This window comes from Natator depressus, chromosome 5 (assembly GCF_965152275.1).
Source record: "Natator depressus isolate rNatDep1 chromosome 5, rNatDep2.hap1, whole genome shotgun sequence".
NCBI lineage: Eukaryota > Metazoa > Chordata > Testudines > Cheloniidae > Natator > Natator depressus.
The window spans coordinates 52,298,189-52,586,546 of record NC_134238.1 but is presented as its reverse complement, the minus strand read 5'-3'; the positions used below and the strand labels follow the sequence as shown (position 1 = coordinate 52,586,546).

Here is a 288,358-nt window from a genome sequence, read left to right as displayed (position 1 = left end):
TTGTGGGATGAAGAGCTAAGTTGAAAGTATATTTATATGAAAATTTTTTTTTTCTGAAACAATCAGACAAGATGAAGACCACAAGCTTTTTTATAAAAAGAAAAGGAGTACTTGTGGCACCTTAGAGACTAACCAATTTATTTGAGCATAAGCTCTCGTGAGCTACAGCAAAAGCTTATGCTCAAATAAATTGGTTAGTCTCTAAGGTGCCACAAGTACTCCTTTTCTTTTTGCGAATACAGACTAACACAGCTGTTACTCTGAAGCTTTTTTATGGGTCCTTTATAGCTCTTTCTAGGGAATGTGGCACTAAAGTAACATAATTTGGGTTTGTTTGGGGGTGGTTTTTGTGTTGCGTTTCTTAAGCAGTATAAATAAAACTGCAACATACTGGAAAAAAAAATCAGTTAAGAATACTAAACTGGATGATTTACCTTTAGTTGCATAAACACACCAAGTTAGTCCTCCAACGTGCAACCTGGAAAGAACAAACTGATGTTGTATAAGGTCTGAACGGGGAAGAAACAGCAAGGAAAGTTATTGGTTGATAAGATATTAATAATTTTAAATAATTGGAAAAGCTGGATGCTGAGCTGCTGTAAAACAACATGGCTTCATTAAAGTTCTTCCTTCTTCTTTAGTGAACTTGGAAAACTAGAGTTTTAACATCAGACCCTTTGTTATAATTTGTGTCTGTTCCTTGGCTTCCAGCTAAACACATTTTAATTACACATTATAAAAATATTTGTGACCATATTTATTGTTGAATTTTCTCCATTTGAGGATCTAGTTGCAAAAGTGTGGAATTTTCACTAATGTTTATGTTGTATTCTACTTAATATATTGTCCTTGTTTTTCTGCAGATCTGTACTGATGGATCATGCTGTCAGCTGAGTATCTATCCCTGCACATTTGCTGCACAGATCAAACATTTTTTTAACCCATGCTTTCCCCCATTACTTCATACTTTGTTCCTCAACAAGATCAACCATGCCTCATTCTGGCTTTCTAAAAAACAGGCATCTTGGCTGCTTCTTTTTATAGATTAACTTTGAACATCTCACTAACTGTGAATACATTATCAGAAGAATAATCAGTGTTCAACTGAAACAGAACAGTCCAACAGCTAATCCTAAAGACCATTACTCGGGAGAATCCTGGGCAATAGTTAAAATAAACAGATATATCTTTAAAAGCAAGCAAAGATCATATTAGTCTTGTCTGGTTACTCCATCCAGTAATGTAGTTAAGGATTAGTTGTCGGAACCCTGGAGTTCCAGCTTTAGAATGTAATTCACAGCTGTTAAACCTGTCTGGCTAAAGAAGATCACTAACAAAATGAACTGGAAGCTAGCTGAAAGACAGTAAACTGAAGTAATGATGAGTGGCAGTTAACAGAATTGAAAGGAGATATTTAGTGGGGTGTTGCCAGGGTTGGTGTTGGTGTGATGTTAACACATTCATTAATGATCAGGAAGACATGAGTAAGAAGAGTGTTAATTAAATTTGAAGAAGATAAATTGGGAGGTGCTAAGAACTGAGGACAAATGAATAATGAGAATGGGCAATACATTTCCTGCTGGCTAGTAAAATAACAAGATGTGTCTGGCACATTGTCTGAAAGGCTGGGTTTTTGGCAAATCACACATGGAGTGAATTCCAGAATTGAAGGACCCCTAATCATCTCTATCAAATAGATATAAGTGCATATGTTTATTACTTTGTTTTTCTGAATAACTACTCACTAACTATACCTAATTTTTAAATTATTTTGAACCCTGTAAGAAGAATGTTGGCATGGCAAAATTTTTGCAGATGAAAATTAAAAGGTAAATAATGTCTTCAAGAATGCACCCAAGTAGAGTGCATTAAAATAATCCAATTCAGTAGTGGGAACTGTGGTAAGGTCCATATCCTAGAGGAATATTCACATTCTCTGAGCCAGCCAAAGATGTTGAAATAGATTTCAAGCCACTGCTATAACTTGAAGCTCCAAGAGTGATGATGGATTCAATTCCATTATGAGCCTGTTGATGATTGAGATGTTCTCAATTAAGAGCAATTTTAATCCCTATCAGCTCATCTGTAAGTTCCCCATTACATACCAGCATTGCTCCCTATCTTGTCTGGCTTGACTTTAATCAAGCTAGCTTTCATCTGGGATCCTTTCCTGACCAGATACTGGGAAAGCAAAGACTGCAGAATATGAAGTTGAAGAAAAGGAAATGTAATTGACTTTCATCAGAATTATGGATACTGCCGCTGTGTATACTATAAACTATGCTTATATCATGTATTACGTGGGAATAGTGTTTTGCATGTTGAGAAATGATGGGCTAGATTCTCAGCTAGTTTCTCATTGGTTCACTACTTTGACTTCAGCTAAATTAAGTTGATTTATAAGATGAGAATCTCCCTGAAATTCACTATACTATTTACTCACAGGTGTGTGACTATCTTGACGTGCAAGTAGGACCTTCAAGTGGGTAATGAGCAGTTTCATGATGTGGTTGGACAGAACAGGATCTGGAACATTACTGTCTTTTATGTTTTGTTTGTTACCAAGTGATTGCCAGGGTAAGGAGTGGTTGCAAAAAAGTTGCAGAATTTTTTTGTGCTTAGCCTGGATGATTGAAAGTTTTTTGACTCATGCCTTTTGAGCCACATTTGTGTATAGTATTACTCTCTGCATCTAGATTATGTTTGTTCTGCACCTATAATTTCACTCCTCCAGATGATCTCTTAAGTCTTTCCTGCCATCATTTAAAAGAAGTTCAGTGTCTTTTTCCAGGCGTCCAGTACTTAATCTCTCCCCCACATCCTTAGCCCCCGGGCATGCTATCATTCCATTTGAGATCTTTGGTTGGTAACAATTAGTTGCAATTATTTCTCATAATACGCACACTTTTTTGTGTTACACTGTGTTATCACAGACATATTTCAGTTACAGCATTATGTACACATAGCACACAAACAGTAAATTCCAGCTCCTGTATGTAAAACTAAGGAACCTGTCAACAACTAAGTGAAGCAATACAAGCTGGGTGTAACGAAAGGTTTGTGACAAGGTGACACACACCACTCCCCCCCACACACCTTAATTTTAAGACATTTGCTTGACAGACACTGGAGTCTGAAAGTTTTGGCAAAGTGAATAAAAAATAAATAAAAAGGAGGGAATTTTAAAATTAAATTATTTATTTAATTATAGCACCTACAGGCCCCAATCAAGATTGGGATGCCCTTGGGGTGGGTACAAACATGTAAGAGAGAGCTCCTGTCCTAAAGAGCATAGTCCCGCAGACACAAAGGGACTTAGGCACCTAAATCAAGGGGTTAGGCACCTAAGTCCCAGTTTTAGGATTCACTGTGAGGCAAAAAACTCCCACCCAACCCTGTATGTATCTAAACTCACTTGGCCCCTAAATTTTCAGGGTAAACATTCCCCAAGTGCCTACATTTCTGCCTCTGGACATACACACTGCTGTCTCCCTCTAGGCATCCAGCTGCCTATCTCCCACCTCCACCCCAGTGCAATCCACAAATCAGGAGAAGATAGGCATTTTCCCACCTATCTCACATGCAGGGCCCAATCATGAGTGTGTGTGTGTGTGTGTGTGTTCTGAGTCTGCTCACCAGATCAGGTCCCATTCACCATCAGAAGAAGGAGGTAGTTGTGGTGGTGCTGCCCCTCACCTTATAATCTCAAGAGCTAGAGCAGTGATTCTCAACCAGGGGTCTGGGGCTGCAAGCAGGTTTCAGGGGGTCCACCAAGCAGGGACGGCATTAGACTTCCTGGGGTCAGGGGCAGAAACCCAAAGTCCCACTGCATGGGGCTGAAGGCCGGGGCCCTGAGCCACCCCGGCCTGAAGCCGAAGCCTGAGCAACTTAGCTTCACAGGGCTTCCTGTGGCATGAGGCCTCGGGCAATCCCCCTGCTTGGTACCCCCTACCACTGGCCCTGGTTTTATATGCAGAAAAGCAGTTGTGGTACAGGTGGGCTGGGGAGTTTTTATAGCCTGTGAGGGGGAGGGGGGCTCAAAAAGCCCTGGGTTAGAGCATTCACCTGGGATGTGGGAGATGCAGGTCCAACTCCCTTCTATGCCTGAAGGGGTGAAAAGATTTGAATAGGGGTCTCCCACCTCTCGGGAGAGCGCTCTAACCACTGAGCTACAGGATATTCTGGTATGGGGCACCTTCACTCTCTGCAGTTGAAGCTGTTCCACTGTGAATAAATAGTCATTGGAGCAGGGGGACTAGTCTAAGGCACCTATCTCTCTCCATTCCTTGGAGCCAAGGTGCCTAACTCAGGCTTTGTGAATGCCCCTCTGCCATGTACATTGGCCAAACCGGACAGTCTCTACACAAAAGAATAAATGGACACAAATCTGACATCAGGAATCATACCATTCAAAAACCAGTAGGAGAACAATTCAACCTCTCTAATCACTCAGTGACAGACTTAAAGGTGGCAATTTTGCAACAGAAAAGCTTCAAAAACAGACTCCAACGAGAAGCTGCTGAACTTGAATTAATATTCAAACCAGATACTATTAACTTAGGTTTGAACAGAGACTGGGAATGGCTCGGTCATTACACTAATTGAATCTATTTCCCCATGTTAAGTATCCTCACACCTTCATGTCAACTGTCCAAAATGGGCCATCGTGATTATCACCTTCAAAAGTTTTTTTTCCCCCTGCTGATAATAGCTCCTCTTAATTAATTAGCCTCTTACAGTTGGTATGGGTACTTCCGCCTTTTCGTGTTCTCTGTATGTATATCTTCTTACTATATGTTCCATTCTATGCATCCGATGAAGTGGGCTGTAGCCCACGAAAGCTTATGATCAAATAAATGTGTTCGTCTCTAAGGTGCCACAAGTACTACTGTTCTTTTTAGTGTTATTCCTGTGATTTTTTTTTTTTTAAACATCTGTGTTTGGTATTGTGACACTGAGCCTTGCTAAGACCAAGTCCTTGTGTAGATCTGGGCCTTAGAATCTAAATAGAGGACAGAGGACTATTGCTATTCCCATTTTACAGATAGGAACCAAGACACAGATTAAGTGATTTGCCCAAGGTCACACAGGAAGCAGAGCCAGAAATGAATCCAGAGTTCCTGAGTCAGAGCTTTAACCACCTCTCTACACTACTTTGGAATTAGAATTGCAGGGTGGACTTACAGTAGAGCAGTGCAGCTTTTAATATAGTAAATAAAATTAAATAAGTAGCAGATAATCAGAATGGATACTTATGAATTGATAACAATCCATCCAGTCAGTATAATTATGGGAGTACAATATTTCTTTTAAAAGGAGCGTAAACCCTGTGTCACCTTTTCAAGGGAACAAAAACACTGGTTGCTTGACAGAGGTGGTCTTCTAATAAGGTTACACAAGAGCTGTATATTTCTATGAATTAGCTACTTTGTGCCTTGGGAAAAGAGAGACCCCATCCATCAGAATATAGATCTTTCAATAACTGTACCTCCAATAAGCAACTGTTATTCTAACACTCCAACATAATATTGCATATAGTTTTTAATCACTAGGTCTAAAAGGATAGTCACTGAAGTAGAATGGCACATGCTGAACACCTTCTGCTTTGAATCTGTGCCTAGCTGATATTTTTGATAAATGCGTTAAGCTAGAATCTTGGCTAGGGCTCTAGCTGTTTTGCATTTTTGAGGTGCTCTAAGGAGACAACTGTGGATTCCCTGTGATTGAAGAGAAACCTGTGGTAAGACAGAACGGTGATAGCTCACACTACACCACCTTCTCCTTTCCATCCCCACATTAGAGGGCAGGGAGGGGGAAGGACAGAGTGCAGTGATTCTTGACAAGCACAGCAGACCCTATTGAACCGCTGCACCTTGTGTCACTTAGAGGGGTGCTTCAGCTGCTTTAAATTATGCCCGTGGAGCCCATTTCAGCCCCAGCTGGCCCACACTCAGAAGAGAAAAGGTGCTATAAACCACTGCTCTCCTCAGCATAAACTTGACACTTACAATAGCTAGCAGCAAACATTTGATACTATTTCATTATCTAGTTTTACGAACCCATAATGCACTGGATTGAATGTTATTTTTCAAGGTTTTCTAGATGTATTTACGTCAGACAACTTTTGTTTATTGTTCTCTAGTTACCTGAAACTGTTTTATAATTAGAAGATCTATTGAATAGCACTAAACTTTTATTTTCTGGATATAATTTTTTTTCTTTAATACCTTCTCATATAATAAATAGGGTTCTTAATACATCTCTTGCAGTGAAAAACACAGTAGAGTCATTAGGCCAGATCCTAAACAAGAGCTTTTCCCATTGGTGTAGGTACTCGATCTCCCGAAAAGGCAGTAGCTATGTCAACAGGAGAAGAAGCCCTCTCATCAACATAGTGCTGTCGACACCGGGGATTACGTCGGTATAACTCTGTCACTCAGGAGTACCGATTTTCCAAACTACTTAGTGACATAGTTATTTTGACATAAGTTGGTAGTGTAGACCAAGCCTTGGAAAGCTTCATAAATAAATGCATTGGGCCTGATTCTCCTCACATTTACACTAGTTTTCAACCACTGTAACTGACTTAATTACTCTTGCTTTACACTGGTGTGAGTGAGGCAAAGCAGGCCCATTATATTTAGTGCTAGGCAAAACTTTCATAAAACTTCAAACAGGATCTTGTTGCAGGAGTGGTGTGGAATCCTCTTCCATGTCTTCAGCATTCTTCCGTCTCCACTAAACACTACAAAGAGGGTTAAGATAGGTGAGACAATACCTTTTTACTGGACCGACGAGGGTTGTACTTTTGGAAAGGAGCAGGAGGCAAATTCTTCTTTCCTCTACAGGAGCCCTCTTTAGGGGAGCCTAAAATAATCTTTCCTTCCTCTACCCTGACACAGGTGTTGTCAACTGGGCAGAAGAGCTGATTGTTGTGTCTTGTTTCCAGCTCTCTTCCCCTCTCCCTTTACCAGCACTGGCGGGGAAGCTGGCTGCTATGTTGTCTGTCCCCAGTATGGGTCTCGAATGACAATAAGGATGCTCAATGCACACAGCTCGCCTTTAATGGGTGCTATTGTCCTTTTGGGATATCAGTAATGCCGTTCCTGATAACATCACGCCAATCCACCAGTCTGGCTGGATGCAGTATATTACAGCAATCTGTCAACCACTAACACCCCTTTTTGTTCTCAGAGTAGCAGCTGTGTTAGTCTGTATCCGCAAAAAGAAAAGGAGTACTTGTGGCACCTAAGAGACTAACAAATTTATTTGAGCCTAAGCTTTCGTGAGCTACAGCTCACTTCATCGGATGCATTCAGTGGAAAATACAGTGGGGAGATTTATATACACAGAGAACATGAAACAATGGGTGTTGCCATACACACTGTAACGAGAGTGACCAGGTAAGGTGAGCTATTACCAGTGGGTGGGGGGGAACCTTTTGTAGTGATAATCAAGGTGGGCCATTTCCAGCACTTGACAAGAACGTTCTTGTCAAGTGCTGGAAATGGCCCACCTTGATTATCACTACAAAAGGTTTTCTCTCTCCCCCCTCCTCCCCCCCCCCCCGCTGGTAATAGCTCACCTTACCTGATCACTCTCCTTACAGTGTGTATGGTAACACCCGTTGTTTCATGTTCTCGGTGTATATAAATCTCCCCATTGTATTTTCCACTGAACGCATCCGATGAAGTGAGCTGTAGCTCACAAAAGCTTATGCTCAAATAAATTTGTTAGTCTCTAAGGTGCCACAAGTCCTCCTTTTCTTTTTGTTCTATGACTCTGCAGTCATAGGTGTTAAGGGGCCATCCACCTTGAATGGTCCCTTCCAGTACCTGCTAACTATTTATGCTAAAGAATCTGTTCCTTTGTTGCATTTTGCTGTGATGGTGGGAGTACCTGTGCCAGACCTGAGCTCTGTGTGGCTGGAAAGCGGGACTCTTTCACCAGTAGAAATTGGTCCCATAAAAGATATTACCTCCCCATGTGTCTAGCACACCATTGGCTAGTCATCAGAGCACAGGCTGGGCACGCAGTCAGGGGCCTGAGTCTGGCTGGCCATGGCTTGATCAATGACCTTGGGGAAGTCTCTCTGACTTCACCTGTCTCTGCTTCCCAGCGTGTGGTGCGGACGGCCACTGCCGCCTTTGTGACGGGCTTTGCGCTCGGTCCAGGTGTAGTGTCTAGACTGCTCCCCTTCCGCCTGTTTGCTCAGAGCCCCGGCTCCCCCCGCATCGGGGCGGACTGAAGTGCGCGGGTCTGAGTCAGGGGGGGAAAGCGAAGCGGAGGCGGCGCTGGGGAACGGCAGCCGCGGGCTGGGCCTGGCTGAGACAATAGCGCCACCTACAGCTCCCGGCCCAGAACAGACCAAGCCCGCGGGGCTGGAGCTGCTCGGGGAAATGTTGCCGGCTGCCCCGCTTCTCCCGGCATCTCGCCCCAGCCTGGCTCCGGAGGGCCGCTCTAGGGCGCCTCGCTCAGCCACCTCCCGTCAGAGATTCGCCCCCCTCCCCCTCACCTCCACCCCAGGCTTTGTCCCGGCTCTGCTTCCCGGCTTTCTTAGCATCTCCCTGCTGTTTGATCTCCTTCCCCCCAGCTCTGCTGCTGTCCCCCCACCTGGCCCTTCCCCAACCCAGCGCTTCCCGAGGTGGGTGTCCACTCCCTGCCCCATCAAAGGTAGCTCTGTCATGGAAAGCCGCGGCTGTTTCCTCTCCAGCAAACGCTGCTTGCTCAAGGCGGGACTCAATGGGCCTATATGTGCTCCCTGGAGTTATAAATAAACCCCTGTTTGTTCTGGAGGGAGGCGTGTGGCCCGGGAGCTGTCTTCTCCACGGTTATTTTGGTGAAGAGACTATGTGTGTGTGCTTAGCTGGTTCTAATACTGGCCCCGGTGGCCCACTCCTCAATCACCCCCAAAGCATTCCTCTAGATAAACAGAGCCAGCTTGTCTAGCTCTCAGCAAAGGAATTATAATTGTTTAAATTACCACAGACACAAAAATCCCATACATATCAGGGCAAAACTAAAATGGGAGGGCTTGAGGTCAACTTTATTAGATGTCTCCTCAGCTTTGATTCCTTATTTGTGAGTTGGGGCCCATATTCTACTTTATTGGATGAACAAGGGCAAAAGATGGTTCCTTTTAAACTGTGGCCCCCAAGCCCACAAATTGTACTATCAAAACGCAAGTCTAGCTACTTCTATGGCATTACACAAAAAGCACAACAAAACAAACAAACAAGACAGCCCCCCCCACACACACACACACACAACCCTGCACTCTCAAGCATGAGCATGGCAAAACCCTGAACCAACACCTGAATCCAGCCAAATTTTGGTCCTGAGCCCCTATATCCTGATGCCTATATAGGTTCTGTCTGCTCCTATAGCACCAAGCAATTCCAGCCCCCCTGCATCCCAGAGTGAGTGACATAAAACATGGATCTGACAGGAATCCTGCAAGATCCATCCTCCATTAAGGTAACATAAGAACATAAGAAAGGCCATACTGGTTCAGACCAAAGGTCCATCCAGCCCAGTATCCTGTCTGCCAACAGTGGCCAATGCCAGGTGCCCCAGAGGAAGTGAACCTAACTGGTAATGATCAAGTGATCTCTCTCCTGCCATCCATCTCTACCCTCTGACAAACAGAGGCTTGGGACTCCATTCCTTACCCATTCTTGAATACAGCACAAACATAATCATTTGATGCAGTAGGAGAGATTCTAGACCATGATGTTACTATCCTCTCCTATAAAATAATTCCATGCATTGTGTTTCAGTAAAGTCACAATAACCCAAATCTGTCATCTTGATCTGTCTGGATACAAACAAATTTCATTCCATAACATGGGAATTTTGCAATTGGATTGGTCTATCAGATGAGAATGATCATATTATATGTAGTTTTAGTTGATCCACTCTTGACAGAGATTTTCAAAGCAGTCTAGGAGAATTAGAAACATCTTCAATTTAAATATTTTTACAATTAATGGAAGATGTGTCTAAATCCCTTAGATCTTCCATGATTTTTAATCCCATTTAAATGGAAGATGTGTGACTAGACTTCTTTGACAATCTCAGTGGCACAGGGCATAGCTTTTCTACTGTAAAAGGATAGCTACATTTACTGTCTCTCTAGAAAGAAAACCTCTTTCAGTTGGAAGGTATGGCCTGGACCTTGCTGGACACAGCCTTGTATTTGAATATTTTCAAGTGTTCATGTGTCAGAATGTATCAGGGACCAGTTTTTTATCGTGGAAACAGAACAGCTAAACTTAGTTTCTATTTGTGCAGTAAAGGTTAGAGGTTGGTGGTCAAAAATTTGTTGGATCTGGCAAGACCCAGGTGCCAGGTACATGCATTTGTACAAGTCTTGTGCCAGGATTTGTGGAATTTTCTAGTCCAGTAGTCTTGACAACATGTATTGCCTATTTTGATTGAACAATTTAGAGACTTGGGGGCCAAAAAATGGTAAGATCCAGCAGGCTTCAAGTGCTGGAATTCTGCTGATGCATCAGCATCTGGTTTTCTGCAGTGGAACTGCAGTAATTGCACTTCTGTGTTTAGCTGGTAAAATGGGGAGGGGGGGGGAGCGGGTGCGGGGGGGGGGGGGTTGGGGAAAACATCACTGACTGAATCCAAGAGAATCCAGGTGCTGGATACACGTTTTGCAGTGTTAATGTGCCAGTTTCCAACAGAGTCTGAGTTTTCTAGTATAACAAGTTTCAGAGTAGCAGCCGTGTTAGTCTGTATTCGCAAAAAGAAAACGGTGCCACAAGTACTCCTTTTCTTTTCTTTTCTTTTTTTCCTATTTACATTATATGATATGGGTCCAAAAGATGCCAAGATCTAGATGAATCCAGGTGCTAGATCTGGGTTTGTGTGCTGTTCAGATGCAGGGTTACATCAGGGACCAAACAAACAAACAAACAAACAAACAAACAAAAAACAAAAAAAAAACCCAAACAAACAAACATTAGTGCAGTAGTAGCATCTAGATTTCCACTCATTTCATGTCATGGAATTTGGCATAGTGAACCAGGTGAGGGACAACCATTGCATGGATCAAGCAGCTAGGTTTTTGCAACGCTCATCCCCCATGATAAGTCCGATATTTTTGGTGTCCTAGGAGCAGCGAGGCTGTTTTCTCTTTAGGGGGTTAGAATTGGGGCGCGGAGCCAGAATTTCGCCAGATCCAGGTTTTTGTGACACTCTTGCTGTGGGTCAGTGAGGCTCTCCTTTTTGTAATAATTGAGGCTTGAGTTGTTCTCTGGTTTGATTGTACAGTTTGGGGCTTGGGACCAAAAACCAGCAAGATCCAGTTAGATCCAGCTTTCCCCTTCTCCTCTTATCTCACCGCTTCACTCACTTTCTTTTCCAGAAAAGAGCATCTTCCCATCTTTAGATATAAAGGGGAAAAGGGCTTGGGGGGATGGAGAGACAAGTTGTGCCAAGTATCGTGTTTCGGAGGGTGTCACGCACTCTCACTTGAGTGATCCCTTCCTGTGAAAAAACTCTGTCAACTGCTCACTTGGCTTTTAACCTGGGGCGTGCGTGTGGTGTGAGGGAAATTTTTAGCTGCCGAGGAGGGCAGGACATCAGGACACTCACAGAGAGGAGGACGTCAGGACAGATGTGAAGGGACAGTGCGTTGTATTGAGACTCCGCGGTGTTCCAGCCTCTCTGGGCACTCATTCCTGGGGTTTGAATGCGCGTTGGGCTGTAATTAAGAGCTCTTGAAGGCGTACTTAACTTGTGACGTGGTGCTTTTCTTTCCCTCTCGGTGAGAAAGTGGCTCCCTCTTCCCTGAATCAGGACCTCTGCCATTCAGAGCCACAAAGAGCCATTCTGGACATATACTTACACACACGCACACACAAACTTAAGGTGAGCACCAAAAACTTCCTCTGCATTTTGTGTCCTCCGTTCCCAACTGCTGGGGAGTTTTGAGAGCATCTTAACTTTGGAGCTCTGGAAAAGGTAAAAACAAATCAATTTTTTTCGGGGGGTGGGGAGACTTTCTTTCAGCTGTATGGTATCCAGCAGGTAACGTCTCAAGGCATCAGCTATGATAGTGTACTAAAGGGATTTTGAAGAGATCTAGTTTGGCAAAAGTGGGAGAGAGAGCTTGAAACTGACTACCCTCCGTTTATCTGACTTTAAGTGCGCCGTGTTAACAGATGAGATGAGGGATCATATTGCAACCGCAGATTCTGTTTGGAATATGAAAATGGTATAGTTTAGTCCACTGGCTTTCTCCTGTGAGATTATACATTTCACAGAGATTAAGGTTTCCGAGAGGTAACTTCCCCATCTGTTAAAATCCCATAAAGAGTTTACAGGACTTGGGAAGGGGAGGATAGTGTGGGTTGAATGAAAAGCTGAAGAGCTGTGAATGTGTTTGTCCCACCCATTGCTTTAGGTCTGATCGTATTAGGTGGGGAAGGAATCTGATATGATCCATAGGATTTTTTTTCCCCAACATATATTGCCTATTGTCAACGGAAACTTGAGATAACATATCTTTTGGGCACAGGCTTTTTTATTATCTCCACTTTAACAAGAACGCTAGGTTGCTGTAGTGTCATGAAAGTTAAATCTCTGAGATTTATCGATGCTATAATAGCTATGTAGCCGCAAAAAGTGTTTATTTGCTTTTCATTCTTAAAAGTAGAAAACTCTCATTCCAAATGCTCCTCATGCCAAAATCAGAAGTGTTGGCTATGGATGGTTGAGATGCAAGTGTTTAGTTGGAAAGAACTTGTATAATGTGTTCAAATTAAGTTGTCATAATGCGTTACATTCCTTTATCCCTGGAAAAATACACAATACAGATATTGCAATTAGGAATTTTCAGTGTGGAATGTGTACATGGATATGTTCCAGTATGACGTCACACAGTCAAACAACCTTTGAAGAGTTTCTTGAAAGTTAGCAGTACTTGGGAAAAAAAATCATATGAATTAATGTCTGAAGTTGAATGCAATATTGATTCACTACAAATGAACTTTACTAAAATGTAATGAGTTTTTAATATTTATGCAGTCATGTTTCATTGAGTATAAGTATGAAGTTAGCAATACAATTTTCATTAGTTTTGTTAATGATAAGAGAAACTTAACATATGATATCTGAAAATATAGATGCCGAAGAAGCATAACTGGTGAGGGTACACCATCTTGATAAAGCTGTTCTGAGGAGCCAAGCTCCACTGAGTTTAACTGGCTAAGGTTCTTGCCCATATGTACAATCTTTTAATGTAAAAAATATATGTAATATTTTATTTCAGATTCGCTGTCCACTGAACTGACAATCACTATAAAAGGGAAAAATTGAGTTCAGTGGAGAACAACTGCTTTCTTAAGTGAAATAAATAATAAAGTCAATGCAGTAATCAAGACATTGCTGGTCTGCAATGAAAATGAGCCAAAAGGCCTGTCTTCCTAATAAGAGCCCTGAATATCTGAGGAGTTTGAAAGGAGAAAAACCATTTTGTTATGAAGTGAAGCATTTAGCTGCAACAATTTTCTGTTTCAGAGAAATGACTGACAGTATAATTCAAAAGTATTGAAGAGATTTGCACAGTAAAGAATCATTTCATTATATCCCTGATGGGTTGTTTCCTCTCACTTTCTTTTGGCAGGGTTAACACAGCTAGTGCTTGTAAGAAGGGTCTAAGTAGTACACCGAGTTGCGCTTATGCAGGATGGTTTCCAAAAATACAGATTTGAGAGGATCCTAACATGCTTTATATCCTTATTACTCAGTGTGTAATAAGGGGTGGGAAGGGTGTTTTCTGGCAGATTGGGAAGACTCCAGAGTCTTAATGTGGACTTAATGTAGAAATGTGACAGGAAAAGGGTATTGGAGTCTCTATGCATGGGCTTTGGAGCCAAGAGAGCTGAATTCAAATCCTGACTTGCTTTGTGACCTTGATCAAAATCACTTAACCTCCCTACTCCTCTATAAAATGGGGAAAATAACATTGGTCCATCCTTTATGAAGTGCTTGGAGATCTTCTGGTGAAAAGTGATTACACAAGTGCAACGTGTTATTATTGGTATCATATATCTTAATCGTATTGAGAGATATAGTAAGTAATGACAAGACCTAAGCACTTTGGTCTGAATTAATATTTGTTTCTTTTTATATGCTTTTCTACTGAAGTGGTACCTAAATTATCATTAGATGTTGAAATACTATGCACTTAATATATTGCATTTTTAAACCAACAATTTATCCTATCAATTAAAATTCCCAGAAAATTAAATGTAAATTTTTGAAAAAATCATTTTCAGATGACAAGCTTCTTCTGTTGTTTGTAAGGAATTATTAGACATTCTGGCTCCACTGTGAGTAACTGTAGAATACAGTCATGCACTTGAAAAGGTAGCTTGTAATTTGTAGGTAACAAAATGTTCTTTGGGGTAAAAATGTCTGAATATATTTAGGATTTCAATCAATGGCATTTAAGGAGGATTAGAGGAAACAGCTGGCTAAATAAATATTAGGTGTAGGGTGGATTCAATGGTATAAATTAATAATGCTGTTCTTTATTTACTCTATGAATGGGAGGTTTTGTGAAGATAAGATGACTTAAACGTGGTCACTGTATGCCACCTAGTGGATGCTGCAAATTGGGCTTTCACTACAGTATCATCTTCTATTTTTTTAACTATCCACACATCTGTAACTAATCTAGTGCATTACTTAACAATAACAAGTCAACTTTATTCAGTATAAGCATAAGAGGCACCAGCTAACTTTGTGTGTGTGTGTGTGTGTGTGTGTGTGTGTGTGAAATGCCAGTTGGTTGCAGTAAAGCTCAGTTTAATTCTAGTTTAACATAATTTGACACCAATAGAGCTTTAGCTGTTTCCAAGGGATAATTAAATCATGCAGTAACTAATACCCACAGCTCACATATAGTCAGGCATTTACTGTATTTTAAGCATATATTAAAGAAGTGAAGTGTTTAGGGCTTTTGTGCTAATATTACAACAGGAAGGGATAATGATCAGCAGTAAGTTTTTCAAAGTTACCTCCAGCAGTGCTTCCAAAAACTCCTTTACCAAGCAGAATGTGGTGCTAATAAAACTATTGTTTGGCACTAAATATTTCTTTCCTTGCCAGCAATAGGCAAGGGAAATATTTGATCATTTCCCCAGAAAAGGTCCTCAGCCTCTCCCCCTCCCTTTTCCTGATTCTCCCCCCATCTTTTTCCTCTCTGCTCCCCAGCCTCCCTAATGTTCTTTCCTTCCCTTGGATCTCTCCATCTCTTCCCTTCATTAGGGAAGGGGACTATGTCTCTTGGTCCACTGGTTTCCTCATTCAGGTATAGATCCTCAGCTGATGTAAATTGCCATTGCTCCATGGAAGTTAATGGAGTGGTGAGAACTTATACCAGCTGAGAATCTGCCCCTCAGTCTGAACTTTGGGAGTGGGCTTCCAGACCATGTCATCTTCTGACTACCTGCCTATCCATAACTCAAGTGGCAACCACTGAAACCTGGCCTATGGAGCCAACTACAAGTCTCATTTCTGGGAGGCACAGCAAAGCATCCTCAATTCAAGACTACTCAATCTTGTGGGATCAGGCCCTATACACTTCAGCCACCCCGACTTTTGTCACAGTCTGAATAGTAAAGCAAATGGCAATGCTGACACTGTATAGAGCAAACTGTCCTTTTCATTCACAGAGCTTCAAAACAGGTTCTTTGTTTCTCTGTAATTAGCACAACAGAGTGGAAACCTTGAACATGATCAGTTGCTCTGAAAACAAACATTTAAAAGAAGCATTAAGAAATCACAGAACAGTAATCTGTCTGAAGCCTCCACTGGGTGCTTTGAAAAGTTTTCTCAAGAGCTGTAGTAGGCTGTTAACGTGACGCCTGAGCTAATGGCTGGAGCTGGGGGGGGGGAGAGGGAGGGGGGAATTTGCTCTCCCATTAATCAGGCAATTTAAGTTGGAGAAGATAAAATGGCTCATCAGAAAACGTGCTAATTGATTTGATTCCATGCTTCATAGCTGGAGTAGCCTGGAATTGAGAACAGTTGGAAACACCACTGGGAATCAAACCCAAATCGAAGTAAAGAGAATCCTTGATAGGCCATAAAGTCTGTCCCACAGTAAAGCTTTTTTACTAATGGCACATTGAGCCACCGTCATTCTTCTGCAGCAGTGCACATCAGATATAATGACAGAATCTACATCATTAATCATGTGATAGAATGAAAATAAAATCATTGGAACAGAAAATTGTTATTGGATATGTACCTCCCGCTTGAAAAAAAAATGTCATCTTGACATTTATCTAATAGCAAGAGACTATTATCTTGCAACAGCATTCCATTAACAGTATCTCTTAATTATTTTAAAGGCTTACAGGATACAAGGAACATATGGGCAATGGAGACAGGTTAGATTAGAGATGTGTTTGGCAGAAATCTGAGTAGCAGAAAACAAATGCTTTGATGGAGAAGAGAGAAAAATTATTTAGTGATGGTTCAAATTTAGGGTTGATCATTTTCAGCCCACATTTTTACAAGGTGATGGATGTATTAATGAAGCCTTTCCATTTTTAGTGTTATGTTACCAATATTGTATTTCCTGGTGAGTTATCAAATCAGCTAAACTGTATCAAAAAAATCCTAATTCATTATACTAAATTATAATGATATCTATGAAAGATTTATAATATATTTTCTTTACTCTCTATGGTGCCTTACACATGGTAATGCCATATATATATGTGGGCATATATATGCATGCATATATATTACCATGTCTGAGGCACCATAAAGGATATGGAATATATATATGGGGCAGGGGAGGATGTGCGCCCTCAAGCATACTCCCTTTTGGAACGTGTAATTTGTTCATCAGATCCTGGTGATTGAAAATCTATTGTTTTAAATTTCAGGCTGTGTCTGGTTTTTGGTTTTCAGCACATTGGCTATTACTTTCAATGTTTTTAAACTGGCATCTCCCTTGTTCCCATGGTTGGTGGCCAGCGCTGCTTGTCACTGTTTTGAAACCCATCTCCATGAAACCCATGGCACAGTGCAGCTTCATTCACTTAGGGCCAGATCCTACAAACCACCATATGAGTAGCTTTGCTCACATGAGCACTCAATTGAAATTCATGGGAACTCTAATGGGATTTAAAGGAGGCTACCCATGTGAGTAAAGTTGCCTGCATAAGTGTTTGTAGGATTCTGGTCCTTTATTCACAAGTTGGATGAACAAAAAGAAATATGTACAATTCCAGTCCTGCAAAACTTTATGTACATTGGTAATTCCATTGACTTCTGTACAGCTGCTCTTGTGAGTAAAGTTATGCATGTGTTTAAAGGTTTGCAGGGCTAGGGCCTAAAATGGTTATATCTGTAATCAGTGAATATATATGCTTAATATGTGAATTGACTTTACTTAGGCTGGCAGTATGAGAAAATATTGAAAGGCTAAATTGCTGAAGCAACTCAAAAATTGAAAATGAATAACTGTTCAGCTATTCAGGTTTCAGAGTAGCAGCCGTGTTAGTCTGTATTCGCAAAAAGGAAAGGAGTATTTTCAGCACCTTAGAGACTAACCAATTTATTTGAGCATAAGCTTTCGTGAGCTACAGCTCACTTCATCGGATGCATTCAGTGGAAAATACAGTGCGGAGATTTATATACATAGAGAAGATGAAACAATGGGTGTTACCATACACACTGTAACCAGAGTGATCACTTAAGGTGAGCTATTACCAGCAGGAGAGCGGGGAGGTGGGAACCTTTTGTAGTGATAATCAAGGTGGCCATTTCCAGCAGTTGACAAGAAAGTCTGAGGAACAGTTGGGGTTGGGGGGGATAAACATGGGGAAATAGTTTTACTTTGTGTAATGACCCATCCACTCCCAGTCTCTATTCAAGCCTAAGTTAATTGTATCCAGTTTGCAAATTAATTCCAATTCAGCAGTCTCTCGCTGGAGTGTTTTTGAAATTTTTTTGTTGAAGTATTGCCACTTTTAGGTCTGTTATCGAGTGACCAGAGAGATTGAAGTGTTCTCCAACTGGTTTTTGAATGTTATCATTCTTGACGTCTGATTTGAGTCCATTTATTCTTTTACGTAGAGACTGTCCAGTGTGGCCAATGTACATGGCAGAGGGGCATTGCTGGCACATGAGGGCATATATCACATTGGTAGATGTGCAGATGAACGAGCCTCTGATAGTGTGGCTGATGTGATTAGGCCCTATGATGGTGTCCCCTTAATAGATAAGTGGACTCAATTGGCAACGGACTTTGTTGCAAGGATAGGTTCCTGGGTTAGTGGTTCTGTTGTGTGGTGTGTGGTTGCTGGTGAGTATTTGCTTCAGGTTGGGGGGCTGTCTGTAAGCTATTCATATTTAAGAAAATCTGACTCTGACTGAAGTCTTGCACACATGTTCTGTACTTTACTTCCCAGAATATCAATGTCAACGTTAATTTTACCACTAAAAATCTGCATAATTCAATAAATGAAATAAAACTCCATATAATATTTAAAAATACATGTAGAATATTAAAGATACATTCCAAAGTTTTTGGTGTCTGTAGTAACATAAATGTGAACATATTATAACATTCAATCCAAAATAAAGTTTTAAAAGTGGCATATCAGAAAGAATAATTCAACTAGGCGGTGTAATTATTAGACTTAAATTCCAATTACTTCTTACTCTAGCTACAGCTACACTATTTATTTGTTTGTAACACTATATCATTACTGTACTGCCACCTTGTGGCAGCAACACAACACTGCAAACAACTTATACCAGTATTTTTACTTTACAGGTATAGCTCACGAAAGCTTATGCTCAAATAAATTTGTTAGTCTCCAAGGTGCCACAAGTCCTCCTTTTCTTTTTGCAAATACAGACTAACATGGCTGCTACTCTGAAATAATAGAGAAGTTTCATATTTTAAATGTAATGTCCAAACAGAAAAACTAATGAAAATATATAATTGTTCTTCTTACATTAAATGTGCTTCAAATTTCTAGAAATCTGGAACATGTCAGGTTATGCCTACTCATAGGAACTTAAGCTACTGCATATCCTTGGTAATATAGTATTCTTCTTTATTCTTACAAATGATTGCTCCTAACTGGATTTCATTGTGCACTGACTAGTCAGACAGATTTTTTACTAACCCACTGTTATGCATTGCTTTTGGATCACTGTATTACTGAAAATAAAACTTTATTTATGTGGGTGGATGATCGTGTGTATGCGTGACATACATGCACACACATATATAAGCTCTCCTGCTGCTCTAATGTATTCTGGAGACCGGATGAGCACTTCAGTACCAAAGAAATGATGGGAGGGAGAGGAAGAATGCAAAGTTGGCCTAAGGCCACCTTTCAGTTCCTTTCTAGATTTTATTTTTAAAGTTATATTATTACAGTATTTATTAAAACTATTTAGAATGATTTGTTTAAATCTGGTCAGAGTGGGTCAAGTTCTGTTCATACTTATGTTGGTTTAAATCCAGAGTAACTCCACTGACACAGTGGAATTTCTTCGGAGTTGCACCAAAGTGAGAACCTATATAGGCTCTCTGTCTCTCCAGAAACCACCGGTGCCGCCATATTAAAAAGTGGTGTGAACCAGGGGTGAAAAATGTGCCTTTAGACCTGAAAATGCATGGAGAGGACCATCAACAGGATAATAAAATGTCTGCGCATGAGGCCAAACGTCTCCCTTTACCACCAGTGGTTGCACCACCAGTTGGTATTTTACCAAATAAAATTAATCCTGAATTTCTTTCATTCCCTGTTCATAATTGAATACCTATTTAAAACACTGACAGTGAGTAGTTCTTCCTAGTCCATTGTATTTGCCTGTGGGAAAAGATGCCATAGCCTCATAACACAGTGAGCTCCATTTTGATTTACTTGTATTGCTTTGCTAGTAGTTTTGTCCACTAAGTGTCACTTTCGTTCTTGATATTTTTAATGTGCAATTTATCCCAGGAATTCCCCCTCCACCCACCCCAGCTCAGCTGTTGCATCTGCTTTTCAATGAATTCCTGCTTTTGACACATTTATTTTCCAGATGAGTTAACTGAAGTACAATGGGATAGAGTTTCAAAAGTAGCCTCTATACCAGGCATGGGCAAACTATGGCCTGTGGGCCACATCTGGCCCACAAGACGATTTAATCCAGCTCTCGAGCTCCAGCTTGGAAGTGGGGTTGGGGACTGCTCCGCGTCCACGTGCCGTGGCTCCGTGCAGTTCCTGAAAGCAGCGGCATATCCCCTCTCCGGCTCCTATGTGTAGGGGCAGCAAGAGGGCTCTGAGCACTGCCCCACCCCAAGTGCTGCCCCTGCAGCTCCCATTGGCCAGGAACTGTGTCCAATGGGAGCTGCAGGGCAGTGCCTGCGGATGGGCAGCGCCTGGCCATGCTTCCGCTTAGGAGCCGGAAGGGGGACATGCCGCTGCTTCCCCTCCCACACCTTGAACTCCTCATTTCTAGCCCCACCCCAGAGCCCACACCGCCAGCCAGAGCTGTTACTCCCTCCTGCACTCCAACCCCAATTTCATGAGCATTCATGGCCCACCATACAATTTCCATACCCAGATGTGGTCCTTGGGCCAAAAAGTTTGCCCATCCCTGCTCTATACTCTAGTTGAGCCTGAACTTTCATGTGCATTAACAGCATACCAATTTAGAAAGATGTAATCAGACGTCTGATTGCTTGGGGGAAATTTTCAAAGGCAGAAAAGGCAGTTAGGACTGGGGAGACAATTCTTTTTGAAAATCGATGGGAATTTAACACCTCACTCTCATCTGAAAAATCTCCCCCCTCCCCCCCTTCAACCTGCATGCTATAATATGAGTTTTTACATGTTCAAAATTGCAGGGGTTTAGAAGATGGGTTGAGGTTCCTTTGAAAATGTAGCCTAACAATTTCAGAAGACTTCCACGGGGTCATACAGTGAGTGTCTCCTCCAGGAAAGGATTGCTACCTGTTGTCTGTACCCATTTAACTACATGATCTTCTCAGCTACATTTCAGCTCCCATCTGACTCCAAAATAACTAACTCTAATCGAAATAAATGTACCCAAAGAGTTATTCTTTTTATCTCATATTGAAATTCTGAGATGACATGAAAAAGGAATCTTTGTCTATTCTTTTCACTGCATTCAAGCATTCATCATGGGAAATGGGTTGATAGAAAGTTTAGATTGACTATACTTCAGAAAGGATAAATATCAGCAAAAATGTAGAGGTAATTAGGAGATAATGTCACTTGAATAGAGCATTGTCACAGGATAATGTTCTCCTGCTAACAGAGGAATAGCTATACCATTTATGGAAAATACTGTAAATGTCAAAACAAAGCAGAGACATTTATTTGCAAACCAGAGGACATTGATCCTGTAAAATTGTTCAGTGATCATGATTTTTATTTTTGGTACACCAGATGATTGATGCAGATGCTGTTGTTTTATCCAAGGGTTGTTGGGACGGTATTGCACCACTACTGAATAGCTTCATTTTGTTTGACTTTCAACTTTCTCCTGGTATTACAGCATGGAAATATGTCTACTTCCTCTGGCTGATTGGGGGTTTGTGCAAATCTATATATAGTTCTGTGGTATAGAGTGTACAAAAATCTATCTCAGAAACACTCTATCCTCTTTGTTGAAAGTGTCATGCAGTGACTCATCTTTTATTATATAGGAAACTTCCAGTGAATCGGTAATTTACATATTTTATATACTCTCTGTCAGTCATTTTTATTTCTGTGATCACTATACAATTTTATAGGGTGTCGTTCATATAAAAGGATAATAAAAACTGCAAGGAAACAGCAGCCTGCTCATGGGGCAAAAACTTTTGATCACAAACAGCAGCTGAAGGGAGGGTGGCTGTGTGGCTGGCAGGAGCCGGTTTAGCACCCAACCTAAGTTTAGCCTCAGAGCTGCTCTAAATTATGCCAGTTAACAGCAGTCCCCAAAAGGCTGTTATACCCATTCCAGAGCTCTGGTTCTATCCCCTCCTGTCCCCCTGGCACCAGGGTCAGGAGGGTGTGGCATAGACAAAGCTACACTGTCTCTTCATGAATCAGGGATTCCTTCATGTCCAATTAGGGGAAGCTTACAGTCCTTTCATACTGCTCCAGGGCTGTAGCATGAGCAATAATCTGGCCCTACTACTGTGATTAAGGGTTTGCAGGCTCAGGGCCTAGCTGTATACTGTGCAATATGCAAATACGATTTCCAATATGCAAAATAGGCAAATTAAGGGTTTTCTTCAGCCCACAACTACTACTGACGTTGCTCCTTTTTCTTAGGTGTCTCTTTTGCAAGTGGCCATTTATAACTTGCAAATTTCGACAAAATGAAGATACCACCGCTGGTCTTATGCAGATGCATAAACACCTTGTATATGGGAATGAAAATCATGGGGATGATATGGGGGATTAAAGCTGGCATCACGGCGGAGAGCATCTGGCTCATATTTTACAAACATGACAGTTTAAATTTAGCGTAAAATATAGTGTCAGATTCCCCAGGAACTGCAATGGGCAGTGTGGCCCACTCTTGCAATTCTCATATGTAGTGTGTTTTTAGATCCCCAGCTTCTGGAGTCATATGATTATATGAGAAGCTCAATTTCCATTTAAAATAAAAGTTTCTAGCCTTCATGCCTGCAGAAAAAAATTTGAACATGTGAACCCTAAAGTTTAAAAAACCAGGAGGCAAATAAATAAAAAACCCTCAACATTTATCATTTTAAAAATCTCATTATTTTTAGCTGATCTAATGATTTTTCAATGCTTGGGGTTGTCAGTTCTAGAAGGGAGACTTTTAAAATTCCTACAGTCAAACTCTATTCTGCATTATTTCAATATGTATCAATTGGGGTCATGGGAATACTACCAAGGGAGTCATTAATTTTGGCTAAAATGGGATGGGTACCTTCCCACTCTTGGATATTCCGTAGGAGGTGGGGGCAATATGAGATAATAGTAAATCTCTCTGACTAACAGCTCCTTTAATCTGGGGATTATTCTGAGGGAAAAAGAAAGGGCCATGCAACCAGAAGTTCATACTTTACCAACCACATCAAGCATTATGATTGGGGTTGGCTTACAAAGAAGGACTCCAAAGAAGAGGGAAACTGAAGCTGCAAAACTCTCTTCCCCAAACAACACAACAGAGATGGGGAAAGAAAGCTCCCATTTCCAGGTAAATATTTTTTAAGACATTGCCCAGTCCCATTCTCTAGTTTTAGCTAGTTCCAGATGATCTCATTTTCATGAGCTCCCTTCCCTAAGGCAGCTCTTCGATTACTCCCTCCCCATGCAGCTTTGAATTGTTTTTGGCTTTGACTTTCAGTCCAGCTCCTCCCACTAAATAGAAAGCTATGGATATGTCATATTTGATTCAGTGCAGAAAGCATCTTTTGTGTGCCATGTAATCTTTAACCCCACAATGCCAAGGCCCCACCACTTCACATGGGATACATTCCTGAACAGTGACTAGAGTAAGCCAAATAGAATTGACCCTGGTACCACTTTCTTCAATATGAAATAAAACAACATAAGAATATGTCCAAAAACACAGGTGCACAAAGTAGATAAGTTAAGAGCAAGGTAGAGATCACTGCACAATTTAGTACAATTTTCCATTTAATTGCTAGAGGAAATTATAGTATAATTACTAATCAAGGAACTTGAGTGATATTCCAAGCTCCATCACTTTGCTGCATATTAACTATCTGCCACTGGGATTGAGAACTTCTCCACGCAGACTGTAGTGCCAGCAAAGTACTTGCAGGGAACCATTATTTCTATGGAGTTAATACCTTGCCATTTAAGAGTGGTAATTGTAGCTGCTACGCCATCAGAGAGAATATAGAATAATATGAATTGGAAAGAGCACACAGGGATCTGTGAACAGACATTATTTATTTTCTTTTAATTATTTCCCTTATCTATTAATTGTTCTGGAGAGGAAGGATAGCCCAGCAGCTAAGGCATTAGCTTGGGACTCTGAAAACCCAACCCTAATTCTCCGTTTAGCCAGACTTCCAGCGTGACCTTGAGCAAACCATGTAGGTCCTCATGGGGAGAGTTAGAGCCCTCAAAAAAGCCAGCACACTGAGCAGGGATCTGCTAACCCATATACAGCCAGAATAACTGGTGTTATGTGAGTGAAATGCATGGAGTCTGGGTTATTACATTCACCTCCCACATGCCAAAGCAAGAGGTGGGACCTAAGCCCCTCCCCACAAAGGGAGTTTGATGCCCAATGCCAGGCCCGAGAGAGGTGCCTTTCTCCACTTGGGGTTCACAATTGTGAACCCTCTCTTGGAGTTGGGCACCTAAGTGAGGTTAATGGGGTTTTGTTTATGGAAAATGGGATGAGGAGGTGACGTTGCAGTGGTTATAACCTTATAAGAAGGGGTTGAGGCACTCACCCAGGATGTATGGTATCCAGGTTCAAAGCTCAACACTGTCTGATGTAGAGCAGAGATGAACTTGGCCCTCTGACCCTCCCACGTAAATGCCCTAACCACTGGGCTATGGGGTAGTCTGGGGCAGGTGTCTCTCCATCTGAAGCTGTTCTATTTTGTATAAATAATTAAATATTCACTCACCCAGAGAGTGCATTAGAATGACTTTGTAGCCCGCTGGGAGATGGGAGACCCAGGTCCAATGAATGAGTGAGTGCTCTCACCACTGGGCTCCTCTTCCAGCATCTTTTATACAGAATTAGGCATGCTGTGAACATGCCTGCTGGATCAGGCCCCAAAAGGCAAGATAAGTGAGGACAGTTTGTAGATCCTGTTGGGGCGCATGTGTGAGTTCGGTAAAGAGCTGCTGGGTGTCAGGACTTCAGTGGCTTCACACATGCCCACACCCCAAAATTTAGACACCTCGGGGACTTTATCAGTGTAAACTTAGGCACTAAGGGATCTTAGGTACCTACAGGGTTAGGCACCAGCTGAGAAGTGATTTTGTGAATGCCAGTGACACCTACATGTTGGAATTATGTACCTAACATGGCAGTTAGGTGCCTAAGTCCCCTTTACAAATTCTATCCTCTGTGCCTCTGTCCCCCATCTGCCAAACGGGGATATAGCACTTCCCTACCTCGGAGGGTGTTGTCAAAATAAACACATTAAAAATTGTGAGGCACTCAGCTACTGTGGTAGTGTGGGGTCAGATAAGTACCTTAGTTAGATTGAATATAGCACCCAGAGAGTTTGCTGTAAAAATAGATCATGATACCTGCCCCCAAAACCTTATAACTTAATTTTAGACAAAGTATAACAAATGACCAAGAGGAGAAGTGGAGAAAGGGCAAATAAGCTCACACTTATTCAATGTAGTTGTGCACACATCTTAGCGGCCCAAGATAATGCGGTTTAAAAAAAAAACCCATATGTAATAATTACAATAATGAATTGTTGTCCCATATGGACAATTCTATTCATCTTTTAAATACAGGGGACCTGATTTGTCATCCTGGTTTGGGACCATTTTATGCCCACTTCATACTCACTTTGCAGAGGTGTAAATGACTACACGAGGAGGAAGACAGTGAAGAGTTAGGTCCAAAATGTTTGACGCATTCAGGTTATTGTTCCATACAAAAAGACAATCCTAGCTCATATTTGGCTGAAAATGGTCATGTGGTGAGTCAGTAACTTTCCACTGTTTACTTCTTCAAAGGTTAATACAGTGGCCTGAAAAATGTTACACAATTACCGTAGATTGCATATGCAAATGTCTTTCAGCTGGTGGCTTGGAGGCTATAATAGATCTTTCTGACCTTCTAACTTCATTTCCCCTTTAGTAGTTTAAAAATAGTTAATGTACAAATTCGTGGCTAAAGGGGGGAGATTTCTATATATTTTTGAAAATATTCAGAATGGATGAAATAAATTATTTCATTTTGATGAACGCCAACTTCCCCTCTCAGGTCTGTAAATTTTGCTCCCCATCTCAGCTCAATGGGTTACCGTCATTGTTACTGGCACATTGACAATAATTTTTACATCCTTGTACCAAAGAAAGGATTCAACCCCCTGGTGAGGTGATCTCCTCCCTGGGATGCCATCAGAGGAAGGCTGATTTAAGCTAGAAGATGTGCTGACTCTCCCTGATGCCCTGGCTATATCCCCACCCCAGTCAGTGTTGCCCACTTTTGTGGCAGCACTGGTTGGCTCCAAGCCCTCAGTGGAGCAGGAGTTGTGGGTGGGATTGTGCCATCAGCCCTCTCTCAGGCAGACTTTCCTTCTTTGGCATAAAGTGTAGCTGGTCTGAGTAATTAATGTAGGCCCAATCCTGGCAATCAGCACAAGGTCAGAACACCAAGATTTGCTCTGGTGATTTGCACAGGAACCCGAGGAAGGGAATTCTCCCTACTGGGTCCATGCAGTATTCCCGTAAGGCACAGCAGCCCCCATACTACCTGCATCCCCACTGCCCTGGGTTGCAGTGGCTTATGGATCACCAGGATGCAGATGTGTGCATAAATTACACACATGTATATACAGATATATTCATATGAATGTGTACTTGACAGTGAAGGGGTGGACAAACTGTGGCCTGCGGGCTGCTTCCGGCCCATCAGATGTTTTTATCTGGCCCTCGAGCTCCCGTCGGGAAGCGGGGTCAGGGGCTTGCCCTGCTCTGCCAGCCTGGTGTTCCCCAGCCCCTGACTCACAATTCCATTGATGACCACCACCTTCCGGCACGCGGAGCCACACTGCACAGGTGCGACTACACTGCTCTGTTTCCGGGATCGGAACCCCACCCCTACGCAGCAGCCCCTCACCTCCCACGCGACAGTGCGCCCAATCCTCTCCCGGTCTCCTATGGCTCCCGCCCTCGAGAGCCTGGAAACCACCATGGGGCCACACCTGTCCCAGCTGGGGTGCCTCCATCCATGGCTGTGCATGGTATGGCTGCCTTGGTGTCACTGCTGGCAGGGCCCCTAGGAGTCTTCAGTACCACCCCTGTAGAGCCCACCCCGCCACGCCAGAATCCATGAGTCCCTTGCCCCCACCTCGGTAACATCCCTTATGGAGCCCCCCATGCTACACCCGATAGAGTCCCCCTCCCCCACCAGACATTCATGGCCCACCATACACTTTCCATACCCAGATGCGGCCCTCAGGCCAAAAAGTTTGCCCATAGCGCCATATCTATGTGATAGAGCAGTATATAGTACAGTACGGTGCAGGATAATGTCACTGGATGCATCAAAACCGTGTATGCAAAGCTCTGTGTCCTATGCAACTCATTAGACCTAAAATATATGGCCTGAACTCTGGAATTATGTGGCATTATCCCTTCAACTCCTCCAGTCATGACTACCTACCCAGTTCAGTTCAGCCCAATCAATACAATGTCTCTTTCTTTATTTATTTCATTTGATATTCAATTTAATCTCTTTTATTCTGTGTCCATATGTTCTGGAATTTTGTGCGCTGGAATGTTTGTCTTGCAATACATGACTGAACTATAGAAGTTGCCAGGGGAGAAACTGGTGTTTTTGACATAGGGTAGGGGACAACTAAGGCTTTTGGCACCCGGGAGGGTATGAGAGGTATTCGGGGGTTTTGGTAATCAGGAGGCAATTGAGATTTTTTTGTACTGGGGTCAGAATGGATCTCCATTTTCTCCCCTTTTGCTCAGACACAGAGCTGACCTTCAGTTTGGGGTGTTGGGAATTGAATTCCACATCTCTCACCCCAAAACCATTGATATTAACTAGCTGTCCCTTACAACACTGCCCCGGTGTCTGCCATTATGTCTACGAGCAATGGCTAAGCATGCTAGCTTAGGGTTTCTGCTAAAATGATCACCAGTGAAATAGTTAACAATATTGATATTTAAATTGTAACCAGTAATCTTTGACATTACTACCCCTTTGAACTGAATAGGAGTAGTGTACACTGAAGTGGTTCCATACAGCTAACCTTATAAAGGTTACCTTCATAGCCATGATAATAATAATACTTATTCCCATGTGGCACTTTTCATACGTAAATCTCAAATCACCTTATACTAAAAAGATGAGTAAGTATCATTATCCCTATTTTGCAGAAGTGGGGAGGGAGGAAGCAGAGACCTCATTTTTTAATGTATATTTTTAAATAAAAGCTTATATTCTGGAGCACAATTATGGCCAGTTTGAAAACAATAGGAAATTCATAGATCCTAAGGCCAGAAGGGACAGTTGTGATAATCTAATTTATTAATCTTCCTATTTAACACAGGCCATAGAACTTCCAAGAATAATTCCGAAAGCACATCTTTTAGAAAAACATCCAATCTTGATTTAAAAATTGCCAGTGATGGAGCATCCACCATGATCCTTTGTAAACTGTTTCGATGCTTAATTACTATCAATGTAGAAGTGTACACTTTATTTCCAGGCTTTTCTGTGACCATACAGTCACATTATACATGGGACTCTGAATGTATTCATGTATATCCAGTGGTCACCAACTCCCTTCTAAGGACTGTGGAGGGGTTGCAGCCTCTGTTCCTGTCCAAAGTTGTCATATAGAGCCATCACAATGTCATAAACCACAGACCAGCAAGCAGTACAATCGCGCAAACTATTTTCTGTCATGATCTTGTCTCAGCTAACTTGGGCTGTTGAAAACTTTTATTGACCTTATAGCTTATAACTGCAATAAGTTGTGAATGAGACGTATGGACTGAATAATCCTTGCTCCAATGAAAAAGGGAGTGCAGTGCTATTTAATCACTGTCATGAAATGTTTGGTCCTTGCTATTAAGAAACAATATTCATTTTGTCAGTCGTCAGAATGTCCAGCCAAGAACAGAAGCAATATCCCTCCATTTCTCTGGTTGCCAGTTAACTGGAGCCTCTAAAAGATACTGTACTTCCCCACACACTCCTCTTCCCCTGTGTTCCATCCCTTTAAATTATTCTGAAAGAAATAACTCAAGTCTCTTGATAAAGGTTAGACGAATTTTTTAAAGTTTATATCTGTTTTAGGGTGTTGATTTTTTTCTCCTCTAATTGCTTCCCGGGTAAACATATGCATACCAAATCCTTTAATCAGCAGCAAACAAACAGGGTGGTAGCAAGCTGAAATATCACATTACAGACAATATAGTTTCTGAAGGAAGGATAAGAGGTTGCTTGAGCTATACTTACAATTATCTATTAACAGAATGAAGAAGCTTGAGCGTAACAAACGTCCAAAAGGAGTAAATAGAGTAACAGTTTAGTCTAGAATAAAACCATTAACATCATATCTAGATGTTCAATTAAAAGATACTGGCTTGGACTTTTGGTAGTTCTTTTGGGATCTGCTTCTGTTTACTCTATGGCCCAATAAGTATCTACAGACAGCTGAATTGAAGGTGTAAGTTCTTCCATTACAGATCTACTCCTTATGTTTTTTGTTTTGCAGGCTAAAGGAATCACAGATTATTCATACGGAACAGTGTTATGGTACAGAAATATCCAACAAGTATATCATATAACCGGGAAATCACAAAATGTACCTTCCATTTTTATTGCTCCTGAACTCAGAGTAAATAATGAAAATTAGTGCTGCAACTGAGATACTATGAATAGGCCCTGAAAATATGGGTATACAAGGGAAATACTGCCAACTATGACTGTGCCAGTATAATTTTTCCAACAAAGTCTAATTTAGGACATTCAAATAGATTTGTTTGCAGTAGTGGACTTGGGCATAAGTCTTTTGCTTATGGCAAATTTAAAAGGTGTCATTTAAGGATAATTCCATGGAAAAATCCCTCATAAAATGTGACTACAAGTCCTTTTATAGTAAAAATTAACATAAATTCCCTCTTCTCAAACAATCTCTGCCATTACAGCCATCTCTCCCCCTCCCCAGTATATATTAAGTGTAAGGTGTAATGCATAGTTTCAATTCCTTCTTTGCTCCTTGGGAAGCAATTGGTCACAACCCCCTATTGCCATCCCTCTCTTTCCCTGCACTGGTTCAGTTCTGGTGGCTAGTGATTTGTAGGTGTGGGAGCAAGGATTCTATCACTTCCAACCCCTATTTGCCCATTTACGTAAAGAGAGAAGTAGCAGCAGCCATGCGAAGCCATCTCTTCTTCTTGCACCTGGAGTCTTATTTGCCCCTACAACTTTATGTGTAAAACTGGATTACAATCTGTATCTAAGAAACTGCCGGCTTTGTAGTGGTAATATTTAAACATGCAAGGCTACAGTGTGAGGGAGGAACTCCCCCATTCCCTCCTAGAGTTGCTAGGTGTCTGGTTTTCGAGTGGAATGCCTGATCAAAAAGAGACTAAAGTGGTTCCGGTCAGCACTGCTGATGGGGCCGTTAAAAGTCTGGTTCTGAAGGCTGGCAGGCTCCCTACCTGGCTCCGCGCAGCTCCCCAGAAGTGGTGATATGTCGCTCGGCTCCTAGGCAGAGGCTCCTAGGCAGAGGCGCGGCGCTTGGGGCCTCATGCATCCCTTGCCCCAAGCGCCAGTTCCACAGCTCCCATTGGCCAGGAACCATGGCTGCCTGGCTGCGCCTCCCCTTAGGAGACAAGGGACATATCACAGCTTCCGGGGAGCCTCCCAACTTGTCACCCAGAGCCCACACGCCAAAACCTCTCCCGCACCTCCAACCTCACCTATATTGTGCCCTAGTCAAGTAAATTCCAGATAAAGATATCAGTATCTGAATGCATGAAAAGAACTTGTCCCAATACAATGTGATCTTCCAATGATTCTTTAAAAATGCAAATGTAATTTAATTAATGCTGGTGCGTAATTTTTTTTTTTTTTTTTACATATATGCTTTTAAAACTAGTAGGTTTTAATTAGAGTGGTGGCCTGAATTTTAGAAATAGAGTTCTACTGTCTGCATAATTTCCAGAGAGAATAGAGTATTGTAAAGCCCATCTACTATTTCAATGCTTTTCTGTTATCTCCACTTTGAGGCACATTGAAGAAATTTTACAATAAGATTCATTCTTTAAGTGGATCAAAGGAGGAGGGTTTTCTTTTAAAACATCTGTCACTGAAAGATTATTATTGTGATGAAGCTAATTAAATTATTTTGTTTTAACCTTCCACTAATTTCGTTGAAATTTGCTTTTAGTATTATTTTGATATATAACAACCTATGGGCTTTACTCAGACTAAAATTTACAGCCACTTCCTGCCCTGAGGTGTATGGGACCCAGTGAGTCACATACCATAACTGTGCACATGATCAACCTAATTCAGAAATAAATTAGCTCACTGTGTAGGGACAAAGGGTGGAGTGGAAGTTTGCATCTTGGTGTTGCAGAGCTGCTCAAGGGACCGAAATAGTCCATTGGATGAACTCCCCAATCCCTGTGTGCAGCGCATTGCTACTAGTTAGGTCATGTCTACACAGGGAAGCTTTACCGGTATACTATACCAGCAAAAAGCTCCCATTGTGAAGAAAACTATAGTTCTGGAACCACTTTCTCCCCTGGCCCATTGGGGCTGCATGGGCTATGAGAGTTAATTCATTTTTAGGTCAGAAATAACTGTTTATGGTCCTGGTGGAAAGGAGAGAGACAGATTGCAATTAATTAATTCTTAAGGAATTAAAAAAAAGACCTTGTAGAAGATAGGGCTGGATGCGGGGGGCATCTCATTCCAGTGATTGGAAAGAAGATAAAGAGGTCGTGAGGGGGCACATCTACACTAGAAAGTTTTGCTGGTATAACTATGCCAGTTAAGGGTGTGACTTTTTTGTGCCAACATAGCTAAGGCTGGCAAAAGTCCTAGTGTAGATACAGTTATACTAGCAAAAGCACTCTTTTGCAGAGCTTGTTTCATTTACCAACCTGGTATAAACTATCCTGGCATAAGCACTTTTTGTCAGTATAACAGCGTCTTGAGTCAGTTGAGCCTGTACCAGTAAAGCTATACCAACAAACCTTTTCTACTGTAGATTAGATTGTATTAGACATGCGTAGTAGGTCCTGAAACATAAACCCTTGTATCAGAGACCCGGTATGAGGCCTAAGACCTGAACTAAAGTAATGGTCTAACATAAACTTGTTAACATAAAGCCAAGTTAAGCTGTGAGCAAGAGGCAGGCCCTGCTCAGAGTCTGGCAAGGAGAGGGCTGATGTTGCAAAACACACATACCTAAAAGGTACTGGACACTAGAGATATAAACATATGCCAGGATGGTACCAGAACACTCTGATACTAGCACATTCCACACAGACAACAAGGAACATGCTGACCCATCCTAAAGACAGGAGCAAAAGCGTAATATGATGGATGGGGTTGTTTTGATCGAACCAACATGTACAAGGTGATAGGCGGCACCTTACTACGTAGAGGGATTGTACCTCAATACATCAGGAGTGAGGTGTAACTTGTTTGTACCTGTGTATAAGAATGCACCCCTGAGGGGTTGTCTTTGTTGGGCCTAGGGGGCAGTGGTAAATCCCACTACTTACTGAACTGGTCCATTGTCAGAGAGCACATATGTACTAGCAGAACTGTAGATACCTGTGTGACAGGTTGGGTCACAGAAACCCCCTTGGGACTGTCACCTGATGTGCTATCTCTGTCACCTGAGACTATCTCTGAGCCTGTTTTCCCTGCCAGCTTGGGACTTCAGTACCCTGTCTTGTTGAGCCAGACATGCTAGCCTGCTGCAAACACAGACCCAGGTCTGAACCATGTCCCCCAAAAGCTGCAGACTTAACTGAAAACTGCTGAAGAAGTGCTCCTGTCTCCAGCACCCAGATACCCCATTCCCAATGGGATCCAAACCCCAAATAAATCTGTTTTACTCTGTATAAAGCTTATACAGGGTAAATTCATAAATTGTCCGCCCTCTATAACGCTGATAAAGAGAGATGCATAGCTGTTTGCTCCCCCAGGTATTAGTCACTAACTCTGCGGTCAATAATAAGCAAAAGTGATTTTATTAAATATAAATATAAAAAGTAGGATTTAAGTGGTTCCAAGTAATAATAAGTATTAATAAGTAATTACCAAGCAAAATAAAACAAAAACATGCAAGGCTAAGCCTAATACAGTAGGAAACTAAATGCAGGTAAATCTCACCCTCAGAGATGTTCCAAAAAGCTTCTTTCACAGACTAGATTCCTTCCTAGTCTGGGTCCAGCAATTAGTCACACCCCCGTAACAAAACACAGTCTCTGGCAATAAACCTGGCCTGGTGCCTTTGTACCTTATCAGAGTCTGTGGCCTTTGGGTTTTCTCTTGGAGTCTGCTGTGCCATCTATCTGCGCAGAGCTGGGGCAGCACGCAGAGGGAACACACGCACACAACCGACTGTTATCAACATTGGATAGAGCAGAATACCACACTGGTGATGCTTGACAACCATGAGTACTACCCTCCTGTCTGTTGTATGGGAAGCACTGTCAGGCATGAATGTCATGAGTTCTTCCCCACCTCCATCAATTTAAGGGGATTGGTATAAGGAGATTTCAGATCAACAGTCTCCTGTACTTCCTGCTGCTTGGTTCCTTAAAAGCTCTTCCTCATCTGAATGGCACTCAGCCAACCAGTAAAGAACTGTTCCACCTCACCACCGCCACCACACACTTTAGAGACACTACAGCTGCTGTAGTGCTGTAGCATAGACAATTACAGTGACAGAAGGTGTGTTTCCTTCACTGTAGAAAATCCATCCCCTTGAGAGATGGTAACTAGGTCAACAGAAAAGGTTCATAGCTGCTTCTACAGTGCAGGTTAGGGCGATCTACTGTGTTCCAAAGGGCATGACATTTTTCACAACTCTAAGCAATGAGGCTAGGTCAACCTAAGTTTTAGGTGTTGGCCAGGCCGAGACCAGTAAATTGGGCCTGACTGAGTCTTCTCATTTGGCTTCTGGGATTAGGAAATAAATTTGTGTCCTTCCCTGTAAAACTGAAACTACCATTAAGAGGCACACAATGGAGCAGCCTCCATTGCTCTGCTGCTCATATGGCTCATGAAACTTCCACAAGATAGCAGCTGCTGAAGTAAAATGTGGGATGGATACAGTCCTATATCTTTGTGGTTTTTATTTTTTTCCAATGTATTATCATAGGCTCAAACCCTAATCCTAATTTATATAAGCAGTATGATAGCCCTTAATACAGCTCTGTACTGGGCTAATTAATCCTGAGGATAGTCAGTGTTAATACATAAGTGTGGTGGGGAAAATTGCATCTGTTCCATAGCTGTGAAGAAACTTAGGGTACAGAAAATGGACGCAAACATAGGTGGAGGGTTTAATAGTTGGACTCCAGGGAGATTACTGATGAACCCAGGAAGCTGAATAACACATACTGCCTCCTCAGCTGCCCTGGAACCTGCATGACACATATAAAAAAAGCTTAGGTTCTTTGGAAGAGACATGAGTTTTTCCTGCTGGGTGGCTTGGGGGTCTCAGGAGGGGAGACACGACATGACTGGGGGGTGGGGAGGCATGCTGTGGGCTTCTCCTAGCGGGAGGGTGTGCTCTGGGCTCTGGCCGTGGGGATGTGTGCAAAAGATGGGGCCGGGGGAGGGGGAGAGGTGCTAGCTTCCCCAATGGGGGCTCCACCCACCGCTCATGGATGCAAATGAGCTCCATCATTCCAGAGCAGTCCTTTGTCGATCTACAAGCTGTGCCTTTTCCCACATGGGGCAATTAAAGTTACTGCAGCCCCACACTAAGCACTGGCAGGAAAGGACAGTTCCATTCCTGTACAGCGACATTGGGGCATGATGTATCTCCACTCCAGCAGTTTTCAAGAGGAGCTCCTTTGCTTAGTAACTCCACCACTTCTATATGCTTCTCAACTCTATTTCAAAGCTATCACCTTGGCAGTTTTCTGTGGACCTCAGAGCCAGTTCTGTCTCCCTTGCTGTCATTGAGGAATGAGGAGTTTATAATAGGAGATCGCACTCTCTTGGTCTATCACATTGCTAATCCGTAGGGCACAGAATCTGCATTCCCAATTCATGTTGCAATGTAAATCCTTACTCACACAAGTAATCCCAGGCCACAGAACAACTCAGATAAATAAGATGCTGCTCAGTGTGAGAGAGGGTGGCAAATCTGTGCTTCATATCATTAGTTATATGGCAATTGGAGGCAGGGGTGCCAGAATGGGGGGCAGAGGGGTGGCAGGGAAGCATGGCCCTTCCACTTTTTGCCATGGGTTCCCCCACCCCTCCTCTTCCCCCTGAGGCTGGAGCCAGCTGGGGACTGGAGCCTCATCAGCGTGGGGTGCCACGCTGTGGACCCTTCACCTGGCCGAGGTGGGAGGGGCCAAGAGCAGCCCCCGGCCCGTGTCTCCGCCCTGCAGGCCCTCCACCCAGGGCAGGTGGAGGGTCCACAGCTCCTCACAGCTGCCCAGCAGCGCAGCTCTTACCATGGCCGGGCTGCAGCTCCAAGGCTCCACCGCCAGCCAAAGTCAGGTTGGGGTAAGAGCCATGTGGACAGCTGTGGGGAGCTGCGGACTCTCCTGCCCTGGGTGGGGGGCTTCACGGAGCTGGGACATGGGCCAGGGCCTGTTTTCAGCCCCCCAACCTTGGGCAGGTGGAGGGTCCTTGACTCCTGGACCACTGTGGCTTCTGGCTTAGCTGGGGGCAGGGCCTTGGGCAGAAGGGGTGGGGCGGGGCCTCGGGCAGAAGGGGCAGGGTGCAGGTAGGGCCATGGAGGCAGCGAGAGCCCCTGGTCCCTCCCCACACACACACTTTTCGGCAGGCTCTTCCACCCCTGATTGGAGGGGAGAGGAATTATTGTTTGCATGACCAATAAGCGTTATATGGTTATCTCATGAGTATGCATATAAATCCATGGCAGTGAAGCCAAAGTAACGGACACAACTCCTGAGGACATCACAGCACAAACACAATATTTGACTTTTTGTCTGAAACAACTACAGTGCTGACCACTGAAAATAGGGTTGGCCAAGTGAGGCCCAGGAGCCCAGAGTAGGTGAGTCCTGCAAGTTTCCTATTCATTCCTACTGAAGATCTCACAAGATCCCACTTGTGTCCTTGTAGAACTCCACTAATTTTCAGTCAGTTGTTACTGTTGCATCTCAAATTGTCATACTCTATATTTCTTTTCTAGCCCAATAGGCCAGATTTGTTGTCTGACATATTTATGTTGTCTGATGTAATTAAAACCATTACATTTTTTTGGTCAACCAGAGGTTCCAATTCAGAGAATGGCAAAGCCATCCTTTTCAGCAGGGAATTGGAGCAATCAAATTTTTGAATTGCTCCGCTCCAGCTCCGCTCCGGCACCAATAGTACTGCTCCAGCTCCGCTCTGACTCCGCTCCACGCTCCACCTCAAATTAATTTTTAACTAAATAAAAAAGTGCATACTGTAATTTTGCAAAAACATTATTTTTATTCAGACTTTTAAAACAATTTAAATGTCATCAACAATGATACAAACTAGAATCATTCATAATTCATTTTGTAAAAAAGTATTGCAGCAATCAAGTCGTCTTTCATAGCCTGCCGCAAATCAATTAAAATTAACTTTAAAGCCGAAAACAGTCGCTCTACACTAGCTTGAGTTGCTGGCATGCTCTCAGCAATTCTACAGGCAGCCTGAATGTGGTGTGGGTAGCTGTGAATGGCCTCAAAAACAGACTTAACTTTTAGCCTACCAATAGACTCCATTGCCTCACAATCTTCCAGAAAGTTTCTCTCTAATAATGCTTCGTTACAATTATGAATCGCAGAAACTCGCCGGTGTCTTTCTTGTTTATCCAATTCCTTTTTGAAGGCGTCATCTTCTGAAGAATTGGTGCTTGAATTATCTCCATTTCCCTGTGATGGCTGAAGATGTCTCAGGGATGGACGCTCCAACAAGTTCAGAGTGGAGAGGGAAGTTTGAGAACAGCCTGCTATTTCTGAAGGATGTGAACTTTCTGAAACTGCAAATTCGATTGTTGATGACTCCTTTTGTTGTGTTGCATTTTCTTCAACCTCTTTCACCAAGTTCAAATGTAGCAATAGATTTTGTTTTTCGAGTCGTCGAGCAATATCAAGGAGCCCTTCCTTTGCCTTTGGTATTTCCCTTGAGGTAAGAAGAGTCTGATACCTTGGGTCAACATAAACTCCAGCAGGGAAATGAATATTGTCAAAAAGCTTCTCTTCGCGTTTCTGCATGGAGGATAGAATTCCTTCTGCAATTTTTCCACCACTTTCTTGCAAGAATTTTGACACTTTTAGCCATTCCTTCATTAAAACTCCAGGGGTTATATTGACAGCTTGAAGATTCATGGTTGTTTGGTTTGGCTTTGCCAGGAGGTCTCGCAGGTTCTTCACTTCGTCCCATTCAGCTTTTCTTAACTTGAGTTCTCTTGTTCTAGCAGCAGCCACTTGTTCACAGTAAGATTGAAAAATGAGAAGCTGATCAATCATTGCAAATGCTGAACCTCAGCGAGTCACAGTATCCAATGATTGAGTTACCCCATGTAGATCAAGCAGAACACTTCCAATACTTGGGGTTTGTAGTTTGACAACGACTTGTTGAATTTTTGCCAGAAATTTCTTCGCATGTTCTTTGTTCAGTCCATCCCAGATTGCCAACTGAAGAGTGTGAATACCACACCTCATCAGTTGGACTTTTGAGTTGTCCTCATGAAGCCATGTTGGAAGTATGAGGCTCGGGTCATTAACCCATTGCACAGCAGCATCCATGTTGAGTTTGATTTCATCCATTCCTTTAGTTCCTTCATCAGGCAAAATAGCTTCAGTTCTGTCCATATCCCTGTTCTCAGTGTCGATTATGTCCGAGGTTTTTACCACAGCTTTATCTTTTCCTTCTTCATAGTACTGAGCATTGATTGCAAGGAAATTGCTGTTTCCATGGGTTGCCACATCCATTTTCAGGTAGCACAATTTTTGCTCCAAATCTGTCTTGAGCTCTTCGCAACCAGACTCAGCTGTGCTGACAACTAAATGATGAACCGCATCGTGCCCCGTCGAAACGCCAAGCTGCCGACCCATTTCACCTGCAATTTTTTGGAATTCTTTGTTCTTTAGCCTGAAGGTAGTGAGCGGTGTCAAACTCAAACAAACCATTTCCATCAGCCCTTCATGGAAAGTATTGACATCCATAGTGACTGTAATCTTTGAGGACTTCAAATATGAGTCAAGTTTTGTTTCCTCAGTTTTGGGTTTCTCTTCAGATGAAGCTCTGCAAAAAATCTTTTCTCCAGGAGTTTTCAAAGAGCCAGATGAACATTGTTTAGCCACATCAGCTTTCTGTTTTGCCTTCCTGGTCCTTTTTTGTAACCAAAGCCGCATAGTTTTCAGGATGGTTACATTTTACATGCCGCCAAAGGCGTGAAACTTTTCACGGCACTTGCTTCACTTGTCTTGAAGCTACATGGTTTGAGCTCACCATTCACTTCCTTTTCCACCTTGCATGTTGCCTATTTCTTCTTTGCTTTTCCCAAAAGCCCAGATTTGGGCTTTTCAAATTCAAAAGTAAAGATGTCATTGAGATCCTTTTCTGTAAATTGGCTATCAATCATGAGGGGCAGATTTTATTTTTTTTTTTTTTTTAAAGCCATGGCCAAATCTTCTTGCGCTGCTACCATATCCAAATGTTTCTTGTTATGATCTTCAACAAGCAATGAACAAAAGCATTACATTTTTTTATAATGTACCTGCTTGTGATATCTTAACCACTTAAGGTACTTCGAATTTATTTTGGATTTTCTGGACAAAAATGATTGCATTTTCTTTTTACTATTATTATTATTATTATTAAAGTATATTTTAACATTTTAACATGTTTCTTGCAGTTTTAATGAAGTAAGAAGTATTTTTAATATACATAATGAATATAAATTTTTATTTATAAATTGCAAGTTAGTTTTTCTTATGAAATTTTGCTGTAAAATATTCAAAATATTTTATCTCAAAAACGCTTTAATATAGATATATCAATGAAATTTGGTTTGTGCCGTAGCGTTAGTACGTACTATCGCTGTTCTACAACAGTAATTGTTGGGAAGTAACGAGGCTACATGTTACAAGGTTGAAAATAAACTTTAACGGGAAAGTGGCTTCAAATTGCAAGCACAGTCCTTTTAGTAAAGAGATCAAATTTTCAGAAATATGTTTTTGCTTCATCAGCCTGAATAGATTATACAAGATAGAGCAAATAACAGGTTTTATCTTGTATACTGTTTCCAGCCTGATGAAGGAAAAACATATTTCTGAAAATTTGTCCTTCTTTACTAAAAGGACTGTGCTTGCAATTTGAAGCCGCTTTCCCGTTAAAGTTTATTTCCAATGTTCTATCATTCAAATAAAATTATTTAAACTACAGGCGTCGTGAACTGGGGGGACTGGGCAAATTTTATTTAATATTTTTTAAATCTTTGACTATTTAACAGATACAACCCTGGAATTTGATTTAATGCTGGAACATGCATTAAAATGGTACTCTTAATTTATTTTTTATAATTAACCATTTCTGAGAAAACTGTTTAAAAATTTTAATCTGCTTAGATGCTTAGAATGATACAAACAATTTTACTTATTACTTATTTTTCAACTTTGGAACCATAAATTTTAAATGTAATAATAAATAATAACCGAAATTTATTAACTTATTATGGAACATAATATTACACTTGTAGCCGGGGGCAGTCGACGACAAGACTTTCTTGAAATATGAAATAAAAATGACCAACCACCAGTTCGGGATGCCTATGGTTTAAATAATTTTGGATAATGTAATCTGCTAGCACATACTAACGCTAAGACACTGACATAATTTCATTACTTTATATTAAAGCGTTTTTGAGATATTAATCAGAAATTAACTTTTATCACCTCCTTGAAGGGACTGTAGCTCCCTTAGGAAGAATTTTAGGACACATGTTCACAGAAACGTTTTTTCTTAAAATGACCTAAGGATTGTGTTGGACATTTTCCAGTCACTCTGGATATATCACAAAAATCACTCCTAATTTATGCAAAAATGTTTACTGTATATTTATATGCCTGCTGCATGCGACTTTTTCAGTAAATTTAAAATTACAAACAATGCTACCAAAAGACCATTGAACAGATGACATATAAAATAAGTCCGCCAGAGTGATACAGGAGCATGTATAAATGAACAAATGTACTGGTAACGGGAGCCCATGTGAGAAATGAGCTTAAGTGGTTAATATTTCTTGCGATATCTTAATATATCAATAAACAAAAACATTATTTTTTTTTGCAATAAACCCATTTGTGATATCTTAAATGTTGTGTCTTGTGTCACACTTTTCTGTAATCACAGCACTCAGCGCGTCTCGTTGATGAACCCTTACAAAAGAAGTATCAACACATACCAATCTAACTAATCTATGCGAGTACGTACTCGCCTAACCTTGGCGCAAGGGTGGGGGCAGTCTGCAGTGTTGCCGGATGTCTGATCATTATCTGATTCTTTAATAAAACATATCTCCAAAAAACTTTGTAATTTTGTATCTGTATATTAAATCTTGATTTCGGCCAAAGTGCGAATAACTGTGACATATTACGTAAAGTGGTAAAGTAGGTGTTAATATCAATTGTTATACCATCTGAAACTTTTTGGCACCTTTAGGACTTTCTTGCTAAATATCATTCATTTTGGACTGAAAATGAAAAAAAAACCGGAGCAGTGGAGCAGTCAAGATTTTCTGTGCTCCGGCTCCGCTCCAGCTCCATACAAAAACCTGCAACTCCACTGCTCCAAAGCCCTGCTTTTCAGAAATCTACACAGCTTTGTAACCCAAAGAACAATAAGCATTTCAATCCTTAACCTAATCAATTATTTCAATCCTTAGCCTGTTTTACTAGCCTATTAGAGTTCTTTGAAGGGGTCAACAAACATGTGGACAAGGGGGATCCAGTGCACATAGTGTACTTAGATTTCCAGAAAGCCTTTGACAGGGTCCCTCACCAAAGGCTCTTACGTAAATTAAGTTGCCATGGCATAAGAGGGAAGATCCTTTCATGGATTGAGAACTGGTTAAAAGACAGGGAACAAAGGGTAGGAATAAATGGTAAATTTTCAGAATGGAGAGAGATAACTAGTGGTGTTCCCCAAGGGCCAGTCGTAGGACCAATCCTATTCAACTTATTCATAAATGATCTGGAGAAAGGGGTAAACAGTGAGGTGGCAAAGTTTGCAGATGATACTAAACTGCTCAAGATAGTTAAGACCAAAGCAGACTATGAAGAACTTCAAAAAGATCTCACAAAACTAAGTGATTGGGCAACAAAATGGCAAATGAAATTTAATGTGGATAAATGTAAAGTAATGCACATTGGAAAAAATAACCCCAACTATACATACAATATGATGGGGGCTAATTTAGCTACAACTAATCAGGAGAAAGATCTTGGAGTCATCATGGATAGTTCTCTGAAGACGTCCACGCAGTGTGCAGCGGCGATCAAAAAAACAAACAGGATGTTAGGAATCATTAAAAAAGGGATAGAGAATAAGACGGAGAATATCTGATTGCCCTTATATAAATCCATGGTATGCCCACATCTTGAATACTGCAAACAGATGTGGTCCCCTTATCTCAAAAAAGATATACTGGCATTAGAAAAGGTTCAGAAAAGGGTAACTCAAATGATTAGGGATTTGGAACGGGTCCCCTATGAGGAGAGATTAAAGAGGCTAGGACTTTTCAGCTTGGAAAAGAGGAGATTAAGGGGGGATATGATAGAGGTAACTAAAATCGTTAGTGGTGTGGAGAAAGTGAATAGGGAAAAGTTATTTACTTGTTCCCATAATATAAAAACTATGGGCATCAAATGAAATTAATGGACATCAGGTTTAAAACAAATAAAAGGAATTTCTTCACACAGCACACAGTCAACCTGTGGAACTCCTTGCCTGAGGAGGTTGTGAAGGCTAGGACTATAACAGGGTTTAAAAGAGAAATGGATAAATTCATGGAGGCTAAATCCAGTAATGGCCATTAGCCAGGATGTGTAAGGAATGGGGTCCCTAGCTACTGTTTGTCAGAGGGTGGAGATGGATGGCAGGAGAGAGATCACTTGATCATTGCCTGTTAGGTTCACTCCCTCTGGGGCACCTAGCATTGGCCACTGTTGGTAGACAGGATACTGGGCTGGATGGACCTTTGGTTTGACCCAATATGGCCATTCTTATGTTCTTAACCTACCTTTAGCTCAAGGACAGCAGATATTACTGGCATCTGAAATAAATGACATTGTTATTCAGGAAACTCCAATTACCCATGGCATCCATCCTAAAAATCATCAGTTTGGAGCCACACACCACAACTTACAGCATGGCTTTTGTCTATTGTTCTCCCAATCTCTCTGTCAGATGGTGAGTTCCCCTCAACTCTGTGCTTTCTGTGGCTTCCCACATATTCCATTTCCTGGTGGATCATTATAGCGGCACTTATTTTTGTAACACAGAAACAAGGGGGTTCCTGAATATAGATTTTCCAGCCACACTTCAGTAACCTTGACAATATTTCACACTGAAGCTAAATGGTGCTATAACTTTGCTTTTGTACTAGACAACGTGAGCTATGGTTTTTGTATTCTATTTTGTTTAAGCAAGTTAGAGAGTTTTACTTCCCAAGGTATCTTATTATGGCATTATCAAATGGCTACACATTCTTTAATTAACCTTAATTCTGCATTTTTCTATTCATTGAGAAATTACCCATAAATCTTATATTAATCCGCTATAAAAATAGTGTGTGTGGGGAGGGTTTGATGAGTCAGAACTTTCACAGTATTTCTCTCTTGTCCTTGACCTAAGACATTCTGTGTTATCTACCTTTTCAAGGCAATGACAAAGGATGTTAAGTTAGTTTGAGTAGTCTGATAGTGGTAAGCTTCCCACCCTTTCACTTTGGGCTGCTGTTTTCCTTTCCTTTTAAAACCATCCTAGATCCCCAAGTCAGTAAAGCTATTGTGCATATCTATAGCTAGGAAGACAGACAGTTTATGAAGATTTTGTATTGCAATTCTAGGGTTGCCAGGCATCCAGTTTTCGACCTGAATGCCTGTTCAAAAAGGGACCCTGGCGGCTCTGGTCAGCACTGCTGACCAAGCCACTAAAACTCCGGTCGGCATTTACAAAGGGGCTAAGGCAGGCTCTCTGCTTGCCCTGGCTCTGTGCAGCTCCCGGAAGTGGCTGGCATGTCTGGCTTTTAGCACAGGGGCGGCCACAGGGACTCCATGAGCTGCCCCTGCCCTCAGCTCCGGCTCTGCAGCTCCCACTGGCCAGGAACTGTGGGCAATGGGAGCTGTGGGGGTGGCGCCTGCAGGCGCAGGCAGTGCGCAGAGCACCCTGGCCCCTCTACCTAGGAGCCGGACATGCCGGCCGCTTCTGGAAGCCACCTGAAGTAAGCGCTGCTGGTCAGAGCCCACACCCTGAACCCCCTACCATACTCTAATTCCCTCCCAGAGCCCTCACCCCTCTTGCACCCCAACCCCTATCCCAACCCTGAGCCCCCAACACACTGTAAACCCCTCAGCCCCAGCCCAGAGCCCCCTCCTGCACCTCAAACACCTCACCCCAAGCCCCACACCAGAACCCACATCTTAACCCCCTGCACCAGCCATAAGCCCCCTCTGCACCCAAACTCCCTCCCAGAGCTCGCGCCCCCTCCTGCACTCCAACCCCCGTCTCAGCTCTGCGTCCCCTCCTGCACCCTAAACTCCTCATCCTGGCCCCACCCCAGAGCCCACACCCCCTGCTGGAGCCTCCCACACCTCAATCCCCTGCCCCAGTGCTGAGCCCCCTCCCACACTCCGAACCCCTCAGCCCCAGTCCAGAGCTGCCTCCTGCACCCCAACCCCTGCCCCAGCCCTGAGCCCTCTCCCACACTGTGAACCCCTCAGCCCCAGCCCAGAGCTTCCCCTGCCCATCAAATACCTCATCGCAAACCACACCCCAGAACCTGCACCCCCAGCTGGAGCCCTCACCCCCCCTGCACCTTAACCCCCTGCCCCAGCTCTGAGCCCCCTCCTGCACCCTAAACTCCTCATCCCTGGTCCCACCCCAGAGCCCACACCCCCAGCCAGATGCCTCACCCCCTCCCACACCCCAAAGCCCTGCCCCAACCTGATGAAAATGAGGGAGCGTGGGGGAGAGTGACTGACGGAGTGAGGGGAGATGGAGTGAGCGGGAGGTGGGGACTCATGGCACGGGTGAGGTCTTCGGAGGAGTGGGGGGTCATGACTGTTCATTTTTGTGTGATTAGAAAGTTGGCAACCCTATTCTGTTCTATGCATATCATTAGTGGTGGTCTCAGAAGCAATGTAAGATGCATCATCATGCTTTGAGCATAATTTATGCAAATCTTCCATTGCAAGAGCCAAACCATTAGACCAGCCACGTGTGCCTGCGTTCATTTGTATCTTGCAGATATTTACTTGTTTGAATCAGGAATAACAACACTCCCACCTCCAGTATCAAGTCTATTTAGTAAAGTTACAAAGGTTTGCAAGCCAGCCTTAAACTGTTGATGTATACTTTCAGGAGACTAATTCTAAGAGAAAGCAATGATCCTGCATCTTTTAAAAGACTTGTAAATGATGGCATCATGTGTATTCCAACATCCATAGGTAATCCAAGCACAGTAGGTAAAAGTGTTTCAAATTTCATTGAACAAAGAGTAAACATCAGCTGAAAGATTGCAAGTGTTTTAGGAAAGCTTACATAGAATACCTAATGCCTTTGTTACTTTTTAACCAATGAGTCTGAATAGTGGATAAAATCATGTTTTGAAATAGGATATGGAGTAATACGCAACCTGATTCTGCATCTTGGAACATGTCTTATTTATGACAGTCAGAAGAGTTTGGGACTGCAACAAAAGGAGAAACAGAGAAAGTTTCTGCTTTTAGTGAGGATTAATTATCCTACTGTAATCAAGGCCTTTACCTTGAGTTAACTATATCAAACTATAGAATTATAATTGCTATCTGTCTACATCTATAATATCTGAGCTAGTCATTCACAGTTTGGGATATCATAGCCTGATCATCTGCATCTTTGCAGACTCTGACTGACTGGAGAGTCTGTGGAAGTTACCTGCTTGTTACCATATCTGTAAGTCAGCTAAGTTTTATATTTATAGTAATTCCATGAGTCTGATACTTACTTTACAAGAAATATTGAATTAGATCACAGAATTGCTTTCAGGCTGCATGATGATGATTTCATGATATTCTCATGAGATGTTTATGCTGTTGGAACTGTTAAAATATTAATTTGTACACGATACTGAAGAAACAAAGTTTAGCAATAGACTTTGAAAGGATTTTTTTTACTTTTAGGCAAATGAAGACTATTTGTCAGAAACCCATGTTCTTTATCTGTTTCCAACATAATTTATCAAAAGAAAAGTTAACTAAACAATTATATGACTCATGTTTTCCAGAATATTTCTCAGTATCCATCTCCCTACATTCTGATGAAAACATATTAAAAATTAAAGAAAATGTTTTTTCTGAAGAAATATATGTATACACACACACACATACACACACACACACACACTGCATGGTGCCTCAGGAAAAACAAAATCTGCTGTTTTTAGTTATAATTGATGTGGAAAAGTCCCCCTTCCCTTTCATCTATCTTAGTTACTTATATCCCCCTCTCCCATAAACACAGTATTGGAACACCTCACAGTCTTTAATCTATTTATCCTCAGAACACTCCTGGAGGTAGGAAAGCACTGTTATCCCCATTTTATGGGTTCTGAACTGAGGCCCAGAGAATCTATGTGACTTGCCCAAAATCTCACAGAAAGTCTAAAGCAGAGCAAATCCGTAGCAGAGCAGGAACACAAGTTCTAGGCTCATGTCATAGCCTCTGGACTATCCTTTCTTCCCTTTACAGTAACAGATCTCAGTAGAAAGTATATTTTATTGTAGTTTCAGTGAAAAAATACTGTCAAAAGAACGTCAGATTGTGTTTTACAGTTAATCCATACGTGGCTTTCATTCAGATGCACACATATAATTCTTATTGTGGTATGTCTAAATGAAACTATGTATCACGGCAGTAAGAAGCAGATGTTTCATGAACACACGTATGTTTGTCAAATTAAAATGTTTATTTAAGTGATGATTCAATAGAAATTTGCCCATGCAACGTGTGCAGCAGTTTAAAGAAATACACACTTTTAAATATGTTTTGCAGCAGATTTATTGCATTACCGTTACTATTTCTTTAGAAGACTGAGCTGTCTATGAAATAATTTCTTGCTACGAGCTGCTATTCTTCAGTATGTTTGGCAGCAGGTCTTTATGCACGTGTATATATAGAGAGTGTTTATGTTCCTGCTTGTCACTAATTCCTCTTGAGTGCATAGATTTCTGGCATGTCTCCAGAAAGGAAACTTCTGTTTTATTTTGCAGCAAAGGAAAGTGTTTTTTTTTTTTAAATATGGAAAATTATTTTTCCCAGCTATTAATAGCCCTTTTTCCTGACGGAAACTATGCAAGACCTGGGCCTCGTAAAACTTGTAAGTCTTTGCCACCTGCTCTCTGCCCTGCTCAGTCAGGAAGGGGAGGGGGGAAGGAGGAGTGTTTGTATGTAGGTGAAAACATCACAGGAAGTTTGAGGGGTGGAACCATATTACACTGTATGGAGGTGTTTCCCAGCCAAAGGAGAGGTCCTGAAAGGATGCTCTAGCCAGTGTAAGTTAGAGCAGCCCTTAGGCTGCTCCGAATTATGCTGCAGATCAGTTCAGCTCCCATTCAGGCCAAGAATCAGGAAACCAGAAAGGTGGCTTAAAGTGATCTTTCGCTTGCCACCCTGGTTCTTGTACCTAACAAAGCTCAGCTGGATCTAGGTATATGGCCTATAGTTAAGCAGTTACATATCTGCTTTAATCCTTAGAACCCTTAAGATGAACACAGTACATTGAAGGTGAATGATGTGAGTTGAGTTTCTTCTCTCCCTCCTTTGCCATCAGTCCCACATCCTCCCTACCCATATATCAGGGGCTCTCAAATTTTTGCTGGCATGAGCCCATTTTAATGAAGTATTTCCTGCCAGAACCTCAGACAGCATGGATGACACCATTTTGAAGAGCAAAATGGCATCCTACACATAGTACGACAGTACACACAGCGTATGTACAATGTCACACCACATGGAGGATGCCATTTTGTAGAGCAAAATGCCATCCTCCTTGCATCATGACCTCACACACACACACCATACATGTGAGTTCATGCTATGCAGAGCAAAATGGCATCCTTCATAGACTAGGGATCACCATGAACCCATCTGCTGATGGCACAACCCCATTTGGAGTCCTGACTCACATTTTGAGAAACACTCCCATAGGGCCTGATCCAAAGCCAGTGAAATCAATGGGAATCTTTCTGTTCACTTCAGGGAGCTTTGGATCAAATCCTTAGTCTCCTCCCTCTCCTTCTCCTGCTTTGGATGAGTACCCTCCCACCAGGCATAAAAACTAAACCTTTAAATCTTTTTCACAGCAGAAGAAGAATCTGATTTTTCACTGTCAGACAATTCACAAACAGTTGTGGTTTATAAGTAAACTTCCCAACAAAAATTCACATTCAGCTTAGAAGAAGCATGAAAGTTTGGACTGGAAAGTTGGACTGAGAATAACCACATCCAAAAGGAGAATTTGTTCAAAACTTATGAGCATGTAAATACAGTGGGTTGTAATGTAAGCCCACAAAGAACCCAGCCAATGCTTTAATACATCAGGCCTGGCAGTTTCTAAAGGACCTGAGGGAATCAGGCACCAGCTTCCATAAACTTTCAATGTGAGTTAGGAACCTAACTTCCTTAGGCCCCTTTGAAAATCCCAGTCAATGTGCAGGAACTGGAAGTCTCTTGCAGCTATACCTGCCTATGGCATCAATATATGCATTGTCACAGTACACATCATGAGCCTGTCCAATCATACCTCTACTCTACTGTAGAACTCCTGCTGAGCTCATTGAGGAATTCCGTGAGCAGAGCATCTGGAGGGATTATGTTATGATGCCTACTTTAGTTGCACTTTCATGACACTTGCATAGGCAATACTAACAGTCTAAATGCAAGAATCCTATTCTCTTTGCGCTTACACCAGTTTGACATCCAGTGTCTCCAGGAGTTACTCCTGATTTACATTAGTGCAAATAAGAGCATAATCAGGCCATACATTTTCTTCTTATATGAAGACACGTAGACCAGAGATAGCTGAAGGAAAAAAATATAGTGATCATTGTATAATGAAAATTGACTTATAAAAACAAATGTACCAAAATGTTGGCTTACAAACAGTAAAAGCATTTGAATAAAAAAGGAAGAGCTGCTTCCTCATCATATTTCCTGTCATACTCTTTTATCCTTTCTTCTTCTTTGTCCATCCTCCCCTTTATTCTCTGTCATGCCATTGGAAGACAAGGATATTCATACAACATGAACCCTAGGGAGACAAGATGAGAATGCTGTTACTTAATGACACAGGGAGAAATCATCAAGCTATACAGGAATTATTTCTTGATGAACACATAAAGCATGCCAAGGCTGTCAAATGAATGCTTCATTTTAATGAGAAACAGTGCCAGAATTATGACTTGTGCCTTTAAAAGTGTAATTGGTAATAATAGAGATGCTATACAAATGTAAGCCATTGACTATGGCAACACAATTCTTCTTTATTATTCCTCCTTCTCATCTAGTCCTTAATTTTAAATTTAAAATAAGTATTAAATGACTATTTATAAAGGCATCCCATGCCTTAAGGTTCCTCGGTGTCTGACAATATCATAACTAATATATACAAATAGTACAAACTATGGAAATGAAAGTACCCAGTTGAGGAAAAGTTACCAATGAAAATGCTTAGCACTTATATACTGCTTACTCTCTTCAAGGCTCTTTGCAATCATTCATGAATTAATCCTCACAATCCTCCTTCTCCTGTAGGTGAAAGTAATTTATTGTCAGCTCAAACTTTCAAATGTAGATGGGTAAATTCATATTTAGGTTCTTAACTGAGTAGCCTGAAGCTTGGAGGTGTTGGAAACCCCATAGTTCACACTGGATTTCAGTGGGTGCAGTGTGTACTCAGCACTTCTGGAAATTAGGCCCTTCTGCTAAGAACCTAAATGTAAATCTAAGTGCCTAATTTTAGGCACAAGGTTTTGAAACGTTCAGCCACATTGGCCAGACAAGAAATCTGGGACATAGAAATTAATGACAGGTTTCAGAGTAGCAGCCTTGTTAGTCTGTATCCGGAAAAAGAAAAGGAGTACTTGTGGCACCTTAGAGACTAACAAATTTATTAGAGCATAAGCTTTCGTGAGCTACAGCTCACTTCATCAGATGCATACCAATGAAGTGAGCTGTAGCTCACGAAAGCTTATGGTCTAATACATTTGTTAGTCTTTAAGGTGCCACAAGTACTCCTTTTCTTTTTTTAGAGATTAATGACAAATCCTGCATCTTGGAAGGGGGTTGGACTAGATGACCTTTGTGGTCCCTTCTTACCCTATGGTGCTACGAATCTAATATTATGAAACACAGATAACTAAAATTAGGCACCTCGGGAGGAGAGTTTGGAAGCTAGGCACTCAGCTCCCGTTGGCTTTCAGTGGGCACCGGACATCTAACTGTCTTTGTGACTTTGAAAATCTCCCCCTAAATCTATATCTAGGTGCCTAAATAAGTGGTCTGATTTTCAGTGTTGCTGAACACCCACAAATTCCATTGACTTCAGTAGTTGCTCAGCACCTTTTCAAATGAGGCCACTCATTCAGTTGCCTAAATATGTGTTTAGGTGTCGCACTTTTAGCACAAGTGCCAACATTTTTGCCTAAATGACTTGCCCAAAGATATTTATTTATTTTATTTTAATGTAAATATTAGTAAAAAGATACCTATCCAAGGCTCTTGGTGTCCAAATAGAGTAGCAATTAAATAGCAGCATAACCATATTCTGAATCAATCTTAGCACCAGGCTGAAAACACAAGAGTTCCTGGCTCCCTGTCATATTTGACCTTGCTCCTCTCAAATATATTAATAATACACAAATTACTGTTATATCATGTCATATTTGAAGGAGGATCACTTCTGAAGGCCCTGACTCCTTTCCTCTCAAAAATATAACACGAGTCTGTCATCGGTTCCAATTTGCTGAGGACAAGCACCCTAATGAGAGGTGAGACACCACACAATAACTTATACAGATTGAGCCAATATTGTTTAAGGTTAAGGCTTTATGTACTAAATATAGATCTTGAACTACAATGTTTAAATTACAGGCAGCCCCTATAGCAGGGATCGGCAACCTTTGGCCCACAGCCCGCCAGGGAAAGCTACTGGCGGGCCGGGACGGTTTGTTTACCTGCAGCGTCTGCAGCTTCGGCTGATCGCAGCTCCCAGTGGCCACGGTTCACCGTTCCAGGCCAATAGGGACTGCGGGAAGCGGTGTGGGCCAAAGGATGTGCTGGCTGCCCTTCCTGCAGCCCCCATTGGCCTGGCCTGGCAGGCTGCAGGCCAAAGGTTGCCAATCCCTTCCCTATAGCTTGCAGAGTATGATCCTCTTTGATTTTCATGCATGAAACCCTTGTATATTCATGGTGTACCATTTTGCATTAGCTGGAGTCTATGAGTTATTATTTTCCAGGATGGTCCCAAAATATTAGTAATCTGTCTTCAAGGTTGCGAATGCATGAATCATTGTTGTAAGGTCCACAATTGGAAGAAAAAAACCCAACAGCCTCCAGATAGGTCAGTGATTAAAAAATAAAAAGCCAGTTCTAATCTATGCTAAGTGTGGGCTTCCAGTTTCAGATGATGGTCAAATATGGGTCCCCGTGTGTTCAAGATAAAACTCATCTATCCTAAGTCACTGCAGAGACACTTGAGATATTTCCCTCACCCTGAAAGCAATTTATCTGCCTTCTTGCTGGAGGACCAATAGAGGTAAAGAGGGTTTCAGCTATCTCTGAGGAGTCATTCTGCATTTTCATTGAGCTATTCTGTCTATGGTTAGAGGAGTATTATGGCAACTTGTTATCCACAAATACTGGCAGTCTGGCACTTACATGTCCCACATCCTCACAAGTTTACAAATTATCTAAGACTAACGAAGTGGCAAGGGAGAAGCCAGTGGAAAACTTGTTTTGATTCAGAATGACCACATCATAGATTAGAGCATTTTTATATTCCTATTCTGTGGCTATGAGAGGCAAATCAATCATTCTTTTCCTTTGCCATAGCATCAGCAAAATCCCATCCCACCAACTGTTCAGAGTGGTGGACAGCCTGCTGATCCTGACCGGCCTGAACTCTGCTGCGCAGCGAGGTGTTCTCATGGCGAGGAATTTCTATGTCTATTTTTGATGCAACAAAGATTGGATCTAGGCTGACTTAGCGAGCAATTGAGAGGGCAGTATCAGGCAAGAAGTTAGAAATATACCAAATTCTCCGGCTGAGTTTCATTCAGTTTTGCTAAATGAGGTCTTAGACATGTTGGTGGAATTGTATCCTGTTACCTGAATACCCTTGCCCCAGTAAATGGTAAAGACCATGATGAGAAGGATTGTTAGCTTTATGAAGAGAGGGTGCCAGCTGCCCTTAAAGAGGAAGTATAGCTGCACAGGCTCTAGAAAAAAAACCTCTTGCTTAATATCTTTGACATTGACTGCCCAGTCTCTATCCTTCTATTTTTAGGGAAGGTTACTAAGGGTATGCCTACACTACGAAATTAGGTCAAATTTATAGAAGTCGATTTTTTAGAAAGCGATTTTATACAGTCGATTGTGTGTGCCCCCACTAAGCGCATTAAGTCTGCAGAATGTGTCCACAGTACTGAGGCTAGCGTCGACTTTCGGAGGTGGGGTTGGGGGAGGAGGGAAGCACCAGGTTGGATAGGGAAGGACAAGGCCACACTGCACTTCAAAACTTGTTGAATGCCAGCCTTCTGTTGCTTGGGCAGTCCTCTGGGGTGGAGGGGTTGGGTGCCCAGAGGGCCCCCCTCCCGCTTTCTTGGGCGTCTGGGTGAGGAGGCTATGGAACCTGGGGAGGAGGGCGGTTGATTACACAGGGGCTACAGTGGCAGTCTGTGCCTTTTCTGCACCTCAACCATACGCCGGAGCATATCAGTTTGATCCTCCAGTAGCCTCAGCATTGCATCCTGCCTCCTTTCATCACGCTGCTGCCACCTCTCCTGTTGCTCCAGCCATCTATCCTCTCACGCGTCCCTCCTGTCTTCGCGTTCATTTTGTGCTTTCCTGGACTCAGCCATTGTCTGCCTCCACGCATTCTGCTGGCTCTTTCAGTTTGGGTGGACTGCATGAGCTCAGAGAACATTTCATCACGAGTGCGGGTTTTTTCGCCTTCTTATCTGCGCTAGCCTTTGGGTTGGAGATGCTAGTCGCAGCGTTGAAACATTTGCAGCTGCGGGAGGAAGAAAAGGGAGATGAAAATTGAAAAAGACACATTGGCCATTTAAAAGGAGGGGCTGAGGTTTTCGGGTTAACATGCAGCACAAACCCAACTAAACCCCTCCCCCCCACACCCCCCCCAATTCTCTGGGATGATTGCTTCACACCTCCCCCCACCGTGTGGCTAACAGCAGGGATGAATTCTTTACAGCCCCAGGCAAATAGCCCAGCAGGAACGGCCACCTCTGATGTCCCCTTAATAAAATTCTCCTATTTCAACCAGGTTACCATGAATGATATTACTCTGCTGAGGATAACACAGAGAGATAAAGAACAGAGGTTGCTTGAATGCCAGCAAACAGTGGGACCACACGCTGCCATGCTTTCTTATGCAATGATTCCAGACTACATGCTACTGGCCTGGCGGGGTAAAGTGTCCTACCATGGAGGATGCAATAAGGCAGCCCTCCCCAGAAACCTTTTGCACAGGCTTTGGGAGTACCTCCAGGAGAGCTTCGCTGAGATGTGCCTGGAGGATTTCTGCTCCATCCCCAGACACGTTAACAGACTTTTCCAGTAGCTGTACTGGCCACGAACGTATCCCAAGTCTTCAGGGCAAATTAATGATTAAACACGCTTGCTTTTAAACTGTGTATTATATTTACAAAGGTACACTCACCAGAGGTGACTTCTCCACCTTGAAGGTCCGGGAGCCCAGGTTGGGAGGGTATTGGCTCCAGGGTGATAAACAGTTCCTGGCTGTCAGGGAGAACGGTTTCTCCGCTTGCCTGGTGTGCGCTATCATCAACCTCCCCCTCCTTATCAACTTCCTCTTCCCCAAAATCCTCATCCCTGTTGCGTGAGATTCCCTTGCAGGAGTCCACATACATGTGTGAGGTAGTTGTAGGGGCACCCCCTAGAATTGCAAGCAGCTCATCATAGAAGTGGCATGTCTGGGGCTCTGACCCCAAGCGGGTGTTTGCCTCTTTGGTTTTTTGGAGCTTAAGGAGCTTGCCTGAGCTCCTTAAGTTTCACGTGGCACTTCTGCAGGTCCCTGTTATAGCCTTTGTCCTTCATGCCCTTGGAGATTTTTTCAAATATTTTGGCATTTCGTCTTTTGGAATGGAGTTCTGATAGCATGGATTCATCTCTCCATACGGCAATCAGATCCAGTACCTCCTTTACGGTCCATGCAGGAGCTCTTTTGCGATTCTGGGACTCCGTGGTCACCTGTGCTGATGAGATCTGCACTCACCTGCAGCTTGCCATGGAGGCCAAACAGGAAATGAAATTCAAAAGTTTGCAGGGCTTTCCCTGTCTACCTGGCCAGTGCAGCCGAGTTGAGAATGCTGTCCAGAGCGGTCACAATGGAGCACTCCAGGATAGCTCCCGGAGGCCAATACCGTCGAATTGCGTCCACACTACCGCAAATTCGACCCGGCAATGTTGATTTCAGTGCTAATCCCCTCGTTGGGGAGGAGTACAGAAATTGATTTTAAGAGCCCATTAAGTCAACAATGGTGCAGGGTTAAATGGATCTAATGCTGCTGAATGCAACCTAAACTTGTAGTGTAGACCAGGGCTAAGAAGATGGTATCGGCACACCTCTAGCTGATCTTTATTTCATTATCAATTACCTACCAGTTTAGTTGTAGGCATGAGATGGTACTGCGGTGCTGTTGCTATCTGTAGCTGGCAATCATCTCCGAGAAATGTATGCATTTATTCTTATTAATAGGCATCTCTATGGCACTTATTACTATTTTACGATGAGGAAGCACAGACATAGAGAAGAGCACTGATGTGCCCAAGCTAACATAGGAAGTTTGTGACACAGTTGGGAATAGCACTGAGATCTGTCAGCTCTGAGCCTTGTCCTCTCCACTCACCAAAAGATCAATCTTCTTTTTCCCCTGAAGTAGCCACGTTGGTTTTATTGAATCTATCATCTGCATTTGATAGTATTGACCACTGGTTTTCCATATAGGGTCCCATCTTATCACCTTTCCTGTTCAATGTGTGTGTACAGCCACAAGGGACAATGTGAGATGTTTGGTCCTGCAGTATTAGCTATATAGCAGACACTCAGAACCATATGTGTATTTACTCAAACCTAGAAACTGTGGTCACTCTGCTTTCCTTGTGTCTGACAGAGGTGTGTAAACAGGTAGAAACAAACTGGCTTAGGTTCAAACCAGATAAGATGGAAGTGGCACTGAGCATGGTTTGTTGAAGATGCCTTCTACTGGAGGTATATAGCTGAGCTTTGCTAATCACTTGTGGTCTTGGGATCATTTTTGAGACATCATTGCTCTTAGAGTCTCCGGTAATAGCTTTGGCATGCAGTGCATTCTCCCGTTACAATGGGCCAGGAGGCTGCAGCCATGCCTGTCTGGTGCAGACCTTCCCACAGCAATCAGCACATTTGTAACCTCCAGGCAGGAATACTGCAGCTTGCTCTACTTGGGGGCTAAAGGACTCAGGAGTTAGAGCAGAATGCAATGGCTTGTATCTGTGAGCCACTATGAGTACATAACACCCATGCTCAGCATTCTGTCGACTTCCTATTTGCTTTCAGTCATAGTTTAAGGGGTGGTTATAATCTAGAAAGTCATAACTGCTACCTCAGGGATGCCTCTCTGTCCCATTTACCCAGGCTGCTGTTTCCTGGGATTAAACACTCCAGGGTGGCAATAGGGTGTTCTTAGACCTGCTGCCTTCAGTTGTCTGCCAGAACTCGAGTCTGTTGAGTTTGTTCAGAACAGTGAGACCAGTTTGCCTAGTTTAGCTCTTGAGTGATATTAAGGAATCATAAGGAATGGGGGGAATAGGTTAGTAAGCCTGGGTTCTGATACATTTTCTTATTAGCCGCTGTGCTTCAAAAATGTAAAGCCAAAAGGTGCCCCACTGGTGATAAACGTGTATGCAGGGGGTCAGTCGTGCACTCCCATACTAAAACCTACAGGAAAGGAAAACTGTGAGATTCCCCATATACAGGTTCCTAAAGATTATTCTTTGTGGAAGAAGCGGTAGGTCTAGACCCAAACCCTGGGGAATCCACATCAGGTCAGGACCATCCATTCAGAGACCTTGTGCTTCTGCATTAGATCCAGGAGCTTCAGCTTTCCTCCAGTTCCTCATAGTGCCGTTATCACAATTCCTTCTTCTGCCTCTGCCTCCTTCTGCCTCCCGCCTAGGCCCCAGGCACACACACATACACACGTAATGAAGTGGGAGTTCTGCTACTGTGAGGTTCCTATGGGATTCTGGGTGGTAATGAATGTCCTCCTTGCCAACCTCCCTACTCCTCTCCTTCCCCAGAGGAGCAGCCTCAGGCCTATAGAGATGGTTCCACAGGGTCTGAGGCAGTGGGGATCGTGCACCGATCCCCACCTGTCATCACACAAGTGAGGTGAGACACAAGCACAGAGGTTCCCCCCCATGTGCATACCTAGGGAAAAGATTTGCCATTTAAGCTATTCTACCTCCATTTTGCAGTCTAATACAGGCAGAGTGATAGAGCAGACACAGAATCACTGGTGTGATCATGAGAGATGGAGACAGAGAACTGCCTTGTAAAATGATTGTGTTCCAGGCGTCCTGCAATCACATGATAACTTTCTTCTCTCACTAAGGAAAAAATAATTTGGAATAGCACATCATAATCTCTTCAGAAAAAAATTAAACCTATGAAAATAACTAGTTAACATTGCACTTTATACATCACAATGTTTGAATACATCTTCAAACAATATTTCTTACATAAATGGTGGAATTGCTGAATAAAGGTCTGTTACTGATTTTTAGACTATGCTACCAAAAATACAATTAATAATGATAGTCGTAATCTAGATTAGTAATGGCCACTTAAATATAACAAAATGTACTCTGGTTGATGAACATCATGATTTCCTACTGCACCAAGGGGGAGCAAATTGAGACAATTTATAAACTGAACACAAAGTAAAGCCCGAAAAAGAGATTATGTAAACTAGAACAATCTAAACCAGTGCAAACTTCTTGAGCCCAGAAAACCATTATCATTTTTCCCCAACATTCACTGATTGCCATAGTTGTATTCATTTTAATATCAAAATATTCATACCTATCATCTCACCCCTGGAGTCTTCCTGGACTGCTGCAGAAGCAGAAACTGAGATGGTTTTTTTGTTTGTTTGTTTGTTTTTGAGGCTAGAGTGGAAGATGCAAATTGCTTTGGCTAATAGTTTCTAGAAAACCTACAAAACACTGAGTGTCAAATCACTGGCCATGATAAGGGGCGAGGTCAGAATGCACCTTGATTCCGAAATTCTCAATATCCACAACAGCACCTTGAAGGCCATTGTAGGCGGTGATAAACTAGAGAAGTCTTGAGGCAGCTCTAGTTTATGCTGAAGGTCGAACTGTTGCCTGGCAGCCCTAAGGATATAGCCACTTTTTTCCTGCTGCAACTTAGTCCTGCATTGATCACAGCTCAGCCAGACCCAAGATTAAGATGCTGCATGACTTTTTCAGGGGAGAAGGATGAATCTTTAGTGAAGGCATCTTAATATATTCTCCCCCAGGACCTATCTTAAAGTTCCCCTACGATCTGGTGTAATTCCGGTGCATTACAAAGGCAAAGTCAGCCTGGCAGGGATGGTAACCATAGCAGGAGATAAACTTGATCAGAAGCAGGAAAAGCACACACACAGATCCTAACTCTGTGTGTGTGTGTGTGTGTGTGTGTGTGTGTGCGCGCGCGCACATGCGTGCATGCGCACACAGGCATGTATACTGACCATTTGTTGGCTAGCCCCTCTAAACATAATCATTTGGGAAAACCTTTTTAATGACTTATTGTAAATTATTTCCATTAAGAAAGCTGATACAGCACTGCCATCCTCAACATATAAAAAATCATGAGATAGAGCTTCCAAAAAATCAAGAGATTAATATAAAATACACAAGGGTTTTTGGTTTTGTTTGTTTGTTTTAAAATCACATTTTGGGCCTAGTGTGTGATTTCTGCATTTTGAACTCTTAAATCTAAAGATCTGGACACCCATTCGTGTGCACATGTTTCAGTATGCAAACTGAACCTGAAATAAACACAACAATATGGGGGGGAACTTCCCCACCCATCGTGCTTTACTTCCTCGGGTGGTTCTGGGATCATCACATTGCCCCAAGTCTTATTACACCATAATGAAGCTGGAGAAGGGTAAGAGCATGCAGCTGTCTGCAAGTAGGACAGCAGCTTCTAGTGGCCAGCAGTAGGGACTGCAGGCAGTTCACTTCTAATTCCTGAGTTACCTCCTCGCCTGCAGTTTCTCACGTGGTTATGAGAAAAATTTCAGCACCTTCAGTAATCTCATGAGTTTGCAGCTCTGTTGTAGAAGTTAACTATACATTCAGTCAGACTGTGTATCAGAGGGAAAAAGATGCTCCTTACCACTGAGATATGCAGGCTAGCCTTGCACTCTGCCACTAGGATCGGTTGTGCAAAGCCTGCCTGACCAAAAAAATTATGGAGAAGAGTCATGAAAAAGAAAAAAAAGTATGACTGTGGTATGCAACCTGATGGGAGATTAAGAGGGAGAATTTGAGAAGTGATTCATGTTACTGGACATCTAGGCCCTGATATTTCTGATTCTTTGCTCCTGCACCAAGCACATCAATGGCAATGGGAGCCATATTTGTGCTCCTGATAGCAGCTGGTTCAGGAGTGTGACTGGTTCTCAGCATACATTAGATTAGCCTCAGCGTTTCTCTAATTTATGTTCTGGTTGCAACCGCCCCTTATGGGCCATTTCCCAGCTCGGAATAGCTGGCAGCATTATTTTGTGCAGGTGGGGGGAGACTGGCTCTCAAAATCCTGGCCTAGTCCACAAGCATGCAATTTTGCATGACTGGTACTTTCTGCTTAAGAAAAGCTCATAGTGGGTTAGCTGACATGTCTTGGTAGAGCTATTGTGGTAAACTTGTACAATGCCTGCTGACAGAATGGGCCAGTTTCACCCTAGTACGTATTAGAGGGAATGTTATTAGTACATTGGGAGTCATTAATTGACAGGGCAGGTGGCATGACATTGCTGTCTGTCTTTCCCTATTGGTTTCACCAGAGAAAAGCATCTTTAAAAATTCAGCCAGGAAACATAGGACCCACTCCAGCAGAGGCTATCCAAGAGATCACTGAACCAATGCATCAAACATTGTTAAAGAAAGCAAAAATCAAACTTTAAAGTCAACTCACTCTAGAATCCATGATAACACTAAGATTCATCAATGTCAGAGGTAAGGGTCCATGGACAGTTGGACCCCTGTTTGTTGACATTCTGCCCTTGTTCTTGTCCCCAGCATTCTGCAGCAGTGCTGACGTGAAAGTTCTGTTATAGGGGGAAAATAGCCACACAATTGCTCAATTTGTGCTTGTTAGCATATGACGAGACATAGGCTCAAATCACATTTGGATCTGGATTCGAAGCACCTTTGTGTTCATGAGTAATTTGTTTAAATCCAGGGGCTAGTGTATTTTAGGGATAGAGACTGTTTGCAAAGTTCAGATTTTGATCTGGGTTCTGACTGTGAGCACCCCCCTAAATTTGGTGGTGTTTGGATCTGGATATCAGGTCAGACTCATGTCTAGCTCTGATATAATCAAACAAGAAAATAAAATGTGTTTTTGCTATTAGTAAGCTATATTCAGTAAGAATATACTAAGTATGTCATAAGTAGTTGTGATTCATAACATTCTCATTATTTGAAATTTATTAAAAAAAATCCTAGTCTCTTGAAAGGTGAAGTTTGAGAATATGTTCCTTTATTTAGAGAATCCAGTGTTATAATAGTGATTGCTATGAAAAGTACATAAGCTTAAACCTTCTGCAAAAGACCTCTGGTATTTTATGCCCTGTTATCTATTTCAGGTCTTCATTTGCCTAATTATTACTCTGAGGCTGGCAGAGATTTTCCCTGCAGCGCTCAGCTCTGCTGACTGCAGAGACCCTACCTGGCACACTAAGTTAGTGCGTCAGCATTCTAGGTAGAAATGAATGAAAAATCAATCAGGGCAACTGCAGTGGTAGCGTATACAACTCTAACCTACTTTGTGCATGGTTCCCAACATTTCACTGTATACTTAGGCACTCTTTAAAATGGTAAGTGGATCTGAAATAAAATATACCTTTTCTGATCTGTCTGACAAATATTCTGTCATCTTTTCTGTTTGGATCAAGTAAACTTAACACCCAGTTTGCTAAGCTAACTTGCAGCCTGGACTAAAATGCCAAAAGCCATGAAAATACCATTTACTTGCTGAGGATTCATTTGTATTTATTTGTATTATACAGTGTATGGTTATAGATTAGATCATTGTTACTTGCATTAATAGACCAATATGAAGTAATTTGGGAAAACCAAAAGTACACTAAAACATTTTTAGAAGCACAGTTATTGCTTATCTTTGGTCTTCCAAGTAGTTTATTTTGTGTATGTTTGTGTACTTGTATGTATTCATATTTGCACTTCTGCACAGATAGAGTTAAATATTCTTTGATTTCTCGTTTCATTTAACGGGATATAGGTAACTCTAATGAGAAAAGCTTCAGTCTTCATGTCTAAAATACTGGCTACTGTAACTTTTTCAGCAGAGAGGGTTAAATATTTTATAGACCCAGTATCCCATGATCAGGCTGTAACAAGTTGTGCAGTGCAACCCTAAAGATTTCCAAAATTCACAAGCCTTTTTGTGTGTGATGCTCTCACAGTGAAGAAGAGTCTTTTGGCTATAAAAAATGAAGAGTCTGCTTTTCCTGGTGCTGATTTCTATCTGCTGGGCTGAACATACTGGCAACTACGCTCTGGAGCGCGACAGAATTATTCACATCCAAGGTAAGGAAATACAGATGAATGCAACAGAAATTACCAATACATTCATATTCCTCAGAGAGATGATGTTGGGCTTATTGTTCCTTAATTTTCAGTACTGCTGCACTGACAATTTTTTTTTTACACTGTTACTATTGAGCCCTTTTTCTTCTGTTCTATTGCATTATTAAACTCTGAAAGAAATTTGGAAAATGAAAGTTGTGTTGCTTACTTTTAACAACAGTTAGTCAATAATTGCAATAATTTGTGAGTAAAAGTCAGCATATTTAAAAAAAAATAGAATGCAGTCTAAAGTAATCAGCAACTGCAGCAGATTTAAATACCTTTACTTTATTGTGGCATAAATATGATTTAAAGCAGGCTCATACCAAATCTTCACATCACAGATTATGATAATGGCTGATTATTATTGAGAAAGGCAGGCAGTGAAATGAAATCAGAATCAGGCAACACAAACATCAGAAAAAGTAGCTTACCCCAAAATAAATATGTCCTTCCACATAGCTCTAATTAATGTGTAGAGTTATACTGCCCCTGTGCATAATCTTGTTGGGTTCATTCGAATCCTAAAGCTTAGAGCTGTATCAGGATTTGAGGCTGCAGCATAATGCAGCTGTTTTTTCAGTCCCAGCTTCATCTGTTGAGGGTCATCCTGTATGAGGAAAGCCAGGGCATTTATGCCATAAGGACAGGCAGAGATTTGCCTTCCCTCATGTATATGTTTACTAGCACTGGCTGAGATAATAGCTCTAACATATAAATTTTGCAGAATTAAGAAAGGTGGTGTTTTACTGCTCTGTGTATATGTGAGGGAGAGAGAGAGAAAAAAAAAAGTTTGGTGCCTTTTTCTTGATACTCATCAAATTATGTTATTTGAGCTTCCTTATAAAAGTGAAATATCAAGCTAGGGCTTGATACCGAGAGGTGCAGAGCACTTACAAATCCCTGGAAAGTCATTGGGAGTTGCAAGTGCTCTGCACTTGTTAGGACCAGGCCCTTATATCTTCAAGGTCAAATAAGAATCACTGAGAGCTGGTTTCACTATAAAGAAATTCATGCTATGAAGGTCAAAGAAATATGCAAATCAAACTGAAGACATAATGGTACTGTGAGACAGTGAGCATTCATTCCCAAAAGTGAATTTTATATTTGACATTGGTGTCTAATTAATGTATAAGTCTTCCTTTCTCATCATAACACTTCATTGCTTCATAGCACTGTACTTCTTTATTTTTTGGAAGATCACCCTTACTCCTGAAGCAAACATTTAAACAAAGCCAAAGGCAGCTGTGCCTAAATTTCACCTCTTAAAATTGCTTATTCACCTACTAGTTTGAGTTTATTTTTCAAGCTGCACAATTCACTTATTGTCAGTATCCCTGCATACAATCAATTCAGTCTATAAAAGGGTATAGCAGAATAGTTCAAAGCTGGCAAAACATCTGCTAAACCTCTTCCCCACCCACAAAATCTGAGCTCTTCTGCTCTCAACTCACCTCCTTAGAATAAAGCCTGAGTAATTATTATAGTCCATCTTTACTATGAGCCCTGAAGGTCAGCTGATTCCGGCTTTCTAAGACCATGTGGGAGAGTGAATTTCACAGTTGAGGGTCATCCATTGAAAATGCCCTAATCCCGCTTGCGGATATACACAACATCAAGGGACTTTATTTAGCTATTGCACATCATCTGAACTGAACAGCCAGTATAGAGCACAGAGAAGGTGGGTGAGATAATATATTTTATTGAGCCAATTTCTGTTGGTGAGAGAGAAAACTACACTGCACAGTATAGAGGCAGTTCTGCCTGTCTAACTGGTCCTGCATGTGGAACTGGTAGCATTTCTAAGAATGTATCATGGAGGTCCTGGACTGCAGTCTCTTACCTAAGAGCATAAATTTGGCCTCCATGACTTCTCTCCTACCTGTCCCTGTGTCATTGGCACTTGCATGTACCACAATCTCTGGCTTCTTCCCAGGACTGCATATAAGTCTATCTTGAGAGGTCCTCAAGCGTCGCACCTGGCAGACAATTCACCATGAGGTTCTCCTGGTCATCACAAACCCAACTATCTATATTTCTAATAATTGAATCCTCCATTACTATTACCTTCATGTAATTACTGTCATGTAATCAAGAAGATAATTACTATTACCTTCTTCCTAATAACTGGATATATGTCTATGTGTATTAGTGTGCCTTATACTAGTATAGCTTATTCTCCTATGGGTTTGTTTACACACAAAAACTGTACTGCTATTAACTATACTGGAATAAAGATAATGGAAATATAGGAGAATGCGCTAAACTGGCATAGTCACATTTATACTGGTATACCTGTGTCCGCACTAGGGATTATACCAATTGAATGTTCTTGGGGGGAAAAAAATCACATCTCTAACCAGCATAGTTAAATTGGTATAAAACTGTGTGTAGACTAGGCCTACATTTACAGAAACAAGCTATAGCAGTATAAGCACCCATATACTGGTGTAACAGTCTCCACACTGGGAGGACTGTACAGGTTTAACTGTACTGGCATAGTTAAAGGAGTATAATTTTTGTGCAAAGACAAACTCTTAGGGACTCTGAGAAACTGCAAATAAGGAAAAGTATGATTTCCCCCAACACTCACTTTTGGGTATCTTTTGAACCCATTCAAAGTGCCACTTGCTATGTAATAATTCAAAGACTCAGGATATCTATTAGAGAGAAGAAATACTCCTCCTCTAAGTAGCAACTCTGCAGTAAACAAAGTTGACTCAGCTAAAGCACTAACTGCCAACTTAATTCCTTGAGGGTGGTAGGAAGCTTTAACATATGCATCCAATTTGTCCAAGATTTAAAAAACAAACAAGAAAGCCCAGGGAAGAGAATGCATGGGACTTGTTTGGCTAGACCCACGCTGTAGCTTTTTCTCAAACGGTTGTGATTTAAAGTTAATGTTAAGCATAATTTCTCTACCCTTTATATAAAGAGTAAACCCTCTACATGTACAGTAGCAAGTTTTCTGTTGTGTACACCACAGTGTAAGCAGCAAACTTGCAAATTTGATATCTTTGGAAAAAGAAAGACATATTAATCAACCAAGAACAGGCAAAATTTCCATGTATGGAGAGGTCCTCTGCACTCAGAGCTCCCCCTTCCTCACAATAAGTGCTCATCTAGTGAGGGGCTGCTGGCAGCCAGAGCCGCAATACAAGGTATCTGATACCAGCCACTTTCCGAATTAGCATACTGACCTGGAGTGTTTTGCTCTTTTGTCTGGGAGGAAGTGGGGGGGAGAAGAACCCTGATTCTACAGTGGTCTTTATGGCCCCAATATAGCCTCTTTGCAGCAAATCTCTCAGGCCTATCTCTGCCCTCTCATGGCCAACTGTTTCCCAGCAGTCCTTACTCAGACAAAAAAAATCTCAACACAGATCAATAGCAAGAAGAATATCTCTATTAATCCTTCTAGGCTCCTGCCTCATTTTTCTTGGGTTTGCTGCATTTAATTGAACTGAATACTTATCTGCTTTCTCTTCATAATATTACCAAAAAAGTGTAAAATCATCTAAATTAGAGGCAATCTGGTGCAAACTAATAGTTCACTACTTGAAACTTGAATACAAGTCATCACTTAAGGGCCATCTGATCTTAGACCCCTAGTGGGTATTTATCCAGATAACCGATCCATCACCTAATTTGGCCAAGTTGTCAGTCTATGCTCAAGGGCAGCACAAGATAGTGGAATCTTTCCTTGAGAAGTGTTGATGAGCCATTAACCGCTGTCTGGCTACTCCACTGTTGTACCTGAAAAGCTGGTTGTGTGTGTTCCCAACCTAACAACATATTTCAGTAACACACACATAAGCAAAACTTCATAACTTCACATATAATGATAGCACATAAAATTCAATAGGATATTAATGTTCAACAGATCAAGACTTTTAAAATGATACCTCACAAGGCATACTTTGTACAAAACATATTCTAATTATCTGATAGTGGTGAATATGGGCATTCCAGGGTGCTACTCTGAGGTACAGAGTGACATAGCATTGTTGATTGGTAAAGTTTTATGTGAACTTTCAACCTAGATTTATCTGGCATCTCTATGACTAGATGATGAGACACTATGCATCAGAGGCTTATATCTGGCATTAATACTTATAAAAATAATGTGTGGAAAATAATTTTTCCTGACAAATTTCAATCTGGAAGAATACAACTTTGACATTTATGCATTTTTCTCTCTCTTGATACAAATGAAGTATAGTTGGTGTTTCAGCCAAATAAGAGCAAAAATGCTTGTGTTGGCCTGACAACAAATGTTGAGAGGTTTTTCACCAAAAAAACAAAACAAAACAAAAACACAGGGGAAAAAAAAAGTTTCCATGCATAATTCTTCCTGGTTTGTGTTAAAAATGTGTCACTACCACAGATTCTTCACTTCAGATACTCAAATGTAGTCTTATTAGTATCAATATTCCCTAGCTATAATGGCTGATTAGTGTTACCTTTGTAATGGCTACTGAATCCTTAAATAAAGGCAATATGGCCCACTTTGTTGCCCTATCTGAGGAGCGAGTGATCGTATTTTAAGACTAAGGTTAAGCTCAAATTATATAACAGAATAGCAAGGCTCTTCAAAGCAGGAATCAAATCAAGCTAATAACTCCATGCATGTTTTACCAGTGGGAGCAAAATAGTACCCGTCAGCTGAAACTATAGATCATGTAGGCAGTACAGAGAAGCTACCTGACAAAACACACTCAGTGTAGCTGAAGGAAAAATTCTTAAAATTGTGGTTTTCTTCCACTATTCACATATTTTGTAGCTGGACTGTAAGTTCTTCCCTTCAACTCTGGCCTGTGCTTATTTATCATGTTGAGTGGCATTACAAACATTACATTCTGAATAATTTTTGATGGATAAAATCTGACAAAGACCATTCTACAAGGGCCACAGATAGCAGCATGAATGGTGTCTACACACTGCCCAGACTCTTGCTTCCTGCCCTGCAATATTCTCATAATTTCCCAAAGCAGATATGCCATTAGTCATAATGGGCTAAATTCTGTTCTCGTGTGCAGAAGCCAGTGAGAACCACTGAAAGCTATTAGTGTGGATTGAGGGCAGAATTTGAGCTAATATAGTCAATAAACCAGCAGGTGCAACTAAACTGAGAGATCAAGCAGTGTGTTAATAAATCAGTCTGCTAGTCATCTACATGGGAATCCACTGAAGTCAATGGGGGAGGTGTATGCATAGTGATAGCAATGATGGGAACAAGAGTGCTACTTGTATGGCAGAGACAAGGTGGGTGAGCTAATATATTTTATCTGTTGCTGAAAGAGGCACCTTTTGAGTTACACAGCGCTATTCTTCAGGTCAGACAAGGGAAACAGTGAGGCAAGACACAGGAGAAGTGGGTAAGGGTATTTGCACACCAGAGCAGGAGGTGTAATTTCTTATCTAGGGTTTCAGATGGGCTCATAGGAAGCGCAACTAGCCCATCCTGCTGCTAGCACCGCCACTGCTACACTTCTATTTTTAACCTGCTAGCTCAATCAGAGCTATCACTTGTAAGTCTATCCAAGCTGGCAATTACACCTCCAGCTCTAGTTTAGAGGTACCATAATCCAACTGAACAAATTAATTTCTTTAACAAGTTGAGATACTGCAACCTACTCTTTTGATAGAAAGGAATTTCTTCTTTTAAATATTCTTCTCACAGGAGCTAATTTGAGAAGGCTCCAGTAAGTCGTTCTGCAAATTTTACGAATTTTAGTGCAGTGAGAGTCTCCTTCTGGGTCATTCTAAAATGAAGGAAATGGTGATTTATTCCCATGCCTATTTCTGTTATCTGATGTATTGAACTTCTAGAATAAACTGCTGCTTACCTTATGAGGCAAAATGTTTTATCCCTTTGGCATGGCCAGTGCCTGGAATTACTCCATTGAAAAATCTGGCCAGCGAATTTCTTTCAACCTACTTCTGATCATATAGCGGAGGATAAGAGTAATTGCCAGGATATGAACTTTATCTTTGTTATCAGATCTCTCTGCAAGTCACAAGGAATGTCTAGAGGTTATCCAGCCCCTTCATCCCTGTTACCCCTTTGTAGAGGGCTCAGGTGCCCATGTGTATGGCTTATTTAATCTCAAAAGGAGATAAATAGTCGCAGCTCAAACAACCATTGAGCTAGATGTCATTTAAAGCAGCATGAATTTGGGTTTATGGTTGGACATGTGATGTAACAGTTATAAATTCTTTAATGGATGCCTCTGCTGCCACCCAGCTTTTCCCTTTTTTAGTTTAATTGTTTAGTCTTGAGAAAAGAAGACGGAGGGGAGACCTTAGAACAGTCTTCAGATATGTCAAAGGCAGTCATAAAGAGGATGCTGATCAATTGTTCTTCATGTCCACTGATGGTAGGAGAAGTAGTAATGGGCTTAATCTGCAGCAAGGGTTATTTAGGTTAGACATTAGGAAAAACATTCTAACTATAAGGGTAGTTAAGATTTTAAGAACAAGTTAGACAAACAGCTGTTAGGGATCATCTAGGTAAACTTGGTCTTGCCTCAGTGTGCGGGGCTGACCAAGGTGAACTCTCAAGGACGCATCCAGCCCTATAGGTCTATTATTTTCCCTCATGTGCTGGTCAGCCTGAATACACTCAATTCATACACTCTCTGTCTCTTCCCTACTCAGCACACCACCTGGATCCGTTTTGTGGTTTTCCTCTGAACTCTCTGGGATTTTTCCACATCCTTGTTGAAGTGTGGACTCGAGCTGGGTGAATAATTGATCTTTCAGTTTGCTGGCTGTTCTGAAATATGGGGGAGGATATGGGGGGATTGCTTTGGGTTGGCCCAAAACAGAATATTTTCAATTTTTTCAGTGAACCAAAAACAAAATGTTTCATTGTTGAGGCTCTTTACCCTTTAAAAAAAAATAAAATTTGAGTCAATTTGTAAACAAAAAGTCTCTTTGAACAGAATAATCAAAACATTTCATTCTGAACTTTTTATTTATTTATTTGTTTTCAGATTTCTTTTGTAATGTATGTTTTTGACTGAAACAATTCAGTAAATTTGACATAAGTTTGCAAAACATTTTGGTTGACCTGATTTTTTTTTTATGGCAAAAAATAGAGTTTTGGCAAAAAAAATATCATCCAGCTCAAATGCAGACACCTGAACTGGACACAATATTCGAGTGAGACTATGTGGATGAGGTAATACGCTGAAGAAGAGCTCTGTGGCTCTCGAAAGCTTGTCTCTTTCACCAACAGAAGTTGGTCCAATAAAAGATATTACCTCACCTACCGTGTCTGTCTCATATTCTGGGATTAAAATGGCTACAACAATTCCACAAATAATAATCTAGTAGCTCTTTTAACAATGCTGTGTACTGGGACAAGATCACTTCTGTAAGGTGAAAAATTAAAATAACTTTTATTTTTCTTATTTGGGTAGGAAAGTTATGAAGAACAACATGCTCCAATGTCTTCAATGTCATATTCTTATCTTTTCCAAACATGGGTTTTCAGGAGACTTTCCTTGCTCAAAGTTTAGCAGGCTTTGTGAGCACTTTCACTTGTTGCATTTTGAGGGATGATTTTTCAGTTCAGACTTAGCGCTTAGCTCTTCTCCAACACTTCCCTACTTCTGCTTGATTTTCCTCTTTTTATACACTCAAGGATTTCATTAGCCCTTGTAGCCACAGCGTTTTATTGAGAGGTCATGCTGAGGTGGTTATAACTGATGATTCTATCCTTCTCTGCTTTCTAAGACCGAGTCTTCCATCCTATAGGTAAAGCCTGCATTCTTTGTTCCTAGATGTATTACCTTCCATAACTTCCGCTGGCAGGGCTCCAGGCTGAAGCATCCTATCCAGGTGTATATTGGTGATGGATATATTGCCTGCCTTCCTCCAGAGCTCGATTCTCTAGTGCAATAGGTTTTGGTGGCACAGGAAGTAGTGATTTCTGATTCATTCTGCTGAATCTAACCCAGAACAATAAAAACTCTGCAACTAGACAAAGGAAAATAAACATAACAACATACAAATGTGATGACCACCATCTTGGCTGACACAGTGGGAATTGAATTGTGGACCTCCAGATTTAAAGGCTGAGCTGCTACACCTTGAGCTAAAGCTGGGTTTTAATGCAGTCAGGTGCTCTGTGAGTCAGGTGGGGGCGGGGAAGGGTCACAACCAGGGCCGGGTCCAAGCACCAGCTTTCCAAGCAGATGCTTGGGGCGGCATTTAGAATGGGGCTGTTGCGGCGGTGGCAATTCGGCGGTGACTGCTTGGGGTGGCAAAATTGGTAGAGCCGCCCCTGGTCGCAACATACAGTCACCAGAAGGTTACCCAATATTGCCAGCTCCAAAAGTTCAAAAATCATGAGTCAGACCCCAAAAAATCATGAGCGTTTTGTTGGATTTTTTTGTTTATTTCTTTTTTTAAAAAAGATAATCTTGTGTTTTTGGTTTTTCTTTTGATTTGTGAACTCCCTCCTGCCCAATCTGTGTGTGTATGAGAGAGAGACAATTAGTGTTGCTAATTCCCTCTGATTTACTGAGTAAGGTGATTTTGGCCCCGGCCGTAGGAGCTCTCACTGGCTGCCTGATGGTACAGAGCTTCTAGCTGTCCTCAAAATTCAACACTTTAATTCATTTAACTTGTGCCCTCCCTAGCCACACATCTGCCTGTTTCTGAGCCCAGCAATTCATTGTGCACCCCCTGCAGACTGCACAGCCATTCCTCCCCGATAAGCCCCACATCTGTCTTTCCCACAACCCAGCTCTGCTTCTCCAGCAGGTATTGGGGCTTGTCACCCTCCTCTCCCAGGCCTGCGCAGGCGGAGCTAATGTGGAGTTCAGTTCTCTCCTTTCCCAGGCTTAAGAGAGAGGCAGAGTAGCTCCAGGGATTCTCCTCCTGCCTGCCCCTTTTTCTCTTGCCTGGCCTGGTGTTGCCAAGATGGACACAGGAGCAGGGGAAAGAGCAGCCCACAAACAGATGCATTTTTCACAGGGGAGTAGGGGGAGGAGTGAGCAGAATCACCTGAGTTGATGGGCTCTTTCTGCTCCCTCCTCACCTCCTGTGAGAATGGTGTCGTCTGCTCTCTCTACCCATCCTCTATCCAAAAAACTTCTCTATCCTGAGGGGAGGGGGAAGGAATTCTGCCTTCCTCCTGCAGCAGCCCTGATTGGTGGTGGGAGTGGGGAAGAGCAACCAATCAGAGGGGGGGTTCCCGCAGGTAGAATAAGAGGGATGGAACGTCTCTCATTATAATGAGACTGGTTACAACTCAGCTCAACCTACGTTAGTCAGGAGGAAATTGAAAGAGCTGCCAACACTGATTACATAGGCATTCTGCACATACAATAGTAATTTTTTTTTTTTTTGCACATTCCCTCCTGACTAAAAACGAAAGTATTTGGGATGCCGTATATCTTACTCTTAAATCTGTCTCTAGTAAGTTGCTGTATGAGTTTGTCTCTGTGATTATACCTTCTGAATGTGAATAGATATGCAAATTATGTTATGATAAAAGGCAGCATTTCCTGATGTGTTTACATGTCTTTTCCTAAGTTTCATGTACCCCAACATGTAGTGCATACGGGAGTCAAGCGTATGCTGCCCATTACTGGGGAATGAATGTATCATTTACCCAACAGATTTTTTTCAAACGATCAAAAGCCTAGAGCTGCTTCCAAAAATATTGACATTATTGTGTGGCTCCTGCAGTCACTGCAATGGCGGCACAAAATGAGTGCTTGCACTGCACACATTGACAACTGGATGGATAAGGTGTGGACCACAGTATAATGTTTTTCATTCAGAACTTATCTTGTCTGATCCTTTTTTCACCCACTCACTCACTCACTCCCTCCCTCTGGGGGGGATGGATAGCTCAGTGGTTTGAGCATTGGCCTGCTAAACACAGGGTTGGGAGTTCAATCCTTGAGGGGGACATTTAGGGATCTGGGGCAAAAATTGGGGATTGGTCCTGCTTTGAGCAGAAGGGGTTGGACTAGATGATCTCCTGAGGTCCCTTCCAACCCTGGTATTCTATGATCCTAGGGCAGGGGTAGTCAATAGGCAGACCATGGGCTGAATCTGGACCGCCAGATGATTTTGAACAGACCCCCAAATCTTTTTATTTACATGTTATATTATTATTATTATATTTATTATTATTTTCTTTGGAGTCTTGACTATACCTTGACCAAGAAATTTTGACTTTGACAAAAAATAATTGACTACCCCTATTCTAGGACATCCACCTTTACCCCGTTCCCAGGGCGCAAGGCGTAACCCTCTTAATTTAGGAACCCACTCGTACCCAATTCCTGGGGCTCAGGGCATAACCTTCTGCGGGTTTGCGGGGTATTTTATCAGTGAAAGAACCTTACACAGTAATATCCTAAACCTCTATTTATTAACAATCACCAAAACAGAATGCACACACTAAGCATACAAGGCTCACCACTCCCAATAAGGCAGATGAACTTTTCCTGGTGGCCAGTTAGGTTCAGGTCATCTGGGACTCCAGCGTTTGTATGATATAGTTGGTAGAGTGTTGAGGTCTGGTAGCTCTGATCTTGGGCTGTGTCCTGGAGTTGGTTCCAAAGAACCTCCTTTTGGAGCCCAGTTTATATAATGAACCTTAAGTCCTGCTTAGCTACACCGTAACCCATCATTTTACTAAAGTATTACAAAATAATTCTTTGGTCAATTCTAACATATTGCAAAACAATTATTTAACCATACCCCATCACCTTAGTTGATTTAAATCTTGCAAAATTAGTTATTTAACAGACAGAAACAAACAAAGAACCAGGCAGAACCCATACAGATAAACAATAGAGAAGTAGGGATCATAAAGGCAAAATGATAAAGTAGAGATTTCACAAACACAACAGATGATAAGTGATTCCTTGCCAGACAGAATGCTATCAGACAAAGGGTTTTTTTAAAAAAACATCTTAAGATCTGTTTCCTTATCTAGTGGTGGTGGGTACTATTAGTTCAGGAGCGCCTTCTTAAAAGCCTGATATTTCATTGTTCTAATGCACTTTAGATGGAATGTGAGGATGTGACTTTCTGCTTCTTGGCTCATGGCTGCTGCTGTGGCTGCAGCAAAAGGCCTCATACTTGCAGTTCCATAGTCTTTTCTCCTGCTTCTCAAAGTCCCATCTTACTCCTTTCTTCCTCCAGGGCTTCTTTGCCTATCTGGACTGCATGCCTTTTGTGCATTCAGTCATAGTAATTGTGTTTACACTTTTTCATGTGTCTCTAGGCTTTTGGTCCTAAGGGCTTGATCCAAAGCCCACTGAAGTGAATAGAAAACTGCCATTGACTTCAATGGGCTTTGGATCTGTGCAATTAACTTAGGCAGTGTGTGAACCACCCATTCAGGGAGGATAGCCCCCGGCCACGCCCTTTCTGCCCGAGGTCACTCCCCTCCCCTGCCAGAGCCCCGAGCTCCCCTCCGCAGCCTCCAGTGCCCCCAGCCCTGGAGTGCCAGGCAGGCGGCACGACCCTTAGCACCCGCAGCCACAGAGCGCTGGGCTGCACGAGCACCAGCCCCAGCTGCCCTGAGTCCCAGGCCACCGGCCAGCCTGCCCTAGTCCCAACCACAGCCTAGGCCCAGGGGAAGAGTGGGAAGCAGGACAGGGGCCTCGGAATGGAGCATAGGCAGCCCACACCTTGCTGTTTGGGGAGGCTCAGCATCACCTGGTCTGTGATACTCACCGCCCGTGGCCATTAACTTCAATGGGAGCAAAATTAGACCCTATATTTGGGATGCACATTTCTAGGCAGTTCAGTTCAGTACAGACCACATTTGTGGAATTACAAAGTCTTTTTTCTTGTCCTATTTGTACAGTGGGTTATTAATTTTCTTGTAATAAGTGGATCTTCGGTGATTCCTTACTTAGTATTAGTCAGTGTCTTTAATGATAAAAGACAACAGAATCTGGAGCTATTTCCAGAAGGGCTGAGCGTACTACATCCATTTTGGCAAGCTACGCATGGAGCAGAGGTGGGGGTGGGGGAGGTGCGCTGCGAAGGGAATTAATCTATCTACTGGGCAGCTGGGCTGCTGCGCTGATTGCCACCTCAAATCTTGTGCTTTCTGGGGTTAGACTAAGGCAGGGATCGGCAACCTTTGGCATGTGGCCCATCAGGGAAATCCACTGGCGGGCTGGGATGGTTTGTTTACCTGCAGCGTCCGCATGATTGGCCGATTGCAGCTCCCACTGGCCATGGTTCGCCGTTCCAGGCCAATGGGGACTGCAGGAAGCAGCAGCCAGCACATCCCTTGGCCCGCACCACTTCCCGCAGCCCCCATTGGCCTGGAACGGCGATCCATGGCCAGTGGGAGCTGCGATTGGCCAATCATGCGGACGCTGCAGGTAAACAAACCATCCCAGCCCGCCAGTGGATTTCCCTGATGGGCCACATGCCAAAGGTTGCCGATCCCTGTCCTAAGGCAACACAGTCTATTGAATGATGTATGTTTGACACAGAGAAGCTCCAGAGCACACGAGATTTGAAGAGAACAATTGATTCAGCTGACTGTACTAAACATGATGATCTGTCAGAGTACCAGGAATAGCGGCCTGCTGAAGGCAAAATGGAGCCTGGAGCAGGGAATCTGGGGTAGAGGGGAAAAGGAGGAGTTGATGACGTGTGCATGCGTACATGAAGGGAAGGGGAGGGGGGATTTCATTGGCTTGAAAGAAGGCTGGTGATAGCATAAAGAAAGGCATTTGAAGAGGAGTTGACAAAAGTTTTAGATAAATTTGGATAAGCTTCCAAACACTAGGGAACCTCAGTCAACTGAATTTAACCCTAGCTCCAGGGCTACAATAAAATATGAGGAGAAAATTGGACATCCTTTCATGTACTGGTGCCTGCTGTATTATTATTTTAAAAAATGCTCATCAGTAATACAGTTTGGGCCAAAACAAGCCTCAAATGAATAATCTTATTCCACCCTGTCAAAAATCTTCACTGACTGCAAGGTCGTGGTGCCATCAAAGTAGTATGTGAATCAAGGGTCAGATTGTGGAGTTCTTCCTCACACTCATTGAGCGCTCTTATCCACGTGTAGGCCCCGTTGCTTTTAGTGGGACTATTCACATGAGTACCAGTATGAATAAGGGTTCCATAATCTGGACCCCAAAGGACCACACATTTTAAGAGAATGATCCATTGTGAGTGACCACACTTGTGCATGACGGATTTTTGATGGAAGGGCATTGAGTGTTCTCAAAAACCATTGTTGTGTACAGGGTTACATTGAGCAAAGACATAAGGTTGTGATTTGTACAATGTAAAGGATCTCTGACTCTTTGGAGTCATGGGAGATTAACTCTGTGCTGACCACTGATGACAAGTCTTTTGTCCTTTGCCTTCCTGAACACATGCTGGTTCCTTTCTTTATTCAAGGGAAAGTAATCTGCCCCACTCCTATACTTGTCATAAATTACTTCCTGCAGGGTGGCAGCTCAGCTGTGCGGATTGGCTCCTTAATCCTCCCTCCTGCCTGCCCACTCCCTGACCACCAGTGTTGGAAGGAGAGTAGTGAGACCACAAACTGCTCTACCTTTTGAATTGTTACCTGTTACAATGTAGCCTTGTACCCCATCCTTCATGCATTCGCTGGGTCACAGTCTGGCCCTTTGTAAGTAGATGAAATCAATAATTTACTTACTAATGTTAATTTATCAATTATGTATTAGTAGCCTATTCATCAATGAAGCAAGGACTACATTAGAGGTACCTTCTCATTTCAAATTGTAGAGATTTATTATCAAGGATAAAACTAGTATAGTAAGCCTGGTACTAAATACCTGCAGTATAGTACAACACAGCTGTAGGAGAGTGATCATGCAGAACTATTGTATCAAATAGCTAACGTTTACTACTGCACAGATCATGTATCCCATTTTGTAAAAGCTAGAATGCAGACTAATGGTTCTTTTTATTTATTTGTTTGTTTTGTTTTCTTTTTTTTCAAATTCTATTAGAAAATGGACCCCGTCTACTTGTGGAAGCAGAACAAACGAAAGTCTTCTCACACAGGGGTGGCAATATCACATTACCGTGTAAATTTTACCGTGACCATACATCAGCCGGCTCAGGAACCCACAAGATCCGTGTCAAGTGGACCAAACTCACCTCAGATTACCTCAAGGAAGTGGACGTCTTTGTCGCAATGGGACTCCACCAGAAGAGTTATGGAAACTACCAGGGCAGGGTGTTTCTGAAAAAAGGCAGTGAAAATGATGCTTCTCTTGTAATCACAGATATAACACTGGAGGATTATGGGAGATATAAATGTGAGGTGATTGAAGGATTAGAGGATGACACAGCAGTGGTATCTCTGGATTTACAAGGTAGGAGGCATTTGCATTACAGATTTGTGGGGCATTAACAAGCACATTCTTTTCCAAGTAAATATGGAAGAACATAATGGTAACTGTAATGGCAATGTGGAAAAGAGATTTTATACTTACCCTATTTAGCAGTTACATTTATTATTCTAGTGTATATTGTAATCAGTTTTTCAATATGAACTACTGTCTACCCTAATGACAGATTTCAGAGTAGCAGCCGTGTTAGTCTGTGTCCACAAAAAGAAAAGGAGGACTTGTGGCACTTTAGAGACTAACAAATTTATTTGAGCATAAGCTTTCGTGAGCTACAACTCACTCCGATGTTAGTCTCTAAGGTGCCACAAGTACTCCTTTTCTGTCTACCCTAATGATATGCTTATGATCATTGGAAATCTATTCAGGAAGTGATGGTTATGGTTATTATAAAATTTCAGTACGGATATTCACATTGAATAATAGTCAATCAAAAAAGTGGATTGATCACACAGGGTCATATTCTGCCACACATACTCACATTGATTAGTACCATTAAACGCTGATTTCTCTGGGGCTATTGAGGAGTAAGGTATTACACGTGACTGGGGGTGGCAGAATTGGTTTGCTAGCTATTACCTGCTTCTTTTGCATATTGGTTGCTCTAATAGCTAATGTACAGTGTATTCTGAAGTAGATTCTTCTCTTAAAACCATTTATTAAGAAAAAAAGAGAGAATGTTTGTTCCTAGCCTGCAGCATATCAAGCCATGATTGTTTTAAGATCTAAACACATAAACTCCATCCCCATCCCCTTACCCACCACTACTAAATTTAAAGCTGTGTTCCTGTGTCAGTAAAAGCAGGGGCTTCATTTAAAAATTAAGAACTGCTCTGTACTTTCCAGGGAACCCTGTTTAGGAAAAAGCACAGGTCATACTGTATTTTTTGTAGTTCAATTCATTTTAACCCTTTTCCTTTGCATAGGCCCTTATGTCTTCTTTAACTTATGATTTCTGGCCACATATATTCATGCTAACATGAAATGTAGAATTAATTCCAGAATACCAAAACTTCAAACTCTCAGGAGCTTTCAATGAATAAAATTTGAATGGCTCTTGCACAGAATTCTGCAAATTGTGCTTATCTTCAAATGGTAATGTTGCGGGAACAGGACACAGTATGTCAGCTACAACCATTTGGTTTCATACTTATTTTATTAAGTTCTTCTGAGTTACTGAGCCGTGCCTGCAATGTGGGATGGCCAGAGTTCTTTAGGGACAGAAGAAACAGCTGTCAGATTGCTAACACCACCATATCAGACCAAATCATATCATGAGTGATAGAAGCATTACGGGAAGTGTCTGGAGTGCATTGTACTCTGGGAGTCTTGGGCTACTAGACTGTGATAGCCATCATAAATTAGACCAGCCTTGTTTATGTGAGGATGGGGCCAAGTTAGCCCCCAGCGCATCCCCGTATCAGAGGAAGCAGAAGGTGACTAAGATCTGTGCTTGAAACTCCTTAAATTTGGGCCTATGACTTTACAGACAGCATTATGAATTACTACCATAGACACAGGGTAAAGTCATGTTTTATAAGGCTTTCTGCCATTCACTTAACCAAAAGGACATGAAGAGGGAATATGTTTCAGTAGTTTCCTAAGAAATGCCAAAATTTTCTTTAAAGGTTGGTAAAGTTGAATATTTTTTCCCAGCTCTAGAATTAAATAGTGCTCTAAAATACATTTGCAAATTATCTGCAAAAGCATCTGCTATATGTAGTCAATAGTTATTTCACTCAAGGGGGCTCTTGCAAACAGTGAGTTTAACATACAAATAAAATAGAAAAATCTGCGAAATGGGCCTTAAGTTTTTTGTGCTATAAATAAAGAACAACAAATTCTGATCTCATATATATTGGTAAGTCAATGGAATTACATCAGATTTTTCACTGGTGTAAATGAGATCAGAATTGACCCTGTTTTTTCCAAGGTATTCAATATTGATTTGTGTAGTGAATTGAAAAATTTTACATTCAAGAGCGCTGTGTCTGTTTTTATGGATGCCTCCCTGCTGTCCATACATGCCACCAGGTGTGTGTCTGAGAGAAGACCCTTACAGATGCCAAGTTATCTCCTGACACTGTTTAGAAAAATATCTGACTTGTGCACCTGCAAATCAATGAAGGATGTGAATCCTTGACCTTCACAGCGGGCTATTGTATGCTTTGGTATTTATTTTATTTGCAAGTAAGACTATCTCTCTGTTTGTTGAAGCCAGATATGTGGAATGGCCTTGCCTTAGTTCTCCATGTTCATTTCTCAACTCCTGGTGCATTCCATCTGTCAGTACAGAAAAACCCACATAACTTCAATGCTATTGTGAAAGGCAAAAGTATTCAACTTACATTTTTTCACCCCATCGTTATTATTAGTCTCTATCTCTTCAATATCACAGAATAATGTAACTCTTTGTTAGAGAAAATTAAACTTGTATACAGGTTAAGTCAACTAAAATTCATTTTTGGAGAGAAAAAATGAGTAGGAGGCAAAAGGCATTTGGCTTTATAGAGCAAACCCAACTTATGCAAATCCAAGCTTACGGAAAAACTTCCGTAAGCTAGAAATAGGAGGGTTTGGGTTGTTGGGTTTTTTTGCGTAATGGCCGGAGATACGTTTCCGACTTATGCAAATTTCGACTTACATAAGGGGTTCCGGAATGGAACGCTTGGGTAAGTCAGGGAGCGTCTGTATTATCCTTTTGCCAGAGGCATCCATGTACTCAGTCACATCTTTGCACAAGGAAATATTGTATTAGCGACTCAGTGCAGCTGTTCTGATTATGACACGAATCACTGAAGTGATATATCAGGTTCAGTTATTGATCAAAGAAAGTCAAACGCTGACTGACTGATACCTAGGTGAGATTCTGTGATGAGCCTCTTAGAGGCTCAAAGCCCAGGGAAAGAGGGGCTATGCTAGTCTCCCCTTCCCTTAAACAACCATGAGGGCTGCTGTATGGACCATAGTACTGCTACTACCTCCCTTATTTTAAGATGTATTGAGAGGTATTAAAATTGATACTAAGTACCATGTTGAACACTGAATTGACACTTATGATAATTGAATTGTATACTTGCAGGCAGTAGAAATGTACACATGAGAGAAAAATATATGATATGCTAAGGGAAATGGTGTTTCCCTAAAATGTCCCTTTAAAATAAAGCATTATCCCTTATTTTCACATGGTTTACCCTTATTTCCATCCAACAAAGGTGGTTACCCTAAATTCTGCCCAGAATCGTTGCCTGCTGAGATTTGACCCCCAACATGCCCCAATCACCCTCCACCCCATATCTAGTGTGACCAGACGTCCTGATATTATCAGAACCGTCCTGATATTAGGGGCTTTGTCTTATATACACAACTATCGCTCCCCTTTCCCCCCTCTGAAAAAAAGGTATCTTGATTTTTCACACTTGCCATCTGGTCATCCTGCCCGTATCAAGTGTGCTCCCTGTGCCATGGCTAGCAAAAGGTCCTGGAAGGTCAGCTTTACAGCTGTCTTTTGCAGTGCCATCACTGGGGAGAATCCTTTCTTAGATGGATATGGAGCTCTTAGGACCTCTTTACACCACTCCAGCCCTTTTATCAAACGTAAAGGGGCCAGAGTGGGGGTAAGATCTCACTGCTAATTTTCTGTCCTTAAAAAGTATTCTTCATCATATTACGAATTTGAAATCAGACGGTGCAGATCAGTGTTGCTCCTTTGAATTCAAAAAAAGAAAAGGAGTACTAGTGGCACCTTAGAGACTAACCAATTTATTTGCGCATAAGCTTTCGTGAGCTACAGCTCACTTCATCGGATGCAGCTCACAAAAGCTTATGCTTTTTGCAAATACAGACTAACACGGCTGCTACTCTGAAACCTTTGAATTCAAAGTTGACTAGTTCCCTCCTATTTAAACTGAAAAGAGTTCCAGCTCACTAGCAACTGCTGTAAGAGGAGTGTATGAAGTGATCACTTAGATAAATGAATGGGAGTTCTTGTGTGAGTGAGGGTTCTACAGTCATGCCTGTACATAAAAACGCTTGTACATGCACACAGAGCTGTGAACTTTCTGAATTAACTAGATCAATATTTGGAAGTTTTCAATATGTTAAAAAAAATAGTGATCTTTTTGATCTACCAAACGTAGCCGCTTAATAACCAAGATACACTTTCCAACATTTGTTATGAAAATGACAAATGTTTCTCCTAAGAAGATTAAATTTGATTAAACACACTTACTTTTGAAGTGAGCATATATTTAATGTGTTGTAATCCCCATACTCTCCCTTTGCGTTCCTCCATACTCATTTCTTAGCTTCACAGTGCAGGCTTTGATTGCAGTTGTATGTACCTGTACAATGCAAAAGAGATCTCTTCAGAGCAAATCAGTTTCTTGGGGGGGAAATAAAGGGTATCAGCCCATCCTTTGCTACCCCAACATTCCAGAGCTGCTACAAATAGTAAGGTCAATCTCAGAGGAGGAAAGTTCCACATCTGTAGTGCAGTGTCCTTCGATGCTAATTGGCAGAGAGACAAAACATTTATTTCCAGGAATGCCCCTGGCAGTACAAAAAAGCTAATCACTTCAATGTGAGTTTACTGTACAAAACGCTAAAGCTTTGGCTAGGTGAAGGTGTATTTATCATCTCAGTGACCTCGTCCTCTACTTCAGTTCAGATTAGTGTTGTTGTTCTTGTAGACGTATTGGACTCCTGGAAACATAATTAAAATAAACTGTCCGTAGTAATTGGACAATATTTCAATCCTAGCTTTCAGATAGCAATGTAAATAAATTCTTTTAATAATTGATATACATTTTTAAACAGCTTGCTGTATTATATATTATTCTATTTCATTTTAACAGGACAAAACTGAATACACCCAAGAATACACCAAAGAATATCACTTAGAACAGTACTTAAGTCAATTGACTCCACTTTATTAAATACTATTAATATTTTCTGTCTGCTCTCAGAAGCAGTGTAGTCAGGTGGATAGAGCATAGGTCTGGGACTCAGGAGACTTGGGTCATATTTCTGGCTCAGCCACTGGCCTGCTGGCTGACCTTGAGGAAGTCACGTCACTGCTCTCTGCCTCAGTTTATCTATCTGTAAAATGGGGATAATGAGACTTACTGCCTTTGTAAAGTACTTTGAGACCTACTGACAAATAGCATAAAAGCTAGGTATTATTACATTACTTATAAGCAAAAGCCAGATGGCATAAAGCTTACATTTAATGTTCTTTACTTCAGCTCTTCCCCTATATTTAGGGCCCTACCAAATTCACGGTCCATTTTTTGTAAATTTCATGCTCATAGCATTTTAAAAATCTTGAATTTCATGGTTTCATATATTTAAATCTTAACTGTCATGGTGTTGTAACAAAGCATAAATATGTATTTAAAAACAGCAAGATATAAACATATAAAGCTCTTAAATCAGCATTTCTCAAACTGGGGGGGGGGGGGCCTGACCCAAGAGAAGGGCGCAAAGCTATTGTGTGTGTGTGTGTGAGGGGGGTGTCACTGTATTGGCACCCTTGCCTCTGCACTGCCTTCAGATTTGGGTGGCCAGAGAGCAGTGCAGTGATCAGGAGCAGTGCAGACATAAGGTTGGCACTACACCAAACTCTCCGGCTCCCCAGCTCTGAAGGCAGCACAGAAGTAAGGGTGGCAATATCGTCCCCCTGCCCCCACCACACACACACAATAGCCTTACAGTCCCTTTTGGGTCAGGACCCCACTTTGAGAAATACTGTGTACTTTTGTATACATTTACGCTCTAGTATAGTATAGGGTAAAAGTACACAAAAGACCAGCTTTCATGGGGGAGACCGGATTTCTCGGTCTGTGATACGTTTTTCATGGTCATGAATATGGTAGAGCCCTACCTATGTTTTAATGTTGATGTAATGATATCCAATTGAGCTCTTCACATTTTCATTACATACAGTACTCTGCACCCTGGGCTAACAGTAGTATTGTAATATTTTCCTCTTAATTTATGTCTAGCTCACAGTGGATCTGTAATTGAAATAAATATTCTTCTATGTGCATACTTTTAAATTCACACACCCACAAACTACTTTAAAATAATATTAAAAATCCACTTCTGTGCTGCTGCCTATAGTGAATCTTGTCTGCAGTGTAGCTGTAGCCGTGCTGTGCCAGTATATTAGACACACAAGGTAGGTGAGGCAATCTTTTATGCGACCCAGTTGGTTCATTAAAAGATATTACCTCACCCACTTTGTCTCTCTGTAGTGAATTTTGTTGGGATTGCACAGAAAATCCCTTTTGTTGTTCCCCTTCTCTGGCTCATCCCTTTTTGTATTTCTAGACAACACCTATCACATCATGGGGAGCTACTGCAAAGAAATATATGCATTGTTATTACTATTGTTTATTAGAGTTTCAGTACTGTGCATGGATATATATATATATAGTCAATCAGACAACTGCTTTTGGTCATCCGTGCTCTACTCCTGGGGGAATTCTGTGCCACTGCACAGAATTCATGTCTCCCACAGATTTCTTTGCTTCCCCGCAGAAAAATTACTTTCTGATGAGGAAGCAAAGGGAAGCCACAGGAGCGGTCATGCACCTCTCCCCAGCAGCACGGGTGCATCCTTTGGGGCACACAGAGCAGCTGGTAGAGAGGTAAATTACTGCGGAGGGAGGGGAGGGGAGGGGACAGGGGGCTGGTGGCTTGCTCAGACCCATGTGGGGGCCATGTCAGACCCATGTGGGGTCAGGTCAGACCCACCCTTTGACTGCCCAACCCCTGTGCATCAGAATCCTCATACCCAAACCCCACTGCTAAGCCTTACCCCTGCACCCATAACCCCTACCCCTGCACAGAGCCCCCCATACTTGAACTCCCACTCCATCAAGCTCCACCCCCGACATCTGGCTGTGGATCCTATCCTGTGCTGGGCTCAGCTGCTAGTCCTGGCTGGGCTGGGAGTAGGGGAGGAGTTCACTTTCCCAGCATGAAGTGGCTAGGGCTGGCAGGCAGACCCACCCTCAGAAACCTCTCCTGGCTGCAGAAAGCTCCCTCCCCACACTTTCTGCCTTCATCACTCCTCAGCTGCAGGGGGAGGTGTCACTGTATGGTGAGCTGCTCCCCCATCCACCCAACCTCCATGAATCTGGACCCCCCCATACCCAGACCCCCTTGCTGAGCCTCACCCCCCTGCATTCAGAACCTCCCACTGGGCCCACCTGCTGAGCTCACCCCCCCCCACCGATACCCAGAACTCCCCACCGAGTCCCCCATACCCAAACCCCCACCATGCCGAGCCTCACCCCCTGCATCCAGATCCCCATCCCTGCACCCAGACCACACCTCCGCTGAGCCCCCACCTCAAACCCCAACCCCGATGAGCCCCACTCCCCTATGCACCTGAACCAACTTGACAAGCCACCCCACACCTGAACCCCCATCCATTGAGCCCCAACCAGCTGCACCTGGGCCCCCACCCCACGCTCTACTGAGCCCCATTCCCCCACCCCCAGACTGCCCCTGCCAACCCCATCCACCCACACCCAGACCTCCCCCCCGCTGAGCCCCAACTTCCTTCACTTGGATCCCCCACTGAGTTCCATTGCCCCTGCACCCAGAACCCCACGAGCCCCTGTGCATCCAGATCCCTCCCCCCTCCCACACACAGACCCTCCTACTAAGCCACCTGCACCCAGATTGCCCCATCCAGAACCTTTTCACCCCACACCTGGTTTCCCCCCTCCACCCCATGCCCCTCCACACTTGGCTCTTGCTGGACTAAGCCTGTCTGCCCACACCTGGCGTGCCTGGCACAGAGGGGCAGGGCCCTAGGGTGTTTCTGGGGCAGGCCCAGCCCTTGCTCTGTGTCAGGGTCAGGTGCAGCCTCACCGCTGAGTCCATGTCCTCGGGGTGGGGAGGGCGAGGGCTGCTGAGTGATCTCCCACCTCCATGCAGCCAGTGCTCCCCACTGCCATGCTGGAGCCTCCACATTTATTTATTTATTTATTAATAACGAATAAAATTTGCAGAATTTTAAAATGTGCCCAGAGTTTTTATTTTTTTTAGTGCATAATTCAGGCAGGAGTAATGTTCAAGAAAGATGAAATCATATTGGAACAGGGGCAGAGAACTGCTGCTAGGATGATCGGGGGAAAGGAGGTCTTATCTTATAAGAGGAGACTGGAAGAGCTTGGCTTGTTTAATCTAGCAAAATGAAGGCTGAGAGGTGATATGATTATGTTATAAATACATCTGCAGGGTAGACACCAGGGAAGGTGAAGAGCTATTTAAGCTAAGGGACAAAGAACAAAGAGGCATTAAACTGCCCATGAACAAATTAGAAGAAGGTTTTAATCATCAGAAGGGTGAGGTCTGGAACAGCCTCCTAACAGGAGTTGTTGGGGTAAACAACTTAATTAGTGTTAAGTGAAAGCTGGACAAATATATGATTGGGATTGTATGATGAGGTTTCTTCTCATGGTGGGAGGCAGCGCTCGCGAGCTTTGGGAGTCCCTTCTGCTTTATAAGCTATGTTCCTAAATCTCATGCTTCAGAGCTTCAGCTGGTCACCTGCAGGTAGGGTGACCAGATGTTCTGATTTTATAGGGACAGTCCCGATATTCTGGGCTTTTTCTTATATAGGCACCTATTACCACCCCACCCCCATCCTGATTTTTCACACTTTCTATCTGGTCACTCTACCTTCAGGAGTCAGGAAGGGATTCTCCCTCCATCCTTCCTCCAGAGGGTTTGGGGCTTTTTTTGTCTCCTTCCTCTGAAGCACGAGGCATGTCCATGGCTGGAGATGGGACGCTGGATGGGGTGGATCAGGGCACTGATGTGATACCAAGCATTCTCCCTCTCAGGTATGTAGCTGGCTGGTTCTTGCTCACATGCTCAAAGTCTAAAACTGATCATCATCTGTGGGGTCAAGAAGGAATTTTCCTCCAGGTCAGCTTGGCAGTAACCTTGGAATTTTTTAGCATTTTTCTGAAGCATGTGTGTGCAGATTTCTTGCTGAGATTATCTGGGTATATGTCATTTAATCAATTCCTTGATATTGCAAGTGCCTCGGATACTGGTGCACTTTGACCCCTCCTATTCTCTGCCTGTGGCACATAATAGTTTAATCTCTTGCAGGCTGTAATGCTTTGGTCTAATTTTGGTTGCTGGGTTTAGTGTGTGTGTACTGTGTGGTATTGGTGGGCTGTGATATTCAGGAGGTCAGACTAGATGATCTGGTGGTCTCCTCTGGCCTTAAACTCTATGACTAACTGCTTTTGAAATAAATGGAATAGCATAGCTAAATCTCCATACATCACACTGGAAATGTGTTCAGAAGAGTCTGGCTTTTAATACCCATTGAAATTGAAATATGGTTTGAATTATATATGCGATTGAGACTACTTCCAAAAGAAAAGTTTAGCATAGCTTCCAATGAATTCCCTTTCATGCAGCTCATAAAGCTTCTGCCTGTGAACCAAACAAGTCCCACTTTGCACCTCTGCTGAGCTGTTATGGAAGTCAAATAAAGAATCCATACATTTTGTTGCTGAGGTGAAAGGGTCTGGCACACAGTCTCCTACAAAACCTGCCAGGATTACGGGAGAGTGGAGCCACTTGATGAACTGGCTGCCCAGTGATGGCTAGATCATCTGGGATCCATGGAGCAGTGTGAGAATGCCCAGCAGCCCAAAAAGTATAGCAGACTGGGAGACGGAGATGGATTCTGAAGGCGAGAGAAGGAGTTTCCATGTTCACTCTGAATTATAAAAACATGAAGTGGAAAATGCTGCTTAGGCCATCTAGTGTATCCCCCTGCCAGTGTAAGGTTGCTCCCTGCAGTACAGTATATAGGGAGCCTTACTGTATCCTGTGTTGACTCTGGCTACAAGAAGCCTTGCGTTTCTGTTTAGACTAGAACTAAAGGAAGCCTATTTCTTTACTCTGGCTATGGATAGCCTCTCCACACTCCCACCCACATCTAGGCTAACAGAATTTTGGGTTGTCGCCTTCTGTCTCTAAATACAATGGTCACCCATACAAGCTTGCTGACTGCATATAATGGTACCTCAGTAGATCCACGACTCCTATTTACTGCTGTCATTACAGTCCTATTTAAGGTTACTTCATTGTGTAAGGCACAATTGTGATGGTTTTAAGGGTGACTAGTGTAAACTGCACTTGTTTACACTAGGAGCATGACACAAGCGACTAGAGAATTTAAGAAGGCTAATACTGGGTTTGTATTTAGAAATATTGTATTACATTAGAAGCACAAATGTAATTGGCACTTCTCAAACAGGCCTGTTCATTTAAGATGGATTTGCAAAAGTTCCTTAGGCACCCAATTCCCACTGATTTTCAATGGGATTTGGGCACCCAGCTCCCATAAACTTGATCAAAAATCCCATCCCTTAATACATGCGTAAAGAAAGCATTTCTCAGCCAGAATAAAGAGTAAACGTAATAGGCTTCCTTCTCCTGGTATCTCCTCTACTGGTATACAAAGTAATAGACTTCCTTCTACTGGTATCTCGAGACCCCAGATGGAAGATGAGATTAAAGAAGGATGGGGAGGGAATGTAGCCATCAGTTGTTGTCAGTAGTTTTCAATGCACTGAGTTTAATAGGAGTTTGAATGTGCACTGTGAATGTTCACGAGCCAAAGATCTGTCTGAATAGTACCAATATTCATATTATTGGGTGAATTTGATATTTCTCATCCCTAGCTAATTACAATCATTGCACTCACTTCATTTCCCCCTCCCCCCGAGAATCATTAGGTGATTCGGCACTTTCCTTAGCTCACCAGAAGTATTGCAGGAAATACAGTTCTGTACTGTAGTGTCACAGGGTAGTCAGTGAATTTGGTTGTCATGTGAGCAACAGTACTTCTACACAAAAGGGTGAATTTTATGGGGAGAAACTCAGCACTAAAGTCCAATCCTTAAAGGTATTTAGGCACCTAACTCCCATTAAAATCAATGGGAATTAGGTTCCTGGGTACTTTTGACGAAGTGGGCCCAACTGTGTTCCTTTTCCCTTTTTCTCTTTCTAAATATTTATTTGACTAAGCTTGCAGTAAAAGCCAAAGCATGTGTTTGTCCACTAAAATGAATCATTCAAATAAACACAGGAATGTTTATTGAAATGTGCATTACTTCAATTAGTTGTCATGCTAACTTAATGGACTCATTCTAATTTCCGTTACAATCACCAGTTCTCAGGACTCTGATTTAATAAGTACAGAATCCTAAAACAAGTGCGATTGTGGGTCTGTCATTTAATTACAAATATCTTCAACAGCAACCTGAAGTGGCCTTGGTTCTTCTTGACCTTCTTCAGATGTAAAGAGAAGACAAACTGTTCTTTGAGAGGGTATATTTAAGTGAACTGAGTACTTATGAAAGGTCCTATATTGACAGTACTATAAATGGTGGTGTTGTAGCTGTGTCACTCCCAGGGAAGTAGAAAGAGAAGGTGGATGAGGTAACATCTTTTACTGCACCAACTTGTGTTGGTGAGAGAGAGCTTGAAAGCTTGACTCTCTAGTATTGTAAATGTGTAATGCTCGAAGGATTTCTAACCTGCTTCACCAAAGTGAGGAGTTGCACCACTGAGGTCAATAGAGGTACACAGGTTTGGGGCCCTGACCTTCCACAAGTCATATCAATGTTCCAACAAATTGGCATGATGAACTCCTCCAGGATTAAGGTAGACGGTTGCAAATAAGCTTCCTACAAAGAAAAATCCCTTGGGTGGGTGGTAGAAGCACATAGATAGTGTGGTCAGCATGTTTTTTGTCTTGGAGGACTTACATTTGACATGGTGACATGGAAAAAAGGGTGGGAAGCGAAATCACAATGCAGTTCTTTTTAGTGAATCAGGGGCAAGGCTAAAGATGAGAATTATCATAACCACTACATTTGGTGGGGACATGCCAGACTCTTACCAGCATAAGATTTATGTGGTATTTAAAGTGCCCAAAGAGGTATCTATAGGCAGAAAAAGACAAATACACAAGGAACTGTCTTCCTTTTCCCCAAATCCTAAACTGAATTTATCACCATTATGGAGAGGAGACGTTATCTAGTCATGGGATGAGATACGGACTATAAATCAGGAGTTTTTGATTCCATTTCCAGCTCTGGAAAAATGTAACCTTCAGGATGGTCTTTTGCTCCATCCAAATATGTATGTGATGGATTGTCGTATAGAGATCGGTGACAAGAACTGAAGCTGAAGATGTTAGGTAACTAACTAGTGCACAAAAGCATAGGAAGGGTAACTGCAGTAGTAGAGAGGTTTGTAATATAGGTCATCCCTATTAATTCAACATTAAAAGCTATAGGGAAAGAAGGCACAGCATCAGTAGATAACAATTAAATACAAGGTAAAGTGGAGCTACACAAAGCCTGGATCACAGGACAAATCCAGCCTAAACTATCATATAAATCACCCTTAGACAGCATCTCTGTGTAACTGCAGAGGGAAGTCAGTTTCATCAATTGCAGGTTTTTATTGTAAATGAACTCCAACAAAAAGCAACTTCTAATCTGTTGAGGAAGATACACCCACAAGATAATATTACAGTTGTGCGCATATTTCTGTGTTAAAACATTATAGCCAAAATTATTAAATGTGAGTGGAAACATTAAGCACCTAAATCCATAGTTTGCCACTTAAATAAAATTGTATTTTACAGCAGTACACAATACCTAAAGATCCTAAACTCACATCAACAATAGTCACTGGGCGGTCCGGTCACTGCTCAGCACCTCTGAAAATGAGGTTTTTTTCCATGCCTGCTTGTGGATTTAGGTACCCAACTTGGACTGTTCACATTTATATGCAGAATAGATACAATCCTTGTTTCTGGTAAATTGCCAGCATTACCCTCAGTAGTTCAATCCTTGGACACCCCTAACGTAAAATGAATAACAAGGAAAAAGAGATCCAGAATGAATTTAAACATGTAGAATATGTATACCTTATTATTTAAGATATCATAGTTAATAACATGATATGTATTACCTTTATTTTCATAGTTTACAGTTCCGAATAGCTAGTAATTTAAGCTTCTTAAACAGAAGAGACTTGCGAAGGATAAGAAAATTAGCAACTAGAGTTCAAGAATAGGGAGAGAATAAAAAGAAAGGTAGATTTCTATTTAATCTTGGTGCCTTTTGGCCCTTCTCCTAATGCTCCATCTCAACCCCAACTTCCTCCCCACCCTACTCTACTCTGTTCTACAGTTGAGCAGAAAACTTCAGCTCTGGATCTTGTTTGGATCAGGTATTTTGTTTCACCTTATAGAGCCTGGGCTGATGAACTTTGTCTGCTGAATTCAGATCCGAGATAGGTTTTGAAACCCTACCAAAATCTGGGATGCTGTGATCCAAGCTTTTGCGTTAGTGCTATCTCTGCTCTTCACTGAATTTTATCAGAGCCAGCTGGGGAGGTCTCTTCTGAGATGTTGTCTGCCATGTCTCTCCTGTGTCCAGCTGTGATTTTTTTGATTGAAGTGCAGTGGGAAAATCTACAGGGTTGAGGGGGGTGAGTGAGTGTCAATAAATATTGCTGTTCAGACAATACTGAAATTTCCCTAGGTTCCTCTGTCTCTACTTAGATACTCCTTCTTTTTAAACCGAAGTTATCTGTGTTGTATCCCTCTTCAAAGGCTAAGACCTGATCTCAGAGTTTGGGCCAGTCAATGATTGGTCGTCATGTGTTGTGAGGAAACGTCCCACAACCTTGTGTTCCCTACACTTGGGCCAGCCACAATCTCTGCTCGCACTCCTCTGAATGCCGTCTGGCTATGCTGTTAGCCGCCCAAAAGGGGACAGGGAGAAGGTGGCACCCCAAATCCTCCATGGTGGCTAGCAGAACTGTCTGGCTGTGCAGGAGAACATGTGCTGCATCCCCTTCCAAGGTGTGGCAGCAGAAAGGGGGAGATGCCTCTCTCTGTGCTGCCGCCATTGAGGGGCTGTGGCTAAAACCCACACTATAGCCATTTAACAGGATCAGCTGACCATTCTTTTAAATGGTCCCTTAAACTAAACCCACTAAAAATAATCCATTGATTTTCCTTGCTTGCTTTGACATTTTCCTTCTAAAGATCTCCAATCCCTTAACCACTGCTGCTGCCCTCCTCTGACCTAACTGCAGTTTGTCTGCATGTGGTTGGTAATAAGGTATGCAGAATAGAATGCTGTCAGAATGTGCAAGGGTGAGGTTCTGGTGTCAGTACAAAGGCTGCAGCTGAGAGCAGGAGACAGAACTGGTGAGGTTCCAGCAAGAAAGAGTGTGAGGCTATCACGCAGGGAAGCCTGCCATGTCAGGAGATAGTCAGACAATGTTCTCAGACCAAACAGCTGATTTGCTGACAGAGAATTTCCCTAGAAATAAAATCACCAGTTGCCGTTATATTATTCTGGCATCTCACATAGTTAACCTTAAATTTGTCCTTTTGAGGCCAGTAAATGATGTTCCCCTCTGTTGTGTTTTTATATGGTTAAACAGCTAATAGCCTTCTTTCTTCCTTTCTGATGTAGGTGTTGTATTCCCTTACTTTCCACGGCTGGGCCGCTATAACCTAAACTTCCACGAGGCTCAGCAAGCTTGTCTGGACCAAGATTCTCTTATCGCCTCCTTTGACCAATTGTATGATGCATGGAGGTCGGGGCTGGATTGGTGTAATGCAGGCTGGCTCAACGATGGATCAGTTCAGTACCCTATCACCAAACCCAGAGAGCCCTGCGGAGGAAAGAACACAGTGCCTGGAGTCAGGAATTATGGGTTCTGGGATAAAGATAAAAGCAGATATGATGTTTTCTGTTTTACATCAAACTTCAATGGTAAGAGTTTTGAATCATTTCTGTGCTTCAGAAAATAAACTAACTCCAAAGGTGCTGAAAAGCAGCAAGAGATATTTGATTTGTCAAAGTGCATGTTAGTTTTGGAAAGTGTTATCACTGAATTTATGAGGAAATGAGTCTGAAGTGGAAAAAGAACAAATTTTGCCACGTTTTCATGTCATTCATTTTTAAAAGCAATAGTCAGAATGAATATTGGCAGCACATTCATGTTTCTCTGTTTTCATTCCTAGAAATTTGTGCAGGTATGTTCCACATTGATACACTGCCTAGTTTATTTAAGTTAAAGCAATGGAGAAATCAGTGTTTCCTTTCATTGAGTTGCCCCCTTAAGTAAATAGTGAGAATATACTACAAGTTAAAAACCTACCAAAAGGTAAAAAACTACAAGGAACAAGTGTGATTAGGAATTCACTGTTCCTACGTAACTTTAATGCCACTTTATACTCTCTAATAAAGTATCAAACAGTTCCATTTTGTATGGTAACCCTCTCCTAACAAGGGCATACCATATTTGACAGGGTAACAATGGGGGAATGGGGGGGGGGAAAGTGGTAGATGTGGTATATCTTGACTTTAGTAAGTCTTTTGATACTGTCTCACATGACCTTCTCATAGACTAGGGAAATACAACCTAGATGGCACTACTATAAGGTGGGTGCAGAACTGGTTGGAAAACTGTTCCTAGAGAGTAGTTATCAGTGATTTACAGTCAAGCTGGAAAGGCATAATGAGTGGGGTCCCACAGGGATCAGTTCTGGGTCTGGTTCTGGTCAATATCTTCATCAATGATTTAGATAATGGCATAGAGAGTAAACTTATAAAGTTTGTGGATGGTACCAAGTTGGGAGGGGTTGCAAGTGCTTTGGAGGATAGGATTAAAATTCAAAATGATCTGGACAAACTGGAGAAATGGTCTGGAGTAAATAGGATAAAATTCAATAAGGATAAATGCAAAATACTCCACTTAAGAAGGAACAATCAGTTGCACACATACAAAATGGGAAATGCTGCCTAGGAAGGAGAACTGCAGAAAGGCATCTGGGGGTCATAGTGGAGCAAAAACTAAATATGAGTCAACGGTATAACACTGTTGCAAAAAAGCAAACATCATTCTGGGATGTATTGGCAGGAGTGTTGTAAGCAAGACACGAGAAGTAATTCTTCTGCTCTACTCCACACTGATTAAGCCTCAGCTGGAGTATTGTGTCCAGTTCTGGGTGCCACAAATTAGAAAAAGTCCAGAGAAGAGCAACAAAAATTATTAAAGGTCTAGAAAACATGACTATGAGGGAAGATTGAAAAAATTGGGTTTGTTTAGTCAGGAAAAGAGAAGACTGGGGGGGGGGGGGGAGGAACGACATGATAACAGTTTTCAAGTACAAAAAAGGTTATTACAAGGAGGAGGAAGAAAAATTGTTCTCCTTAACCGTTGAAGATAGGACAAGAAGTGATGGGTTTAAATTGTAGCAACTACAGTTTAGGTTGGACATTAGGAAAAAACTTCCTAACGGTCAGGGTGGTTAAGCACTGGAATAAACTGCTTAGGGTGGTTGTGGAATTTCTGTCACTGAAGATTTTTACGAGCAGTTAGACAAGCGCCTGTCAGGAATGGTCTAGATAATACTTAGTCCTGCCTTGAGTACAGGGGACTGGACTAGAAGACCTCTCCAGGTCCCTTCCAGTTCTATGATTCTAATACCAATCTTGTTAATTCCTGCCTTTTGTGATTAATAATTTAGGCTCTTTTGTCACACCTTTCTACACTGCCATTGCTCCGTTCCTATATAGTTTTGTAGGCTACCTGCTCTCATCTTGGGTTGCTCTAAACTTCAGTTTCATGACTGCAAGCCTTGGATTTGGAGCAGTCTAATCTTCGCTAGACATTAGTATGGGTGCAGCTGAACAGAAAGCAGTAGTCACTGCTTGCTGTAGCTGAAGGGTTAGTCTGAGAACCTTGTAGCATTGCTTAAAAAGATGGCTACAACCAATAGCAAGGATCAGGGCCATCACAGACCACAAGCAAAGACAGCTTCCCTCCTCAGCATCTCCATCGACAGCCTTCTGTGACCATGTTAGGGCCTCTTGCTTGTGAATAATTTTTATCCATCTTGGAAAGCAGATGTTTGTCTTTTAGCCCACCAGCATAGGATGAGTGCACTTCTTTACTTATTCGCCATGAAATGTGTTCATCCTCAAATACACAAGATTAAATACATCTCTTGCTTTAAGCACAGGTACTTCAATTTCTTAACCCCAAAAAGGTCTAATTTTTAATGCATCATCTGCTAAAGTTAGTAAGTCTTTGACAAAACTCAGTTCTCTCCTGAAGAGCATGTTAAATATGGACATTAAATTTCATGAAATGGAAATACCCTAGTACTGCTTTAACTGCAAATCTGAATGTAACAACTTAAACTCTGGAGCTTCTAGGTCACCTCCATAGTGGATTGGGTGAATCATATAACTCTAAAACTATATATACACTTCATAAAGAACTAAAGATTGCAGCTTTGTAGCATCTATTCCTACGAGCTACTTAAGGGAAGATGTTGCAGCAAAACTCTCTCATTCTCTTTAATAACACAACACACTATAAAATTAGTTTCAGGACTTTATGAAATTACCTGTTATGATCTCTGATTAATGCCCTTTATTGGATCTACTACCTGACCACTGTTCAATCCATCTGCAGCCATTTCACTCTCAAAACATATTTTATTAGATTGTATAAATACAGGCTTGTGATTTGTAGTTATATAGGCAAAGTAAAACACACACCTTATGCAAGTCCTAATAATGTCTGACCATGGTTTATGCTAATACTGCATTTGGCTGCTGACAATCCCTTGGTGTTGAACTGTAGTATTCTTAGGGCTAGCCTGAGAACACTGAGGGGAGGCAGGACGTGGGTGGAACTGCATCAGGAATGTTGGCTGGCAAGTGACTGAGAGTCAGCCCTAGAAAGGACGTTGAACGCAGTCCACTGGTTGGATCATCATTGTCCCCAGTATGAATTGGGAACTCATGGGTTGCACAACGAGAACACTGAGCCATAAACCCCCATCATCCAGGTTAGCCCTCTGCTGGGCTCCGGTCTGGCTCCATTCATCTCAAGTCAAGTTGGTTGATATACTACTATATTCAACCAATTGCATCATAACTGGGATGATTCAACCAACACTAATACCATGGCTCCCCATGTTAAGCAACATCACTCCTCCACACATCCATGGTGAGGGTGCCACAGTTGGAAGAGTTGAGAAGCTCAGGGAAAATCCAAGCCTTCCACTATACACAGGCCCCTTCGACCACCTGAGACCTCACTTGTTGTCGAGGCACCCACTATGGGCCCACTTGCCCTGCCCAGACTGCTCTGCGACATTGATGTGCTGGGCTGCAGCTGATGTCAGAACCTGTCTCTTATAATTGACCTGACCATAGGCATACCCAACTTTGATTTGCCACAGCACTAGTGAGCCCTTCCAAACAGATTATGAAAGGACCAGGGTCAATGTGCAGGCAGCCATCATACCTTGGACCAATAAAAGACCCTCACCTGTGGTGGTGGCCAAAGACAGACAGTGTCTCACATCACTGTCTGCCCTCTGACCAGGGTTGATGGTAGTTTGAGAGTCTCTGCAGTTCGCTCTTGTGGCTGCTGCAAATTGGCTTGGCAAGCACTGTTAAAAGAAGAACTATGATTTACAAAAGGTCATAGTGGAACATTTTATAAATCTAAACAATAAACTTAACATTAAGAGAATTTTAAAGCTGTATGGTTAGCTCTCAACGGTCAAGAAATACCAAAGTTAAAGATGTGCACAAAAACCTTACCGCTGCTCCTTTCTACATATACATTACAACAGTCTTTCATTAAGTGCGCAGATACTACAGGTTGTATATATGTATGTAGCTAGGTAACATGATCGCATACAATATATAATTTTTCTGCCTCCCTAAATACACATCTAGCAGCTTACAGTGTGTTTTTCATTCTTGTATGTTTACAATTAATTTCTTTCTAATAAGAAAGACTATTGGAAATGAATATGCACGGGGAGCACCATTAAAATTGTACTTGAAATCTTGGCATTTCCTGATGTCTGTGTGTCCCTGCAACTTTAATTGGACCCAGACCCTATACTTTTTACTACCTAGTTAAGTTAGTCACACATATGTGCACATTGCACCTTTTCTTAGATTTAGCAGTCTTGCAAGAAACGTGGAAAATGCAGTGTACATTCTGTAGTAAGTGGTTATTAGAGGCAAAATCAAAACTAATTTATATCAAAGAGCATTATACCTCTTTCAACTTTCAACCTCCAACTGTTCCAGCTGTAAATAAAAGTTCACAAAGTGAAACATGTTTTCTTCACAGTCCTTGTACTCAGGAACAGCTGAACTGTTTTTACTCAGACGTCCCAGTGGAAAAGTTACTTTTGGGCAGATACATCTTCGGGGCTGAAATTTTTCATTCAGGGTGTGTTTCAGAAAGTTGTGAGCTACTGAAAATAACTATTAGGATGGAAACTATCCTGCAACTTTAGCTAGAGTGGTCATTGCCGATCAGGGTTTCTCAAACTTCATTGCACTGCAACCCTGTTCTGACGACAAAAGTTACTACATGACACCAGGAGGTGGGACCCAAGTCTGAGCCTGCCCGGGCCCCAGCACCCTTGCAAAGCCAAAGCCCAAGGGCTTCAGCCCCAGGCTGGGGGCCTGTAACCCTGAGCCCCTCCACCAAGGCCTGAAGCCCTCAGTTTTATACCTGTGAGGTGGGGCTCGGGCTCTGGCTTTAGCCCCGGGCTCCAGCAAGTCTAACACCAGCCCTGGCAACCCCATTAAAATAGGGTTGCAACCCACTCTGGGGTCCTGAGTCACAGTTTGAGAACCTCTGGATAGTAAAAGTCCTTTCTAGTCTAGGTACTATATTAGTTTGAGTCGGTTGAATGGGATGCTGGACCCATGTGTTTGTTCCAGGATGGGTCTAAGAGGTGGAGGGTTGGGTGAAACTCAGCCCAGCAATCTTCCCTTACTCCTATTACAGTTTTTCTGGAAGTTCCCTGTGCAGTGTCTGCTGCTTCATGTCCAGTCCTTTAGAACATGCCGTGATTTGACAGTCTGCATGTGAGAGGCAAAGAATGCTAATTTTTTTATACTTCAGTTAAACTTGAACAGAATTTTATAAGACAAAGAAAATATAGACCAGCAAGTTTCTCCCTGCCAAATTTCAAAGGCCTGCTGCAAACGATGGTGCTTTTAATGCTTCTTTAAAAAAAAAAAAAAAGTCACCAGTATTCTTTATACTGGAAAGCAACCTGAGTAGAGGGTTACTACCAGCTTCCTCTATAAAATATAGATGAGGTATGAGTGGAGTTTGCTTTACACATTCTGCTCATTAATATGCATTTTGTTACATGCTTTGCACACTGAACAGCACCATATAATTGACTTTTTTTAATCTGGTCTAACAGTAAAATCATAAATCTCTTGTGTTAACAAGTTACAAAATACACTGAATAAATTAAATGGGATTTTTTGTAAAAGTGCAGCAGCGAAGTGCAGTTATATCAATGTTGGAGGACACAGACATCAGACGTTAAGCCACCATCTTCCATTTAATGAAAGAAATGCACAGAAAAACCTTTTCTGGCTTATATATATTTTATTGCTCATTTTACCGTTCAAGAAAAATAGGACATCAAGTAATGAGTCATTGTTCCTCTGAATGAGAGACCAAAGAAAATGAGAAAATACAACAATATTAAAAATAAAATGGATTCAAAAAGTCAGTGAGTGAATTAGCCTATGGAATGGAAGGTTGCTAAGCCCTGACCTCGCTGCTGAAAGCTGGTGCAAAACGGACCTTTGAAGAAATGTCCCTTTTCTAAAGTGGCAGAATAAAGTCAAGTTACTGTAGTTCTCCAACATAGGGAAAAATAGATGCCAAACCTAATAAGTAACTTTCCCATTTAATGAGTGAGGAAGCATTTCACTTCTGAAGCTCTTAACAATTATGAAGAACATTGGCTTTGATCAACAATTCACTGTGGATATTAAGATGTGCTGAACTTGAGTCTGTTGAGCAGATGACGGGCTCTACACATTGTGCGAATGCCAGCAGCCTTCGGGATACATCCAAGAATATGTAACACTCCCATCTTTTACTGACATGTTGCCATCTGACACTGGAGAACAGTTTACTTTTCCAAAAACACACAATGATGTGATTAGTTGGGTTGGGTCACAGTAAAGGCAGTATTGCCAACTTGTGATTTTATCTTGACTAGCAGTTTTACGGTGGCTTTTATAACCTGTCATATGTGTCATCTATGAATGCTTCGAGGTGAAGGACACAGCCCTGCCCTGCTCTTCATATATGGTCCTATAGTAGTGAGAGGGTCCTGTGGAAGCAGGGCTGCACTGGAAGGGGAATTCAGGGAAAAGCCCAGCAGCAACGCTTCCTGCTCGTTGAGATCTCTGGTTCTGGACCCTGGCGGGGGCAGTGGGAGGCACCGATCGATCAGGTGACACACATAGGCAGAACAGTAGAGGGGAGTTAAAAAGTTAAGAGAATAAACATATTTTGATGATTTTTTAAAATCATGTGATTTTGGGGCTGTAACATGATTTTTGATCTCTTATGGTTGGCAGTACTGTGAGAGTTTTGGGGGGGTTTTTTTGTTTGTTTTGTTTTTAATTTTCCTAGCTCACTTATTACATGTCTGTGGTGTAGTGGCAAAAACTAACAATCTGGCTTTAGCCTTCAGTAATTCAGTTACTCCAGGCAAAAACCCTAAGAGGACAAGGTTTACATCCAGGTTTGCCAGCCCCGCAGAACTGTCCTGGAATCTCCAGGAATTAAATAGTGATCTTTAGTTAAAAGATTATGTCATGTGATGAAACCTCCAAGAATATGTCCAGTCACAACTGGCAACCTTTTTTCCATTGGTCTGCATACTCCATTATGTCTTCCATTCCCTCCTCCCCACCAACTTTACTTATAGCAGAATCCTACTCATTCTAAACTGAAAGCAGCTGGAGCAAACAAAAGGTATCTGGTTGCCACTGGAAAAGTATAACAAAGAAACATGAAAGAAGTTACAGTCAGAGGACTGTAGGGATCAGTGACCGGGATTGTCAGTACGATGTGAAGGAATTCTACAGACAAGTGGTTTCACAGCTATCACAAAGCAAAGTTTACCCCATTGCTCAAGATCAATTCAAGAGCCTCTACACCAACAAATGTCCCTGAACACCCCCCTGCCAACACCTCTCTGAACCTGGAGTTTAAGTGGTACATAGGGCCTTCTGTAGTTCCTCTTTATTAGTGTGCATTTCATGCCTACTGCACAGCAAACAAAAAAATGGGACAAAGGAAGAGGAAAATAAGGAATTAACAGACAAGTTCTTGGCTTTCACAAATGCAAGGTGAAAGTTTCTACTACCACATCCTGATGGGTTACATATTAGAAAGATTTCAGAGTGGTAGCCGTGTTAGTCTGCATCAGCAAAAACAACGAGGAGTCCTTGTGGCACCTTAGAGACTAATAAATTTATTTGGGCATAAGCTTTCATGGGCTAAAACCCACATCATCAAATGCATTGTTTTTATATTAGAAAGAGAAAAATGTAGTTCTAGCCAAAAAACGGTCAGGCATCACTTCACACTTAAATCCTCTTAATATTTGGGGATGAGATTACACCAAATTGGAGTATCTGTTTACATATTGTCTGTACACATTGTAAAGTTTAACAACGTTTTATTTATTCCCTGGAAATCCTCTTCTCAAGGGGGCCAGCAGATATGCACACAGTTGATTGGTTATTTTTTAATTTAACAAAATATTCTGGATACAGATGAACATTTTATGCACAACGTTTACTGTTTGTGATGGCCTATTTAAGGAATGGGCATATTAAGAGTGCTGATATTACTGAGGTCATGGGTCAAATGCACAACCTTATTGCAAATCCATGGGAAATTGCCCTTCCATTGACACATGGCTTAACCAGCTGCTAATAAACTCAGTGGGATTTGCAGCCCATCAGGCAAATATGAAAGCTCATTCACTCCACAGCAAACTATCTTCGACTCTTAACAGAGTATGAAGAGTTTGTATCCAGCCATAGAAACCTTCTACATTAGCAAATGTTATAAAATGCTTTCAACTGCATTGAAATAGAAGCAAGCATGTGCTTTGCTAAATAGATATATTACCTGATGTCACCATTACTCTTCTATTGAAATGCCATTTGGAAAGTTCTTAGCGATACCGCTCAGTGAATTACAACAGATCTGTGAAAACAAATATGAAACAAAGGAAAAGTTCTGTAAGTTACTCACCAGGGCCACAAAAGTTTGTGCTTTGTTAGGATTTGTGCTCGAATATAAACAAGTCCTAATATAAAAAGGTGCAAGCCGAAAAATGGAACTATTCCCTATTTCCGTATATATTCCATCCAATCTGGCACTCCTTAATTAGGCAACAAGCCCTTTTGGGTAGTTGGTGCCAAAGGGACAGATCCTTTCCCCTGAGAAAATCATTTGAAAGGAGGCAGAGATGGTTTTCTCACACGGAGAGAAAAACAACAACAATAATTTGTACTCCTTAATAAGGAAACATAGTATTTCCTTCTGGAATTAAAACAAGAGGGCCCCATGCAAAAATAACCTAATTTCTTATATAAATTGTCCACTGGAAGTGCATCAGTTTGAAAGCCTACCATGCATATTTGGGAATTGTTAGCCCATCAGCTGACTGCAGTTCCACCTAGCAGTTGCTTTACTGTCAGTCCAATAATGATGAATAACCCTGAAGATATTGAATAAAAGGAATACCATTAATTTACGGGATACCTTTCCTTGATGGATGAAATTAATGTTTATATTGTTGCTGCTTACAACTCAACAAAAGAGCCCCCCACCCCACCCCGCTTAGTTTTACTAGTGACATATATTTGTATTACCTTAGTCAGAGACAGTTTTCGTCATAGCACTATCAGTGTTATAGCATTCTAGGATGAGAACATATCCTGTGATGCCTAACAAGAAACCGTAAATGTTTTTGACTCTTGTAAGGAAGACTTATGACAGGCAGGTTTTTGGTCTGCTACGAGCTCAAATTTTGCTTCTCAGAAGTTGTACACTATTTCAGCCTTCTTACGGCAAGACTCGAAATGGTGCTTGTACTTAATCAGGGACATTGTGTCTGCCATATCAAGGAATGGTTCTTTCTGTAATGAATTAATAAAACTGCATCTGTTAGGCCTAGTTACCTTTACCTAAATACTACCACAGGTCAGCTATAAACATACCACTCTGTGACAAGAAAATGGATCATCATGATGGGTTTAATTTAATTTGCAATGTAGATTGCAAAACCAACATAATGTAAGCATTGAACTAATTTTTCATCCCCGTGAATAAACTAGAAATGTATGAATCTTGTATAGTCTGAGATTTGCAAACCTCTAACTATTTTCTGGGACTTCAGTGGAATTTTATGTGGGTATACACATGGGTTTGCTTGTATGAGCCCAGTTGCAGGACTGGGGGCCTCCTTTGAATTCCTGAACTTCCCCCCAGACATACACACCTTTTCCTCCACATTTTCTCCCTTCAAGAAAAAAGGGAAACCTGTGCTTTGCAGTAGGGATAGAAATGTATATAGCACAGCACAAAACTTCCTCTTTCGTCTCACTCTAATGCTAAGTTGGCATACATGGATAACCTATAGATTGGGGGGAAAGGGGGAAAAAGGGTTCAACAGAAAATTTCTGTCTTCCTCCCCCTGCTCTGTTCCTTCAGACTCCCCCTACCCAGAATGTGAACTTAATGTAGTTGAGTCTAAGTCCCAGTTTTGAAAGAATGAAGTGGGTTTGAATCAAGTTCCCAGCACTAGAATAAACAGATTGTTGATATTCTTCATTTTTGTATGATTTTGTAGTAAAGACTCTATTTATAGAATTTCTTAATTATTTCATGTGACTGACAACTTACCGTCTCTCTTTGCATTAGGCCGTTTTTACTACCTAATACACCCAACCAAGTTGACCTATGATGAAGCTGTGCAGGCCTGCCTCAAGGATGGATCCCAGATTGCTAAAGTAGGCCAGATATTTGCTGCCTGGAAACTTCTAGGATATGATCGCTGTGATGCCGGCTGGCTGGCTGATGGCAGTGTCCGCTACCCAATCTCCAGGCCAAGAAGACGCTGCAGTCCTGATGAAGCAGCAGTGCGCTTTGTGGGCTTCCCAGATAAAAAACACAAGCTATATGGTGTTTACTGTTTCAGGGCATACAACTGAAAGTACCTAGAGCACAATTTTAAATTCATTAAGAACATGTGAAAGATTTTTTTTCAATACGAACTCATGCAAGTTACCAAAACTGTGATAAACCTTTTTTACTTACTGTAAAGAGTCATTTTCATAAGTCCAACCCTTTAATTTGGTTTTGTTTTGTTAATTCAATAGATATTTTAAATTAATATAAATTGAATGAAAGCTCTAGGTAAGGAAGCTTTAGAGCCAAACTCTTTAAGCCACACCATCCCAACGAAATATATTTTTCATGAATGGGGCATGCAATAGCTTGACAATTGCTAGGACTAAATTAAGGAATGTAAGGCTACTCAAAGCAGAAGCTTTTACAAGCACAAATTTTACACATTTGTACCAGTTTGAGATGCACTACAAAAATAAAATTAGATCTGCAGTTTTGAAATATGGTAATTTTTTCTTAACAGGGGTTCAGTGAGGTTTTGCAAAATAAAAAAAAACAAAAAATATTTTCACAGGGGGACAATATATACAGTTTGATGAAAACAGCAATTCAAACAGTCCACAAAATAGGATTTGTTTTACCATTTAAAATCTTGCCTTTCAGAAAAATAAGCTCATACATGAGCCCATGCATAGCAAAAAGCACAACTAGATCTCCTGAACATTTCAATTGTGTTTTTATTGTGTATAAAACATTGATGAGTGGGTGAATAATTAACTAATGAGTGAACCCTGCTTTCTTCTTAATTCAAACTGAAGATGCCTGAGAAGTGTTGTATTACCTTTGAGTAGCTTTACTGAGTTATTTTTGAACTCTAAAGGCCATTTGCTAAGCAGCATTTAGCATCTACTCAGGGCAGTTGTATAGATGAACTGCTGGACAGACAAATTGTAAAATTTAGCAGCTTGACTTTATGTTAGCCTTTGAAAGTTATTGTCTTTATAAAAAACACAAACACATATTTCTCGCTTATTACACATCATGAAAGATAAACATTTGGAAAAACTCATTAAAAATCAGTACAGTCTCTACAATGAGAAAGAAAAATCTAGTCCCAACAAGCAAAGATAAAACAAACAAACAAAAACCCCCACCTTATTTCCTGTTTGTATGCATACTTAAGCCCAATTTATATCCCAATACAAATATTACTGTTTCTAAACCCATCAAATAAAGATAGCAAATGTGGTCAATTCCACCTGGTTTTATGATTGATCTTTATTAAGATTAATGGAAACCTCTAGAAATTCTTAGCAATTTCACCACAATCTGCAGAGGTCTGCATGGGAGACATTTACCTTTGTCTTCCAGTATCACAGAAAGAAAGCACCATGCACAGTTCATGGAGTTTTCTGAGGGGCTTGGGCACCACATTCTCATTAAATTAATATCAAATTCAGGGGAACTGGGTGTCTGAGGCCAAGATTTTCAAGAGTGACTAGTGATTTTTGGATGCTTCAATTCTGGGTGCCCAACTTCAGACACCTTAAAGCAGTCTAGTTTTCAAAGGGTGAGTGCTCAGCACTTTCTGAAAATAGAGACCTTAAAGGTATTTCAAGTTGAGCACCCAAAAATTGGTCTATCCAAAATACTAGTCACTGTTGAAAGTCTTGACCTTTGCAAATCCGTTAGACAACTTTGAAATTCCCATCCGTATTAGTATATCTATTAAAAACAAAGCAAATGTAGAAGTCTGTTTTCCTACACTATGTTTGCTGACTATGAAGATTTCAGAGGACCAATATTTGTATTAAATGAAGTTTTACAGTTTCCATAGCTAAATGAAATATAGTGGTATTATCCCAATACGACACAGCTGGTATGCTTTCATGAATGTTATTGTGTAGATTTTTTTCCACAGATCTGAGTAAATAAATCTCTGATTCCTGAAATGATTGTGGTTCCATTTTAAATGCATGACGGGATTGTAGTAAAAAGGTATTGAATTGATGAGCATGTTGCCATTCCCAACAAGTGCAGAAGGCAAAATTCCTTCCTGGTGAGACCTTTGTGAAATATGGATATTGGCTCATACTTTCCAGGTGAAACAAAGTCATTAAAAAGAAAAAAAATACAACACTATAATAACACTATAATAATATTTGCTTCCACAAGAGCCAGGGTTTCTGGAAACTCAAGCACAATGTAATCATAAGTGATTATAACATATGAACAATTAAGCGGCCAAATCATACCTCCCTATAGCCACACACTCTCCTCCTTTCCCTTCAGAAGGAGGGCTCAGTTACTTTCAAAGCATCCCTCCCCTCCATACACCTCCCCTCTCCCCCCGCCCTACCCACTATCTCTCACACACATACACACACACTCTGCAAAGACTTTTCTGAAGGGTCTGAGGTACATCCAGGGGAAGGAGCTGGAGAATGATTGAGCCAGGGAAGGTGTGGGCAGGACAGGGAAAGGAGTAAGGCCAAAGGGATGCAGATCATCCTCCTTCCAACCCATGGAAAGTAGACAAGAGAAAACATTGCCTTATCTTTTCTGGACAGCCCCCTCAATAGTCCTGGGGGCAGCAAAAGCCAGAGGAATCACTCATAACATGGTTCCAGTTCCGAAGCAAATTGTTAGTCCACTTGGGGTGATGTAAAGCTACAGACCCTTCATACAAGTGATCCTGTCCTCCCGCACGATCCTTCACATTTGGGGGATGTGCATGACTCTTTCATACGGAGACAACTCACCAGACAGCTTTCTGCTGAAGTTGTCTCAGCAATCTCTTTTTCCAGAGCCCTTTCCCACAGGTTTCTTCTTATTTTGGAGGAAGAGAGAATCTGGCCAAGGATTCTACTTGCAGAAATGTGAACATCCAAGTCTAGATCCTTAGGTCAGGCCAAGATGCATTTGGATCCACAGCCAAGTGGGGCAAGTCAGCTTTAGAACACCTTTGCAGCTCCCCGATTCTGAAGCTAGCCAGCCTCCACCATAAGTTAGATTCAGGGCTATTCTAGTTTGTGCCCCAGTACCCAAGAAGCCTTTCTGACAGCATATACATCCATGGCCATGCTCTTTACATAAGGGGCTATGATGCAGCTGGTGGCTAAGCTGGTTCTATGCCAACCAGATACTCCCCCTACAACAAGGAAATACCCAGGTGGACACATCCTCAAGTTTTGCAGCACAAAGAAGTCATAGCACAGAGGAATTTGGGACCCTGGAATGACAATGAGCTGTAATATGATCACTGTTGGCCAAATTCTACTGTTCATTTACACCTATGAAACCCCACTGAATATATTCATTGTCAGGAATCAAACTCAGACCCACAGCATTGTGAAGGTCTGTGTGTGAAATTTATTATATTATTTAAGGAAAGGCCTGATGGCTTTCTCAGAAGTATTCTAATTGAAGAAGGCTAGTCTTAGCTTACCAGAGATATAATATCTATTTATCATTATAACAGAAACGTTAATGGGATAGTTTGCTGGGAGCACAAATGTATGGAGCAGAAATTATTAACTACGCTGTAAGCAGTTTTAAAGAGAAAACCATCCAATTACGTGTGAAATGGGCATAAATGAATAGTCAGAAATGATATTTATTTTTTACAGCTACGGATGTAGCTCCATTTCACTTTTATAATGTCAAAGTTAGAAAACAGCCTTAACTTTTGAATACGTTTGCTAGGTGCTTGGATCATATCTGAAGAGGATGCTTAAGACTTGTTAAAAATCTGTGCTATTTTCTGTTCTTGAGGATATAAAACCTTCATCGTAAGAATGAATTCATGTGCTGTGTCATCTTGTATTTCATAATGTATCTGAATTTTAATGCCCATGAATGACAATTAAATCACATTTCTTTTTATTGACTGGCCCTTCTTTTCTTTCCCAGAGAAGACAATAAGAAGACTATGAAAGCGCTTACTCTGCCAGAGTAAATAGAAAATTGTCACAGGTATAGACATTGTCAAAAAAAGAACCAGTCTACTCTGTGGATATAAGTTATAACCAAAAGAAGAAATAATGTGCCATTAGTGAGCACAAAGAATTGTTACACACACAAAATGCAGCCAGGTAATGATTTCCAAGGTCAGGAACCAATCTGTATTCATTCAAAATACTGCGCCAGATTCACAGCTGTAGCTCCACTGTCTTCTATGGAGCATTGCTGATATAGCCCAGCTGAGGCTTCAGCCCACACAGTTTTACAAGCAAAGACACTCTGCTTTGCTCAGAACTGTACTGGCGGTATTTGGAAGACTAACCTAATTCATGTTTGAAAACAAACAAAGGCATTTACCAAAAAAGAAGAGGGCAAACACCTAACATAACTAACGTGCTATTTTAAGATCAACAATACATTATTTTCTAACCATTTATTCAAACCAGTGTCTTGATGAAACCATCTTAGACTTTATGGGCTGGGCACTGGTGCCACACCATCCATACTAGTCTACTTACCTTGACGCTGACAGGTTCCATTGAATGACATCCCAACAGGCAACAATTGAGAAATTGTGCCAATGTTTGGAAGCCTCTAACGGTGAATCATGTATTTTTCTTTCCACCACCACCACCTCCAAAAACCACCAGAGATAAAAGCTTCTGGAATTTCCTGACAGATTCAAGGAGCCCTGCTGCTAGGGCAGTGGCTAGAATTGGAAACTCGATTACCTTATGTCAGTAAGCTTGAGTCGCTGGCAATAAAACTGATAAGGCTGCCATTTAATTTATCCACTCTATACTTTGAACACACAGACTAGCAATAATAAAGAGATTTATTGGCTATAACTAAAATTAAATTGTCCTGGAGAAAGTTTTATGCTCCTGGATCAGACTCCTGGGTCTTGCGCATTTGTTAGCATTTTTCCCCAGCAATACTTACTAAAGTCAAGCAAGCCCATTGCAGAGCAATTCAATTCAGATGATGGATTTTATTGTGTGGGGAGATGCCAGATCTCAAATTTATTAGGGCCCTAATTCATCCACAAACAGAGAAACAAATAAATAGTCTCCATTTTAACAGAACTGTATGAAGCAGTCATCCATTCAAAAGGTAATGTCGAACTGACAAAACATAACTGGTATTAAAACCTTTTTCTTTTTTTGGTGTGCCACATATTGTGATGTTTCTCCTAACATCAGGATAACCTGACAGGTTCCTTTTAAATCCCCATAGTTCCGTTTCTAATGATCTTTCACACCAAATTCACCCTTCCTCACTTTGCACCTTAGGATAACCCTTGGTCTTTAATTTTTGGGAAAAGAAACACCACATAGTAATATTGAACACAATATTTGTCTTATAGTGTGTATCTGTCCCCAGACTGCAACACCTGAGCATTGAAGGCAGAGAATCATCAGCGTAGGCCCCTCTTGAGTCTGGTATTTGTTTCCTCCTTCCTTTGGTCTGAGAGAGTCTGAGTCTGTAAATCTTCAGGGTAAGGTGAAAGGCTCAGCTATTTCCTCAAGCTTTGGCCTGGAAGTGGGTATTTGTATAGCTTAATTGTTCACTGGAATTTTACTTATGGTGACGCTGGTCAATGAATTATTGTACTGTTTTTATTTTTGTCATGTGCTCAATGACTATATGATGGGTCCATTTAATAAATCTAACAAAACCACACGAAAACATAACTAGCAACTTATCAAATAAAAAGTGTTCTTTTGTTATTCTTCAGTGAATCCTTACAGTAAAAGACTAATTCATACACAATTGTCCAGACTTAAAAATGATACACTTTGCCTCCTAGTTAGATATTTTTCTTCAGACCTCCTTCACATTTGGGATATCAAATCAAGTTTGTGAAAGGAAGAGAGTTGAGATTCAAATTCAATCAGTCAATCATTTAATCAGTCCCAAGAGAACCTGAACTCATATATCTTGTCAGACTCAAGGAGACATTAAGCTAAGTGAAAAACCTAGTCAATGTTATAACGAACTCATGAATTACTGCTCCAGTTTTCAGGTATTTTTACTTTTAACCAACAATAAAATATACCATCAAGAACCACTCCCAAAAAATAAATCACAAACAAGGGAGGAGCAGAAGGTGGAAGCAAACAAACTAAAGAATTGTTCACTACTTGTGGTGATATATCTTTTCAGAAATTATAGTGGTAATGTTAAAATATGAGAACCAACAGAATCATGGCAGGTGACCACATTAATCTTCGTAATTTCTGTGGATGAAGTTTATCCATTATATTGGGAGTTGTGGACATCCCCTAACACAGCTACTGTGTGTGGTTTTGGTGAGTTTCTGGCAGGTTCATGATGTATTCTGAAGTTCTTCAGTTTGCCACAGCAGGGCCCCATGCCAGTTTTGCACAGGATAGTGTGAATGGGATATTTGGGGATTAGGAGGGGATGAATGGATGAGTGGCCAGTCAGTTCACTATTATGGAAAATGGTAGCCACAAACTGCCACCTAGGGGGTAGGGCAACTCCACAGCCCCTGTTACAGAGGGGCTGTAAAGTTGCCCTCTGCCTGCAGATTACAAGGATGAATTCCATCCCAACCATCTTCTGCTTAAATCCCCAGTAAACCCACTTACTAAGACTTTGTGTCAGGAACGGGTTAGGTGGGTGAATTTGTCCCAGTGAAACTCTGTAAAAGATGAGTGTTCTCATACACATATCAACATTCCCATCATGTTCTCCCAACTTATGATGCAGTGACCTGCCTATCTGTATCACTGATGCCCTCTAAGAGGTAAAATATATCCAAACTGTTCCTTCTACCAACTGAGCCAGTAGACCTATTCTTTAAGCTCTAGTCAACATTCATATTTTTGAAGCTGAAATTGCACACTAATCTTAATGCCACTTTTGTGCAGGTTGTCTATAAGTCTGGTTATCCAGATGCATGCAGCCACACATTGATACAAGCCCACCAGTATTTCATACTAATAATGGTTTCCAAACACCAGAAGCAATCCAAAAGGTTTGGCACACTTGAGCATGCAGTAAGTGTCTGATCCATCTCCCATTGAAATCAAAGAAAAGGCCACCACAGCATTCAATAAAATGTGTATTAGGCCACACACACACACACACACACACACCACAAAATCGTAGGACTGAAAGGGGCCTCAAGAGGTCTTCTAGGCCAATCCCCAACACTCATGGCAAGACTAAGTATTATTTACACCATCCCTGGTGTGTTTGTTTAACCTGCTTTTAAAAATCTCCAATGATGGAGATTCCACAACCTCCCTAGACAATTTCTTCCAGTGCTTAACTATACTGACAGGGAGGAATTTTTTACTAATGTCCAACCTAAACCACCATGGCTGCAATTTAAGTCCCTTGCTTAAATACACACACAGTGCTTTGCATTTTTGGAAGTTTTGTTCTCAGTTCTAGGGTTTTTTGGTGCAATTTTTCAAAAGTGTTCTGCAGTTTTGGGTGTCCAATCTAAGACACCTGGGGAGATCCTCCTTCTGCTCTGGCTCTTTTACACCAGATAAAAGGCTAGATGGACATAAAGGGAGTTTAAACACCCCAGATCCAGTCAGGAGAAATTCCCCTTGCACAGATCCTGGAAGACAGCCATAAGGCCACTTTCCAAGAACACCTTGCAAATTCTGGTGTGTGCGTGTTGGGGGAGGGGGGGGTCATACCTGGCATGGGGCTGAGGGCAGGAGGGACATGTAATGATGGGGCGACAGCATGCAGCAGCAAGGCGCTTCCAGGCTATGCTCTGGCCCATAATCAGCTGGGGAAAATGCCATAGCTTAGATAAGGATCCTGGGGCTATCTAAATTACACTGTGGGCTGAGGAAAAGCCCAGGATTGGGACGGCTGCAAAGTGTCCCCGCCACCCCACCTGCCGAATCTCTTAGAAGTGCAGTGCAGAATCTTACCCTTGTTTTTCAAAAGTCCGGAGCATGTGAAGCTCCAATTTATCTCAGTATCAAGCACCTCTGAAAATCAGGCCCTAGGGCCTTTGATTTAGAGTGACTCCATTTTTGGGTGCCCAACCTGAGACACCTTAAATTATCTGATATTGTAGACCTATAGATGAAAACACCTAAAAGTAGAGGCTGCTTTTGAAAATGTTGTCAGAGATATCTCAAGTTGGGCACCCAAAAATTGAGAACCCCAAACTCACTGGACACTTGGGAACGTTTTGGCCCTAGTGCTCAGAGATGGGCTCCCAAAACTAAAGCCCCTTTTGGAAAATTTGGCTGAGAGTGATTTACCCCAAACCACTCAACAAGTCTGTCCCAGAGATGGGATTATAATCTAGGCCTTCATGCAGCCACTCCTGTGCTCTAACTAGGCTGCAATTTTAATAGTTCTGTTCTCATCTGGTTCTTTCACCTCAGTGTAGCATGTGGGTACATTAGTTTGGGTTTCTAGCCTTCTGTCTTTGAAAAATGTAAGGTCATTACATAAAACTAAAACTATTTCCATTTATAATGACAGGTTTCAGAGTAGCAGCCGTGTTAGTCTGTATCCGCAAAAAGAAAATACAGTGGGGAGATTTTATATACACAGAGAGCATGAAACAATGGGTGTTACCATAGACATTGTAACAAGAGTGATCAGGTGAGGTAAGCTATTGCCAGCAACGGGGGGTGGGGGGGGGGAATCATGGTGAAATTCCTCAAGGGCTTCTTTTCAACAATTTTCATCCCACCATCAACCTCAGCCTGGACCAGTCCATACAAGAGATCCACTTCCTGGACACTACGGTGCTAATAAGTGATGGTCACATAAACACCACCTTATACTGAAAACCTACTGACCGCTATGCTTACCTACATGCCTCCAGCTTTCATCCAGACGACACCATACAATCCATTGTCTACAGCCAAGCTCTACTATACAACCGCATTTGCTCCAATCCCTCAGACAAACACCTACAAGATCTCTATCAAGCATTCTTACAACTCCAATACCCACCTGCTGAAGTGAAGAAACAGATTGACAGAGCCAGAAGAGTACCCAGAAGTTACCTACTACAGGACAGGCCCAACAAAAAATATAACAGAACTAGCCATCACCTTCAGCCCCCAACTAAAACCTCTCCAACACATCATCAAGGATCTACAACCTATCCTGAAGGATGACCCATCACTCTCACAGATCTTGGGAGACAGGCCAGTCCTTGCCTACAGACAGCCCCCCAACCTGAAGCAAATACTCACCAGCAACCACACACCACACAACAGAACCACTAACCCAGGAACCTATCCTTGCAACAAAGCCCGTTGCCAACTGAGTCCACTTATCTATTCAGGGGACACCATCATAGGGCCTAATCACATCAGCCACACTATCAGAGGCTCGTTCATCTGCATATCTACCAATGTGATATATGCCCTCATGTGCCAGCAATGCCCCTCTGCCATGTACATTGGCCACACTGGACAGTCTCTACGTAAAAGAATAAATGGACACAAATCAGACGTCAAGAATTATAACCTTCAAAAACCAGTCGGAGAACACTTCAATCTCTTTGGACACTCAATTACAGACCTAAAAGTGGCAATTCTTCAACAAAAAGGCTTCAAAAACAGACTCCAATGAGAGACTGCTGAATTGGAATTAATTTGCAAACTGTACACAATTAACTTAGGCTTGAATAAAGACTGGGAGTGGATGTGTCATTACATAAAGTAAAACTATTCCTCCCATGTTTATTTCCCCCCCACACACACACACACAGGTTCTTGTCAATTGCTGGAAATGGCCCACCTTGATTATCACTACAAAAGGTTTTTTGTTTTGTTCCTCCCCCCTGGTAATAGCTAATCTCACCTGATCACTCTCGTTACAGTGTGTATGGTAACACCCATTGTTTCATGTTCTCTGTGTGTATAAAATCTCCCCCCTGTATTTTCCACTGCATGCATCCGATGACGTGAGCTGTAGCTCACAAAAGCTTACGCTCAAATAAATTTGTTAGTCTCTAAGGTGCCACAAGTCCTCCTTTTCTATTTCCATTTAGTTAGTTATCAATGCTCATGATCTTATTAGCATGCACTGATTGTTGTTTATCGGGAAAGCTGATAAAATAAAAATGTTTGCACTGTTACTGATTGCTTTCAAGTATAACCAAGCTGCGCTGTACTGTTCTGCCTCAAGGGAGGCTGCTGGGTTCTTTAGATTGGAAAAAAAATTCTAAGCACAAAACTAATTTGCAGTCTATTTTGTAACCCTTGTTTTCTGTCCTCTGACCCTTGTCACGTTTCATACAAATTCGCCTTTACTACACTGGAAAGTGAAATTACACCTTTTCTAATCCACAAAGAATGTTTCCTACTGGGAAGCAGAAAGCCATAAAAAGGTATCCCTTGCTATAGCCTGTCCACATTTTTAATTATAATAAAGATCTTAAATGGGGTACTGGTAAGGCTGTGCCATAAAAAATACTTACGTTTGCCAGAAATGTTGTATCAACATTACTTAAATGATAGAATAGGATTATTTACGTGTTCTAAGCAAAAGAAAATGCTTTGCACCAATGCCATGAACAAGATTATATTAAGCTATTTTATAAGACTGAGAATCATATTTACTGCACTCAGAGGCTTATTTTTCAATGCATCTTTCAAATTGAATGGTTTTCACAGTGAGCCAGAGTTGGATGGACCTGATAATTTGTCAGTCAATACTGTGATTGGTGCCTCATAAAAGCTTATACTAGGTAGTAGTAAGTGGCAGTAGTAAGAGTAGTTAGATGTACAGCGTTTCCCCTCATTCAGTTACAAACATTTTTGGAGTAAGTTTAATATTTCCTAATTAAACTTCACATGGACCAGCATCTCTTTTACTCTCCTGAATGGCTAGCGCATAGAATATCAGGGACTTAAAAAATCTGTAGCATCAGTATAATTTTTTGCATTATGAATATTTTCATGTGATTTTATTTGTTAGTTTATAGAATGCTGTTAGTGCTATAGGCAAAAAATATAAAAAGCATATGCACAATGTCAAAACGAATTAAAAATGCCTTATCTCAGAACTAATTCTCTGCATCCTTTCGGATGAAGGTGTAACCATAAGAATAGGTGCTGCATTGTGACCTGAATGGTCAATACATTCAGGCTTTGTTTTACCAGCATGGAAAGAAAATTCAAGAGCTGAAGCCTTTCCACCGAAAGCCACAAAGAGAGATCTCTAAAACAGTCAGGACCCAAGCCATATAAGGTTTTGCGGGTTAAAATCCATCACCTTCAATTCCATCCAGAAACCTACTGGAAGCCAACACAGTCTATAATATAGGAGTAATAGGATTCTTGCAGAGAATCGTAAGGCTGGTATACACTTAGAGATTAGATCAACCTAGCTATGTCTCTCAGGGCTGTGTACAATTTCATGTCCTGAGCACCATAGTTAGGTTGACTTAATCCCTAGTGTAGACACAGCTGAGTAGACGGACGGATTCTTCAGTTGACCTAGCTACTGCCTCTCAGAAAGGTGGATTATCTACATCAAGAGAAAAAACCCTTCTGTCACCATAGGAAGTATCTACTCTACAGCACAATAGCAGCAGAGTTGCATCACCGTAGCTGTGTCATTGTAGTGTAGATGTGCCCTAAGGAAGAGAGCAGTCCTGTTCTGCACTAGCTGAAGTTTCTGAGGTTAAATATACATTAACCCTAAGGAGAGTGCAATGTAGTATTCAGTCTGCAGTTGACAAAGGTATGAATCACTATGGCAGGGTTGCAATAGGAAAGGTTGCAACATTCTTGCCAATCAAAGATCTAAAAGAATACAGTTGGCCACTGCTATTATCTGAAACTCTAAGGACAACCATACTGCCCATGTTGTGAAATGTATTAACAAAAACTAAACTAAACTGAGAGAGTACATGTCACCTTTGCCACGTGATGCTGGTAACCAAGTGCCAGCTCTGGCCAAGGCCGTAGGCTAAGAACTGACAAACTTGTAGCTGGAAACCAAACCAGCTCACCTCCATGTTAGTTTTGTTCAAAATAGGTATTAGTCTTATAAGAATGTATTTAGTGTTTAGACTCTAATGCATGCAGCAACTCATAAGCATTTCATAATCTCACTTGTAACATCTGTATTCCATGCTACAAGGTAAAATATAGGTTTGTTTTATAACAGCAATAATGCCTGCTCTGAACTTGTGAACTCAGATAGGAAGTGTGGTTCCCCTACCTTTCAAGAAGGACTATTAAGACTTAATGGGTCATCTAGGACACAAAGCTTTTTTGCTTGCCCTGTCCACCTATGAAGATGTTATGTGTAGAAGCTCTCATCCCATCAGTTAGAGCTCTGGGGAAAGATGATATAAAGGAACTCTCAAGAAAAAATGGTTCTCTCCACTGTTTGAACTCTCACAGGGACAGCAACACTAAACTAAAGCAGAGATCTTCTGGGTCAACCTGGGTTCGCCCTGAAAGACATTTTGAATGGACAGATTACTACATCTCTGTCACCTTTAGGAACCATAGATGTTAACTCATTTATGTGTATATGTTTTTTTGCTTGCTTTAACCTGAAAATCTCTCTTATTTCTTTTACCATCTTCATAAACCTTTAGATAGTTTATTACAGGGTTGGGTACAGCTGTTGTCTTTGGTGTAAGATCTAGAGTATAATTGATCTGGGGTAAGTGACTAGTCTTCTGGGACTAGAAGCAACCTGAATAGTTTGTGATCTTTAGTGCAAATGATCAATTATCATGAAGTCCAGCTTGCCTGGGTGGCAAGACAGACTGGAGTGCCGGCCCTAAGGGGACTGTCTGTGCTCCATGTTAAGACTGTTACAGTGATTCAGGAGTTCATATTTGTTACTGAGTTGGTGAAATCTAATTATAGACCACACCACCAATTTTGGATGTCTGTCCTATTTTTGACAGTCTGCCCTGAGGTAGGCACTCATGGTCGTGAACCTCTCCAGAGAGTGTGACAGCCATCTGAGCACATCTAAAACCTGATACCTGTCAGAGTTTGCATCAGGAGGGCTAGATGCGTGCCACCAATCCGTGGGGAGGGAGTACAACACCCACAAAAAAGACAGCCAGGGGCACTGGGAAATGTAGAGTGCACATGAGAAAAGTAGTGAGTGTAAGTAGAAGACAGACGGAGATGGTTTTGGCTGCTAGGGGCTGGGCACCTAAGCCAAGAGAGAGGCTTAACTCCAGGAGAGGGATCATGACTGAAGATCCTGAATGGAAAGAGATGCCTATGTGTGGCCCTTCAGCCAGGTGCACTAAGTCAGATGCCCCTCTTCTCTCTCCCCAGCATTTCACTCCTGGCTAGTTTAGGTGGCTCCCTGCTCAGCTTGCTGGCTTCTGAGGATTCCTTTCTTAAACTCCTAAGTCTTCCCATGCATTGTATGAGGAGCCTGGGCACCTAGGTCAGGGCCCAAGGATTCCACTGGACAGCAGAATGCCTATGGGTTCGTCGTTGCAACACTACCTTTGAGGATCTGGGCCACAGTGCTTAAGAAGGGTGATACATTAAAACTCTGTGATGCCACACATGCCTTCAGGGCAGATGTGTGGTTCCCTACCAGCACCTCAGAGACTTCTAGACAGGAAGACTGGAACCAGTCAGATTCAATCCCATCTCCTTCTGCTCAGTGTCTTGTACTAAAAGATGTTGAAATCTGCTAGGTTTAACTTAGATGACTGCCAGTTTCTGCCAGTCACTAGTTGGATCATCAGTCACTAAACTACACTGAAAAGGGACAATGAAAAAATAAATGAAAAAATTAGGCAGTTTAAAAAATGCTTCTCCACAAGCTCTGAATAACCTTCCCTAAAACAGGAAGGTTAGATACTAGACAAGACATGTAGAGATCATCAATATCAAAAGCTAGCTTTCTGAGCATAAGTTTGACAATCACTCATTTAAAAGATGCTGGCACCTTTCCCAGATAGCGGCACTGATATTCTCCTCTAACAATGAAACCAAACACCCTAATTCCAGATTTTGCCTGCCAAGAAAAGTAAAGGTCCAACTTAGAGGTCATAGGAAAAAGTCACTATTTTCAGTTAGAAGATCAGGATTTAGGATGGGCAAATTGACAGACAAGATAAGAAATGACCTGAAAAGTCACCACACAAACCAGTTTTGGAATGGTTTATTTAGCTTGTTCTACTTCTTTAAACAGGGCCCAGCTACCAGGCTATTTAAATCCACTGCTTGCAAATCCATCCGAAATTAATATGACAACAGAAATGAGACAATACGGATTATAAAAATTGAAAGGGTATTGAACACATTGGCAAAATAAAGTAATAAGAGGAATGATGTGTAAATTACTTAGAAATATGTATAAATTGATGAGAAAAATGTATAGAAGGAAAGAAAAGAGGAAGGAAAGTTAAGGAAAATGAAAGGATATTTTATCTTTATTTGAGACCACTGATTGTCATGTACTGTAAAGTATACCCTCAGTAGAGCATTCTCTAATCACCACCCGCTTTTGCAAACTCACAGGTCCAGCAGACCCCTGCTCCTTTGGTTTTAAGGTGATGACTGTTTGGACTATAGGGGCCATGCCCCAAATTGAAGGGATCTATAGGTAGGGAGTAGCCCAGGAAAGCAATTTAGGTTATGTCTATACTTGCACTTTTGTCAGTAGAACGTATGTCGCTCAGGGAGGTGAAGAAAACCACTCCTCTGAGCGACATAAGTTACACCGACAGAAGCAGTGATGTGGACAGCGCTATCTCAGTGTGAGATGCTCTCCCGTCAATATAATTAAACTGCTTCCAACGAGCTGCAGTAGCTATGTCGATGGGAGAGCTCTCTCCTGTCAGCATGGCTACAGGATCGATCTTACAACAGGACACCTGCATCAGTACGGCTGTGCCTCTGTAAACTTAGATATGGCTAGTGTAGATATGGCCTTAGACCCATTGCAGTGAGGACTCTGCCAGTGTTGTGGCCCAGTGGAGAGGGAAGGCCTGGTCCCCCTACCACACCCTCTCAAGGGCTTAGGCCTAGATGCGTTGTGGAAAGCTGAAGATCCCAAGCTTTAGGTCAGAAACAGTTACCTCTACCAGAGATGCCCAGGGCTAGAAGTTGGGAGTTTTAACCACTAGACCACCTGGCCCTCCAAGCTCCCTATCACATGCTATAAGATTTGAACATCTGTTAAAATAGGTAAGTTCCAAGAGAAATCTTTAAAGTTACTTTAAAAATGCAGATCTATATATATATATATAACTGAACATATTGTATTTTACCCCCTCTCGTTTGTCTAACTGATACCGGGGCTAGACCATCCCCAGGACTCAGGCTACGTAAAGATGCCTTAGAGCCACCCAACCCGTTTACACTCCTGCATGTGCTACTCAGACTGTAGGCCCTGATTCATAGGAGTCAGCAACAGTATGTGGATGCTGCCATTAGACATCTGTGGTTGGCCCATGCTAGCTGACTCAGGCTAAGAGGCTGTTTTGATTGTGGTGTAGACTTTCAGGCTCGTGTTGCAGCTTGATCTCTGTGACCCCCCACTTCACAGATTCCTAGACCCCGGGCTCCAGCCTGAGCCCAAACATTTACAGCTCGGTTAAACAGGTGTAAGGTGAGCCGAGCCCTGCAAGCCCAAATCAGCTGGAACGGAGCAGCTGCAGATTTTCAATGGCATACCCTCAGTGGGCAGGTAGCAATGAGAAACAGGCGGAGTCTTAGCTCCAACCCCTCTTCTTACTGACCAGCTGGGGTGCTATTTGCTACTCCTAATGGCCAGCAGCAAGTTATTACTGCTCCCCTCCATGGAGAAAGGGAAGGAAATGTGCCTCGGAAGGGTGTCTGGAGTACAGTTGCTCCCAGTCAGGGCTCCTTTGGGGTGCTCCATGGTACCGTCTCCATGGTACCGTCCATGAAGTTACAATTTAGTCACACCTGTCAACTGTGCTGAACTACACAAAACTTAAATCAACCTCCTTGAAGCTCACACTCATGCACACCTTTTGGTTACTTTTAACTAATGGAAATTCAGAGTCATTCACCAGAAAGAATAACGAGAAACATTATTTGGTTTTTCAGATAATTGGAGGTTGCCTGGCCAAACAGCACAGAAAAATGAGAGACCCAGAAACAGGGCCATCCTTAGGATTTATGGGGCCCTACGCAGTATTATTAAACTGGTGCCTGCGGACCCCCAGAAGAACCCCTCCCCCCCATTGCTGACACACACTGAGCTTCGTATGCAGCAGACGCTGTGGCAGCCCGAGCTCACAGCCTGGTTGGGAGAGGGGAGGCAGCAAAGGATACCGAGCCGCCCAGCCCACCTCACAGCAGCGGAGAATCACAGCTCCCCACAGAGACCCCTGTACCCTCTCCCTCACGCAGAATGAGCTGTGCCGGCACATTCAGCTCTGTGAATACAGCCCCTGCCTAAGGAGGCTGCAGGACGCGCTGGGTGTGTGGGAGCCGACCCGCTCTTACCTGCTGTCCGAGTGGTGCCCCAAATTTTTGGGTGCCCTATGCAGTTGCATATGCTGCATATGCCTAAGGACAACCCTGCCCAGAAACATTAAAAGTTGTTCTCTCTCTTGTTTGTGTCTGGATCACACTGGCATTCCATTAAGGGCATCAGGAGGTCCAACTACCCTGCAGAGCACATGGATAAAGAAGGTATTATTTAATGTTCAACTAAGCACCCAATCTACTAATTACCCAAACCAATTTGGGCCTGATTGTGGCATCTATCAGATACTCTGAACTGTGGTTTTATAATACAAAGGGAAAAAGTAAACAGATGCCTGTGAGATACTGTTTGCCACCAGGTTCTGCCATAGGCAAAGACTTTGTGCGGAGGTTATTGTTAGCCAGGTCTCCCCACCCAAGATTATGCGGGAAGTACAAATGGGCCTAGAAACCAATTCCCTCCATGTCTCATGAAGCTGCTTTTTCCATTACATTGCCTGTGTCCATGGGTTTGCTTCCTTCAGCACTGCTCAATGAAAGGGAGCATAGGGGCCATGGTTTTCAAAACGCTTTAGGATCCTTTTGTGCTACATAAATGTATCTAATATGCAATATAAATTTGGTGACCTATATGGAATAAAGTGGTGGTTACAGTCCATTTCCTACTGGACAGGTGTCCACATTGTAAAATCAACATCACAAGAGCCAGAAACTGGCTGCGTGACTAATCGCAACTGTACAGATAAGGCTAGGAGAGAGAGGAGCTGTCTTCACACAGCACTTTCTCAAACACTTACCAGAGAGTGGAGCTCACAAGTAGGGCAGGGTGAAGAAGCTTACACTGGCACTGCCCAGGCTGTATTTCTTGTGTGCATACAAGGGAGCTCAGCTGCCAGTACTGCCAGTTCTGGAACCATGGCCTTTCACTACATTTTCATTATTATATCGAAAAAGTAGAAAACTAATATGGAACCAGTATTGGTGTGATGCTAAGGAGATACTTACTTTTTAGACTGAAGCTGATTAAGAAGCAGCCATACTTTGACTCTCTATAATGCCTATGTGTGTGGGTATGGATGGGAGCGGTCTCTAGGATCACCAGAAACACTGAATGTGTTGGGGAGAGAAGTGCTTAGGCAAAGTAAAATGAAGGCGTCACACCCTGTGCACCAGATAGACTCTGGACAGCTTCCCTAGAGATGTAAACACCATGGCTCTGACTTTCTAAAGTGACTGGTGAGTTGGATGCTTCTGTTTTTGGATGGTATCTTAAGGGGGCCTGATTTTCTTAAAGTGCTGAGCTCCCATGCTCAGCAAATCAAGCCCCTGAAGGTCCCTCAAGAAAGATGAGGCTGAAGCCATTCAGCAAATCCATGTCAAATTTGTGAGTAGTCCCAAGTTGGCTGAAACTGCATTTTTCAGCTGATAAACTATTCACCTGAAAAATGTCACCTGGCTGTATTCCACACCGTGGTGTGTGGATCCAGGTACAATGGTCCAGATTTTTAAAGGTATTGAGGCACCGATAGATGCAGATACGTGCCTAGTGGGATTCCATGGAAATTAGGCACATAGGTTCCTAGGTCTTTTCAAAAGCACTTATCTGTAACATTAGGCACATAACTACCTTTAAAAAACCTGGCCCTGTGATTCTGGACACCATTGTTTATACCACCTCCCACGGTGACTCAGGCTCCCAGACCCTTAAGTTAGTCCTTAGTTTTCTCAGCAATTACAACTCAAGTCTATGTCCTCAAGGTGTAACCTGAATAGGCTTCACACAGGTAAACAGCTTTCACTCAGCCTAGAAATCTTCTGTTACATACAAGGCTTGTTATCAGGCTAACCTGCCGAGGATTCATTTCACACATGTGGAACAGCAGGTAAGGTCAATTCAAGCCAACATTTCCCCATCACAGCTGTCTTTATAAACTATGAAAGACTCTGCTTGTGTCACTATGGAATGGTGCATTCTATAAATAGGAGGCTTAGCCAAACAGAGCAAGGGCGGGAAAAAGAAACAAGCCTAAATTCAGTATTTAGAGAAGAGTGGAAACCATTCAACAGAGCTGTTCAGTTTAGCATACATCAAGGAAACCATAACCTTTAATGCTCTTACAAATAAAGTCTGTATGAAGAACTGTGACACGTTGCAATTTCCTTTGTGCCCAATGGGTTATGCATTTTTCCTTAGTTACAGTATGTTCTCTCTATCTCACCATGCTTTAGATGAGAAGGTGAGGGGAAAGTGGGCTTATTTATTTAACATCTCCTCCCAAAGCACTAAACCTTTTCCTCCTCTAGTTCACTGAGATCCCTGAGGTAAAATAGCAATACAGTGTGAAGACAGAGATTAAATTTGGGTTTGCTGTGTGGCCATGTGTTTCATTCAAAGCCCTTGATATATGCCAAGCCCCCGACACCCTGATCAGAGCCAGACATTTAATGGAAATTGTTTTCAGCCCTTATTTCCCATTGCAGGTTTTCTGAAACACTCTCTGTGAATTTCTCCCAAAGGAAACTGTAATAATATTCCATGTAAATATTTATTTAAGGGTGTGGAAGAGGAATCACCTTCCGCACCGCACCCTACAAAAATGTTGGAAAAAATGGTACATTTTTGGTAGTTTGTTTTAAACAAGGACAGTCTGTTAAGTTATTTTACTTGCTGGCTGTGTGCCACTTACGACTTTGCTCAAGCCAACCAATATGGAGAATATTCAGTGTATTTTGTATAGAGCAGAGAGTTTCATTTTTTTCCTTTCATTTTCCCTGGGTTTGAGCTTAAAACTTGCTTACCAAAAAAAAAAAAAAAAAGTCAGTACTAGACTAAAAAAATGCTTACCTGGTTTATGCCTTTTTAAAGGATGTTTCCACACTGTGAGTATAAAATAAGCCCCCTCTGTACACTGTATAGAGGGAAAAGATCCCTAGCTGCTGATTCAGGAAATTGCAGAAAAGTTCCTATATGAGTTTCTCATGGAACACCAGAGGCAAGGGTATTTGAGAATGGAGGGGTGGGCCCTGCCAGCTGCTCCCAATACAATTTCTTTGGGCCCAGCCCCTGCCTTTCTGCAGGGATCGATAGCTGCTACCTCCTGCTGCTCCTCTAGTTTTCATGGGATGCAGGGACAAGTCAAATGGAGCAGGCTGGCCCAGTACACTTTCCACAGGTGGGAGGGGTGAGGAAGTGGTGAAGCCCCCCAGCATGTGAAGATTTCAGGAAACTGACTCCTCTCCCTGCACCCCATCCCTTCCCTCCTGTGAAGAATGTAACCCCAGCCTGCCCCCTTCAAATAAACCTCTGCTGACTTACCGAGTTTCCTGCCTAGGACCTCTTCCAGCTCCTTGGAGTGGCAAGGAAAGGCAGAGAGGGACAGGAGGTGCACAGCTGCCAGGGGCAGGTCTCTTCTTTCCTCCACCCTGCCAGCCACCTGCTGTTGCTCCCTGTCCTGCAGGACACTACTTTAGTTTTGGGGCACAGGGTGGGAGAATCTGTGGTGATGTTGTAACCCACACACCGCCTGGGTATGGTGTTCTGTCCCATCTAGTGGCACTAAGACCACTTAGAGAGAGAGAGATAAACTGAGTCTGCTCTACAGCCCTAGCTAACAGCTAGTTGGCTTTTAGCTCATGCGGTAGAGGCTCATGCACTGAGGTCCCAGGTTCAATCCTGTGCACCGACAACTGGGGTCTGTCAGCACTACAATGTACCCCCCACAAATGTGGTAAACATGACAGGTCTGTTTAAGAGGTCAATTTGCATAGCTCTATTTAGGGATAGCACTTGGTAGCCTACCTCTTCTCAGCTAGTTTAAGATAAATGTATACTGCTGGAGGTGTCCCAGGAGGAAAGATTTGTCTGCAGTTTCCTGTGTCAGAGGGAAATCAGGAAGCTGGATCTCCTTTCACTTACACCATTTACTTCTGTTTATTCCGTGGAGTTACTCCTGATTTACACTGGTGCAAGTAAGAAGAACCAGACTCCACAACTCCTACCAAAATAAAAACGAGTCCTTTGCCTAGTGTGTATGTATGGTTCCTAGGCATATGGCATTCTGCACTTTCCAGCCCCTTGCAAGTTAGTCCAATATTTTTGATCTTGCTGTATGTTGTCCGGGAAGGAAGCAAGGTGTATGATAATTATGACATTCAATCAAAGTTTTTCTCTCCAAACTCCAGAAAAGATGCTGATGTACCAGAATATTTTTAAAGGATTGCATTAATATTTTACCATTCTGCCCTGAACATTGGGTCTCATGGAAGAGCTCTGAATGTCTCTAATTCTTAGAGTCTGGGGCTGCAATGTACGCACCCCAGGAGACATTCTTCTTGTCGGTCTGAAAGTACAGTTGGTAGAGCCTGAATATTATCCTACAACCTCATAAAGAACAGAAGATTCACAGTTTGCATGACTAGAGTTACAGTATGTGCTATATTTAGTGAATGGAAGCAAGAGAGGAATGTGTGTACTGTAACTAATAAACAGAAGAATCAATAAAAAATTTTGAGTCAGGACTTAGCTCCCACACTTCATGAACTGGCTTCATTTATTGTCTGACCCACATGGCTATGACTCCATGTCAGTTGGTGTTCACAATGAATTTAGACAGACAAAATGAGGCTGTTAAATACCTATCTTTTTTTAAACAAAATAAAAAACTCTCATGTTACATAAAAGGTTAATAGTGCATGAGTGTCTAACTTCTAATTTAAGAAGTAATTATCAGTGAAAATTTAGCATTCTCAGTCAGATTATTGAAGCCTAAAAAATTAGAATATTTCTTCTCTTACCCAGAAACGAATGAATATATATATATATAAATTAAAAAATTTTTAAAGTTTTTGTTTAAATCAAATTGGGGGTGATATATTTGGTGAAATTTATAATTTGTGGTAAATTCTCAGATTAAGTTAAGGCTCCTGGCTTTAAATTAAGACCAGATATCTTTCTAAAATATATATTCCAGTTCATCCACTAGTTATTGGGCTAGGTCACTGATGAAATGTTATGGCTGCGTTAAATAGGAGGTCAGATTAAATTTTCTAAATGGTCCCTCCTGGGATTAAAATCTATGGGTCTAATTAAGAGGTGGGCAAACTATGGCCCGCGGGCCACATCTGGCCCACGAGACTGTCCTGCCTGGCCTTTGAACTCGCAGCCAGGGAGGCTACCCCCGGCCCCTCCCCTGCTGTCCCCTCTCCCCTGCCGCCTCAGCTCGCCGTGCTGCCCGTCCTCGGGCCCGCCACTCCGGCCAGGCAATGCGCTCCTGCAGGGCAGCGCAGCAGCATGGCTGGCTCCGGCCCAGCGGTGAGCTCCTGCTGCTCTGAGAAGCATGGTAAGGGGGCAGGGAACCGGGGGGTTGGATAAGGGGCAGGAGATCCCTGGGGACAGTCAGGGGACAGGGAGCAGAGGGCAGTTGGATGGGGTGGAGATTCTGGGGGGAAGGGGGGTCAGGGGAAGGGGGGTGGGGGGGTTGGATAGGGAGTGGGGTCCCGAGGGGGGCGGTTAGAGGCGGGGGTCCTGTGAGGGTGAGGTCAGGGGACAAGGAGCAGTGGGTTGGAGGTTCTGAGGGGGGCAGTCAGGGGGCGGGAAGTGGGAGGGGGTGGATAGGGAGCGGGGCCAGGCTGTTCGGGGAGGCACGGCCTTCCCTACCCAGCCCTCCATATAGTTTCACAACCCCGATGTGGCCCTCGGGCCAAAAAGTTTGCCCATCCCTGGTCTAATTGCATCACTGAAATCAATGAGAGGTTTTTTTTGTTACTTCAGTAGGAGCAGGATTAGAGTTTATGAATCAAGTCATGTGTCCTTGAGGACCATGGCAAAAGGGTGGAGAGGGAACCTGCTGAGGTCTGAAGCCTCAGCAAAGAGTGAAGCCTAAAACGGAGTATGTTTCAGAAGAAAGAAGTGTCTGGGAGCTGAGACTGAGAAAAACTGAGCAACAGCTCTAATAGAGTGAAAGAGAGCCTGGAAAGAAGGAGACTGTAGATGTGAATTTTCTAAACTTATTTTCATACAATAGATTTAAGAAGATATTTTAAAATAGAAAACAACTTCACAAGATAAAATTCAGACTAGCAACAAAATTGCTAATGCTCTACAGGTTGAATCGACTCTTCCTATTGAGTCTTAGAGGGCAGTTAGAAAGATGATATATACAGTTTGCTCCTTCCGGGCTCATTCTGCAGCCCACTGACTGATGCTGCAATAACTGTAACAAGCATCTGCTCAGCACCTGTGCAGAGATGCCTCCACGTAGTGTAGAGATACATGTATGGTGCTCAGGAGCATGAGCAAACATCTATGCCTACACTGAACTGATTGCTGGGGAGAATGTGCATGAGGAAGGGGGAGCATAGTGTTTTAATGTAACACAGTGAACACCCATAATGGGTGCTGTTTTTAAGATTATCACTTCTCACTGCTGCCACCCAGAAGTAGTGACTTCAGAGCTGCACTCAGTGGCTGCTTCTGCTTTCAGTTACTTCGGAGATAGATACATGTCAAAAAGGGGTCCTAGGAAAACAGCACCAGCAATAGCCAATTTCCTCTGTTTTACAGGACCACAAGTACCTAGCACGGATGGTCCTCTTACAGCCCCCATCTACCGGTTGGAGCGCTTACAGCGGAAGTTGATACAATGACTCAGGGTTTCCCAAATTGTGAGTTGGGGCCCAGGGAATTCAGGGGCCTGGTGATTACGCAAAAGATGTAAACTAGGACTCACTAGATTTAATATGATGACAATTGGAGACAAAAGATAAGCTCTGTAATGCTGTGGCCCTTTAAGGCCACTATTTTGTTATAATCTGAGAAACTACTTAGTGTTTCAGTGTACATTAGTGCAGGATGTGAGCATATGCAGCAGATCTTTAATAATAAAACAGTATTAAACCTGTGCATACTCGGATTTACCTTATACAAAACAGTACAGAGGGGAGCAAAGAAAGGGGTTAAGAAAACTTGAAGCCTTGAAAACTCCACAAGACCAGTTACTCAGATTGGCAGTATCAAGATGGATGCCGTCAAGTGCTATCTAGTATTTCTGTGAATCATACAACACAATAAGGTTAAGGTGCATAACATTGTAGAAAATTTTATTCTTCTCTGTGCAATAAATATAATTTCAAAAGTTATTGGGCCTGAATCAGGTACCAAACTGGAAACAGAGCCTTTGTTACATTTCATTGTTTCACGCTGCATTAGCAGCATTGCTGAAGATGCCCAAGAGAAATGAGGTTGAATCCTCAGCACTGCAGCTCTGAGCAGAGGCCATTCTCTTCTTCTCATCTTCAGAGCCAAAATGGCCCTGGGAGTAACCTAGAGCAGCCCAAGGTCTTCTCTAAGTTCTGCCAGTTACAAGAGTTCCACACAGACTTTTCTACCAGATGAGGCTCAGCTAGAATGCAGTGTATTCCATATGCATTCCCAACACACCTCTAATCATTTCTGGCATGCCTCTTTTGCATAATGCAGGTGAACAGGTGGCTGGCACTAGATTTCCTGGGGGATTCCCTTATGCCAGGGACATGCCCAGCCACCCTTTAGGACAATTTTGTTGCGCTGTCTGAGCCCAGAATCTGACCCACCACTTTCCAACTTCAGGAAGTGATGAAGCAAGGGGTCAACTGATGTCTCCAGTGCTGCACACAGTGTGTTATGCTATGTTTCTGATAGTTGTATTGAAGATGATTTGTAAAGACATGCCAGGGTGCACAACAGGAGAAGGCTGATTCAAGACATCTCGAGAAGCGCTCAGGATTTCCACATTCAGTGGCACCAGTGAATTTCAACCTGTACCAAGACAATGACAGAAAAGAGTAGGGGCCTGGCCACACATTGAAAACATTACACTGAATGTTTCATGGGTTCAAAGTTTCATACAAAATCAAGTTCTTGTTGCTGTGAAAATCCTTGAAACATCTGCCAGCTGGTAAAGTAGCAAACTTCACTGAAGGCCATGCAATGAACTTATGGCTTTTGCATTGCTCTTTGATGACAGGGGTTCTCTCTGCACCAGCAAGTCCTCATGAGGGAGAGAAGAAGGATAGTCCAGTGGTTAGGAGACTAGTTTAGGACTAAGAGATGTAGATACAAGTACCTGCCCCAACACAGACTTCCTGTGTGACCTGAGGCAAGTGACTTACCTGCTCTGTGCCTCAGTTGCCCATCTGTAAAATGGGGATCATAATGCCATCCTACCTCAGAGATGGTGTGAGGCACTTGGCTAGTATAGTAATGGGGATCACTTATAAATAAGGATCAAACTCTATCACAGATTCCATGATTTCAACAGACCTCTGTGACTTTTTTGGCTTCAGCTGAAGCAGCTGTCCACAGCCCCCACCCCCAGCCCTGTGGTCAGTCCCTGGGGCTGGAGCAGTGACCAATGGTCAGCCCCTGGTGTGAATCCAACTGTTAGTCCCCCCATGGGGTATTTTTAGTAAAAGTTGAGGACAGATCACGGGCTTCCTTGAATTTTTGTTTATTGCCTGTGACCTGTCCATGACTTTTATTAAAAATACCTGTGACAAAATCTTAACCCTACTTATAAGTACCTAAGATATATAAATAAGCAGAGTACAAACTTGACTGAAGAGCACAAGTGTAGGCTATCCTGAAAAACCTGCACTCTCCCCTTGCGGACCCTTTCAGTAATCCCCTGTGGGTGGCATGCTTATCTTCTCTTCTCTGGGAGTCTTCTCACCTCTAGGGTGGAATATGAATGTTCTGTTCAGGTACAACATGGTAGAAACATTTATCAGAAAACTTGGAAATTGGCTTTTCTAAGTGCAATGGAGAAACTTGGATCTGCGGCCTCTCTTTTAGACTGCACAGAGGGAACCAAGAAACCATCTGGGAACCATCAGGAACTTATAAATCAGTATCTAAAGCAACTTTAGCCCCACAGAGGGGAAAAAGGTGGATCACCAACCCCTTCATCCTGTTTGTTTATGACTCAGCAGCACGAGCGAGATCACTGCAAAGAGAAACATCTTGAGTGATGAGACCCTGCTGCTGACTGTCTCTAGCCAGGAACAAAACTGATTTTGGCTGTGTCTAAGCAGGAATACACAGAAGTAGTCACAGAAGCCTTGAATGTTTCTCATCCTAATTTTGCTCTCAGACCTCTACAAGTCAGGGTTCTCTTTAATAATGGCAATAACACTGAAGTATCACAACTAGCTAGCAATCAAAGACTACTTAAGATGGGGGTCATTCCCCAGTTCAACCTTACATTTGGGCTGTAAGGCAATGAAAGAGTTTAACTGTACATTACACTGAACACATTATACTACTTTCAGCTTATTTTATCCATAGGAACACAGAACTGCTGTTTTTTGCTCCTGCCTGCACCACAATGCAATAATGAGGAATGTTGTTGTGGTTTAGGTTAAACCCTGTTATTATGGGCTGGGGAATCTTCCTTTCATGTCAAAGAAGTGATTGAAGCACTGCATCCAAAATGCAGGCAAATTGAAAAGCTTGGCTAGATGTTGAATGATGTGGCCCAACGGGTATCAAATGCAGGGGCTAAGGAGGCATTGACTGGTGGAACTGCTTGTCTATCCACCCACACAGAAGGCCAAAGTGGGAAGGAAGGTTTGCAACAACAAGCAAAGAAACTGTCTTTCCTGCTGTTTGATTTCTTCCCTGTTCAAGGAAATAGGTCTTTATGTATAGGGTGACCAGACATCCCGTTTTTAAAGGGACAGTCCCGTATTTAAGTCTTCCTGCAAGTGTCCTGACTTTTTCTTAAAGATGAGCCCTGCAAAGACGTGGGCCAGGTCATCCCTCCCACCCCCCACAGCTGGAAGCAGCTCCCGTCCTTTCCCTCCCGCACAGTGCCAAAAGGCTGCTGCTGGCCACATTCTGGTGTGAACCCTGGCAGAAAAGTGGGGAGGGGGACATCTGACCCTGCGTGCCCTCCCACATGTGTTGCCTCGGGAAGACGTGGTGTCAGGTACCAGGAGAGTCAGGTCTGTCCCAGGAGCCCAGCCAGGCAGGGAATGCGGTGAGCGCCGGGTTGGTCGGTCATCCCCAGTGTGAGAGAGGTGTGTGTGAGTGTGTGTATGTGTATCACCTCTCCCTGTGTGAACCTTAAAGATGAGTAGGTAAATAAAAAGAATCCAACTATGCAGGGTCTCAGTTAACAGGGTCTCAGTCAATTTGATGTTAATTTAAACGTTTGTACTGCATAGTTCTGATTGACTGCAGTTGAACTCACTTGAATATGAGTAATTTTACCAGGTGTCCCATATTCAGCATAGGGAAATATGGTCACCCTATTTTTGTATTATTTTTATAAATAAACAAGACTGCACCAGAGAAAATACCTGGCTCGATCATCAGTTTCTCCTCCTAGTGGAAACAACTTGCAAGGCCCCAAACTTTGACTAGCTGCTTGGGTCAAAAGGGGTAACAGTATCTTTCATCAGCTACCTCTTCCACCCCAATGAATTGAGAGTGTATTTAAAATGTTGTACCTTCTTTACTAATGAATGACACTTGAAATTTCATTATTAGTTGTTATCTCTGCTGTAGTCCTGGCTACAAAATGTCACCTGCTCCTGGCAAATGGTGGCATTCTCGGAAATGCAGATCACAAAATATTTCTTACTAATGTGAGAGCATCAGAATCTTGCCCTGCCTGGCACCTGACTGCAGGAGTGGCCTCACTGATTCCAGTAGGAGTGCTTAGGATACTAGTCACCATGAATAAGCGTATCAGAATCTGGCTTAGTCTGGAAGTGAGGTCACCAGCTCTGAACCTCCCGAAGCTCTGCTATAGCTGATGCTGAAAATTGTTATTAGTTGTGATATGGAACCTGATTCTGAATTCCTTCAAACTCCTATTGAATCCACTGGGAGTTAGGAGTGCATGGGCAGAGAACAAGAACCATTTTTCACTGATGCAGAAAGTGCTGCTTTTTAAATAAGAAACATTTACTCCTCCTTAGCACCAGAGCTTTCACATATCTTAGCACAACCATCTCATTGCATTAGCAGAGTTTAAATCAACATAAATGAATGCCTTTTGTTAATGCTTGAATCATACTAAAGTTTACATGATTCATCCAAAAGGAAAAAAAAAACATGATTTTGAAAAGAAATCATGTTTACATTAATCAAGTCAATAAGAGTACAAATATCTTGGCCTCTCACTGTAAAATTTTAGACAAACAAATTTCAGTCCAGCAAAGATTCAAACTCTTGGAACTTGTCTTTGCATCTGGAAAACAGCTGTTTTAGGAAAATATTCCAAACCTTGGGCTTGATCCTCATTGAGTCCCATTCCATCCCTTCACACTACCCTGGCAGCACAAAGATGAGAGAAAGTTGGCTCAAACGTGGCAAAGTTGGCAAGCAGATATTCCTCTTGCACATGGCAACATGAAGCCTATTCAGACAGTTACATAGTCTGGGAGGGAGTATATCATGGGTGCGTTGGGTGCCAGGGGGAAACACACACCACTGTGGAAATTCAATACCAGCGGAATTGCCTCATGAGGTCATTACTGCTGTCTTAAGTTAGAGCAGCACTGGGGTTGGTGTTTCTTGGAAGTCAGACCAGCCCCTGGCTGCCTGAGAACAGCGGTAATTGAGTAACAGCATCTTTATAACCCCACTTCCCTCCCTCCAAATCCTAGTCCATACGTAGCTCAGCAAAACCTGAGGATCTAGCCTTCTGTCAATAAAATTGAAACTTTTTTTGTAGTCCAAATTTACTGTATAGTGGCTCTCCAAAAGGACTCAGTCCTACAGTGCTTGCACTGCCAAAACTTCCATTAACTGCTATGGGGTTTTTAGTGGAGAAGGCATGGAGGAGTGGGCCAAAATGTGTAATGAAACAACATGGTTTGATTATGTTCTTGTATCTTTAATGTTACTTACCCTAAATGCTGTAATCAACCTAAATTAACTTTAATGAGTATAATCAAACCACACATGCTCCTCCCCAAGAAAGTGCATGTGAAATGCCACAGCTCACGGAGAATGAGTATATATTCATGTCATCTTGTAGTCTGTCTCCACTATTTAATTTCCTGCAGCAACCCACAGACTGCAATAAGTGAATTGTTGCCCAGAAATCCTCACAGCTGTATGAAATGTGAGTGGATGGAGGATTCTGAAGTAACAGCAAACCAAAGATGTGATGTGTCTAGCCAGAGATGTGATCCGGTCTCTAATCGCTTCGGCATTATGCACAATTAATATTTTGGTTTGCAATTTTTTTTGCAGATGGAACACAAATGGGGACCCAGTGCAAAAATGTCAGTACTTCTTTTGATGGTGCAAAAATGTCAGTACTTTCTTTGCTCCCATCTTCTTTGCTTTCGCACAAACTGTTCAGAGACCTTCCTTTTGTAGATACCATCGTGTAGTTATTTACAGTGCTTCACTTTACCAAGTTTTACATACTCATGCAGCCATAATATTTATGGAGTCATTCAGCCTAACTACCCCTTCTCCCAAGGTGGGGAAGACGGGAGAGATTGGGGAAGGTCTCTCCTCACAGAGAGCTCCCTTTATCAGAGCAGGTCTCCCTCCCTCCCCTTGCACTTCCTTCCTTTGCTCTTTTATCCAGTCTCCTTGTTAGTGAGCTCATTAGCTATCTAGTCCCAATCTGATCTGGTAATCAGGAACTCCTCTCCTTACTCAAAAAGAAAAGGAGTACTTGTGGCACCCTAGAGACTAACAAATTTATTTGAGCATAAACTTTTGTGAGCTACAGCTCACTTCATCGATCCAATGAAAAGTGAGCTGTAGCTCATGAAAGCTTATGCTCAAATAAATTTGTTAGTCTCTAGGGTGCCACAAGTACTCCTTTTCTTTTTGCGGATACAGACTAACATGGCTGCTACTCTGAAACCTCTCCTTACTCAAGGTCTCCCAGGGGCTCAGGTAGTTAAACAATGATTAGCCTGTGGATTCCCAACACACCGTCACACTTCCCATTATTGCCAGAAGTTATGATAATTTCAAAGGTTGGGTGTTCGGTTTTGCTTTTTTCTTTTATAAAATTATTCTTTGCTGCATTCATTTTCATGCTGACAAAAATGGGAGCGAGAGACCTGGCTGAAGTTAATATCCAAGTTAATACCCCCACTTGCCCCCCTTGGGAAAAAAATCTCCTAGCTCTCATGCAAACCATCCTGGAAAAAATGTGAAGCAAACAAGCCAAAATTAAGACTTTTGTAGTTCTGGAAACCCCTTTTTAAAATACACTCACTTGGTTTCTAGCATTGAGCATTTTTTTACTAGCCCTAGCTCATTGGTTCTCTTTGGTTGTACCATCTAGTTCAGTTAGTGACCTGTTCTCACAGCCAATAGGCTGTTAACTGAATAATTCCAATACAGATTCTTTGTGATTCCATGTCACAGAAAAATGTCCAAATGATATTTTCTTTCCTGAATGAGCAAGACATTAAAAAATTGCTACTGAAAATATGGCCGTGCTTTGACTGTAGCCACTCTTGCCCTGTGATGGGGACATAATCCTGCCTCATCTTATATGACTGGGTCAGGACATCACGTTCAGCATCTTTCTGTGTGTCACAACTCCACTGAAACTCTTTAGTTTAGGTTGCTTTTAGGGCTGTCAAGCGATTTAAAAAATTAATCGTGATTAATCGTGCCATTAAATAATAATAGAATACCATTTATTTAAATATTTTTGAATGTTTTCTACATTTTCAAATATATTGATTTCAATTACAACACAAGGATACAAATAGTATTTTTCAGTTCACCTCATACAAGTACTGTAGTGCAATCTATTTATCATGAAAGTTTAACTTACAAATGTAGAATTATGTACAAAAAATAACTGCATTCAAAAATAAAACAATGTAAAACTTTAGCGCCTACAAGGCCACTCAGTCCTACTTCAGCCAATTGCTCAGACAAAACAAGTTGGGTTACAATTTGCAGGAATTAATGCTGCCCGCTTCTTGTTTACGTTACCTGAAAGTGAGAAAAGGTGTTCTCATGGCACTGTTGTAGCTGGGGGTGCAAGATACTACCAGATGTGCTAATGATTCACATGTCCCTTCATCTTCAACCACCATTCCATAGTACATGAGTCCATGCTGATGATGTGTTCTGCTCGATAACGATCAAAAGCAGAGCGGACTGATGCATGTTCATATTCATCATCTAAGCCAGATGCCGCCAGCAGAAGGTTGATTTTCTTTTTTGGTGGTTCGGGCTCTGTAGTTTCTGCATCAAAGCATTGCTCTTTTAAGACTTCTGAAAGCATTCTCCACACCTCGTCCCTCTCAGATTTTGGAAGGCACTTCATATTCTTAAGCCTTGAGTTGAATGCTGTAGCTATTTTTAGAAATCTCACATTTTACCTCCTTTGCGTTTTGTCAAATCTTCAGTGAAAGTGTTCTTAAAACGAACATATGCAAGGTCATCATCCGAGAATGCTAGAACATGAAATATATGGCAGAATGCAGGTAAATCAGAACAGGAGACATACAGTTCTCCCCCAAGGAGTTCAGTCACAAATCTAATTAACTCATTATTTTTTTAACGAGCATCATCAGAATGGAAGCATGTCCTCTGGAATAGTGGCTGAAGCACGAAGGGGCATACGAATGTTTAGCATATCTCTCACATAAATACCTTGTGTAAGGGGACTGTTGCCCCCTTACTAACATTCAGTGGGGATGTTAAAAGTACTAAAAGGGGGAAGGGTCGATGGGGAATCAGAACCCTGAGACTGACAGCCCCCAGGAACAATGGGGAGAGGCCAATGCTCCAGGTCAGCCTGAATGACAAGGCGAGCAGGCTAATCAGGGAGTCAGGAGGCCAGGGAGGTCCCGTCCTCCATGTGAGCTGGATTTGCCTGGGTCAGACAGAGTGGGGCCAAGCTAAGGAGAAAGCAGGGGCCCAAGCTAAGCTGGGGAGCAGAGCTGTGCCAGATCCAGAGAGAGCAGACCCTATCCTGGGAGCAGAGCTGTAGCCCCAAAGCCAGAGGCACAGCCCAGAGAGAGCAGACTTGCCCTGGGAGGAGAGCTGCAGCAACCAGATCCAGAGGGACCAGAAAAGCAGCCCAGGAAGCAGGTCAGTGCTGGGAGCAGAGTCACAGAAGCAGCTTGTAGAGCAGACCTGTCCTGGGAGCAGAGCTGCAGCAACCAGAGCTAGAGGGACCAGAAAAGCAGCTCAGGAAGCAGGTCAGTGCTGGGAGCAGAGTCACAGAAGCAGCCTGCAGAGCAGACCTGTCCTGGGAGCAGAGCTGCAGCAACCAGAGGCAGAGGGGCCAAAGAAGCAGCCCGGGGAGCTGGAGGCAGAGCAGCAGCAGTGCAGAGACAGAGTGGTGCAGCTGGGGCTGGAGCAGTCTGGAGCTGGGTGCGGTGAGCAGCTGGGGTGACCGAGGGGGACCCTGGGCAGCAGACCCAGCACAGGGAGATGCCTCAGCCAAGGGACTCTGCAGGCCAGGCTTGGATCATAACCCTGACAGGGCGGGGGCAACACTGGGAAGAAGGGTCCTACCACTTAGAGCCTGAGAGCGTGTGGCCACCACCAGAGCAAGTGTCCAACCCACAGCATCCCTGCAGCACAGCCAGGGCCTGAGAAGAAGGCCTGGGACTTACAGGGAACAGACTGTGAACTGCCCTGACATTCCAGAGACACTGTTTGTGATGTTCCCTGCCACAGACGAAGGTGATGTGTTTCCTTTAACCTTTCCCATTTTTCCTTATTCTTTTTAAAATTAATTGTTGATTAAATAACTTGCATTTGCTTTAACTTGTATGTAATGGTCAGTGGGTCAGAGAAGTGCCCAGTGCAGAGAGAGTACCCCGGAGTGGGGACACCCTAGCCCCTGTCCTAGGTGACCACAGCAGGGTTGGGGGTCAAGCCCCCCAGGAATCCTGGGCCCAGCCTTGTTGGGGTTACGAGGACTCTGCCAGACAGGAGAGTGGAAGGGGAGTCCTCAAGGTCCTTTCGCTAGCCCACTTCTCTGGGGTAGTGCAGAAGCCAGGAAAGTTCCCCACAATAGCGGGACTATTTCCCCCCTTACACTTGCAATACTGGCTACAAAAATGCCACGTGAATGCCTGTTCTCACTTGCAGGTGACATTGTAAATAAGAAGCAGGCAGTAGTATCTCCCATAAATGTAAACAAACTTGTTCGTGTTCGCGATTGGCTGACCAAGAAGTAGGACTGAGTGGACTTGTAGCTTCTAAAGTTTTACATTGTTTTGGTTTTGAGTGCAGTTATGTAACAAAAAAATAAAAAATCTATATTTGTAAGTTGCACTTTCACAATAAAGAGATTGCACTACAGTACTTGTATCTTTTATTTATCATTTTTACAGTGCAAATATTTGTAATAAAAATAATAATATAAAGTGAGCACTGTACACTTTGTATTCTGTGTTGTAATAAAAAAAATCAATATATTTGAAAATGTAGAAAAACATCCAAAAATATTTAATAAATTTCAATTGGTATTTGATTGTTTAACAGTGCGATTAATATTTTTATCACGATTAATTTTTTTTAGTAAATCGCGTGAGTTAACTGAGATTAATTGACAGCCCTAGTTGTTTTATATCATTTGTATATGATTTTTCACTAATCACAAACAAATACAACTGATTAACCATAAATAGAAATATCTAGGCTAGAGGTCAGGGTGTTGAATATCTGTTAGCAACTTATTAATGGAATACTACTTTTTTTTTTAAACTGGGCTGTGGTATACTGTAAATTGTAGTCTGGTCAGCTTTAGATTCCAGCTGAGTTAACAGATAAAAGGCCACAATACTGGCTCATTTTGTCAATTCTTTTTGATATATTAGTCCAAGCATACCGATGCAAGTCCTTAGTATGGACAGTGAAATGAGTTAGCAGAAAAGTCAACACAAACAGAGAAGTTCCCTAGCGGATACAAGGAATCCATACTTAACATTGTTAGAATATCACACTCAGCCTCACAATGCTTTAGTAGGAACACTTACGGGCAGATGAACAAAAATCTCAGTGCCAACATCTAACAAGCTTCTTAAGCCAGAAACAATTAACCCTAAAGTAGTTACAAAAGAAACTAAAGAAGACTTTCTAACAAGAATGCCAAACTGTTACCCTTTTCCAACTAGGAGAGAATACTAGATTCCAAACAGAAAAGGATGAGCAACTGTCAGGATAAGCTATACACTTAGCTCTAAGGTCATATATTATAACCACCTCTCAGGATCAGTCTGACAGAAGGAACATAATTGCTATATAATTCTGTAAATAAACTCCATGTGAGTCCACAGTTCTAACAAGGGGTAATTTGTAGTCCGCCCAAAATCTTCAGGTCTTCGTTGGTCCTGGAAAAGTTTCAATTAGCAGTAATCATGCCTCAGTTGAGCCTCACAGACTACGATGCTGCCACTGCGCACAGCAGAAGGTAACCACCAAAGTCCAGCTTTGCCAAAATTAGGGTTACCATCAACTCCACTCCAGCAGCTTTGGGTTTGAAACCAACTGGAGTCACGTTTCGATTTCTGAAGCATTAGCCTTGAGTCAAGTGCTACCACATTAACATTAATACAGAAAGAAAAGGAGGACTTGTGGCACCTTAGAGACTAACCAGTTTATTTGAGCATAAGCGAATACAGACTAACACAACATTAATACAGTTATTCTGCTTCTTATGGTGTCTAATTCCCAGACCATTGTAACATTATACAGAAGCCCTGAATTATTTATTTGATTAAAAGGCTATCTAATAACTTTACTTGACAGATAAACTATTTCACAATGCCCTTAGGCAAAGGATATTAACATCTGGCTTTTTCACATAACACCCTAACTTACAAATAACCTTTGTAATATTTAATTATGTAGTAGTCTTGTGCCGAAAAGCTCCACCATCTGCGATAGGGTTCATTGACTTTGTCTGTTCTTGTACACATCGTTTGTTGAGACACTGTAAATTCATATACTAACCATTGTAAAGCCCTATTCAGTCTGATGTTAACCACGTAGCAGTAAATCCCGTTCTTTAATCATATTTAATCTGCATTTGAGCTTTGCAATTTTGCTAAAACAAATTTTAATTACTCCCTATTAGGGGCAATTCCACAATTTACAAAAAAACAAAAGTCCCTAGCACTACTTCTATCAGCGACTCCTGTAATGAAGATGGTGAAGTTCATGGATTTAAAGTATTAAGAGTTATTGGTATACAGCATTTATAGCAGTATTCTTATAGAAGCAAATAATAAATACATTGCAAAGATGACTTGCCAGAATTTAGCTTAATTTAGGGAAACTTTATGTCATATATTCTAACAAATAAAGATACTTACTGACCTTTAGAGAGACAGAACTATTCATGGAAAATGCTTTACGGGTGATTGCAAAGACCCACATTTTCAATTTTTTTATTTTTTTGTGTTCTGCCTATTTGATGAAGGTCTTCCATTTACATGCAATATTCAGTACTGAACTTAATAGTTTGATGAGTTAGAGAGCTACATCTATGCAAAGAAATTAGTGCCCTCTTTTTGCATTGTCTATTGTAGAGCCACATTTTAATTAATGTTGTATTTGTTTTCAATTACATCATGCACATTTTTATAATAGTAGTTTGCATTTCTACAGTTACTTTCATCCAAGGATCTTTGCAAACAAGGTATTAATCCTCACCTCAGCTCTGTAAGTATTTTGACCCCCAATTCTAAGAAACCAAGGCACCAATCTATTAAAACAGATGCATATAAAATCTGGGTCAAAGCTGAGAGTAGAATTTAGATCTCTTGACTCCCAGTCCTATTACTTAACTGTAGGATCCACCTTCCTCTACCAATAGGATATTTCATGCCGCACTATCATGTGTCAATTTTATTTGAAATCCTGGCATATTTTTGTTATTTATTACGAGATAACACATCTATTGTTAAAGAATGCAAAGCAAAACAAACCCCCCTCACACACTCACACAAAATGCCTCCAGAATTCCAGCTACTGCTCATCCAATCTAATACTGTGAGCCATCTGCACTAGTGCTCACATAAACGACATGAAAGAAGTCTGAAAATCAGTTGATTTATTTTCCTTTTTGAAGTAGGTAATGTAGGACGCAATCCAATAAACCTCCTGTTTGTGACATCTAGTGGTAGTTTGTTTGAATGACAGTTTCTAGAAGGAAAAGAAAAGTGATGGTCAGTCCAAGGCACTAATCCCTCCACAACGCCCTCGTAAGTCTCCAGCAACTGGTATGGCATAGCTATGGGTTGGGGTGCAGAATTTCAGGACCCCCTCCCCGTCCCCAAACACAGGGTTTGTGTACCTCCTAAGCAACAGAGAATTCTGCTCTGCCAAGCGTCCCAGGACCTCGTCTGCAGAGTAGCTCTACCCCTATTCCACGGCTTGGCAGGAAGCTTTCTGGCACAGTAACCTCTGCCACTGCCCTCTACCACGCCCAAACACTTGTCTTTAGTGCACTGGGGAGAATTTGCCCCTTGAAGGATTGACTGTGTACATATGTTTGTCAATGACTCTAGACGTATTCTTCAGTACTGTACCAGTGAAATAGCGTGGACTGCACTCCATCTTGCCACCTGGAAAATGGAATTCATGACATCACCCTGATCTCGGGCTCTACTCATGCTGAGTAGAGAGGACTGCTTCGTGGAAGGAATGTAGCGCCATATGTCCAAGTGTTTTGTCAGCAGTGGGGATCAAACCTGTCATCTGAGGGGGCAAAAGACCTATCTGGCTTTGAGATTAAACTCGATAAGTTTATGGAGGAGATGGTATGATGGGATAACATGATTTTGGCAATTAATTGATCTTTAAATATTCATGTTAAATAGGCCCAATGGCCTGTGATGGGATGTTAGATGGGGTGGGATCTGAGTTACTACAGAGAATTCTTTCCTGGGTATCTGGCTGGTGAATCTTGCCCATATGCTCATCTGATGCTGATCGCCATATTTGGGGTCAGGAAGGAATTTTCCTCCAGGGCAGATTGGAAGAGGTCCTGGAGGTTTTTCGCCTTCCTCTGTAGCATGGGGCACAGGTCACTTGCTGGAGGATTCTCTGCTCCTTGAAGTCTTTAAACCACGATTTGAGGACTTCAATAGCTCAGACATAGGTGAGAGGTTTTTCACAGGAGTGGGTGGGTGAAATTCTGTGGCCTGCGTTGTGCAGGAGGTCAGACTAGATGATCATAATGGTCCCTCCTGACCTTAATATCTATGAATCTATGACCTGGATTTTGAAGCACGAGTCTCTACTACCTGAGCTTAAAAAAAAGAAACAACCAAAAAAACAAAAACAAAAAAACCCTCTAGCTTTTAGCCACCACTGTGGCTGACTCAACCTTTGTATGTGGCCTCACTAGAGAGGGACAGAGCACTACACTGAGTGGATGTGTGTTACAGCGACATAATTAGTGTCCAGGTTGGGAAACCTGCAATACAATTCTTCCACAACAGCCTCAGTGCAGAGTAGCCTGGGGAAAAGGTTGCTTAAATTATCCTCCTCTTGTTGGTGAAGTACGCCCTGCCAAAGAAAGGCATGGGAAGAGAGTTTTGGATTATAAAGTTCATCCCCAAAGGAAGGCAGTGGAAAACTACTTAAACTACTTACTCATGCCCGTGCGGGGGGGGGGGGGGGAAGGGGGAGAGGCATCATTGAGATACATTTGATAGCATATATGAAATTGTTCTATGCTTTGTAGCAAAAGCAGTAATAGTATTTTATTCCATGTGTATAGGGGGAAAATATTTCATAGGAATTCTCTCCAAAATTGACAATTTTATCAACTCAATCAAAAACTGACTAAGGTAGTGAACATTGCTGAGTGTTATTGCTATCATTTACAGGCAAATTGCCAACAGGATTGGAATTGTATTTTTGGTCTCAAACTGGCTCCCAGTGTAACCCATACCAGTGGATACCGATTCTTGTCATGTACCGGGTATATTAATGTTTACAAACCTGACCTATGCCAGGTGAGTAGAGCCAGGAAAAAGTGTAGGGAAGAGGCTTTCAAGAGCATCTAAGGGATTTATGAGCGCAAACCGCATTAAAAGTGATCGGGACACATCCATGCTTTTGAAAATCTCCCCCTATCTTCTTACCAGCATTTCAGTGTGTCTAACCTTTGACAGGTATATCCGTGCAAAGGGCAAATGAAGCCATCTGACACATCTGCCTGGGAGGGGAGCGGGCAGATAACTGCCAAAAGGTGATTACAGAGCTTCCATATTTTCCTGAAAGTAAGTAGTATTCAAGACAAACTAGAAAGGGTGAAATATTGTTCTGTGCTGTAGGGCCATAAGCATTTGAGAGATGTACGGCATGCCAATGGGAACATGAAGAAGGCTACAGACTACTAGACAAAGTCATTCTAAAATTTCAGTAATTCTTTTATCCATGCAAGAATGCCACTTGAGAAAGTATATAATACATTCTCAACAAAAACCCCAGCTGCCAGTTGAGACAATGACCATTGTGTTATAAGGGTACATAATTACTCTTTTTGGCATGAGCAACTTGCCAAATATTCAGGGTCTTCTAGGTTGTTCCAGTTGGGAGAAGAAATTGGTGAGAGTCAGATAGTCTTTCTTTGCAAATAAAAACAAATTGCATCAGTGTACAAAAAGTCCTGTTTCCGCGAGCACAAGAGGAACCAAACAAGAAGAGTCTCCTTGCTTACAAAGCCAAGCCTCTTCCAGCTGATATCCCAACCTAGAGCTGAATCAGTGAACTGATAAGTTTTGAGGCTGAATTATGTGTGGAATAACTGGAAACCAGGTCAAAGCAAGGTTATTGTAAGAAATGAACCTCACATGGTACATATTTGTTAATTCCCAAATTAAAGTGTTAACAAGCAGTGAGAAAAAAATAATAATGAAGGAGCTAGCAGAAAGTCAGAATAACAGAGAACCTGATTTTAAAAGCCCTGGTTGATCCAAAGGATCCATATTTAGTACCGATTATTCTATCACATAACACCAGTCATAATACATCTTCTGAACTTATGGACAGAAGGACAGAAACTTTAGTGCCACAGCTAACGAGTGTCTTGAGCCAGACAATTAACACTGAAATAGTTACAAAAGAGGGCTATAGCAGGAAAGAAGAAAGACTGGACAAGACTGCAAAACAATTATCCCCACTGCAAGGAAGATAGAATATTAGATTTCAAACAGAACATGGTTGGCAGCCTACCAAGAGAACCAAGATTTTCTGTATCAGTGTCATATGTCATGATCACCCCTGAAGGTCAGTCCTATAGGAAGGCAGCCAAACAAAACAGAGGAGGACAGTAGTTTTCTGTTTCTTGAGAACATCCAGAATGCTACTGACACTGCTTTGGGGCTGACAGAAGCAGCACATGCCCACCCAGTCAGTGACAATGAAAAGCACCAGGAGCAGCAAACGGACTCCAGTCCTGCATCAGCCACTCCATTATTTTGCCAGAGATCAATGTCTAGCTGACAGGTCTATAAGTCGCTGGGTCATACCATTTATTCTTTTAAAAAAATTGGCACAACATTAGCTTGGTTCCAATCATCTGGAACTTCCCCAGTACTACAAGACTTACTGAAAAAAATAAAATAAAATCAGTATTAGTGGTCCAGAGAGCTCTTCAGCCAGCACTTTTAAAATTTTGGATGCAAATAATCTAGACCTCCTGATTAAAAATCTCTACCTTTAGTAGCTTCTGTTTAACATCCTCTAGAGATATTACTGGAGTGGAAAGACTGTTCACCATATGTATTACCACATGATTAGACTATATTATCTGTTTTCCCCCCCAAATAAGGAACAAAATATTTATTGAACACTTCTTCCTTTTCTGCATTATTGATAATTCTACCATTTCGATCTAGTAAGGGGCCAATACCATTGTCAAGATTCGTTTTATTCCTAATTTTTTTTTTTAAAACCCTCCTTGTTATTGTCCTTAATTCTTCTGGCCGCTCTTGGGTCCCTTGGCTTCCCTTATCAATTTTCTACAATGCCTAACTTCTGATTTATATTCATTACTATCAGCTTCTTCTTTCTTCTATTTGGCGCATGTATATTCATTTATTCTTACAGCTGCCTTCATTTCCCTTCTAAACCAGTCAGTTCTTTTAAAATCAGCATGATTTTCCCCCCTCAATTGGGGGATTGTGGCTTTTTGGGCATCTCGAAAGGTGTTATTAAATTATTCCCAATCATCATTTACATTTTTCTGATTAAGTACATCTTCACTGTTGATTTGGCTCATAATTGTTTTCAGCTTTGTGAAATTGGCCCTATTAAAGCACCACATATCTATAGTATTGGTCTGGACTTTGGTCACTTTTATCATGATCACTTGTGACTAAGCTTCTATTAATTTTCCTCTTTATGTGTTAGGACAACAACTAATATAGTATTCCCTCATGTTGATTACAACACTTTCTGAGTGAGGAAATTGTCATCTATAATGATTAGAAAAAGGATATTTTAGTACTTGCAGCATGAGAATTCTAGCATATATCACTCAAACTGAAGTCCCCCATGATCACACACCCCCCACCCCCCACACAAATTATAGAGGCAGTCATCCTGTTCCCTAGTGTGATTTGGTTGTCTGTAACAGACAACATCTAGTACTCCATCTTGTGCATTAGCTGTTAGGACATCAATCTATAAGCATTCAAGATCATTTTCTTCCACATCATCAGTGATTGGTAATAGGCAATACCATTTTTGATTTACAGTGCAATGGTCCAACTCCCCTTTTGCCCACTTGATCTTTCCTAAAAGAAATGGTTATAACGTATTTAATATTCCAGTTGAGCAAATCATCCCAGCACATTTCAGTAATACCAGCTAGCATAAATTTGGTCTAATCAATGAGCAATTCCAGTTCCTCTTATTTGCTACCCAGACTCAGAGTGATAAATTCCTTCCCGTAGTACTGAACATCTGTTTTGTTAGAATTATTTTCTTCACTCATTTCAATAGAGCATACCTGATCTATTGAAGTCAGTGGACTTTTTGGGGGAGGGGGAGGATGGAAGGGAGAAGGGTCCTGACTTTTCAAACCTGATCTTTTTTGTGTGCGATAAAGATGTGCTTTATAAATTTAAAATAATGGTGGGAGCAAATGAGGACACAGCGGAATAGAAATTTATACCCACAGACAGCTAGACATCTACATGCCTTCAGTTCTGCCCACAAACAGAGGGTGCAAAAAAGAAGACTGAGTTATGGCTCCTTTAAAAAAAATAATCAGGCTCTTAATTGCCTTGTTCTGTTATGCGGATGAATTTGCTCTGGAGTGTTACTACTTAGACTTCATTCTTTGTGAAAATGCAAAAATAATCAACTTTAATACAAGCCATATACTGCCATAGTTCTTTGCTCTTTTATCACATTCTTGACTGCAGCAAGGCTACAACTGGAAGGGGGCTTGGCCCTGTATATCAAAAACATATCCACAGTCATCAAGGTCTTTGAAAACTTCCTTTAGTCTTTTGCTCTTCTTCCCAATTTGGACAGGCAACAGATTAGTGAAAAAACGATGTTTATATTAAAGTGGATACTTCTTTGCCCTTTTAATGCAATGAGTGAAAAATAACTAGTTGGTTTTTTTGTGGACTTATACAATGTTAGTATACATTCCTGGCTCTATTGAATTTACATTTTATTATTCATTTCTCACATCTTTCCTTTTCAGACTGAGGGATATCTTAGCTCCCAGACAGCTTGTTATACTGTGCGTGATTATCCCAAAGTATTTTCGGTGTGTAAATGAAATGCAGTTTCCCACTTTCAGTGGCAGCAGTTTCTTAAAGTCAGTTTTATAGTGCTCATGAAAGCTGCTGTGTTGACAACATAGGGGACTAAGTCTGTCTCGCCACATAACAGACAGTTGCAATGCCAGCTTACCACTTGCTACTCCATCAATGTACTTCAGTCACGACTTTCAGATAAACACCTCTAGGGATGTGAGTAGTTCTGTCTCCATGACTACTCAGTTCTTGGCTTCTTTTCTGAGACAGCCAATAAGGGTGCCAGTTGTGTTGTTTTTTAATTAGGAAAGGATTCGTGTGCACTGTTAAATTAAATCCTAAACCTCTTAAATAGGGGCTACAATGTAATCCAATTCCAATATAAAGAATTCTGTATGTTCAGGACTCAAATTGTCATCACGGTAAGACAGTTGATATTAATAAACAGTTGTATTTACAGAAGTTCCAGACTTAAAATGCATGCATACTCTTTACTTTGAAATTCACCTACTTTTCCTTTCATCTCTATTCAACTCTTTTAGTTAACACACATGTACTTCAGCCTGTTTCAGGTGTTAATTCCACAAAGCCAGATAACAATAAAACAGCCTATGTTTTTTAGTTGCTTTCTGCTGAAGATTTTCCGTGGTTCCCTGAACAAATCTCATGGACATATCTGTCTTCCCTAAACCCCACGCCATGGATGATCTGTAGTCTTTGAATACTAAGGAAGGAATACTCCACTGGAGATTTAGAGTAGCTATCTATAATAGTACCTTCAAGTTCCTTTCTAGGAGCGCCTGCTAGGTTTTTCCTACACTCAAAATTGCACAAGAATTAGTGAGTTGGAGAGCATCATGTTTTACAAGCTCTAGAAGAGACAGCTATATAGCTCTATCCCAAAATGTTTTAAGTTAATCACCATAAAAAGCCTATGTCACAAAAGTAACCATTGCTGATTTTTTTTAACTGGTTCCAGTTGGCAATTAGGTATTGGATTCAAGCAATAGATAATTTAATCCCGTGGTCCTCCACTTGAAACCAATAGAGCACAAAGGAATTGAACGTTTTGCTAGAATATCCACTAGAAAATAATGTTTGGAATGTTCGGAAACAACTCAGGGTTATCTTTCCACTACACCCGAGCATTCAGCCTGAGAGCTCAACATGCCTGACAGAGTGTTAGCCCTGTTTCACAGATAGGGAAACAGACATATGGTGATGAAGTGACATGCCCATGCTCACAAAACAGGTCAATGGCAAAGCCCTGGCTCCCTTATTCTGAGTCCATTGCTTTAGGACAATGAGGAGGACTGGAAGCAGAGAAGTGACACCGGCCAGTCTGTTTTCATTGTCCAAGCTGAGTGAATCACAAAAAGTAAACAGCAAACCTGTGAAAAGCTAAAATAGATTTATTAATTTAAGAAACTGAGATTTTGTTCATAAAAGTGGTGAAAGTCTCTTAAAACAGAGATTGTTGACAATATGTAAAGGACTGATATTTTCGTCACATCTGGGAAAGTGGTTTCAACCAGTTATTGAGTCCAATAACTTATAATTTAACTACATGCTTTGACACATTTCTGGAAATTACATATTGATTATTCCCGTAAGGAAGACTGGCTAATGCTACTGTTGGTAGCAGATGTAGGAAAGGGGGCTCTTAATAAATACATTGTCACACAAATACATGTATGTTCTGATACTACTTTAATTGAAGTAGTTATGTCTATGAATGTATTTACTAAGGGCCTATTTTCCCACGTCTGCTACCAACAGTTGCATTAGCCAGTCTTCCTTATGGGAATAATCAATGCATAATTCCCAGAAATGTGTCATCATTCAACTCCGTGCTTTGCAAGCTATTGGACTGTAATAACTAATTTAAACCACTTCCCAGATGTGATGGAAATATATCTGGTGACGATATGTATTGAGAAGTACGGTAAGCTTTGCATTTAAACTAAGGGCTTTACTTTGAAGTGGCATAATGGAATATTTAAGTTGTCATATTTGACTATACACAGGTTTATAAGCAAAACAATACAAAGTTTGAAGATTAAGGAAACAGAAAGAATGAGGTTGTATTATTTATATAATGACATACACTTGCTGGTGCTTGACAGATTAATTAAAGTCTATTCATAGGCCAGCAAGGTGTTGGTGGAGATCTGAGATTCACATCACACGAGAAAGCTGCTTAACTCCCTCTATAAATCATAATTAAAGGATGTGACGTTAGCTAAGGGCTATGCAGCTAAAAGGTGTCGTTCAGGGCTTAGAGGTGAATTAAAGGCATTTGAATCCCAGTTGAGAGCTGATGTTACAGCGAATTTACAGGACAGGATATGGGACGATGTGCCTGCACTGAAGAGCTTGCAGAAGACACAAGAGGCAAATTGATGTGTGATCATTATAAGCAGTTGGAGAGAGGTTCGAGAGGACAAGAGAATCACCAGTAAGATAACTGGTTTGCTTTGGTTGGTAATGCATGCATTACAGAGGTACCAATAACTGTTTTAAATTGATTGTGAGCAATAAAATGCCTTTGAAAGGGAACACTAGGATCTCTGGGCCTCACAGAAGTGAGTCTTAAGAAACTCAGATGAGGACAGGGTGCACACAGGGTAGCAGGCCAAACCAGAGATAGCAGTAATGGCAGGCTCTATGACATATAGAGACAACAATTTTTATCTAACTCAGTTTATGAAAAGCCATAATGGCTTTATAGAAAGATTGTTAGCTTTTGCCTATTGAGTGAATCTTAGTGCTACAAATGACTAGGAAGATTATTCATAGCTGACAATTAGTTAAAAAAAGCGAATACGACACTGGTGCACTCCTTAATGCCAACAGACTAAAAGGTCCGATTCTGCAGTCTGGGGATTTGTGCTGATCAGGACCGGAACTTTGTTTACCATAGACACCATTCCTTAACAATAAGATAAATAATAAAAAACATCACCTCCCACAAGTAATGATTACAAAACATGTTACTGCCAACTTGGGAGGGGGCGGGGTGTGCCTCTAGGGAAATAAGCTCTGGCTCACAAATGCAGTTCTCATGAACAGGAAGCTAAGAAGTAGCTACAACAAAGAAATGAAAAATGCAGATTTACAACAAAATAAAATTCTAAACTTACAACAGCAACAACATTACCCAGCTTTGCACAGGACACAGTTCAGCTCTGAAATGAAGTCTTCTTCTCAGGTCTTCCCCCTTATGTGGGATTTTCAGAATGTATACAGCATGTTAGCTGACTCCTTTCCCTTCAAAGACCTTTCCTTAATTGCCTTGAGTTGCTGTTCTGCTGGGCTTATATAGCTCTGACTCCCAGCAGCCATTTCAGTTCTGCCCTATCACCTTCAGGGAGGTGCCTTTGCGTTTTGTTGTTGGCTTTTGCTCCCATTCCCTTGCTTTTGTAAGTACTTTGGCTATGTTAATTCAGGTTTTTTCCTTTAAAAAAAAGGTTGGCACGGTAATTATTGCACGCAGGTCATAATCCAAACAGCTTTGGATATGTCGGGGGGGAAGAGGCTGGGTTAACAGCTGCCACACCATCATAGGAATAACCATTGTGTCTTCTGTCTCAAAATCGTTTCCCTCATGGCAGCTGCTGAAAATTCCAGTTTTGTGACTATTCCAGAATAGTCACATAACTATTCAACTGGATCCATTTCTGAGAGTCTAATGTATCCCCATGAACAACAGGAGAAGGAACTACAGTATCAACAGTAGGGCCTGAAGAGGATCCCATTGATGGTGATGCAGCATGAAAGGTGAGTAAATTAAATGTTTCTACCCCCAGCCCTGGCCACCTGTGTTGCCAGCTGGTAACACAGTCACACAAAGGACCTGTGTCCACTGCTGAGGCCAGCACTCCTGATCTGCCAGTGCCGGCTCATGCTGCTTGAAAGTAGCTCCAAATCACTTTCATCACTCGACAGATGAGTGATCTTTCATCACAATAGGGCTGCTCTCAGTTACCATGACAGAGCACTGGAGGACCCTACCTCACTTAGTGTGTGTATGTATATATAGAAATATATTAGAAATGCTTGTGTGAATGTCTACAAGTTGCTGGGTCACCCCCCGTCTTCACTCCACAGACCAGGATTACCATGGTAAGTGTGTGCAACATTTCAAATGTGCAAAATTCCAAAAGCTCCTTTTTTCAGAGCTAGAAGTGGATTTTGCAAGTTGATGTGTGAACAAATATTTAATACATTTTGACCCCCTGTCCCCTCGAAAACAGAACTGGAGTGCCTGACACTCTCTAATGTATTTGTGCCCACAACACCCTGGGGAAGTATCACTATCCTCATTGCGTATATGTGGAACTGAGAATCTAAGTGATGTGCCTATCACACAGGAAGTCTGGGGCAGACCCAGCTCTCACAAATCCTAGGTCAGGGCCATGAGTAGTGGACTGTCCTTCCTCTCTTTAGACCCTCACAGTTTAACACTAGGGATTACTGGAAAAGAACGGAAAACACCACACAGATACTGAATGCAATTTTGCCTTGAAAATTTTTTAACCTATTTTTACCCAGCTCTTTTTGAATCTGCAAGGCTGTGCTGGAACAACAGACTCTTATTACATTTCTCTTTCTGGTCAGGCTTGAGATAAAAGTACTGTGCCAACAGCCTTTCTTGCAGTGCACAGACTCTTTTTCTTCCACTCCTGGTCTGTAGTCCAAGTTTTCAGTGAAGGTTCTTCTTTTATCCAAGATGGATCATCCATCCCTAACACGTGCACTGCAAGTACAAAACTGGAGGAGATTCTATTTGTGTTGACATTCCAATTCCAACTTCATCATCTCTGACCACAGACAAAGTCAGGGGTGCAGTTCAATTTATCTCTATTGGCTCTGATTTCAGGGAAGTGCCCACGGTCATCAAGCTTGAGCGGTGTTTCATAATTGAAAGGAGGGGCGTGTGTCCCTGCGGACAGCCTGGATAGGAATATAGGAACCGTCAATCCATGCAGCATACTTCTTTGCTGAAGCGTTGCAACTTATCCTGCAATATGCAGCAAAGTTTACTCCTGCTGTAAGTAGTAGCATCCCAACTCGCCCTCTGGAGCATATAAACACAATCAGATGAAGCACATGTCTGCAGCCAGATTTACAAGAGCCAGATGTACTGCCAGTATTGGAGGGGAGGTGCACAGAATAATAGTTGCTCTGCACAGATATTCACAGATCCATGATATTGGACCTTCTTTCCTTGTAGCATTTTGGGCTCTGTGCACAGGCTTCAGCCCAGACCGCTGTCTGTCCCAACCATCTGCTGAGCCTGCGTACAAGATGGGAATATGCAATAGATTTTTGACCTCTTCCATACTGTCAAATTTTACAGTTAACATCTCCCTTCCATATCCAACCTGATGTAATCAGCTTCTGTACTGTGTGGAATAGCACAGAGTGGGCAAATAGAGAGGAAAAGTTTAGTAATTAACCCTGTGGTCGAAAGTAAATTTAGTGGCAATATTTCTTCTATTAATTTGGTCTTTATCTGAAAAAAAATTATTTGCAATACTCTCATCTGACAGAGATAGGTTTAAAAAAAAATAAAAAGACTGTGCTGGACTAATTTGGTAGCCAAGAGGAAGGAGCCATGAAATGCTGATTTTGACATCTATATTCAAATCTCAGACTCCTTCTCCTTTTCCTAATTTTGACCTCAATAACCTTGAGTGTGTTTGTGTTTAGTGCTCCTGGAAGTGAAGGCTAATACTACTGGCTTGAGTAGAGTTTTGGCTTCTCTTGAGCAGAGAGATTAACAAGCATACGTACCTAACTGCTGTCCACATCACAAAACCGCCAGGCTGTGCCTGATGGCCGAGAATGTGACCATCTAACTAACTTTACTTTTGGGATTTAAATCAGGAATTAAATTAGGTTTCCAGAGGTGAAGAAAGTTCAATTCACTTTCTAAATAAAGAAACATGGGTTTGTTTTTAATAAGGAAAGTTGTCAGTCCTATTTTATTATGAGCAACAGAGACAGAAATGGAAAGAATCAACATAAGCGTTATACCTAACTTATTTAAACTACAATCACCGTGGTATCTGAATGCCTTACAACATTATTTAAATCCAAAAGCGAACAAGTAAAACAGATTTATACAACAGATTTGTACATATTGTAAGAAAGTTGACAGAGTGCTAAAACCTATTCTATGATCTATATGTGTTTGCACAACGAAATGATGTATAGTAAGTATACTCTATATTGTGAACAGAGCCTTGATTTACACAAGTAATAATCTTGCTCTATATTTTAAAACACAGTCCAAAAATCCTGTACAGCTACTCATCTAAAATCTAATCCAAACCCTATTAAAGTTCAATCAAAAGACTCCCTTTGACTTCAGTGGGCATTGGATTGGGCCCATAGTACCTGTGAATAACGGTGAGTACAAACAGCCTAGCACATGATCATATGTAAAATATCACATTGCATAGATTTAAAGTGGAAGACATGCAATAACAAGACAAGTCACAGTATAGCAAAACCTTGTTTCTTTGGTGAAACAGAAGCAGATATTAAAGTTACAAAGATTTTAACTTTCATTCACAAAAAACCCAGACATTCACATTATACACTATACAAGTTATAATATAAATAGAGAAAAGCATTATGTGTGCTGTAGAGGGGAAAAAATGTACAAGTCAATGCAGTGGGGTACTGCAGTAAAGAACACTCAAAGGTTAGGTTCCACTTGGTTTAGCAGCCAATGGAATTTCTTAAAGACACCATTTGCAATTGTAGCTACTGTATTTGCTGGGAAGCCATAGACGGTTTACTTTATGGACAGCTCAATAGGATACAAATTCCTACATGTTAGCTGGATTTTCACTTTTTTTCTTTTGCTCACTACTCTCTCCATAATTTTTGTCTACATCAATAATATAAGAGACCTAGACCTATGTCTTTATAGTATTATTTTAGAAGATGTATCAGAGGGTATTTATCTTTTTTTTATTTTTATACAGCCCAAAAGTGTGCTAGGTGCTTTGATGAAACAACCAAATTGACATGATCCTTGCTGTGGAGAGCTTATTTTAAATACTACCTTACTATGCATGTCCAGGCCAATGATGAGCGGAATGGGTCAAAGTAAAATAAAGCAATCAAAATAAAGAAGTCCTACATGCACACTTCATTCACTATGATCTATAATCTTTTTGTGCTTTCTTTTTAGATCACCAACATGCTGATTCTTCTACAAGTCACCCATTTCATCACAAACAAGTGATCCTGTTTGCTAGGAATTTAGTTCATCAGGGAAATAGCAGTTGAGGTGGAATATGGTTCCAAATGCATCAAGGGAGCTCAGGGGCTAACACTGAACTACCAAGCGCTTTCAATTTTCTTTGCATGGGTAAAATAACATCCAATAAGTTAAATCAGTATGGCTTACTTCATTTATTTATGTACGCTTCACAGCTGCAGCATTCATACACAAACATTCATTACTTTATAAAAAAGATTAAAAATGGTTATATATACAAAATTATTTACTTTTTTGACTTTTTTGTTTGTTTGTTAAAAAAAAAAAGAACACCCCAAAAAACCAACCCTAGGTCTACCTCCATTATAAAATGCAGAGACTTGTAACATAGACCTATGGTTAGTATTGTGAAAGTCACTTTAAGAAAGTAACCCTGGTTGAGAGAGTTAATGTATTAGCACTTTGACTCTTACAGGCCTCCTTTGCCATATACAAGTCCTCCATGCAGTCCTTTCTCACCAGTGATGAAGCTGGAATGGAGAGCAGGAAAAGTTCCACATTGCAGTCCCTAATTCAGGCTTGATCTCACTTTATGTGCTACTTCTAAGTTTTGCATCACATGGACAAAAACTGTTCCTCTGATGGGAAATGGCAGAGATAAAAAAAAAAAAAGACATATAACTTGCGTGTTTATCTTCCTCTGGCAGTTTTCAGTCAATACAATTATATTTAAACCATCTCCAACCTAGGTGAACGACAGACAAATAAGGAAATCAATGATTACAGACCTCTGAGGCCATATAACCATAAATATGCCTGAACTTAGTGTGACTTTTCATTTTATATACAGGATTTTAAAAACAACACACAATTAAACATAATAAAATCATCTTATTTACATTTTCATTGGTGCTAAAATTGAGCTGTTTAAATATTGCAGTAGGCTGGTATATGTTATAAAATAGTCCCCACTGGTGGCATTATAGAAAACTAACATTTCTGATTGGCTGGAAATGGTTCCTCATATTTTTATTTTTGAATTTGCTGATAAACCCCAACATTTTTGCAAAATGTGTTGTGAATTCTGGAGTCCATAGTTCCAAACAATTTGATAATACTTCTATAAGTGATAGAAAAGGCACAGTAAGTTAGGACTTTGGCTGAAATGGTGAAAATCCCCATTCACCATTTAGCATTCAGCGCCTTGAATCCTGCCACGTCCTGATCCAGCGGTGATAATGTTTTGATGAATTTAAGAAAGTTCCCTTTCCTGGTGAAGGATGTTTATAGTAATATTTCTTAGAATAAGTCCTTTGGAATGTGGATGCTGCAAAGAAGGGGGAAAAGAAGGAAAATATTAAAAGAATACCTTGATCTGAACAATAAACTAGCTGATAGATGGACAATATAATGAGTCACACTTTATATTAAGTTTATTAATGGTTTATACTTGATGTATTTTTAATGCCCCTGCTCCTGACATTAAGTGAGTATGGGAGAATTTCAGCTTTCACTGTCATTTGTTTTTTTTAAAATACATTTATAGCCCTGATGATTGTGGAGAAAAGCTTGAAGACGTGATCCAGGGACATCCTAAAGACTGAGAAACCAGAAGACAAATAAAAGACCCCCCACACCCTTTTTTTTAAAATTATGATTTTTTGAGGCCTGATTCATGGTTTTGAACACCTGAGATTAATAATGCTGCTGGAACAATCTATTAAAACATCTATTAATCATTTATTAACTCTTCATACATAATCTGAAAATGGATCCTTAATAAAAAGTTTGACCAAATTGGATCTATAGTTTCTGATACAGCTCATAGTCAGCAACTTACGATTCATGCAGGTGATTTTAGGCATATCCCATCTTCCATTCCCTTGACACCGGATAGTTGGAATATGGCGCTGGATGAAACCATCTTTGCAGTGGTATCTAATCAGGGAGTTGATTTCATAGCGAGGCTTCATCTTCCCAAAAGTCTTTGCATTTTCTACAACAGGAGGCTGACCACAGGCAACTAAAGACCAAAAAGAACCAAGTTCATAGGTGTCATTCCAAAGTGAGTCTAACCCAGCAGTCCTTACTCAGGAGGGCACCAACTTACTTCGTAGGAGTCTTGTTGTGACATGGTTGAGCAGATTTTAATGTCACAAGAATGTAAATGGAAACTTGCAGACAAAACTGATGGAGTTTCCTTTTTGTTTTTAATTTACTGTGTGGTTTGATGGCCAACAGAAAATGGGAATAAAGTAGCAATTTCTGCAGAACTCCAAAAGCCATTAACTCTACATCAATAGGTTTTTCAAAAAGGGCTAATTCATAAACTTAGTCTGGAATTCTCCTTTTGAACAAGACTATATGTGAAACACTGGAGACCTATGGATCCATCAGTGATATATTGATAAAACACTTAGAGGAGAGGAAAGTGACCAGGAACAGTCAGCATGGATTCACCAAGGGCAAGTCATGCCTGACTAATCTAATTGCCTTCTATGACGAGATAACTGGCTCTGTGGATGAGGGGAAAGTGGTGGACGTGCTGTTCCTTGACTTTAGCAAAGCTTTTGACACGGTCTCCCACATTATTCTTGCCAGCAAGTTAAAGAAGTATGGGCTGGATGAATGGACTATAAGGCGGGTAGAAAGTTGGCTAGATTGTCGGGCTCAGCGGGTAGTGATCAATGGCTCCATGTCTAGTTGGCAGCCGGTATCAAGTGGAGTGCCCCAAGGGTCGGTCCTCGGGTCGGTTTTGTTCAATATCTTCATAAATGATCTGGAGGATGGTGTGGATTGCACCCTCAGCAAGTTTGCAGATGACACTAAACTGGGAGGAGAGGTAGATACGCTGGAGGGTAGGGATAGGATACAGAGGGACCTCGACAAATTAGAGGATTGGGCCAAAAGAAATCTGATGAGGTTCAACAAGGACAAGTGCAGAGTCCTGCACTTATGAAGGAAGAATCCAATGCACCACTACAGACTAGGGACCGAATGGCTCGGCAGCAGTTCTGCAGAAAAGGACCTAGGGGTTACAGTGGACGAGAAGCTGGATATGAGTCAACAGTGTGCCCTTGTTGCCAAGAAAACTAACAGCATTTTGGGCTGTATAAGTAGGAGCATTGCCAGCAGATCAAAGGACGTGATCGTTCCCCTCTATTAGACATTGGTGAGGCCTCATCTGGAGTACTGTGTCCAGTTTTGGGCCCCACACTACAAGAAGGATGTGGAAAAATTGGAAAGAGTCCAGCGGAGGGCAACAAAAATGATTAGGGGACTGGAACACATGACTTATGAGGAGAGGCTGAGGGAACTGGGATTGTTTAGTCTGTGGAAGAGAAGAATGAGGGGGGATTTGATAGCTGCTTTCAACTACCTGAAAGGGGGTTCCAAAGAGGATGGATCTAGACTGTTCTCAGTGGTAGCTGATGACAGAACAAGGAGTAATGGTCTCAAGTTGCAGTGGGGGAGGTTTAGGTTGGGTATTAGAAAAAAGCTTTTTCACTAGGAGGGTGGTGAAACACTGGAATGTGTTACCTAGGGAGGAGGTGGAATCTCCTTCCTTAGAAGTTTTTAAGGTCAGGCTTGACAAAGCCCTGGCTGGGATGATTTAGTTGGGGATTGGTCCTGCTTTGAGCAGGGGGTTGGACTAGATGACCTCCTGAGGTCCCTTCCAACCCTGATATTCTATGATTCTATGATATCAGTAAAATGCAGTAAATCTAAGGATGTTACAAAAGGCAGCAGTGGTGAAGATTTGGGTTTGGGTTTTGACTGCACCAGTCTGTAAAGGCTGAGAATTTCAGATGATCAGCTGAGTGCACAGCTTCTAGTAACAGCAAAGTTTCATAGTCCCACCCATTCTAATGGAGCAAAGCCACTACATAGCTGAGCAGTATGAACCCAAACATGGTTCAGGTTTAGACAGCATGATAAAATAATCCTGCTTTGGAAAACACTTGGATAAAGGTCTGTGAGAAAATGCGTTCAACAGGTGCTGAAACTCCAGCTCAGTAATAGCAGGCATTGACTGTACGCTCAGTGCAGCCCATAATTCTGTTAACTAAAGAGAGTTCTCAGGGCAAACAAGCTCTCTCATTGGTTTTCTTTTCCATCAGCCTAGCAGTCGGAGTACTCCAGTACTCTCTGCAGTTAGAAGGGTGACTCCACCTTCTGACCCTGCCCAACCAGTTGTTTTTGGTTAATTTAGGCTACTGACTTGTTGGAAAGCTGTACAATCTGCCCAAAATATAATCTTTCTGGGCTAGAGAAAAAAGAAGCCGGTTTAAAGCTGGTAAGCATAAACCCATATGAGGATCCATTATGCCAGTCTCCAGCCAGAATTTGTCCCCATTACTTTATAAAGCAGGGTCACTCAAATGTACGAATTCAGGGAATCATGCCTATTTTAGTCACTATCACATGGTGATGGTTTCTCACCTGTTCCTTTCTTGCAGGTATATGTGAGGTGGTAGTTGCATGGCACATCATTCCACTGGCCATTCTCATGCCAAATTATAACAACACAGTCTTCTCCAACAGAAAAGAAACTGTCTGGCTGGTTAGGTCGCCAGTTTTCATATTGCTGCAGAAAAGAGGAGCAAAGTTATTATTTCCAGAGTCAGGGCATATTACATTCTATGTTAGAGAAGATCACATAATATTTCCTCAGAAAGGGAAAATTCAATAGTTCAACACAGGCAATTCAGCACAAATTAAACAAATATGGATGTACAATTAATAGAAGTGGGAGGGAATTGATTATCTTAATGGAAAAAAAATAAAGCTTCCTCCTCTTGCCTTGGACCTGCTTCTACCAGTCCATTTTTATTAATACCACATTCATACAGAAATTGAACAGGAACAATTCTTGCCATCTAAACAATGCAGTTAAAAAAGCGGTTCAGACACAGAGACACACAAAGGAAACCAACGACATGCAGTTTGGAGCAAACCAAACCAAACACAAGGATGCGTTGCTCTTGTTTGTTTGTTTGTTTAATTGTAAGCCTGGGGTTGAGCCTAGCGAACAAATAGAGACAAACTATGGACCTGACCCTGAAAAGAGTTCCATCCCTGGCAGGTTTTGATGGGGCTCCATTCACAAAATTGGTCCACACATACCTCATTGCAGGACATGGACTTAAGATCATTCAGTGATGTCATTTGTGGTGGTGTGGGGGAGGGGAGAGAGAGAATTCAATCCGCTCTGTTGAACAACAAGCCAGGAGTGCATGAAAAGTTGCAATATAGGAACAGTCAATACTGGATCAGATTCAAGGTCCATCTAGTTCAGTGCCCTGCCTCTGACATCGGCCAGTACCTGATCCTTCAGAGAAAGGTGTAAGAACCCCACAGTAGGCAGATGTGGGATAAGTCTCATCCTGGTTTCCAAACAGATACAGCAACTAAAGACATATTTTCCCCTCCATTAATGGAGACCCCACCCTTTTTGGACTTCTCTGACCCTATTTTAATTTCTTCTTAAAAATACATATATCATAAAAAACAAAACAGAATTTTTTTTTAGAAAACTACATATAATAATTTTCTTCTGTATTCCTTCTGTGTCACTGCTGGAAAAATTGTACGAAGGATAAAAATAAGTATCTGAAAACAGGAATTCATATAAATGCCAGAACCCAGCCAGCCAATCAGCTCCTTCTATGGCCAAAGTGGCAAGATCCCCCCAGTGTTCACATTTGAATTTGGCACTTACATCATCCTGACTGGACCTTGTCCATATAAATGTCCGTAAAAGCACAGCTTTTAAAAAAAATAAATAACTTTATGAAGTTACCACAATTCAATACCCATGTGAACACATTTAGAAATAAAGTTAACGAGCCACACACAATGCTGAATCAAGCTATTAAAAAGCTGAGTTTAATGCTTAACCTCTTCCTACAATATGTCATTACAAGTCTTTAATTATCTAAGCACTTCTCAACTGTAATGTTCTAAACTGAGCTGCACTGAATTTATTACAGGTGCCCAACTCGTAAAACATCCTCCTTGATGTGTGGGACTAAGTTAATTTAGGGTTGCCAGGTGTCTGGTTTTCAACCAGAATGCCCAGTCGAAAAGGGACCCTGGTGGCTCTGGTCAGCACCACTGACCAGGCCGTAAAAAGTCCGGCTGGCGGTGCAGCAGGCCTAAGGCAGGCTCCCTGCCTGCCCTGGCTCCATGTGGCACCCGTAATCGGCGGCATGTCCCTCCAGCCCCTAGGCGCAGGTGCGGCCAGGGAGGCTCTGCGCACTGCCCCCACCCTGAGCACCAGTTCTGCAGCTTCTATTGGCCAGGAACCACGGCCAGTTGGAGCTGCGGGGGCGGCACCTGCACGCAGAGTCAGCGCCTGCAGGCAAGGGCAGTGCACAGAGCTGCCTGGCCACACCTCTGCCTATGGGCTGGAGGGACATGCTGGTCACCTCCAGGAGCTGCGTGAGGTAAGCGTTGCCTGGCCGGAGCCCTCATCCCACATCTCCTCCTGCACCCCAACCCCCTGCCCCAGCCCTGAGCCCCCTCCCGCACTCAAACTCCCTCCCAGAGCCCACACCTCCCAGAGCCCACACCAGCCAGGAGTCCCATCTTGCACCCGAAACCCCTCATCCCGATCCCCACACCAAAGCCCGGACCCCCAGCTGGAGCCCACACACACACCCTCCCTTCCGCACCACAACCCCCTGCCACAGCCTGGAGCCCCCTCCCGTACTCTGAACCCTTCGGCCCCAGCCCAGAGCCCCCTCCTGCACCCTCAGCCTCACCCCCACCCCAGAGCCCACACCCGCACTAGAGCCCTCACCCGGTCCCACACCCCAACCCTCTACCCCATCCTGGTGAAAATGAGCAAGTAAGCAAGGGTAGGGAAGAGCGAGGATGGGGGGATGGAGTGAGATGGGGGCTCAGGGAAGGGGCGGGGCCTCAGGGAAGGCATGGGGCAGAGGGTGGGGCAAGGATGTTTGGTTTTCTGCAATCAGAAAGTTGGCAACCCTAAGTTAATTTCACCTCTGCACTTCAATGTTCAGCATCACTAACGCAAGACATATACAGGTCCTTCTTCATTAAGGGCCAGAATTCAGCATTTTGCGGTGGGAGTGCAAATCCTCCATGCACGGCAGCTAAGCACAATGCACAGCATACAAACATGCAAAAGCAGGGATCTGCAGTGTGCATGACTTTCTGTATCACTCTGTGCACAAATGCAAAATGGATCTGCATGCATCACACAGTGCAAAGTGGGTGGGTCAGGGAGGCCTTACCTGGGCATGGTGGTGCAAATGTTATTGAGGATGCATAAGCATGGGTCAGAAATTCTGCCCTAATTAATGCCAGTAAAAGAGTAACTCCATGGACGTTAGTGGAATTACTCTGGATTGACAAAGTAAAATCCAAAGTGGATGTTCTTCTATGCCTGCTCTGTCCAAGTGTTGCGGCTCTTTTACAGCATGCTCAGATAAGACACTTAGGAAAACCAGATATTAATTACAGCCAGGATCCTGGTAGATGCCTGAGCCAAAGTGTATTCAATAGAAAGAATCTCATTGATTTCAATAGGTTCTAAAACTGGCCCAATCTTTCAGCACTCCTGGAAGGTTCTGTGGACTTGTGGAAGTCGAGGGTGCTCTGCACCCCAGGTGTGTGAGTTGAGGAGGGCTCAGCTCCTTGTCGGATTGAGCTGTAATCATGTATAGCAGTTTGTGGGAGTTTTACATCATAATGGCTTCAAACTTTTTGTTTTGTTAGCAGGGCTGCAGCCTAATGGTGCAGGATCATATCTAGACTCTGTGGTTTGTGCAAGAATGTCTGATATCCCTCGACATGACACGCCATTGCCTCACATCTGATATCATCATTGCACAGGTTTCTTTTGGCTGGGCAGCTCTGATTTTGCTTGGTGTTAATGCCGGAATTGCTTAGCAGAGGAATTTCCAAACTGTTGAACTGCTTTCCTAAGTCTCCACCCTGCTCCTCTGCAGTTTTTCAGTACCTTATTTAGCCACGCTTCACTGATTGGGAGATAAGGATGTGGGGAGAAAGTATCTCACCGTTTGGATGGCATGTGTTGCTTTACAAATGCATTAATACCCTTTTTCTTGTTATGGGAGAGATTTTGGGGAACCATGATTCTCCTCTGACTTACAATGGCGTAAATCAAGAGCAACATTATTGAGATCAGTGGAGTTACATCAGCATAAAACTGGTGGGAGAGAAGAATCAAACCCCACATGTGTCAGCTGCCAGGCTACAGCGTTTGCATTCAAAGATATCCCATGTCTATAATCACTGTACTTGCGAAGTTTAAAGGCATCTCCTATATTTGTGAAAATGCATCCAAAATAGTTGATTAATAATTCATCTGTTGGGAAACACTGCTCAAATATCCTAAACAAAGCATCTTTCTTTTTAGTGGTTATGTCATTTGAGATCCTTATATTTCAACTCAGTTGCTGTATTTTACAAAAATACATTTTACCGAAAAATAGCATATTTCAGTTCCCCATTCCTTGGCACGGTTTATTGTGCAGATATTTTTTTTTTAAGATCACGTGTAAAAGAGTTCAGCAACTGAACTCACAGATGGATCCAAAGAATACTGTCACTGTTCCAGTCACTCTGCAGCTAGCTTATATCTTCATGTAAATTGTTACTGTCTCCACAAATCATGAAGCCATTATTAAAGGGCTCTTACTCTTATCCTGATAGTTTTCAAACCAGCCTGAAGTCATCAATCAAATGTCAACTGACATCTTACCAATATCATTAGTCTTCATTTCTGAAAACCTGAATACATTCAAATTTCAAGTTAGCTCAAGGTGGAAGAGCTACTATGGGCTTTTTTATCTACAACAAAAAGATTATGGAGTTATACCATCAAACAGACCGACCTAAAGAACAATATGGAAGCAAGACCAGGAGTTACAATCACTGTAACATATAATGTGAAATGATGCCTGAGATCAAAATGTTAAAGCACATCCAGGCAGCGTATATAGGGACCTATACTCATGGCCATTTGTGCAGCCCTGAGGGGAGACCAGTGCCAGACAAAGGTTGGGCTCACTGCACTTGTTTCCTCCAGCCACACAGTGGATCTGCAAGGATGATGTTGATGGAGGGGAGCTATACATTGGAATTAACACTCCGATGAGATGCACGGAGTAGTTCATCTCTCTCAATGCTATTGTTTCAGTCTCTCTGCAGACTCGGGCAGACATTGCTCTGTTGGTAACACCCAGGTCACATTTTCAAGCTCATCTTCACAACTGTGATGGCTAGAGATTTAGGGCTTCTCTATTCTACAAAGTCTTTGCTAGTCATGTATACATTATGTCAGCAAAACCTCCTAGTGAAGACACAGCATATGCTGGCTAAACTTTTCTGCCAGAATAGCTACACCTCTGAATGACATTAGCTATGCCAACAAAACCACTCTTCTGTCAACATAGCTGCATCTACACTGGGTTTTTTTTTACCAGCATAGTTATGTCAGCTGGCAGTGCATGATTTTTTCATTCTCTTAGCTGACATAACTATGCTGGCAAAACTTTGTAGACTACACCAAGTCTTACTCGTTTTCAATGACAGTTGAAATGCTGGTGTCATCGCATGACTCCAGGAGCTGGTCCTAGGCACAGGAGTAGAGTGTCTCTATGCTTTAACCTGTCTCTTAGGAATCACACAACAATACTCCCCTGCGATCACGGTCAAGCTGAGAATAAGAGTAGGCCCTTAATATATCTTCACTGCTTATAACAATAATGCGTCCCTTCAAGTCTTCTGTGTAAAGTTTGCTGGTGAAATTGAGGGCCAAAATTCTTGGAATTAGACATCATTAGACTAAACTTTGCTAGCTTTCTTTGCTACAAAGACTTCTTTTGTAGCAAGATGAAGGAGGGTCCAACAGTTAGGAGTCTAGTCAGGGACTTGGGAGATGCAGGTTCAATTCCCTGCTGTGCTGCAGGCTTCATGTGTGACCTTAGACTATGTCTACACTGCAATTAAAAACCCACGCTGGCCCGTGCAGGTGACTCAGGCTCTCGGGGCTCAGGCTGCAGGGCTGTATGATTGCAGTGTAGACTTCTGGGATCGAGCTGCAGCCCAAGCTCGGGGCCCTCCCCCTTTGCAGGATCCTACACCCCAAACATCTACACCGCAATTATGTCCCTTAGCCTGAGAACCACAAGCCTGAGTCAGCTGACATGGACCAGCTGCGGATGTCTAATTGCAGTGAGACATACCCTTCCTCTCTTGGTTCCTTATCTGTAAAATGGGAAGACAGTGAGGCACTCAGATATGATGGTAATGGAGACCATATAAGTATCTAAAATACATTTACTATTATGTCCCTCAGGTGCATGGATTTCTATAAACTTCATTTCCCTCCACATTTTGCTTTGAATTAAACTTAACCAGACTCTGACAACTGAGTGACAGACTGTCTTTTAAATTAAATTAAGTCTAAGGAAACAAATAGTTAACAGCAAACCTTTGTCATTCAGAAGTGTCACTAATCAAAATGAGCAAGCACAGTATTCCCATCATGCAGACATCTCTGCAAATATCCGAATACATTCTGCTTTATAAAAGGTTAGGTACTTATAATAGTTTATGATAACCACCCATACTTTGGAAACTAATAAGTAATCCACTTAGCTCTTTAGCTGTTTGCACACTGTCAAGGTGAATCTGTGGGGAACAGCATCTAAGCATTGTAATAGCCATCCAGTGATAACAGCCATTCCTTTATCACAGAAATACATACCAAGTGGCTGTGATCAATAGCTAGGATTTTACATTCCAAATAGTCAACAGACACTGTGTGTAATGAACCACAACAAAATAAACCTCTGAGCAAACAAAACTTAATTACTTGACCTTTTTCTTGTGTAAAGGCCAATAATCCCTTCTATAACTAAACCCAAGAAATTATTGACTAGAAGTATGTCTAATCTTTACACTTTCAGGGTTGCTGTTTTTTCTCCTGGGGGAAGGGAACATTTTCCGCAACCTTATATGACTCTCCAGTACAAATTTATCCTGGCGTGTTTTTGGCATTTGTTATTATGAATGTGATCTGTATTCCCGTGGCTGTTCTCTTTGAATGCTTCACAATGAGAAACTGATATGGCATATCACAAAACTGAGAAAAGGACATCAGGAGTGGGCTGAATGATTTCTCTGTGGTCTGTTTTATCTTAAATTAAAGTTAAGCAACATTTCCTGACTGGCATTTATCAGTAAACTGGTTTAAACTGAGCACTAGAAGCCTTAACAACACCATGACCACTTGCAATTGTCTCCTTTTCCCTAACGCTCCCTGAGAATGGGAATATGCTCTTCCATAATGACAGATAAGCCCTTAGAAGTTCTTATCAGGAAAGTCTGCTGACACAGTCATCCACTGGTGGGCTTCTTTTGAAATTCATTTACCTAGGATAGCTCAACTCAGATGTTATATCTGCTTTTGAATGAGGTCCTGCTATTAACCAGTTTTACAGCTGATGCACAAGGAGGTCAATTGACTTGTCCCAGGTTACAGTGAGTCAGTGGATCAGTTCAGACTTTACTGGCAGATTACTCTGTTAGACAACATTGCTTCTGTTAACTGAGAGACCTGGAAGAAGACTGGAAGGAATTTCACTTTCCATAAACAGCAAGAAAAAAAGGCCAAGGGTTTATTTGTAAAGATTCAAGAAAGATCATAACAACATTTCCATTTATAATCATAGCATCACTTAATATTTAAATTAATCTGATATTTGCTCTGGGAAAGACAAGACGTTACATTTGAACTGTTGCACTGAATTAGGTCCCAATCCTGCAAACAGTTCCACATGTGCTTAACTTTAAGCATGTGAGTAGTTCCATTGACTTCTCTGGGACTATTCATGCATTTAAAGGCCCCCCGTTCAGGCAGGTATTTAAGCACATGCCTAATCTTAAATACATGAGTAATCCCATGGAAATCTTTGAGGCAGCTCACATGCTGAAGCACCTTACTGAATCCGGGCCAGAGGTAAGTGTGTGTTTTTCAGACTCAGAGCCTTAATCATTAAGGGTGAAATTGTGGCCTCTTTGAAGACAATGGGAATTGCCACTGGCTTCAACGAGGCCAGGATTTAACCCTAAGGATTTAGGCCCCGAAACTGCAACTGGATTTGTGCAGGCAGACCACTGTTTCCCCATGAAGCAGCTTGCAGGATAGGGGTCTTAGTTAGCGCATGTTCATGTCTTTCTGGAAATATCCCAGAAAGACCACATGCATGCCCTATAAATATTTACATCTAAAGTAGAATATATATCTTTTTGAGAGAATATTACCAATGCCATATAATGAAGATCCAATCCCTGCTTAGAACCAGTGACTAGCTGATGTATAAAATCAGTGTGAAACTTGTATTTTATATTGCAAGGCTAGGTGTTTGTTTGGCTGCTTGGCTTATTTTTTTTTATCTGAGAACTCGTGAAAAGGAGAAACTTTGTGTTGAGCATGACAGGAAGCTTCCACTAGATGGAGCTGTCTACCCATTACTGTGCCTAGATATTAATGATCAGCTGCTGTATTACACTAACTTGTTTGAATAATACTAAAAAAATTAAAAGTTTCTGAAAAGATATTAACTTCTCCTTTCAATGCTTGATTCAAAGCCCATTGATGCCAATGGAAAGACTCCCACTGACCTCACTGGACTCTGGATCAGACCCTCACAGATTAGTTTTCATCATGCTTCATATATTTAGCTTAGTGAGAACAATTTAGTTTGCTTTATTTGCATGCATAAGGGGAACTTTCAGAGGAAGTCCAGACTGCTCCATACAGAAATTAATGAGATACTGGCACTTTTGGTAAGAGGGGAGTTTCCTTGATGTCTTTGTCTACTAGCTAAGGCTACATTAGAGAAATGTGAACCCCTGTAACTTCGTCAGTGTACAAAGCTTCTCTAATGTAGACAGTGACTATCTAGGTATGTGTATAATCCCCATCTTGAGCAATATGTTAGTTATCTACCTGACTGCTGCTCTCCACCCAAGAAGTAGTTGCATCTACCAGAAGTGCTGTATGTACAAAATGTGCAAAATGTTTTAGGATCTTTGGGATGAAGTCCACAATATAAATGATCATCATGATTTAATGTAACTTTGCTCTCTATTTGGCTTTTTAAAAATAGGAATATAATTTAATTAATGTTTAGATCTGCCCTATGAGAATGTTGTAGAAGGACCAATCTAACTTGATTAAACTAATTTGCCAGCGCGAAGGTATCTTTGTTTTGAGGAGTATGACAGAGGCTTGTTAATAGAGTACATGAACTGTGGGAATTATACTAAAGTAATTATATAAATCAATATCTACACAATTGTATTTTTCACATGTGACTAATTAGAGAGACGCACCAGAAAATACCCCATTTTGTCATTTATTCCAACCGTTATTGCAGGTTGTAGGCTGCTATGAGTTTCAGCCCAAAGCCAAATGTAATGCGCCTCAGAAGTAATTGCCTAGACCTTTGGGGGAAAAAAAGAGACAGCCCCCCCCCCCCCCAAAAAAGTTTAAGAGGCCTCTTACTAGCCTGAGACATTCTGAGCTAACAACATACCTGCCATTAAACAATATATTTTAAATAAGAATAAGAATAATACATAGTTCTCCTGGCTTAAGCAGGTCAAATGAGCATTTTAGAGAGGGGCTATAATGACTGTTATATCTGAAAATCAAAATATTTGGTAGATTTAAAATCTCTGTCTTCAAGAAACCTATGGATCTCTGGCACAATAGCCTTTTTGTTTGCAGCTGACCACAGTATTTTTTAGTCTGTTTGTTTTATTTAACTCACAGGCAGCCTACCTCCCTACAAAGTTCTATGCATTTTTTGGGTCCTTTTGTGTTCAATACAGCTATTCTTTCTGGAAGGGGAGGTGTTATAGATTTAAGGTAAAACAGTCTGATTCACTGACCAATAAAGGAAAGAATAAGAGAGGACTTTGTTTTTAACAGAATGAAACTTTTGTTTTTATGGAGCTACCTAACACTGGCAAAGAAGTCCAGTATTACAAACATGAAGCATAACACTCTTGCTGAAGGGAAGAAAAACTAACGTAAGGTCTCTGGGTAGTTGTTAAAGTGGCAACATGCCCATTACTTTCCTGGCTGCCAGCATTCTATGAGCGACAGACAATCTGGCCACAGACACTAGCCAGCTCCTTAACACAGCACTAATCTTGTGTAATGGAAGTGAGCTCACTGCCATACAAAGCACTAATTATCAACAGCATTTTCCAAAGGATATGAATAGACAGGGGTCTGAAGCACCACCTCAAGTAGCTATATGTGCTTAATCCATGCCATGGAACATAGAAACATAATTCCATTGGGCTCCTTCACCACTCTACTTGTTTGCAAGGGTGCTTAATGGTGAAATGCTAGCAATCCAACTACAAACAGAAGAAACTGCCAAAAGTGACACCAGATTTTTCTATTTAGACAAGTGTGCTTTATGGCTATAAAGGTTGCTATTAAACTTCAGTTTCCCTATGAGATTTTCAAATGCCACACAATATCTATTTACTGGCCTTTGAAAAATAGCTTGGAGAATGTCCCAGCTGATTAGGGCTGGTAATATTCATATCTAAGTCTTTCTTGCACTTATCAGTCTTTGTTGCTGAATTTGTCCTAAACATAGCTGAACTGAGCACGGTTTAAGATATGCAATCATCCATCTTGATATGGTCTACCTATTCCTTGCAAATAATTATTTGAGGACTCTACTCCTTGTTCCCTCTTCATAGTCCCACTGTGATTTTCCCGGATTTGTTTGGTTATTATTAGTAATATTTTTTACAGTATATTTGCAACTGTGGATTGTTCATAAACAGTTCTTAGCAAATACCTCAATGAGCATTCAATAGTCAAACTGTGTGATTAGTCAGTTAAATCACATGGTATGATTCCTATTCCCTGATGGGATGACCTAATCTGAACTGTTGCCGAACAAATATTTTATTTGCATGAATAAAAAATCCTACCCATACATTCTGGCGAAAGAGAAATAATCACAGAAGTGCTTGCAGAAAAGTGAATAGAAGTGGGGAGGAATATGATTAAAAGCAAATCACTATTTTGATTTTGCAAAAATGTTTGTGAAAACTAACTCTTACATATGTCTGTTTTAGTTCCTAAATAAATTAGAAACTAGTAGAAAAGAGCCTTGTCAGAGGAACACAAAAACACCCAACTACAAGACAACATGACATGTAATATGTCATGGCTTCCAAATCCATGGTTAACATATTCTCTCTGGCATAGTATATAATTCAGATGCAGCCTGCTGCATCCAGGGTGCAGGGCAATATCTTGAGGGGAAACTGCTTGAGTTTCAGCCAGTACTGCATAATGAAGTTCTGGAAGTATTCTGGCCACTACTCATTCACTAACAGGACTTCAACACTTGATGCTGAGGACCTTGCCAACTAGAGGCTGCTACTGAATCTCCTATTTTGTAAAGATTATTGAGAAGATTGAAGCCAAGCAGTTATGGCAATATTTGTAGCCTGCAGATTTCCTGGATGGTGGCCCATCTGGTTTTAGACATGGCTATTGATCTGAAATTGTGTTGGTGGCATAAGTCAATAATCTCTACCCTGAGACCATTTACAGCAGTAGCCTACTTGTTAAACAGAATTGTTTGCTGGGATCAAAGAGCACTTGCGATCTGGGGGCTGCACTGGCTACCTATGGACTTCTGGGTAAAATTCAAGGTTGTTTTTGTCTTTACAACGCTAAGTTTTTTTGGTCCAAGTTATCATATAGAGACATCTGCTTTTCATGCTGCTCTAATACAGTTGCAATCAGCAGAGGCGCTGAAGCTGGAGCTCCCTTGATATACAAGAGAGGGAACTGCTGGTAGAGTGTTCTCCATTGGGCACCTAAATTCCACATAATGCTTCTTGTTCGCACAGTCTGTCACTGCCTAGATTTGTGAACTTTCTGGACATGCTGCAAAGGTCATGATTTGCTGAGGAAGGACTGGATGATGTTGGACAGGGTTGTTTGTTGCTTCAGTGTAATGTGTTACAGGCCAGAGCAAATTATGATTATACTGGTGATTTGGCAGTAGATTCATACCGTTCAGTGTAAGTATTGGTTATTATGTTTTAAATACTGGAAAAAGTGCCCAGAACTTAGGGCTGGTGCTTTCAGCACATATATTTTAGGAGTAAAAATAAATGTGTCAAATATAAATAAAATATGACCAAGTCTATAAATTCAGGACAGTAAAATGGCAGCTATGTGCAAAATAATTTGTATATGGAAAACTGGCACCCGTCTCAATGAGCACTTGCACTGCAATGCCCAAGTTGTATGATAATAAGGTGATAAGTAACAGTCAGCATGGATTTGTCAAGAACAAATCATGTCAAACCAACCTAATAGCTTTCTTTGGCAGGGTAACAAGCCTTCCCCCCCTGGATGGGGGGAAGCAGTAAATGTGGTATATCTTGACTTTAGTAAGGCTTATGATTCTGTCTCGCATGACCTTCTCATAAACAAACTAGGGAAATACAAACGAGATGGAGCTACTGTAAGGTGGGTGCATAACTGGTTGGAAAACTGTTTCCAGAGAGTAGTTATCAGTGGTTCACAGTCAAGCTGGAAGGGCATAATAAGTGGGGTCCTGCAGGGATCAATTCTGGGTCCGGTTCTGTTCAATATCTTCATCAATGATTTTGATAATGGAATAGAGAGTACACTTATAAAGTTTGCACATGATACCAAGCTCAGAGGGGTTGCAAGTACTTTGGAGGATAGGACTGAAATTCAAAGTGATCTGGACAAAATAGAGAAATGGTCTGAAGTAAATAGGATGAAATTCAATAAGGACAAATGCAAAGTACTCTACTTAGGAAGAAACAATCAGTTGCACACATACAAAAGTGGAAATGACTGCCTAGGAAGGAGTACCACAGAAAAGGATCTGGAGGTCATAGGGGATAGCAAACTAAATATGAGTGAATAGTGTAACACTGTTGCAAAAAAAAGCAGACATAATTCTGGGATGTATTAGCAGGAGTGTTGTAAGCAAGACACAAGAAGTAGTTCTTCCTGCTCTACTCTGCATTGATTAGGCCTCAACTGGAGTATTTTGTCCAGTTCTGGACACCACATTTCAGGAAAGATGTGGATAACTGGATAAAGTCCTGTGAAGAGCAACAAAAATGATTAAAGGTCTAGAAAGCATGACCTATGAGGGAAGATTGAAAAAATTGGGTTTGTTTAGTCTGGAGAAGAGAAGAATGAAAGGGGACATGAGAACAGTTTTCAAGTACATAAAAGGTTGTTACAAGGAGGAGGGAGAAAACTTGTTCTTCTTGACCTTTGAAGATAGGACAAGAAGCAATGGGCTTAAATTGCAACAAGGATGGTTTACGTTGGACGTTAGGAAAAGCTTCCTAACTGGCAGGGTGGTTAAGCACTGGAATAAATTGTCTAGGGAGGTTATGGAATCTCCATCATTGGAGACTTTTAAGAGCAACTTAGACAAACACCTGTCAGGGATGGCCTAGATAATATTTAGTCCTGCCATGAGTGCAGGGGACTGGACTAGATGACCTCTCAAGGTCCCTTCCAGTCCTATGATTCTATGACCTCACTGAAATATTTTACAACCACTCTCTTATACTCTCTTGTTTCAAGCTGAGCATGTCTCTGGGTTGTAGGGAAAGTGGCATACCCCAAAAAAACACCTTGGTGCCAGTGGATATGTCATCTTATCTAGCCAACTCAACCTTTCATGAAACTTTCGGGTTATTCTGCTATTTGTCCACACAACAGGAAACCACAAAGAACTACTACATGAAAGCAGCTTTAAGGCTAAGAACCAAATTCTGCCAAGAAAACAAGGGCAGACCCTGCATCCACACTGAGCCCCATTGACTTCAATGAGATTCCACATGGGTGTTCAAGGCGACCTGGACAATTCTTTTTGCAGTATCAGGGCATAAGACATGCCTATTTCGGTTATACTAGGATATCTCCCCCATCACAAACAAAAGCCATTTTTTAAAGGAAACAGTGGACAGATGGATAAACATTATTTGGGCCACAAAAAATATTTCCTTTTATTACTTGTATTCACAGTGAATCCATTTGTTCTTGGTTGGTTCGTCAATGACCTATGTATTTTCTCTCAGAAATTCTGCCTAACGATCAGTCCATATATTTACAACCTGTATCTTCCTGGATTGCAAGACTTGCCTCACTTACTGGAATTGTCATTGCTAACCACATACAAATGCCGGCTGATTCATGAAAACTATGCACTGGGAAAGAAGAGCACTTTTATTGTTGCTGCTTTTGATAAATTGCCAATAGCTGACCATTTTCATGAGAAAACCAAAGGCCAAGATTTTCAAAAGGGGCTGCCTACATATAGGCTCTTGAAAAATGGTACCTAAACAAATGGCCTGATTTTCAAAAGTGCTGAGTGCTTGCCAGTGGGAGCTGGTAGGTGTTCTGTACTTTTGAAAAGTAGATCTTTTACACAGAAGCTTAACTTTTGGCTCTCATTTTTGAAACTCTTGGCTGGAAACTTCCCAAACACATTTAAAAAAAAATTTTTTTAAGAGATGTGAAATGATTTTATTTAATCTGCACAACAGTTCTCAATGAATTGAAATGGAACTTTTCATCTGATTATATACTGTCAGATTTTTTTCCTCGACTGTATCTTGTCACTTAAATTTTTCTGCATTACTAACCTGATGAAAAAGCTCATTTTATCTATCCATCATATTTCATCATGATAACATCTCAGCGCTGATCTCACATGAGCTTACAGGGAGAGTATAGAGAAATTTTCTCTTTTTTGGGGAGCAGTGGAAGTGAGAGAAGGCAAGGCCAACATTTTGGTTTTGGGCCGATGTAGTTCTCACTGAAGTCAGTTAGAAATGGATGTGCACATCCAAGGGATGGATTTAGTCCTGGTACAAACTAATCAAAATAAGCATATATTTATGTCCAACCCTGATCATATTTAACGTGGTTGGCACTTACAGTTAAAAAATCTGGAAAAACACAACCTATGATGAATATAAATCGAAAATGTCAAAAGAAAGTCCTGATTTCCTTCCATTTAATTCACTGTTTTAAATATCTTTTAGGTGCAAATAAAAAGTACATTTGAGCCTTTTCCGAGAAACTGTGCTAATAAAATACATGCCACCACTTGGCAAAGGAGTTCCCTTCAATAGATTGAATAATGATGTTGTAGATTTCATCATCTCCATGGAAAACGTGCACCAAAGTAACTCAAACCTCATTCACAATCTCCAGTGGTAGAGTTTGAGGTTTACAGATTCCTAATTCTTGCTCTCTTTGCCCAGAATGAATATAAAAGGCTATGTCTACACTTGCAGAGTTTTTGCCCTGTCAGTTTCACCAGTGATAATGAACCGGTGAAAGAAAAGCACTGGTACTCACTTACTTCCACAGGCGTCAGAGTGCTTACATTTGCAGCACTTCCATCGCCGATGAGAGCAGCGCACTGAGGGCAGCTATCCCACAATGCAGCTCTCTCCATTTTGATGATAGGTCTTGTGGGAAGGGGCGATCGCGGAGCATCCTGGGTCCCTGCACAGCCTCCTTGCCCAAAACACTGATTAGCTCCAGTAGCTCAGCATTGCTTCAAGCAGGGGATTGTTTGCTGCATGGGGCAGGCATTGTCACCTGGCCAGATGGTAAGTGAGCACTTGCCAAGAAAACAGGAAGGGGAGTTTCAAAGTTCCTGGGGCTTGACAGGGGGAGGGGTGGATGTCTGTTTACCTGGCATCAGAGCAGCAGAACTGCTGGCCAGAGTGGTCACCTAGGCACTGTGGAATATCCTCCAGAGGCTAAAAGCTCTGTAAACAGGAAGAACATGTCTTCACTTGCACATCACCACAAAAGCATCACTGGTAAGAGCTGCACACCTCTCGTGGAGGTGGTTTTCTTTTTGTGGTGAAACTTCTGAGTTTTACCACAAAAAGTTATTGGCAAGTGTAGACACTCCCATGGTTTTTGTGCGAAAAAGGGAATTTTTCTGCTTTAAATGGCAAGGGTAGACATGCCCTAAGTGAAGGAGAAATCTTGGTGATGTAGTAATATATACTATAGTTATTTCATTTCGGCAGCACTGGCTAAAAATGTGTCAGGATTTCCATTTCCATTATCACCACCTATTTCAGAAGGTTAATTTAAAGGAACTATGGGCATAATCTTCAGCTGCTGGCTGAGCTGCTCTTGACACACTAATCAAATGGGCAGTGAGACAAAATCAACTTTACATCGCCTTGATATCCTTGACATTGTGAGGCCAACTGAAGACTGGTTTGGCCCTCTGGCAATAGTGAAATAGTCTTTAATCCAGTCAGAGAACACTGGTGCAGTACAGTACTCCAGCCTCATTCCCAAGACAATTCTAATGCCAGAGGAGTCCTCAGCTGACTCCGTAAATTAGTGCCTTTAAAGTAACAGCTAAGAAGTACTCTAGAAGGACAATATTACTATGTTGCTCAGAGCAGAGCACAGCAAAGACAATACTAGATCTCAATCAGAGATAGGCCTCCGCTATCCCCCGAAATTCAGAATTGTTTAGGGTCACGCTTTATAGGCAGACTCCTCTCTAATCTAAGAAACTGAAGTAAAGAGGACATATTTCTGAGTTTCTTCTTGTTGTAACCTTACTTATGGTGATGTAATGTCAGCTTTCATGATTATAAGTTGGATTGATAGGGCGAACACTTTATTCAAACCAATGGAATTTGAAGATGCACCTGGTACATTCAGGGACAGTGCTTATGCATTTGATCAAGATGTAACTGGAACATTTATTTAGCAGTCCAACAATTAATAGTGACAAATGGTCCATTGAAGGAGGCAGAAATTATGGCAAATAATCTAAAAAGTAGGATACTGTGAGCAAACAGGAAACTCACGCAGAGTCACTGCATCCACAGAATAATTAACACATGGAATAAATGGCCATGGAAAGCTTTTGAATCTATGAGTACAAATGAGTTCAGGAGACACATAGATTGTTCCCAAAGGAAAGGATTGAGAGAAGTTGTAAAAAAAGCAGGAAAGTGGGATAAAGATCAATAAAAAAAAGAAAAAAAGGCCTGTTCAGCAGATGGTCTTATACTGTGCTGGGAATGTCTCCTCTTCTTAAACGTACAGTTAAAGCAAAAACTTAACACCCGTCTTTGCCCAGCAACATGAGTTGCAAATAGAGCATCAGCTCTGTCTTTTAATTTCCTGGATTTTGTCTGTTTGTGTCACACCAAACTTGCCTTTGCAATGTGCCAGTTTATAACTCCCTTAGTATTTACCAGTGCAAAGATATGCTGATCCCACAGATAAAGCTAGATTATACTTGACCCTATCAGAGTGCTTAGGGACAGAGGGATCAACAAAGTGAATGGAATACAAGGACTATGCAAATCTGATGCAGCCAAAGGTGCTAGACTCCCAAGAATAGGTGAAGAGAAGGAAGTGATGTAGAGTAGCAGACTTCCTCTCCCTACACTCCAAGAGACATGAAGCCTCCAGGCACAATTAAGCACATTTGTTCCAGCACTAAAGCAAGCACATGAGAGAAAAGTTTGATTTTTCTTTTCTTTTTCTCTGTACTCTCACCTGCAGCACACAATAGTTCTGCAAGAAATGGATCATTCACAAAACACTGAGAAATCTTGGAAAGATCTTTAAACCTCTATCTATTTACATCAAGTGGCAATTAATCAGATCAGCTTTGTTTCAGCCTTCTTACTAAATACACCATATCTATGTGATAAGCAGCAGTGATCATAGTCCATATGTATGTGACCTGAGGACCAGATGTTTCCTGGTTATAGAAGGGAAAAATACGCATGACCAATCTGTTTATATAGTGTGTATCAATGGGTGTTAAACTGGCTGTAAATCACCTGTCTCTTCTAAAGAAGAAGAGATTGAATACTTTGGCTTGGATGATACTGAATCAAATCCTACAGCAGACAGATGGTTGAGTTAGTTTAGATGAAAGTGGGGAGAAAATGCTTTCTTTCTCCACCTACTTGTTTTTTCCTTATTGCTTTGATGCTATAAAAAAGTATCAATAGTACTCCAAAATCTTAGTGATAGAGCATTGGGTCCAGACCTTCTAAACCCACTTCAAGTCAAGAAGGAGGTGTGCAGCGGTGGTTTTAAGATGTCATTACATCCCTTCCAACTGTAGGATTGCCATGCATCAGAACAGTCTCAAAGCATGATTTAGAGCAGCCCCAGGGTAATCTTCCAGATAGGGATCACTGGAGTGCAGAGGAGCTCCTTCTATGGCCTGGTCTACACTACACAGGCCAATGTAAGGCAGCTTACGTCACCCTAATTATGTCAGTGTACACACTACAGCCTTGTCCCGCCAATGTAAGTGTCCCACTATACCGACATAATATCTCCATAATATCTGTATTACTTACATAGGCTATTGGCTGTCTTGTCAATTTCATGGCTCCACCCAGCTCCTGGCTCCCCAGCCAGGCAGCTGCTGGGTCTCCACTCCAAGCTGGACTTCCACCTAGGCTCCTGGATTAGGCTGCCCTCGGGGCTTCCCGCTCCCCACACGGAGCTCTGCCCCCTGGGGTCCCAGCTCCCTACTCCCTTCTGAAAGCCCAACTGCACGGAGGATCCCAGCTCCCGGCGGGGAGCCTGGCTGCCTCCTCCCCCACCCCACCCCAAGCCACCCCAGATCTCGGCTCCCCGCCAGGAGCACGGCAGCTGACCGGACTCCAGGAATGGATCTCCCCGCCAGAGGTGAGAAGCCCCAGGTGGCTTTCTCCCACTCCCAGCTGGGAGAGGGGAGGCAACAAGCCCTGGAGGCAACTGGGCTCCTAGCAGGGAGCCTGATTTCTCAGCTCCCCACACTGCCCCTCTTCAGTCGGTAGAAGCGCTCTGGTGAGGATACGCACCGCCAACAGAAGGAGGGTGATGTGGACATCAGCCACTGCAGTAGTTACATAGGTCGATTTAAGACTGCAGGGTAGACATGCCCTATGTCTCCTTCACCCCAAGAATGCCCTCTCCATGGGAGGCCAGGAAGAGGGGAGATATCGGAACCATTATGCTCACCCTGTACAACCTGAGAATTCCCCATGCTGAGGGACTCATCAGGCAGCTGAATACATCAACTTTACAGCCTTTTTGTACCAGAAAATAAGCACAAAGCAGTTCCACCAGAGATCAGAATCTGGGCCGTATATGATAAGTGTCTCAGAGTGTAATCTCTTTGAAACAGTGTCTGTGCGGATTAGTACAACATATTTTCAGCACTACCACAAGAAGAAGACGAAGAAGAAGAAGAAAAGGTAGCAGTCCCAAGCAAGGAAGTTTGCTGGGGTAAACATCTAGCTACTGCATTGATTCTGGAATTTGACCTATTTTTTTTTCATTTCCAATGGGTATTCAATAAATCACCAATAGACTTTTAAATTAACTTTTTCTTTTTAAGACATCTTACCAGTGTGCTACCATCAGTCCAGCGGAAGTCATGCTCAAACATCTTATCATTGAGGCCAATCCACTGGTAGTCATGCCCGACACCTAACAGGAAAGGAAGCACAAAGATATTTTTATTAACTTTCCCATAAAAGGGAGAAAATTCATCAAAGAATATAAAGAATTTTCACAGAATGAATCAGACTTCCTGTTCTTAAATAGCTTTCACTAAGCATTCAAACAAATATTTACAGGCTCTTCTTTAGCCTTTTTTATTTGAATTCAGGAAATCTACAAAAATATAGTCTCTTACCTAATTGTTTCAAACTATTGCCGTCTTCCCTTTATCCTGCACATCCCAAAAGATCAGATTAGATTTCTACCTAACTGTGCAGTTTAAATGTCAGGCAAAGACAATTACATGGGAAAAAAACTGCCTCACCAGTTTACTATAATTAAATAAGTATTTTCTCTTCCTTAGTAATGTCAAAAGTTTTTCCGTGACATTTACAGGAGAGATGTGCAAAGCTCTGTGGCAGAAAGTCAGAGACCTGCAGACTTGTCAGGAGTCCCTGCCAACTGCGTTAAGAGGGTATGTCTACACAGGATAAAAACCTCCTGGCTGGCCCAGATCAGCTGACTCGGGCTCTGGTGCTTAGGCTCTGGAGGTGAAAAATCTCTGTGTAGATGTTTGGACCTGGGCTGGAGCCCGAGCTCTGGGACCCTGACAGGGTGGAGTGTCTCAGAGCTCGGGCTCTAGCCTGAACCTGAACCCAGAGATTTTTTAGTTACACAGCCCGAGCCCTGCCAGTCCAAGTCAGCTGACCCGGGCCAGCCATGGCCATGCCATGTGTCTTTTATTCCTGTGTAGACATACCATGAGAGACTCAAAGAGTTTTCTTACAACATGATATTCTGGGACTGAACACCTGACCCAAACATTAGTACAATTAATGAGGACTATTAGAAAATAACCATCTCCAAATATTTTAATCAATAGCATTACTCAGTTTGTGCAGGCAGCACCTGATGCTGTGAAGAGTATCACAGGCTGAATCTGTCTTGTAATGTAACACGAAGTGACTGATACTTTGTGCCTGCGAAACAGTATTTACGATGGCTTGGAGAACGAGATTGTCTAAACAATGAGCCTAGAATAAAGTCTCCAGAATAAAGGGGTGAACTTCTTTGTCTTTTATTGTCTTTTTCTCAGGACCTAAAACTTTAGGGGTTAAAAGCAGATTTTCTCTGAAGATCAGACATTTTTCCAACTGCAGGTAATGATTAATATAAAATTAACAGCAAAAGGAATGGTCGAGAATATGGAGTCTTCCTTTTAAATATCAAATGATGATGCATATTTTAGAAGGGAAATATGAAAACTATTTAGAGGTTTGGAGGGTGTTTACTCTGCATAATTTACTAGCTCTATATCCTCAACCCAGAGTTGCTCAGAGGAATCCTAATGGTACGTACGGTTCACAAATATTTGCTCTTCATGAGACAAGATGCTTGTCAGGTGGGCTCCCTGGAGACGACATTCTCTTTCAGCTGTATCCCATGTGCGGCGATGGGCAAAGTATTTGTAGCATTGTCCTTGGAACTTGTGCCAACCGTAATCACAAGTCTCTGTATCTGTGACAAGTAAACAAAAACCAACCCTTAAAATACTGAAGAAATGCACACACTTGAGTTTTATGCAAGTGGACAGAGGATTCTGCTATTTAAAGGCTCAGGAAGACACACAACCTAAGCCCCAGATGAAAAAAAAAATCACTGATCCTGTAATTCTTATTCAAGTCTTAGATACTTTTATTTACAAAATTTCACCACTAGCCATAAGGAAAATTATGCTTTGCTTGTTAATACCCATCAAAAACCTCCAGATTATCACATTATGCTGGATCTTGAATATCCCAAAAGGGCATTATTATTCCGTAACTCTGAAAGAATTAAACATAGGTGCTCTGCTTGGACATACGACTGCAGTGGTTCTATACTTTTTGTTTTATGTTTTTTGTTTACTTCATCAAATAATTCTTTGAGTTACTCTGTTCCATTACTAGGAAGGACTGATGATTGAAAATGGCCATGGAGAAAAGTAACTGTCATTGTTCAGCTAGCAGATGCAAAGCTGAAGTGCTATCTCAGCGAAGATTAAGGTTGGCCAAAAAAGGGAGTAGATTTAAGTAAACGTAAGGTATCAATTTCTAAAGACAGCTGTAAAGCTGGAATATAAAGTAATGAACTGCACATTGTCTGTGCTTGGATGAGGAGTGGTATTGATAAGAATACACTGTAGATAGAAGCTCACAACAGCCAATATTTCCATTCAGCTAAAGAGAAATAAACATGAGCTTTGGAATTGTAGCAGTTTCTAGGGTTGGATGTCAATTACAGTGTCAAGCTAAGGCAGCCACAGACAGAACAGATGGTGTAAAACTTCCATATTTATTTTGGTTCTGTGCTTTCACTGTACAAAGTGATCACAAGGAAAAATAGTTTTATAGTAAGAAGGGTATAGAAAGAGTGAACCAGCTCCTCGGGTTTGATGCAGGACCCAATGGGAGGAAATGGCTTTGAGGAGGAGTGCAGGAAAGGTGGTCCCATCATGATTTAGTGAAATCTAAAGACTGCTCTGAGTTATGCTGGTTGGAATAGTACCTCTTCAGCCACTGAGGATCACCAGAGCGTAGCACGCTCTCACCCCACCCCTTTCCAAACACATGAACATGTCCCTGGCTCAACCCCCGCCCAGTCCCCATGGTCCCTCTGCCAGAAAGCAGAGAGCCAGCTTTCCACCACCTAAGGATTCTCCCACAAAGCTCTGCATCACTCCCAATGCAATGATGTAGTAGTTGTGTATAAATTACATTTATCTGAGGAGCTTGGTGGGGAGGGGGATTGGGATTTTTGCTTAAAAGTCAATGGCATGATGTGGCCCAAGGGACTCCAGCTGCACGTGAGGGAATGATAGCCAGATACTTATACCATATGTGCCAATTCCTTAACTAGGACATTCCTTAGCTTTTAACTGGAAGTCACGTGTCAAAGCAATTGCCATACTGCAGTAAAACTGGTTAGAATATGTGTACATTTTTATATTGGACAAGTCAAGCTATAAAGAACTGCTCATACTTTAAAGAATCTGAGCTATGGAGAGAGTATGTAATCTACAATACTGAGGTTTTTTCCTAGCTCCAGTGATGTAGGCACATGCAGCAGTTGGAACTTAATCTCCACGATCTGGGGCAGCTTTTACGTTTGGTCTGTCTGTGGTTGTCTAGAGCTTTTGTTTAACCACATAGCACTGACTAATTGTGCTGTGTCCTTCATGGTGATGCTTCAAATGTTATTACTCATCTTGTTTAGGAGCCTGGTCTCACAGAAAGGAAGTCAAATAACAATAAGCAGATGTAACACACAGAGAGAGGGCAGAATTGGGCCATCCCAATCCAGTGACTGTCCACCAGGGAAGCCAGCTAAATAGCGTGTGAGGGAGCAGTGAGGCTTCAACACAAAGCAGACTGAGTTCAAAATAGTAAATAATATGAGGCCTTGATACCACACTGTATCAAAATTCTTCTCTTTAACCTAAGCAATTGTTATTAACCTTGAAGAAAAGAGGGACTGTCATTTGTTTATCAGCCTGAGAAGATCATCGGTGAATATCCTTCCCATAAAACTAAGGCTTTGCCTACAACGGGATTTCAGCCATCAGTGAGATTGCAAACGCAAACGCCTAACGGAGACACGGGCATTTCAAATCAGGATAGACTGCACGGTTGCTGCATTGCTGTAAATGGTGCCTATGCTGGAAGCCTGGACTGGTGCAGCTAAGGAGACACTGAAATCCCCCTGTAGTTAAGGCCTTAGTGGCAGCATTTGATAAATTTAGGTTTTTCTTTGTTTGTATCACTATATAATTATATATATAAAATTATTCTTTCAGTAAGGAAGCAAACTATAGGAAATGCAAACCAACCCAACCAAAAAGCAATGACAAATGAAGAGCCTGATTCATCACTGCATTACATCAGGTTGAATCAGTTCCTTATTCTATTGCCAATGTGCATACCGCCCATTGACATTGCTGTGAGAGATACACACGTGCATTAGCAGGAGCGCTATATAACGGCTTATGCCTTTACTGCACATGGGATTCTAGCTGCAGCAATGGCAGTACGTTTCCGATCTGATCTTTGCCCACTTGTGAACAATTGATGTGGGAGGACTTAGCCAGCCTACACTGCATGCATACGCTTTATTTCCTGGAAGGTAATCACAGCGTTCTGGAAGCGGATCGCAAAATGTGTTGGAAAGACTGAAACACTGCTTGCTATGTTTATGGTGTTTTAAAAGTTGTCTTGCTTGCCCAAGGTTTATTATAATTTAGAGGTTTGTTTTCAGAGCTGTGTGCCAGGAGGTACCCACATGCTTCTGCTTCCTCATAAGAGCAATTGTAGCTGTATAGCTCTCCAAACACTGCATTAAAAATGTGCCCCTTCGGTGCAGTATATGGCCACGTAGAGCTTTTTCAACAGCAGCAATAGGCTGCGGCTAGTAGCTGCCATGTCTTCAAACAAATTCCAGAAGAGGCTTAAGAAACCAAAGGCTGAAGCACAGATACTAGAATGTAAAGTGACTTGCTCAGCTGTGGATTCTCTGTGTCTCTGGATTCAGGTAATAAATGAAAATCAGAGTCCCATTAGCCCAGACATCTCAGAGTGAAACTGTTTCTCTAATAAATATTCAAGAATCCCCCACAGCTGTGAGATATAAGCTAGAAACTGCCTGTTTCCAAAGAGAATCCTTGCAACAAACCTTTGTCCACCGTTCGGATTTCCCAAGGTACTACAACTGGGAGAAAAAAAGTGAGTCAGCTGAGGAACCAGTATTCACAAACATTTGGACAGGGATCTCAGGTTTGAAAAGCAATGTTGCTGATAATGAAGAAAACATTGTTTTGCTTTGGGAACTTGGAAGGAAAAAGAAAAAATCTTGTTGTATTACCCCAGTGAGGGATGTCTATTAACAAACGCATATGTGCCATTTTGGCAGTCCGTGAGCACAGCTGCATTCAGTAAACAGGCTAAGCTATGTGTGTGTCTGCAGAGATTCAGCAGTAGGGAAGCCAAACTTTGCTTTAAGTTTAAAACAAAAATGCAGCACCTTGAGAGCAGGTGGACCACAGTCAGAATAGCAGAGAGGGGAAGAGATGAAACAAAAGGAAACTTTAGCCAGAGCACAAAAGTGCGGGAGGGGCAAATAGCAAATCTGTTTTTTAATGCTAGACATTCCAGTACCATAGTCTAGAAGATAATGGCAAAATTGTGGGCCTTCTACACCACATTATATGGTATCTTACTACCCAAATACTCCCACTGATATCAATGGAGTTATTTGTGGACTAAGGTACTTCTCAACCTGAGTAAGGATAGCCCAATATTGAGAAATCATCATGGGCTATATTATGATGCACTTACTTACACTGAATATTAACTTATCCTATGACTAGTCCCACTAACTTGTGGAGAACTGTTCCTCATTGTGAGGAAGGTTATCATAGTGTAGCCCAATAAAACATAGCACTTGTACAGCAGCACTTTATATGTTACAAATGAAAGACCCCAGGTCATGAGCTCATTTGTCTAGACTTCTGTGGAGTTACTGCCAACTTACGTCGCAAGTGAGTGGGTTCAGATCCACTGCCTCAGTCTGCAGTCACACATTTCTTGGATATTTTGCATTGAAAAGTGACAAACAAAAAACTATCTGCTCTGGTGACCAGATACTTTAAACAGATATAGTTGTATTTTGAAAAGTTGGGGAGATTGGGTAAAAAAACAAAATAAGTGACAGAAATGGATATTTAGAAAAGAGAGCAGGTGTATTTAACTGCACCGGTAGTTTAGTCTGAATTGGAAACAATGTTGCCTCTCTGAATTATTCCTTGAGTTTATAGAAAGGATGGTATCTTTATTTTTTATGCCTGACAACTTTCTCTCGCAGTATTCAAGAAGAAGTTCTTGGCCCAGATGCTCTGATTAACTATGTTTCAATTTGGTGAAACAGAGGAAGGTGGCTGCCAAGGAGCCACTTATAGTTCACTGGTTCCCAGGATGGATCTGTTCCGCCCTGGGCCCCAGCATAGGTGAGAGTACGCAGGAGGCTGCTCATCCTTCACCAGCTGGCAAAGGTCCCTAAAGGACTATATATCTGCTGAGCACAGCCAGAGTGTATGAGCTCTGGACATACCATCTCCCTAACCCTGACATGCCCAAAATTGTGAGTGAGTGGAGCAGGAACACACTACACCAGCTGAGAGTTCCCTCACGCTGGGGGAATTATCAGCTGGCCATATCTGGCTGCTTTCTGATCTCTGACTCCCTTTGTCTCCTATCTGCAGGCATGATTTTCTGTGCACTCATCTCCCATTAACTACAGTGAGATTGTGGATGCTCAGCACTTCTGGCTAAAGGGCCCTTAATCTTTATTTTGAAAACATGAATAGGATGTATTGCAAACAAACATAATAAAATAAAATGCAAGTAACGAAACATAACGTTTGCATACTCACTCACACCCTTTCTGAGGCATTGAGGTGACATGTTCTGTCATTCTGGCTGTGTTTTCAATCTAGCAAAGTCAGGGTTGATGCCGTGAAATAAAGACTCCTTGCCAGACAACTGTGTCTGAATTGCCAGCACATTTTTATTTTGTCTGGTGAAATGGAAATTTGGCACTGATGCTTTTCCCAGGTCCCAAACCACTGCAGGACTTTAAGTGGAGGAAATTTAAATTCCAAAGCTGAGTGAGTAGAGGTCTGTTTCTCATTGACAAACTAGGAAATGTTCCCATTAACCACCTAAAATGTATTCTCAGGTCGGTCATAAAATGCAAATTAAAGCTACCATGATGCTGAAGGCCATTCAGTACTATGGATTTGCTGGGGAAAAAAGAGAACATTTATTCCTTCTGTTATAAAAACATTGTCAAATTCTAGTCTTAGAGAACAGATTCAGAAGGTCTTTCAAACCCTGGGCTGCGCCAGACTACTGAAAAGTTGAATTGTGATGAAAGCTGGAGCTAGTCATTCTTCAGAGGTTTCAACTCTAACAAACAAGCCCCTTCCCTTTAGGCTCACTTGGAAAACCTTGTGAACTGCATTTCACCCAATAGGCTCGGGATGAAAGGTAAGCCTGAAACTGCCAACATTTATGCAACTATAAGTAGAAAAAGAGGAAGAAAGATATTTTTGTTAGCCTGGAAAAGAGTGCACCTTTAAGCACCATTTCTTTTTCTCTTGGAAACCTCTCCAATAATTTTAACAATGGGCCAGATTTTGCCTCTCTTACATACATCGAGGAGTATCTTACTGTGTGAACAGTCCCACTGAAATCAATAGGACTTATTGTGGAATAAGGTACTGGAACATGGAAGAGTAGTGGAATGTGGCCTGTTTCTCTGAGTTTACCAGCTTGGAGAGTTTCTTACATCTCTGTTGTCATCTTCACCTTGCACCCTTTTTCTAAACTATCACAGCATAAGTCAGCTTGGAGAAGCTGGGAATGGAGAAGCTGGGAATGCAGGTGCCCAGGTGATCCTGCCTATCTACTTATGTAGGCCTACGATACAGTTGGTGGTGGCATCTTGGTTTCCAGCTGTCCATGTTCTAAATCAGGGGTTCCCAAAAGTCTGTCATATTGTGGGCCACTTTGCAAAACGTAAGCCCTGTCACAGACCTGCTCTCCTCCCAATCACAATCCCACCCTTCGCTGCAGCAACTTGAGTGCTTAGTTACATGATAAAGTGATATTAGGGCAGAGTTGAAGATTAAAAATGTACTTACTTTAATATGCTTACTGTGGCTATTTGGATATGCCCTCCCCCCACCCCATTTTCATTTTGTACTTATGTTGTTTATTTCCTCTCCGTGAGGGTAGCACTTAACATTTATTACTGCTACAAAAATCTGCCTTCATTGCTTGTGGTCTCTGTTGTTCGATAGTCTTCGGATCAATTTACAGTTTGTTTGTTTCTGTCCTGCTGTACATTTTCTACCCTTCTCATGCTGGTTTTGTTCTAAAATTTGATCATGGGTGAAGTGAATGTATACTAAAGAAACACTTGACGTTGTTGAAGTAGTCATGCACAACCTGCAGAGATGTGCTGGAGGTTTTTGTTTTTTGTTTTGATTCAACTGGATATAAGAGCCTCCAGAATTCCTAAAAGAAACCTGGAATGGGCTAGCAACAAGTGCCACTGCTTGAAAATGGATACATGCATAACCTTACCTTTAAAGCCCTTCACAACATTGTTTTGCCCTACTGATCTATTCTCGCATCCTATCATGCTTCTCCTTGCTGCCTCTTCTGATCCAGCTATTCATTAATTTATCCCACAAACACCACAAATTGCTTTTATCCTGTCTCTTGTACAAGGAATATTCTCCTAATTACTCCAAATAGGGCTAGATGGGGATGGATGGGATAGACAGCAGAGCCATGGCCAGCCATGCAGGTGGTGGTATGCTGCACCCTTTAAAGCAGTGTAGTAGCTTGTACATTTCCTGGCATACTGGAGAGTTCCAGGAGGCACTCAGCTCCCCTTAGTGAGGGGCAGTTGTGTAGCACCACCAATGGGGCAATACAGCTCTTAGCAAACCACAAGCGGAGCAGATTTTGGAGGAGCAGCCAAATTGCATGAGATCAGCATATTGCAGTTTCTTTAGCGATCTGGAGTAATTAGGATTGCATGCCCTGAGGAGGCTAAAACCAGACTCCAAAAGATGGTCATACGACATTCGCAATAGCAGAACCATAAACAGAGACTGAAATGACCTCTCCTGGTTGGCTATATCAATGATCATAAGCAAATGGGAAAGAGAATGAAGGATCAAGAAACACAAGGGAGAGTTTACAAACACAAAAACCCATAAGAATGGCCTATTCCTGATGTCTTTGCTCATATAAAACTCCCTATATGCTAATGGGAATTTTGCCTCCTTGATGACTACATAGTGGGCCCTGGCTAGCCACAAATTGAAAAAAAAATCAAAGTATTTGTTAATGTCTTACCTTGTTCGCAAAGAGCACCTACATAGCTTGGCAGACAGAGACAAGTAAATAGATTGAGACCATCAATACATGTGGCTCCATTCCGGCAAGGATTGGACTGGCATTCATCAACATCTATATAAAAATGTAAAAGCGTATTTAAAATATATTCGCCTCCTTAAAGGGAAACAGTGTTTACCCTTATTCAGAATTAGTACTAAGAACAATTCCACTCATGAAAGATAAAGCATTGCAAAAGAGACTGCATAACCGCTTTTCTCATATGAGAATGATGACTTCTACATACAAAATAACCTCAGAAAAGCTATAGATGCTGAACAACAATTTCACATTTACATGCTTTTGAATCTGCTGTGTGACTCCTGGGTTAATTTCTGTAATTTGTATATTCATTTCCTAGCTGTCACTCCTTGTGTACCTCTGAAAGAAGATACAGTGTACTGTATCTTCTCTTCAGCTGGTTAATTATCTCTGTGAAGAGTATGACCTTCTCTAGACTGTGACCATGGTACACGTCTTATCTAACAACATAAACAGTGCTTCTAGTTTTTCCCTGTAAAACTGCAAGCATTAGCATCTTATTGTACTGTTTATCCATTCCTTTCATGTCATGCTTTCTGCATGATCGGAACAAAGTTTCTTAAAGGCATTTTCACTGTTTATTATTAGGTGTCTTGATTGATGATAATCTTCATAGAGAGATAGAGGAGACCTTTACCAGACTTATGATCCTGAGGCAAACAAAAGGTTCCTCTCTGCTAATCAAAATGTTAGCACCTGGTATTAAAATACCCAGACAGCTCCAATTTCTTTCTGTACAATAGTGTCTCCTGATCATCTAGTATGAAGAATTTGTGAGTTTGAGAATGAGAGTGAGCTGTGAGACAGATAGATCTGTATATGCAAACTGAACCTACAACTGTAATTTTTTAAGGAAATTTACTCTGGCATAGCTAAAGTTTAAACTTTCACCCAGATTTTGTGCATCAAAAATCTTGTTCAAAGTTGAATTGCTGATAGCCATTGAGTATCAAAATATAAAAAGAGTATTTTTATTTGACAACAGTGCTCAATGCATAGTTTCACAAGCACTTAAAACAGTCCTAGGTTAAACAACCTCACTGTCTAAAAGATCACACATACATATCATATAGGTTGGAAGTGTGTGTTTAAGGCCTGAAAAAATGTTACTTTCACCAGATTTTTGCTTGCTAGTTAAATGTAACAAGCTGTGTTATCCTGAGTTGTATTGGAATGTCTCATGTAGCCATATGTTGCGGTGGAGAGAGATTGGACATTAGACCCATGTGTAGTCTGGTCAAGCTCTCTTAATTGTCATCAGAGTTGTCTAAATATTGATTTCAACCTGGAACTGATTTCTCCCTGCCCACATCTGCTATTTGGCTGGTCAAATATCAGCAGGCATTAATATAGATAATGCCCTATTATTTGGGGGATTGAGGATTAAATAAAGTTTACCGCCTTCCTGAACCATTAGAAAAAGTTTATAAGAATTTACTGGTTAATTCAAAAGGGTTTAATCAATATGATAATTAGATTATACTGATTATTTGATATTAACCCACTTTATTTTGATTTATGTATGTATTTTATTTTGTGTCTTTTTTTGTTTAGTTTAGTTAATAAATTGGACACAATTTGTGAATATTACCCTCTAGAGGTAGGTAGGTGTGTGGGGAGGGGACAGGAGGAGGCAACATGGGCAGGGAAAGAGAAGCAGGTGTTTCTTTCTCTGCCTCTCTCTACCTGGATCATGTCCAACTACAGAATCTTTCAAAGCCTCAGCATCTGTCAGTGTAACGATACATAATTCCGCTTCCAAAGCTAATATATGAAATGTTATTCTAGTCAATCTGCAGACAATCCAGTACAAGAAAAGCTTTCAGGTTGGCATCGTCTTACCCAATTCACACTGCTCGCCACTGAAACCTGGCATACATGTGCAGATGTAGTAAGAGCCACGTGGATAACATGTACCCCCATGAAGACAGGGATTACTTTTGCAGGGATCTTGGCCTGTGATATGAGTTAAAGAAAGAAAAATTGATACATTGTCTAAAATACTTGGTTAGTTGTTGGTTCTTTTAAGAAAGAAAGGTATTTCCTTATTTCTGCTTTGATGCTTCACTGCAGTTAAAGATTAAACCATTAAAAAAAGTTCTGTACTGCCTGGAGTTGTCATTTTCAATCACCATAATTTTCAGCCTTACCAATAACACTATATTCACGACAGAGAACAATAACTCATTTTCAGAGGTGTTTCATGTTTTTAAAATGACATTTTGTACTACTCCTGGAAATTGAAATATTCTATTGAGGATTTAGTTGGCGTGACATGGCAATTAATTATAGCCAAAAACAGTTAAACATATGTGCACAGTGAATAGAAAATGTATTCTTTTGAATGGGGTTAGTTTATATGGAATGGTTGGGTACCCAGAACATGCATCTTTTTAGCATACTGACTTGCTATCATTTTGAAATGTTATACTTAACCATTTACTGCTCAGACACTCTTATTTCTTTGAAAGAATCTTTTGCTAATTAATATTCTTTCCCCAAATCATGCCCCAGTTGTCTTCCTTTAAAACATACTTTTAGAAAACAAACTTAGTAGCTATATACGAGACTAAACCAAAATATTTAGATAAAAACTTACCTGCCATGAAATCCCAACATTTATTGGAATCATCATTTTAATACTGTTTTCTTACAGAGTGTAGATGTGTTCTACTGATCTTTATTTGAACTCAGTTCAAACTTAAACATTTGTATGTGGTATAGGCAAATAGGAACAATCACTGATACAAATATTCATACAAAAGGTAGCTACTCTACATATCACCTGTGTTTTTTGCACTCTTAAGCATTCAGTAAACCAATTAATACAGTGCTTCTGACCTGCAAGAAGGAAGCCCATGGCTATATTGGGAGTCTGAGAGAGCAGATATGAAGCAAAAGGTCCTATTTTAATCTAATTTGATTCAAAGACATGGGCAAATGTTTCAGACATTGTTTACATTTTCCAAATTAGTTTGTTTGTCCTTTATGGTATATAGGACACAATCCAAAGTCTTTCTGTTGAGTTCAATTAATTACCCAAACTGTTTGAAAAAATTATCAAAACTAGGATATTGACCACCTTTAAAATATTAGTCCAGTTCTTACCTCAACATGCCAGCCATATACAGGTAAACGATGAATAGTAGCTATTGTACACAGAAATCATTCTATCTGTATAGCTTGTGTTATGCCAAATGCTGTCCAAGCCAAGGATCTTTGGTTTATATTTATATCAGACAGAAGCTGTATCAAACCAGTCAGATTGCTCAATAGCCAACCATTATTTTTTTAAAACCTCAAACTTCAGCCAGTCTTGAGACTAATCCAGTATATATTTTTTTAAACTTGTATTATAGATAAGCCTGTCTGCAATTACTTGATGAGTTCCCTGGCTTTGTTCTCCAAATAAATTGGAATATTCCATGAAAGCCACTAGAGTTGTAGAATAATTGTACATTGCAATTGTCATGCTAATGCAACAACATTCATCAAATAAATTAATGATATCTACATATCCATTAGGAACATGGAAATAAAGTAACTACAACTGGATACTGTGCTCGGATCAATGTTCCTTTTCTTCTATATCATCACCTCAGATCTGAACCAAAACCCATTGATGCAAATGGAAGGTCACTTATGAATTAGTGAGCTTTGGATCAGCCCCCTAGTTTTCCTTGAACTTGTAACTCAGTAGGCTTCACCATTGTATTGATTTCAGCATTGTATAATGCTTTTATGTGTATTATCTTCATTGCCTTCCAAATGTAGTTTGATTCTCATATACAAACACATGTTTGCTACCACCTAGTGTTTTAGTATAAAATAAAGTCTTCAAGTGAAAATAAAGAACAAATTAAATGTTTACTGGTAAGAAAACAAGTTTATATGGTATTTATCAAATTGGGATCTCACCTGGTATATGGACCGCTGTGCCTTCAACAGAATCTCCACTGTTGCCGATCAGGAAATCTGATCCATTAGTGACGTCCAGAAGGAAAAATGATGAAGTTACAAGTTCAGTAGTGTTTAGGTCCTCTGTGCTTATTGTTGTCTGTTTATTATACTCAGGAACATTTTCAGGGGCTGTAATCTTTGTTGCAATGTCAGAAGAAATTGTTGTGGACTCCTTCTCTCCTACCACAGTTGTTTGTGTTTCCAGGCTTATATCCAAAGATGGTGAAGATGAAGATAACATTGTAACAGTTGCCTGGCCAGGCTTAAATATTCCACCTGCTATACTTTCATGTGGCACTGAAGCTGGTGTGGTGTACAGCCTGGGCAAAGCTCCCTCAGTGCTGCTTTCATCTACTTGATTGGGATCTTTCACTTTCTCTGGAGAGGTTTCATCTTCTGCGCTAATTTCTGGAATATCTGTGTCTACTGTTTCTCCAGAATGTATAAAAGCTGTTGGTATGACATATTTTGATAGAGAATCTTCAGAAATGGTTGCTAGTTCTTCAGTAACTAATTCTATTATGGAAGTTTCTTTCTCCTTTGTTCTGTCTGTTATCTGTCCACTAAAATCAGGAGTACTTTCAACAGATGTGCTTTCTGATTCAGGTTCAGGAGAAGAGTCTAGTGGAGACTCAGTTTTAGTGGACAGCACTTTGATGGGTGGTTTGTAAGTTGCTGCAACATCAGAACTAACTTCTTTGAAGATTTGGCCTGATGTTTGATTAGACCTGTCTGAATCAGTTGATGACAAAGTATTTGGAATGATTACTTCAGGGTACTCTGATACTTCATTAACCAAGTGGATAGTTACTGGAGATTTTGGCATTTGAGTTACAGGAAAAGTTTTGGCTGGATCTGTTTCTTCAGATTCTGTTGATATGGTTTTTGTTTCTATATAAACTGTATGATCTTTTACTTCACTTATATTAGGTGACTCTGTTAAGTTTTGGGATATAAGTCGTGGGGTAACAATACTTACATCAGACATGTTTGCTGTGAAAGCCTGTTCTGTCTCAGTAGGTAAGTCGGGTCTAAAGGAAGGAAACAAAGGCTTCTCCTCATCAGGCTCTTCTTGTCCCATTCCTGAATACCCAGAGGTAGAGACTATTTCACTTTGATCTGCTATCGCTTGGTTGTCTGACAAAGTACTTGATTCAGGGAGGCCTTCTGTTTTATTTTCTGGTGCTACATGTTTAGTTTCAAATGGAGATTCTTTGGCCTCTTCGCTTACTCGGGGGGGCACACTAGGGCTGGCCATTGATGATATTGTTGGAAGCAAAATATCCAGTTCAGAGAATTCACCAGTGATGGGAGTTTCCGTTGTGAACTGCATGACATCCCCTGAACCAAAATCCATGTCATCTGATCTGGGTCTGTTCTCAGCTGTTACTGATTCACTATTTATTGACTTACTGGAAATAGTTATGGAAAGATTATCACCAGATCCATATGATTTCTCTTCAGCTGTAGAAAGATTAGATGTTAAATCATACTCCTTCACTTCTTCAACATTTATGCTATCATTATTGCCATATGTTGAATGAGTCTCTGTATCTGGAGTTGTCTGCACACTTAGTATATCTTCATGCGTTGGTTTAGAATGATCCACATCTATGATTGTTGTTTCATCTGATGTGATTCCTAGTCGTACTTCAATTAGTGTGATCTCATTAAAAGCAGAAACATTCCCTGTAACATTTCTGAAGTCATCAAGCTTTGGGAGGATTTTGTTTTCTATCCTTGTATCATTTATTAAACTCTCATCTGTAAAGGTCTTTGGTTGAACACTAGTCGCGCTTGGTAAGATCTCTTTTTCTTCTGTGTGGGTGGAAAATAACACTGAAACAGTTTGTGATCCATTTAATACTGTCTCTGTGTTCAGTTCGTCAGAAGAGTTTTCCTCATGAGTATGAGGAGCAACTGTTATTTCCAGCTCTCGCAAATGGGTAGTAGATGCATCTGGGTGAAATGACCCCACAATGTCTACCCAGCCAGATCCTTCTCCAGAACTTTCATATAGTGGTGTGGGAGGCATTTTTGGTGTTGATGTTGCAAGTGCTTCCTCTGTTTCAAGATGAGGAGTTCCATTAAAGAATACAGAAGCAGCAGTTATATTTTCATTAGTCATCAATTGTGAAGTTTCCTCTTGAGTAACAACTCGATCAGTAACAGCTGGTGCTCCGTATGTTTCATTTTCTTCTATCCATTGAAAAGTTTCTTGTTTGTGAGAGTCTTCAGTGATTAAAAAAGAATGTGATGTCTCTTTTGTGGTAGCTTCTTTAGTACTGAAGTTCCTAGAACTTTCTTCAGCTAAAGCAGAGGTACTAGTGGCCATTTTCTCTGTTGTTTCGGAAACTGCCTTTGTTATAGAACTGAATAGCCTGAGTTCTTCACTGGAATCCTTGTTTGATTCAGTCTGACCACTTTCAAATTCTTGGGCTTTGTCAGTAGAAAGTCTTGGTCCCACACTTTCAGGATGAAATGCTTCAGGACTTAAAGTACTAGTGATTTCTTTTATAGTCACAGAATTCAGTGGCACTGCTGATGGAACACTAATAAATTCATCTCCTGATCCTTGTCCTGAAAACAATGTATCACTACTGATCTCTTTATTAGTTGGCTCGTCACCCTTGGGGATCAGAAGTGATCCATGAATGTCTTCTGTAGGGAAAATATTTTGTACCAAGTCTTTTTCTTTCTTTGTAAGTGTAGCTAGAGAGCTTATATCTTTGCTTTTAATTTTTATGGCCTCAGTTACTAGAGTAGTATCACTAAATGAAAGTATTTTTTCAACAGATTCAGTGCCAGAAATTATCTCCAATTTCTTTTCTTCTGAATATGGACTAACTGTGGGAACAACTAACATTTCAAGTTGTTCTAGGGTAGATTCTGTACTTTTAATGACAGGATATTTTGTTGTTATTCCAGAGGGTTCTACAACTTTTTGTGAAGTTTCTGCAGAAATATTCTGGTCAGAACGTATATCTTCTTCCAAAGGAAGATTTGTAGCAAAAGTTCTTGTTATGGATTCAGTAGGCATTTGCTCTTCTATCTGTACCTCAGTGATGACTTTTCTTGTAATTCCAGTTCTAACTGTGCTGACTTCACTTTTGGTACTCATGACTAAATTTGCAGACTCAACAGCAAAGGAATAACCCACAGATGCTGTACTGATAATTTCTCTTTCATCTTCTGTTGCTTGTGTTTCTGGTCTTCTAACTGCTGAATGTGGTAAAGCTGTAGTTTTTGTAAAAGACTCAATGACAGAATCCACTTCTCCAGAACCCTGATCAATTAATGGGAAATTAGTACCAAGTACTTTTTCTGTAGAACCATCTGGCACTGGTACCATGATACCACTCTCATCTCTGGATTCTTCTCCAGAGCCTGCCTCCATAAGGATAATGTTCTCTGCTGAGATGGTTGGTGAGCTGTCTCTTCCACTTTCACTTTCTGTAGATTCAATTACTGTCTTTATACTGCTGACAGCATGTGTCACAATGGTGTCAGGAGAAGTGATTTTAACAACAGACTCCACAGAAGAGGTGACCCCAAAGTTTTCTAAGTATTTAGTTTGCTCTTCTGTTGCCATATGAGTTGTCATCTCTTTTCTAGATTGAGTAAAAGATTTTTCTTGAGAAGGAAGAGTTGTAATCAAATAATGTGCTTCTGTTTCATGTTTTTGTTCTCCTGGCTTACCTGTACTAAAAATGTCCTTAGATACCTGCCTTCCTATTCCAGCTTCCTTAGTTGAGTCATCTGACTCAGTATTTAACACTGACTTTGTTGCTTCAACGGTTGTTGTATATTCCACAGATGAAGTATCTGTGCTGTAGATATCTCTTTCCTGCTTTTTCGTTTGTGTTTCAATGCCCCCAGTCACAGACCCCAATAGAACTGAAATAATGGCAGTAGAATCAATAACATCTCTTTCTCCAGAACCTAGATCAATAAATGGGGGATCAGTACTTACCACTCTTCTTGTGACACCCCCTGAAATTATGTCTCCAATGGTTTTCTTAGTGTATGTTGGTTCTTCCCCAGATCCTTCATCTATAAAAAGGCTTTTCTCTGTGGAGAAAGGAGCAGCAGTAAACACTTTGCTTTCAGGCCATGTGGAATCTGTCATTGGTATTGTTTTGCTGAGAGTAGTGGATTCCTGACCTACAATTCCAATTCTGTTACTAGAGCTTTCCTGTCCATCACTGAATACTAACTTTCCTATCTCAACAGTAGACGAATGTTTCTTAGTTGAAGAAGCAGTGCTCTGTGCTTCTTTTTCATCTTCTTTCATTTTCATTTCCGTTCCAGTAGCACTGCTAACTCCTTTTTCAGTAACCAACCCAAAAACAGATGTGGCAGTAGCAGTTTCTTCAGAACTTTGATCAAAAACAGAAGTAGTAGTGCTAGTTTCCTTATGCAAAGAAATGGTGGCTCCTGAAACAGTGGCAGTAATTTCTGTCGTCAGCAGTTTGCCAGACCCTAAGAAAGTTTCTTCTACTGAAATCTTTTCAGTAACTACAGTCTCTGTCACCATAGCTGAAGTTTTAGCAACATCCTCCTCTTCTACATCTCCAGAGCCTTCTGGTATTATAAATGAAGTAGGACTTGCCACAGACTTCACTATATGACTTCTTGTTGTTGTTTCTACGAGGGTTTCCAGTGGGGGAAGTCTATCAGGCTTAATAGTTGATTTATAATCATCTCTTAGAATAGAGGTTTCCTTTTCTGGCATATGGTCTTTTAGGCCTATGTCTACGGTAGCGGTATCAGACACTGGACTGGGAGCAGAAGTTGCGGCAGAACTTTTTTCTGCATGTTCTTTTATTGTCATTTTCACCATTTCTGAAAAGACTGGACCAGGGAACTCAGGGTCAATGGCAGCATCTCCAGAAGACTCTATAGTAATCAAAGGCAAGGTTTTGGGGTCTTTAGTTGAGCTTTGCTGAAATTCAATTCCATGATGTTTTAAGGTCTCTAAAGTTTCTGATGAAGATTGCCCATATATAGATGGTACCTCAGATTTATTTGTAGTGGCAACTTCTGATTCACTACTTAAAACAGGTTCCAACATTGCAACATCTGCTGTAGGTTGTTGTGTAACTTCAAATGCCCCTATTATTTCTCTAGATACATCTGGTTGCATTGTACCAGAGGCCTCATTTTCAGATATTATGGTGTTAGTTTTGTTGATTTGTGAAAATTTGACATTTTTGGAATGTGTAACACTTTCAATTTGGTCACTTCTTGCTTCTTCAGCTTTTGTGTCTTTAGGTGCACTGGTCACCTGTTGCTTTCCATTGATGAACTGCAATGCTGGAGGAGTTGTAACATCAGTAGTATTTTCACAGTCTTCATCTTCTTCAAACTCAAAAACTGGAAATAAAGATTCCATAAAGATTCCGGCAGGGTACTCAGAAGACTCTTGATCAGGGACTGAGGTACAAGGTTCAGCCTGTGGTGAGTCTGCGTCTATGGGGGGTTCATCTGTTGTGTGTGAATGTATTTCATAATCAAATAGATCTGCAAAAAGAAAGAGCTTTTCACAATCCTTAAATGACAAGTGTGGTAATGAATTATATTAGCCATAGGCAGGACAAACAATTTATCATAGCAAAAATAAATGCATTTCAAATTAAATAAATTAAATATAGTATGTTATTTTATTAGCAAAATAAATTAAATATAACCTGTTTTAAAAACTGCACACTTGCTTTACCAGTTCAAATGGTTTTGCACACAGAGCTCACCAATTTTTAAATACCATTGATTGTCATAAAACACGTGTGTTTAGTCACAGAAATAGCCTTGTGCTGACTTCTCCCTTCAGTAGATTTACACTATTCTATACAGATGTAAAGGGGGCAGAGAAAAAAAATCAGTTTTAGATAGAAGAAGCTATCAGCGGTGCCCAACTGCAATATTACTTCTATGGATTTGTGGCATAAACTAATCTTCCTTAGCAATTGAGGTGAAGCCTCCCATGTTCTAAAAAAAAGTACAGCACATTTCTTCCCAATGCCATTTGTCCTGAATACATGCTAGCTTGAATGAAAGTAATTGCTTCAAGGCTATATGAGACACTCTGCTCTGTACTCTTGACCATTAGGTTAGTAAATGATAGGTCACTCCTCAGGTTCATTATGGCTATTGAGAAAATATATTAAATAATAAATCATACATAAAAATATATTGTACGCAAAAATGATGCCATAGTACTTGATACTTGATAAATGCCAGTTAATTTTTTCTGCAGTTATACCTTGAATAGTATCCCTGTTTACATATACTGCAAAAAATTTAAAGTTTTTCTTTAGGGCAATTGAACAAATATTGAGATGGAGATTTCCAAATGCTTGTAAGAAATTTAGGTATAGAAATCTCATTGAATTCCACTGGGATCTATGCTCCTAAATTCTTCGGGTGTTTTTGAAAATCTCCCCGAACATGTACATTTTATCTCAGATCTTCTGGACTATAGGATGCATGTCACCTTCAGATAAGCAAGAGCTATAAGCTCTCTTTGTCTTATACTTGGTCTTATAGAACTCTTTGCTCCACTGACTTGTAGACAGAAAGTTTTGTGCTGCTGTACACAACTTTTAATCCACAAATTTCTCTTACATGTAATTCTAGGTAAATAAGATAAACCAGATCCTTAGCTGGTGTAAACTGAGGTAGCCAATGGAGCTGCACCTGTTTACACCAGTAGAGAATCTGGCCTGACATAGCTAGCTTCTACCCTTTAGCATGATCAGATAAATGCTACTCACCCTATGGTCCTGAAAAGCTAAATTAAAGGAAAGATTCTGTTCCTGCTATATACACCGTCAATGACATAGTACAATAACTCCTCACTTAACGGTGTAGTTATGTTCCTGAAAAATGCGACTTTAAGCTAAACGATATTAAGCGAATCCAATTTCCCCATGAGTATTAATGTAACTGGGGCTGGGGAGTTAGGTTCCAGGGAAATTTTTTCGCCAGACAAAAGAAATTATGTGCAGTTTGACTCTCAGCTGTGACTAGGTAAGTGAATATCCTCTGGCCCCAGAGCTCTGGTGAGGGTGTGGGCCAACAACACCCCCACTCCTAGGCCTGCAGAGTCCTCCCTGTGCAAGCTCTGTGGGTTTGGGCTTAACGGGAGCCAGGCAGAGCGGGCAAGTGGCAGCCTATAGGAAGGGACACTGCTGCATCCTTCCCCAGCAGCCGATGGAGATGTCTCTGCTGGCCTCTGAGCAGCAGATCACACAAATGCCTGCTCCAGTTAGTCACTGAATGGCCCCCCAGCTCCCCGGGGTGCTGGGGAGACCAGTCATCTCCTAAGGGAACTAATCTGCCAGGTTGCATGGTATGCTCGGGACGCACAACGCAGAGACACGTGGCCTCTAGAGCTCTGCAGAGCTGGAGACAGCCACAGGCGCCTACTTTTCAAACTGCCAGGGGTGTGCTCTCCCCCAGGCTCTGCCCCAGGACCCGCGCCCACTCCACCCCTTCCCCCGAGGTCCCACCCTGCCACTTCCCGCCCCCCTCTTCACTCCCACCCCTCTTCTTCCCATGCCATTCCACCCCTCCCCCGAGCACGCTGGGTCATCGTTCCTCTCTGCTCCCTCCCAGCCTCCCTGCACACTGTGAAACAGCTGATTGCAGCGGGTGGGACACGCGGAGAGGGAGCGGGGAGGCGCTGATCCGTGGGGCCTGTTGGAGGTGTTGGAGGCGGGTGGAAAGTGTTAGAACATTGCACAACTTTCATAGAATCATAGAATATCAGGGTTGGAAGGGACCTCAGGAGGTCATCTAGTCCAACCCCCTGCTCAAAGCAGGACCAATCCCCAACTAAATCATCCCAGCCAGGGCTTTGTCAAGCCTGACTTTTAAAAGCTTCAAAGGAAGGAGATTCCACCATCTCCCTAGGTAACACACTCCAGTGCTTCACCACCCTCCTGGTGAAAAAGTTTTTCCTAATATCCAACCTAAACCTCCCCCACTACAACTTGAGACCATTACTCCTCACTCTGTCATCTGCTACCACTGAGAACAGTCTAGATCAATCCTCTTTGGAACCCCCTCTTTCAGGTACTTGAAAGCAGCTATCAAATCCCCCCTCATTCTTCTCTTCCGTAGACTAAACAATCCCAGTTCCCTCAGCCTCTCCTCATAACTCATGTGTTCCAGTCCCTTAATCATTTTTGTTGCCCTCCGCTGGACGTTTTCCAATTTTTCCACATCCTTCTTGTCGTGTGGGGCCCAAAACTGGACACAGTACTCCAGATGAGGTCTCACCAATGTCGAATAGAGGGGAACAATCACGTCCCTCGATCTGCTGGCAATGCCCCTACTTATGCACCCCAAAATGCCATTGGCCTTCTTGGCAACAAGGGCACATTGTTGACTCATATCCAGCTTCTCGTCCACTGTAACCCCTAGGTCCTTTTCTGCAGAACTGCTGCCGAGCCATTCGGTCCCTAGTCTGTAGCAGTGCATGGGATTCTTCCGTCCTAAGTGCAGGACTCTGCATTTGTCCTTGTTGAACCTCATCAGATTTCTTTTGGCCCAATCCTCCAATTTGTCGAGGTCCCTCTGCATCCTATCCCTACCCTTCAGCGTATCTACCTCTCCTCCCAGTTTAGTGTCATCTGCAGACTTGCTGAGGATGCAATCCATGCCATCCTCCAGATCATTAATGAAGATATTGAACAAAACTGGCCCCAGGACCGACCCTTGGGGCACTCCACTTGATACCAGCTTCCAACTAGACATGGAGCCATTGATCACTACCCGTTAAGCCCGACGATCTAGCCAGCTTTCTATCCACCTTATAGTCCATTCATCCAGCCCATACTTCTTTAACTTGCTGGCAAGAATACTGTGGGAGACCGTGTCAAAAGCTTTGCTAAAGTCAAGGAATAAAACGTCCACTGCTTTCCCCTCATCCACAGAGCCAGTTATCTTATCATAGAAGGCAATTAGATTAGTCATGCCTGATTAATCTAACTTTAAACAAGCATGTTCTCTAATAAACAGTGATGTAATAACAAAACAACTTTAACCAGGAAGACTTTAAGTGAGGAGTTACTGTACCATGAATAAATTAACCCTCCTGATTAAAAAATTCTTACAAGATGTAAAAAAGCAAATTGTGACAAAGTGCTATTCCTTTAAAATAATTCTCCTAAATGTGAGCATCAGTTAATTACAGGGATTTTGTAACCTTCGGTGGTATAGTAATCACTTCGAGCATTATGCAGAAGAATGTGTTAAGTCAAATGAAGATAATGGGCAATATTTTGAAGTCTGTGATTTTCCACAGATCCAGTTTCATTATTTTGTTCATGCAAACTATGCCAGAACAATCTACATCTGCATTTTGAGCCTGGAAAAAATAGTTTCAGAGTATTGCACCTCGTATGACCAGATTTGCACCTGCAACTGGATTTTTAAAAATCTTGCCAATGACTATGGGCCAAATCCTGAAGAATTTACTTGGTCCTTAATCGGGTAAAACTTCAGCTGAGGAGACAATGGGAGGCTTGGGTGAGGAATATAGTAAAAACTAAGTAAGGGCTTCGGGATTTGGTGCAAGCTAATAGTTATGAAGTGTATGCAATCGTGACACACCCCAACCAAAACTCTGGCCTTAATCATCACACAAACTGTGGGGAAATTGAGATCCATGTCCAATGTTTGTAGGTCAGCCCATCTCTAGTATTCTGTATTTCTATTAAAATATTATAGGACACGTTTGAAAAACGTTGGCTGAGAGTCCGTGTTGCATCTCTCAGTGGCACAGCACAAACCTCGTAGCCTGGGGCAGAGGGCTTTAAGGTGCTTTAAACAACATCTGTGCCCTCCCTATGTAGTAATAGGATTTTATGTTTGTATTTTGTATAATTTAGAATGAAGGATAAAGAATTTTGTGTAGCATGTATTAAATGTATTGATGTATGGTTTGATCATATCCTGCCAGCCACCCTTTCTGAAAGCAGAAAGGAATTGGCCTAGTGTGCCATTGGTAAAGATGCATCAGACAGAATCTTGTGTCTGAAGTGGATTTCAAGGCAGTGACAGACCTTTAGGGTCACCAGTTTGTTATAGGTTTAGCATTTTGAAATAAGTAAAAGAATGCAATGACTGTTTTCTTCTGCATTGCAAATTGATGTTCCTGTTCAAATGCTCTGTGTAAATCAATCCTGTTTTGTGTGCGAATGAGGAATGTGTGTGCTAAAAGATAAGTGTGAAGGCCATCACCAGACCAGATGTTCTAGGGATGAATAGAGAATGGACTGGAAACGCCAGGAGATTGTCACGACCGACAGAACCCGGCTCCTCCTTACCCGTGATCAACCTAGCTGGCCACTAGATTGATCCAGACTCTGGACAGGTAACTATAAAATCGACTGGAGGGACAGAGAGAGAGAGAGAGAGAGAGAGATCGCGTGTGTGTGTGATTGAATGCATATGCTAATTGCGGTGTATCCAATAAACGCGGTGTATTGCCTTTTCCCTGGAAAAAGATCCCGTGTGCTTCTTATAAGCATAACAACTATTCTCTGCAGCTCTAGAGGCCAGCGTAGCATAACTGTGCATAACTTACACAGCACAAATTATGGTAACCTACTTGGGCTGCCCTGTGGGTGACTGTGATGCTGAGATTCCTCCCTCCCTTACAGTAGGACTTTTTGGGAGGCCTTACTGGGCAGGGCATGGCTACCTAACATAATGCCTCCCCCAGGGGAATTCTCCTTAGCTGGCTTCAGGGTGTTTACAAACCCTTTTTGCTGCCACAGGACCATCCAGGGACACAGCGGGAGGAAGGATCCTGCCCCTCTATTTTCTTCACTATCAAAAAGATTTGAAATACTGATCGCTGTACCTGTTTGATAAAAGATTAAAACCACTTGCTGTATTTTTGTCAGTTTTATTCATAAAGACAAACCCACTGTGTATTATATTTTGTAATGAAACTATTTTTATAAATAGATCCTACAGGATTAAAAATACATTTATAAATAAAAGAAATCAAAATAAATCTCCTACCTGATGAGAAACAAACCGCAAGAAACTCTAGGACATGATGATGGAATCATATTCCACCACAACACAGAACCGATAAGACAAAAGTGTGCTCTATGACAGCCTATGAGCAATTCATTAAATGCCAAAAATCTGGGAAAGAATTCAACATGACTAATTATGTTGACAGACAGTAGAATTTAGGCACATAACCCCCATACACTGTTATGACAACGTGTCCCAGTACATTAGATTGGGCTAATGTACCTCCCTGATTTTCTAAAGCTTCTTCATTCATACTGCTCATGTTTTTCCACTGCTACTTCAAACATTTCTATTAATCTCCCACTCCACTTGTGCATTTTTCGGTCTGGCTTGCAATGCAGGAGAACAAAGTATCTTCCTCTGAAGTGGTTTCTAACTTTAATCAGAAATGGGGGAGGGTCTGCATTCTTCTGTACCTTAGAATTTTTTTTAAAATATATGGAGTAGAGATGTAAGTTGCCATCAAAATATTCCTGACCCAATGGGCTTTGATTTGATTTTGGACCTACTTTTTGACTATGTGAACAGTGCCATATCTGTTTCCTCTCTCTCAATTTCTTATACAAATACACACACTCAGAATTCTGTAATATCTTAAATCTGCCCCAATTGGGGAAAGACAGAATTATTTTGAGATTAACAAGGACTCCAGCACATATAGCCAAAGAGCGGTAGCCATTCCCACAAGCTTACTGATTTTAACCAATTTTTGTAAATCATTTACCTCAAGTGACTTCATTCACACATTTTTTTCCGCGTAATAGAGTGTTATATCTATTTTAGCTTTCAATGGCAGACTTCATGGTATAAGTATGATTATGTGAAAGTACTGTTCAGTTCTGCTTGCCAAATAAAGGCAAAGAAATATAGATACTGAGAATTTTCTTGTGAAATTTGGCGACTAGCAAACATAGAGGGAAGGAAGGAGTGAAACGCCTGCCAGTTTGCAGGATTAATGACCATAATGCTACCCATAAATCAACTTTGAGAGACGTGTCTACTACTCAGCAGTAAAGCCATTTTTGGAAGACCCACTTCGGGAAGGCAGTACTTCTGGGCAATATATTAAGGGCTTGATTTTCAAAATAAATATGAAGCCTTAAGCCATGTGCAATTGCACATCTTCTTTATAACACTGTTAATGCCACCATGCATGGAAACTGGGTATATGCAAGTGCAAATGACATATTAGACCTACTGTGGGACTTTTGACTAAGAAAGGTCTTCAATATTTGGGTAGTAGAGAATTTAGTATAACGGAAAACAAAATAAATCACAATAAACAAAGCACCACACTTTCAGTACATTGCACACGCAAATGTGGATATGCATGACTATCTTGTGGAAACAGTTACTATGACTATACACACAACTGAAGTAGTTGTAAGAGCAAATGCCCAGTCAAACTGACTAAACAGGGCTCAAGAAATTACTATGATTTCACCCATTGTCATAGGAATTGTATTCGCTAGTTAGGCATGAGGATATGCACATGGTTTTGCACAAAAATATACACTGTAAATTCTGAAAATCTGGACTGAACTGTACAAGCAATACTTTGTGGGAGGGTAACATGTCTAACAAGTTCTGACCAGTGCATTATTATTGTAATAACGCACACCTGGGAACCACTCAGATTACTAGCTCAGTCTAAATCATTTATGGTAGATTTATGGTAGATTAATGAATTTAATGAATAACATCTGTTCCAAACTCACCTAGATGACATGTACAAATGCATATAATACTGAGGCAAGCAAAGATCTCTGTCAGACCATACTGTATTTTGTTAGCTTTTTCAAGATCTAACGTGACATGACGGTCCTGCATAAAAGCAACTCTGCTTAGGTATGAAACTATAATATGACTCAGATAAACTTTCAGGTTGACTCCCTTCTGAAACATTCAGCACTGTTGCATGGCAGAATAACTGGCCTATAAGAAAAAAGTATCATAAAGCAGTAGTACCCCAACCTTATTACACAGGAGGACACATAAACCTAAGCATAACCTTGTGTGAGCTAAACAGATTCTACATATTCTAATAAGATTTAAAGTAATAGAATCATAGAATATCAGGGTTGGAAGGGACCTCAGGAGGTCATCTAGTCCAACCCCCTGCTCAAAGCAGGACCAATCCCCAACTAAATCATCCCAGCCAGGGCTTTGTCAAGCCTGACCTTAAAAACTTCTAAGGAAGGAGATTCCACCACCTTCCTAGGTAACGCATTTCAGTGTTTCACCACCCTCCTAGTGAAAAAGTTTTTCCTAATATCCAACCTAAACCTCCCCCACTGCAACTAGAGACCATTACTCCTCGCTCTGTCATCTGCTACCACTGAGAACAGTTTAGATCCATCCTCTTTGGAACCCCCTCTTTCAGGTAGTTGAAAGCAGCTATCAAATCCCCCCTCATTCTTCTCTTCCGCAGACTAAACAATCCCAGTTCCCTCAGCCTCTCCTCATAAGTCATGTGTTCCAGTCCCCTAATCATTTTTGTTGCCCTCCGCTGGACATTTTCCAATTTTTCCACATCCTTCTTGTAGTGGGGGGCCCAAAACAGGACACAGTACTCCAGATGAGGCCTCACCAATGTTGAATAGAGGGGAACGATCACGTCCCTCCATCTGCTATAAATCAATAAGTCACCTGTATTGATTTATAGTTTAAGTTCAGCTTGTTTTGTGTGTAATTAGATAGGTTGTTTCTATGTACAGTATTGTCTATTTATGCACTTGTGTAAACTAAAATGATGTAAACATGACAACAAAATGCTAATGAATCAGTTGTTAGTATATTGTGTTGAAGCAGGCCGGGGCTTTACGAAATAATCTAGTGGGTGTGTATGGCTCATGGGCCATAGGGGGACACTTCTGTCATAAAGGATGCAGCTCAATTGTCCTTCATTAAAATATCGTTCTTTACACTAGAATTTCAGTGACTCTATGTCAGTAATCAAGTTGCCAGTCCTCAGGCCTATTAGGTGATGATAAATTGTCTAACACTTACAGATGGCCAATGAGCTATATTATAATATTATCAGCATATAATGTATAGCCATGTTATTTATAAATAAGCAAGACATTGGGCTGGAAACCTGAAATCTATCATAAAATAAGAAAAGGAAAAAAGAAGAAGTACTATCTATTAAACTGGACGCTTGTCCCCTAATGCCAAACACTCAAATATTTGTAACAATTTAAAATATACTAGTTATATCTGACATGTATTGTCAACTTTTATGTTTACATCCTTTTCAACTGCCCTAGTATAACTAGGGCCCTACCAAATTCACGGCCACGAAAAATGCATCACAGACTATGAAATCTGGTCTTTCCCCATGAAATCTGATCTTTTGTGTGCTTGAACCCTATACTATACAGATTTCACAGGAGAGGCCAGCGTTTCTCAAATTGGGGGTCCTGACCCAAAAGGGACTTGCAGGGGGGTGACAAGGTTATTTTAGAGGGGTCGTAGCATTGCCACCCTGACCGCCTTCAGAGCTGTGTGGCTGGACAGCAGCAGCTGTTGGCCGAGCACCCAACTCTGAAGGCAGTGTCCCGCTGGCAGCAGCGCAGAAGTAAGAGTGGCAATACCATACCATGCCACCCTTACTTCTGCGCTGCTGTCTTCTGAACTGGTTGGCTGGTGAATGGCTGCTGCTGACTGAGGGCACAGCTCTGCAGGCAGCAGCACAGAAAGGTGGCAACACTATACCAGGCCATCCTTACTTCCATGCTACTATTGGTGGTGGCTCTGCCTTCAGAGCTGGGCTCCCAGCCAGCAGACGCTGCTCTCCAGCTGCCCAGCTCTGAAGGCAGCACCACCACCACCAGCAATGCAGAAGTAAGAGTAGCAGTACTACAATCCCCCTCCCAATAACCTTGCAACCCCCCCCCCACAAAAAAAAACACCCTCCTTTTTGGGTCAGGACTCTTATAATTAGAACACCATGAAATTTCAGATTTAAATACCTGAAATCATTACATTTATGATTTTTAAAATCCTCTGATTGTGAAATTGACTAAAATGGACCGTGAATTTAGTAGGTCCTAAGTATAACCAAAAGACACAGATTCTTCCCTATTAATAAGAGACAAAGAGAAGATTCCAAAGGTAAGGGATATGGCTACTGAATATTATCATAGTTTCCCACATTATAATGGAGAAAGGCAGAGAAAGTGGGCATTTGTTCAGAGGAGCGTTTTGGTAATATGATTCCTGGAAAAAGTAAGTAAAAAACAGCCAGCTGAAGGGAGGGTAGTTCAGATTGCCAATCCAAACAGGCCCTGAAGGGATTTAGACAATTAAGACTTTTGAGGAGAAAGGTGAAGAGGTATGGACTAGAAACAGAGATGGACAAATAGATTTGAAGTATGGTGTGGTTCCTCTAGCCTTTTGTTTTTGTAAATATGTTTTTTTAATTAATTGTATACAGTACATAAGTGTGTTCCTTGCACATTTCTAATCAACATTATAGCAAAAATATATAAAAATATAAAAAAAGTGAAAGCTTCCCCAACTCCAGAACCCACTCACTGTGGTCATGGGATGCCTTGACTTCTAACACTGCTATCCACAATGAGTCTGATCCAAACCCATTAAAGTCTTTCCATTGACTTTAACGGGAGTTGGTTCTCACCCAATATTAATTTCTTACTGACTGTGAGGCAGATGTTGTTCCCATGCCATTGACTGGAAAACTAACTCAAAAAGATATGCAAAAAAGTTTTTAAAATGTTTCGTAGAGTTTTTTTTAAGAGGGGTTTTTAAAATCTTCTTTAAAGAACTTTGAAGGGCTTTTCAGGGATCTCTTTTTATGGGCAGGAGGTATAAAAGATTTGTCTCCCCAGGACTTCAGCTCAGCAACTATTCAAGCAGAAATAGTGATTAAATGAAAAACAGATTTTGAACATTTTAAAAACTTTCAAAAGAATAAAAGTATTGTTCAGAAGATTTATGGATTTGGTGGGCTTTTGCATAGATTCATTCATAGACTGTAAAAACAGAAATGACCATTTTAAATTTGATCATCTACATTGACACCCTGTATGATAGACAACAGAATTCCACCCAGTGATTCCTGCAACTTGCCTACTAACTTGTGGTGGATGGTGGAGCTCAGTTTTCTGTAAATGGAATGGGAGGGGTTTTTTTAGGAGGACTTTCACTGTTATGAGATGCCTGATCCAAGCCCAAGGAAGTAAACTGAAAGACTCTCATGGACCCTCATGAACTTCAAAAAATCAGGCCCTAAATTCTGAGTATAAAAGAGACACAGAAATAAAGATGAATCAAGCATTTTGGTGCTGTTGGTGTTGTGAAAGTGAGGTACATTGGACCTGGTTTCATTTCATAGTGTTAGAGTGTGTAGCAAGCTCCCCTAACAGGAGACACCAATATGAAAAGAAGAAATGTATCCTTTGATTTTGTTCAAATTTCGTCTTATGAACATTAGTCTGAAAAACTGGTCGTTAGGGTTTCGGTGGTGTTACACTACGGATGAATTTGGGTCAGTAGGTCTAATTCAGTGTGTTCTTAAACAATGGTGTAAATTATGTGTGTAAGCATTAAACTACTGTAAATTACCCCCACTTTGGTACTCAGTGGTTGTACAAAATGACAGTAGTGTACTTTACACACTGGAAGATGAAAGGGTGTGATGTAGCTAGAAAAGCAACCAACAGGATGGTATAAATAAAATTGGAGGGGATCTAGTTTTTCTTCAAACACTTTGTTAACGACTTTACATGCTACATTTCCCTATTCCTTCACCTTGGCATATATATTGCTCCCTTTGCACATCCATTGAATACCAAATCAATGCAGGTTGCACTTCTTTAGCACTTCCCTTTTTTCACACACAGTTTATGTCACTGATTAATTTAACCTAAAGACTTTCACAGGAACTTGCACTAGCTCTGAATCTGGCATACTACTCTGATTGAATTCCATAAAACTCAACAAGCTGCCTTATTTACCTTGATAGTTAAGCTAAAATTAACTCAGAAATAACATTTAGCCTCTCTTCTCTGAAGGGTTTTTTCGGTGTATGGTTTTTTTTTGGTTCATGCTAACAGTTCTGCTGTTGTGGCTGTGTTGAGTAGTTTCAAATTCATTTGCTGAATTAAAGTCCAGTCTGAGAAATACAGTCATGTTCGCCAAGAAGAGCCTCCTCTTCTTGTTCTATAGATCAAGTGCTTTGAGACCAAGATTAGATCTGTTAGGGATAAGAACTAAAGAATTGGCAATATTTTCATGACTAGTGATTGATGTGGCAGTTCAGTTCTCTGTATAGACATGGAGATCCAGATCCCCAGCTTTTGTAAATTGTCATAGCTCAATTGCAGTCAGTGGTGCTATATTTTACACCAGCCCGATGAATCTCGGATCTTGAATCTCTAGAATATACCTTCTAGACACTGATTCTGAGAATGAGGATCCAGGATGAAGATTTTGAAAATGAAAGATACTAGCAAATACAGACTAGCTAGCTAGCAAATTAGCACTGCAAGGAGGTCCATGATATATATGTTAGATCTTCATAGATTCATCAGTTCTAAGTCCAGAACAGACCACTAGATCATCTAGTCTGACCTCTCATATAATAAGGCCACAGAATTTTACCCAGTTACTCCTGCATTGAGATAGGGGCTGAAGCCACTTTTAAAATTTGACCCTAAAATAAAGTCCATAGCATATTTTGTGCGTACACATGTTGTATCACACACTGATGACAATCAAGAACTTTCTTAGAATCTACACTATGTGAAAACTTACAAATTTAAAGCTCAAAAGTGAAGTTTCTGGTTACCAAATACTTGATGCAAGCCCTGATCTTCATGTCTGGATGAGCTATGTCCAGCATAGGATCTGTGCAAGGTGAAGCAAAGGTGGCCTTACATTTCCTTTGTGCTCCCCTGATCTTCAGGTCTGCCAGGGACTACTTCGGCACCTTGTGCCAGTTAAAGCAGCCTTATAATTAGAGCTGGTCGAAAAATTTCCAACACATTTTTCCATTGTCAAAATCAAAACTTTCCAGGGAACATGTTGATTTAGAAGAAATTTCATGTTGGAAAAAATTGAAAAAAATTGGGGAAAAAAAAAAAGCATTTCAATAAGGTAGACCTCATCAAAACAAATATTTTGATCTTTTGTTTCCAAATGAGTTTTTATTTCAAATGTATTTATTTAAAGTTGAAATCAGAACAGAAGAAAAGAAAACGTTCCTATTGACCCAAAATGAAATTTGTTGACAATTTTGTTTTGCAGGAAATTTTGAAATTTGTTTTCCTTCCAATCTAGAACAAAATCTTTAGCCTTCGATGTGCTGAATCTACTGCCTATCAAGCTGAACAATACTGTCTCATTGTTTCCTTGTACTTCCCTCCAAGTCTATCTCCATCTGTTGTCTCTTATCTTATACTTAGACTGTAAGCTCTCTGAGGCAGCGACTTTTTGTTCTGTGTTTGTACAGCATCTAGCACAAAGGGGTTCTAATCCAGGATGAAGGCTCTTAGGCAGAATGGCAATACAAATGAGTAATTATAATAATAATTTCAAAACATCTGAATTTCCCATATAACTGAAATTCCATCTTTTGATCAGCTCTCCTTATGACTGCTCTAACTTGTGCCATCTTGTAATACCATTAAGACATCCAAGCATGTAGGGCTGTCCTTACCCATATGCAAAGTACACAGCTGCGTAGGGCACCAGAGAATTTGGGGCACCACATTTGGGACACCACATTTCCTGGTGCCCTGCGTAGATGTGTGCTGCTCCAGCCCCTGCTCCGCCTCTTTCTCATGGCCCGCCCCTGCTCTGCCCTAGTCCCGCCTCTTCTCGCCCCTGCTCCACCCCAGCCCCACCCCACTCCACCCCTTCCCCAAAGCCCCCGCCCCCTGCTTTGCCCCCACCCTGCCCCTTCCTGCCCCCACCCCCACTCCCCTGAGGACTGAAGCAGGGTTTGGCTTCCACTCACCGGCGGCAGGAAGTGCAGGAACCCGGCCCCAGTCTTGCCACCGGTGAGTGCTGGGGGGCAGTTCCCAAGCCAGCCCCTCCCACCACACAGAGACCTGGGGCCCCACACCCCCACCTTGTGGGGGGGGGCTGTGTAGAGCCCCAGAATGGCGAGGGACGGCTCTTCAAGCATGGTCAGCATGGATCAATGCTCTGGCCTGCCTCCTTCCTGGTTATGAAGAGGTGTGAATGGAACTAAGGATCTGGTCTTAAGTGTTAAAGAAACATGGCTACTCCTATACACACCTAAGTATAACAAAACAAAGAACGTTCCAAAAATAATCAATTTTTTGATTATTTTAATCTTTCCTCCTCATATTAAATTGTCTAGTAAGTAGGATGTGAACTAGTAAAACCCAATTCTTGATTACTCTTCAGTCTAAATAAACAGAAGATTTTATTTAATTCATTTCAAAATGTTCCCCAGCTGGAGATATTTTTCCAGCAGTTTTCTGAGCCAAAGTTTTCTAACTTCTGAAACATTTAAAGGATACAGTGCAAGTTTCAATACATTTATTTTTTTTTACTTTCTAAATTTAATAAAAATGTATGTTTTGTTCTCCCTCTGACAGTTGTTCCCGCACCCCCTTGCATAAAACTTAACTGCTCAACTCAGTTTCTGGAAGGCAACATCTGAAAAGAACAACTTTTGCACAGCTGGCTAGAAAGAAGTTGAAAGTCATACAAGGTGGGTGGTCAGTCTTGACTAGTCAAATTCATCTATCCAGCATGATTTTACAGTATTTGGGTGTCTGTATTTCCATGCTAGACACCGCACTGCTGAAAACCTGGGTTTCAGTTCTTGGAATGTTCTTAAATTCCAATCTTTTCATACAGTACCATTCCCACAAGTTCTAGCCTGACAACATTGTTGGCTATGACCAGAAACACCTGCAGAAAGTGGGTATCATCAATGTGGACATCTGTTTCCCACAGGTTTCTGGCCTGTGTCCTTTTGCTAACATGCCTCTGCCAAATTTTGATGTAAAAGCGATGATGCAAAAACCATATCAGAAATAAAGCAACATTCCGATTTTAAAAGAAACCACCATGAGACCTTTTGCTGACCTCTGAGCTTTCCTTTGCCCTTATTGCTTTCTGCATTTTTTCCCCCTTGGTGGTAAAATTATTACGAAAAACAGATTGAGTAATATATCAAAGGATACAACTTAACTGAAAAAATGTTAAGCTCTTAATTTTTAAAGAGGGGAAAGTCCTATTAGGTCAGATCCCTCGATAGAAGGTGAATTCTTGTCACATGCTACTCTAAGATCAATTATTTTCTTCACATTTCCTTTATAGCCTATAATCTCATTACCAAAACTCCATCAACAGTGAGTATCTCGTATTAAGAGGAACCTACTGCTGACACAATTGTCCCTAAATGAACAGTCTTCTAATGACAACTCACTATCTATTGCCTAAAAAGAACATGATTCTAACACATTGTAGTGTTAAATAACCCAAAACCAAACTGGCAAATACTAAGCCATTATCTCCAGCCAGCATTTTACAAAAAGCAATAAAGAAAATATATCACAGAGTTGTGCAATCACCTGCTATTGGATGGTTTGTTTGGATATATGCATATAAGGCCAAATCCACAGACCAGCTCCCAGGCCAAGTACCCAGGCCAAGTGGTAAGACAGATGTGCTGGTTGGGAGAGGAAGAATCCTGCTCTCCAGACTGTGGAGTAACTGCAGAGTTGCTCACAGAACCTATTCCTGCCGGAGTTGTAGCAGCTTCTGTGAGCCTTCATGTGGCCCTTCATAGGAGGCTGATCTGCCCTTGCCCCCTCCCTAGCCCACTCACACCTTGCTCTCTTTTACCCCATGCTACCCAGGAAAGTGGCACCCAGATGCATCTGCTGTTACACACAGTTGGAACTACCCCATTAAAGTGCAAGCTCTACCCTTACTACCTTAGGTTTACACCATATCAGTGTTTTCGGGGGGGGGGGGGGGGGGGAATTGTTTGGATTAAAAAAAACCCAGCCTTGCGAAGTCCGAGCTCTAAGAAGTCTATTTTTAAAAGCTATCTAAGTAGTTACACTGTAGTATTACTACAATGTACTAATTACATATCTATACCAGAATGGTGTGGATGTGGGCCAGATCTTCAGTGGTACAAATAAGCGTAGCTCCATTAAAGGCACTGGAGATATGCTGATTTACATCATCTGAAAATCTGGCCCACAATACTCTTTTTACTGATTTGTAGAGTGGTTAATGTGTACTTAATGTCACTTAATGCAAAGCTTTACTGAGATTTTATTGCCTGTAATTTTCCAAGTTTTAAGTACTTCATAGCAGAGTTTTAATTTAACTTCTATACAAGTCCACTAGTCATACAGCCAAAAGTCAAAATCACAGTTGATCAGATGCACTGTTTGGCTGCAGTTCCTGTTCTCTTTGTGGAATTTACCAGGTTAAGATGGTTACTGCTATTAATCATAAGGGAATGTGTACTTATTCAGTCAAAGCAAGGCTATTTTTAGATTCTAATTTTCTTCATTAAAATATGAGCTAACCATTGCACAAATGTAGCCCTGTCACAAAGGGAAAAATTTTCAGTAGGTACAGACCTACCTGTGTAAACAAAAAAATTGTGCACATTTGTGCAGCTACAGTTATGTGTTTATTTACTTCCGTTATATGTATATTTTCTGCAAATGCAACTGGGTATCTAGCCCTTTAAAAACCTATTTGTAGGCACAATTGCACATGTAAATGTGCATGCATCATCTGGGGTCTCCCCCTTTGAAAATTTCACTTGGAAGGCTCAGACGACTCTATAACTGAATTTTTAATGGAATATTCCTCATCCCATAACTTGTGAAAATGGAGAAAAGTTGCTGAAAATGTCTACACCCTTTTGAAATGTAACCTCATAAATGTGCAGGAACTCCCCTTGAGCTGATGGAATTACAGCAGTGTAAATCTGCCCCTACACTCTATGTTCTGTAAGGAAGGAGTACAGTGCCATGCACACTGATGGTATTCAGTAAATTATATAATAATAACTAGTTGATGATTATTGCTGCTGGGCTTATTTTTTGAGCTGCCTTTGAGCCTTACTCTTCTCTCTACTCTGCACAGTGACATGTGCACTGCCAGGCCCACTGACAGCAATTCCAGGTCCCAGGGCCGTCCCTAGTGGGGTGCGGGGCCCAGGATGGACGTGACGAATCCGTCACTTCCAGGACCAACCCATTACTTCTGGGACTGATTGTGCTGGCCAATTGCACCAGCCCATGTGGCCCCCCAAAGCGCAGGACCCAGAGTGATCACCACCCCGTGTGCACCTAGGAGCTCTGCAGCCCATCCAGGAGATTTAAAATGGCCCATGGCTTATGGATGCCGATACTGCGGGTAGCCAGGGGCCCCCAGACCCTTTTAAATTGCCCAGGCCCCTGGGAAACTGCCCCTTTTGCCCCATTTCCCCCTACCCCCTGTCAGCAGGCCTGTGCACTGCAGATGAAATAGTGAGAAGAGCACAGAACAAAAAGCAGGCCTCAGCGGTACTGAGGAATTGCAAGTTGGGAGGGTCCCAAAGCTCAGGCTGCAGCCCAAGTAGGGTTGGCAATTTTGGGTGGGCATATTCTTGAAGGTTTCATCACATGACAATTTTTAATTAAAGATTAATCTTTTAATTCCTGGAAACTCCAGGACAATCCTGGAGGGTTGGCAACCATAAGCCCAAGTCCGAACATCTACAACTCAATTAAACAGCTCCTTAGCCCAAACCCCATGAGCCCCATCAGCTGTCATGGATTAGCTGTGGGTGTCTAACTGCAATGTAGACATACCACAATAGCAAACTTATCATGGGCAGAGGCCTTTTATGTGAGAACTAATTACAATACAATATACTTTTACAGATTTGAACATATCACTGGGGTGTTAACAAGAAGAAGTTTTGTAAGCTAGGGTGAAATACAAGTAGGTATAGACGAGAGGTAGAGACCAAGAGAAAGAAACTCTCACAGGGATTCTGTTCATAGTTATAACCTATTTAGGGAGATTTTCAAAGGGTTTAACTCCCATTGAAAGTCTATGGGAGTTAGGTGCCTAAATACCTTTGAGAATCTGGGCCCTAACTGCCTTTCAAATCAACCCCATTATCTTTTCTAGTGAAGATGTAACCATTTCTTAAGTAAAATGGAGGATTTAAGAATACTGAGCAAAGTAGCCCCTCTAAATTACCTATAGGGAAAAATCTCAACAGCTGGGTGCAAACAGACCTTGAACAAACACTGAAACAGCAGAGTATTTCATTTTAAGAAATGTGGTTCAGTTTTATAACTTTAAACCAGAGCTGGCTGAAAAATATTAAGTGTTTCAAGAAAAATGTTGGAAAAAATCAATTTTCCATGGGAAATTATAGGTTTTTTGAAATTTTTTTGAAGGAAAAATTCCCCAAATATTATTTGATTTCCAAAACCAAAAAGGACTGTTTTGTTTTTCCTATTTTTTTCTTTCACTTTCTCTCTCCCCCTCTTCCTCTCGTCTCCCACAAGGAGGAGAAGGAGAGAAAGGAGGAATAAAGAAAAAACTGAAAAACCAAAACCTGAAAACAGAATTTTTTTTCATTTTTGGTTTCCATTTTTTTCTGCTTTCGGCCTTTCCGCTTAAAAATGAGACATCGTTTAAACAAAAACAAAATTCTGCCAAAAATTTTTTTTCTAAAAATACACACCTTTTTTGTTGAAAAAAGTTTCGAACATAAAATTTCAACCAGCTCTACTTAAAACTATTACACAAAGTAACAATCCAATGCTCAGGACTTTAGGTTAAACCTTTATTAATGCTCTGTACAGCAAAGCTCAGCATTTTTCTAATTTGAGAGTGCTGAACTGATACCTACCAGTACCAATGCAAAACAGCGGTTCCATTTGGCCGCTTGCAGCTAAATCATTTCAAGGTGTAAAACCGATGTTATTTCTGAATGGGCAATTGTTATCCTTTTGCCTCAAGCCATGAAATTAACTAATGTCCATTGCTTTTCAGATGATTAATTAAAGAAATCGTGTGGGAATTTACACTATCTCCAGTTCCTTCAAGCACAAAGAGGAATATCTTCACGTGAGGTAGAAGTCAGATTAAGGATTCAAAGACTGGTACACTGACCCTTACAGCTCCATTATCACTGCTGGTTTTGTTTCACCAGAGAATACTTCGGGGGGTCTTTATCTCACCCTGCCAGCCCACATATGCTGTGACCCAACTATATATAACAGTTACAGCGACTTCGAGGTTTATATTCAGAAAGATTTAATAGTCCTGCAAAAGATGTTTGGATCACTCACAATCTCACTGTAAGCAGAGTGGCAAAGGATAGGATAAGAAAGAATGACGCATTTTCACATTTTAAGGTAGTTAGTGCAGGTTGCCGGAAGGAGAAAAACTAGTTTAGATATCTACTCAGAATGACGCGTGTGTGTGTGTGTGTGTTATAGATACAGCTCTCTTGACATAGAAAACCATAATGATGGGCCAAATCTTGTTTTCTGTTATTCAGGCAAAACTCCCACTGAATCATTGGGACTCTTGCCTGAGTAAGAAAAGACTGCATGAGGAATTCAGAATTTGACATACTATTATTACTAACAATAATCATTATTGTCTCTAGAGCATTCCTCACACTCTGCTCAAGGCACTTGGGAGCTCCCCAACAATTTAAAATATGGAACAACAGCAGATAGATAAATATATATCACCAGATGTCTTCGCTTATTCTGTAGCCTAATGATGGCAAAATACAAAGACAGTGATTAATTAAGAGGAGCAGAGGCAGCCTGAAAATAGGCATGGCTGGTTCAGAAGACCAAATTGCTCCTGAACAAGAACAAATTTTAAGTAAAGGAAAGACAGCATTGATCTTTTTTAGGGGTTAAAGATATAGCCCGTTGATCAGAAGATTTCTTTTGCAGTGTGGTGACAGGAACTTAGTTTTCTGGATGGTAACAACAGTAATAATGCACTGGGTGGTCAGACAGTTAGATCATAATACACTGCATTCAACATTTTTCTTATAAATATGAATTATTCACTAGAACAGGACAATCTCAACTCCATGCTCCCAAAATTTTCAGGAAACACAGCCAACACTTTGAGCACAGACTGACAATGCCATTTAAATAATTCACAAAAAACGTAAGAAAAGCACCAATATGTATTTTGTGTTTTATCAATTAGACCCACCCTGCCAAAAGGAGGGAGACAGATGTGGAAAAGAAGCTAACGATATTTACAGTGCTAGCAGGAAAACTTCAACTGTTTCAAAGTACTGCCACAGAGACCTGACATTTAAAAAAAAAACTGCTAGAGAAAATGATGAATAGCTCAAAAAGCATGAATTGCTGACATAACCGTTGTCACCAGAGTAGTTATTACCTGTTCTTCTCAGTGGCACTACTTTTGTGAATCATTTTAACCTTCAAGCTACTTTTAAAGTGATGTTAGCTTACATTCCTGACACCAAACCACGTAGCCATCCTGAATTAGGCTTCATCAGCAGAGTCACTTCATGTAAAGTAAATCTTCACTACTTTTTGGTAAAGCAAGCATTTTCTGAAGATGGAAAAAAGCTTGAATAGCAAGAAACTTTCACTCACTCAACAGAGAAAAAAGTACAGTACATCTTGGATACACACACCAACCTATTTTAAAACTACTGCTATTTTCCAAATAGAAATCATATTCTGCAAATAGTCTCCACATAAGAGAAAACAGCCATCTTGTACACATTAAAATTCCACAGGACTATCTATATATGTGACTGAAACTTCTAAGAAAGGATCCCTTCTCCCTTCACAACAGAAATACTAAAAACTACATTGTACCTATGAATAAGATGATCATTCATTTGTCTCATGAATAAACAAAGAGCTATAAGGAAGCTTGAAGTGTGTAATCCCTGTGTCTGGATCTGGGAGGTTTCCTTGGCAACAATGCACAAACAGCAGGGAATGTGTATGCATCCTCCGAACAGTATGTAACATGAGGGTACTGTTTTCTGGTCTCTATGGCTGTCTGTAAAGGAATGTGAAAAAAATATTCATCATTCTATAATATGTTCCACAGAAAGAGCCAACAATCATGGCCAGCACACTATTCAGTAGTTTTTTAAATTAAGTGTGAGATTTCAAAGCTGTATTTCGTTTTTTGAAGAGGAAGGAGGAATAATGCACGAAAACATGAATTTACACTGGTTTTTGTTTTTTGTTGGTTGGTTTTTGGTCATACCAAATGACTCCTTCATTTGCATTTCAAACAGAATTTATACTGTATTTGTGTCTCATTTCTTCATAACACTGGTTAAACGAGAGTATGGTAATGTGGTGAAATTCTAGCAGGCTTAATTAAGCAATAGGTCCTTCAAACAGGCTTATATATATATTGATTTATGTCTCTGCTGCCAAATGGCCTTAAATGTATTTTTAAAAAACCCAGCTTTCTAGAAAGAACTTTTGGAAGTCATTGTGCCAGATTCTGATGCCAATTACAATGGCAAGATTCTGATCTCAAGTACCACAGCGGAGATACCCTGGATTTATTCTGGAGCAACTGAGATGCGAATCTGGCTCTCTGTCTATATTTTCCAATTGTTAGGAATGGATACGTAAAGGATTAGGTCATTCAGGATATGAAAATGATTCCTATAGTTCTCTGATAGATTAATTACCTTATTAACCAAACAAGTAGCAACCGTGTTTCATATGGAAATGTATCTCAAAAGAGTCGTCAATTGATTTTCTGTCTTATTTGAACAGACAAACTCAACCCTAGCACTGACGCATTACTGCACAGAAACAAAAAGATGGGGGTCTACCGTTGACAAATAAATTACCATATCAAATGGCATCTTTGACAGCCAATCAGAATACTGGATGTCTGGCCATGGCAATAATTCACTGCTGATGTAAGTCAGAATCCATTTGCTGAGCCTATTTACAGCAGTGATTAATTTGACCCCTTCTCTCTGTTTGGCAAAAGCACACAACTGATCCATTCTCAAGGTCATCCACAATGGTACAGGTTAATGAGAATACAGTGCCTGGTCCAACTCCTAGTGATATAAATGGGAGTTTTTGTATTAACTTAGAGGGGACCTTAATCAGGCCAACAGTGAGCTACTTACACACTACTGCACCAATAAGCCACCAGAGAGAAATGTATTTGGATCAATCTTGTGGCATAATAGCCAGGAAGTTATGGCAAGAGAACACTGTCACAGAACCAACTGGCTTTGTTTTCAAAATAAATGTCACCTCTCTGCATTGGCATTTACATAGCCATAAGAGACCATTTTCCTGTAGTACCATTCTAGTTCAATGATATTAACTTTTAAATATATGATAGCTTTCCCAAGAGCTAAGAAGTTGCTGATTAAGCTAAACTTGTTGCTCATAAATAAAACAATCCAGTTCACATATATCAACAAAGCTATGCAGAGGCCATTTCACAGAGGATTTTGAGATTCATTCCAAATCGGAGCAACACCCCAAAATTTTGAAATTCTCTGTGAAGGAAAATTCGGAAAAAAAAATAGTTTAGGGTCATTCCAAATGCCTTGTTTCAACAAAATTAAAATGTTTCAACTTAGAGTTTTTAATGTTTGTATTATATTATCAAATATATTATAATGTAGAATATAATACAACATAAAAATTCAAAATGAGAAACTGAAATATTTGTTCTGATATTATCAAAATGGTATGTTAAGACATTGTCCGAACTTCTTTTTTTAAAAACAAAATTCCAGCTAAGTTGACCCAGTTTGGTGAAGCATTTCTATTTCAACAGAACTGTATATTTGGATGGAATATGGTTTAGTCAAAATTTCTCTGACCATCTCCATACATCTGCTTTTTTAACCAATAAATCATTGCATAACCACCATAGATAATGACAGGGCTACACAACAAGGAATGTAAAACTTTCTTTATAAAACACAAAGATAAACCTGGAATACCTCCTAAGAATAAATAATAGATTTGGGTAACATACATTTATCCTCTCAGTGAAGAAAAATGTCTAATATTTAGTCAATACGTGAGATATTACTGTAGGTGCTTCCTCACCCGCAGGACAAATATCTTTCTCTCTAACTCAACAATGAATACATATAATTAAAATAACCTTGTTAAAAATAGCAAGTAGGTGGATATGTCCCACAGAGTAGTGTCCTGATTCATATATGCCACTGTGCATAGATAATCTTAGTTTTAAAAAACTATTAGACTTATTGTTATATTTTCCGTGCAATATAACACTTAAAGGGGAAAATGCTACCGTGTATTGCACAAGCATGGAGAGTGTAGGGAGTCTTTTACCACCCAGTACACACATGCTGCAGTAGAGTAGGATTCCTACTTAAGACTAAAGAGAGGGCCAGCAGGGTTTGGGGGCATTGGCTACCACATCTACCATGCTTGCCAACATACCATGCCCCAAGGAAGTATGGTCAGCCTGGCTGGGGATGTGGCCACCAGCTAGCATGCTTGCAGGAGACAATGACCGGAGCCAGCCAGGAATGAAAACGGGTCCTTTTCAGAGGAAAAGTAAAGTGCGTCTTACAGTACTTAAATACAGGCCAATTCTATACTATCCTTCCCTGTGTGAAACATGTGAATATCTAATTTGTGTATGCATATATATAAAGACATCTAGCAAGACCCTGTGCTACTCTATCAAATCCCACTGCACATGCCCCTTTCACTGAGAACAGAGCACATGGGGTCAGATTCTGATACCCTTATACTGAGTAGTACCTAACTCCATCAATAGTCCCATTAGAGTCAGTGGTACTAGTTGGGGTCAAATCATGAGCCTCTTACTCCCACTGGTATACTATAATTCATATGAATAGTTCCACTGAATCATTGTAAAGTACTATTTTATGTGAATAGTCTGGCCCATGATGGGCATTCTTAATGTCCAATGAAGAGCCCTAATGAAGACTCTACTTGCCAGTTTTGGGGTTAATAGCCGTGATTAATCCACATGCTGTGTTTAAGGTAATTACTTTCATTCAAATTTCACACACCTGGTTCCTTCTAAGGCAGGAAACAAACATATTAAACAGAAATCACATGTTAAACGCACACAACGTTTGCAATCTCTTTTCATAAAATTCCAAACCCACAAAGCACAGGTTCCCTCACTTTCATTCTGTTCAAGGCTGGAGGGGACAAGAAACCAGACAGTGCAGTTGTCAAACCCTGGATCTAATAAGCACCTTCCAACCTATTCACTAAGTAAGCACTTTTAAATGTCTCTGAAAATGCAGGTGTGCAAATTACTCCTAATACAGACAGAAGCTATTTTTTCAGTATCCCCTCAACCACTGTTAAACCACACGCACCCCCCAACACACCCCCACTAGCATTTTTCAGCTAATAAAAGCTTTATTAGTGGAAAAGTTCCTTCAGGTTTTTTTCAGCTGCTAAAAAAACCCTTCCAGCTCATACCCTTCCAGCTACAGCATCATAACTCACTGTTACAATCCACTGGAGCTAATGCAACATACAAGGATCATGAGTGGCATGTTTTGTTTTTCCACCGTGAAAGACAAGCCTCATATGACTTGCTCAATATGGTAGAAAATTACTAATATGATCATATAATGCAGTGCAAGGATGTTTTTCCTGCCCTTGTTGAGTCCATTTCAACACTGACCATAAGCAAAAGAGAATGGCATGAAGTTCTATACAAGTAAATAAAGTCTCAAGCACATTCCATTACGGAACTTGCACACCGTCATTTTTATGACAAAAAAGGGGATGTTTCCCCATGTATAAATATATTTTCCTCATTAATTTGCACACCTGTCCTAGACCTGCCCATGTCCCATAGACTGTCAGAAAATGTCATGCTTTATATTCCTCATTAATTTGTGCACCTGCCTCAGATTCATTCACATGCCAGTGCTTGGGCTGTTTGCCAATAAATTCTCTCATGGAAAACTGTTGTATTCTTATACAAATAAGCAGCTTAATCCATTCAGCTATATTCTCTCTCTTATCAGCATTTCAGCATAATTGCCAAAATATAACATAACGGGCTTGCTTTTCAGCCAGGCCTCATCTATCTTCTATTTCCATGGGTGCAATTGTATACCTCTTTGTAACTGAAACTTCATTTATGCACCCACAATTAATTTTAGGCAAAAATACTTGCAGTTAGATGTCTATTTAATTTGTGGACAGCACAAAAAGAGAAGTCGTTGTGGAGAAGATCTCTCTGGACATCTAGTCCAATATTTGAATGACACAAATATACATTTCTCATACATATATTTAAAATCAAAATTGGGAATATACTGTACTATATGAGGCACTAATTTCTGACAGTCTAGAATAACCTAATATCCTAGTCAATATTTTTAATTCAGTTTCATTCAATCTAGTCAATATTCCAGATCATTCCTATATAGGTCTATAATAAATAATAATTATTAATAATAATAATGTTCCATACATCTATACATCTATAAAGTGCTTTAACAAAGTTGGTGGCAGATTATGGCTGGCCCATGTGCAGTTTTTAAGCTGAGGGGAAAGGTGCAAGAAACCTTTCCCCATTCCACCTCCCACAGAGGCTGACCATAGGTACAAGTCACTAGCTCAAGAAAGCAAGGGAGTTCCTTCTGCTACAATTCACTCAGACTCTAGCCAACCCAAAGGAGTCTTGGGTATGGCCTCAACAGCCATATACAAGTGCGTGGGGGGAGAGGCTATATGTGTATGTACACTAAATGCAGCCAAAAGAAACATTCAGTGTAAACATACACTATTTTTCTACAGTGCCTAGTACAATGGGGCCACATTCCTGGTTGGCCCTTAGGCACTACAATAATTAATAATAATAATGCTACACTCCCCTGAAAGAATGCATCAATGGACATAATCACCCTCTTTGCCTGGGAGTTCTTGCAAGAGTTAAGTCCAAAGCAGATTGTTAAAAGTTACAAAGGGATCTCACAAAACTGGGCAACAAAATGGCAGATGGAATTCAATGTTGATAATGCAAAGTAATGCACATTGGAAAACATAATCCCAACTATACATACAAAATGATGGGATCTAAATTAGCTATTACCACTCAAGAAAGATCTTTGAATAGTTCTCTGTAACCATCTGCTCAGTGTGTAGCAGCAGTCAAAAAAGTTAACAGAATGGTAGGAACAATTAGGAAAGGGATAGATAATATGACAGAAAATATCACAATGCCATTATATACATCCACTCCTTGAATAACACATGTAGTTCTGGTTGCCCCATCTCAAAAAAGATAGATTAGAATTGGGAAAGGTACAGAGAAGGGCAATAAAAATGATTAAGGGTATGGAACAACTTCCATATGAGGTGAAATTAAACAGACTGGGACTTTTCAGCTTAGAGAAGAAATGACTAAAGAGGGATATGATAGAGAAAGTGAATAAGGAAGTGCTACTTCACAAAACACAAGAACCAGAGCTTACATAATGAAATACTGAAGACAAGGAGGCGAAGGAAGGTAGAGAACCGACTTACACAAACGTATTAATACTACTGAGGAGACATTTATATACAATAGCTTGCATTATACATCCCTCAGCTCACCTTGTAATTCTTTTGCTATTTACATACCAGAGCTATTATTTTCAGGACTTGATAAGAAAGTTGCTATTTGCAAGGCGATATTTACACTTTTTGTACTTCAAAATCCTGGCAGGGTTTGTTCCATCCCTAGTCTATTGTTGTATTTAAGAGTGTTAAAAATATTTTATTGAAAATATGTTAATGCAAATGAGTCCAAACATTGTTTAATAAAGATAATTATAATTCTGAATACTGTTTCCTGTGATCCCTTAGCTGAAAACCAACAAGTCAATGACACTGTTTTATATGGTTCCCTGATGACTATGGATCAACTTTCATTTCAAAGCATATCAGCAAAAATAGACTGCATCATGTTCTGTAGTAACTAACTTCTGGTGAAGTGCATGTGTTAGTAATCTCTGTCAAATTCTCTCCTCTTTAGCACTTACTGTATGTATTTCCTTCAGAATAAAAGAAAGTTTACGTACTAAGAAGCAGTGAATTGAAAATGTGCTTGATGTGATCTTGCAAATGTTTTCCTTGTGTGGAATGGAAAAAAAATGGTCAGAATATTGAAAAGAAAAACACCTTTAATTGCGGTTATCTGATTAGATGTCTGCAGTGCTGGGAAAGTCACATACCGTGGTTGTCAGATTTGAAAACAGGCTGGGGGGAGGAGCGGACCAAACTTCCATTCTAATCCTGTGCTAAAAAGATGGTAAAATCCCTTCTTTTTGAACACAATAGAGAAAGTGCCATTTGGGGAAGTTCCACCTTATTTTACAGAAAGAGTTATTTTGATTTATACTTGGTAGAATAAACCATCCTTAGTGACACAGTTTTAAAACTCCATGGCTTCAACCACTGACACATACACCCACAAACATACACCAATACATACAGAGAGATTTTAAAAGTTTGAAACGTTAACAGAAGGTAAAGTTTGAAGAAATTCTGCTCTAAGGGCTAGATCATTAGTGTAAGATCTGGCCCACAGAAAATGACTGCACACTCTTGTGTTGCTGCTGGAGCATCCCAGGAGGGAATTGTGACTCAGGGAATCACAGCACCCCTCCTCCCCTGACTGCTGCTGCTCCACAGAAAGCGTGAACTGAGACCTGCCTCAGCATATGCTCCCTGATGCCCTGGCATACTTTCATCTTGGGGGAGGAGGAGTCAAGGCTACACTCACTCCCCAAACTTTCTCACCCTTCCTGACCCCAGGCATGAGGGAAGGATATAGCATCTCTGTGAAGATTGCTTCCTTCCATGCACAGTAAGCTGTGGTATTGTTACACTAGTGCATACAAGTAAATGGCCTCTTCTACTCCACAATCTGGTCCTTAGATAGAGAGCTGATTTAATCAAACTTTCATGAATTCAAAAGTATTTTGTATCTGACTTAAATCCAATCCACATACCTCAATCATTTGAGGTGGCTCATCAGAGTGTCTCATCTAATTGTGACTTCCTAAATATAGGCACCAGGCAGAACACAAACCCACAATGCTGCTAATGTGTCACATATTCCAGAAACAAAAGTACTGCTCATTTAAAAAAAAAATCATGTAATCCTTTCAAGTCTAGTATATCAAGGCCCAATTGATTTCAATGTATTTGTCAAGACTATGCAGTTTAAATATTGCAGATATATAGTATAAAATAAGCAAAAGTAAAAAATTGCACTCTGTACAAGCTCTGCTAACTATATTGTAAACATTTAGGGATCTACTTTTGCCTTTTGATTGGTGCACACAACTCTATTAGCTCCCAAACTAACTCCCACTGAAATCAGTAAAAGGACTTGCATTAATTATAATGGGAGTTGGATCAGGTTCTTAACACTAACGGTAGTTATGGTCATGAATAAGTGGGAAAAGAATCCTCTAAGTAATCATACAGAAGCATCATATTCAGCTAGGCTAAAAGACAAATAAAATGTATATTTTTGTGGGAAAAAATCATTATAAATGAATTAAACATAGTATGAAATTCGACAAACCCTACAATATATCTCAGTTAATCTCCCTTTTCTCAGCACTTTCATATCTCTTTGTTTGTAAACTTAATACTATGCGAAAGATCTCAAGTAATGGCCAGTTGTCTAATACAATACTGTAATTCAGGAATTGGTAGCTTAGTTCAATGCTACTTTAGTTCAAAGTAGTTTTGCAGTTTCTGTTCTGGAAACCCATGAAATTAAAGCTGCGTATGCAAATACAGTGCCTTCAGCTAAAAAACTTCATGAACTTGTGCAAATTATGGTAATTTGCATCACGGACTCTGCAAAGTAATCAGGAAAATGATGATGATACACCATGGCAAATATCCTGTCCCCCAAATCCCACAACATCCACCTGTGGATGTAACAGATGTTCCCAAATGTTTTAGCTGACCACACTGTAAATGGCATTGTTAATGGCTACAGACGAATGGAATGTTAACACCATCTAATGCTACACTTCAGAGTAATAATGTATGGCATGGAAGCTGTGAAACTAAAATGCTTTGTATCACAGATAACGAAAGTCCAATCAGTGATTTGAGTACATCATATGACAAACACCATTCTTATGACTCCCAATAATAAGTTCAATACATTTGCACCTTCTTACAACCATAGTGAATTTGACTAACAGACAATTATAATGTACATTTCTACATTATCTTAAATAATTAGTACCAATATATACATAGAAAAACTTAAAAACTCCTGTTTAGACAAAGCTGTGCTTCAAAGAATAACTTCTGGTATACCGTGAAACCTTACTATTATGGCAAACTGTATGGACATGGGTCATAGGTCTAAAGGGCAAACTCTTACCTGTATTATTGCCTATAATGGCAATAACAATAAATCTTATGTCAGATTTATCTTCCATGTCTGTTTCGAGATCTGCAATAGAGGGAGACACTTCCTGAGGTTCTAAAACCTCTGTGGTTTCCTCAACTTTGGGTGGTCTGGTAGGTCGTGCAACTGCAGTGGCACTTGATGATGTGAAATATTCTTTATCAATTTCTGGTTCCACTGTCTTGCCTGTCAGACCATCGTCAGTAGTGGTTTTACTGGGAGAAGTAGATTCACCAATTATTACCATGTCTATGCTTGTTTCCTCCTCATCTTCCCTGTCAATTATACGTGGAGGCTTTTTAGTAACAAAGGATTTGGTAGTTGAAGTTGGTTGGATTTTGTCTGCTGCACTTAGAACTGTTGTTTTATCTGTTCCAATAGTTGAAAATATAATTGGTTCTATTCCTTTAGGTTCCTTCAATATTCCTGAACCTTCCAGACTATGGGCTGTAAAATTTTCCACTTTTTCCACAAAAGTAGATTTCTCAATCTGATGAGTAATACCTTCTGGTGCAGAAGGACCTGTAGGCACTGTATGTGAAGGTAACTCAGATTCCCAACTCACCACACTGCTGTCTTCCGTTTCATTTTCTTGTTTGATGCGTGGTACTCCACCTTCATCTACTTGAGTTTCAGTGGTTGGTGATACTCGCATAACTTCAGTGGTATTTACTTTGTGGTCAGTAACAGCATCAACTTTTGGAGACAGTAAAAGCTGTATGGTCCCAGTGGTTGTTTCACCAGATGCTAGAACTTTTCCATAATCCCTTATCTTTATATCAGGCACAAAAGCTTCTGTAGTTGTACGTATTTCATCATATGCTGATCCTTCAGTAATTATGTCCACATCCTGCCTTTCAGTAATAGCTGTGTGACCCAATTCAGGTTCTAAAGTTGTCTTTTGTTCATATATTTGAACAAATGTCACAGGCACCTTAGACATAGTTGCAGTAGAATCAGTGGTAGTAACCAATTGCTCTATAGTAATTCCATATGGTTTTCCTTCCACTGTTTCTTCAGTAATTTGGATCACATCTTGTCTTTCAGTAATAGTTGTCTGAGCAGATTCAGATTTGGATACAACCTCCTGATCATCTGTTTCCATGTGTACTTGAGTAGATGTCACATCCATTTTAGAAACGGATGCTGTGGACTCTGTGGCAGTAACCATTTGTACCATAACTTCATCTTTGGTAGAGTGTTCCTTTTGAAATACTGTTCCTTCTGTATCTTGAGTTTCCACATGTGGGTGAATAGTAGTTATTGCTCTGGAGATTCCTAGGTCTTGGCCCTGCTCGAAAGTACTTCCTTCCTCAGTCCAAACAACTTCTTGCCCTCCTGTTCCTGCATTAGGTTCAACCTTTTCTTCATAGGATTTTACAGTAGTGGATGTCATTGCAGATGATTCTTCTTTAATGATTATCTGGCCACCCTCTGTGACTGCATATTTTGTGACCTCTTTATCTGTAAATGTAAGGGCTTCAGTAAATAGTGCTTTTTCAGTGGCCTCTTCTGGTTTCATTTCTGGTGCAGGAGCAAATGTTCTCACAGTATCATGATACCTTGAAACAACATCTTCATGTTCTGTAAAACCTTCTGTCGGTTGTTCTCTGTCACTCACTTCCATGACAGGGGGCCTGGCAGTTGGTAATTTTATAGCTTTCGATGCTGGCACCGATGGCAGAAAGGGCTTTATTGTTGCATTGCTTTCATCCAGTGATATTTTTGATACTGTGATCACTTCCATTTCTATAGCTCTGCGAGTAGAGTAGACACTTGTAATATCTTTACCCCGATCTATATCAGCTGATATAGCTGTAAGTTCTTCATCAGTTTTTGGTTCTGTTGGCTCAACACTTATCTTAGTTTTATCTTTTTCTGTTGAAATTGCTGTTTCAGAGTGCTTTGTATGTTCTACAATATAAAGTTGCCCTGGAGAAGCTGTAGAAAATTCCATTCCAGAGATACCATCTCCTGTTCTTAAAGCTCCATATGTTTTCACATAATGAAGCAAATCTTCTGTCACATTTTCCTGATCTTTATCAGTAGATAGTGGAGTGCTTGAAACTTGAGGAGCAAGTGTGAATTTCTCACTAGCAACATGTCCCTTAGGTTCTGTTTTGTCCTTATCAGAATCAGGAATAACTCTTGTGATAGAGGGGGCTGTGACATCAATTGTTCTCAATTCTGGCTCTCTCGTTTTTTCTAAGATGATTGACCCTTCTGTTTTTAGAAATGGGTAGATGTCAGTCTGCATTCCCTTTACTACCCCTTGTGGTGAAGTGGTACCTTCTGAGACAGTGATGGCCTCAGCTTCTGTCTGACTAACTGTTAGTACAGATGTAGACATAGGTAGTCCAAAGGAAATTTCAAGTGCATCAGTAGGCTGCACATCCTCCAAATCCTCTCTGCTTCCTTCAGCTGATGCCTCATTATCAAATAGAATATGTTCCTCTGTAATTCTAACTGCTGGAGTTGACTCACTTGCTGTAGAAGATGCCCTAGCAGTTACAGTATGCCCATCTAAGAATGTCTTTGATACAGTAATTACTTCTAATTCTGGGATTCTGCTAGAAGCCAGAGTTCTGTGGTCAGGCATAACAGTGTATGTGCTTGCTTTGCCACTCTCCTCCTCTGTGGTAGGTTCATGCTGATCAGTGTGCAGATCTTTGGGAATTACAACAGTTGTAAGTTTCATATGAGTTTTTGCCTCCATTGATTCTTTTGTAGGTTGAGCACTAAGATACATTTCCTCCTTTGTTAGTGTAACTGAAGTCTCTATATCAGCAACCTCTTGTACAGGGGTTTGCGCTGAGGCATTTGCAGATGTTCTCATTGGACCCACCTCTATTTGTTCAGTCTGACTTTCAACAGTTTGTGTATTTTCAGTTTCAACATCTTCCCATGAATCTGTGACTGGAAGTGACGTGGGAATTGCACTTGTAGCTGCTCTATGCTCTGGAATTATTGAGGACAAATGAACTTCCTCTCTGATTTTAGACATATCTGATTTCTTAGATAATTCTGCTGCAGAATAAGTGTGCTCCAACTCCTCTTGTATAGGTGTACTCACTGCTAGCCTAGGTGTGGCATCAGCTTTAGTCATTTCCAATGATTCAGAAGTATCTACTTTGCCATCTGTGACAATCTGAGGTAGAATAGTGGTTAACTTAATGTTCTCCTTAAGCATCTTCTCTTCTTGTTTTTTCTCACCCCCTTTGGTAGTTAGTATTGTATCTTCCTTTATTCTTTCCAGGATCACTTTTTCCAAAGATGAAATCTTTGTTTTGGTGACAACTGATTCAGTGATTGAACTATCAGAGATATCAGGTTTAAGAGTAGCTTTGCCAGGTATTATTTTTAGCTCTGTTAACAGATTGGCTGGCCCACTTTCCATAGGAATGTCCAGCTCAACAGATGCAGACTCTGATATATTTTGTTTACCTAAAAAAAGATGTTAAAGAAGCAGTTAGAAAGGGTATAAATAAGCCCATTTTTATACTTTTCTGATGCAAACTAAATGTTAAACCTGAACAGAATGAATGAAAGCAACAAAATGTTTTAGAGGAAAGTTTTGAATTCAGTACAGCTTTAAATGCCCACATAAAAACACTGTATTACAATGCCACAAGATTTGCTGGAGTTCATACACAATACTCATAAGAAGTTAGATTAGGGCTGAACGTGAGAACAGTATTTTTTCACTGAATGGCTTTAATTAATTTGCCTTTAGCCAAAGTATTTGTCTACCAGGTTTTGAGTTTTTTTAATTTAGAGGTGCTATTAAGTGTTTTTAAGTAATGGAAGGAAATTAACTGTTATTACTTTTAGTTTAGGACAGGGTTTCCCAAACTTGGGACACCGCGCTCGTGCTGCTTCCCGCAGCCCCCATTGGCCTGCAGCGGCGAACTGCGGCCAGTGAGAGCCGCCATCGGCCGAACCTGCGGAGGCGGCAGGTAAACAAACCAGCCCGACCCGCCAGGGACTTTCCCTGCACAAGCGGTATCCCAAGTTGGGAAAACACTGGTTTAGGATATAATATCATTCATAAAAGTCCTGTCTTTGGCTCCCTGAGCTGGGAGCGCTGTGAGGGAGGCATCCTCAGACCTGGGGGAGGGAATCTCTTGCATTGCTCAACAACAACAACAAAAGCAGGAGCAACAAAGCATGTCAGTAATATTAGTTTCATGGTGCTACATTAACATTATCAGAAGTCTTTATACAACATAATGTCACCAAAATACAAACATATTGCTCTTTATTGTACTGACTGAAATGTTGAAGTTGAATTTTTCATGTCATACTCTCAGTCTATCAGAAAATTCTTGCAGTTAAAGGAAGAGATGTTTCCCATTTCCCCTGGTGCCTTTATGCTATGCTAGGTACTAGTTGCAGTGCAAATGTCATGGGTGTTTTTTCAAGGCTTACTTTAGCATACAATTCACATGTATAACAGGAAGTAAAATACCAGCTTAGTATATTTTCAGCACATAATTACAAATCACAAACGGGAACCCTGACAGCAACCGGAGTGTGCTTAGGCAACAGAAACTAACATGCCATCCTAAAACACTGTATAATAATGTCACAAGATTTGCTGTAATCCATCTAAACTATACTCCTAGGCATTTAGATTAGGTCTGAAAGTGAGAACAATAATCCACGGAGGACAAAAAAATACCCACAGGTAAGATCAGGAACCTTGTATTGCAATGAAGTTGACTTTTGGAAAATAATCCTGCTTCCCTTCACACACAAAACTGGGAGCATTATATATGAAAGGACAGCAGGACTGGGCCCTTTAAAACACCAAATAATAAGGGGACAGCAGTGGATCAAGAGTAGAGTATGGCCCTTAGAGTCACTATTAGGACATAGATGATGATTTCAAGATTTTTAGTACATAAATATGTCAGCACTAGGGTGACCAGATGTCCCGATTTTATAGGGACAGTCCCGATATTTGGGGCTTTTTCTTATATAGGGTCTTATTACCCTCCACCTCCTGTCCTGATTTTTCACACTTGCTATCTGGTCACCCTAGTCAGCACTAACTATCCCAGCACAACACAATTGAACCTACAGCCTCTTTCATATGAAAGCATTGCTAAGTATCTAATCAGGTAATTAAAATCCCTACACAAACATGCAAGCCATTTATGTAGTTACAATTTTTTAGGAAGACAGGCACAAAGGCCAAAAGTTGGGTTTCAGAGTTAATGAATGAGCTCAGGGAAACTCAGAGACTCAGCATATGATATGAAAGTTTTATCATTCCTACTTGAGGGCCAGGGATCAGGGACAAAGATGAGGTTTGAGATAGGATTCAGAGAGTCACATTTACAGAAAGGAGATATTCCAGAAGATGGAGCAAAGAAGAATCTACTATCCACTAAGACATCCAGAATTGAAGAGCACAGGGAAAAGATTGTTAGAACAGGTAATGGGACAGGCAGAGAAGGGGAAGAAGTTAAGGGAGAATATAGGAACATACAAATTGAGCACATCCATCTGTTTAATGCTCAAGAGTACCCAATACATATGCATATATCAGGTATTTTCACATGCACATGGCTAATTAGATGTCTCTCAGGGCTTGTCTACACTTATAGTGCTGCAGTGGTGCAGTTGCAGTGGTAGCACTTAATGAAGATAACTACCTTTGCCAACAGAAGAGCTTCTCCCATTGGCATAAATATTCCGCCTCCCCGAGAGGCAATTGCTAGGATGATGGGAGAAGCCTTCCACACTCCTGAGCAACCATGTAGTTATACCAACACAAGTTTATAGTGTAGACCAGGGCATAGGCATTTGTTCATGCATATAATATATTTGTGTGCATAAATTAGGCCTACACAAATGTAGGTTTGAAGTTTCACACACCTAATTTTGAAAATGTTGCCCTTACAGACAAACTATTAGATGATACACTGAAGTAGACAAAGAGGTGGTCAACCACCTTTATCCAAATCCAGATCTAAACTTCCTCAAATTTCAGAGCATTAGGATCCAAGGGTTCGGTCCACACCCAGTATGGAGTTAGATCCATTCATTAAGTTTGGATCAGCAGCCAGAAGTTTGGGGGTGTTCTTGTGTGAGCCACTCTCTAAAGTCTGTTCAAGTGGGAACAAAGATTATTGTTTGTTTTAAAGAATATTAAATAGAGATGGGGAAAAATAGAAAATAAAGCCAGAATCAAAATATATTTATGAATAAAGAGACAGAATGTGATTCACCACTATTTGAGGGCTTTGTAATACTAGTTATTCGTGACTTTTTAGGTGACTGCCAGGTTTTCATTAAAATGTTTGCAAATCTTAAAAGTTTAATGAATTACAACTGAAGTCTCTATTTCAGCAACCTCTTGTACAGGGATTTGCAGTGAGTCATTTGCAGATATTCTCATTGGACCCACCTCTATTTGTTCAGTCTAACTTTCAACAGTTTGTGTATTTTCAGTTTCAACATCTTCCCATAAATTCATGCCTGATATGCAGTTACTTACTATTCATGACTTACTAACTGCTAATCTCTTGATAAAAAGTTTCAGACATTCAGTGAGGGAGCAGAAATAAACAAACTAAAAAAATAAGGCCAAATGCATCAGATATTTGGTTCAGCAATTACTAATTGACCAACTCTAACATTTTGTTACATAACATAGCATTTTGTTTCCTAAAGAAGAAGAAGAATACAATATAAATTCTATTCAGTTTATAGATAGGTGGCCAAATTTTCTGCTGGTACAAACTGAAATCTGAGGAGCAGTGCTGATTTACACCATCTCTAGGATTGTTTCAGCTACACTAGGTAAGTGCCTTATCACTAATATGATGTATACATTTTTCATGGACATGTTTCAGATTTGTAAACTTAACTGAGAAGAATTAGCTGAGACACAGATGCTTCTTCTTAGTGAAGACATCTACCAGCATTTCTTTCTGCCTTGTACAAAAAAAAAAAAGTTGATTTTTTAATAGGTTCCAACTCCAGTTTTAACTGGTTGCTTCTCTATCCAGATGTTTTGCATTACTGTATTCCTTGCGCCATGTGTTCAAGAAGCTGTCTTCTTTGTGCTTCTTCTGATGTAAGACATGAGACAGATTTTCCTAATAAAATGCATGAATCTTTTAGCAGCAAGAAAGCAAATTATCTCAACAACTGCTGCTTACATCAAAGGCTATCTTGTATTGCTTTCAATTGATTCCTTTTATATTAAGAACAACCTGAATGAAGTTGATTTTGGATGGACCCTATGTGAAATGGTAGAGATACTGTACTTTTTCATTCTCCAACTGTTTACTTTATGCTTTCACTCTGGAACAGCTTTCTTCCTTCTTCTTCACTGTTGTTTAAATAAGGTCATTAAAATGAAGTTATATTAAGACCTAATAATTTTATCTAGGAAAACACACTATATGGCTTGAGAACAAAATGCTTTAACTTTGAGACCACAAACTGAGAAGTTTAATAAGAAATGTATCTCTAATTTACTCTCTAGAGGCAGACAATACTGATTTTACTTACATTTTACAAATAAAGTATGTCTACATTTTCAGGATACTTAGGCACCAGTTCAACAAGACACTTAAGCATATGTCTAACTTTAAGCACTTGAATAGTCCCTTTGAATTAAATAGAACTACTCACATGATTAAGTTGAGGCATACAGCACTTAAGTATCTAGATGAATTAGGGCCTTATACTACTACACCAGTACCTTATGAAACACGCCCAGCAAACATGCCCATGCAGAAGCTCATCAAGTCCACTTTTTGAAGTGAGTCATAAAAAAAAATAACCCTTGCATACTCCAATCAATAGTTGATAAAAAAACGTAGTCCATGATTTACTCTCTACCTGCTGCAGTATTAAGGGCTTGATACAAAGCCTAATGAAGTCAATAGAAAGACCCCCACAGACTTCAGTGTATTTTCAATCAAACCCTAAGAGAAGAAAACAAAAAAACCCTTTTCCTCTCTGTAATGAGTGGCCATAAAGCCAGTATCCATTAGAAATGAAGTCACTTTTGGCTGAAATAATATTTTGTTCCACTGCAGCTGAGCATCAGTGTTCAGCAAATTTTGCTTTCTAATTAATTCTTTTTTAACATTCCCTATCCCACCAAAAGCAATCTTAGCTTTTAACAGATAAAAGACTTTTTTGATGATAGCCTTGATGCAGCAACGTCCTGGAGTACATGCCTAACTCTACGGTCAAAGTCAGTGCTTTAGGCATGATCTCAAGTACCTTGCAGAATAAGGGACTAAACATGAGCTGTAGGAAATAAACACAATAAACCAATTAATAGAGGTTTAACTTTAAGAAGACTTCAGACACATCTGTAAGCAACCAAGAAGAAAATGAAAGATAATAAGCCATATGGTTTCTGTAGAGAAAAAAAAATACATGATCAAAGTGATGGTCTCTTATTTTTAAAAAACAAGTCTTTAGACTTCACATCTCAAATTATAAATCTGAGCCCATTTTATTTTCCAGAGTCAAGACTATTTGTACAGTATGGTTTTGCAACTGGAAAGCAAACTAAGTAAAATCTTAAACTTAACTGTACTATAGATAGATTTTTTTCTTGGCTCATGATTTTATCTGAAGCGAATAAATTGTGCTTTGTGCTAGCAATCTTCCGAATGTGGGTTGGAGGTTTCTTCTAACTTTAATTGCAAAATTAAATTCAATATATAGAATTTCCACCAAGGAGAGTTTGAATCACAATAAAGACTTCATGCTGGGCTGAAGGAAGAGGTGTCTCCTTTTTTAAATACAAGGTTTGTTTTGATAATGATTAAGACAGATGCCTACTCTGGCACAGATCTGTTGCTTTGGAGCATTTGAAAAATCTAATCCACTAGCTGGCTCCACAAGGGCCAGAGTCAGCCACTCTTTCTGGAGCGGAGAAGCATATGTTTACATGTGTCCCACATATTCCAATTGGACTACTCAAAGACACAGAGGATATTACTCAGCGTGAGTGAAAGTGGTAAACTGAGGTCCTTAATCATTGCTATTTCACTTCATACCAAATGCATAATGTGCATTACATTCAAAAAGTTAAATCACTGGCTTTCAGGCAGTAGTATGAGAAAGATTAGGGAGCTGAACATGAGCACAGCAATGTGATGCTGTGGCCAAAAGAGCTAATGCGATTCTGGATGCATAGACAGGGGAATCTTGAGTAAATCATAGAATCATAGAAGCAGCAGTAAATCATAGAATATGAGGGTTGGAAGGGACCACCTCAGGAGGTCATCTAGTCCAACCCCCTGCTCAAAGCAGGGCCAATCCCCAATTTTTGCCCCAGATCCCTAAATGGCCGCCTCAAGGATTGAACTCACAACCCTGGGGTTAGCAGGCCAATGCTCAAACCACTGAGTTCTCCCTCCCCCCGAGTAGGAGTAGAGAAGTTATTTTACCTCTGGATTTGTCACTGGTGCAACTGCTGCAAGAATATTATGTCCAGTTCTGGTGCCCAGTATTCAATAAGAATGTTCATAAATTGGAGAGGGTTCAGAGAAGAGCCACGAGAATGGGTAAAGGACCAGAAAATATGCCTTATAGGGAGAGACTCAAGGACCTCAGTCTACTTAGCTTAACAAAGAGAAGCTTTAAGGGTGACTTGATTGTCTATAAGTCTATAAGTATCTACATGGGGAACAAATATTTAATAAAAGGCTCTTCACTCTAACAGAGAAAGGTATAACACAATCCAATGGCTGGAAGTTGAAGCTAGACAAATTCTGACGGGAAAAAAGACAAATTTTTGATGGTAATTAACCAGTAAGGGTAATTAACCTTTGGAACAAGTTCCATTACTGACCATTTTTAAATAAGGATTGGATGTTCTTCTAAATGATCTGCTCTAGGAACTATTTAGGGGAAGTTCTATGGCCTGTGTTCCATAGGAGGTCAGACTAGAGCAGGGGTGGGCAAACTTTTTGGCCTGAGGGCCACATCGTGGTTCCGAAACTGTATGGAGGGCCGGATAGGGAAGGCTGTGCCTCCCCAAACAGCCTGGCCCCTGCCCCCATCCACCCCCTCCCACTTCCTGCCCCCTGACTGCCCCCCTCAGAATCCCTGCCCCATCCAACCCCCCCCCACTCCTTGTCCCCTGACCGGGACCCCCTGCCCCAACTGCCCCCCCAGGACCCCACCCCCCATCCAAGCCCCCCTGCTCCCTGTCCCCCAACTGCCCCAACCCCTATCCACACCCCTGCCCCCTGACAGACCCCTCCCCCCCGGGACTCCCATGCCTATCCAACTGTCCCCTGACTGCCCCCCAGGACCCCCTACCCCTTATCCAACCCCCTGCTCCCCACCCCTTTACTTTGCCGCTCAGAGCGCCAGGACTGGCAGCCGTGCTGCCCGGCCAGAGCCAGCCACACTGCCGTGCAGTCTAGACCACTGGGGCAGGCCGGTGGCTCTCGCAGCCACACTGCCTGGCAGAAGCTTGCAGCCCCGCTGCCCAGAGCGCTGGCGGCATGGCGAGCTGAGGCTGCAGGGGAATGGGGACAGCAGGGGAGGGGCCGGGGGCTAGCATCCCCAGCCGGGAGCTCAAGGCCCAGGCAGAAGGGTCCCTTGGGCCAGATGTGGCCCGCGGGCCGTAGTTTGCCCACCTCTGGGCTAGATGATCACAATGGTCCCTTTTGGCCTTCGAATCTATGAGGCAGAGGAAACTTTACTGGGACACAGTAAAAATGTGACATTACTGCTTTCAACGATAAAAACATCTGTTTTGCAGACTTTAGGCCCTGGCGCTACCTAGATAACTCTGCTTGATTTTGCCACAGAGGAATGCTGTGTGTTTCCAATTAGCAGCCTCTGATCTAATAAATGAATGTAACAATTATTTAAACTTACTTTCCATTAACACAAGTCCCCTAAATGTCAGGATTCAAGTATTAGGGGGAAAATATAACAAGATACATTATGAAAATACTGACAGAGCACTAAGCATTTTACTGAGGTTTTGTGCAAGGATTTAAGAAACCAAGATCGCAGTGTGGTGACTGCTGCAAAGGAGTGATCTTAACCAGTTTCATATGGAACAGTTGCGCCTGAGCTTCAGATCAGGGATTATGGTATCACACAGAGCCTCACAGTGACTGTACATTGCATTTTCATGTGACACTCTGAGCTAGACTGTGATTTTTAAGCCACAGTCCTGAGTGCAGTGTGGAGCTGTCTCACCTTAGGGAGAGCCACAGAGAGATTGTTAACTATGTCACAATCTCTCTCGTGTTGACTCTTGTACACAAAGAGTGAGCAGTTTCACTCTCCATCAGAGCCGACCACTGCCACCAGTATGCTGGCCTTGTTTTGCAGGCGGAGTCAGAGGTTAGGTAGGTTCTTAGCTTCTCCTCCTTTCCCCTGCCTCCTTTCTGGATCCTGGTTCTTCGAGGGAAGAAAGGCAAACAGGTGCGCAGTCCTTGAGGAGCCATGTAAATATAAATATCCTTCATAAGAATTTGCATGGGGTCATTGTGTTTTTTTTCTTTGCTTTTGTGTTTCAGACAATGTTCACAGATGTAAAGATTTTATTAATTTGCAAACCAAAAAAAGACAATGTATAACTTCAACCCTTTTACATGAAAAACAATAAACAAAACTCATATGGTTTGGAAATACAGTGAATTGCTTCAAAAAGTTTTCTCTAGCATTTTGAATTGCATTCAATATTGCACCAGTACTAAATAAAACCAAATGCTACATACAATCTGATGTCACAGAGTTCACCAGTTACCTCTCTGTTTATGGAAACAAATATGTGAGTGTGTTTGAGCCATATTCTGTATTCATTAAGGGCCTGATCTTGCCAGGTACCAACTCAGAGGAGCTGGATGCTCTTCCATTGACATCTAAGGCAGTGCTTCTCAAGCTATGTGATGTGGGGGACTGGCCATTTTTTTTTCCAATGTGCGCGCAGACTGGCAGCCAATGGCTCGCGGACTGGCACCGGTCCGCAGACCACCACTTTGAGTAGCACTGATCTAAGGGACTTGAAGATACCCAATCCCTCTCATAAGTAGAGCTATGTGATTTTTTCAGTTTACTGGCCGTTCAAAAAATTGAAAAAAAGTATTTTGAAATTTTTGGAAAGCTGAAAAGTGAAACTTTTTGTTTAGCATCAAATAAAACATTTTGTTTGACCTGAAATAAAATATGTCATTTCACATTTGAGCTTTTAAAAATGTTTTCCTATTTTACTAACAAAATTGAAGTAAATTTCAAAATGAAAAGTCACTTTGAATTGAAAAATTGAAACTTTTCATTTAAAAATGTGGAAATGAAACATTTCAATTTTTTTCAGGGTTGTTTTGGTTTGGTTTGGTTTTTTTTGCGGTTTCTTTTTCTTCCGAACATAAGAACAGCCATAGTGGGTCAGACCAAAGGTCCATCTAACCCAGTATCCTGTCTTCGGACAGTGGCCAATGGCAGGTGCTTCAAAGGGAACGAGCAGAACAGGTAACCATCAAGTGATTCATTCCCCCTTCGCACACTCCCAGCTTCTGGCAAACAGAGGCTAGGGACACCATGCCGGCCCATCCTGGCTAATAGCCATTGATGGGCCTATCCTCCATGAATTTATCTAGTTCTTTTTTTAATCCTAATCAAAACAATTGTTGTGAATTCAATATGAATTCAGAAAATGTTTTGGTCAATCCAACTATCAAATTTTACGCAGGTCTCCTCGGTGCTCAGTATCTGGCAGGAACAAGCTGTAACTCTTCAATGATCAGTAGGAGATTTTCCTGAGCAAGTTATGAGTAAGGAGAGTGCTGAGTAAGGTCTAAATCTAGTGGATCAGATGGTGTGAGCCTCTGTGCAAATACACAAAAGTAAAGAAAAAAACCCCAATGACCCCATGCAAATTCTTGTGAAGGATATTTATAAGCCCCAGGGTATGTCAAAATTTGCTTTAAGAAAAACTTCCTGAAAGGATAAAGTACAAAGTGGAAAATACAAATTATATTTTCATAGGTTGAAATTCACTCTATATACCTAATGCGCAGTAGCCAGACTCTATGTGAGTGAAGAGCAACTGGGCTGGGGAGGTGAAATCCAATGTTCTAACTGAGGATAGGCTTCCAGCCTTCAATTCAAACAACCTCCTCCCCAGAACAGCCACTATTCCAACCCATTGGAGAGTCTTCTGCAGTCCCTCCACAATAGGGTGAATTTCACCCATTATACTTTAAAATGATCATAAACAAACAAATTGCAAATATATTGAGTCATCTCCCACTTGAGTTGTAAGACAAACTCTAGATGAGTAAGCCACCAATCCTGCATGAATATAGTCTTTATTTATACATGTAGTCCCTCTGAAGTCAATGAGACTATTTCTGTGAGCAAAGTTTTATAAGATCTGACCCACAAACAGTAGAAAAAAAACTATTTAAAAATACAAAAAACAAGAGCACCCAGTACAGCAATGTGCTGAGCATCTTCAGCTCCCACTAACTTCACTTAGAGTTGAGAGCAGTTAACATGTCATGTTATGCCACACCCTTGGGTGTGTCATCAGGCACGAGGGTTGAACTGGGATATTGGGATCATAAAACGTAGCCTTTACTGTTTGAGCTAAGGACCTAGCTCTGTAGCAGGCCCATCAACCTCTATATGTGTCGCAGCCTCCACTAGACGGAGACAGAGTGACACACTGAGTGGGTGTGACTTACTGTCACTGAACAGGACCCCAAGAAACCAGAAGTCCTGAATTAAAGGCCCAATACTTCAATGTTTACTCATGCAAATACTTCTTACTCCTTAACTTTAATGGGACTAGTCATGGAAATAAGGATTTCATTGATGTCAATCAAAAGGAATACCGCTGTCAGTATGGGTTGCAAGATCAGGCCTTGATGCCTTAACTCAGGCACACTTTGGCCAGGCACTGCATCACCTGCAATTCCACAGCACTAGGAAATCCAGTAAACCATGGGAGGCTGTTGAAAAATGTTTGCCACACTGTTGAGGAACAACAGGACACAGATTAACTTTATCTCAACATTTCCTCTCTCCATAGTTCCTTGCCTTGTCCTTAATGTTATTTTAACACAGTTGTTTCTGATTGGCTTCTTTGTTTGTTCTGTAAAGCCACAGTAATGCAATGCTTTTGTCACAATATACATGCTCTGTAAGCAATGGAATCAAGCAACATGGCAGGTTAAACCGTTTTGTGACCGAAATGCATGCTTAAAATCATAATAAAAAAAGCTTACGTTGAAAGCAGTAGGCATCAAACTTGCTATGTGGGTAGGGGAAGCCTGTTTGGTTCTCATAGCGATACAGGGTTCTCACCCCAAGTAAACCTCCTCCACACTGGACTCTAGCCACAGACACAGGATAACGCACGCTGCCATCAGCCAGCCAGCCATAGTCACATTGGTCAAAGCCACTCCTCCAGGCAGCATGCAGGTCGCCCACTGTAGCAAGAACTGCATCCCTTTTCTCACACTGCTTCTTAGCTTCTTCAAAGGTTAGCTTGTTGGGCAGTGTCACATGGAACACATCACCTAAGGAATAAAAACAACGGTGAGTTTTACCGAACAGTTCCCTCTTGATACTCCAGCTCCGACTGCCTCTCCATTATTAAGGTTGAGGCTCACTTTCCATTACCAACTCAATTTAGTCCCATTCCCCCTGTAAGATATTTATAACATGGCCTTTCCCTTCAAATTTTGCATGTGTGCTCTGTGGCCAGAGAACTAAATCTGCCCAAAATTCACACTAAGTACATGCACATAAAATTCACCCACTCACCACATAGCACAAAGATTGAATCTGTGACCTTTTTGTGAGGGAATTATGCAGGGGTTGGAGACAGACTCCTCCCCTCAACATGCAGGCAGGGCACAGGGGAGCCAAACCATATGTGACTTCTACTTGAGCCCTGGGCTGAAATAGGCATTGTGACTTCAGTGCACTTAGTGAACCTGGAACATGGTCTGATAATGCTTTTGTTTTTCTCAGTGAAAGCAAATGTACTCTCTTACATCTGCAGGCCTCTTACTTGGCCCTTCTAGTCATCACTAGGATCTCTCGCAAGGCTCAAAGAATACAAATGCTCTTTACTGGCTGCTGTAAATCATTTTTCAGAGTGATACTTCTACAGGTCAACTACTGATAGCATGCCCAATGAAAAGAAAAAGAGAATCAGCACTGGATACATTATGGTATGCCCTGAGTCTGAGACTTTAGCTGAAACAGACAAATTAGTCCAGAAGCTCCCTTGTGCACTTTGGCTTCAAGTGAATATTAATCTCCAAGAAACACCTTTCCACTTATAAATTACTGATGGAGTTTGAACAAAATGATTCCTGTGTCTTAGAATCAGTTCCAATGTAAATAGCCCTTTTGTGAATGATCTTTTTTGGAGTTTTGTTTTAGAATCAGAGCTGCTCCTTCACCCACCAAAATAATAACAAACTTAAAACCCATATCCTGGGAATGGTGCAATGTTTGACACCTTCCTCTGTCTAGACTTAAGATTGTAGCTAATGAGATATAAAGTTTAAAAATATTCAGTTAAAGAGAGTAGTGTAAACTCAAGATGCTTGTTATGAGAAGTTGATTTTTCTCCCATCTTCTCCCATTGGTGGACCAGAATACAAAGGTTCCTATTGCTGGGGAGAGCTGCTTAGCCACATTAGACATATGATCTGTCTCACCTATGTATTTGTCTCTAGATAACCTAGCAAAAGACAGATGGAGAGACTGCATCCCCATGAGCAGGTCCAGTCACATCAATATTACCCTTGGTTTAGGCCTGAAAGGAATGCAAGTGTGAAAGAAGGCAGCGGGCTAATTTTTTTCTCGTTCTTAGAAGCATTGTGATTTATTATTACAGCTGTAATATCAATTTCATGGCATGAGTTTCCTTATACAAATTGTAGGGAAATTCTAACCTAGGGATAAATCACTGTAGCCATTAAGGGTCAGACTAGACCTGCTAAGGATGGTTCAGAGTAAGGGACAGCACAGAATTGCATCACACTGAGTAGCATCAGGAGGCAAAATGCTTCTCTTAGATCACAGGGGGAGTACGCTTACTATTATAGGTAGGGCCCTACCAAATTCACAGCCATGAAAAATGCATCATGGACCATGAAATCTGGTCTTTTGTGTGCTTTTACCCTATACTATACAGATTTCACAGGGGGGGACCAACGTTTCCCAAATTGGGGATCCTGACCCAAAAAGGAGTTGCAGGAGGGTCACAAGGTTATTTTAGGGGGAACGGTGGTATTGCCACCCTTACCTCTGTGCTGCCTTCAGAGCTGAGTAGCCAGACAGCTGTTGGCCAGGCGACCAGCTCTGAAGGTGACGCCCCGCCAGCAGCAGAGCAGAAGTAAGGGTCTCAATGCCATACCACGGCACCTTTACCTCTGTGCTGCTGCCTTCTAAGCTGGGCAGCCGGGGAGTGGCGGCTGCTGACTTAGGGCGCAGTTCTGCAGGCAGCAGTGCAGAAGTAAGGGTGGCAATACCACACCATGCCACCCTCCCCCACCCCCATACAATAACCTTGTGATCCCCCAACTCCTTTTTGGGTCAGAACCCTACAATTACAACACCATGAAATTTCAGATTTAAATAGTGGAAAATTGGGGCCCACATTTTTGCACCCACACATTGAATCGTGCATACCATTCTGCATACTTCTGCCTCTTGTTACTGGATTTACATCTGCAAACGGTGGGAACACTTTTTCATGTTTTCATATTGTGCCTATGCCCTGCTGAAAATCTATCCATCAGTGTCACACAAAGAGCTGTTTATATGGAAGAAACCCTTGCAATCTGCCTGCATTTGCAATGTTAATAATACTGCACATTTGAGCGGTGGGTAGAGTGTCCTTCTTTCTACTGAATCTGTCTAATGATAGACCAGAGGCCAAGTTATTTGGTTTGTTTCCTAAATTCTGCTGGTGTAACAAAGATGCCATCTGTGTCTGAAGCTTAGTTTATGAGCAAAAAATTCATAAATGCTGAAAACAAAAAATGCATTTAAAGAAAAATGTAAACTAACTAAAATGGGGCAAACTGCCCGAAGAGAGTCCAGCTTTATGCCCATTAGCACCTATTTGACATGATATTGGGATTTTTGGAGCTGAAGGCACAAAGAATGCAAAAAGGTGGCAAAGCAATCAGCAAAATACTTTTGTCATTCCATCATGTATTGTGTAAAAATTAATTTCTTTCAAGAATGCTAATGTGAAAAAAAATCTATGTTAAAATAATGGCAGTTTGCATTTGTTCAAGCCAAGAAATTAGATACTGAGAATCCAAAACCTCTAGTTTAAAAATACCCCAGTAGATTTGTCCAAACCAAATTCCAATTAACCACACATTGACACAACCAGAAATTAGCCTGCAATCAGCCTGTCCAATTTGAAAAGAAACTACAAGTCTATGTGTCAGTGTTAATTTGACCTGCATTTACAACAGTGTAATAACCATCACGACCAAATATAAAACCAAAATCAAGCAAAACTCTCAAACCTGTAGATGAGTCTGGTTATAAAATCTGAAAACTTTTAAAAGTTCCCCTGCAGTTTTCCAAAACAAAAAAAAAATGTTTCCTCCCGTCCACTGGGCACATAGGAGAAATATTTCCAAGTCAATTATCAGGTAGTCCAGAGGTACAGATCTGACTTACACTAGTACAAAACATACCTGGTTTCTGAGACTTAAATGAGAAAGAGAATTATAATATGTGCAAGGGGCTGAGTAAGACCAGTGTCTGTTGTCTAGTTCCTTAGTTCTCACTTTAATTTAAAAGAAGTTTTAGAGCTCATTAATGGCTGTAAGAACCAACTACTTCCGGAAGAGGAGGAAAGAAGTTCTCTGCCCAAATGGTGGTTGATGAAGACATGGCGCTGTTGTGGCCCTTACTACTCCAATAGGAAGTAGTGAGCCATGTACTCCCTCATTATCACCCTATAGACAAATGCTGGGGAACACAGGGGTCATGCTGCTACCCCTATTCAAACATGTTGGTGTAGTGAGTGCAGAGGACAAAATTAATTGGTATCCTCTTTGCTCAGGGACAGCTGGCTGACAAATTATTGGAGTTTCTTGTGCGTGTACTCTAGGGGAAGGGATGGGAGGGAAGGACTTACTTGTACTCTCTGCACCCCACCAGCACTCCACCCTCTACATATGTCCCAATTAAATGGGGAAATCCTTTGTATCTTGGGGTATCTGAAGAAAGAGCCAATCTCACTTCATTGTATCCCTGGTCCTTCCTTTCATCGTAGCGCAACTTATACATGATGCTCCCCACTTGTGTCTTCTCCACATACTATTCCCTTAGCACAGGAGAGGTAAATGTGAGGAGTAAGAGTTAATGCTGAAAATAAACTCATTTAACTCCTCTAGGGATTTCATATGGAAATTCCAAGACTGTGCTAGGAAATGATGCTACATAGAGCAGATGTGCTCAGGCTTTGCACCCCATCTCCTATTTCAAAATTGGCAGAGAGGCCATCAATGTGATTTGGGAAACAGAGTTCACTTAGGTGCCAGTCCTGGCTTCCACTGCTACTAGTCAAATTTGGCTGCTGTTGGCACTTATCTTATCCCCTCTGACCTACCAAACAGAAAGAAGAATTTGGCCCTTACAGACTTCCTCAAAGAAGCTTTAAAAGTTGCTGATGAAACTAATAAAATATATTTAACTAGCGGTGTATTCTCTCAAAATAACTCCTCCCTTGTGCGTGGGGGCGTTAAGTCTCATACTTAGCAGAGGGATTACTGCCATCACACATCGTGAGCTGCTTAATTATGCTGTCTGGAAACTCCAAGGTTTCCCAACCAAAACATTAGGAGTGCACTTTTTTCACACTCACAGAAAACTCGTTTGGCAGGCGAGTGGATGACATAGTCCCCATCACCAAAGCAATGAAGAATCAACTTTTCTTCTTGAAAAAAATGCCAAGAAGTTAACTGTGATCTGTAATGTTTTGATAGCTGGAGTTCATGCTGAGAGGTAACTCAGCAAAATTATTAACGCAAACCCAAGGCCTGCAGCAGAAGTGGGAGGAAAAACTAGCTCTGACCATGCCCTGCAATAGCAAGGGCGAAATGGAAACCATGACAATATTTTGATTACAGACAACAATGCAACATGTATTATTCTTGGCCCCTTTCTCAGATCATGTCTCAAGTTGATTCCCTACCCTCAGCAGTCAGAGAATACAAAGAATCTCCAGGATTTTCCTATTGTGAATATTCGCATTGCTTAGTTTTAAAAAACACCTGACCAAAACTTCTTTCTTTTGCTGTCAAATACAACAAGCTAGATGGGGAAGCCAAGCTTTTTGTTGCAGACAAAGGCTGATTCACTACCACTGCTATGCCAAAAAGTTTTGGATCTACAGGCTTATCAAGTGTATTTGGAACAAATTTCATTCCACTGAGGTTTAATTCACTTATTCACCCTCACTAGAAGAAGTCTCACTGAGTCAGGAGAGTGAGTGAGTTTCATGAACCATATGCTATAAAAGCAAGTATGAAAATAAGGGTGGACCAGAACCACATCCAGAGAGTCCTCACACAGCACAGACTCAGTAGTCCAAAGCCCCTCATGGAAGAGGTTAGGTATGGGGCAGTGAATCTCAGCCATCAGAGCCAGCATTTGGGACCCATGATGTCAGTGTCCATTCCCTCTCCAGCACCAGCCACTGTGGGAAAACTAGAAATGCTAAGGGCAACCTCAGATTTCATTTTTTTTAAATTCTATCCTTTCCCCCTATGTAGCTCTGTCACAGTTTGGGGGTAACTGCACCTCTGATCCCCCTTCATGGTCTGCTCAAGGAATTCCCTCTCAGGTCTCAGAGCTCTAGCTGTCACCTCTCTCTGGGCAGAGACTTGTGACTCTTTTCTTTCTGACCAAGGGTTTAGACTCACAGCTTCCTTGCACTTCATTGTGTTTATCCCAGCCGGTCTGACTACTCTCCAGCCCCTGTGCTTTGCTTCTGCTCCAAAGGCTATGCCAGCAGTTGCCAGTAACCAAACAGCTTTTCCAAAGGTGGAGGAAAGAGGTTCTTTGCCCACAGCAAAGTACATGATTTTAGGATAAAAGCATTACAGAGAAAGCATATAAAACCATAACAGGGTCTAATGCAGATTTAAGCTTACCAGTGCCTCCCCCTCCCTCACTCCTAGGGAGTCCCTGGCAGGTTCCAGTCCTTCCAACCCTTCAGCAGGACAAAAGGCATTTCATCTTTTTTTATCAAAATGAAGATCTCTCTGTCAGTTCAAGCTGGCCCTTTACCCAGGCTCTTCCTTTGTCTTCTGGGGCTCTTGAACCCAGCCAGAATCAGTATATCCAAACCCCCTCAGGGGGTGGCAAGCTAGATGGGGAGCTAGGAGGCAAGCATCTCTTGACCTGTTTACTGTTCCCAGGGTCTGCAGCAATTACCCACCACTGTTTTTAGTTCCTGGAGGTGCTGCAATAGCCCTCCCCCATGGCATAGAATACAATCCCTAACCAACAGTGATACCTATAACCTGTACAGAGAACATTCATGAGGTGAATACTGTAGTCTCAAGAAAGATATGCCTGTGTTTGTCTTATCTGTCACAGCCCCTTCTGGGGGCACCCCTGCTCTACCAAGAGTGGTAGAGCTCCTTATTCTGCCCTCCTCGAAGGCTCAGCAACCAACCTTAGGACCAAGGAGTTGTTTGTGTTCACTGCCTCGGCCTAGTGGTTGGGTGCATAAACTAATAGACAGCTCAATGACCTCTAGGACATTATAATATATACAAGAAATGAAGGGCCAAAAGATAAGGATAAAAAACCATTTTATCCCTTGACAGGACAGGGATAAATTAAAAGCAGGGAAAGGGAACAGGTAAGGGAAGTTGGGATATTAAATAAGTAACCAGCTAATCCCACAGTAATAAACACTAAATATCAACTAATCAGGTAAAAACAACAAAAATGCTTCAAAGTCTCCCCACAGGCTTTAGTTGTTTGTGGAACTAGAGCTCACTGTGAAGGTCTAGGGTCCCTTACTGGATATAGGCCTGGCTTACTGGGTGTAGGTTGGCTACCCCAACACTGGGAAGCCCAACAGCTCTCCCATTCAGGTGAAGGAGGTCCCTGGTAGCCTCAAGCCCTGACCACCATGGCTCCTGGAACTGGGTGGGGGAGTCTATGGGCTTAGCTGGCAGCTAGTCCTTACAGGTATAGTGGAGCCTTGGGGCTCAGTCTCTCCATTGTATAGCTGGGGCTTTGGTCACTATCAAGCTTTTGGGCTGAGAGAAACAAAATGACATCTCCCCTGCTGCTGCAGGAAGCAACTCCAGGGCTGCTTCCCCTCCAGCTGCTGTAAGTTGATGGCCTGCAGCCAGCTCTCACAAATGCTGTCCCTGTCTGGGCTCAGCTCACATATTGGGCAAGTTCCAGCCACGTGCAGGCTCATTGAGGTCGGAAGTCCATTCATATCAATAGAAGTCAGGCATCAAAATATTATCTTGTTAACCTTCCCCAAAGCTCTTAGTCCTATTCTGTGCAAAGTGATGTGATAGTACTAGTCAGCGAGTTATGACATTTGGAGGCGCTGGGAGGAGACATTTTTTCCACAGGCCTGCCCCCAAATGCTAAGGTGAGCTACACCTCATTAAACTCATCAGTAGCAGCTGTGACCCAGCACCACAGTTTTACTGGTTCTTATTTGTTGATAGGGGCCAAATCAATTTTGAACTTTCCATCGGCTTTTCAGGCAAATCTCTTTCATGTGTGCCTTACCCACAGGAGGGGGATTAGGGTCTGATCAGTTGCCAGCTTTGTAATATTTAAATACTGGGCACTCCAGGAGGAGTGCCAAACCCTTCCCTGCCCTGCCTCTTCCCCCACAAAGCCCCACCCCTGCCCTGCCCCTTCATCCTGAGGTCCCACCCCTGAGGCCCTATCTCTTCCCCCAAGATCCCACCCTGTCATTCACTCCTCTTCCCCCCCCCCCCGTCGTCGCTTCCTGCTTTTCCCTCTCTACTCCCCCCACCCTCCTGCTCCCCTCTGCTCAGATCAGGAGGGACTCGCCTGCAGTGTGGGACTGGGAGTTGCAGCTGCTCAGTGCAGGCAGGATGTGGCCCCAGCTGTGTAGGGGCTGGTATGGGTGATGATTTGCCTCCTCCATGCCTCTCCTATCCACACTAACCAGACTTTGGGGTTCAGTCAGTAGTACTGACTGGACACTGTCAGGTTCCCCTTTCGACCAGACTTTCCAGTCAAAAACTGGACACCTGGCAATCCTAAAAAGCCTATAGAAATCAATAGAAAGAGTGCTATTGACTTGGACGGGCTTTGGAGGAGGGCTTGAGTACTCAAAAATATACCCTAAGCATGAGGGTTTATTCTGAAAGGATGTTCCTTTTTATTCTTACACAAATTTCAATGACAACAGCAAGAACTATATGAGACTGAATGGAAAATGTTGAAAGGCCGTCTGGTTTTCTATTGGTTTCCTACACCAAGTGGGAAAAAAAAAGGTGTGTCACAGGAAAGGGGTTTCTGGAATCTTCCCAGCCTCCACCCCAAAAATACTTTCCTAGCACAACTCCTTGTTTGCATGTTACACATACATGGCTCCTACATGGCTTTGGCCAGTGGACCTCATCCCCCACCCCTCCACTTCATCAGCAGGTGTTGGTGAAGGGACTTCACTGAGACTTCACTGGCACTACCCAAATTTCAAATTCATACGTATTATTTTCTAATCATTCATTTCAAATCAACAGGCATTGTAATATCGCCAGTTGGACACTTGTTTCAGATGGAAGTGAAGTTAAGCAGACAGTGAGGTCTTTAGAATAGAATCCCCTAAATTAATAGCCCATTTATGAGACCTTTAACTGTAAGCACTGGTTTATTAATAAACGTATTCAAAATCTCACATAATGAGATGAAATGAACTATAAAAAGTTTAAATCAGCCTATTATAAGTCACCATGCCCATGCCTAGTTTAATGAAAAACTGTTTCCAATCTCTTTTTTATCATTATAGTTCTGAAGTTTTAAACCTACATAATAATTCCCCCAGGTTTTTTTAACAAAACTCAGAATATTTTACTCATAATTATTCACAGCCTTTAATCTCAATGGCTTTGCTCTGAACAAGGAAATGCTAAGATTTAGCCTAGATGGCTGGTTTTAATTTAGGTTAATTGTTTGTATTGCATCTAGAAATTCATGTCTCAGGCAATGTAATTTTATAAAGCCAGAAAGGAAGAAAGAAGAAAGCAGAAATGCTGCTTGCTCATACACATCTTTGTCTGTAACTAACCAAATAAATAATGTGAATTCAGTACATAATTCAGCTAAAGTCTATTGCAAATATTTCCATGCTCTTTGAAGGCCATCTGGTCTAACATTGCCCCTGACAAAAGGCTCCCAACTATTGAGCAAACATTTCCAAGATGAGCATCTTTATTATGGGCTAGATTCTGATACCCTTACTCAAGCAGCTCCTTACTTTGGGAGTAGTCCCATTGACTTCAATAATACTACTCATGGAGTTGTAATGGCCAGAACATAGGCAGCTGGACCAGTAATGTCTGCTGGGTCAGGGTCAAAAGCAGGAGTCTAGACTAGCTACCAAGTCATCAGGAAATGGGCACCAGAGTCAAGGAAGGCCAGGTTCGAAGGCAAGAGTCAGGAGCAAGATGGGACAAAATATGAGGTCTGAGGCTGTAGCAAGCCAAAGTCTGCGCTGTGGCTCAGACGCTCCCTGGACCAGCTTTCTGGTTTAAACAGTTGGTGTGGGTTAATCAGGGGGCTGCAGGGTTCCGTTGCACTGGCCTCTTCAGGCAGTACTTCCTGCAGTGCCCAACCCTCCAGTAACTGTTGGATGTTGCTTTGCCTCATTCCCCAGTGGCAACATAGAGGTATCAGTCAGCCAAGACCCTCTAACCCCAGGTTCTAGACACAGAAATCCTTACAGAAGTAAGGTACTATTCAATGTGAATAAGGCTAGCAGATCTGACCCTTAATCAACATCTTAGAATAATACTTGCCTGTTCTTGGTTCCAAATCATAATTAAGATGGAAAATATCTTGTATGAGCCCAGTTCTGTGAGGTACTGATTACCCTCCATTCCCTTTGTCTTTAACGGGAGTTGAGGGTGCTCAGCACCTCAGAAGAGATGCTCTGTCATCTGTTGCAGAATCAGGCCCGAAATGAACAGGGCAATAATAAACATTATGTGGCTTCAAATCCTAAAAGCTAGGGCCTGCTTCCATGGAATTCATGTGTTATTTATGCAGCAAACAAAACATACAATGTCCTTTTATGCAGTGTTTACTGTACACATAAATTACTTGTGTCTTCAGTTTATCAAATTCTCCATGGGCAAATGGTTCCACTAGTTTATTCTCTTTTATGCTATGTAGTTTCCTGAAATCACCTTTTGTCCTTCTAGCAACCATTTTTGTAGAAGCAGAGTACTATCATGGTTCTTTAACCCTTACGTGAAAAGTTAAAGAGCCCACTATCTTGCTAAATTTCTAGGGACCTGCTGGTAAGGGTATGACAAATTACCATTCCAAGGTGTAGCAGGCTCACCTTCTATATCTTCTTGCATCTGGTTTCCTCCATAGATGGGCCTATTGCATGGCAGTATATAATACTGATGCCATATATCCATACTCAGGTCCTAGAGTAGATTTTTCTCTTATCTTTTTCTGAGCCTGGACATTCCCATTCCATTGAAAACTTTAGCCCATACAAAAGTAGAAGGATCTCAGGCTATATGATCATAATGATACCTTCTGGGCTTGAAACCTATCAAGACTATAATGGAAACTATTTTGCAACCCTTACGTACAGTGGGTGCCACCACCTGCCCACTATCATTTGTCCACAAGCAAAAAAATAGCATTAATGCATTATTTAGGTTGAGAAATCAAGCCCTTGGAAGTTAGGAAATTCCATAAGCAATGGTACTCCTCGACAGTTAATCTAGCCACACTCAAATCCTATACTTCTTATTAAGTATGTTAAAAACATAGGGCCAGATCCTCAGCTGGCTTTGATGGAGCTGTGCTGATTTACACCAACTGAAGAGCTGTCCCAGAAACAATACTATGTTAATGTTTATATTTTACAAGAAAAAAGCAGAAATATCTATGCAACAAGGGGCTGTTAATGTTACCTTGGGGTGGGGTGGGGGTGGCAATGGGGTATTGAGGCTTTCACTTGTTCAGATTTAGCCCATTTCAAATAATGAGTAAGATGTGACTGTTGTTTGATGACTTATATGTGGTCTCAGTCCAATTCCTAAAGAAAAAATGTCCTCACCACAAAAGAGCATAACCAGGATTGGCACTAGCTGGCATTCTTCTTGGCAATCTCAGCACAGAGACTGTCACCAGGAGGATGCCTCCTGAGCACTTCCTCATGGCCAACAGCCCCTGCCTCAGTTTCCCCCTTCAAGGGGCTTTCTCCATGATTCATAGACACTTTTGTCCATTCACACGCATCTCAGGTTCTGATTTGTTAAATTAACAAACATTCAAAATAAAGTTCTCCAGTCTTTCCTCAAGTCCACCTCGTTACATCCCTATCAGGTCACTCCTATGCTTTTCCTGCCTGTAGTCTCACTCCGCAAACCCCAGGTGCCTCTGCTGGAGCCTACTCTCACCCATCAGCCTCAATAATCCGTTCTGTTCTCCCTGAGAACCCTCTGAGAACTCTCACTCTGCAGTTTCCTGCTGCTCTTTATAGGAGAATCAGGTGATCCTTGCTCAGATGTGCCTCATTAGAAATCAGGGTTGCCTACCCACAGGCCTCTAGCCCATAAAGTGCCAAGTCACCCTGTTACAGAGAGCAAGGATTGAATGGGCCACAGAGACTGAGCTACTATCTCACCCCTAGCAGTGGTCTCTCCAGATTAGGATGACGGCCCATTGACATTGCTACTGTTATCTGCTATGTGGCTAACTGGAGGACTTTAGGTTGGACTTTTCAGTGTCCAGTGTTGGCCTAAATCTGCTACCACTGAAATCAATGATAAAACTCCCCCCATTAATATGCTACCCTCAATCGAGCATCTTTCATGAGCACTTCCTTTTTTTTTTAATTTCAGAAAATCTGCACTACTGCCATGTGTACTTCATCTTTGCCTTTCAAAGATGTATGCGCTAAACTCACATTAGTGACGCTTTATTTAAAGCAATAACTATAATACTGTCTCTTATCACCAGGGAGTGACTGTGATATTCTGAACAGATAATATAACAGGTAAAAGATGGGGAACCATTTCCATAGTTCTCTTCTGGGAGCTATTTTGGACCTGACCCTGCATCTACTGAAGTTCATGGCAAAACTCCCACTGACTGCAGTGAGTGCAGGATCAAAGTCTTTATCCTTCTAGATTTTCAGAACAGAAAGAGAATTTTAGACAATAACTGAAATATAAAATAAAACAATCAAAACCTTACAATCTATCATGAAATTATTATTCCTTTATTTAAATATTTGAAGACACATATGGTTCAGCTGGTTCAATGCTCCACAGACTTCGACAAAGCTATACTAATTTATATCAGCTGAGGAACTTCTCCATAAAACTTATAGTTTGGAATTGGTAAAATGTGTTAAGATGGAAGAGTAGAAACCTAGTTGAATGAAACTCTACTCACAGGGAAACAAAGTGAAAGTCTCATACTGTTTCAGGGCATTGAAACATGACAGCTGTATGTCTCGTTACTGTGGACTTCTGCATATAGGGTAAAATTCACAGCACAAAGGCTGAGTATAAGTCTACACGGAGGTGGAGAGAGGGGGGAGAAAATCTATCTTAAGTGTTTATATTGAATCAATTAGTATAGTTTCTAAGCATGAAGGTATCTAGAATACACCCCCAATCCCACTAGAGAAGTGTAGGGTAGTTAGCTATGCTAACTATAGCTGCTGCGCTAGCCCTATAGGCTGAAGTGAGGGCATGCAGGGATCACAACATGATGTGGGAATGTGTGGCCATTGTACCCTCAAATCTCGAATCCCCCAAATCCTTGCTGTTTTGATCTTCATAGAGCTGGCACAGCATCTAACTTTGCTATAGACTGGGGTTCAGTCCCTTGGTATTCACCTTTCATCATTGCCAATCCCCCACACAACGGACCCACAACTGTTGCATTGTATTGGGAGGTCTTCCATAGACAAATTTCACATGAATTGATGTCATATTGTGGTATCACAGACAGTTCTACTAAACATGTTGCACATGTCTCACCGGAACTATGTTATACTGTGAAAGCCTTTTATTTCCAAAATTCAATATTAAGCTTGGATTGTCATTTAATATCTATGTAATTCTGGAGTCACCGATAGGTAAGCACCTTAGCTGTATACTTTAGGAACCATAATATAGTTAGTACATAAACTAGATGCATCTTTAGTTCTCTGCAGTACCTCCAAATGTTACAAACATTTCTTGAAGTATCTTTCTTTTTTTAACACTCTAAAAATGTGAGGACATGTTCCAATAGCAGGTTTGCATTGACTACTGTCACTAACTATAGAAGCTCCAAACCTGAATACCCATTTGTGAACCACCACCTCCACGGTCTCCTTTAATTAAGGCCTGCTATACCACAAACTATAGGTTGTTTCATCCAACCATTCTTTTTCGTATGCAAAATGACTAGGATGGTTTTTATACAAAAATTCTTATTTTACTGTCTTGCCGTGTTAGATTCTCCAATTATTTTAGCTTTCGAACATAAACATGGGACTATCTTACCTTCCAGGTGATCCACGTAGCAATATACATCATAAGTTTCATTGGGAAGACGGAATCCATATGTTCTAACTCCTTCCTTTCCCATTTTATCTCCATAGCAGCCAACTCTGGGTTGCCTGATTGGATATCTGGAATACAGTAAGTTAATATTTATTGTTACAGTTCGTTAACATTTTATTGCATTTTAAGTATGAACAGATCAAGCCGATTAATTTGGGGAAATACTGTCAAGAGGCAATTTGAACAACTCACCTAACAGTTTGATCAGACAACCAACCAGCATCGCATTGTTCAAATCCATCTTCATATGCAGCTTTCAGCTGATCAGGGTTTGCTATGACAGCACCATTGTCCAGACAAGACTGCTGAGCATGCTGAAAATCCAGGGTATACCTACTAGTTGCAGCACGATAGTGAAACACAACACCTACAAAGACAACAAACTCATGGTAGTGACACAAGTTGCATCACATTTGCTATATTCATTATACAGTGACGTTATCCTGATACAACAATAATTAAAAAAAAGAATAAGGTGACTCCCTCCTTGTACAATAATAATAACATGCTGTTACAAGATATTCCGTGGTAAGTATGATCATGCCTCCTTCTAGTGACTGCCACTAGTGACTAGATAACAGCCTGCTACTACTCAGACTTGGAGAAATTCTTTTAGCTCAAGTGGTAGAAACCTGTGATTTTGGTGAAGAAGGTCCCTGGTTTGATCTCTGCATGGTGTTGGTCTCTGCAGCCCAGATTAGTTACAAATATAGTAATACTATTTATAAACATCTGAAGATTGGCCACTTTTTATATTCTATTCAATTATATTTTCTTTTATGTACTAAAAATATTACAGGCTACATAAACCTTTCTTGTATTTGGGGATTCCTGATTATGGCAATTGGCAGAATTTAGAAATAAAAAAAATAAAAAACTTCAGAGCATTAAAAAAAGTTTTGTTCTAGTTAGGGGCCACTCTGTTCTCAATACAAGTGCAAATCCCACTGACAGCAGCAGCAGCTGCACACGCATATCTAAGAGCAGAACTAATGGATAAATTGCCCTGTTCTGTTCATTGCCTCCGAAGCATCTGGCACCACTGTCAGAAGACAGGATACTAGGCTAGAGGGACCATTGGTCTAACCCAGTATGTCAGTTCTTATGTTCTTATGACTGAAAAAGTGTATTAACATTCAATGGGCAGAAATCATTTTTTTTATTACTGTTCAAGATCATTCTTCCCCTATTGCCATGCCTTTAAAGTTAAACAACAATGGATGCTGCATGATGATCTTTGAAAAATACTATATAGTAGAACCTCACTAATCACAAGTCCAATAGCAAGGATTTTTAATTAATCTGTAAATTTGGGGGTCATACCCTATGACTGGAGAATTGCTAATTCTCAGCTATTTTTAAGAAAGGGAAAAAAAGTGACCCAGGAAACTACATGCCTGTTAGTTTGACCTCAATTGTATGAAAGGTCTTGGAAGAAATTTTGAAAGAGAAAGTAGTTAAGGACAGAGAGGTAAACAGTAATTGGGATAACATACAACATGGCTGTACAAAAGGTAGATCATACCAGACCAAACTGATCCCTTTCTTTGAGAAGATAACTCATTTTTTAGACAAAGGAAATGCAGTAGATCTAATCAACCTGGATTTCAGTAATACATTTGATACAGTTGCACATGGGAAATTATTAGTTAAATTGGAGAGGATGGCGATAAATATGAGAATTGAAAGGTGAATAAGGAACTGGTTAATGGGGAGACTACAATGGGTCATATTGAAAGGTGAACTGTCAGGCTGGAGAGAAGTTATTAGTGGAGTTCCTCAGGGATTGGCCTTGGGACTAATCTTATTTTACATTTTCATTAATTACCTTGGTACAAAAAGTGGGAGTGTGCTAATAAAATTTGAGGATGACACAAAGTTAGGGTTGCCAATATTGAGGAGGACTAGAATATCATGCAAAAAGACCTGGATGACCTTGAAAACTAGAGTAAAAGAAATTAGATTAAATTTAATAATGCAAAGTCATGCACTTAGGGACTAACAACAAGAATTTTTGCTATAAACTGGGGATTTATCAGTTGCAAGTGACAGAGGAGGAGAAAGACCTGGGTGCAACTGGTGGTTCATAGTCATCCTGTGATCAACCAATGTGATATGGTCATGAAAAAGGCTAATGCAATCCTAGGCTGCATCAGGGAAAGTATTTCCAGTACATATAGAGATGTGTTAGTACCATTGTACAAAGCACTGGTAAGACCACTTCTGGAATACTGTATACAGTTCTGGTCTCCCATGTTTAAGAAAGATTAATTCAAACTGGGACGGGGCAGAGAAGGGCTAGTAGGATGATCAGAAAACTGGAAAACCTACCTTACAAGACGGGACTCAGGGAGCTTGACTTATTTAGCCTAACCAAATGAAGGCTGAGGTGAGATATGATTGTTCTCTATAAAGACATCAGAGGGATAAATACCAGGAAGGGAGAGGAGTTATTTAAGTGCCAATGTTGACACAAGAACAAACTGGCCATCAACAAGTTTATGCTTAAAATTAGATAAAGGTTTCTAACCAGTGAAATCCTGGAATAGCCTTCCAAAGGGAGCAGTGGAAGCAAAAAACCTAATTGGCTTCAAGACTGAACTTGATAACTTTATGGAGGGGATGGTATGGTGGGACTACAATGGCATGTGGCCCATTGGTGACTGCCAATCCCTAACAGCCAGAGATTGGACACAAGATGGAGAGGGCTCTGAGTTACTATAGAGAATTCTTTCCCAGTTATCTGCCTGGTGGGTCTTGCCCACAAACTCAGGGTCTAACTGACTGCCATATTTGGGGCTGGGAAGGGATTTTCCCTGGGTCAGATTGGCAGAGACCCTGGGGGCTTTTTGCTTTCCTCTGCAGCATGTGGCATGGGCCAGTTGCTGGTTTAAACTAGAGTAAATGGTGGATTCTCTGTAACTTGAAGTCTTTAAACCATGATCTGAGGACTTCAGTAACTCAGACAGAGGTTATAGGTCTATTACAGAAGTGGGTGGGTGAGGTTCTGTGTCCTGTGATGTGCAGGAGGTCAGACAAGATGATCACAATGGCCCCTTCTGGCCTTAAAGTCTAGGAATCTATGAATGTATACCATCTATGGTTCAAATTCAGACCTCTGATTAAGACAATTAATTCTACAGCAGTCACTGAAATTACACCAGATCTGAATTTGGCCTCATGGGCAAAATCATTTCTAAAAATTATAGAACTACTTTAATCTGCACTTTACTAATTTGTTCACTTTCGAGTTCATACAGAAAATAATGGTCTTTTCCCACTTCTCAGCAAAGTTTTAATGGCAAAGAACTGTAGTGAAATCTCATATTACGAAGGCTCCATCATTTTTCATAATATAGTAGAGTACATTAATTAGTACATAATTAAATATTACAATAAAATTAAATTTTCAAAATAGAAGAACAAGCACATTGTTCATAATATATTTACCTTGCTTTTTTATTAAATGCACAGATTTATTTGCTAGTTCATAACTCTTTGTAATGTGCAATGATTTGGTCCCATTAAAATGTTTGAGTTTGACTTTCACCTCAGATGTGATCATTTCTACTTCCATATCCTCATTTCTATTACCCACCCTGCCATTAGTCCTAAGATCCTCATTACCCTTATTAAAAAAGGAGGCAAAGTATTCGTTTAGGTGTTGGGCCATGCCTAGATTATCTTTAATCTCCTCCCCATCCTCAGTGCTTAGAGGTCTCACTTCTTCTTTCGTTGGTTTCTTTTTATCTATATGGCTATAGAACCTTTTACTATTGGTTTTAATTTCCTTTGCAAGGTTCAACTCTGCTTGGCTTTTGGCATTTCTCACTTTTCCCCTATACTTTCTGACCTCCAAGAGGCAGCTTTCCTTGCTGACCCTTCTCATCTGCCATTCCTCGTAGACTTTCTACTTTCTCATAATAACCTGTTTGAGAAGCTTGTTCATCCAATTTGGTCTGCAAGCATTCCCTATGAATTTTTTCCCCTTGCTTGGGATGCAGGTTTCAGCTAGCTTTGCAGCTTTGACGTAAAGTAAGTCCAAGCCTCCTCCCACATTCAGATCCTTGAGTTCTTCAGTTCAGTCTGTTTCCTTAAATAATTCCCTTAGTTTTTTTAAAGTTTCCTCTTTGGAAATCAAGGACCGTAGTTGTAGACCTGTTTTTGTTTATCCTTCCATTCAGTGTAAGCTGAATTAGCTCATTTCTCTTCCCTTGACATGTTTTACTAGGGAAATTTTCCAGTAAATAAAAAAATCTTGTGTAAAACACCCTAATCCTTTCTACATCAATTAATTTAATGGCACAGACAGAGAACAGGATCAGAATCTGGTCTCCATTGCAGCAGTGTACATGCACCATGGAAACAATGGAAGTTCTCCAAATGTCTTCAGGTCTGGCCAAGCTGTGTTTGACACAGGACCTAAGTGGGACAAGACCCTGACACAACTCCCATGCTGGGAAGGAGCTAAGCTGGCACAGTGTAGTGCCAGCTATGCTAGCTTTATGTCCCCTAGGAATTGTCCTAACCTGGAGAATTTACTGTTGTCCAATTAGGGAAGGTTTACAGGCCATTTGCGCTGCCTGAGCTGTACAAACATATGTCGGGCTTTGGCTTTGTGGATCATTTCTGTGCATGGTCTCTAACCACAATCCCAACAAGCACACGCCCAGAGTGGCATGCAGAGGAATACTGCAGAGCTCTGCGTTGAGATACCCACACAGGCATGGGACAGTGTGACAGAGGGCTATTAGCAGCTATAAACGCAGACCCTAGTAACATAGAACACCCAGGGTTACTCCTGGGAGAATTCTGCACCACTGCACATGTGCAGAATTTATGTCCCCTGCAGATTTCTTTGCTTCCCCACAGAAAAATGAATTTCTGACAGGGAAGCAAAGGGAAGCCACAAGAGCAGCCATGCAACCCTCCCCAGCAGTATGTTTCAGGTGGCCAGGGCAGCCAGCAGAAAGGTATATCACAGGGCAGGGGGCAGGAGCGGGGAAGACTGCTGGCTCCTACCCTTGTGCTGGGCTCAACTGCTAGTTCCAGATGGGCTGGGAAGGAAGGGACTTCCTCTTCCCTGTACAGCGTCCGGGGCCAGGTCAGACCCACCCCCAGCTGTAGGAAGCTCTGCAAACTCTCCCCCCCCCCTTCCTGCACCCATCACTCCTCAGCTGCAGGGGGCAGGATCCCTGTACAGGGGGCTACTCCCCCATCCACCCAACCCCTGTGCATCTAGACCCCTTCATACCCAGACCTTCCTGATGACCCTCACCAGACTCAGAAACACTCCCCTCCAATAAGCCCACTCCCCCTGCACATGGACCACCCTGATGAGCCACCCACACCTGGATCCCCACACCATCAAGCCCCAACCAGCTGCACCTGGATCTCCACCCCACTAAGCCCCACTCCCCCAGCATCTGGAACTCCCACTGAGCCCCAGCACACCAGACCCCCCCTGCCAAGCTCTATTCCCCCCCACACCCAACCACTGAGCCCCAACCACCTTCACATGGACCCTCCTGCCGAGTCCAATTATTGTTGCACTCAGAAACCCCAAACAAGCCTCTGTGCACCAGATTGCCCCCCCACCCAGATCCCGCACTGAGCTGCCCATGCCCAGATTGCCCCACACAGAACCCTCTCAACCCACACCTCGATCCTCTCACACTAAACTCCTCTCCACTTGGATTCTGCCTTGCTGAATCTGCCTGCCCACACTTGGTGCTGTCAGGGTTGGGTGCAGCCTCACTGCTGAGTACATATCCCAGGTGGGAGCTGCACAGTAATCTCCCACTTCCGTGCAGCCAGTGGCCTGTGCTCCCCAATGCCATGAGGAAGCCTCCACATTTATTTGACAAATAAAATTTGCAGAATTTTGCAGAATTTTAAAATATTGTATGCAGAATTTTCATTTTTTGGCACAGAATTTTTAATGTTTTGGCACAGAATGGCATCAGGAGTACAGGTTGTAGTTAAAGCAGGAGGGACTTAGATAGTTTGTATTTGGAAGGGTAGAAGGGATCATTTGTACCTGTAGGGAGCCTGATGAGCTAATGAGGTAATTAGCTTACCAGCTGGGTAGCTCTGTGAAGAAAGCAAGCGGTGTAAAAGGCTGAGCCAGGAAACCCACTCCACCTGATTGCTGCTATGTTGTAATGTACCTGGAGCATACACAGTAATAAAGACACTGGGTAGACATACCCTGGAGTATTGTGCATGCTGCTTAATTCACAAAGAGGGATTACCAGACAGAATTTCCAGAAGTTTAAGCAGGGAGCCTGTTCACAGGCAGCAACAGATTGTTTCTGGTATTTAAAGGAGAAATGCAACCCAACATCCAAGCTTCTGAGGTTTTAGAAACATACTGCACATTTTATAAGCTATTTTTAAAAACTCTCTTTATGCAGTAATATAGATTGATGCTAAGGGGGCAGAGGTGTATGCTGATTTACACCAGCTGAGGGTTCTATTCTTAATAGTATGCACTAATGGTCCAGTTTTTTAACAGTATATGTTACTTGATATTGAGTTTATATAGCTCAGTCTGAAAACATGTAAAGTGAGAATTATGTGAAGCTGTCTGGCTGGTTTTTAACCTTCACAAAAATGTCATTTTGACACTGATTTGGATTCATGCCTCACAACAGTCTGCACTTCTGATAGATGGCTGCCCTGATCTAAAACTGTTTCACTTCTGTAGATGAACTCTGCCATTCAGTGCAAACAGAAAAAGGCTTGATAAGGCATCAAATACATAGAGGGGTGATGACAGCACTTCATTTTCGTTTTTCAAACTTCATTTTGCAGTAAGTACATGAGTGCATTCCTGATGACTGGCCATCTTGCCCCCATGTCTAAAGTAATAGCTTATTTTTTTTTGATTGGTACATGTTGCTAATCACTATAATATCTAAATAAAGCAGTATTTAAGAGTTAATATTGGTGCCAGTTTAAAGTAGCTCTCTCGATGTTCAGAGAAAGCCTTTGGTCATTTGTAAGACTTGGACAGGAACTTAGAGAATGCTTTGTTCTCTTCACTCTGATCCAGAAGGTAAACTTCACCTATCTTAGAGTATAAGACTCTTGCTTTTCAAGTGAGGAGCCAATGGACATAAAGGAGCCTACAGGATGAATAGAGAGGAGAATATCAGTATGTATAAGCCTGTGTAATGGCTATAACAATTAGAAGACCCCCTGGGGCTAAGGAGATTAAATCACAGGACTTCCATTGTTTCAGTTGGACAGGGAGAGAGAAGGCAAAATCCATTGTCCAAGATTTAGCACTTTTAAAAATTTGTAAAGGATTTTCCCGAGTCTATTTGTTTTAAGAAAGAAAAGCCTACAACAAAGTTGTCCTAGGAGCAAATAAAGCAACTGGAAAACAGACTAGAACAGTGCAGTGTTGTCACTGAACATCTGGCAAACACAATAAGTATAATTACAGGAAGATGCAGCAGTGTCTGTAGGCGAGAGCACTTAAGGAAAGTATTTTGCTGTATCCAAAATTTAAAATAACTCATTTTTGGGTGAGCACAAGAGTGACTTTTAATCAATTACCTGTTTCTTATATTTATGGAGAAAAATTTAAGGAAGGATTTAATTCTTAAGGGAGTAATTTAATTAGAAGAAAACAGATCTGTTGTTTCACACCCCTGGGCTGCAATATTGCTTGGCTATTTGCCAGTGTATTATGCTGCAAAATCCCTTGGTGTTACTAGGAAGGGCTCCAATAATACAGCTGTCACATTACTGTGACCTACAAATCAAAGCAGACTTTCAGTGGTGGGCTCATGTCTTTGGAACCTGTGCCCTCCAATAGCCTGTCACAGCTGCATTTGGCAAGCTTCACAGAACATTGAAGGATTTCACTGGTCGAATGTTTGATTTAACTTTTTAATAATAGGAACTGATGGGAGTGGGGGGGAGTTGTTAAAAAACAGGGGCAGTTATTTTGTTGTCTTGTATCAATGTTAGGTGCCCAAACTATAGAGGACTGGGGGAAAAATTTTCAAAGCTGGCATTGTGGGGAAGCAAACAAAGAGCTCATCTGTCTGGTAAGCACAGTCCTGATTAAGAGGCAGTGTGCAGATATACCTCTAGATGTGTCTCATTTTTGTCCCAAGGTTAACTATGAGCCACACAAGTTTGGTGTTGAAAATCATATATATCAGAAATAAAGTATCACACAATAGAGGTTATAGAAAGAGTCGATTATATGACTGGAGGGAATATCACAGCAGTTTAAGTTTCTCAAATGAATATTTCATTTGTGTCCTTCATTTTAGGGTTTGGCCACAAACTGCATCCTACACATGGGTCTTCACAGCTTGAGTGGGCTGGATACAGAGTTGCCTGGCCCAAGCAGGAATACATTTGGCACTGATTACCAGTATGCAAGGGCAGTGGATCAACGGCTACTCTCCTGTGCACCCAACCTCCTCCTCCTTCCTCAATGCTCCCATTGGGATGGCTCGGATCTGTCTGCATAGGGACTAGGGTGACCAGACAGCAAGTCTGAAAAATCAGGACAGGGGGGTAATAGGAGCCTATATAAGAAAAAAGACCCAAAAACCAGGACAGTCCCTATAAAATCGGGACATCTGGTCACCCTAGTAGGGACTATGCAGAGGGCACTATGGGATCTTCTTGCATCCTCTCCACTTTGCTCACACGCACAGGAATGTGGACCTGTATTCTTATGGTAAGATCTTTGGCTATTCTTCCAGAGGCTATGGCATGCTGAAGCAGTTTCAGTCAACTGGAAAGCTACACAGCACACAGGGACTGCTCTTAAATAGGGGAATACTCAGGGAGTGTAAAGCCCCTCCCATATGACTAGGGGGTCTGGTAGGGTGCGGCCAGGATGCACAGTCCTCCAGATTTTGGTTTGGATAACTTAAAGCAGTCTTTGGGCTGTACTCCAGAAGCCATTTTGCCAGTCTCAAATCAGAAGCACAGAACCGTGGCTCAAAGCCATTCTTCCCTCTCCTCTCCTGAGCTGCAGTAAGCACAAACCTTTAGTCTTTTCAACCAGCTAATTACTTCCCTCCTTTCAGAATAGTTCCCCCTTGTTCCTTTTTACTCCTGGCAGGCATACTGGGGACAGAATCGGAGACCCACTTTGAAAATTCAACCCAGAGACTGTGAGCAGCAGTGGAGAGATGGAGAAGCCTGTTCAGTTAAAAAGAAAGCCTAGGAGGTTAACTTCCAGAAATGATTGGGATATAAGATAGGCAGTTTTAAAAGATTAACTAAAACAGTCTTTCTACAAATGCTGGATTTAAGGGCTAATCAATGAGAGCTCAGATTTCGGAGAGAACAAATTAATTAGATTGCCAACATAAAATCTCCAAGGGCTGAAAGCACAATAAAGTGGCATTATTCCCACATTAGGAGCAACTCCCATTTATTATCATCATAATGCCTGCACCAAAGGAGGGTTTGCATAAAAATGAAAATGTTCAATTGCAATCTCTCACTCCTTTCCTCTTTACATTTACTCTACATCTTTAACAGCTGCTTCTCCCCACTATCTAGGTCAGGATTTTAAACTTTTTTTTTTCCATACTTGCTTTCTCTGTTTTTGCCTAATACCTGAAAAGTCTGCCAGTCTTGCAGCTGAAACAAATAAAAATGAATACAACAAGATCCATGGAAACAGCCCCTTCCCCACGCCAGCCAGTGAGACAAGGACAAGAAGAGAAGCTGCTGAGAGAGGCATTCATTGGTGAGATATAGACAAGAGCAAGAAATCTACAAGGATTCCACCTGCCACCCTGAACCTGCAGGAGCCCCTGGGCGGGTTATGAAAAAAACAGCTGAACTTTCTTTGTAGAGATTTTTCATTTTCTTTTCCATTATATTTGTCCCTACTGTTATATTTTAAAGCCTAATACCATGGTAGGATACAAGAGGGGCCATTTAATAACATGTCCTACCATATTCTGAGGAGCATAATAATAAATACTTTGCACTTACATAGCATTTTTATGCACAGATCTCAAAAAGATGGATTATTGTCCACATTTTTTACAAATGGTAAATTGAGTCACCCTCTGGGACCCTCCCCAACTTGTGGGGTCTCACAGCTTGGGGTTCAGCTCAAGCCCAAACAGCTACATTGCAATTTTATAGCCCCACAGCTCAAGCCAGGTGACCCAGGCCAGCCGCAGGTCTTTTATTGCAGTGTAGACATACTCACAGAGGCCTGATTTTCTGAACTTCAGAAACCCAAGGTCACACAAAGTTGCTTATGACTGGGCAAATGAGTATGTAGGTATAAAGACAGCCAGTTAAACTGGCCATTTGCATACAAACATATTTGCATGTGCATTTGCAGCAAATGCACATACAAATTAGACATGCAATTACATCCATATATATATATATATATATTTTGCAGGCAGCCTTAGGCTTCTGAAGTTTTGAAAAAATCAAGCCCTAAATGTTTTATAGTTTACTTTCAATGACTAGTAGCGGGAGTCCAGGTCTGTATAAACTGTGTTAGGGTACATGGATAATCCGCAGAGACCTCTCCCTCCTTCCTTTGAAACTGCTGCTTTCACTCACAGCATAGTCCACCACTTGTAACACATGCTCATTTGATGCAGGCGGGATTCAATGGACTTAATATACCTATTAAATCTAGGGGAAGGGCTGAAAAAGGCTATTCAAAAATATATGTTTACTTTTTATATGCATCCACTCAGGAAGCACTAGTCAGTTTCTGTATGTTTTATTTTGTATGGGTCCTCCAAATCAAAACCCAACAAGGCAGCTGTCTGAGGTTATTTAAGTACCTTTGCTGGTACTGGAATAGATTCTAAGGCCAAAAGGGACCATCATATGTCCTTTATAACACCTGCCATAGAACTTCCCCCAAATAATTGCTAGAGCATATCTTTAACAAAAATCCAATCTTGATTTAAAAATTGTGAGTGATGGAGAATCTATCTTGACCCTTGGTAAATTGTTCCCATGATTAATTACTCTTGCTGCTAAACATGTACGCCTTGTTTCCAGCTTGAATTTGTCTAGCTCCAACTTGCAACTACTCAATGATGATTCCCCATTTACAGTTACATTTTGAGACCTATCAGTTAGCCATTTTTTAATCCATTTAATGTGTGCATATTATTTTTATATCATTCTAGTTTTTAATCAAAATGTTTTTAAGATGCGTCTGTTTTGAACATTCATTCAAACAAATAGGACATCAGGAATTGCTTGCAACAGTTGGCCAGATCCTTAACTGGTACAATTTCATGTAGTTCAATTAACTTCAGTAGAGCTACACTGCTTCACAGTAAATCTACAAAGCTAGGATCTGACTCGGTATGGTCAGCCACTTCTAACAAGTGTATCAAATTTTACTGGATGTATCTAATACATCACTGAACACGCTTAATAATGTTGGCATTTAAATAGTAGCAATATATCATAATGATTAACAATAGCAACTTTGATCATTTATAAACATCTTTCTTCCAAAAGAATCCCAGGTTGCTTTACAAACACCCATTTTTTCACGTTCTGTGTGTATATAAATCTCCTCACTGTATTTTCCACTGAATGCATCCGATGAAGTGAGCTGTAGCTCACGAAAGCTTAGGCTCAAATAAATTGGTTCGTCTCTAAGGTGCCACTAGTACTCCTTTTTTTTTTTTTTGCGGATACAGACTAACACGGCTGCTACTCTGAAACCTATACTTATCCTTTTATCCATCATTCTAAGGGGTTTAGAGCTATCCTGAATGAAATGAAGGAATTCCACCTTCTGAATCACCAGTAACATTTCTTCCAACTAATGGAGAATTTTGCAAAAATTTCCCACCATCACTAATATGGGTTCAGCTTCACTGGCATTAGCAATTTTAAATAATCCTACTATAGAAAAGGCTCTAAAGGTCTCTCATCCAAGAACTGTTCTCAGCTCCACTTAGTTTATAAGATCTGACAAAAACACAGAGCAAAGTGGTCTAATGTTTATAGGCTTTGTAGTTAACATCCTTTAAGATGAAAAGGAGAAGGTGGCTCAGATGCTATACTAATGAAGAGCAAATAAAATGCCACAGGCAGACAACCATTTAAACATGTAAAGCTCATCTTCACAACTAGAAGGACGTATGTTTTCTTTTTAAAATAAAAGCACAGGTAACAGCAAATATAGAAAAAATAATCGAAACATTCAAAGGGCCAAACTTTCAGCTCAGCCACAACAACTGTACTGTCAAAGGCAAATGCACTCCTCACACCTACAACAAAGAGCATCTGTCTGTGCAAACTGAAGAATGAACGATATGATTTTCCTCTTTTGTACCTGAGCAGGCCGAGTTTTTTCAAAATTTAGACATTTCAATGAAATTTCAAAATATAGAAAAAAATAAGGGAAGTGGGCAATTTTGAAACAAATATTTGTGATCCCCCCTCCTCCGATTTTCCCCCCCCCACCAGATCTAATTTGTGCACTGTTACAAGCTAGCTGTCCCTTCAAGGCTAGCCATACTCAGCCTTGCCTGGGACTTGTAGCTAGTGTAACACCAACAGACCCTAGTCATCAGCGGGCAGAATTGAACCGGGGACCTCTGGAGCTTAGTGCATGAGCCAGCTGGCTGTTAGCAGACTTATTTTATCTCTCTCTTTAAGTTGTCTTGGTGCCACTAGATGGGACAGAACACCACACGCAGGAGGTGTGTGGGTTACAAACTTCCCCTAGCTGAGGAAGCGCAACGGGAGCTTCAGAGTCTTCCCAGTTGAAATCCTGGATGAACCCCCACTTGTAACACTGACAGACCCTAGTCGGTGACAGGCAGAATCAAAACAGGGACCTCTGGAGCTTAGTGCATGAGCCTCTACCACACGAGTTAAAAGCCAACTGGCTGTTAGCTAAGGCTGTAGAGCAGACTCAATTTATCTCTCTCTTTAAGTGGTCTCGGTGCCACTAGACAGGACAGAACACCACACCCAGGAGGTGTGTGGCTTATACTAGCACCAGCTGGTGGTGATATGGCAATGGATAATTACTGAATCCAGCTGTGAAAGGGTTAGGAAAAGACTATACAGAGTGGAGAATGCAGTTAGGAAGGGATAGAAAGACCACAGAGAAAGCAGGACTCTCCTGCAGGTTGGAGCAGGCTCTGGCTTCAGCAAGTGGTAGCCCTGAGACAGAGCTTAAATAGGTAGGAAGTCAGGTGGAAGGACCCATAAGGAGCAGCATAGGTTCAAGTGGGGAAAGCCCTGAGCTAGAGCCTACAAGGAGTAAGGAGATCCCTAATGGAAGTTGCCAGAGTCCCTGGGAAAGGGAGGCAGGGAAAGAAAGCCTGTTAAGACAAGGAGCAACAAAGGACCAACTCTGAAAGAAGAGGGGAGGCCCTGAGGGAGGGCCAGTGAGAACACTTCAGTGGAGCCTGAGAGGAGTAGAGGGCTTATTAGTCTGGCAGAGAAGGGAGAAGCCAGAGGCCTGCAAACCAAAGAGATGCTGTGTTAAGCACAGGCTGTGGGGAAGCAGCACAAGTGGACTTAAAGGCAGGAAGCAGTCCTGGGAAACAGCAGCGTATCTAAAGAAGCACACCTCGCTGCTTAATACAGGATCCCTGGGCTGGAACCCAGAGTAGAGGGTGGGCTCGGGTTCCCCTGCCAGCCCCTGAGGAAGGAACATGCAAGCCCAACTACAGCAGCAAATTAGGCTCCTGTGAGGGAGGGGCAGTAGGAACACTTTAATGGAGGTTGAGAGAGGTGGAAGAACTATTATCTGGACATTTATTTGGATTTTAGGTGTCTTGGCCAGAGGGCTGAGCCATGGAAGACCTGATGAGAGGCAAATGGCCAGTAGGAGGCACTAGATCAGGATCACAACCTGTGCTGCGGGTGGCGAGTATGGTACCTTACATGTACATAACTGGGGAGTTCCACCACAGCTTTTATCTCCCCATTATTGTGGTGAAGGAGGTACTTTGTGCCTGACACGACTATCACGGCACGTTTTACTGGGAAAACCTGGGAGAAAGTGTCTTCCAGCTAAGATTGCATCATGTTTTCAGTATTAGGCAGTGATATAGTGTGTCCTACCATAGTTACAGTGGGTCAAATAAATAATTCTTTATTATTATTATTATTTATTCCTCACTGAGCCAACAACATTCCCAGTGCTATACAAACATTTAAAAAGACGCTACTCCTACCCAACAAGCTTACAAAACTAGTAAAAGCAAAACAGTTCACACACACATTACTGTACATCACAGTCCTGGAGAAAGGTGGTATAGGAATCTTGTAGAGATCATCGTTGAAATGTGATGAAGTAGCAGTATGTCTTGAGGAGGGATTTAAAATTGGTGAGGCAGATCTCTTAGTGAATAAAGGAGGGAGATTGTTCCAAGTGTAAAGGGAAGCATCAAAAAAGCGTGAAGAGGAAAGTAGAAGGATACAACATTGGAGAAAGAAGGGGAGCAGGAAGAAGTGATAGCAGACAACCAGGAGCATATTTATCAAGGGTGCTGAAGCACCTCTAAATGCTTTGACTTTCCGGTAATTGCTTGTCCTTTCCATTTTAACTATATATATGGGATCATTACTATCTACAGATGTATTAAATGAATCCTTACCATCAACAGCCAATGAGATGACATCTTGGGTGTCTTCAATTCCAAACATGACATCACAGCGGTACACACCCGCATCGCTTGCACGTAGTTTAACCATAGTCAGCGAAGCATCACCAATATCCTCTGGGTGGGTTGGAACAGACACTCTCCCTTTGTAGCCTTGCCCTATTTTGATGTTCCCATTTTGGGCCACCAGAACAGTGGTTTCTTTCACATCTTTTCCGGTTTTATCCTGTTCAACCTTTGACCATTTGATTCGAAGAAATTCACTTGTATTGTTGTAGCTGGGGGGTAAAGTAGGCAAGGTTGAAAAGAAGCAAGGTAGAGTTGCTCTTCCAGAAAGGGAACCCTTTACAGGGGGGCTTTTTTCCACTTTAACTAAAAGAAGAAGGGGAAAAATCACATTAGTGGGCCAACAAAATAAGAACCAGTACAATTTCATTGCAATTTAAGGATTAAAGCTCACATGGGGGCTGATTCTCATGTCCTTTATGTTGGTGTAAATCAGGACTACCTTCATTTGAGTCAATGGAAGAAACTCAGAGGCAGTGTGGTCCACTGGACTAAGGTTTGGGAGAGTTCTAGTCTTGCCTCTACCTCAGCCTACTTGGGTAACCTTGGGCAAATCATTTTACCTCTCTGAGTCACAGTTTCCTCCTATGAAAAATGGGATTAATATTACTGCCCTTCTTTGTGAAGTGCTTTGAGATCTACAGATGGAAAAGGTAGGTATGGTTGTTATGCAGAAGTAAAACCAGTATGAGAGGAGAATATGACCTATGGCCTTAAGTGCATTACAACTCTGAGAACCCACCCATCGTTCTGTCAAAGGTTAACTCATTTTGATCTGTTAAACAATAGTCTTTCCAGTGAGATTCTCCTATTAGTTCTTTTTTAAATGTTTGCCTCTTTTCCAATTTCAGGCCTTAACATGTTGCTGAAACCAAATATGTTCAAGTAAAGGAGGCAATGAAGCACATGGAGGTCCCTTCTTGGTTCAAACTTGTGATTATAGGACTTTTATCATAGTTTTATGACATCTCCAGCTGCAAATACTTTACAGGGAAATGCATCCTCAAGACAAATTCCTTAGGGGACAGTTGGCTACTGTTCACCCAGCTTGCCTACAGCATGTGTCTGGAGAAAGGATTTCTGTTTGCTACCATTACACACCAGCTCTTAATCCTCATTAAGTTATTAGATATGGTTCAATAACATCATATATGTATATTTGTCTCTTTCCTTTTCCACTGGCCTGCTCTATAACTCTTTCTCTGAAAGGCTGAAGATAATGGTAATTCATTTTAAATGAACTAGGGTTCATAGTTTAGAAAGATATCTACAAACTAATACTGACCACCAAGAGTGTAAGGGAAGAAACAAGTGCTGCCAACACATGGAAACTATTTAGTTGTTCACTATTAGTTGTCAAAAATGACGTCTATGCTCATACTGTAGAAGATTCTAAAGAAAGAAAGATAACACCTAGCTATTTCAAAAACTACTATGTTGTAAGCATTTGACTGTTGGTTAAATTATTTTTTTCAAAGAGGCATAGATAGCTCTGTACAACATATACTTTAAATGGTCAAATCTCTCTCTATTTAGGCGTTGATATTATGCTCATCTCCTTGGTATTTGAGTGTCTCAATATTACAGAAAGATACTGAGATTTAAACAAGTCACGAACTACAATTAAGGTCTAGAGACCACAGTTCTAGCAAGAGTGTATTTGTAAAAACAGTGAAAGACCAAGACAATTCAGATACAATAGCCAAAAAGAGTAAGGAATTGTTAGGATTATAGGTTGTTGGGTAAAAATCACCAAGGTCGAGGTTCAAATGCACTTACTCATGTTGAGTATTGCCTTATTGCACAAATATTCCCACTGAAATCAATAGAGCTATCTGGTGAGCGAGGGGCTACTCAACCTGAGCAAGGGTGTCAGAATCTGGCCCATCATGGCATCAATGGATAATAAACTAAGAGGGCATGATTCTAATCTGAAGTTTTACATTAGGATAAATGTCATTGGGTCTGATTCTCCACTCCATTATACCAGCTTTGTGCTAATGTAACTGCAATGAATTACACAGCACTAAAATTGGTGTGAGAGACTGCAAAATCAGGACTCTCGATTTCAATAGAAGTTACCACCAGTTTATACAGGTGTGAGATCAGAATCACTCTCAAAATATTTCATATTTCTTATGCTGTCTGGTTGCTTTTTTAAAAAAGGTGTATCTTCATTAAAGAGAATATTTAAAAGAATAAATACCTAGTTCTATTTATCCTGCCTGTCAGAATTTTAATAATCTTCAGAGACAGTTGGTGGTGGCTGCAGTGATCTGCAATATCCGCACTGATCCCCGAGGAAATGTTCTCCTTAAAATTGATATTTACATGTTGAGGTGACTGAAAGCTCTTGGCAGCAACCATATCATTATGATATACAGTTTATATCTGTTCTAATCTAGGGCAACAGTTTGGAACGAAAGGAGACCATGTGGCCATAAATGCATCCATCTACTTTACAAAGTAAGTATCCCAGAGCACTTTTATAATAAGAGAACTCTCTGTTCTGACTTGCAGGCTAATCAGCCTAAGTCTGTTATTAGGTAAAATAGGATTTTTTTTAAAAAAAGTTACTTTCCTCATTTGGGAAAAAAATGTTTGGCAATTAAACATGGGTTAAGTGATGCTCCTGCACACTGTTGCAAAAACTTTATTTCCTGTGGCAGCCCAGGCTAGCTATTCAAGCATGATTTATTGTCTACTGCTGAAGGCAGCCTTTTCTTCTTTTCTTAACCCTTACACCCCTTCTGCTGCTTCAGCATTTTCCCTCTGAGTGAAAGCACAGAACGCTATCTCTTCCCCAGATACTCGGAATGCCACTTTGCAGACCATTCCTTAATAAGCACAGGGCCAGCAAAACAAATGGTCACCAGGGACAGCAAAGGACAGGAAGAGGTTCAGTAACTGCCTGTGTGTTTGTCTGAAGCTGAGAGGGGCAGATATTTGCCAGTAGGTCAACAGCTCTCCTAGAGCTGACAATAGAAGGGGCTATGAAACCTGGACACCCATTTATCCAGCCCCTTTACCCAACTCCAGAGCCAGGTGAGACGTAAAAGCACTAATGTCCTCTTGTATGTATTAAAAAGAAACATGGTTTTGAAATCACCAGCCAGGATGGTGATTAATACAAGCATTTTTCTATTGCTAAGTGGTATGTAAAAAACTTCTCAATACAACTGGTTAATGGAGGAAACACATGAACACACAGAGAGACTTAAGTCCAAATCACCACAAAGAGCCATACCTTGGAGTCCTTGCTCAAGCAAAATTCCCAGTTAAATCAATGGGAACTTTATCTGAGTTAGGACGGTGGGATCAAGCCCAGAGAATCACAGTGTAGTCAAGTTAGGGGGCCTCACTAAGTAATCGGCCATAACTGTCTAGCCCTAGAATGGGTGAATGGGGAAGGAAGGCATAAGAAATCTTCCCACCCACTGTGGCCCCCTGCAAAGAAATGTCAACCTCAGTCCCTGTATTTTGAAGACTGCAGACACTGCTCCTTCCTACTTCCCTAAAGGTGCAAATCACTTCAAAGAGAGATGGAAAGAGGCTGAGCAATGGTTTCATCCCTTCCACATGGAGCTGATTAACTCTTCGGGCGGAGCAGGTGCACGGTCCAAAGGGATGGAGCATTTATCAGGGAGCTGGGGAAAGGATCATGCCTTAGGATTATACCAGAGTGCTCCCCTGCTGTGGTGCCCAATGTGAGCCAGTGTCTTACAATGCAACATGGCCTCATGTTGCAGCCAATCCTGATCCTAATAAATGACAGATGAAGGTCTGTTTATTTTTCCTCCCACAAATTATCTGGGGGGGGGGTTCTTCCTTCATTTATTTATCCACACTGATGTACAGGATCAAGTTAAGGGCCAAGCCTTGTGGATTTAATTGTGAGTTTCCCTACATTCTGGTGGGTTTCTTGGAGCCCTCTCATTACATAAGGATAGGGGTTTTGGTGTAAATATTTAAAAGTTGCAGAACAGTTTCATCTTGAACCTGCTGTAATGTTCTACCAGTCAGAGTTAGTGTATCCTGCTGCCAGGCAGTTATAAAGATTGTGGGGCTGCATAATTAATTAAAGGGAGGTAGTTAAAAATAGGGAGTTCAGTGAGGCTATAAATTCCATACTGCTGCCTCCTGGTAGCTCCCTGATAGAATTTCCCCTTTGTGAGCTTCTACCTTGAATAAAGCTGTTTTCCTTTTGACTTTAACCAGAATTCCAGCTAGCTGTTGTTTTGGACCTTGCTTCGGGTCCTCCCAGTTCACAGTTTGGGTTGTAAAAGTCAGCTCATCTTATCAGTGAAGTAGGGCTTGCTCTCTTTCTTTTGAAGTTGGACACAAAATAAAATATTTGTTCCCTGCCTGAAAACAAAGACTCCTTCCCCAGAAGGTCTTGTACAATCCTTACTTTTGCAAAAGTTGCAAATCCCTGAAAAGTGAAGTAAGCAGAAAAAGGGCTATTTTAGGGTAAAAATAACTACACCACCCATTGGTCTGTATGGGGCAAAGTGGTCTGGATCCAATCAGAAGGAATGTCCTCCAGGAGGAGAAGGTGCTGAGAAGAATGGTCTTGCTGTGTAATTAAGTTTAAGAGAACAGAAACATTGACAGTGAGTAATCAGACAAAAATGTATTCTGATGGAATCAAAGATCGTATTTATGTTAAGCCAAGTTTATAGGGGAAGAACAATTAAAACCCTTTGTTGAGAGTTCATCAATAGTCTGACTACGCATACACTCTATAGTCCAGTCTAGTAGCAGCCATAACAAATACCTATGATCTCATGTGCTCTATTAAATCTAATTTCTTTATATACTGAGCCTAAGCAAACTCTGTTCATTAACTCTAAATCTTTTAAGAAGGAAATTTAATACTTAAGAATATAAGTGTTAGGTTGTTAAATTAAATTTTTAAAAAAAATCAGGACTACCTGCAAGAACATGTATGGAGCTTTGAGAATGGAGGTAATAAATTGAATCCCAACAAAAACTTCACTGTGTTCCTACCAGATGGTTTGTGGCCTGAGCTACTACAGTAAAGAGAGGGAGGATGTAAACCAGGCATAGAGTACTGAAGGATCAGTTACTTCTCATACTCTGTCAGTAAATCATAGAAAACCAGGCAAATGTATATTCCATCTGCAGACCTGAATATTATAGCACACCCATACGTACATATATATAATATACAGGCACAAAAAGATGTTTATTATGTATTAGTCACAGACTCAAATGTCAGACGGCTACTGAGGGGATTTTCTACTCTTTTCAGGTTTATAGGGTCTTCTTGAAATCACACTCATTCGTGACATGACAAATGAATGTTTAAATTGGGGAGGTAAAGTCCCACATTTATCACAGTCACTAGTCCAGTTTGTAACCTAACATACTACACCATCAGCTAGTTCAAAAGTGAGTGAATGTCATGCTAGCAACCAATGTAAACTTTGTCCAGTAACTTCTGTCATTAATCCTTTATGTGCACTAGAGCAAACAGCACAGGTCCTGTGATGGGGCATTCCTTTGACCCCACAGGCTTATGTGGTACTTCCTGCTGTTCCGCTCCCAAAAATATCTTTTGGGAATTTAAAGGATCTTAAAGAAACCACACAAGAGCCTCTACAATTTACCTTTAAAACAAAAATGCTATTTTTTCTACATAAAAATTATGAGCTTACATTGCATATGTGCTAGGTATATATGGATAGGGCCAAGCTCAAGGATGAGGGAGATGATAAAATGAAAGAAAGACTAGAACAATAATTAATGGTGAATATATAAAATATTACATATCTGTAATCTGCTGTGTTACAAATAAGGTTGGAGTGTTGTCATGTCTATCATGGGAATATTGGATTTCAGGACTTATATGTTAAAAAAATCCTTATAAAATCCAAACTAAGCCCTTTGGTGACTTTGGCATGGCAGGGGGATTGGTTGGGGGGGAAGACATGATGACAAGCAGTTGACTAAACCACACAGAGCCTAGGCTGCTGCAAACGTTTAACCTTGAGCTGGGTGACAGATTATTAGAAAACAAAAACACAGGACCACACCAGTGGATGATCAACGATAGTTTTTACACCAAGAGAGATAATGGTTCTTCCCCAGGTATACAGAGAGAATTAAATCGCGAAGAGGCCAGATTGGGTCTGCAAAGTTTGGGTTCCAGGGAAGTAACTCCTGCTCTCTAAAATGGCTTTGCACACATGAGCTCTGTTCCTGACATTTGTTCTAGAATGGAAAATAATGGCTACTTGAGCTATAAACCAATCTGTTGATACTAGATCTTTTGGAAAGTATTTTTCCCATTTCTTTTGCCTTCTTCACAATGGCCATTCTGTGAAGTTTTCTTCAAATTGCTATGATAAAACTACAGCTCTAAATGAATAAGATACACAGCGTTCATACTGCCTTCCTAGGGGTGGGAGACTTTCCATCTGCTCCCACCAAGCCACACACATATGATCACCAGCCAGAATCTAGCCCAATATTATTGTTATCTGCTTAACTGGATGCTCATCAGTGGGTTTCTCATGTACTGTAAATCCCAAACTGGAGAATCTCTGAGCCAAATTAAGAAGTGTTAAAGGGTGGTGTAAATTATATATCAGTAACTTGGTGTGCATGTGAGTGTGAGTAGAATTACACAGTATGGGGCAGGAGGGCACAAAGGTATCAGGAACAGAAACTAATAGGAATGTATAATGAGGCTCAGAGCTGCTTTGTCTTCTACATTCTTCCTCCTGCTAGTTGCTTTTCCTGCTAAAACCTCACCCTTTTGCCTCTCATCATGTGAATTACACCCCTTTACAGAATATAAATTACCTCCATTCATGACACTTTTGAAGTTAGCTTGTTATGCTTAATAGCTCGTAGTTTCACTATAACTTATGCTAGATATTTCTATCTTAATGGAACAATACAACTCACTGGATAGGACTTCTAAATTCACCACTGGATTCTTTAGCATGTAAACTCACTTTGCAAATCTAAAAACCCCTTTCCATAATGATTTCCCTTGCCTAATATCCCTCAGATAAACAGTGCATTAAATGCAACAAGACCCAGATCTCTCCCTGGTATGCAGTACTTTCAGTTACATTGCTAAGTAAAACTTGAAAAGAAGGTTGCCATTTACTAACCAAAGAAGTCCCAGATCTCTAGGGAAAAAACTTACAAACTTAGTTGTCTGCTCCTGACCCTCTCACAAAGTCTTTGAGTCTATTGTCCCTGAGGACAACTCTAATCTCTCTGGCCTGCTGTGTGTTTAATGAAGGATAGAAAAAAATAAGGGAGGTTTTAAGTAAAATATAATGGTGCTTCCATCCTGCTCTTAGGAAAAATATATTTTACTTTTTATAATGGGTGGGCTCATTTAGGCACCACAGCCATTCACTTTTCTCTAGAAAAATCTTTGAACAGTTTTGTAAGAGCCATTGGACAAGCTGGAAAAAAGAATTAGTAATTTTACATGCAAGTGTTTGCCAAGAGAATAAAATCAGCTCAGAAAGCCCCTAAAAATAGATGTGTTTACCCTTTGCTGTCTTAATAAAATGTACTGTGTTCTTGGTCCGGAGAATCATAACTTCATTATTAGAAATGTTGAGGGGGAAAAAAACCATTTTGCTGTGTCTGGTAATCTATATTACATAATCTTATGGCACTTTGCATCTTTTTTTTTTCCATTACTGTAGCATATAGAGTCTTCGGGGAGAGTTTGAAATCCAAATACACAAGACAAACAAAGCATAGGAAGGGTACACAAAGGGGAGGACTCACACGAGGTCATTCAGCAGAGCAGAGACAGAAATAGAACCAGGTCTCCTGAGTCCCACAGTATCAACCTCCCCTCTAGATCATGCTGCCTCTAACAGTCACTAAGGGACAGTTCCAGTAAATGTTTCCACGTCAAACACTTACCTTTATGCAGTGCATTTGTTACAACTAAGGTAGAGCACATCCATAAGACACTTTTTATATTTAATAACATCTTGACCTACAAATAAAGAAAAAATGAGTAAGTCAAAAGTATTCTAGTGTGTACTTATGAAGTGTTTTAGGTCAATACATCAATACCTGACCTTAATATTAAAGATGATGATATACTGTAACACGCTATTTGTCAGGGGGAATGGATTAATATTAAGATTCTTTCACATGTAAATCACTGGTTTGAATCTAATCCAATACAGTAGTGACAGAAAGTCATTACCATCTGGTGGTTGATACATGGTCTTGGTGAAATGAGAACTAATCCAAATCCAATTCTTAGTTGGTGTATATAGCACATAAAAACACCATCATTTAGAAACTTACAAACTGCCATACTGATCAAGGGTCCATTTCATTTCACAAAAGTTACCATCACAAATTGTTCATGAGTTCTGAAGGTGACTGAATGACAGCATCACAGTTCTTTCCAACATTTTGCTGAACACAGGTTCTCTTAGGACTTGCCGCTTGCAACATTTATTCCTTGGTGAAATGTCATTGTAATGACAACGTGACCCCATTATTACAGAAGCATGGTGGATTTTAGGTTTCTGTTTCCAAAGTGTGATTTGGACAATTCAGTGCCTTTGTGTATACTTCCCTCCCCCTTTCTAAGCTATGAGCCCTATAAAAAACTGAAAGGTCTCTAAAATACACAGTGTTTCCATAACAACACATTGCCATTTCATGCCAGTTCCTAGTCAAATGTGTTGCCTGTATAAATAACATGAAAATCTGAGGTAAGTACACAAGTGAAATTAGAACGATTCCCACTAAATGATAGTCACTATCTCTTTATAAATATCTAACAATCATGAGAAGTAGCTTTCAGTAACAGTAAAGGCTTGTGGGGCACTGTTAAGAGGCTGTTAGTTTGAGTTCATAGGAATTTCCTGATTTTCTTCTCAAAATATGCCACTCATGATCTCTAATTAGAGTAGTAGCCAAAAGTGAGAACTATTTCATGTCCTGAATAGAATATAACTTAACGTCCTTTAGGGAAATATGGAGCAGAGATTTATTGGGAGTCAATCTACATTAGAACTATAAAACTATATATGCTTAAGTATTAAAAAGTCATCACTGGAATTAAAACATTGACCAATGCAACTAGAAGTCCTCACTAGACAAAGTGGACACTCACACATGATTGCAATAGACATAGTGTACATCCTCTGATAACAATGAGAGATACGCTCAACATAAAGAAATTTGGTTACACAACATACAGGTATGTCCTGAAAACCACATACCTGTATCTGGCCTGGGATACATTCCATAATGGGAGACTGGTTCAGAAAATAATGCAGAACATCTTAAATCAACCATTCACAATGTGGGGCTCTTGAATATCTGAACAGGACAATGTTATAATTCCCACTCGAAAGAGACTATATTCCAGGAGCTTTATATTCCCTGCAAATGGATGGTTAGTTTTACTCTGTTGCATAGGGAAACACATTGTGCAACATTTTCCTAGAGCGTGTGGAGGAGAAAACCAGCTGCTTTCCCATGTAGCAGCCCAAATGCTGCCAAGCACACCCCATCCTTTTATCACCAACTGCACTGGGCTGGGATTACAATGTGATAATATTTATGTTGCAATGTCAGTGTTCACCCACGCTGAACCTTGTGTGATGGCATTGACATTGCAACAAAAATGCCATCACACAAGGTTCACATATTTTTGTGGTTAAATCCAAAACAAGAATTATGACCTTAATGGGTTCATTCAACCTGATCCATATCTTCAATAAGATTTATCTTAGGGGTAAAATAGCAGTGCTTGATCTAAATCAGTTCACAGGGACATGGCTAGTCCATACAGTTTTAGTTGGCGGTGGGGGAAGAGGATACGATGATTAATTTTATAAGTCTGGACAGTTATACCATCTCTTAGACCTTCATCTTGAAATGAGTGCATGAGTGAAATGGCTTCATAAGAAAGAGTTGCATAAGTCAGAGCTGATCATTTGCCCTTTATTATTCTACAGGGACTAATTTTCAAAGGTGGGTGTCTCCAAAAGTTGTCCATATCCTGCATTTGTATGCATAAATCATTATTTAAAAGAAATGATTCCTCATTATTGTATATCATTATTGGTAGACTAGGGGGAAGAATGTGTTTGGTGCCTATGGGGCTGTGCAATGCAGAGGATGGTTCAAGCAGCCCCTGCGTCCAGACAGCTTGGGATCCACCATGACCAAGGACTGTTCACGGTTGCTGCCCCCTATGGGTACAACTTCTTCAAAGAGGGTATGGAAAGGTTAAGACCAACGAGCTATCCAGCCACAGAGGAGAGCACATGCTGTGCCCTCCTAATGGGTTGTGCGATGGGTATTTTTCCCCAGAAGTTTTAGGAAACGGTGGCCTTCCCTGCAGCACAATATCTCCTAGAGTGCCCCCTTTTGGGTTGTGGCTGCACCTCCTCCCTTTATAAAGGTTGTGCCAATGGCTAAGCGGTCAAATAACTTTAACTGAAGAAAACAAGAAAAAAGTCTGTACTGACTTTGCACATTTCACCCTCAGGAGGTAGCCCTGGTCTAAGAGAGTAGGACCAGGATTCAGAAAGGAATTCAAAGAGAGAAAGGCCTGAGGGGTTCACCTCTGGGAGAGAAATGTGCTGCTTCTCAACAGTGTTGGTCACGGATTGCTCCCCACTTCCTGTCCCACTATGGTGCACTGAGAGGCTGAGTGGGAGTGAGGGAGCCTTCAGAGGGAGCAGTGAGACAGGGAGAGGGAGAAGTGTTTGCTCTGCGTATATAACCTCTAATAGGAGGAGAAGAGGAAACCTTGCTTAGTGCCTGCAAACTCTGCCTGCAGATGCGTGACACAACATTGTAATTCTGCAGGCCAGGGCTGTGTGCACAGATGCTGGCATGGGGTCCTGCAGACTCCTCACACACCGCAGAAAAGTTCTCTACCCTGAAAAGCTCCCTGTAACAGAGCTGTGCCAGGACAGGCCAGAGAAGGGACCATGGGACCCACATTTCTGCAGCTTCAGTGGCCCCACCACTATGTACAAAAGGTGCAGGTAGCCAGTGGCAGCTGTTTCATCTGTGGCCTGGCATGCTGGTTCCAGGTTGGGGCTGGGATTTCACCTCCCCACCCCACTGCACTTCACCCGATTACTTGGAATTCATGCCAGGGAATGGATTTCACTCTGATTGTTCAACAGTTACAGAATCATCTCAAAGAAAGCTACTGTCAGATATTATTGCTGGCTAGTGATTGAAGGCTGCTGGAAATAGCACCAAAAATAGAAAAGTAAAAGAGAGAGGAAAAAATGATGAGGAAGGGTAATTGATAAGGGTCCTTGATTGTAGAAGTCCAAATGGTATTCACATGTCTTCCAGATGAAGGGCAGTACCTGGGCATGAATGTTTTGGCATGTTTCATACACAACCTTCTATTTACTACTGCTGAATTTACAGTTGCTACACACAATGTTTTTTAACTGTTGCACAGTGGCTTAGCCATGCCCCACTGGCTTTAATATGAAACACCCCCCTAAAACTCCTCACACACTCTGAAAATCTACCTCAAAATATATTAACTTTCAGACATCTTGCCCAAATCTTCTCTAAACTGTAGGACCTACCTAATCAATTTAACAGTGGTTGGTTCTATTTTCTCCAGATTCACGGGTGTGACTCCCATTGACATTAGCAGGGGACATTTTCATGCAGTGTGGAAACAATATTCTATACTGTAACTGACCCCAGTACAGGGTGTCCCTGTTGTACTCCAGTCCTTACATGCCTGGTAGTATTCTGGGTGTACAACATGCTGAGGCAAGCTCTATAGCTGCTTCAAAATCTCGGCTCTTCAGACCCTAGCCCTTGGTGGGTTCCCTTAAACATTCACAGATTCTAATGAAATAACAAAGGATTGGTTTACTGGGGCACCAGAAACAGAGGTGCAATTACCTTAGGCAAAATGCCTTTAAGACCAAAGATCACAACAATTCCTAACTCAGGCCCTATGGGCAGTCCAGTCCAGAGGTATGAAGTGAGGCTCCTCAGACCTAATACCAGGGATACTCTCTACAGCAACAATCACTCACTGACCTTCAGATCCTTCAGCCAGTGTCCAGTACTTTTATCCAGCACCTGAAGTCTCATTCAGACCTATCCACCTCACCTTCTGCTTGCAGGCCACTCCCAAGCATCTGTCATGGCTCCCGCTGGCCCCCCTCACCAGCTCCTCTCCTAGTCCTTTGGTCACAGCTCTTAAGATGACCAGCCTTCCCTCTCAGGTGTAGTTTGACTTCTATTTTTGGGAGGGCAGCTCCAGTCAGGCCAATGGGGCCATACATTGGCAGGGGGAGGGGGGGAATTCCACACCTGCCCAAGACTTGCAGTTTGGGGGGACAATTCTGCACCAAAACTACACCCATGGCCAGCTTCCACAATGCAGCCACCAGCCTCTTGTTCCTGTTCTAAATCAATCTTTGGCTCCCTTCTAAGCCAGGCTCCCTCTAACTTCAGTTTGTACATCCCTTCACTGTTACAGTTATGGATTCCTCGGCTGGCTAGATGAGAGGTTAACCAATGAACATTAACGAGCCAGCAGGTTCGTTACAGGACCATATTTTCCCATAGAGGGAACCTAGATGGGCCATGTAGCAGTTGACCTGCTGAGAAAGAATTCTTCCCAACTCAAGATGGCAGGACTTGGGCATATGTTTTATTTCTGTCCTCTATTGAAAAATGCATGTGTGACACTTTTCAACTTGAAAGAAGCCAAAACACTTGACAAAACTTAACATCTATAACAAGTGCTATAGACGCTACACACTCAGCCTGAAACACTGCCTCCTTGGAGATAAAAGAGCAGCAGTACTCTAACAGCTCATAGTGATGCTACCCTATGTCTGAATACAGGAAGTGAAGAGTACTTTTTATGAATATTGCAGGAAGAGTCCAGATAAGCAAATATTACGCAAGTTGAAATTTGGTTAGCACATCTAGGGCTCCATTCTGATCTCACACCAGTTTTACACAGGTGTAACTGTTGATTTAAGTGGGATTACTCCTTATTTAAAGTGATGTGAGAACATAACCTCTGCTTCCCTCTAAGATTCTAGATCAAGAAAGAGAGGAAAGGCCTCCAGTGTGATACATATCTATGGAACCATCAATGTTTTATCCAGCCAGAGAGATTGATGGTCTCTATCAAAAGGTGTTTGTCATTCCTAGCCATTTCCTCTGAGGTGGCAGTGAAATAATGGTCTCCTAGGGGCATTCATTCATTATTTTCTTCAGAAGAAGCCAGGTGTCTGAGGCATTGTGATCTGACAAGTAACAACTTCCCATTGTAAAAGTTTATAGTGGTTATGTTTGTTGTGAGCAACAAAAGAATGACCAGAAGAATTAAAGAGGGGTTAGCCTCAATTTTTCCTTGACTCACACCTTGTAAAGAAATGCAGCTTAGTGTTAGTAATGGCACAACATGGATCTAAGTTAAATAGGGATTTACTGTCTCTTAGGAGACCCCAATCCCAAACCAAAAATCAATTTGATCCCCTCTGTGATATCTAAGAGGGAACATCCTGGGGCTTCCTTGTGGTAGCAGGAAAAGGCAGCTCAGGAGCTATGACCTTCTGTGGCCCAGCCCCAGGACCTAGTAGGTTCCCCAGGATAGGAGGCTCTTTAGCATGGAGGGTGATACTATTCTCCATGTCTCTTCTCCACTCCTCCACCTTCCAAAAGCCCTGCTAACTTCAGGCTCATCTTGATTAGATCATATTGGCTCACAATTTTATCCACTGGGCTGCTTTTTATTGCCCACCTCATGCTGCTACCATGAGGAACCCCTAGGGAGCTACCTTTCAGATGTCACAATAGAGAGTCTGGTTTATTCCTGCTTTGGAGTCAGGATCTCCTGGGAATCTAACCAGCCCCACCCACTGACCCTTCAAAATGTATTGCCAACCCCAAAAGTTCAAAACTCATGTTAGACCTAAAAAATCATGAGTTTGGCTCCAAAATCACAAGCATTTTAAAAAAAAGATCCTCATGATTTTTGGTCTGCCTTTTGATTTATAAACTCCCCCTGCCCATCATGTGTAAGAGTATGTGTGTGTGTGTGTGTGTGTTTTTACCGTGTTGCCAACGCCCCACAAAAGTATTAAGTAAGTTGATTCTGACCCTTGCTGCAGGAGTTCTCTGGCTGACTGAAGGTGCAAAGATTCCAGCTTCTCCTCACATCCCAACACTCTAATTGATTAGTTATGGGTCCCTTGCAGCCATATATTTGCCTGCATCCCTGACCTCTGCACCCTCTGCTGACCCCACATCAATTCTGTCCCCCAGCCCTACATCTGCAACTCACCCCTCGGTGCATCTCTGCTCCTCTTGCAGCTTCAGGGGTTCTTCCCTCTCCCTGCCCCACCCCACCCCTCCACACAGCCTGGGGTCAGCCACTGTGGGGTCCTCTTCTCTGCCTTCCCAGGCCAGGGAGTGAGACAGCTCCGAGAGTTATTCACCTTACTACCCTTTCCTAGGCCTCAGAGTAACAGCCGTGTTAGTCTGTATTCGCAGACTATTCGCTGTAGCTCACGAAAGCTCATGCTCAAATAAATTGGTTAGTCTCTAAGGTGCCACAAGTACTCCTTTTCTTTTTTCGTAGGCCTGGTGTTCCTGGGAGGACCAGAGAAGAACTAACCCATTTTTCACAGGAGAGTGCAGAGCCACCAGGAATGTTGAACTATTTCTGCTTCCTCTTCCCCTCCCCGACCTAAACTCCTCTCTGTTCCTGGGGAGGGAAAGAGGCATAAGAGCTCTGCCTTACTCCTGCAAAAGATTGGCTGCTTTTTCCTAGGACACAAGGAAGTGGGGAAGGAAGCCAATCAGAGGGGGGTTTCCCCGGCAGTGTTAAAATTCTGAGAAAGCTGGAGCTTCTCAGGTCCTAGTGAGGTAGGCTCTAGCTGGGGTCCAAATGGCCTCATGATGAAATTACAAGAGTTGGCAGCACTGCATGCATTTTTGTAATTTGGCCCTTATTGTGCAATTACCCTCCAGGGCAACATTTTTCTTTTAATAAAGTGAGGCTCAGCATTACAGCAACACACAGGGAGAAAAAAATCTAACCAGCAGCTGCCTCCAGCCCTTAACAGGGCTAGGCACCAGAGAAGTGAGTTAAGGCCACTCTTGCTACGGCTAAGGGGAACAAAGGGCCACTGCACATCGCAGAGACCAACTCCCCAGTGCTGTGTAGGCAAACTAGAAAAGCCCCATCCCAAGCATAACACATGTGCTGCCTCCAGCCCTCAGCAGGACTGGGCACCAGCTGAGCTCTGCACTTCCATGTTATAGCTGGAACTTTCACAACTGTTAGCCTCCGTAATCTACAAGCAGTCAGAATTTCATGTGCCCTTTTCTTTTACTTAATTCTGTCTTTCACCCTTTCAAACCACCTGACTGACTGTTAATTGCTGACACATATTAACTTTGCCATGCGTGCCATTTAATTAACTTTGCCAGTTTCTCCACATTACTTGCATTTGATTAATTGCTCCATTGCTGACACTTGGTTAACTTGGCCTTTGTTTAATTCTTCACTTATTATCACTTGCACTGTTATGTCCAGAGGTAGATTGCAAACTCTTAACTAGGGTGTCTGCTCCAATACCTTTCTTCCACTAACAGCCTTAGAAGGAATTCCTCTGGGCCACATACCTAGAGCCCCAAGCAGGGGGGTATGCTGTGCCGGAGGCTGAAGGGAAAGTGTCCCAAGCAGGGTGGCAATTCTGGGCTGTGGTGAAGCTGCCATTAGATCAGTCCCAAGGCCACTTTGGTCCTTGAAGCAGCTCAGAATCTGAGAGATGCAAAGGTAGCAGAAAGCCTCCTTTCCACCCACCAAGGGCTGAGGTGCGGCACAGAATCTGCCTCCAGTTCTTTTATATGTCTTGCAAAATACTATGCACATGTAGGGTTAAACTGGAAAACAAGTAAGTGATGGTATTCATCCAAGCTATGCCCACAAGCCCCTTCATATCTCAAAGCCTGTCTCCCATTCTTGGCCCAGGCTTCCTCTACCCTTGCCCCTCTCAATCTCATTTGCATGGTGTCCTCTCTAGCATTATTATGGTAAAAAGGAGAAAGTAGGGAAGAGAGAGGAATGGGAGGGAAAGAAAGAGCAATGGGGAAGAAGACAAATTGGGAGTAGGGGCAGGAGGGGGATCTGGACCCCCTACCCCAGGCTGGGAGGGGGAGGGGCAGGGAAGGAGATCCCTGGAGCTACCTTATCCCATTAAACCAAGGAAGGCAGTATTGGCTTGGGGGTGGGGCAAGGGAAACCTTGTAGCTCCCTCCCTATTGTATAGAGCAGACTCAACTAGTTAGTCTTATCCGAGGGCTGAATTTGCTGTGTGCAGATTACTGCAATTTAAATACAAACTATGGCCCTCACACTCCACAGGCAACAATTTGATTAGGTGAGCAAAAAGGGACGTATCCCCTGGCAATGCGAGCAGAAGCTGTACTAAGCTGGTCTCAGCTGGAGGCCTCACTTTTTGCATATCTTACAGACTTTTCCAGCCATGCTGGTTAGGAGCCACTAGGGTTGATTGGATTTGTGTTACCCGTTAGGTTCTCAAATACACATGCATATCATATACATTTTAAGATATCTACTGATGTCTTACATACCACTGTGAGTTTACACAACACACTCCAAAGACTCTAGCATGTCTGCGTCTGGGCTTCCACAAAGGACTTTGTGTTGCTTTTATCTTTTTTTAAAGCTGTCATTAGAAATAAGTAAATTATAAAAAGAAATCTGTTCAACCCCCTCCGTGCCATATGAATGCTCTGTGCACATTCAGAATAGCAACACATGTGTGGCCCTGTTGTGCACCTATCAGCCTCATGTTCCAGTTTGCTAGTGTCAGTCGTGTACTCGCATGCCCTACACATGAAATTCCCCTTGACTTCAATGCACATGTGAATCCGAGGGCAGAATTTGCCCCTGTGTTAAGAATCATGGAGGCTTGAAGCAGGCCTCCAGGCTTCTGTGTCCACACTGGGCCAAATTCACTAGTGCTGGAGCCCCAAAGGGGCAGTGCGATCTTCCCTTGGGGTTACTGCCATAAGAACCCTCTCAAAGGGTCTGCTGAGCAGATGAGTGGAGTTACCCCAATGTTGCCAAGTTTGGAGCTTCATTGGCCTCCTATGGTCCTTGTAGACACAACCTCATTCCTGGCAAATTTTCCACTCTTGAAGCTCTCCGCCTAATATCAGCATAACCCTGCCCTGAGTGAACTTGGCCCATTGGTTGTGTTGTGCCTGTGACACATACTAAACAAACGTATGGGAAAAGAATGAATGGGTCAAATTTTGTTTCCCCAGTTGCATCCTCTTAAATCCAGAGTGACTTCAGTAGGGTCACTCTAGAGATTGTCACCTGAGATCACAATCTAGGCCAGGGTGCTGCCAATGAGAACTTGGGCCAATGCCCAGAGCATTGAAACAGGCGGAGTTCAGTGGGTAAAGGTCATGCTGGTAAGATTCCCTGTGATAGGCACATCTGGCAGGTTAGGATCAAGGTCGCATTAATCCTAAGCTGGCTCCGCTTGTGTTACTTTGTGTCATCGAGCCCTGCTACCGCTGCGCGGTATGCAGCTGATTGAGAAGATACCTGGCATGCTCTGTGCTTCCCCCCAGTTAAACAAAAGGCCCCACCCAGGCAATTTCTTTGCAGTTTCTAGCTTAACGCGTTACCCAAACGGACAAAGAAACAAGCTGACTTCAGAGCTCCCCACCCCCAGATGAATTTCCCAGAGTCCACGTGGCTGTAGGGAACGAGATCTCACCGGCTCCCTCCCCAAGAGCCCAGGAAGCCCATAGTATACGTGCAGGCAGCTGCAGGAGCGACTGATCCCAGATCGCTAACCCGGGGGAGGCGCGGCTGGCATCTGAACGTGCTCAGGCAAACTGCCCGAGTCCAACTCCCTTCGGAGCTCATTGATGGCAGCAGCTGGTAACGCTCACACGGCGCTTTCCTGCGATACCCCCTCTGCCCGCCCGGCGAAGACCCACAACTGCCCTAGAGCGGAATTGAACCCAGGCTCAAGCCCTCCAGCTGCTGCCTAACAAGCCCGTCCTTGGCCTCCGAGCGGCTGCTTCCCCTTCTCTTATCGTCAAATCCACGTTTCCAAACCCTGGCCGGGATTAGAGGGACTCTGAAAACAGGCGGGGGTGGAAGAAACGTTATCTCTGAGCCTGGTTTGTTTGCTTTCCCGAGCAGCTCTGTTTGAGCCACATGGAGGATCCTCTGGGACTTGTCAGGTCACCGTTAGAAGTTTAGTGTTAATATCTGTTCCGTCTTGAAGCATCCATCCCCTGGGAGAGGCTGGAGTGTCAGCTAAACCAATATTTAAAGCAGATCTAAGCACTTCCTTAGCAGGAAAGCTTTTCGGAGGAAGCGTTTTGGAGGCCAAGCTTAACCTGAAAGTAAACCTCACATTTCAACAAGGCGTCTGCCCTGATAATCGAGAGGAATACTCTACCGTATTTTAGTAATAACACATTGTTTGACTATGCAAAGGGACGATGGAATAAAACAAATCATTGCTGTATGCAGGAGGAAAGTAACCCTGGCCCAATAAACGCCCGGGTTGGTGATTATTTACCATTCATTGTTGATAACAAATAAGGAATAATTGATGCTGGTTACAAAGATGTGATCGTTGGTATTCCCCGTTTCACCAGTAGGGGGAGCCGAGGGTCTTCTCGAGGCCGGAAGATTCCTAGACATCAGCTCAGCGTTTAGCACCGATTAAATGCACCGCCCCCCCACCATGTATCACTGCTCAACAGGAGGACGGAGCCTGTTAGCGATTTTACACAGGAACCGAGCCACTGAAGTCCTATCCAGCCCATTCATTTATTGGCGGGATGGGGGAGGGGTTTCTGCGCACACAGGCTTTCCTTGCTAGAGAAAATACCCTGCCCCTCTCCCGGAGGTTGCCTCAGCCACACTGCGTGTTTCATGGGAGGACGGATTCCTCTTGGACCAAGTCCCTGCAGTTCTCCAGCTTTTATTATTCCCTGTCTACCCAGAGAAATCCTCCTTCGCTTCCCAAACTCAGCAACATGCCGATGTGCTAAGCGAACAGCTGGATTTTCAAAGCAATTACTTCCAGCTATGATCTAGGTTTTTCCTTTTCGCTTGTATTGTATTGAAACGACGGTCCCACACCCTGTGACATTTAGAGAAATCTGGGCACGTTCTAATAGGATTGAGTAATAGCCACGGGCTTGAGGTTTGTAAATTTCACATTGCTTAAATCCCCTGGATTGTTGTGGGTATCTCCTAGCTAAGCCATTCCCCTAGGCTCGGAAACTCCCAGGAAGCCAAGTGAGGACTTAACCAAGAGAAAGGGAAAGTTCCTTAATTATTCTCCTTGGGTAACAAAATAATAAATAATAATAATAATGAGCGGCTCTTTCATTTGCCCTGCAGAATGCTTCAGAGAAACGCCACTGACCCTTACGTTTGATTTTAAAGTTGTTTCAGATCTGCCAAGTCTTACTCATTTGGTAAGGAAACTCCCTCTTTTGGGAGGAAAAAGCAGTGTTTAAAACATCTCCCTCTTAGGACGGACTGTGCAACGTGTTTCAATGGGAGATTTCAAATCTCTCATTCCTCCAAAAAATCTCCACGGCTCCCTCATTAAAATTGGCTCCGCTCTGATGTATGAAGGCTAGATAAATGATAGATAGATCAGAGTGAACGTGACAGGTGGGGTAATGAGAGAGCATGTCCTCCCATCCTTCCTTACAATCCCTTTGTGTGCAGAAGTTTTAAACAAGGGCGGTTCAAAGGGGGAAACGGACAAGATCACAACAAATGCTTCTATCTCTATGATTCTCCTTAGCAAAGGAGCTTTTTTTCCCGCCGTCTAAACTCCCTTAATTCCTTCCATGACGCTCGCTCACTCCCTTTCTAAAACAAAGGGGGAACCGAAGGACTAGAGAGCAAAGGCAACGTCTTGTGTTCCCGGGGAGCAGAGAAGCTGGCTGCGGGTGTAACAGGGGGCGTTTTGCTCCACTAACCCTGTGATCCTTTCTCTCCCCCCCCCCCCCACCTTTTACCAAGAAAATGTGGCTTAGAGAACGCCTGCTTTCTGTCTTCTCTGGAGGGATGCTGTCTAAGAGGGCCCCCAGCCTGGGGCTGCCCTGAGAGCAGCTTTCCAGGAACACCAAAAAAGCACTCCGGGCGTAAGAAACTGACCATACACTGTTCCACAGGCAATTAAACCTGGTGGCTAGAAAGGCTCCCCAGCCAGGTCCATCCTTCTACGGTGGTGTTTTGTGTATTTAACACCCCTACAAATAGTTCCTCATTTCTCCCTTCGCTTAGCCTCCTGAGCCCCATTACAAATCAAGGTGCAGCTATACCTTGCTATCCATTCAACAACCAATACCAGAGAGTTATTTCACTGTCGCCACCCCCAAACTCCTCTATTTCCCAGATTTCTTTGTTCCAGTCTTTCCCCCAGTAAATGTTATGGGTCACCAACAAAATCTTTTCCTTTTCTAATTGTCCTTGAAAACTTACCCAGATTTTAAAAATTTACCAGATCTTCCGCCACCTTAGCTTTCCAGTTAAATGCTTTGTCTTTGAAGGTACCAACAGCAAACAATAGCTTTAAATATTACACGAGGTGTTTTCTAGCAGCCAAATGTAAAAAGTGCATAAAAAGAAGCATAGTTACCTTAAAAGGTAGTTTATTGCAGAGACTGCAAAAAATCACAACGTGGTGCTAGGGCTAGTCCAGAGTTCCCAGTGGCCGCATGAAAGAATAAATCCCCTGGTTAGTGCTGGAAGGAGATGCTGATTCCGGGGTCTCCAGCCCTCCCCACTGATGAGCACCTGATTCCAAGCTGCTGAGTCTGAACTGAGTTCTAGCAAAAGAAGGAGCAAGACAGCTTGCCTGCAAGTTCAAATGCGAGCTCTAACACCCATCATTACTATATCATTGTACCGTCAGAGCTGCAAGAGGAGGGGCCCAAGCTCTGTAAGAGGAGGGTGGACGCTCACACATGCTCTTGAAGAAGCCCGCAGCAAGAGCAAAGAGCTCAGAACTCTGTAACACAGGAAAGGGGGCAGGAGCAGCTAGCTCCCAGCGCTTGCTTCGCCAGGCACTCCTCAGTCCCTCCTGACAAAGTACCGGGGGAGGAGGGAGCTGCTTTCTCAGTTCAGCGCCCCACTTTGCACAGAGAAGTTGCTCCCAACCCCCGCACACGGTATGCTTCTGTAGAGTCAAGCCCCGTACTTTGGGGGGAATATGCCTTACATGAACCCTAAGGAGTCTGAGGGTAGCGGCAGATCTTTCTGCCTGTCAAGGGGAAACTGGACGCGATCTCTTGCTGTTAGAACCAAACAAACAAATAGAACGCTGAATAAAATTGTCGCTCATACACCATCTTCCAGCCAGAAAGTGGCAGGCTAGGTTTTGTCCTAGTGTGAAAGAAGCATTGTATCCCTAATTAAATAATTAACTGAAAGAGAACGAAGGAACTCTCTCCTATCGTGTCTTCCAACACCAGCTAAATGGGGGGAGTGATCGGAATTGTAATCACTTAAAAAAGAAATCTCAACGGAGGTTTGTAATAAAAGAATATATTGGAGGTTGTCTGTGTCACATTCACAGGCAGTCGCAATCCACAGCACCGAGCCAGGGTTTCCCCCACCCCAGATTTACTCATCTCTCATCTCTTTTGAGATTAGATTAGGCATTTGCTGTCCACATCTCTTTAAAACGGCAGATGAAGTCACCTTTGCAGTGTAGTTGTCGTCGTGTTGGTCCCAGGATATCAGAGAGTCAAGGTGCACCCAGTCAAGGTAATTTTTTGGGGGGGACACCAATTTCTGTTGGTGGAAGGGACAAGCTTTGTAGCGTCATAGAGCTCTTCTTCAGGTCTGGAGAAGGTGACCAGAGTCAGAGTATGAAGCCATAGTCAGAAATATAAAACACTGTTTTGTAGGGTCTCTCACTAGCTCCACCTTAGCAAAGGGTCTATTAGTGTTTCCATGGAAAACTTTTTAAAATGTATATTCATGTTTATCACAGGCATTTACAAGGCACACATCAATGTACAATCTGGGTGCACTATACCTAGCAAAGACCATACCTATCTGCAGAGTGCCAATTCCCCTGGGCACCATGGACCGGATCCTGATCACATTCATAGGGGGGTGTAAATCCAGAGTGAGTTAACTTGAGACAAGAAAAGGAGTACTTGTGGCACCTTAGAGACTAACCAATTTATTTGAGCATAAGCATCCGATGAAGTGAGCTGAAGCTCACGAAAGCTTATGCTCAAATAAATTGGTTAGTCTCTAAGGTGCCACAAGTACTCCTTTTCTTTTTGCGGATACAGACTAACACGGCTGTTACTCTGAAACTTAACTTGAGACAGTGAAGGTATTCTGGATTTACACTGATTTAAATGTGATCACAGTCTAGGCCCATGACTTCAAAAAGAAAAAGATTAAGAGTGCACATTGACAGTGTACTAGATGAGTGTTTCTCAGCCAGGGATACCATACCACTGGGTACATCAACTCATCTAGATATTTGCCTAGTTTTACAACAGGCTACATAAAAAGCACTAGCGAAGTCAGTACAAACTAAAATTTCACACAGACAATGAATTGTTTATACTGCTCTATATGCTATAAACTGAAATGTAAGCACAATATTTATACTCCAATTGATTTATAATTATATAATAAAAATGATAACATGAGCAATTTTTGTGACAGTGTGCTGGGACACTTTTGTATATTTGTCTGATTTTGTAAGCAAGAAGTTTTTTAATGAGGTGAAACTTGGGGGGTACACAAGACAAATCAGATACCTTAAGGGGGTACAGTAGTCTGGAAAGATTGAGAACCACAGTACTAAGCAGTAGCCCCTGAAACAACACTCATAGAAAAACCTGGAGAATAGGTGTGTCTATTATTACAATGGCCAGGTTCGGAGTTGAGCAAATTCCTGGCAATGAATGCTATGAAAATGTGGATGGATTTCATGCAAAGCTTTCACGATTATTGTTTCGACTAATGCACCCCTTGAGTTTCTTTTCAGTTCGGTATTTAAGAACCCCAAAACACACTGACAAACTAGGCCATAACTTGGGAGTATTTGGCACGTTAAGGATCATGGCTACCTGAAACTGTCCAATCTTCTCAGGTGTGCCCAAAAATTGCCACTGGTTCATGAAAAGTTTTCACAAATTTTAGCAAAAGTCGAGAGGAACCTGAAGCATCAACTGTGTAGCAGTATCAGCGTTTCTTAACAAAATGGCTTAGGGTTTTATAAATTCTGACTGCTGTTAGTTACAGAGAGTTTTAAAGTCTGTTTAATGCTATTGTATGTAAGAACAGATGGTATGTGTTTAAAAATGCCCTATGCCTATGTTTACACCATTTTTGTGTATTGTGTAAAATAATAAAGGGTTTACTCTTACTGAGCACACCCATCGGCATTAAAATTAATGAGAATGCTGGTCTGGGGGAAAGAAGAGACCCGCAAAGTGTCAGTTTTTAAATCCTTAAAGCTACTGCGGTGTAAGAGTTGTCACAGAGGTTCTAATATGTATGTCGATACTCAAAGTAAGCAAGGCGTTTGAATGTGTATCTTACAGACTTAAAAAGGCAAAGAAATTCACGCTCAAGCGTTACACCTGGTCCAGTTTAAACCAGCAGAAATCAGGACAATCAACGTTAGTACTAAAACTCTTATCTTCATTTCGCCTGGTTTATGCTTAAATACTGCAGCCCTAGAGACTACCCTTATGATAGACAGTCGCCCTCTATACTGAGGCTGCATCAGCTGCAATGCTTCAGCACAATGTACTGATTAAAGGAAAACCTTTCACCTTTCACTCTGAATTCCCTTGGTTATGTTGATTTAAAGTCCCACTCCCTACATCTCTCCACCCCCACCTCCCTTTGGATCCTTGCCTGTAGATCAAACACTTACATGACATATGGGTAAAATATTTGCCAAGAGAAACCCAGTTCTCACGAGGGGAATTTACTGTTCCCTTCTTTTGTTTCAGATTCATTAGTTCACAAGATGCCAACAATGCTCAGTTCCCTTTTCTGCAGCACCTCCATCGCAGCCTGAGGATGAATGAAACTATTTTCCTACTGCCCCTTCACGTTTTGCTAAGCTTTTTATTCGCGTATGCAACAGGAAAATCACTTTCCACTAGGAAGAACGAGGACAAGAGGGAAGTAGTTAAATGGTACTCATTATCTTTACAATTCTGTTCGTAGCCAATCCCCCCGGGCAATTCAAATATTAACCATGGAGCTAAATTGGGTTATAAATGATCGAATATTATCGAGGTCAGACCACTCTTTATAGTCTAAACTTTTTCTCACCTGCCTGTTTTCGTCAGATCTTTACACTGTTGTCTATATTTGTTATACTGTCCTTCCCTGTCCCTAGGGAAGTAGCGCAGGTCCGGGGGGAATGACCAGGTCTGTCTTTTCATCGCCTCTCGACATCATTGCCAATTGAAGATTAAACAATTGCTCTTGGCTGTCAGAGGAACCGAACGGAAGAAACGCCCGGGCACGCCTGCTTTTCTTTAACTCCTGGCCAGATCTACCCTTTCCAGCTGTCCAAGAGCGATCCACTGGGGAGCATGAGGAATTACCCTACTGCAGCCTTTGGCTACGTTTATAGCAAGGGGGGAAACACACAGAGGGGGAACCACAGCCATTAGGCGAGGCGGGGGTCACCCACTACAGCCCAGAAGTAAACGCGCTCTCTGCTTCCCGGCTCCCAGGTCAGAGCTGGCCCGGCGAGGAAATGACCCGGGCAGCTGGAAAGCACGCCATGGCCATGGCCATGCCCACCCCACCAGCCTCCCGTGGTGCCCGCGCACTTTGAAGGGACGTCTCGCGAGCGGGGAATCCTTTATGCAAACGGCAGCGCCTCACGTGGGGACTGGGACGCTCAAGAGCTTCATTCATAGTGCCGAAGAAAGCGCAGCGCGAGGAGCCGCCCCCTTTCCCCTCCCCCTGCCTGGCCCCGGGAATACACTGAGCGGGGCGACGGGGGCCTCCCGCGCCAGCTCGCTCGCTACACCGGGGGGAAAGGGGGGGCTAAAGCGGCCTGCAGGCGACGGGGCTCACGCAGCCCTCACTCCCTGCATTAGTTACTTACCTAGAGCTAGACGCCAGGAGTTTGCCCCCTGCTTGTAGGGGGAGAAGGGGCTCATTAGACCCTAAGACCTTCCCTTTCCCTGCACGGGCCGTGTAGGAGCAGAGGGGGGCTCGGACTCCTGGGTCCTGTCCCCCCCCCTCCCAGCAGACTAGGGGTGAAGGAGCGGGGTTACTTTTCAGCTCCGTCCATACAAACGTTTCAGCCCTGGCGAGGAGAGTGGCCAGAAAAGCCTTTCTGAAGAACCTGCTCCGTTCCGGTGAGACCCTACTGTAAACACAGGTTTCAGAGTAACAGCCGTGTTAGTCTGTATTCCCAAAAAGAAAAGGAGGACTTGTGGCACCTTAGAGACTAACCAATTTATTAGAGCATAAGCTTTCATGAGCTACAGCTCACTTCATCCGATGAAGATGAAGTGAGCTGTAGCTCACGAAAGCTTATGCTCAAATAAATTGGTTAGTCTCTAAGGTGCCACAAGTCCTCCTTTTCTTTTTACTGTAAACACAGGCTCTTTGCTGTGCCCCCCTCCCCCCCGCCAATCACACCAGAGAGCACTAAATGCTAAGTGGGACTCAGCGCTCTGCACGGAGATCGAGGTGCCTGGGACCAGCCCATCCCTGGCGCGGCCACTGGGACGGCAGATTCAGTCCCACGCAACAAGGGATCCGATTTTCTCTAGAAGGGGATTCCTGGAGCTTTCTGGCGCAGCGGCGCTTGCCGGGGAGCTCGACCAGTCAGAGACAAGAACGTTTCGCTCCTTCCCCCTTTTTACGAAGCCGACACTTGCAGGCGAACTGCACCGCCTCCCCTCACCCACAGGGAGGCTTCCCACTTGCTCGGGCTGGCCCCGCTTCTCAGGGAGTCCTGAAGCGCTCAGGAATCGGAGCCGGACCCAGACAGAATCCACCCAGAGCCTCCTGAAGTTGCTAAAACAGAACCCGGGCCATAGCCTCGGTGCGGGGCCCTGTTAGTTGAAGTTTCCCTCTGAACACAAGGAAGCAGCAGAGATCTTAAAACAGAGCGCTACAAAGGCACATCAGAGGGGCATGAGGTTGCACCAGTGGCCTTTTGCTAGCTATGTATTCAATTAAGGCACAGTAGGACTGGGGGGAGAGATTCCCTAATGAAAGGTAATTGCTGCACCGATTACAATAGGAGATTTGACTTTCTGCAGGTTGAGGGAGGGGGATTACAACACAAATCAAATGAACGAGACATTTATATACACAGAGCCTAATTTATCCAGGGAACAGTGTAAATGCAACAGGCATAACTCCAGTTTTCATCTTAGTACCAGC

General features: G+C 41.6%; 2 protein-coding genes, 1 long non-coding RNA gene and 1 other non-coding gene across 8 annotated transcripts; 1 reads left to right on the top strand and 3 right to left on the bottom strand.

The window, feature by feature from the left end:
- The first annotated feature begins 11,607 nt into the window (after window positions 1-11,607).
- HAPLN1 (hyaluronan and proteoglycan link protein 1) lies at window positions 11,608-102,204 on the top strand. 3 transcript variants are annotated; one of them, XM_074952820.1, is made up of 5 exons: window positions 11,608-11,886; window positions 60,177-60,300; window positions 74,334-74,702; window positions 89,291-89,593; window positions 99,636-102,204. In XM_074952820.1, exons 2-5 carry the CDS (start codon window positions 60,204-60,206, stop codon window positions 99,923-99,925), a joined length of 1,059 nt encoding a protein of 352 aa, XP_074808921.1. In that variant the 5' UTR covers window positions 11,608-11,886; window positions 60,177-60,203; the 3' UTR covers window positions 99,926-102,204. The 3 variants fall into 3 exon arrangements, with proteins under 3 accessions (XP_074808921.1, XP_074808918.1, XP_074808919.1); XM_074952817.1 differs by having other exon boundaries at window positions 11,608-11,979; XM_074952818.1 differs by lacking the exon at window positions 11,608-11,886 and adding an exon at window positions 59,461-59,567.
- Window positions 48,363-60,901, bottom strand: LOC141987463 (uncharacterized). Its single transcript, XR_012639533.1, has 3 exons — window positions 60,774-60,901; window positions 58,664-58,796; window positions 48,363-48,460 (listed from the first exon to the last, which is right to left on the bottom strand). It is a non-coding gene; the product is annotated as an uncharacterized LOC141987463 (long non-coding RNA).
- A 31,296-nt stretch (window positions 102,205-133,500) lies between the features above and the next one.
- On the bottom strand, window positions 133,501-133,643 carry LOC141988303 (U4 spliceosomal RNA). Its single transcript, XR_012639729.1, has one exon. It is a non-coding gene; the product is annotated as a U4 spliceosomal RNA (small nuclear RNA).
- A 13,285-nt stretch (window positions 133,644-146,928) lies between these two features.
- Window positions 146,929-282,873, bottom strand: VCAN (versican). Of its 3 annotated transcripts, XM_074952815.1 has the most exons (16): window positions 282,591-282,867; window positions 269,794-269,869; window positions 261,796-262,173; window positions 247,376-247,550; window positions 247,124-247,251; window positions 233,597-233,890; window positions 219,330-222,800; window positions 184,797-190,361; window positions 182,721-182,834; window positions 180,798-180,911; window positions 173,194-173,352; window positions 171,740-171,822; window positions 152,652-152,796; window positions 150,049-150,231; window positions 149,395-149,535; window positions 146,929-148,846 (listed from the first exon to the last, which is right to left on the bottom strand). In XM_074952815.1, exons 2-15 carry the CDS (start codon window positions 269,861-269,863, stop codon window positions 149,405-149,407), a joined length of 11,010 nt encoding a protein of 3,669 aa, XP_074808916.1. In that variant the 5' UTR covers window positions 269,864-269,869; window positions 282,591-282,867; the 3' UTR covers window positions 146,929-148,846; window positions 149,395-149,404. The 3 variants fall into 3 exon arrangements, with proteins under 3 accessions (XP_074808916.1, XP_074808917.1, XP_074808915.1); XM_074952814.1 differs by having other exon boundaries at window positions 146,931-149,535; XM_074952816.1 differs by lacking the exon at window positions 184,797-190,361 and having other exon boundaries at window positions 146,930-149,535; window positions 282,591-282,873.
- Between the last annotated feature and the right edge of the window lie 5,485 nt (window positions 282,874-288,358).

Coding starts and splice junctions, on each gene's coding strand:
- HAPLN1 (XM_074952820.1), top strand. CDS start 60,204: ATGAAGAGTCTGCTTTTCCTGGTGCTGATTTCTATCTGCTGGGCTGAA. Junction 60,301..74,333: donor CAGAATTATTCACATCCAAG/GTAAGGAAATAC, acceptor AAATTCTATTAG/AAAATGGACCCCGTCTACTT. Junction 89,594..99,635: donor TTTTACATCAAACTTCAATG/GTAAGAGTTTTG, acceptor TCTTTGCATTAG/GCCGTTTTTACTACCTAATA.
- VCAN (XM_074952815.1), bottom strand. CDS start 269,863: ATGTTATTAAATATAAAAAGTGTCTTATGGATGTGCTCTACCTTAGTT. Junction 247,252..247,375: donor TTGTCTGATCAAACTGTTAG/GTGAGTTGTTCA, acceptor ACTGTATTCCAG/ATATCCAATCAGGCAACCCA. Junction 173,353..180,797: donor AGGTGCTCTTTGCGAACAAG/GTAAGACATTAA, acceptor TACTTGTCACAG/ATACAGAGACTTGTGATTAC.